The sequence below is a fragment of the Syngnathus typhle genome, linkage group LG14 (genome assembly GCF_033458585.1).
Source record: "Syngnathus typhle isolate RoL2023-S1 ecotype Sweden linkage group LG14, RoL_Styp_1.0, whole genome shotgun sequence".
NCBI lineage: Eukaryota > Metazoa > Chordata > Actinopteri > Syngnathiformes > Syngnathidae > Syngnathus > Syngnathus typhle.
In genome coordinates, this window is record NC_083751.1 from 10,075,454 (window position 1) to 10,341,239 (window position 265,786).

At 45.2% G+C, this 265,786-nt stretch overlaps 15 protein-coding genes and 3 long non-coding RNA genes across 51 annotated transcripts; 7 read left to right on the forward strand and 11 right to left on the reverse strand.

Annotated features, from left to right (window-relative positions):
• The first annotated feature begins 8,724 nt into the window (after positions 1-8,724).
• On the forward strand, positions 8,725-22,323 carry LOC133167492 (uncharacterized). 3 transcript variants are annotated; one of them, XR_009717995.1, is made up of 5 exons: positions 15,895-15,966; positions 16,268-16,426; positions 19,780-19,920; positions 20,133-22,092; positions 22,202-22,323. It is a non-coding gene; the product is annotated as an uncharacterized LOC133167492 (long non-coding RNA). The 3 variants fall into 3 exon arrangements; XR_009717994.1 differs by lacking the exons at positions 15,895-15,966; positions 22,202-22,323 and adding an exon at positions 8,725-8,803 and having other exon boundaries at positions 20,133-20,267; XR_009717993.1 differs by lacking the exon at positions 22,202-22,323 and having other exon boundaries at positions 15,896-16,011; positions 20,133-20,267.
• LOC133167491 (uncharacterized) lies at positions 19,863-20,497 on the reverse strand. The gene is made up of 3 exons (XR_009717992.1): positions 20,354-20,497; positions 20,098-20,269; positions 19,863-19,999 (listed from the first exon to the last, which is right to left on the reverse strand). It is a non-coding gene; the product is annotated as an uncharacterized LOC133167491 (long non-coding RNA).
• Positions 22,324-24,053: 1,730 nt separating the features above from the next.
• sox2 (SRY-box transcription factor 2) lies at positions 24,054-100,730 on the reverse strand. Of its 16 annotated transcripts, none has more exons than XR_009718015.1 (9): positions 100,561-100,730; positions 97,431-97,649; positions 96,344-97,340; positions 92,597-92,755; positions 47,952-48,249; positions 42,569-42,637; positions 30,939-30,983; positions 25,367-25,451; positions 24,054-24,431 (listed from the first exon to the last, which is right to left on the reverse strand). XR_009718015.1 is itself a non-coding variant. In XM_061298420.1 (9 exons), exons 8-9 carry the CDS (start codon positions 44,664-44,666, stop codon positions 43,523-43,525), a joined length of 963 nt encoding a protein of 320 aa, XP_061154404.1. In that variant the 5' UTR covers positions 44,667-45,032; positions 47,952-48,249; positions 92,597-92,755; positions 96,344-96,753; positions 96,839-96,956; positions 97,255-97,340; positions 97,431-97,649; positions 100,561-100,715; the 3' UTR covers positions 42,820-43,522. The 16 variants fall into 16 exon arrangements, 11 of the variants coding, with proteins under 11 accessions (XP_061154404.1, XP_061154406.1, XP_061154405.1 ...); XM_061298420.1 differs by lacking the exons at positions 24,054-24,431; positions 25,367-25,451; positions 30,939-30,983; positions 42,569-42,637 and adding exons at positions 42,820-43,532; positions 43,714-45,032 and having other exon boundaries at positions 96,344-96,753; positions 96,839-96,956; positions 97,255-97,340; positions 100,561-100,715; XM_061298422.1 differs by lacking the exons at positions 24,054-24,431; positions 25,367-25,451; positions 30,939-30,983; positions 42,569-42,637 and adding exons at positions 42,820-43,532; positions 43,714-45,032 and having other exon boundaries at positions 96,344-96,540; positions 96,678-96,753; positions 96,839-97,340; positions 100,561-100,715.
• A 1,260-nt stretch (positions 100,731-101,990) lies between these two features.
• Positions 101,991-105,208, forward strand: LOC133167540 (heat shock 70 kDa protein 1-like). Its single transcript, XM_061298414.1, has 2 exons — positions 101,991-102,239; positions 102,710-105,208. The coding sequence occupies exon 2, from the start codon at positions 102,739-102,741 to the stop codon at positions 104,656-104,658; it is 1,920 nt and encodes a 639-aa protein (XP_061154398.1). The 5' UTR covers positions 101,991-102,239; positions 102,710-102,738; the 3' UTR covers positions 104,659-105,208.
• A 70-nt stretch (positions 105,209-105,278) lies between these two features.
• Positions 105,279-106,607, forward strand: dnajc19 (DnaJ (Hsp40) homolog, subfamily C, member 19). Of its 2 annotated transcripts, XM_061298428.1 has the most exons (6): positions 105,279-105,419; positions 105,696-105,747; positions 105,838-105,911; positions 106,138-106,217; positions 106,288-106,358; positions 106,445-106,607. In XM_061298428.1, exons 1-6 carry the CDS (start codon positions 105,417-105,419, stop codon positions 106,513-106,515), a joined length of 351 nt encoding a protein of 116 aa, XP_061154412.1. In that variant the 5' UTR covers positions 105,279-105,416; the 3' UTR covers positions 106,516-106,607. The 2 variants fall into 2 exon arrangements, with proteins under 2 accessions (XP_061154412.1, XP_061154413.1); XM_061298429.1 differs by lacking the exon at positions 105,696-105,747 and having other exon boundaries at positions 105,335-105,419.
• Positions 106,608-106,698: 91 nt separating this feature from the next.
• fxr1 (FMR1 autosomal homolog 1) lies at positions 106,699-115,718 on the reverse strand. Of its 4 annotated transcripts, none has more exons than XM_061298412.1 (18): positions 115,605-115,718; positions 113,261-113,313; positions 113,086-113,179; positions 112,933-113,004; positions 112,658-112,806; positions 112,478-112,571; positions 112,239-112,355; positions 111,980-112,150; positions 111,722-111,800; positions 111,398-111,507; positions 111,184-111,270; positions 110,248-110,521; positions 110,007-110,100; positions 109,567-109,667; positions 109,320-109,514; positions 109,062-109,139; positions 108,253-108,338; positions 106,699-108,123 (listed from the first exon to the last, which is right to left on the reverse strand). In XM_061298412.1, the coding sequence occupies exons 1-18, from the start codon at positions 115,653-115,655 to the stop codon at positions 107,956-107,958; spliced, it is 2,073 nt and encodes a 690-aa protein (XP_061154396.1). In that variant the 5' UTR covers positions 115,656-115,718; the 3' UTR covers positions 106,699-107,955. The 4 variants fall into 4 exon arrangements, with proteins under 4 accessions (XP_061154396.1, XP_061154394.1, XP_061154393.1 ...); XM_061298410.1 differs by having other exon boundaries at positions 111,184-111,276; XM_061298409.1 differs by having other exon boundaries at positions 111,184-111,279.
• Positions 115,719-123,643: 7,925 nt separating this feature from the next.
• On the reverse strand, positions 123,644-129,240 carry ttc14 (tetratricopeptide repeat domain 14). Its single transcript, XM_061297508.1, has 12 exons — positions 128,715-129,240; positions 128,064-128,212; positions 127,662-127,861; positions 127,484-127,568; positions 127,198-127,327; positions 126,945-127,100; positions 126,807-126,878; positions 126,603-126,722; positions 126,409-126,531; positions 126,212-126,329; positions 125,484-125,593; positions 123,644-125,375 (listed from the first exon to the last, which is right to left on the reverse strand). Exons 1-12 carry the CDS (start codon positions 128,846-128,848, stop codon positions 124,514-124,516), a joined length of 2,259 nt encoding a protein of 752 aa, XP_061153492.1. The 5' UTR covers positions 128,849-129,240; the 3' UTR covers positions 123,644-124,513.
• A 6,514-nt stretch (positions 129,241-135,754) lies between these two features.
• LOC133167236 (mucin-2-like) lies at positions 135,755-138,103 on the forward strand. The gene is made up of 4 exons (XM_061297863.1): positions 135,755-136,730; positions 137,093-137,271; positions 137,464-137,664; positions 137,857-138,103. The coding sequence occupies exons 1-4, from the start codon at positions 135,768-135,770 to the stop codon at positions 138,101-138,103; spliced, it is 1,590 nt and encodes a 529-aa protein (XP_061153847.1). The 5' UTR covers positions 135,755-135,767.
• Positions 138,104-139,093: 990 nt separating this feature from the next.
• On the reverse strand, positions 139,094-141,633 carry LOC133167300 (uncharacterized). Its single transcript, XM_061298003.1, has 7 exons — positions 141,498-141,633; positions 141,160-141,345; positions 140,954-141,007; positions 140,594-140,715; positions 140,250-140,424; positions 139,640-139,759; positions 139,094-139,463 (listed from the first exon to the last, which is right to left on the reverse strand). Exons 1-7 carry the CDS (start codon positions 141,627-141,629, stop codon positions 139,410-139,412), a joined length of 843 nt encoding a protein of 280 aa, XP_061153987.1. The 5' UTR covers positions 141,630-141,633; the 3' UTR covers positions 139,094-139,409.
• Positions 141,404-148,503, reverse strand: hps3 (HPS3 biogenesis of lysosomal organelles complex 2 subunit 1). Of its 3 annotated transcripts, none has more exons than XM_061298001.1 (24): positions 148,390-148,503; positions 147,970-148,027; positions 147,822-147,893; positions 147,561-147,654; positions 147,420-147,493; positions 147,090-147,290; positions 146,918-146,969; positions 146,662-146,744; positions 146,452-146,575; positions 146,180-146,330; positions 146,013-146,095; positions 145,634-145,805; positions 145,390-145,471; positions 145,109-145,266; positions 144,705-144,813; positions 144,409-144,623; positions 144,084-144,261; positions 143,753-143,986; positions 143,493-143,690; positions 143,224-143,418; positions 142,961-143,065; positions 142,674-142,880; positions 142,514-142,601; positions 141,404-142,397 (listed from the first exon to the last, which is right to left on the reverse strand). In XM_061298001.1, the coding sequence occupies exons 2-24, from the start codon at positions 148,018-148,020 to the stop codon at positions 142,270-142,272; spliced, it is 3,054 nt and encodes a 1,017-aa protein (XP_061153985.1). In that variant the 5' UTR covers positions 148,021-148,027; positions 148,390-148,503; the 3' UTR covers positions 141,404-142,269. The 3 variants fall into 3 exon arrangements, with proteins under 3 accessions (XP_061153985.1, XP_061153983.1, XP_061153984.1); XM_061297999.1 differs by having other exon boundaries at positions 144,048-144,261; XM_061298000.1 differs by having other exon boundaries at positions 144,048-144,261; positions 147,970-148,139; positions 148,390-148,501.
• Positions 148,504-153,603: 5,100 nt separating this feature from the next.
• bcar3 (BCAR3 adaptor protein, NSP family member) lies at positions 153,604-174,017 on the forward strand. 3 transcript variants are annotated; one of them, XM_061297944.1, is made up of 17 exons: positions 153,604-153,840; positions 156,899-157,085; positions 157,182-157,415; positions 160,844-160,886; positions 169,847-169,975; positions 170,152-170,277; positions 170,366-170,482; positions 170,570-170,805; positions 170,890-170,990; positions 171,068-171,202; positions 171,279-171,470; positions 171,649-172,220; positions 172,413-172,528; positions 172,646-172,817; positions 172,898-173,009; positions 173,099-173,302; positions 173,384-174,017. In XM_061297944.1, the coding sequence occupies exons 2-17, from the start codon at positions 156,907-156,909 to the stop codon at positions 173,560-173,562; spliced, it is 2,847 nt and encodes a 948-aa protein (XP_061153928.1). In that variant the 5' UTR covers positions 153,604-153,840; positions 156,899-156,906; the 3' UTR covers positions 173,563-174,017. The 3 variants fall into 3 exon arrangements, with proteins under 3 accessions (XP_061153928.1, XP_061153930.1, XP_061153931.1); XM_061297946.1 differs by lacking the exons at positions 153,604-153,840; positions 156,899-157,085; positions 157,182-157,415; positions 160,844-160,886 and adding an exon at positions 164,112-164,486; XM_061297947.1 differs by lacking the exons at positions 153,604-153,840; positions 156,899-157,085; positions 157,182-157,415; positions 160,844-160,886 and adding an exon at positions 167,833-168,958.
• Positions 174,018-174,328: 311 nt separating this feature from the next.
• Positions 174,329-186,953, reverse strand: fnbp1l (formin binding protein 1-like). 5 transcript variants are annotated; one of them, XM_061297950.1, is made up of 17 exons: positions 186,793-186,953; positions 183,136-183,251; positions 183,009-183,059; positions 182,799-182,946; positions 182,085-182,147; positions 181,309-181,413; positions 181,077-181,205; positions 180,782-180,928; positions 180,478-180,702; positions 179,836-180,003; positions 178,770-178,879; positions 178,564-178,696; positions 178,372-178,463; positions 178,130-178,296; positions 177,855-177,892; positions 177,605-177,725; positions 174,329-175,886 (listed from the first exon to the last, which is right to left on the reverse strand). In XM_061297950.1, the coding sequence occupies exons 1-17, from the start codon at positions 186,814-186,816 to the stop codon at positions 175,789-175,791; spliced, it is 1,935 nt and encodes a 644-aa protein (XP_061153934.1). In that variant the 5' UTR covers positions 186,817-186,953; the 3' UTR covers positions 174,329-175,788. The 5 variants fall into 5 exon arrangements, with proteins under 5 accessions (XP_061153934.1, XP_061153936.1, XP_061153937.1 ...); XM_061297952.1 differs by having other exon boundaries at positions 174,329-176,859; XM_061297953.1 differs by lacking the exon at positions 179,836-180,003.
• Positions 186,954-187,552: 599 nt separating this feature from the next.
• On the forward strand, positions 187,553-191,117 carry si:ch211-198n5.11 (methylcrotonoyl-coenzyme A carboxylase 2). Of its 2 annotated transcripts, none has more exons than XM_061297955.1 (12): positions 187,553-187,803; positions 188,278-188,442; positions 188,509-188,705; positions 188,796-188,974; positions 189,041-189,121; positions 189,244-189,422; positions 189,500-189,716; positions 189,801-189,892; positions 189,999-190,155; positions 190,232-190,354; positions 190,420-190,671; positions 190,747-191,117. In XM_061297955.1, the coding sequence occupies exons 1-12, from the start codon at positions 187,649-187,651 to the stop codon at positions 190,831-190,833; spliced, it is 1,884 nt and encodes a 627-aa protein (XP_061153939.1). In that variant the 5' UTR covers positions 187,553-187,648; the 3' UTR covers positions 190,834-191,117. The 2 variants fall into 2 exon arrangements, with proteins under 2 accessions (XP_061153939.1, XP_061153940.1); XM_061297956.1 differs by having other exon boundaries at positions 187,645-187,803; positions 190,447-190,671.
• Positions 191,095-195,059, reverse strand: LOC133167278 (retinal Mueller cells isomerohydrolase-like). 3 transcript variants are annotated; one of them, XM_061297958.1, is made up of 15 exons: positions 194,850-195,059; positions 194,704-194,764; positions 193,933-194,015; positions 193,706-193,856; positions 193,516-193,623; positions 193,265-193,406; positions 192,950-193,097; positions 192,795-192,876; positions 192,563-192,695; positions 192,353-192,495; positions 192,159-192,288; positions 191,976-192,090; positions 191,804-191,898; positions 191,612-191,723; positions 191,095-191,547 (listed from the first exon to the last, which is right to left on the reverse strand). In XM_061297958.1, the coding sequence occupies exons 2-15, from the start codon at positions 194,712-194,714 to the stop codon at positions 191,402-191,404; spliced, it is 1,599 nt and encodes a 532-aa protein (XP_061153942.1). In that variant the 5' UTR covers positions 194,715-194,764; positions 194,850-195,059; the 3' UTR covers positions 191,095-191,401. The 3 variants fall into 3 exon arrangements, with proteins under 3 accessions (XP_061153942.1, XP_061153941.1, XP_061153944.1); XM_061297957.1 differs by having other exon boundaries at positions 194,845-195,059; XM_061297960.1 differs by lacking the exon at positions 194,704-194,764 and having other exon boundaries at positions 194,845-195,059.
• Positions 195,060-195,188: 129 nt separating this feature from the next.
• Positions 195,189-200,492, reverse strand: depdc1a (DEP domain containing 1a). Of its 2 annotated transcripts, XM_061297948.1 has the most exons (12): positions 200,296-200,492; positions 199,573-199,838; positions 199,345-199,489; positions 199,136-199,245; positions 198,928-199,058; positions 198,727-198,774; positions 198,490-198,627; positions 197,310-198,212; positions 196,691-196,863; positions 196,425-196,601; positions 196,117-196,323; positions 195,189-196,032 (listed from the first exon to the last, which is right to left on the reverse strand). In XM_061297948.1, the coding sequence occupies exons 1-12, from the start codon at positions 200,341-200,343 to the stop codon at positions 195,898-195,900; spliced, it is 2,481 nt and encodes an 826-aa protein (XP_061153932.1). In that variant the 5' UTR covers positions 200,344-200,492; the 3' UTR covers positions 195,189-195,897. The 2 variants fall into 2 exon arrangements, with proteins under 2 accessions (XP_061153932.1, XP_061153933.1); XM_061297949.1 differs by lacking the exon at positions 197,310-198,212.
• A 669-nt stretch (positions 200,493-201,161) lies between these two features.
• On the forward strand, positions 201,162-215,122 carry aspm (assembly factor for spindle microtubules). Its single transcript, XM_061297343.1, has 26 exons — positions 201,162-201,606; positions 201,827-201,970; positions 202,222-203,572; positions 203,772-203,864; positions 203,941-204,033; positions 204,109-204,255; positions 204,332-204,559; positions 204,631-204,698; positions 204,768-204,909; positions 205,195-205,325; positions 205,526-205,701; positions 205,782-205,927; positions 206,205-206,290; positions 206,356-206,568; positions 206,779-206,983; positions 207,091-207,245; positions 207,390-207,518; positions 207,610-207,804; positions 208,124-212,308; positions 212,384-212,533; positions 212,605-212,796; positions 212,893-213,085; positions 214,026-214,180; positions 214,423-214,599; positions 214,681-214,853; positions 214,943-215,122. The coding sequence occupies exons 1-26, from the start codon at positions 201,331-201,333 to the stop codon at positions 215,043-215,045; spliced, it is 9,306 nt and encodes a 3,101-aa protein (XP_061153327.1). The 5' UTR covers positions 201,162-201,330; the 3' UTR covers positions 215,046-215,122.
• Positions 215,123-216,448: 1,326 nt separating this feature from the next.
• Positions 216,449-225,116, reverse strand: cfh (complement factor H). Its single transcript, XM_061297344.1, has 21 exons — positions 224,730-225,116; positions 224,426-224,608; positions 224,014-224,119; positions 223,861-223,937; positions 223,604-223,786; positions 223,286-223,468; positions 223,006-223,200; positions 222,735-222,914; positions 222,400-222,564; positions 221,946-222,113; positions 221,721-221,879; positions 221,382-221,570; positions 221,119-221,304; positions 220,864-221,034; positions 218,291-218,396; positions 218,106-218,182; positions 217,718-217,909; positions 217,399-217,587; positions 217,091-217,276; positions 216,838-217,017; positions 216,449-216,758 (listed from the first exon to the last, which is right to left on the reverse strand). Exons 1-21 carry the CDS (start codon positions 224,797-224,799, stop codon positions 216,565-216,567), a joined length of 3,339 nt encoding a protein of 1,112 aa, XP_061153328.1. The 5' UTR covers positions 224,800-225,116; the 3' UTR covers positions 216,449-216,564.
• Positions 225,117-225,965: 849 nt separating this feature from the next.
• On the reverse strand, positions 225,966-227,724 carry LOC133166937 (uncharacterized). Its single transcript, XR_009717878.1, has 3 exons — positions 227,595-227,724; positions 227,384-227,481; positions 225,966-227,059 (listed from the first exon to the last, which is right to left on the reverse strand). It is a non-coding gene; the product is annotated as an uncharacterized LOC133166937 (long non-coding RNA).
• Between the last annotated feature and the right edge of the window lie 38,062 nt (positions 227,725-265,786).

Consider the following 265,786-nt stretch of genomic DNA (forward strand, 5'->3'; position numbering starts at 1 on the left):
GCGTGTGTGCAATGGGGGGGGTTCTCTAAGGTGTCATTGTAGGTTTATTATGTACATGCAAGCGTGTTCCACCTGTGCCTCGTTCATATGTAAATCATATCATCGTTGCTATTCCACTTGGACTCGTTTCTTGAGATTCTTCTTTCGCTTTTAATCCCGCTTGTCGCGTCCCTGCACTCGGAGGGAAACCGTTTTGCATTCCCATCGTGAGAAAATTGCACGCTATCAGAAAAACGAGCCGTTTTGTTCGCTCGGAGCTCGTCGTACACTTTCTAAATCCTCAAAGACTTGATTGTGTCTCCTTGTTGGAGTGGTCCAATGTCTCGGCGGGCACTACTGGTACGAGCCATTTGAGCGTGAAAGGAGGGCAGGATACAGAAAACGCCTTTCTTGTTTGGACTGTGCTCATTGATTCTTTGCAACACTGAAATCATCAAGCTTAGTTATTACTTTGTCGGTTTCTTTAGTGCGTGCGCTGAGTGATCTAGGAGCTCCCTACAGTCGTGCGTGTGTGTGCGTGTAAGAGTAAATAGACATATCAAGGTAAGTTTGATCACCTAATTGAGTGACCTTGGACTGAACTCTGACAGAGCCGAGTGATGGATGAGAGAACGATGAAAGCGTGTTTAAAACACATAAAGGAAGAGATTAAACACCTCAATGCTTATCTCTGCTGGCCTGATATTTACTCCATCATGAACGGGCCTCAAGTATTTGGTCAGACGCTTGTAGGTTCAAATCCCGCCGCAGATTAAGAACTAAATAATAATTGAAAAGTCATTAGTTCAAATGATGCAGGGCAGTTCCAAACCAAAATCAAAAGTTTGATACCGGTTGAAACGCCCTGACGTGATCTCGGGATTAAATCCCTTCCAAATCTGGAGCGAGTAAAGGCTTAAAATTTGTCAGTGGCCTTCAAGTCTTTCAACATGGATCTATTAAAGGTGGCAGACGAGATAGTTCACCTTGCTCAGCACACGGCCAATGGGGGAGGGGGGGTCACATTTCCCCCATCAAGACAAGAGCTCAAGTGCTAATATGCGGCTTCTGGCACTTTAGGGCCTCCTATCTCCAAGACAGAAGACAAGCTGGCTCAATACTTCCATCCAACGGATTCCATTTAAAGCCTGATCACGACGTCCACGACGATAGCCGGAGCCGAACGTGCAAGGTGAGCCGGAGACTGTCACCAGGTCGTGTTCATTCTCCCAAGCGGCCCTGAAAAGAGGCTGACCCTCGCCTTGGCGCCGAGCAGCGTGTGGCAAAGACAACAAAATGAAACGTGACAAACGGAAGAAAGACGCATTCTCCGCCGCAACGTGTCCCTCATCAACATCCACAATAAGGTCTCGGCTGTCTTTTGTCGATTCCCCCCGTCCCTCCTCTCGCTCTGTTTTCAGCGCTAATTTGATTTTGGCAAATCGGGGTTTTGTCTCGTCAAGTGACTGACAGTTGCTTTTCCTTAATGAATGCCGAGGGAAAGAAAGAGGGAAAAAAGATTGGTGCGGATAATGCCGCTCCTCCTCTTGCTTCTTCTGTTATATGGAGCCGCGGTAATTAATTCACACACATATCTGCAACATTAGTTCCAGAGGAGATAATTAAGAAAATGATTTTGGTATTGTTCCTCAGCATCTATCCAGACAACGCCGCTATCTGTTGTCGGAAAAGCAACGAGTCACCCATCACGTATCTTTAAAGGCCAGTGCGTTTGCATTTGCTAATTGCGTGACAGATTTGAAGCAATGCTATTAATTGAGGGGGAGTATCAAGTACGTGCGTGCGTGCCAGGGCCAGATAGCGCAGACGCCGAGCTGTCTTCAAACTATTTGCCTCTCGTCTTTATTTTCCCTCAATCGAGCAGCATTTTGGTGGGATTTCTTTGTTTGTCAGTTGGCAGCTGTCAAATTTGTGTTTTTTTTTGGTGGGTTCTTTTTTGCGAGCATCAACCGATAGTAACGAGATTCTGCTATGGTGCAGATCGGAAAGAAGGAAGTATATTTCTTCGTGTAGTAAAAAGGCTCGGTGCCATGGCTGTGGTTTCATTTTCCAGCTCTGCAGGAGACGCAATGCCGCAGGTGTTTTGAACCTGATTGGTGCTGATTTGCATTCAGATGGCAGGCTTATTTTTAGTTTTCGTATTTATTTACAACACTGCCTGTGAGAGTAAATAATCATTTTCATACGTAAAGATTTTATCAGAGCACTAAAACCAATAATAGTCTAATGCACTGCCTATCCCACAAATATGTTTTCTAGCTAGCGAGCTTTTGTGTTTTTAGTTAGCTAGCTACCTAGAAAACGAATGAATGGATTGATCAATGAATGTGGTAGAACTTCTGTCGCACGCACGCACGCACAAGCACACACTTTGTTTTTTTGTGGGGTCACAAACATCTTCAAAAGATGAATGACATCTTATTTAAGAATCAAACATGCCAAAACAACGTGAGTATTTTACCGATTGCGTAAATTTAGGTCACTATCCGATTGAATCAAAGATATTTTCTAATCCCTTTTATCAAAATCCTCTGGTCTGAATTTGTTTCCATAAACATGTGAACATTTAAAGCAGGGGTCACCAACACGGTGCCCGTGGGCACCAGGTCGCCCGTGAGGACAGCGATATCTGCGAACTTAGCCGACCAGTTGGACCGCGATCTGGACAGGTGTCGATGGTTCAGGTGTGTTTTTAAACTGTAACAGTCAATAGCACAACTGTTATGCGTGCATTTTTGCTTTCTTAGGCTTGTATAGGGTGTTCAAAATTCTGTCGAGGTGCATTGTGTTTTCCTTGGAGAGTTGTAGAAGTGATTGTTTGAAAATGTTCATTTTGAAAATACTTGCACTTGCATATAGAAATAAAGTGTTGTATATTGATATTAATATATTTCCTATCTTGTTATCATTATTGATATCTATTGTGAGAAATCAGTAACATGATCCGTTTCACATAGCTAAATACTATTACCGTAATTTTCAGACTATAAGTCGCTCCGGAGTCCAGCCATAAAATGCCCAAAAATGTGAAAAAAAACATATATAAGTCACTCCGGAGTATAAGTCGCATTTTGGGGGCCAATTTATTCGACAAAATCCAACACCAAGAACAGACATGAACGAGCAACAACAGGCTAAACGATACGGTATGCTAACGTGACAAACACAAACGAGGAGCTGAGAACGGGCCTGACGTAACATTCAGTTATTTAAAAAAAAACTATTACATAAATAACACGTTTATAAAACCATCTGTGTCACTCCAATTCATTAAATCCATCGATCGTCCTTTGTCAACAATGCCGCAGTTCAAATTATTCCACAGGCCCATACAACGATATATAAACTATATTTTAAATAACTATCACATAAACAACAATATTATCAAACCATTTGTGTCACTCCAAATCCATCGATCAAATTTGTCGTCCTTTATGTCATCCTGGTGACAGAGGACATGTCCAGAGGATATGACGCTTTAAAGTGTTAATTACTTTATTTGATTTTTTCTCTCTATTTCTCATGTTTTGAATATGTTCATGATAAAGATATCAAAGCATGTGAAGTGATCAAGTATACTAAAAATAACATGTGAAGTGGTCAACTATACTTGTAAGTAAGTGATGTGTTAATGATCAAGTAAAGATTTGTGAAAAAAACATATATAAGTCGCGCCTGAGTATAAGTCGCCCCCCCCCACCCAAACTATGAAAAAAACCGCGACTTATAGTCCGAAAATTACGGTAATTATTAATAATAACACATAGTTAAAGCTAAATTGAGCAAATTGGCTATTTCAGAAGTGTGTGTCAAACTGGCAGCCCTTTGCCTTAATCAGTACCTGGGAAGTAGCCCTCGGTGTAAGAAAGGTTGGTGACCCCTGATTAAAAGTGTGACTTTATTAGAACGCTGATGATAACGAAACAACAATCTACATAGCTTACGTCCTCTAAAGCCGTCTTTATGGGTTGCTGCGGCATTTCAATATCAAACATGTTTTCAGAGTGGCAGCATGGACGCACTCGCATAAAACCTAAAGTGCGTTGAGAATAAATTGTCACACCTCACATTTTCCTTGAAAGTTGCTTGGCATGCTGAAATGTTGTAAATGTTGTAAATCAAATTGCAGATGTAGCCTGGAAGAATTTAAACATGAATGCAAATCTCCCTCGTTCTCTCTCTCTCTCCCTCGTTCTCTCTCTCTCTCTCTCTCTCTCTCTCTCTCTCTCTCTCTCTCTCTCTCTCTCTCTCTCTCTCTCTCTCTCTCTCTCTCTCTCTCTCTCTCTGTGCCGGAGGAAGCACTATCTGTCCTTTGATTCCAGGGTGAGACGGTCGCATTTCAGTGAGGCAGCCAAAATTGCAGCGCTTGACTTAATATGGATGTGCAGCCATGACATTAAAGCGCAAGACATAATTGAAGAACATAACTACAGGACATCCCAGAATGAGGTGGGGTGATGGTTGTCACAGTGACGAATCGGCCGTAAGATGGTGCAGCCGAGGATGTCGGCTCCTTTTTCCTGCCAGCCAGTCATTTTGGTGTCCGTCTGTTGTTTCCTTTTGACTGGCTCGTGTTCGGGCGACGGTTTTGGATTTTTCATGGTGTCGTCATGGGACGCAAGACATCAGTTGAGTTTGAGAGTCACAACTCGGCATTATCGGCTCCAATTTTGGGCGAACTTGATCATCTCAGTCTGATGCCACCAAATATTCAATGCAGTTCACTTGAAGTGACATTTTATGCCCAATTGATAAATCTAACAAATTTTATTTGGTCTCATTGGAGACTGAAACACTCGTTAGTTAGCGTCAATTAGCCAAATTTAACAATCGTTGCTCATTTGACATGATTTCAGAAAATCAAATATAAAAGATTTAGTTGGTTGTTCATTTTCCCCATCTCCAAAGCCCAAATTATAACATTTGTTGCTGATTTGACATGATTTCAGAAAAGTAAATATCAAAGATTTACCTGGTTGTTTATTGTCCAAAGCCCTATTATGTTTTCACAAAGCATTAACTCAATTTTTCCATAATTATGGCTCTTTTAATTTTACTGGATAGACGTTGATGCCTTTTAAAATGGTTCAATTACTGTCAGCGAAAATACTGACATTGTATGATTTTTTTTGTCCTTTGGCCACTGTCAATCATACACGCTCAAGCACACATTAAGCACAACACGGTAGCAGCCTCAATGTCTAAATCTCTCAAGTGAATTGCAGTTAGCCGAGGGCATCATCATGTTCGCAAACAGCTAGCTAGCACGCGTGCACACACGAAGGCAGGCAGGCATGCTCCCTGAGGAGTTGCAATTGTTTAATGATTCAATTAGCTGTGTAGTGTGCTGAGAGATAGAGGCTAGATTGAGCAATAATTGATAAACATGTTTAATCCCCCGGTGAAAAAAGTGCGGCGACAAATAGAGATAGAGTTCATTTTTTATGAACTACAACCACAGTTTGAGTGAATCAGAGCCCCAAATCGGCCATCTTTGGGCAGCCGTAATAACCAAAGGTATAAATCAATTGCAATTTCCAATATCTGTGCTTCTGGTTTGAAATTCCCACATTGCAGTCTTTTAGGATACATATGAGGCTCCTTCGTGAAATGCATTTTTTTTTCTCCCCCTGCTGTGTTTGCAACGATGCTGCCTTTCAGCACTTGAGCGTGTCAGTGGAACAAAAGTTTGAACAGCTGCTTGGGATGTGTTTGCTGTGTCCCCGTGTGCCTGCGTTTGTGTGTTCCTGCGCCTGCGTGTGCGTGCGTGCACAGGAGCGGATGATAAACATGGGACATCAGCAGGACCTTTTGTATTGAGGAAAAACATTGACTTGAACTTCCTGGCTGGCCTTTGGCTGCAGAGTTCGTCAATTTGAGCCCGGCGACATAAAGTTCAATCAAGTAACATTCAATATTTAAGTCAAATGTGGTTTTGCATTAATAAGCAATACAGTCAATTTGGTTGTAATAGTTACGCCAATGCAACAAGTTCAGGTGCAGCCGTCTGTGATCAGACTATTTTTCTGCTCTTGTTGTTTTGGAGCCAAACGAGGGTCTCGACCCAGATTAGCAAAGAAACCGATGCCCCCTATTAAAGGCCACGTCCTAACATGCCACTATTGGGACCTTGAGCCCACCCTGAAGAGAACGCCTTGTTCAGATGCAGACACTCTCACTTCACTCGATTAGCCCCAGAGAGGATTGTGTGTGCATGTGTGTGTGTGGGGGTGGGTTCAGCGAGCGAGAGAGAGAGAGAGAGAGAGAGAGAGAGAGAGAGAGAGAGAGAGAGAGAGAGAGAGAGAGAGAGAGAGAGAGAGAGAGAGAGAGAGAGAGATGAACGCTGGGTGACCGAATTCAAGGAAAGAACTATTTGAGAAAGCCTTTGACATTAACACACTTTACTGTCGTGCACAAGAACACACGCTTGCACACACATGCTTGCACACACACGCGCATCCTCTTGTGCCAGCCTTTATTGGCCATCTGGCTGCTCTCCATCACACAGAATGAGGATAACTGATTTTTTTTCCCCACTGTCTAATATTTTGCTTTACTGGAAAGACGCAAGCACAGCCATTCTGGTTCAATTAAATTTATTTAAATTTAGTAGATAGTGTCCACGTGGCCTATACTGCTTATCCTCATGAAAATTACTAGATTGTTTCTTATTGTTTTGTAAAAACAAAGTTTCCTCAGTTGTCAGTGGTTTGATTCAAATCTTGCCAGATATATTAATCCATTTATTTTAAGAATAGAAAATTATATATCATATTTGGATGACTGTAAAGGTTTATGACAAGCTCACAATGATAGTACTCGCGAATTACATCATTGTCCAAAACGGCTTCTAATTCAGGAGGCGGCCATTTTGCCTTGAACTGACTCATGCTGAGTGGGAATGACATCAACGTATTGCGATGACCCTAAACAGAAAACGAGATGAAGAAATGTGAAAAAGTGTCCCCCCCTACTCTGGTCGTCTATATATATATATATATTTTTTTCACCCCTCACCTGCCCTCCACATCTGACCGGCTAATGTGGGCCACGCCTTAGGCCAACCTGCTAATGCTCACTCTCTCTGACTGCTCTGCAAACTGTTAGACTACTGCAAGACCAAGCCTGCCCCTCAAACTTTGTTTTTCCACGCTTGTGTGTGTGTGCATGTGTGTGTGTGAGCGATGTATGGCGAGGGTGTTGTACTCACCCCAAGCAAACAAATCTCTGATGTGTTTTTCCAGGCCTGATACCTGCAGTGGACGCCGTGTCAACAACTATCAAAAAAAAAAATCCTTTCGTATTTCTTTTGTCTTCCGTGAACGGCTTTCATTTTTGTCGTTCTTTTTGTCTGCATTCACATCCTTCAGTTCCTCTCGTAAGTCTCTGCGCCTTTCTCTTTTCTTTCTTTCTTTAAGCGCTGTAACCGCAGACGTTGAACTTAAAAGAAGCAATCGCGCCTCCTCCCTACTGTCTTGTGAGCCCTCTTATTAATTTGTATCCTGTTTGTGTTTGTTCGAGGCCAGCCAGGTGCTCTGGGTTCCAGCCAAGCCAGATTTCAAACCTAAATCCCATTTCCGATTCGATATTGTGGTTATAAAAGCACGCCTTGATGTGTTTTTCTCTTGAAAGTTGAGTTTGCAGAGTTGCAGAGATGCTTAGTAAGTTTCATGGCCTCTGGCTTTGTGAGATCATTTCCAAACAAAAGTGCAAGGATTGTGATGTGAACTCGTGTCAGTGTTACAGAATTATATCTGACTTTTTGGGTGTCCTTTTCTTTTTTTTTTTGTTCTGTGCTTGCTTTGTAAAATGTAAAAATGTAAAATGTAAAAAACAAGCCCCCAAGTAATTATTTGCCATTTGACAGGGGCATGGTAGCCATCTAGAAGTTCGGGTAAACGATTCTCCCAAACTGTATTTCCAGTTACCGGACATGTTCATGCAATCTACCGTTTTATTCCATGTATAATGCGCAAAATTTAACAAATTTATTGTCCTAAAATCTAGGGTGCGCATTATACATGGGTACAATATTATTATTTTTTTTAATCCGGATATCATACGGAGGCCGCCATTACAGATGCGCTTTCTTCTCTGCTGTTCACTTCAAACACGCTCCATACGAACACAATCCTCTCGTATCAGACGCTTGCTCGATCACCTGCTCGTTTGCTGTCACAATGTACCCTCCACAAATCCGAAACATTTCTTTGCTATCGAGTTTGCTACTGCATGCGCAGTGATACTGACCGGCAGAATAACATCCGGTTGTTCCCAAAGATGATCTTTTTTCTGAAATAATTTTACGTTTACGGACTTAAGTAGGAGTCAAAATTTGGGTGCGTATTATACATGGGTACAGGCTTTTTTCCAGCATCAACATGCCATTTTTAGGGTGCGTATTATACATGGGGGCGCATTATACATGGAAAAAAACGGTAATTCAGGTTGTAATTTAAATAATTTGTGGTTTCAAAGCTCGCCCTTGTGTTAAACATACTGACATGTATTTTTAACTCTGCTGAATAATACTTCCAGCTATGAATTATTATTATTTATTTTTACAAACGCTCCACTTCTAATTTTGGTAGGAGCCTTGAATGGAGGTGTGTTAAAACATTGTTCTACTATCACAGGGTGGTGAATCATAGCCTCACACACACGTGCGTGCGTGCGCACACACACACACGCACACACACGCACGCAGGCACGCACACAAACACACACACGCACGTAATGCGGTGTTTTGACTGCTACGTCAGGGTTAAGAGATCAGTGCAGACCACCCTCGAAGAACGGAAAGGTGCGGAAAAATTGCCAGTTTCGAAGTAATTCAAAGAATTTCTCTGATATTAAGCAATCATAGCTACGCACTTCCCTAAAGAAAAGCATTCGTAACCTGATATTGTGCAACCACTTGAATGGGTCAAGGTCTCATCTCAAGATCTGTTATAAAAACGTGTTATTAAATTTGTGGGTAGCAACAAGTCTAAATAGAATAAAAACTCCTTGACCCTTGAGTTTAAGAAATAAATGAATTGTACTGAATTTAGTTTTGAAGCTTGTTTTGCATCACCAAAAAAGCTCTTTGAGACGTGATTCTCAAAGAGTGCTACAGGTAGGAGTGGTCTCTCAAGTTCAACTTTGTTCATCAGCACCAAATCTTTAAGAACTGACCTTTTTAACTTTTTTTGCGGGTATATACACGCTCCCAAAACTATTTATATGTGATCATGTCGTGTTTTTTCAAATCTGATGAATAGATGGGCTGGAATGTTGCGAGAGTTTCTGCCGTGTGTGGGCCCAGTCCAGTCGATCCGGTTTGTGCGGCGTCTGAGCTCAGCTAAGCCGTCTTTCAATGTACCTGCGCTGCCTTATGTTTAGTCTCAGGGCAGAGCCGCCCTCACTCTGGCCAAATACCTTCTGGGAAATATCCACTCCTCCTCCAAACCACTTCTATCGCTCCTCGCCCGGACAATGCGTTCCCACAAAAGTGCTTGAAAGTGCCGCGGCGATTACACAAGTACTCGTGCAGGTTTACGTGTGTCTTTAATGGCCACTTCACATGGTTTTCACTTGGCATCGATGATGATGCTGAAAAATTGTTCCCGGAATATTTGTTCCGTGTGAGACACTTCTGAAATAGCCAATTTGGTCAATTTGGCTTTCACTATGTGTTATTATTGTCATTGCCAGTTCACATGTAAGTGTGATTTTAACAAGAATAGCAAAAATACAGTCAAACCTTGGAAAATAAATAGATGCAGCTCACTGACAAGTGCCGCTATTTGAGTTAATTTTAGAACAGTCCTGCGGGCGACTCATGCGGTCCTCACGGCCGACCTGGTGCCAGCAGGCACCGTGTTGGTGACCTGGTCTAGAAAATGGATGGATGACACCATGTCCACTTTTCTGCCATGTCAAATAATATCGGAAAATCTATCAGGGGGATGTTTAATTATGTGGGCAAAATTCCCAAACCTTCAATGGTAACAAGTGTATTTGTATTTGCGTGTTTTAAGGTGAAATGACTTGGTGGTAGCATGTTTCAACTCCAGAACCACCTGTAGAAAAATTGATAGTTATACCATATTCCGTTCTCAAGGAAACTTGCCGGCATTTTGTTTTTCAACGTGTGATGTTCCTGACATTGTTGTTGGATACTGACGATGACTCCCTCCACCTGTAGCTGTTTATCAGAAAGGCAACAACAACAGAGTTTCAGGGCATTGTTGAAGGCGAGGGACAGGCCGGCTCAGGGTTGTCGCCATTGAACAGAGATTAAAGTGGAAGGTTCTCAGGGAAGGGCAAGGCAAGGTGTCTTTAAGGCAACCTGCTGGAAAACAATTATGATTTCCTGTCTGGATTCACCGCAGTAAATTTTCACTTTGAATGGAATGCGCAGTAAGCATGAAGTTGTAAAGATAGATTTGAATGGAATGCGCTGTTAACTGAAAGGATTAATAGGAGCTTTGACATGAATGGCTGACTGACTTGGAAGCGAGCAAGAAGCAGCCTGGGAGAGTCCTTCCACTTTAGGCGTCACTCACTCAGCAAATGCGCACAAATGCACACAAATGTTCATATGGCCAATTTCCAACAGTGTAATCTCGGGTTTAATCCTCCCGCTGCAGCCAGACAGACAGGCCCACCCAAGCGAATGAGCAAAAACTCGAGTCCAAGGTGTGTGTATGTTGTGTGTTTCTAAGTGAGGATGTCCTTTGTCGTGTGATTCCAGCGACACGTTAGGCGTGTAATGGGGAAACCAAAACACATTAGCAGGTGCGAGGCCGACAGTTGACATGAGGATAGCGTACTCTTGGATGACGATACCTGGGGGGGTGGAATTTACACCTGTGCATCGACAGCAATACCCAATAAATGGAAATGCAAAAATGCATTTTAGCCAGTGTGACTCACAAATTTTGACTCCTAAACCCTTGACCGTGCAGGTAGTCTAATTTAGTGTGCATTAGTAAGGCCCGTCTAATGATATTGTGTCATACGGTTGGTTATCAGGCGCCTTGGCTCGGCCCCCGCGACTTCAAATCTCAACAACGTAACTTGACTTTGAGGATTAAAAAAAAGTAATCCCTGTTCAAGCCATGCCCAGCTGACATTAAAAGCTGAATTGCATTTTATATTCAAGTGAGACATGTTGCAATACTACATGTGACAAATAGCTAATCTTTATTTAAAGCGTGTCGTATATTAAGTTGCCACCGCATTGTGAGCCCTGGCAGGTAAAATGCACTAAGCCTGACTCCGTTTGCCAGCAGCCCGAAACATAGAAACTAAGATTGGTTTTGTCGTAAATCCAAGAGACACGCAATGAGTCGACATTAAGTAATGTGCTACATGCGCCTTCGACAGATGCAACGTGAGCTCGGACAATTGCGATCCTTCTTGGGATGCCAGCAAGTGTGTGTGTGTGCATACGTGTGTGTGCATGGCGGACAACATGGCTGAACTTGCTGCAAAAAACCCAAAGAAACGAGAGTGGAATACTCTGAAAGTCCTCCAGAGGATGACAGTGTGCAAACGTGTTCAAAAGTAAGTTACGTTTTTCATTTTATAATATATACTATTAATATATAAATATATGTATAACGATGCTAACCATTTACACCGAGAGTGACGGCTATGTTCACTTGTGTTTGCATTACACAATATAATGGAAGTACTTGAGCGAAACCAATTTATTATTGTTATGATTAAATATTCTAAGTAAAGAATGTTTAAATATGACTACAGACGTTAATAAGGGAAGATAGCAGGATAGACCGAAATTTGTTTTGTCAAGTCAAGATGACGATGACGATAAACAATCATTGATCCAAATTTGTGCAATCTTACCCAAAGTGCCTTTAAGTTCAATTAGTTTTTTTTTCCGGTCGCTTCTCCTAAGCAGTCGTGGATTTGCCACGTTCTGCTCCGTTTATTTCCACCTGTCAACGCTATGAGGCCTTGTGTGTGTGTGTGCGCGCGTGTGCGTGTGTGCATTCAGCCGTGAGAAACTACCTCTAAGACCCTGCATCATGACTTCTGAGTAGGTGACAGCTAAACAGACCCACCCAGAACACACACACGCACGCACACGCACATACACACACGCGCACACACACTGGCAAATAAATGCTGTTGGAGTCCCGCAGCATAAGTGGCAAACTCCAAATCTAAAAATGATCCCATTCTGTAGCATTTTTTTTTAAGTTCTTGAGCGAGAACGAATGTGCATGGATACACAAAGCCAAGCAAACGTAATGAGTGTGTTATCATGTTGTGTGGTCCCGTGTGAACACGAGGAAGCTGCACATCCACGGCTCACTTAAACCCCCCCCCACCACACCCACCCTGCTAGCACTCGGAGCCTGCTCCGGCCTGTTAGCAGGAAGTTTTCTCTTTGCTGACACTCACGCACATCTTCAGTTAGGATTCCCTTTTGAGCCCGCAGCAAATATTAACGATATCAATTCATTAACAAAGACAAAGAAGACATGCTGAGCTGTGCAACTGGTTTATGTATTGCCAGCCCAGAAGCAAAATACTTTGACATTTGTAAATATCGATGTACAAAATGGGAACGTCTGCATTTTCATCTGTAGTAGTGATCGTGTGCTAGTTATTAAATCTGGACAGGTCAAGTTTATTTATTTTTTTGCTTAGCACTTGCATGGGAGGTTAAACAGAGTAAATGTGAGTGTGACCGGTTGGTTGTCTCCGAGCGCTCCAGGATGTAGTCCGCCTCCTGGCCAACGTCACCCGAGACAGTCTCCGGCCCAGCCGTGACTCAGAAAACTCATTCTACTCATCTTTAATTGGAAAACCGTTTCAAAGAATCACTATCAGCCAAAGATGCCCATTTTGAGATGGAATCATTTTAGACATGACACTTTTGATCAAAATGTTAGCGCTAATGAAATAAAAGAAGTCAAATTTCGCTTTTTCACTCTTGCTCGTATTTTTCCCCAGGTGAGTTCAGCCAGGGGTGCCGCGTCTAAGTACCTGCGAGCGGAAGGCCGTGTGAGACAGCTAATTAGACGGCCCCGATTCATGTTCTAATGAATATGTTCTCCGAGGGGATTAGCGTGTAAGCTAAAAGTAGCGGTGCTAAAAGCGCACCCGGAATTCGGAAACACGCAAAACGAAAGGAGCAAAGTCGGATTTTCCGCGCTAATAGAGGAGACTGTGTGTGTTTGTTTTGTTTTTACGCATATGGTGTTTTCATTGCATGTCAATTTGGGAACGTGATGCTCAACTAAGCTAAGCTAGACACAAAGCACCCAACTAATCAACTAATCTCTTTTGGGCTTGGAGACTGTAAAATGTTGAGTAATATTTTCAGAAGATGCTATGGCCTTTGTCCGTCATAAGTCACGCGAGTTCGTCACATGAATGTCCTTGTGCTGTTTGAGATTTCCTCACAAATTCTTGACTCAGCATTTTGATGTGACTTGCTGCTGTCTATTGCACAGCATTGTTGATCGGCATCCTAAATCTAGTCGGACTTAAAGCGGAGGTGAAGGTGTAACACGTAACAACGGGGATGTGGAAACATGGCTCAGCACTTACACACCCTCACACACGCACCCCCACAAATATTGTCCCCAGATTCTGGCTTGTACACTGATTTCCATTCACACCGTTATGGGCCTCTGTTAAGATCACTTGTCAGTCTTTGTTGTTGAGAGAGTGATTGATGGTGTTGTGGTGGCGAGGCCCTGCGTGTGTGCGTGTGTGTGCGTGCACAGCATTGGCACAGCAGCTGGGAGAGGCCGCCGAAAACATTTTCGGCCTATTCTCTCTCCTCCTTCAGAGCATGATGCCGACTTTGTAAACAAACATGTCCCTTCGCGTTGCTTTGGATCGAGAGGATCCGGCCTGGAAACTAACTTTCCCTTATGACTTGTTTTTCTCCTATGATATTGTCACTTATTTCACTTGAAGAGGTGGGCTTCAAAGGACACCCCCCCTCCGCCCCAAAGCAAGCAGTGTGATGGATGGAAAGCAACCATGACTGATGCCAACCTCTGCGACAAGGAGAGGCAGCTGAAACAGACGCTCCCCTCCTCTTTATTTGATTCGGTGTGTGTGTGCGCGCGTGTCGTCACACCGCTTTGGCGGGGTGGCACCACCATCTGCCGAGGCAAGTGTGTGTGTGTTTCAGCATGAAGACAAGCTTGGATAAACGAGTGATTGAGTGTTTTAGGCGGCTTGCTGGAATTGAATAGACGACTGGCACTGGTAGCAACACGCACACATGTGCTCACAAGGATACTTTCAGCTATTGAGGTTATTGTTGACCCGCTTGGAAACATGCCGGGCACATTGTTTGTTTACTATTTGTGTGCGGAGGAATAAACTGAAGTCCAACGTTTGCTATACAGTAAAATGTTGTATGCGCCTCAGCCGGTCTCAAGGCGCCATTCTGATTCATTTGAATGAAGCAGAACAATCCAACTGTTTATATCTATTTTCAGGGGCGGCCATTTTGTGTACTCCTTAATACAGCAAACTTGTGAGCTCAAACCACAGCGAGGAAAATGATTTCTCTCAATGTGTAGGGAACTCATAGGATGAAGTTGAGAGACAGCAATCCGTCTTCGGCTTTATCTCAGCATGCCGACATCTGCCCAATTGCGTTTCTTGCTCCTCCTCCGTATCTGACTTGTCGGCTTTCTCGCTGGCTCCCTCCCGCCTTCCCCGCGGTCCTACCTGCCAGCTGCTGCTCAGGGCCGCCTGGATTTTACAGTTTTCCAGGAGACAAAAGAACTCTTTTAAAAAATAGAAAAGCACCGACAGCAATGAAGTTCTTTGTTCTGCGCAGCAATTTGCTCTCACTCGCTCGCTTCGGTTTTATCCCCGAGGGAGTTTTCCGGCTCTCTGGTGTCTGGGTGGTGTCTAACGGTCACTCGCACCATCTTGCCCTTCCAACTTGAGCTACAAAGGCTCTGCTTTCCAGCAAAGGCTCAAATGGGTGAGCTTCTTTTTCAGCTGCTCGGACTTTTGTCACAGTTCAGCCAGCGTGTTACGTCTCATTTAAGCACTCCGTCCGCTTTGAGATGTCAAAAGTGTTTGTCAGAAGTTTTGATATTGAGCTGTCCATGCCCACTCCTACCAGCCCGCCTGAGCTCCGCTGGTTGCCCTCAGGCCGTTTAATTATCGAGGAAGAACAAAGTCTGAATTTGACACCAACAATTGGCCGCCATCAACTTTCCTAAACGCCTGCTCCGTAAATTATTGAACGGGACAAATCCAGAGTGACCCAAAAGCGACGGACTGAAAGTAACAGATGGATAAAAGAAGAATGAAGAATTCAATCTGACTTTATTTGTATTTCTCAACATGAGAAAGTATGCGGAAGTAACTAAGCCCAAGGCTCATATAAGATCAGATTCTTGAGTACACGTATGTACATATGTTTCTCCCTAGAATCAGTTACACCGAAGGTCAAAGGTTATCCACACGGTGCCAGCGGGTACCCCCCCCCTCCTCCCCCAAGGACTCGATGAGGAGCAATTGGTTCTGTTCTAAAAAGTAGCTCACCAGGGACATTGGGACTTCCTCAGTTTGCTCAAAGTGATCCTTTAAAAATGTAACCACTTGTCGAGATGTAAAGAAAAAAACAAAAATCCTATTCACCTTGGGCTTATTTAGTTCCCCCTGCCTTCAAAATAAAAGCTTATATTTCTATCCCCGTCTGGCGCGTTCTACTTGTGCGTGAGTTTCATATTGTGCAAGGATTACCAAAGCTAATAGCAGCTGTTAGAGACCAATCAGCTTCTTGTACACACTCACCTCGTCGTTTCCATCAGCACAGAGATAAGGCAAACACGCCCACGCAGATCTGCGTGACTCATTTAACACACACACACACACAGTCGTGCAGGTCTGCAGCAATTTGCACACCTGGCAGCTCACAATGTGACAACGTTCTCCCATGACTCCGCCCATTTTCTTATTCTGGTAGGATATTTGGGACTCCTGATTTCAGACATCTTCTCAATTTAGGTCAGCGGTTTTGTGAAAGTGTCAATGCAATCTTCGTATCCTTTTAGTTCTGAAATTAAAAGTGGTTGTCTTTCCTCGTTGAGGACCAAAACATGAAATAAAAGAAATACTTGAACATCTGAAATCTTTAGTTATGTGATTTTAGAACGCCTGCCTGTATTTTCTTCAAATAAGAATGATCATTGCATAATACGAAGAATATATTGCTGTCATGTAAATGTGTTTATTTTTCAAATGTTTCTTTTTTGCTCTTTAGGTCAAGGATGCAAAACAGCAACCGAGTGTGTGTGCGTGTGTACATGAGGAAGCTGTGTACTGTAGATGCACCTCTGTCAGCAGGCCGGATTAAATCCACAACAAGAACAAACTTCCCATCAAAGAAGCTCCAGGAAGGTTCCCGCCGCGGCTTACTCAGGTAAACCAATGCTTCCTGTACACTTTGACGCTCGCTGCGACTACAGCTGTGTTCACACCGGCTACAGCACACCTGTGTGTGTGTGTGTGTGTGGTTTTGTGTGTATGCGTGCACGAGCATTCCCTCCTCCAAGCAGCAGGGCTTTAGCAAGTGCATTTAGAGATCAGAGGTTTCTCAGGGCGATAATGCTGCCAATTCCGCTACCTCCCTCTGAACAAAATACACCTGAAAACACTCGCACAGGTGTGTGCGTGCGTGTGCTCGTGTGTGTGTTTGTGGGGAAAAGGCGGATAGGAGGCGTGAAAGGGAGGGGAAAGAGAAAACACATAAGCACTCACATGTACCAAAATAAACACTCCCGCTCATCTAATTTCCCCTCCTTCGTCCCCGCGAACACGCGCGCGGGCGCACGCACGCACACGCTCATGCAAACAGGTCCATGTTTGCAGGCCTCGCAGGCATAGGATTATGTCTCCCTGGAAAGATTATCCACAGTATGAAACAGGAGGAGTGCTCAGAGTGAACTTTGAAACTAATTCAATAATTGCCTCTGCCGGGGTGGTCATTTTTCCTTTTCTTGGCAGTCCGACCGGGCGGGATGACGCGCTCGCGTCGCCCATTTGCAGCTACTGTCCATGTTTTTGTTTTTTCTGAGTTGCGCAATGTTAGAAGAAGCCTTTGAAATGCAATGAAAGTGTTTTTGCTGTCATACTTTGCAATACTTCTATGTTTTGAACGATCAATACAGGCAATTAGGATTCCTTTTAGGGAAGCAACACAAGTTGTCTGATCCACCCCCCCCAAACCCGATCCGCTCGGAATAGTGGGGGTCCACTCTACGGGCAAGCGATTCTGAAAAGAACCTCATTGTCCTTCTGACACCTTAGCTTTGTTTTCCTGGAAACTGAATGACATAAATGGCGCCTTACTTTGAAATATGGACTCAAACTTTTAATACAGCCAAAAGTGGAGAAACCTTGGAGGGATTTTCAAGTAAATGTTGATGGGGGGGGGGGTTACATTGATTGCGGTGTACCTGTCTGCCTCCTTCACTTCCTGTTTGACTCTTGTGTACACTGATCTCCATGGCAACAAGATATATAGGACACAGGTTTTGAGCTCCTCCTCCCGCTGACCTCATAACGTTTGCACGTAGCTTTCAAGTGACACTTGCCGATGACTTATGGCTGTTTCAAACATGGTTTTTCAAGTAGACGGGCACTGATAATCGACATATTGACGAATATCGGCAACGGCCTTATTTGAAAACCGATAATAGATCGATTTAAGACTGCCTTAACACCAGCGGGCTTTTGATTTTAATTTTCTGTTAACTTTGTGAGGCGAGCTGGACACGGTGAACCTTTTGTTTAGGTTTGAAGTGAAAGGTCAACATTTGGGTTATTTTGTATAGGAAATTGATCAACACATCAAAGCTGCTTCGCTCCTAAAGAAAAGTCGATCCCGAAACAGTGAGAGCCACAAAACACAGTCATATGGAGTACGCTCCAAAAAAGACGTGCACATAAACAACAATAAACATGAACTCAAGATGGTCTTGCTGTGTGTGTATTTGTGTGTTTGTGCGCGCGCGTGTGTTCATTCCCACCGAGTGTGCGCAGGCATCAAGTGTCCGACGGCTGGAAATGTGTGCCTGTGCCTGTTGTGTATGTGAGCCAGATGAGCTCATTGTGGCTCTGTGAATGGTAATCACAGTAGTCCCCTCGCGGCAGCCGTGTGTAACCCGCCGAAACCCAAACAGCAGATGAAGGCGATAATATGGACACACTTTGAGAGGAGACGCTGGGTTATTGTGCAACTTGAACCCTGATGTCTCACTACCAACTGAGCTCATGTTTTGCACCAATAAAAGTGAGACAGAGAAGCATTTTGCTCTGAAGCAACAGAAAAAAAAACAGCTTTAATCCAAAATACAATCCAAGAGTCTTTGTTGTAATCAATGTATTTGTAATCATTTCATTTTGTGGTTGACCCCCCGCTTACCTCATCTCACTTGTCCCTCCATCCTCGTCCAGCTGCAAATACGCTAGTTATGTTAGCTCCGCAGAGGTTTGCTCCTTGGGGGGGGGGGGGCGGGGGGTTCAGTAAAAGTTGTCTGTTAATAAGAAAAAACTTTTTCCCATCATTCTATTGACTCTAATTTGTAGATTTTGGGTGAGGACAGGTCACACCACACATCATGACATAGTTGCTAATGGGCAGTGTGCGTATGCGTGGCGCCCTACGTCCCCCAGGCAGCTGCTTCCAGATGACCCCCAGCAGAGAGCTGTCATTGGACATCTGCATCACACACACTTGCGTGTCTGACACTTGTGTGTGCAAGTCCGAGCGTCTGCACCAAGGTGCAAGTGCGGCAGCCTCTTTTCTGCTCGGTTGCGCTTCCGTCACAAGTATTCCGGGCGTCTCCCGGCCACACACACTGACAACCTCTCGACGCGTCGCAAGTTTTACATCGGATTGTCTGGCCGATATAATCAATCAGATCAATTTACCTGCCCTTCAACGACTGCCAAACTATAAAATGATATCACATGTCAAGATGACAAACGAATTAGCAGACGAAGGCAGACAGACAGGAAGTAGGAACTTTGGTAGCTAACTGGTTGCGCTGTGCACGTCTGATGGAGCAATCTCCTCCAATCTGCTGAAACAATGTGATGAGGTCTGTGTGAGAATCGCGGCCGGGTAGGCTCGGCTCCCGCGCCGCTGAGATTGGGGCCAAAGGTCACCGGGGAACCAGGGAGCTGTCATGCTCCATTACACGCCGCTTACATGATGGAGCGAACAGTGCGGCGGGCGCGTCAAGAAGCGCCCTCGTTTGGATGATCGCATACTGTACACTGGCCCGCTGCTTGTTTGCACCAATATCAAGAAATGGTGCAAGAAGCACCTGCATCCCGGTTGTCTGTTGCCATATCCTGTCGTTCGCTTTGGAATTGTTTAGTTGGCTGTTTTAGGGAATGACCGTCAAAAGTCAGATCGAGGTTTTGAACTTTGTCTTGTGATTTTTAAAGACACTGATTACTCACAGCAATCATCTCTTGCTTCTTTTTGGTTTTGTTGAAGGAAATTTGGTTTCATCCACTAATTAATTTTGGGCTGTATTTGGCACAGGCCTGGGCGCTTTATCAGATTTTAACGATCATCGTCAAATCGTTTTTGTTTTTTCAAGCCGATCTGGCGGGAATTCCTTCAGTCTGACGATTGATGAGAACATTGGAAAATGACGGGCTAACCACCACCGGAAGTGGATTTTTTCCATCTTTGTAATTGTTGCTAACTGTGTTGTGTCATTTCAGTGACCATCTCCTTACCTGTCGTCTCTGCCGTAGGTTACGCAGCCCCGAGGCTTGAAAATGTCGATTTGAGAGGCCCGCGTTTCCTCGTCTGAGACACCTTGCCGGCAGCGGGCCAGCCGCTTCCCTGACAGAAGCTGCTCTCAACTGTCCGGAGTCTATTCATCACGCCAACAGGTTGGCCGCCTTCATGACTGCTCACTCTGCCGAGAGATGTGATGTGTGTGCGACTATGGAGACGTCTGTCTTCATTTGTCTGCTTCAAACAAAACAAGATTAGCAAGACGCAAGATTGAGTTTGCGCTCCAATTACAAGTTTGATTCAAAACTCTGCCGCGTGACATTCACACCCACCAGACAAGAATTTCATTCTGCTTCTTTCCTCATAGAACTACCCATTGTTGAACGTCATGGACAGGAAAGTCACCTGCAAGAACTGGATGTTGGGATTCCCAGCAGGTCCGTGTGAAGTGGGCGGTTGTGGCGCAAGCCGCTCCAGAACAAACAGCTCATGTTTTGTTAAAGCCTAGTGGAAAAAAAACAAAACTGGCCTAACCTGTCCCAGAGTCCCTCTGCTAAGTCACCGTGCGTGTGTGTGTGGGCTACTTACCTCACCGCGTGCTGCGGAAAAACATCCGAACATTGATCAAAACAGTAGAAGGCAGATAAAGATAAGGCCCTCTGTTGAATGACATGTCTGTTTTTGGGCTGCGTGGTTCCCCTTGAAGAAAGCGGGGTGGGTCCAGTCGTGCTCGGGAGGGACGACGAGCAGGTCCCGACTTGTTACGTTGCCACCGGGTCAAATGTCTGCCTCTGACTGGAATGCTCGCGGAGGGCAGATAAGAAAAGCCGCGGCAGTCGTGTGTGGAGATGCTTTTGCCTTCTGATAAGGTTAAAAGGGAGTTCCGCCCCGGCTTGGTTTTTGAACAGCGTAGGTGGGCAAAAACATGCGACAAAAATGAAAGGTGGAGAGTTCTAGGCACTCCCCAACAGAATTCGGCAGCAGCACAAGCGGTACTTTCTGATTTGACATTCTGTGTTGTTTGTCATTGAGCTGCCATGCAGCTGGCCACACGACACAAACTCTGGGTGGAAAATTACCGGCCCTGTGGCTTTTCTACTTCTTTATGAAGTGAAAAAAAAACATTCTGTTAAATTTGGTGGGCACACCTGGCGAACATGCGAAGGATAGCAATGGGGTTTGAGGTTTCTGATTCCGGGTTAGGGTTTAGGATTTGGAATTCTGAATGAGCAGATGAATTTACTAAATGGCAAAATGTTGTGTTCCCATGTTTTAAAAATAATAAGGGACGTTCGAGAGCCTTCTGCCCTATATTCAGCATTCGACGCGAGATCGCGTTCCACATGAGCTCGGCAAGACCAATTCTGCCCTTTTCAACTTGAAGCCGATCGTGTCAAGCGTCTTCTTATAGAAACTGTTAGTGTGGATGCTAAAAGGCTTACTCCACTTCAGCTCACTTTGATATTTGCTCTCAATGTTCCAGCCGAGCAGGCGCGTTGAGTCAAGTGGAAGTTTCGCCATCCAGACGTCATTTTCTTTTTCGACAACTTCTGCATTGATATGTTTGATGAAGGACAAGCGTTTGACTTTCATCCCTCCGCCCGACGACACTTTAATATGTTACACATTAACTCTGCGGACGGTGTCGGCGGTGACACAGCGACCGACGCGTGTGTGGCCCGGGCGTGTAATTGTGTCGTCGCCTGGCTCCGAGGTTTGTTTTCCAAGCCCGGAGATGATTGCCATTGATAAGGCGGCGGCTCTAAATATAAAGTTGTGAAATCATTAAAAGGACGTAAATATACCCCTCCAATCCCTTTACACTAATCCTAAGCATGGCCAATGAAACTATTCATTAGAAAATCATCAGCTTTGCTTCATTCCAGGATTTTCAGCGTGTGTGTCTGTGTGTCTAAGCAGAGTGTGTCGTGTGGAGCTTAGCCGCAATTATGTGTGTTCATGTGGTGCCTGCGTGTTTATTGCTTATTTATGCAAATCGCTGTGCCATTTTTACACGGCTAAAAGTGACAACATTAGCTTTAATCCGGGATATGAGACGTTATTCTCGAAAACCTTGCTAGATTGGTCACCTCAAAATAAAAAAAAAGGACTACTTTCTCCTCAAAAACTCCTAGGCAACAATCCAACTGGGCCAGGTGGACAAGGCCCCTCACATCGGATCCTGCAAATTCAAGAATTGTCATCGCTGAGCATGAATTAACGAAACTCCACAATTCACCAAATTGAACTTAACAAAAAATCGCCATCATGGAAGAGAGGGCTTCCATTCCAGGCCGAGCAGTGGATGTTGGTGAACCTTCCCCTAGGTGTGTGAGTCGGTGTGTGTGTGCGTGTGTGTGCTGAGGCAGGCTACTTGGCAGCCGGTTGGAGGAAAGATTATCTTGACAAATTGGATAAACATCTTGTGTGTGACAGGATGCTGATGGAGGGTCTGCCCGTCCACACACAAAGACACACACACGGCCGCACAGAGCTGGGGTGGTTGGTTTGTTTAGCCGCAGAGCCGGTGTGTCCTCGTTGGGTGTGCGTGCGTGAGGCCCGGCCGGGCCCGGCCTCCAGGCAGGTAACAACAGGTCTCCCTCCTCAAACAGAACATGCAGGTTCTCAGGTGTGTCTGCTTTCTCGCTCCTCTCTGCGTGTTTGTTTGTGTGGAAAAGGGCACTCCACACATCAGATTGGAAATCTGTTTGTCTTGTTTGTCAGATGGCCAACGTGCGACCCTCCAGCATGAAAATTCACAAGGCAGTGTTTGATGCAAATATTTCCTTGTTGGAAACCGGAAAAAGGAAAAATGTTCCATTTGACAATTTGTGACAGGAATGCGACGCCTCCACGAAGTGTGAGGAGCTCCCCATGTATGCTGTCCAACCAGTTGACGTGCGCAGCTTGGGCTTATGTTTTGTTTGTAACGTTGGATGAAAAATCACCGTTTGTCAGTCTTGACGTCGGAGACGCGTACGAGCGAGCCCCGTGATGTCAAAACTCCACAAGCGCAACATTAACTCTAACGCCCATCTCAGTACGTGAAACTAGAAATTGTGGAATCTCTGCAGAAATTGTGTGTGATTGCTGAAATGTGAAAACGCAAGTGTAATCGTGATAAGAATTGAATTGAATGAATTATAAGGCTTAATATTTCATTTGTTTCAAAGTATGGTTAGGGTTTGAATATAGGGTTTCAAACTAAGGTTAGGTTTTCAAACTAGATTGTTTTTTGAACTCGGGTTTCAAATTACGATTAGAGTTTCAATTTAGGGCTTCAAAAAAATGAGCTCGACGTCATCTTCCACGTTATCGAGGCACAGCCAGCCTGAGAGACGTCGGGCGACACTGCCTTCTCGCTGACAGTCAACTGGAAGATGATTTCTTCTTGGTTGTTCCTGTGAGGTGAAATGGAGCCAGGCGCCGCGCACGCCTCCAGGCCACTCGGCATTGCAAAAGCTTTGCAATTACATACTTCGCCAGTGTATGTGTGTGTGTCTCCTCAACCATAAAATGCTTCCAAATATCCGAGTGTTGCTTTATTACCGCAAAAACTTGCAGCCATTGATGAGCAAAATTTGCCCAATCAATGGGATACGATTTGCTGCTCTACACTTGACTGCAGCGTTTAATGGACTCAGCTGCAATTCATCACTCTCAAGTCATCTCCACCCAGTAAACACAGATAGCAGCGTTTGATTAGCGTGATCTCGTCAATATAGGCGAGGCCCAATCAATAAGGTTAAACACACTCATGCACTTCACCTGAACAGCATGAACGTGAGTATTTAAGAGAGGAAGAGACCGTAGAGTTGGGGTGGGGGGGCTGAGTGTGTGCGCGTGTGTATAATCGAGTCATGTAACAGACAGTAAGAGAATCCGTTTCATCACCGGAGGCGTTAGCAATGAGCAGGAAGACACCAAGAAGAAGAACTGGGAAGGGGAGTGGCAAAAAGAGTATCAAATGATTCGACACGCGTAAGCACACATGCAAACGCGCAACCGTCAGCTCCCATCAGTTGCCTGCAGATTTTGGAGTGGTGACCGCAGTAGTCATGTGATGATTTACACTCGTTTCAACAGATAACCGGAGGCGATTGTTGTCCACATTCTGGACACGTTCTGGGGTCTCTGTCATTCCATCTAAGGCAGAACCTCTCTACATGGCGTGACGTGATTTCTTTAAAGAAGAAATGCATTTCAGGCCTATATTGTGACTTCGTTTGAACAATAACTTTTAATTTGCTGTCAACAACAAATGTTATGCATGAGACATGAGAGGTCATGACGTTCAATGCTGAGGCTTTTATTCACGAGGAGACCATTTATGTACATTCTCCAGACTTTCATTCCAAAGCAGATTTGATTGGCGAATGTGACAAACTTTCATTGTATAGCGCCAACTACTATCGAGGAGGACTTACTCCATGCCTCAATTGGCGGTGACTGATATCGGCAGCCTCAGCGATTGAAATGAGGCTGCTATTGAGACTCAACCATCCCTACATCATCGGTTACAAAAATCAAAATCGGAAATTGTCTTTATGCGAATTGTTTCGGTTCAAAACAGTTAGGCTCAACTCAATGTGCCGGGTATTGGCCTCCAGTGTGATGTCAGCAATGTCCTGGACTCTCGTGGGAGCCCGCTGATCTGATGCAACACCTACACAAAAGAGAAAAAGTCACGCCAGTGTCATGGAGAAAGAAAATCGAAAGGGACTCGTCGTACTCTACATGAAAGTCTTCTCTCACTCAGCGCAATCATCCAAGAAAGGCTCACGGCAGCTTCTCTGGAGGAATAACGTGCAAAAACACTTTTTGATACCAATGTCTCTCTCTCTCTCTCTCTCTCTCTCTCTCTCTCTCTCTCTCTCTCTCTCTCTCTCTCTCTCTCTCTCTCTCTCTCTCTCTCTCTCTCTCTCTCTCTCTCTATCTATCTATCTATCTATCTATCTATCTATCTATCTCTCTATCTATCTATCTATCTATCTATCTATCTATCTATCTATCTATCTATCTATCTATCTATCTATCTATCTATCTATCTATCTATCTATCTATCTATCTATCTATCTATCTATCTATCTATCTATCTATCTATCTATCTATCTATCTATCTATCTATCTATCTATCTATCTATCTATCTATCTATCTATCTATCTATCTATCTATCTATCTATCTATATTAGCATAGCTAACTTTGTCTCACAGATAGGATTTAAAAATCTTTAATTGTGATGCTTTTCCTTGAAGAAGGTCAAGTTTCTTATTTTGGTTGAGCTGGTGTCTGATGGATTCCCTTCACGTTGAATCAAACACAATTACCGTCTGATTTCTTTCAGAGGACCATTAGCTCGTGTGCGTATATGTCTCAGCTTGAGTGTATTTAAATAGCATAAAGTAATTGGAAAAACAGGACAGCCGTCTTTGTGGAATTACTCGAGCTGTCTCACTCATCCTCCCGCTGAAATGTGGATCATATTCAAACTATAATAGGCCGTGAGTTAAGACGATTTTATGTTCGTAATTACAGAGGGGTGTTGGAAGTTCTTTTGTTTTCCGTGCTAAAAAGAAGGGAAGGACATGAAAAGAATTACCGCCAGATGATTCCATAGCTTCTTTAGCCGTCGTGGACACGGCAACTCATTGAAAAGGGAGGATGACAGCACACCTTGCTCGCTCCTGAAATGACAGTTGTACTCATTAGCATTACATTCTTGGAGGAACAGTGGATTATCTTATCTTGGATTGCGTTATTCGGACCACTTTTCAACACACGGAGCGCTCTTGCACAGGTGGACGCGGCCGAGACCACCTGGCGACTCCTTGACAACACTCAGACATTCACTTGGTTGGGTCGCCCTGCAAACGGACCCCACAAAAACTCTTCTTCACGTCTGCCACTTTTCTCCCTCATCCCTGGTTCAACCCTCCCCCCCTTTGCTTCCCTGGGCAGCTCAGTGGGAACCCCACTCTCGCTCTCTCTCTTCCCCTCTGTCTCTTAACCTCTCTCGCCCCCTCCCTCAGGGCAGAAGTAAGCCACGCCTTGAGGCCCTGCTCCCATTGTGAGCCCTCTGCTACTTCTGTTTGGGGCCTTTGTGTGCCGCTAATCAGCCGTGGGGCCGTGCTCGGCCTCAAATGTGTGTGTGTGTGTGCCCGCGTGTGAGTGTGTCCCTTGCCCTCATTACGTAGCCACACTGGGAGGCCAGCATGGGAAGTTTCTGCTGCACTACCCACCTCCCCCTTCACCCCCCCTCCCTCCATCACCGTTTGATTCTTATATCACACAAAAAACTTTCGAGCTGCATTGCCCTTAATTTTTTATACAGCACATTAGCGCAATGTACAGACCTGATAAAAGTTTTGATTTGTTTGGTGGTTTGGATCGCTACGACGTCAAGTTAGGACAGTTGCAATGATAAATATAACTTATCCCAACTAGTAATTAAAATCCGTTTTCCACGTAGCAATATTGCCAGTTGAGTTTAAAAAAAACATTACTGGTAGTGAGTATGTAATAATTGTGACAAGCAGACACATGACATCTTTGATGGTTTGAGAGTCCATTTAGTGTCAGTCGTAAATATGAGCCGGACCGAGTCGATCTTTATTGCTCCGTCTCCGTCCCGCTGGCTCGCCCTTCACCCGTCCCGTCCATCCTCCGCTTTACCACCCTCTCATCTGTCCGGTCCTGCTTTTCATTTGCTGATTCCCGTGCCCCCCCACATCAATCAGGATGTGTGTGTTTTGCCCCAAGGTGTTTTAGCACCTTGACGTGACAACAAATTTGGTTTCTTCTGCTTTTCACAAACGGGAGACAATAGCCGCAAGTTTGTTTCCGCTACGTCATTTCCAGGAAATAATTTTTGGGACGCTTTTTGGTGCTGACAGATATCATCATTACACGTTTGAGTTATTGAGTAGTTTCCATTGACTATAATTTTGGAGAGTACGTGCGTGCGCATGAGAGATGAAGAAATGGGAAAAGAAACGCTAATTACTGGTGACTCAGGGTTGTGTGACGATAATCCCCTGAAAATCTACACTGGTACAGGTGCTCGCTAAATCCAATTATCAAGCAAGGAGGAGGGAACCTGCTAAACTGGAAGTGAAATCAAATAAATGAACATCGTGTTTGCACGGAAGCCATCAATCTCGCATTCTAGTCTACTTTTAATTCTTAAACACAAATCATGGTCATAATCAGGCAGAATTTCCAAAAGCCTCAAGAACACAAGAAATCGATCTGGCTATAGCAATGTCAGGACTTATTTTTGAATGTCGATCCAGATGTACAGCATGCACAAAGAGCAGAGCTCAACCTCTCTTCGGCTTTATGGCGAGCAAGACCACACAGATGCGGAGAGGCTTTTACGGCTCATTCAAAGCAGCACGGTCGTTTGTCTGAAGGAGATCACTCCGGGCCAATGTTGGCCAATGGTAACGCTCCACAAAAGTTCCTGAATGAAGCTTGCGGGAACATTCACAAGAAAATTCCGAATGCACTATATTCCATTTGAAAGTCACAATTAATTGATTCGATTTGAACATCTAAAAGGAGAGTGCATATCTGAGCCCTTGCTCTGCATTTGTTTTGGAAATTACAATTTGCAAGGTTTCACTGGCATACAAAAATGACGCATATCTGATCAAAAATCAAAGCATAGACCAGGTCTATCTATGTAATCATGGTTTTCTTCTCTCTTGTGTGACTCATCAGATGGCTTCTGAGATTATCGTGCTTTCCTGAATGTGCTAGTCGGTCATCTGCAGTGACACTGTACTACACAGGCATCGAACATTGCTACGTTGGGTTAAGCTAGCCTAAACCGAAACCTTAGCCAAAACCGAAGGCCAATACCTGGAGCACCTGTTTCAGGGCATCGCTTGCATGCTGCGAGGGGTGGCCCATTTCCTGGCATGAACGACTTAAGGGGCAGCAGAAAGAAGCACCAAAGGGAGAAGAAACAAGAAAGAATGAGAGCACTCCACCCTCCCGCCAGACTTGTAATGGCGGTTTGATTAGCAAGCATGTAATGTACTTTAGCCCAACAGCTGGAGATGCAGGAGGGAGAGGGGGTGAGGGGTAGAGGGAAAGGTAGCACAGGAGGGAGAGAATATATAGGCAGCCCTCCCAGCATGTCCTCTCCTATCACCCCCACAATACTTTGGCCCAGGACAGAAATTGTCCCCCTCCTCTAAAAACTAACCTAAGCTCCTGTGGCTGCCCCCGCCCCCCCAGACGAACGCCGTCGCAAGCTCCCCTCCTATAGATGCACCATGCTGTGTAAGCGGTGGCTGTGGGTGGGGCAGAATGAGGTTGGAGGTCAGAAGCAGGAAGAGTTTTTTTTTTTCCCTTCCCGCCCCCATTAACAAGCAGCGAGTCTGCACGCAGGAAGTTGTTTGTGCGCAGACAATGCAAGTTTATTTGATTCCTGCCGGGTAAAAATGGCAGTGTTGTTGCTCAGCTGGTGTTAGGGTTAAAGGCTAAAGAAAATGTTGAGGCAGCATCCATCAGCCGGCTGCTTTTAAGGATGAGACTAAACGGAAGCTGAAAGAAAAAAAAATGCTGGGAAGGTCAGCGTCAAAAGAATCATCAGAGAAAATATGTGTCCAATCCATTTCTGTTGGAAAATGTTTGTCTGAAGAGCATTTTGTCCTGGCCCAAGTTGCTGGCACGTGAAATGCTCTTGCAAGAAAATTCAGATGACTAGTACCAAAAAAGTCCAACATTAAATGTACATCCACTTTGATATGTCACATTCTTGTCCAGCAACAACAAAATTCTGAAAAGCAAAGCAAAATGGGAAGAACCAAAGAAGCAAAAGTTTGTCTTGCTGCCGTACCTCCCACCGTGTCAGATTAGCGTTTGCGTCCCCCCGCGCTCCGACCCGCCGCACTGTCAGCTCAGAGTGTGAGCGCAGCAACGTTAATGCGTGGAGACACCTGACAAGCCCGTCGGCCTTTCGGGCTCAGCCTAACCACTCTGGATCCCGACCCGTTGGGAATTCCAAGCGCAAAACCAAACAGTCGCCACGGGAGCCAGTTGGCATCCACTGGGCTGACCGGGCAAAGGTCCTCGGGAGGGGCAAAGCCTTGAAATGGTGCCACCGGCCAGCCCGAGGTCGTTGAAAGATGAAAATAAACTCATTTTAGCGCCGGCGTGGTGAGCTCGTTAGCACGGCTGCCTCAGAGCATCAAGTTGGTCACTTACGATCTACGATGAAGATACTCTGTCCTACTCTGACATTTGGAACCTTTCCAACAACTGACAACAAACTTGAGTCTTCAAGCCAGGTGGCCCATTCTGCAATTCTTGGATGTGAAAATGAGACTTGAATACATCTAAAGGTGTTTCTAGAATGCTCCTCAAATACAAAAGATGTTTGACCACAAGAGTCGTTCTGAACACGCGGCTGCTGTGCGTTTGAAGCCCCGCGAAGGCTCTTCCCGAAGAGTCGAGAGTACGCGGGTGCCATTAACTTGAAAATTAATGAGGATTTTGCAGTGTTGAAAGTACAGTAGCTTGTGAACGCTTGTATCTGTTAAGCCACGCACGCTCGCTCCCCCTCTCTCCAGATGCCCTCATTAATTTTAGATTGCCTCTAAATGAGTCCCCTTCATCGTGCCGGAGGTTCACTAAATTAGATTCATTTATATTTAAATTGTGAAACAGCCGTGCTTAATGAGAAAATTGTTATTTTAGGGGTTAGTCCAGATGAGTTGATTGGACAGCTCAGTGCCGGGTGGACCAAAGTCAGTTGCGGCAAACCCAAATGCTTTGAGTTCAACAAAATGCTATGCGCCATTCTGCTCCATCAACTGCATCTTCGCAAAATTATTTCAGCAAATTAAAGCGACCGGGACGGTGGAGATTTTCTTTCTTGCTGTGCATATTCCATCCAGAAGGGAAATTGGTACATTATTCTTTCAAGCTCTCCACGCAGAAGACTAAATGTTGAATTGACTCAATTTTATTTGGTCAAGTGGTTGCACAAAGCAAAATCAACTGGATTCAGATACATTTCCTAAGAAGTTGCACAGTCTACGGAAAAAACATATCGGCTTGACAAAATAAAATTGAGTCAATTCAACTTTTTTTTTTTTAACATTTTTACCACGACACGAGCCAATTGGCCAATGGGAGATGTTGACCATCTCGACTCAACAGGTGCGTGGAGCATCACAAGCAGTCAAGCATCTTGCTCAAAATGAACGTGTCCCCCACCTTGGGTATTTAGCGGAACATCATGGAGCCACACGCAACTCTCGACGTCCTAACCCCCCAGCAGGAATTTGACTGTTAGGAATCTAAGTGCCAAGCGTTTAAAACCTGAGGAATGCTATTGTTCTGGTCACAGCTGCAGTAGCGACTGCTGCCAGTGTGTGCTGTGAGTGTGTGTGTGTGTGTGTGTGTTTTGCAGAATGGGAGGAGGAGTGGAAGGTGTGAAAAAGGCAACTTTACGTGTTTCCAGTGCTCTTTGGTGTGATGACAAAGCCACACATAGTTGACAAGAAGTTGACACATTCCTCATGCCTGGAAGCTGGTGCCACTCGCTCTCGCTCGGCCTTCACAACGCCTTCTCACACAAGCGCAAAACAGCAAAGATTCAAACAAGTACACCACAACGTTGGTGAATTAGAAAGACCCAGAAATAAAACACCAAACTGTCATTTGTTCCCTTTGTTTTTATGTAGCATTGTAACCTATTAGGCTGTCATTAATTTCCCCAAATAAGCAAGAAAGTCAACTATTTTCACAGGTTAACACAAAAGTGTGTTTTTAAAACAACATGGACAACACTTAGATGATTAAAAAGGTCATCCACCTTACAAGTTATTCCAAACCAGATGCCAAACTTTGAAAGGTTAATTAACGAGAAAAATCACATTTAAGAACGAAAGACGCGGGGCAGCACAGCTCACTCTGTTGATTTATCTGCCTATTTTTCTCTGCTTCTGTCCGTCCTTCTTTCTAGTAATTATCATCCAGCTGCGGGACGGACAATGCTTGGCATTCTTCCAGATGGCTGACTTCATACACTTTGTGCCACGCTCAATTTGGAGCGTAACGGAAGCTGGGCATGACTGGCACCCTCCAGGGCATTACTGCCTCTCTCCATGGGACGCTGTGTGTGCGCATGTGCGTGTATGCGTGCGTGTACGTACCCTAAATCACGGAGTACTCATTTGTCGTTTACTTCATTCGCCTCACTAGGGGAAGAAAAAAAGAACAATTATGAGTTGAATTAATTTCATTAACGTATGTTTGAACTGCACCCATTTGCCTGAAATTAAAATGAACAAATAAAGAAACGTCAGCACTACTGTCATCTATTGTTGTGGATGTGCAATTACACTTAATTCTTTTACAGTAAAAACACAAACAGGACTGAGCAAAAAAAAAAAAGTTTCTGTGCAAATATATGTGTAAGAAGACAATTGTTTGGTCAGGGAATGAGATTAAATCATCTTGAAAAGTTGCAGCAATGTAAATTCTTTGTGATCTAGCAACTCCATAACTTGTAATATCCGAAACAAACGTAATTGGATGTGGTCCTACGCGCAGTATACAACTTGACATTTCAGTCAACTCTATCAGGCGTCGCTCCCCCTTGAACTGGGTCAGAGGAGGACAGTGTTCTACTCCGCAACAGGCAGCCAGTCACCCAAACAGACCGTGAGCTGAGAGATACAGCACCAACAATTCACTCACCACGGACACTTTATACGGTCATTGTACACACGCTGTACTGTACACACACTCAAAAGCATCAACACACACACAGACACACACTCACTCACACACACACACACACACACACAGCGGCTCTGTGACTCCAGACTTGAGTGAATGGGGAGCTGTGCAACGCAAGTCTTCCTTCCTCGAGTACAATGAGGACCTGTCTGCTTCCAGTAACCCGCGGCTCACTGACCGAAAAAAAAAAAAAAATGAAAGAAAGAAAAACAACAACAACACAACAGAGGCCAGCTCTTATGTTTAGGACAGAAGGGCATTCTATGAAAAGACACAAATGCCAATAGTTGATCTGTTGTGTTAAAAAAATGCCTCTGAAGAAGATGAAATAAGAACATAAAGGCTCACAGTCCAGCTGACATGGTGCCATTGGGCACGACTTGACACCATTGGCAGCGAAATCTTTGGACAATGCAAGATACAATACTTGACAATCTCTGTTTTGGACAGAGACAATAAAGTTTAGATCTACCTCGCCGTCAGTTGGTAATATTGAGCGAATTGCGAAATAACATGCTAGCTGCTAAGCGTTAGCTTGGTGCTGGGGTGACCATACCCCCCCCTCCCCCCCCCCCCCCCACACACACAGTGTGCGGAAGGATTGCGGTTGGAAAAGGGCTTGGACTGGGCCTTTGTTTGTCTCTCTGTGTGCTGACATCACTGTGCTGATGGCACCAAATCCTCATTGTAACGCACACAGCACTTTCTATACAAAACACCAGCACGTGCGCACACGACCTCGAATGCCAACTTGACCAAAAAAAAAAAAAAGCTCAGCTCAACACATACACCACCGTATACGCCCATCATCTACAAAGGCAAAGCACGGTGACAGTTTAGCCTCTCTCAATCCCAAATATGACTATTTGTTTTTGTCCGGACCAAATTGTGCTTGTTTAGCATGTCAGAGTACGTTGACATTTAGAAATGGGAAGAAATCTCAGTTGATTCAAGGCAGCGGTCAGCACACGGAGGTAATTTGGACAACTGTACCGTCTCAAGGGTGGATGCAGTTTGGGAGTTGAGGGCTCACATTATTTGCTTTCCAATGATTGATTCATTTGGATCTATTTGCTTTCAAGAGCGCACACGCACACGCGCACACATGATAAAGCGCTCAAACGATGGACCCGGGAAGTGGCTGGAATGGACCCGCCACTCACAGCCACTCAAAGCCAATCAAAGCTGATGCGAGTGCACACGTCTCACTCACTCACTCACACACACACACACACACACACACACACACACACACACACACACACACACATACACACACACTGACATAAATAAGAAAATGAGAAATGATGCCAGCACTCGACCAAGTCAGATGTGAACCAACTGTATTCAACATACTTTGTAAGAAGGTTGAAGAAAATATTAGAAGATAAAGAAACAAACAGTGAAATGATTTTTGAAGCCACGTCTGGAGATGTGAAGCATCTCACGTGAGCAGAGGCAAGTGTCAAGTGATTGCAGGCTCGACAACAGAATGCATGCGAGACGAGAAGAAGAAAAAACAAGCGAACTGGCACGGAAAACACTTTTACGAATATTTTAACCTGGATGAGGAAATATTTTTAAAAACTTTAAAATCTCTGTACAATTAAAAAAGTGTGAATACTCTTAAATACTTTAAGACTCGTGTCCATGGGTTTTTTATACACTTGTTTTCACAGCAACTACCTACACAAATGCATTTTAACAACTTTCCAATAAATTTTTAATGACCACTGAAAAGGCTCAGCTCATCAACAAGGACTTTTGAAACACACACACACGCACGCACGCACACACACAAACACACACACACTCAGGGTCCTGTCAGGGCCAACTAAGCGGAGTAGCCAGTAAGGCAGCGTTTGGATTGGCTGGACAGAGGTTGCCGGGGGTTACGCTGGATTTGCCGGACCACCTGCTGAGTTTCAGCCACCAACTGACTGAAAACATTTACATCAGAAACCTCTTGCAATGGAGACAGGGCAGAAATAAATTCAAGACATGAGCAACTTCCAAGTGGGAGACTTTTTCATCGCTTTTCAAGAATATGTGATGAAAGTGTCGCCAGCAAGATGATTTTTGACTATCTAGGAAGTTGCCTGACCTTCATAAATGATTTAATGTCAAAGTGGTGGCTTTGGTTGATTATTTCAAATTTTACTTTATTTTGTCTGCTTCAATAGCAAGCCGCATTGATGAGCGAGTTGAAGGTTTTGTGGGTTTATCTAATTTGGAGGTTGGGTTTGCTAATGTATTCAGGTTGACTAAATGTGGGACTGTAACAAACGACGTAGAAGTTCAATTAATTTAATACAGAATGTCTAGCGATGATCTAAACATTAAGTCATATAAATGAACATTAGTTCAAATGAAGCACATTACCAACACTACAGTCAGCTAAATTTCAGTCGCTCAAGTTGAAAAAGTTGGTGTCACAAAAGTTCTGGATGCTGGGCTTCACACTAAAGGGAAAAAAAACCCATCGTGTGTATATGGGGCCAATCCCCCCCACAGCACCCTTACATGTGTGTGTGTGTGTGTGTGTGTGTATGTGGGTTGCTGGGTTGGGTAGTTGTGGGGGGCACTGTGACCCGCAAACTGACCTCCTCAAACTTCAAACTGAATGCTTGTGGCAGTTACCACGACGACAGAGCTCTCCGAGCCTTATCCTACTTACTGAAACGAGACGAGATGAGGAGTGAGGAGAAGTAGGAAGATGAGGAGGAGGAGCGGGAAGAGCGAGAGGAGGAAGGCGGCGGTGCGGGGGCAGAGGCGGCCAAGGCGGCCGAGGGGGAAAGAAAACGAAAGGTGTGCAAGTAGAGCACGAGAGAGCGGCGGTCGGGTGGGAAAGCGAAACTTGCTGCTGTCGCACGTCCGGTTTTCACTTGAGTCCATCCGAAAGTTGACTCTTGGCTCCATGGAGATATTCCAGTGTGAACTTTGTGTTTGTTCTCCACAACAAAGTAAGACGCTCGCTCATGTTAATGTTTGACTTTGCCAGTGGAGACCGTGATGGCGACTCCAAATCAAAAGTGGCCACGTTTGTGTCCCCTGGCTAGCTGTCAATCACCAGCGAGAAGATCCCAGCAACTGATACATCAACGCTTTAATCTCTGCTCAACACTCACACGAACACACCGGGCGTGTTCTCAAGGATCCTGGAGACAGCTAATGTTTCTCCTGATTTTCCCAAACTGGTGGTTCTGGCTCTGCTCAGCCGATAGAAACAAATTGTATTTCCACGTTCATAGCGCAACATTCTCATTTGTGGCATTGATCATTTCTGCCTTGAAAATGAACAGCGGATGGTGTTGCCATTAAAGGGGTGCTCGTGAACAGCAAGTGCAGGCTGTCAAGGCTAACAAGCCCGAGTCCTCCCTCGGGGCCTCGGGGCCTGCGCGGCCGTAAAGCGCCGTCAGTTGGTAAATCGGTAAATGATTCCGGCTGTCATTTAATCAATATGAACAGGCAGCAGCTGTCACACATCATCGTCTCCCCCGGGGGTCATTGTCAACACAAGATGAAAAAATATGGCTCGGGGTGCGGCCAGACGCCTTTTCACAGGCTTCAATTGAAAGCGGCAGGCCGGCGAGCGCTTCTAGATTTGTATCAAAGTTAAATGCTAGATAGTTGCATTTCATTTGTTGATTATTTTATGCTACTATAGGAATTACACTTGTGCAGACGTCCAACAAGGCCAAAGAAAATGTTTTTTTATTATTGTCATCATAAAGATAACATCTATTTATAATAATCCTGCTTTATGTCTGTTTTTCGCAAAGAATTATTATATATGCAGTGGTAACGCAAGTAACGACATTAATTCATTTTGTGACCTAATTTTAACTATAAACGTTCAGATATCAAGGCAATTTTTCCTATTGAAATGAATGAAATAGCAATTAATCAGTTCCACTCCCCCAATTATTATTATTTACATTTTATTAGGTGTGGTCGTTTTTAAAAGTACTTTATAAACAAAGTTAAATTGCGATTGCATGCACCTTTAATACGAAAATAATAGTCGCCACACTTTTCTGACTCGAGAGACGCCAAAGTTCCGAGATGTGAAAAGACTGCGGGGGGTATTCCTCTCCTCTTTCCCTCCTCCCGCGTCCTGACGTGAGACAGTGAAATCTCATCCCGCCATTCTGCCAACGCTGATAGTCGGCAGGGCGGGACATGTCACTTCACTCATGTATATGTGTGCGTGCGCGTCCCGACTCACAATGACGCGAGCAGAGGGAGGAGGACAGGTGAGAGGTTTGCAGGGGAGGGCGCTGGGGGAGGTGGGGGGTGACAGGGCTCTGATCTCTCAGATAGGGAGATAGCCACCTGATTCAAATGGCTCGCTTGTTCCCGGCAGTCACTTGATCGGCGTGTGAACTGACTCCTCTCTTATTTACAATCGGATGCTACTCGATGACCTGCCCAACCCGGCCGGGATTGCCAGAACTGCTCTCTCGTTCTCTATCTCGCGCTGTCTGGCTCTCCTATATTTAACACCTCACTCTCTCACACTCACACACAAGTGAACTCAGAAGAGCCACAACAGACAACAATAGTACATTTTGGTATTGCAATTACATTATTGTTAGGATGTTTATTTACATGTGTTGCGCCACCGTTTGTGTTAAAATATCTGTTGCCTTGTCAGTCAATACTTCATCTATAGCATGTAGCATTGTATGCTAGCATTTACATTGGCCTTACAAAAGGTCTGGTTGCAGTAACCTCAAAGTGAGTTTGCTTGCATGTGGACAAAAAGCCAAATGCATCACCAAAAACAGGTTTTTGGTAATACTGTCATTACGGCATTTGTGATGATATTTTGATGAAACATTTTGCGTACATTAGTCGAAGACAGACTTACTCATGTTTGCAAGCGTGAGACGTGAAAAGGAAATGGGCTTGACTTTAAAGGCGAATGAAATCGTCGCCCCCCCCGATAGAGGTTCTTACTGTGTGCGATGGAGACAAGTTGAGTCTATACGGCATCTGCCCGGCTGCCAGTCTCTAACTGTCCTGTCTGATTATCTCACCCGGTCGGCCCCGAGGGGACGGCCATACTGAAAGAGGCCACTCTTCCGTCCAACAACAGCTTCTGTCAGAGAGGGAGACCTCAGAGTCACCGGCTCCAGAATAGCAACTGATGCAATCAAGAGAAAGCCACACTGCCCTCAGCACGACTGGCCTCACGTTTTTATGCATCCTGAAAAAAAACAATTGCCCTTCCTACTCCAAACTTGAACAGCGATGGACCCATTTTACGTTCGACGTCATCAAAAACTGCGCACACCACTGGCTCCAAAAAACATGAGACGTGTTTGTGTGTGTCATTGTAGTTTTTGAATAATTTTACAAACGGCGGCCCAACATGTGCTGAAACCTACTCGTCAACAGGGGGGCGTGGTTTAAAGTTTAAATGGGTAGTTCCTTTTTTGATGATGTACCATGTTTTGTTTATAGCGTGCTGCCGTCTCATCGCTCATCAATGGCTTTCTTTTCACAACTTTTTCAAACATGTCAAACCCCCTTTAACCCCTCTTTTCTCAACATACATCTGGATATGTCATATTCTAAATTAGGACAACCCCCGTTGCCCCCCCCCCCCCCCCCCCCCCTTTCCATTTAATATGCGAGTAGACTTGTTGGTCAACAGTTGGGTTGGGTTGGATTGGGTTGGGTCGGGGGCCTCGGAGAGGGAGGGAGCCCCGGAACAATGGCTGGCGCTGTTGTGAGCTGGAGGGAAAGAGAGAGATTCAGTCTGATGACAGCGTGAAAGAGGTTAGTGTCTATGCTGGGAATTGAGAGCGGAGAGTGGAAAGGGGGGGGTGTAGGCGGGCAAGCGGGCGGGTGTTCCCGTGTCTGTCGGCTTGTTAATGATGATGCGGGCTCATCGGCTCAACGGCCTTCCCCATCAAGGAATCACCAAATGCCTACAAACAACCTCCGAAAGACTGTAGAACAAAATCCACCATTTTCCTAGTGCTCCCTAACTTACCCCCCTCCACACACACACACGGCACGGTTTCCCATCCATATAAACATTTGCAACACTGAATAAATTTTACTTTTCAAATGCAAAATGAAGAATAAACACTGGCACTATAAATCCTCGTTGTGGAAAGGTAAACTAGTTGCCATGACGACCGTTTTTCTACTTTTGTATTTCTGGCAGGAGTCTTCTACGAATGGAAGATGAAAAAGATGAAGGACGGTAGTCATGGCAACGAGATTACTCTTCCACAACAAAGATTGTAGACGCCAAAAGGCCCGTCAACTGAGCAGGATTGCACCTTTGGCTACAAGGCCACGCGGGATTCCGGTTGACGAAAGCCAATTTGAATCAAAAAGAAAAACTTGAATGTATTTATTTTTTGGACGTTTTCTTGTTCCATACTGGACTGAAGTACTCCGTCTTTTGGGGAACTTTGACTAACTAAGTGTACAAACTCGCCCTAAAAATAACGAAAGAAATGTTTTTACATCGATGGCAAGAAAATCAGCAAAATAACGAGGTAAACCCGCAATAGAAGAAGCCGAAATAACCAAACTGATTTTTTTTTAAATTCAGGGGCCACTCAGAGTGCGCCCACCGGTTCAATCGCTTTGCCTCAGCAGTTGTAAACAACGAACATTAAAAAGTGTCCCTCCCTCTCTGCATCAATCAAATCTGGGCAATATTCTGATGAGGACGAACTGATAGTCTCAAGCAAGATGAATGATTTTGGTACTGCTCGCTCCCCATTGCAGCTGGACATCAAAAGCTTGCCAAGCTACAACTTGTTTTCTTTTAGTTCTTTTGAAAGCATCAAACGACGCGGCATTATCAGCTCGACCATGTCATTGAACTTTCTGCTATTAACATGCGTGTCGGATCGTGAAAGTCGTTTAAGTTGGTTTTCCTTGCAGCCTATATCCTCTAGCGTTCCTCTCCTCCCCACCCCCACCCCAAACCCTCCCCCGGCCCAAGGAGGGGCAATCCTCACCACGGCCACCAAATTTCCGGACAACAAAAGATCAGCAGAGCATGCGGAACTTTCACTTGCAGTTGCTCCCATGCGGTCGGTCGGTCGGCCGGTCACCTGTTGCCTCACGCTGCTTGCAGCCGCTCCATTTTCCTCACTTTTTCATTTCGCTCACTAATTTATTCGGACCGCGACGACACGCCACAATTTGCGCACCCGCTGTAGACGTTCTGACGCGTCTTGCAATTACACCAAAGGTCGGCCTCCGTTTGAGCTGCTTTGTCCTCTTTGCATGAGTGCAGCCAGCCAAGCGTTTGACCTTATTCAAATCATAAAGAGATGCTGCTTGCCGATGGCAGAAAAGACAAATTAGAATGCCCTTGGATGCTGCTAGCGTACTTTTAATATCTCATGTTAGTTTGAACATATTGACAGTGATTAGCAACTGGTGACGTTTATCTTTTAAAGACATCAAACAATATCCAGGAGTTAGTCTAATCTTGGTAGTATTGAAATGTTGGGGTGTAAATCGCGGGTTTTGTCACGATATGATATCATATCGATACAAAGAACTACGATACGATATTTGCCGATATCTTAAAGCCTGCTGCGATTCATTCACGATATATCACGATATAGTGCTTTACGATCGATTTTTTTTTTTAAATAAAAAATATAGAACAATATCCTGATTTATAACAATTCATACGCAAAATCAACAAGGTACTGCAAACTCTTTATTTAGGAAATTACAAGAGTATTGTAGTATACAAAGTGCTTATTTTAACACTGAACTTTGATGTCGTGTTTTTTCTTTAAATGTGCGGCGAGATTTGTGCTCCCCGAATATTTGATCACCGCATGGCAGGATTTACAAACTGCAAGTGTCTTGTCCGTTGAGTCATCTTTTCTTTAGAATCCAAAGTGCTTCCAAAGAATGACTTGAAGCCTAAAGGGGAGCCAATTTCCTCGTCTTTTTGGACACTAGCCATAGCACCAGCCCAGGAGCCGCGTACTAGTTGTCGACTCCCCTTTCACGTGCCTGCTCTGCTCACAACACAACAACGGCGCGCACTGCTCCCGGAAAGAGGAAGCAAGCAACAATGAACTGGATTTCAAAATAAAGTCGCGTCTAATGTCCGAGGTCAAACACGGCGATATAAATCGATGTTTACATTTAGCATCGATGCCAATAAATCGTAGAGCATGATATTGATTAATCGATGTGTATCGATGAATCGTTACACCCCTATTGAAATGACCTCATCTGCTACTTTATTTTTATTGCCGGTTTGAACGCAGAGTAACTGCAGACAGAGCAGGTGGGCTGGATCACAATGTGCTCGATTGTTGTCGCCGGGCCTTTTCACAAATCCTCAGCTTGTCTGCATACAAGCTGTTTACACTTTCTCCTGACCTAAAATAATCTCCTCAAGAGGCAAAACAGGACTATGGAGGAAAAAAAAGTATTAGCCAATCCTCATCTGTCAGAGGTGCATCAGATAACCCAAGACAATTTGTCAAGCCAAGTTCCCGCGCCGGCCTTTACAGGTTAGTATGACAAAAATGTCACCATGGAGTGTGAATCGCACACGGCGTTTCGTTTATAAAGCTGTCAGCATCAATGAGTACAGATGATCAATGCAACCGGAGCTGCTGGCTCATGGTGACGTGATGGTGTGAGCCAGTGTGGGTGGGGCGAGTAGAGGCCCGGAGCCACCTAGAACACAGGCCGAGAGCGCTGCAAGGCTGATGGCATGCTGTTGTGTCAGTGTGTGGTCTTATTCACTATGTGTGTGTGTGTGTGTGTGTACGTGTGTGTGTGTGTGTGTGCATGTGTGTGTTTGCCAAAGAAGTGCAGGTGCAGGAAAGAGAAGCGGGCGGGCGGTGTGCTCTCTTTCTCTTACACTTCCACTACTTGTAGGCTTTACATACAACTTCATCTTTACAGCAATGAAGCTGAGCAATAATACAAGCAAAAGCTGCCCTGTGATTATTAACTGGAAATGCATTATGATTTTCCGGATGTGTTCAAATTATATATATATATATATATATATATATATATATATATATTTATTTATATATATATATATATATATATATATATATATATATATATATATATACACACACACACACACACACATACACGTACACATACACACACACATAATTACTACACAAACTACACACACTTAAAAATGCTAGGTTAAAAAATATCAATTTGGGCAAAAAAATTGGACCGACCTAATTTTAAGGGTATACGTTTGCATACTAATAAACACAAAACTCAATTCTTGTCTAGATCAAGCACAACTGAAAACCCTGTACGCTTTAAACGTTTTAAGAAGTTTTATTTTGCGTGGGGATTACAGCCATGGGTGCCCGGCTAGAGCCAACCCTGGGTAACCACACGCCATGGCAGCTTATCACACGTAACATCTGGGAGTCTTTTTTTTTTTCAAAGAGAGGCGCGCGCTTCACACCTGTTGCAGTCTAAATATCCCCAAGCGCCAGGACGACACTCAGCACGTGAGCACAGGAAGTGGAAGAGTGCAGAATGGATGGAGAGGAACACTCGTCTTGCACAAAATGTGCCTATTTAAGAAGGCAAAAACGAGGCAAGACAACGAGTCCAAATACAATCATCATGGTTTATTCAGGGCCCCTCCGAGTTTCCGCATTTGTTCCAAAATGCTTGACGCGAGCGCCACTTTAAAATATTTTAGTGTATTATATTCTTGAGTCATATTCGTTTTATTTCATTTGACACAAAAAAGTGAATAATAAAACGTCTGTTAAAACACGCGATTTATTTCCCAAGGCCTTGTTTAGCGCTATTGAAATTGTACAAATGTTCATTTCCAGAGTATATTAGCGTCGACAATTAACCGTGCAGCGAACGAGCACCAATTTCAGAAAAACACGATCAATGTGTGACAGCCTTTGTCTTGGCCTCTTGTAATAAATAACATAAATTATCCAGCGTGTTTTGATCCTCCAGAGCAAATCGACAAGCAGGCTTAAAGAAATGAAACGTATAGAGTACGTTGCATAATTTCGCCAAAGCCTTTTTTCGCCACATCAAAGGTGACAACATAATTTATTCTGTCCTCAGGGCCACTAAACAGGGACCCGATGTTTCTACAAAGAGGGGGGGGTTACCAGAGACTCTTTAATAGGCTTTCCTGTTCGGCCTTTTAGACACAAATTGTTTATCACCGGTGTCCTTGCCTATTACAAACAATTGCGCGTCTTGGATCAATAAATAATGAAGCTACCAACGATCCCTTGACCTTTGATAGGCTCGGCTGGGAGGGAGAGATGAGTGCAGGAGCGAGGGGCCTCTTCAAATATTCATCTGCCGGTTAATGTGAGCCGCGCTCCCCCGGGACCCGAACCCGCAAAGCACAACGGCCCTAATCTTAATCTACCTCGGATGCAGCGCGCACACTCGCCCCCGCGCGCGCGCACACGCGCACACACCAGACCAGATTTAAAACCGTTAGTAATTCAAAGCGAGCTGTTAGCTCATTTTGAGGATTATTTTTTTCAAGAGAGAAGCCCCGGCCGGCTGGCTGGCTGGTTGGCGGGCTGCAATACGCACTTAGTAGCATCTTATTCAAAAACCAGAAGAGGTCTTGTAAAAATGAGCCACCGGAGAAGCCGAACATGAGCAGGCAGGCAGGCACGTTTGATTAAACATTGCATTAAAAATACCCACACACAAGTTGTTCGAAAACAGCAAAATACACTTTCCATCTCGAGGAACTCAATAACCGCGGGACAAAAATCCAAACAATAAGGAGCCAGCTTTTTTGTAGACTCGTTTAAAAAAAAAAACGCCCCTCAAAAAAAGGAAAAAAATGTCATTATAGCAAATAAATTGATTACTGGCAGAGAATTTGACATCCCAAAACAAATGAATCAAAATCATAAAAGGAGCAGGTTAGCAAGAGTGAGCAAGATATTAAATTCAGTGACATGCAAATTTAATGTTTTTTTTTTTAATTCTAACGTTGCCAGTTGCCATTTTGTGATTTTAGAAGAGCATAAACTAAATATACCTGACAGCCTGGAACGATTAGGTGGATTAATGTTGCCAACAAACTTTGACTTGAGGAGGGGGGGGCATCCTAGAAAACACAAACGCCGTTAACCAGCAAGCACAAAAGCCACTAGTTTGAATTTCAAACTACGACGACCACAGCAGCACCGCCATCTAAATGCATCATTTACATTTTCACCATGTGAAAGGCGACTCTACTGTGCGACACAAAATAAAGACACGGCAAAATCAAATCAAAACTCAAGAGCATTTCAAGTATCCAAATTTCCAAAATTTATTCTTTTCAAACTGCATATGGAAAAAAATATACTCAGTTGAAATTGTAGCTGTTATAAGGATGGTATTAGTTTCAGTATATATACATGGGAGTAGTTGGCTTCCGCGTGCGTACAGGCCGCGATTTTTCCAAAGTACAACTACAGGAATGAATTTGGAGATCAAAACATAAAATATCACAGTCAATATACATGAATTGTACAAATCAATTAGAAAAGAAAGAGCACAAGCATCATACCTCAAACGGATGGAAAGTGGGAGACGGGAATATAAATTAACTTGAAGATGAAATGAGCTGGGGGGACAAGTCTCAATTCTTTCTTAACGAGCGGTAGGGGCAAAAAAAAAAAATCAGAAAAAAAAAACAGCACTACCTGCTCGCGTTTCTCTCCCTTTCTTTCCAGTTTGTTTGATCGCTCCAATTAGTTCGACCATCTATTTTCGACGGAACTGCTTTTCTTTTTCAATATATAAATTTATATATAAAAGGAAAAAAAGTAGGCAACCTCTTAACAATTTCATCTGATTGTAATGTTTCTTTGATAAATACTGTACAAAAGATGATTGCAATTAGAAACGATTGGATTGCGACTCCCACTTTTTTTGTCGTCTTGCAAACTCGATCCAGCAGTGAAGTGAAGAGGACGTCGAGCTCCTGCATCCATGCATCCCTCCTCTAGAGCTTCCTTAAAACAAATCAAAGGGGGGGAAAAAAACAGGCGTTTTTGTCCGTTTCCTGCATGGTGACGTTTATACAACTTTTCCCAGCCCAATTTTAATTTTTAATTTTTTTTCTGTACAAAAATAGTCCGACGTTAAGTAGTCCGCAGTTTGTTTGATCAAAGTTCGTTCGGGCGCATGTCTTACATGTGCGTCAAGGGCAGCGTGCCGTTGATCGTCGTCCCGGGCACGGTGCTCTGGTAGTGGCCGGACATGTGTAGTCTGGTCTGGGCAGTCTGCTCGCTGACTTCCGCCCCGGGCAGGTACATGCTGATCATGTCCCTCAGATCGCCGCTTTGGCAGCCCGGCGCGGCCCGGTGCGAGGACGACGTGACGATGGGCGGACTGGAGCTGCTCGACTCGGACTTGACCACCGACGAGGGCCCCATGGAGCCCAGGGCCGTCATGCCCGGGGTGCTCTGCTGCGAGTAGGACATGGAGTATGTGGGCGAGCCGTTCATGTAGCTCTGTGAGCTGCTCATGCCGTTGTACTGCAGCGCGCTCATGTCGTAGCGGTGCATGGGCTGCATCTGGCCCGCATTGTGCGCGTTTAGGCCCGGGTGCTGGTAGCTCAGCTGCTCCTGCATCATGCCGTAGCCGCCGTTGGTCCAGCCGTTCATGTGCGCGGCGTACGTGTCCATGCGCTGGTTGACGCCGCCGCCCAGGCCGCCGCCCACGCCGACCCCCGCGCCCATGCCGTTGCCGCCCGGCGCCAGCAGCCCGCCGGGCAAGGTGTACTTGTCCTTTTTCATCAGGGTCTTGGTCTTCCGCCGGGGCCGGTACTTGTAATCGGGGTGTTCCTTCATGTGCAGGGCCCGCAACCGCTTGGCTTCGTCGATGAAGGGCCGCTTCTCGCTCTCCGACAGAAGTTTCCACTCGGCGCCCAGTCTTTTGCTGATTTCCGAGTTGTGCATTTTGGGGTTCTCCTGCGCCATCTTCCTCCTCTGGCCGCGCGACCACACCATGAAAGCGTTCATGGGTCTCTTGACCCGCTCGGGGCTGTTTTTCTGGTTGCCAGCGGCTGTGTTGCCGTTGCCCGTGCCCCCCGTATTGGTCTGGGGAGCTGGGGGCTTCAGTTCTGTCTCCATCATGTTATACATCAGGAACAGCGAGTCGGGCGGCGCTCCCGAGCAGGTGAAACGTGAACACGCGACTCCAAGCGGCAGCGGGAACGGTTCTCTCGTCCGACAACAACAAAACAAAACAAAACTAAACAAAAGTTACCTGTCGATTCTCTCAGCAACTTTCTCTCTGGACAAAAACAAGGCGAGTTTCCACAGCCTCGCTCCCCGCGGCTCGGTGAGAGCGCGCGCGCGTGTGTGTGTGCGTGTGTGAGCGGCGCACACACAGCGAGCCTTCTCTCCCAAAAGGTCCCTGCGATGTTGTGTCCACAAAACTTCTTCGGCCCGTCGCTTCTCCAAAAAGGCATCAACAAAGTGGACTTTTTCTCCCCTGTCCGCCCGAGCCTTGACAAGTCCAGATAGTTTGGGAACAAGTTAATAGACGACCATTCAAGTGACGCGGCTGTCAGCAAATAAATGGCCTGGAGCGGGCCAATCACAGCCGGCTTGCTGCCCCGACACACCAATGGGAGCCTTCGATTAACATAAAGAGGCGTGGTTTGCCCTGCTCCGACAAACACGCTCAGACAGCCTGCCTGCATGAGCCAATGCAGAGTACATATTTACTATTTCTTCGAGCAGTATGGAGATAGTCCGTGTGAAATAATAATATTCATAATGATAATTTAAAATAAACAATGTTGAAACACTGTCGCAACGTTAGAAAAATCCATAAGGCCGAGTTTTATTTATTTTGTGGCAAACGTTTTCAAACCGTAAACTTCACTTTTAAGACACAAAATAGAAAAACGGTTTCGAGTTAAAAACAAATAATACACATTTAACGTGGAGGTAATTTAAATTAAGTTGGATTTTGATTATCTTAAACGACGATGTTTTTCAAAAAGTAACGAAAAACAGAATAAAGATTATGGTCAGAAGGCCGACAGTGTTCTGTAAAGACAATATTGTCCGCGATGCTGTTATAGTTCTTTTTTTTTTTTTTAAAGTGACTAATACCACATTCACGGCTCCAATAGCATGGCAACACCTAAATCAACTTTTGTTAGTTAACTCAAAGCATTGAACTGCTGCGTGCATGTGTGTGCGCGTGTGTGTGTGTGTGTGTGTGAGGGGGGGGGGGTCTACTTTTTTGGCGTTGAAAAGCGAGTAAAAGGTAATCCAAGATGTTTCCCTTTTGTTTGTTCAAGTTGAATGCCAACACACAGAAGGCAGACGGGCTCATCTCAGCACAAATAAGCGCCTTTTTTGTTTGCCGTGTTGTCGCTACATCTGGCCGGACAAAGACGCAACTCCACTCCACTTCCACTGCCACGCTGCTGCATGCTGTCGTTGAGTTTTTTTTTTTAAAGGGGTGCACGGCGTAGCGGGGTTTACAAGTGGACGATGAATATTTGAAGGTAAAGTATGAAAGTAAAGGCAAATCTGTCTGATTTAAGGCTGAGCGCGCGTCAGCCAATTAGTAAAAGAAAAGCCACACACACCTGCTTCTCTTATGTTCCGCATCAAACCCAAACCCGAGTCCCAATTATCACGACATGAGGCCAGTTTCACACACACTTCCATTCAAATCATTCCCTCATATGTCCCCCTCTCCCTCTCGCTCGCTCGTTCTCCTCCCCACACCGAAGTTTGTGCATGTGCAGCTACAACCGACTGCCACTTGTTTTGCGTTTCAAACTGCGGCCCAGTCTTTGCGTCCGCGCGCTTGCGTGCGTACCAACGCGCGCTGCCCTGCTACGTGACACGAGCGCCGTCTACTGGCAAGACGAAGAACAACAAGAAAAGACACAAGCGGAGTTTGGTCAAACTTGGAGGACAGAGATTTGCTTAATTCAATCATGTGCCAAAATCAAACAATTTGGTGTTAAAAAAAAATGACATCATGTGGTGCTGATGTTTTGGATGAAAACAAGAGTGGCAAGATCATACACCTTGAACTACTAATTCAATTAAAAGCGAGTGTTGATAGATGAAATCATAATTGAAAGCGAATAGATGCATGGCGCCTGCGTATTTTGCTTGATGGAGGAGCTCTCATTACGACGGCCCTGCAACCCTACACAAGATTCATCTGTGGCGCTTAATAGGCTGCGAGAGGCGACCCATGCAGCTCGCTCCATTATAATGCACGCTTGAAATGGGCCGCCCGGCTGCTATCTGCATCTGAGTGTGTTCCCCGCTACCTCTAATCTGCTTTGGATAAGAAAGGAACAGCGGGGACCTGTGCGGCCCGGCCAGCCGGGAATGGCCCCGCATCAACAATCAGCGCCAATTTAAAAAAAAAAAAAAAAAAATGAAAAAACAACAACAAAAAAGAAATAGGCGAAACTCGCAGTGCACTTGTAAAAGCCCTCATGAACGGCTGCAATGGATGTAATTAATGCCGCAAGCCGTGCTATCAACATGTTTTTCGTTTGACTAAAAAGTGATCTGCATCCTCATCGCTGTTAAAAGATGGGAGCGGGGTGGGGGGTGGGGGGGTTAACGAGTGGAGTATAAAAATAATCAGGATAACATAAAAACAAATTTTTAAATGTAAGGGTCACGATAATACTTACTAAAATATACAATAGCACATGCAGCATTATGTTTCTAATATAATGTGATTTAATTTTCCTTTCGAATATGACCACCACAGTAAAGATTTATGGCGAGGGGAAAATATGCATAGAATAATAAATGGTATGTTTTTGCCACTAGGGGCCGTACCAGGGACTGAAGACGCACAGAAAATAGTCAAAACACCGCCACTACTTCAACATTATTTTTTTAGATTTTTTTTTTAAGACCTGCACTACATTGCTACATCAATAATACTTTTACTGCCTCGCTAATTACTGTTTGCTTTCCCCTATAAATTGATCTGGAATCAAGTTTAGTTCACCATACAAAAGGTAGAAAAATAATGCACCGTAGCGGCAAAGTATAAAAAATAAATCACAAGGTCACAAGAAATATAAGGTTGCGAAATATGTTTAAATTAAAGGTTGGTTGAGGGAAAGTCATCTCCAAGGCGCAGTATCGTATGTTATTAATTATTAAAGAGATTTTGAAAATGAATAATAAACATTAAAATGCTCGATCAAATTATTTTCAAGTAAACGGCAGAAGATTAGAAAATCATTTTTACATTTAAACGGAAATAATAAAACGAAAAATACTAATAAGGTAAATGTTTCAGCCGGTCCGTGGGGCTTTCTGATGTGTCATTCCACAAGACTGCAGCAGGCACGAAACACACCCACTCGTGTCACACACACGCACGGATACACACCAACGAGTGTCCACGCTGCAACTTACTTGCTCTCGTGCAGTCTTGTCTTCCTCCTCTCGCCGTAATTGGCAGCGTTAAGGGAATAAAATGTTTTTTTCCTCTTTTGCCCTTCCACCGCGGTCAAATCTCGCCCAGCTGCGCGCCGCAACAGTTCACCGGTGGCCGGCCGTCATAGGTCCGCATGTGACGCCAACCCGTCCGGGGGCTTCGGATCCGGGCGGCGGCGGCAGCGGCGACGGCAGCGGCGGCGGCGGGGCGCGCCATCCTCGGTTTGCTCGCATCCGTCCTTCCGAGCGGCGCTTCCGCGTGTGCCGCGCGCTCGCCCTGCAACAAGGGAAGCCGTTGATGTGCAAAGGGGCCGATTGCAAAAGGAGAAGAATGCAAGCAAGAACAACAAAAGTCAGTTATAGCAAAGTCTATGCCTCTCCTCTCCTATCTTCCACCCCCTAGCTTAGCTCACATAATGAGCAGGAAAAAAAGCTTTATAGTTTGTTCACTGGGTATTCACAGATAATTTGAAGCCATTGTTTCTGCCACAGATGGTTCTTTTTAATACAATAACGCGGCTCATTGTGAATGGCAAAGCCCACAATAAAAATCTAAAGCGTCCTCCTGAATAACCATTTTGTTCTCCTTGTATAGGCCGAACAAAAGCGCCGGTGAGGTAATGGCCTGCCTTATTGAAAGCTCCAGAATGGGGATTTGATAAAGATTCTTTCTCCGCTCCTTTTTCCTTTGGCGGGTGACGGCAAAAGAGAACACGCCGCAGCACCGCCAGAAGAGAACATTCGTTCGGGCTCGGCTCCGCTTTAATTATTGTCGCCGCCATTATTATTGTTTTGCCTATTAGTATTGTTTGTGTCGGCAGGGTTCAAAGGTGAGAGGTTGCACGCAGGCTGCAGCCATGCCCGTCAAGCGCAGGCGTCTCAAAGATTTCTACAATGGAGCTTACATTCTGCTGCCAAGGTCTGCTGCTGTGCATTTCACACAATTTTCAGAGGACAGACTGAAATGCATCCGCTGGAAACCTTTGCTTAGGAGTGCCACCGTGCCCTCATCACATCTTGCGGGCGGGCATAGCAGCCGACGCCGCTGAGGTCAAAGCTGCCGACCCCCAGGTGCACTGTTGCCGAGAAGCTTGCTCAGTCTTGTCCACGCTTCATGTCATTTGGAATTAACTGCCGGCTAATCAATAAGGTGTTTGGCGGCAAACACAATGGGCACGACGGATGATCGCAGGCCAAAGGGATTGGATGTCGTCGATCGTTACCATGTCAGCACCCACTGTCAATCAAAGGGGGCCATACCTGAGCGCAAAATTGTGCACGTGCGTGCCTGGTATCGGTACACGGTATCAGTGACTGCTCAAGAATTGATATGGGCCTGAAGAAAAACGCTATGGCCATTTCCCCGGTGCATGGCCTTCAAACTTGCAAACATACGCAGTCCAAGATTTTTTGCATCAGCAATAAAGGCAGGAAAATGCATCACTGAAGCTGGACTGAGTTCGTTAAGTGGGCCACAGCAATGAGTCGTGCGGGTCTTGAGACTCAAGGGCGGACTGTAGCGGAAAAGCAGCGGCCTATGAGTGCTGCTGGAGATTTTAAGCCTCTGAGACAAACACGGCGGATGACACCCAGACGGGATGAGAGGATCAGCACTCTCACTCTCAATAGGCTTAGCGGGAAAGAAGAAATACGACTTTGACTTGCTATCTGATCAATCTGGGCTGTATAGTCAAAATCATATTAGTGAACTGAAGCAACTTTAATTATAAATCCGTCCGCATAGGCTCCACAGTGTGATAGCTAGCCCGCTAGCGAAGCGACAGGAAGAGCGCAACGACACCACGGGAGCCTTGAGAAACATCCGAATTATCTTTTAATGTTGGAAGACTTTTGACCCAAATCGCTGTGAGCGCAAAATGAAAAGAAAGCCGTCAAATGCATCAGGTCCATTCCGCTCACATTGCGCACAGACTGAACGCAAGCCGAGTGTTTCTGCCGACGCGGTTCCATCATGCAGTGGGTGGTTCTCAGAAAGTATGGAACTCATTCAAAATGATGGATGCTTTAAACTTAAAGCAAACCTTTGTGCAGTGTGCTGTGGAGAAATATTGCTGTGGAGATTGTCCAATGTTGTCGTAGTCAGATAATTTTGTCGTTTCAGAATGGATTAAAAAATATTTTGAAATCTATTATTTTTAACGAGACGCAAATCACTCGGTCATTGGCACAAATGCCAATTTTCGAACATAAATAGTGTGGCTCTCTCTAGACTCGGCAGATGTCGTGCCTAATAAAACATCTTTTGAAGATGTAGCTTATTTAGAATTTGAAGTTACCCAGAGGTTTGAATATATGATCGCATAACGTGATGTTGATAGCATAAGCGCACCATCAAAACAATCCATCAGTAGAAACTGCCATCTTTGTCACATCGCGACAGATTACATCTATCATCAGGCTGTTTGTAAAGTATCAGATGAAAAGGAGGCTTGGCCATCACACGAAGTGCATTTCAAATACATTTTCAAAACAAATTGGCTCGGCAGTAAAAACAGCTCGTTTGATTGACAGTTAATAGTACTAATCCAAAGGACATCGCTCCTCACGCTCATTTCGAGCAGATTGAGGGAATTCAAGAAATCTTAATTATCGGCTAATAAGGCAAAACAAATTTGGTCAGTCGAAGGGAAAAAAAACATCAGATCTCACATGAACATGTTGAGCAAGCGACAGCCTCATTTTCGACCGACATTTCCTTGATGATGTTGGATGAATTGTCACATCATGTTCTCATCATAAAGCAGGTTTAGTAATATTTTTGAATGAAGCTTTTGGTTCAGCAACAGGTGTAAAGGTGACAGCTAACAAAGCCAACAAACAACAATTTGTGTCTTTTTCCCTCTCACGGTGCAAATTTCCAACCGCCACGCTTAGCAAAACACGCTAATGCGCGTGGCTCAGCACACGCATTCCTTCTTGTGACACACGTCCACATCCCAGATGCTTCTCACTCCCACTGTCACACTCTCTTGCTTTGCTGACCACTCTGGGTTTTGTTTACCGGCCAATTTGAATGCCAATGCGGATGTTTCTAGAAAGCGCCGTAATCCGCGCGGTCTACTGTGAGGCCCCGGCCCTTTGTTTGGGATTACTGCAGTTTAGCGCTGGCTAACAATGAGGAGATGAGCAGCTCACCTCATCGACGCTAATGAAGTGTGGAGAGTTATTTTGCCGTTAGCTAGCTCCCACCGAGCGGAAACGATACCTTCGCGATTAAAAAAAAACATAAACATATTCACACCCAACATATTCACACCCAACAATTAAAGAAAATACATACTAGCATAATTTGATTGAGTTTTGTGAACAAAATTGAGTGTTTGCACTTTTTTCTGAGCATCTAAGCCCGTGTCGCTGGGGTAACGAGCCAGAGGGGGCAACAGGATGACCAAAACCATTTTGGCTTGGCACACTCTCCGTCCGCACTGAGACTATGCTGGCTTCTCTTCTGACAAAGAGCTTGCCTGGCATTTGCTCGAAAGGATGGAGAGATTTGGAGTTATTTATTTATTCGGGGGGGGGGGCTGACCCCCACACACGCTTTGAAGAAATGTGTCGTTTTTGAGCAGTGATACCAACACATTACAACCGGTAACTCACAGTAAGTACGAGAAGAAGGTGCAGAAAGGTTGTTCAACGTAACTCCAGAACTTTTTTTTCCATCAAATTCTTAAATGACTGCAATTGTGGGGCTGCAAAATGGCTGCCTCATCTGAGAATTTGAGCTCACAGATCCCTCTGGTGAACTGCGACAACATCACGAGGTCACGGTCTGAATTCAGAATTCTTGCTTCGCGGCCTTCTCTAACATTCCGTGCCGTTTCGGGCAATGACTCTCATGAAAAGACACAAAGTAGCCGTCGTGACGCGCTGGTTGGCAGGACGACAGAGCGCTCAACAGCGGCAATAAAGTCGAGACGCCGTAAAAGTGCCATGTTTATCTTTGGGCTGAGAAAGCTCACACCTCTCCGATAACGCCGGCGCGCGCTTGTGCGTTTCAGCGCTCACTCAAACAACGCGATCGTGACTTGACGCTCGTCCGTCTGCGTACTATTTAAACAGCACTTGTTGAATTTCACAACAAGCTCATAAAGGATGCAGAAACGTGTCGCCGTCCACGGGAAAAGCAAGCAAGGCTGTTTGCCTAGGAAAGGTGAAGAAAGTTGCTGAGAGAAAGCAAATGGAAGTGGAGCATGAAGATTTTCTCCATATGTTATCTTCAAACGCTGCCCAACGTATTGTCCGTGAAAACGAGATGACTTCAATGATGTTCACATGAGCGGTCCCAACACCAAATATTTCTTGGATCCTGAGCCCAAACAATGGCGGCATCTGCTGCCAGACCAATTTCGTAATGGAAAGCCCCCTCTCTGTCTCTCTCTCTCTCATTTTGTGAGCCTTGCTCGCCCGGCCAGTCACGAATGTAAATGAAAAGCAGTGGGCCAGAGAGTTGCTGATGTGTGGGCAGGGACAAAGCCCGAGTCCCAAAGCATTGTATGAGCCCCGTGACACATATCCCAACATCTCTCTTACGTCCACGCATGCATGAACACACGCGCACACACACACTCCACAAAATCTTTATTGACAGCTCCTCAAGATCGATAAAAATGATCTTGAAGTTGAGCCTTATTTGGCCGCATCATCTTGAAAGTGGCTTCTCTGGAATATAGCGGCCACACTGTACAATGGTCCAGCCAGGCGTGTGTAATTTGACATTGATTTCCACCCCTCACTTTTGCCTTCTTAGCCCCTGAGTCACTGCACACAACCCAACACACACACGCGCGCACACACACAACACACAAATGTAACTTCATCACATTTGCCGTTAATGCACATTCACAATAAGGCCATTTTGTCGTGGCCTCTGGTCATGCAACCTGTTCTTAAGCTTTTGTGCTTTCTTTCTTTTTCATCTTCAATTTTCTCGTCCCATCATGCTCAGACCTTTTTTTTGTGGAAGACTTCACAGGTCACTGTTCTTTCTCTATAATGGACAACTTGTGTTAATGATGTGTGTATAGCTATTTTTTTCCCCTGAACTTTTCCCAACTTTGAGTGCAAACCGCTGCGGTCGCTAATTTAGTTTTTTCTTTCTCACAAAAACAAACCTGACAGGAATATAAGATTTGTATTTTGCTTTTGAATTTGCCAGGCTTATGACAAGAATAAAGTGCAATTGCACATCCACTACAGTAGGTGGCAATCTCTCTTTTTTTTCAACCAATTGATGCACTTTGAGTATTTTGCTGTTACAGACTAAATAAACAATACGACTAAGTCCTTTTTTTTTTAAGACGCTTTTCATTTACTTTTTTGTGTGTTTTGTTCAATGTTAAAAAGGCCTCAAAGTAATGCAACAGAGCGTTGGGGGCACGCAAAATGTTTTCGGGCTCACAGGAAATAATTGAGTAGCAATGTTCTGAACAGCTGACCCAAAAGATTGCCAAAATGAATCAGATTTTGTACAATTCGATTCAAAATGAAAATCTTGCTGGGCCCGCTAATAAATGATACTGCTGGAATTGCAGTTTCGAGGGTTATAGCTGACCACTTCCGGACGTACGCAGTGCTTTTGTGACAGCATCAAAATCAGATACAAATGAGCTCACATTTCGGGCTGGCAGGACCACCTGTGACCTTAAATTTGGGCTACTCCAAATCGTCCACGGTCTGATGACATTTGCGTCTCGAGAACACTTTTCATGTCACTGATCCGATTTCACTCAACTGTGATGGCAGCTTTATTGTAAAAGTAGCATGAGAAACATCTGACGACATATTGTCTGTTTGACCTGAAATCTCAGAATGGCACGCACACAGACACGCACGCACACACGGACAGCTGTCAGTCACTCTTTTGAGAGCGCCCTGTTGTTGGTTAAGTCTGACACTGCGCCTCAGCCACTTTAAGCCTATTACTGTATTCATTCACTGCTGTTCACAACACAAACACACAGACGCACACACACACGCAAAAACAGCAGCGCTATCAGAGAGACCTTTTCAGTAAGCCGAGCATATCCTGGAGCCGTATCGCGCATCATCCTTCCCCCGACAAACACCGGAGTGTATGTCGCACACAAAATGGAGATCTTCTTTTTCCTGGAGGTGGCGTGTTGCTGTTTGTTGAGGGTATCGCTTACAGCCAAGGCGCTTGAAGAAAGACAAGCTCTCCTGTGGCGTTTCTTGTGTGCCTGCGCCTGCGCGTGTGTGTGTGCGTGTGTTTTCAGAGTGGGGCTTTGCTGTTTCCGCCGGCGTTATCAGTTCTATTCCAATGTATTTCTTATCGAGGTGGCGGTGTGAAGGGAGGCGGGGTGGGGGGACTGGAGGGGTAGGGCGCGACCGACAATACAAGCTTATCAAACGTCCTCAGCCTTGATTCCACCTGTCACTCAAGACCCGCACGCACATGGACACGCGGCGGCGGCGGTACGAGTGGGCCTTTTTGATTGATAGCTGGCTTTGCCAACAAATAGAAAGCCGGGATCAACATTCGGGTGGCCTTTTTTTTTTCCTTATACACACGATGCACCGGCATAACCTGTGAAGGGACGCGCGCGTGTGCGTCTGAAGCGAGCCCCAACATTCCAGAGTAACAAAAGTGGCATTAGGGATGCATTAGTTGGCCTTGCAGCAAGAATCCCGTCAATAACGGCCGCCAGAATAAACCGTCGAGCCTCGATAAGAAGACAAAAGGCCAGTGAGATAGCACCGGGAGGAGAGTGGCGGAGGGAGGGGGAGGAAAGGATCAATAGAGAGAGAGGATGGACAGATGGATGGATAGATGGATGGATGGTACGGAGGAGAGAGAGAGCGCCAATCAATATGAAGTGAGGAGAGAAAGTTTTCACAAAGGGACAAGACGGTTGAGGGAGTAATAAATGGAGGCATGGAGGAGGGAAAGCTGAGTGTTGGATTTGGCCAAGACAAAGTTTGATCATGGCAGTGTAATGTTTTCGATTCTGCTTAAAAATCATTTGCCAGGCAAATGATATATATTACATAAACTATATACAGTGTATATATATACATATATTTTTTATTTTTATATTTATTTATTTATTTATTTATTTATTTATTTATTTATTTATTTATTTATTTATTTATTTATTTATTTATTTATTTATTTATTTATTTATTTATTTATTTATTTATTTATTTATTTATTTATTTATTTGACGAGGTGATTGTAAATGAAGTTTACTACGATGTAGCCTGTGACAAGAATGAGTTTGACCCCTTTTTGCTGGAGGCGCAACGTGATGAGCGTGGAGGGCAACTCAGAGCAGCAAGTGTTTCACCGACTCGTGTTAATTAATTTTCTTCATTCATACGAGGAGCTATAGGTAATGATCTCGACGGAGGGACAAGAATACAGACAGGGAGCTAGAGGAGAAAGGGAGGGAGGGCATCCTGTTCCTGTCAGCGAGGCGGCGAGCTGTCACACAAAGACACAATGAGGCCCTGCAACAAACAGCCACTTAAAAAAAACAGCCTGGCAACATAGAGCAAATTCAATTAGAGAAGTAATTAGCAGATAGAGGGCCAGGCAAGCCGGCTGTGGCCACGCCGCAAAACAGGATTTAATAGGTGCGAATAAGAGGAGGACGCTGTCATAATTAAGAGGCAATCGCCTCCGCCAATGAATGCCTAAAAATACAAACGCGCCCCCCCCCCCATGTAAAACTATTAATTTACTGATCACAAAATAGTTGCAAAGATGATGAATATGACGCTCGTTTTAAAAGACTCGTTTTTGAAAAGATAGCAAGACAATTGCACATAATGCATTCTGCCTGGCATTTATATTGCTAATTAATTTTCTGGGATAATTTATGGAAGGACTGCCCCCCCCCCCGTTCTCACCCATGCATGAGTGAGTGAGTATTTGTTGCTGGCGCAGAGCGCAGAGTCTGCCGAACAGAGCTTGAAACGTCTCCTCGCACAACGTCGCTACTCATGAGCGAAAAAAAATACAAAAACATTTCAAAATATTACAGCTTCTTAACTTTCCACCTCAGCACCCCTGAACGCTCTCTTCGTGTGTTTCGCTTTCCACTTCACAGTCCAACAGAAAGAAAAACAGCAAATACATTCGCCGATAAGCGTGTGAAATAAATCCCCCGGGTTATTGATTGATTTGTCGCGCTGAGGATGGAGCACGGCGGCGGTGGCGGCTATCGCATCACACCTGCAGCTTCTCTGCCACGCCCCAAATTTGAGCCAGGAGGCTTTGCTGCAAATGACTGCGGGACCCAAAATCAGTGAAAAGAATTCAAGCTAAAATGATTCAAAACATTTTAGCTGACTTTCAACATGATCAAAACTATTTCTTTCTATTTTTGCAAATTAGACGCAAGCGCCAATCCGAGCAGGGCCCGACAAGGGGAAAGTGTCCAGGCTGTGATGGAAAACAGAATTTCCACACCAATAAATACATTTAGTTTCTCGGGCCCAGTTAAAAAATAGAGTGGAAGAATTTGCATATGACAGTTGGGGTTATTTGGTGGCCCATTTTGGAGTGATGCGAGAGCAAAATATCCACTTAAGCATATCATCTTGACTGATCGGGACTCATAAGCCAAGCAAGAGGCTGAGAGGGGAGGATAACTCTAATATGGCCGCCGCTTTCTATACAGGACTAGTTAATGCCATTCAGCCAGGAAGCTAGCTGATGGACCGGCGAGCCGAGCCAAGCAAGGCAAAGAGATGGACATTAAGTGGCCTTCCGAGTCCGCGGCCTGCCGCTTTAAGAGCCAATTACCAATCTCGTGGAGTTAATGCCCGAGATGAGATGAGACGAGAGGAAAGGGGATCGCCAGGACGTGTGACAGCGAGACAAACTGTGGCTTTGCGATTAGCGTTTGCTAATCTGATGGGAGCATCAGCGAGCATCAACATATCAGGAGAGAAAGCAAAATGAGACTTTTGGGGGGGCAAGGAAAGACGGAGATCTCGCCGGTGGCGTTGGCATGCAGATTACAAGCGTGATCTCCGGGTTTAGAAAGCATTGAGCCAATTAGCAACGTTATCTGAGAAACGCTTTAATTTGCCATTCAGAGCTGCAACGGGGGCCCCGCCAGCTGTCAATGAGTGTGATTAGAGCCCCAATTGCGGCTTCGGAGGGCCCAAACATCTGCTGCCCGAGTGACTCGGAGATGTGGGCGCGGGAAAAAGAGAGCTCCTCTTCAGAGGCGCGCCGGCATCTGATTAGCAGAAGAGAGGACAGAGGAAGGAGGAGATGAAGAGCGCGAGAAGAAGTGCAAAGACCTGCATTGCCCGCCCGCCAGCCGAGGAAGGCCCATCTGCGTGCCCTCACACTTGAGGCTGGCACGGCAGATGTCGAAGCAGATTGATTTTCATTCAGCTGTCACCACGCGCGTGCACGCACAGCAAATCACGGCATCGAGTACCCGGGCCGCTGTTGGCTGTCATTTTGCCAAGCGTTTTCTCTCCTTCCTGTCATTTCCTCATTCTCCAGCCCTCCCTCGCACTCTTCCTCCGCCCGGCTCACTCAACGGGCACGATCGGCATCTCGACGCCACATCTGCTGCTCAAATTAAATCATTTACAGTCCATAGAGAAACGAGACGTTTAGGGACAATACAGCCGGTGGGGAATCAGCGTGCTTTCTCTTCTGCAGCTAACGCGGGTGTCTCGACTAGCATCTGATTATAAGTCAATAAACTGTTATTTTGCAGTGTGTTGCAAATGAGAGGATTGAAAATGCAATGGAGTGAACTTATGGTGTGGCCTTTGACTCTTGAGTACCGTAATTTTCGGACTATAAGTCGCGTTTTTTTTCATAGTTTGGTTGGGGGGGGCGACTTATATATGTTTTTTTTCACAAATTTTTACTTGATCATTAACACATCACTTACTTACAAGTATAGTTGACCACTTCACATGTTATTTTTAGTATAGTTGATCACTTCACATGTTATTTTTAGTATAGTTGATCACTTCACATGCTTTTATATCTTTATCTTGAACATATTCAAAACATGAAAAATAGAGAGAAAAAATCAAATAAAGTAATTAACACTTTAAAGCGCCATATCCTCTGGACATGTCCTCGAGAGAGAGACGAGGAATTTGATCGATGGAGTTAATGATTTGGAGTGAGACAAATGGTTTGATAATATTGTTGTTTATGTGATAGTTGTTTAAAATATAGTTTATATATCGTTGTATGGGGCTGTGGAATAATTTGAACTGCGGCGCGGCACACGGCATTGTTGACAAAGGACGATCGATAAAAGACGAGAAATTTGATCAATGGATTTAATGATTTGGAGTGACACAAATGGTTTGATAATATTGTTGTTTATGTGATAGTTATTTAAAGTATAGTTCATATATCGTTGTATGGGCCTGTGGAATAATTTGAACTGCGGCGCGGCACACGGCATTGTTGACAAAGGACGATCGATGGATTTAATGAATTGGAGTGACACAGACGGTTTTATAAACGTGTTATTAATGTAATAGTTTTTTTAAAATAACTGAATGTTATGTCAGGCCCGTTCTCAGCTCCTCGTTTGTGTTTGTCACGTTAGCATACCGTATCGTTTAGCCTGTTGTTGCTCGTTCGTGTCTGTTCTTGGTGTTGGATTTTGTCGAATGAATTGTCCCCCAAAATCCGACTTATACTCCGGAGCGACTTATATATGTTTTTTTTCACATTTTTGGGCATTTTATGGCTGGTGCGACTTATACTCCGGAGCGACTTCAGGGCTGTGGACTCGGACTCGGGGACTCGAACTCGTCGGACTCGGTCTTTTTTGCCGGACTCGGACTCTGTGCTGATTTTCACCGAGTCTACCGAGTCCGACAATAAAAAAAATACGTTCAATTTTATTTTCATCATGCTGCTGAGAATGCGCGTAGGAATACTGTTCACAGCCCTGCTTGCTTGTTATGAAGACAAATTTAGTTGTTGCGTGCGTGCCCGCGCCTGCCTGCGTGCGTGCACGTACAAGACCCACAATGCCCCGCGCGCAGCCAAGATGGAAGAACCCGGGAGCAGCGAGAGAACAATGTTTTGCCTCTAGATTTGGGGGGGAAACGGAGCGTAAGTTACGATCAATGCGGCCACGTTGAGTTGCACTTAGGCTAATGTTTACATTATGTACCAATGTCAAGGACGATTATGTCACCCAGCTTATATCATTGATGTGTTTCGATGGTTGTGGGGTCGTCACTAATTATTTATGTTTAGATAAATGGCTGAGCTATAATGGTGTAATTAATGATTAAAACTTGAAAGTATCTGTTTATTGTATTCGTTTATATGTTTAATAAAGACAAAGCCATCACAAAACTGTCGTAATTATTTAGATTTTGATCTAAATTAGCCTTGAATAAAGACTAAGCAGTCACATGAATTAACAGAAAAAATGGACAGCCGGACTCGGACTCGTAGTCAAGAGGCCGGACTCGGACTCGGTGCAAAAATCCAACTGAGTCCACAGCCCTGCGACTTATAGTCCGAAAATTACGGTAGTCACCAAGTAACAATACCATTAGTAATAGTAGTAATCATTTTAAAGAAATCGTATCCCCAAAATAGCGTTATTCTCCAAATTGCATGAAATTAATAGCAATTTTCTATTCTGCTCATCGTCTAATTTCGAGGTCCTGATCGTAAAACGTTCACGGTTGAGTTGTGAGGGCCAATACCTTGAAATAAGGCCGAGTATTGGAACGATACGATAGTTAGCACCGGAACTTGCCCATTTGTAGCCAATAGTCGACTTGAAACGTTGATGTGAAGTCATAAAGCTGACTCGTCAACTTGTCCACTATTTGGTTCAAGCCCCACTTGGCCTTTTTTGCTCCAAATATACTTTTTCCAAAGTCTTCCACTGCCACTGCGAACAGAGCGACCTCTGTTCATTGGCTATGAGTGACTGTTTCTCTTCTAATCAAATGATGCTTTCCCGTGCTTCCATTTCCAGAACATGCCATGTTTTGTTGTGTTTTGCTCGCCAAAGAATTCATTGAAGGGCTATTAAGGACGTGTGATATAAAGCTGTTGTCCAGTAAGCTGGCCTGGGAATGGACTGACTCTTGTCAGATCCGTCCAAAATACGAGCGTCGCGCTCATCCATCATTACAGCAAGACAGTGCAGGCCTTTGTTTGGGCCATTCCGGCCCGCGCCGGACGGGCCTGCGTGGCTACTGGCGGCACCGTAATGTGTGTTTGGGACAAGAAAGACAGACAGCTGGAACCGTGTCAAACAGTGCAAGTGTGTGCGAGCCAGCGAGCGAAGAAGCGAGGCAGTTGACCCGGTGTCAATTAGGGAGCCCGTATCATTCCGTTCCCCAGGGCGAGGCTGACTCAAACATTAAATCATTTCATTCATTTCCACTGATCATATTGTTTCTGCCTCTTCCACGTCTCGCAAAACTTGGGCTGCCAGACATTTTTATGAGGGGGAAAACAAAGATGAAAATTGCTGGAATTGAAGCAGCAAGTGACAAACCAAAACAACAGCAATTTTTGTAAAAAAAAAGTTTACTTCAACAATTTACGAACAATAATGTAATCTGATTCATATTGTGTTTGCTATGAGTTAGGCAGGCGGCCATTTTGCCACTTCCTGTCAAACGAAATGACATCAGTGCCGGGTGGGCTATGCTTGCAAATGTCCCATGACCAAACCCAGAAAATAGGCGAGTTGTTATCACCCGATTAGACCAACAATGCTGCTCACTCATGGTCGCAAAAACTGAAGCCATCGGCGGCCATCTTGTATTGCACCAAACTTGAATACATTGATTTTTCTCCAAAGTATTTTCATCTTATTTTCCATCTTTTAATTTCAATGCATCCGCATGACCTCGCCCACTTGAAAAGTCTCGCCCACATTGCAGCAATGATATTAGTTACAAATTCTCTGACTGATTTAGTCATAAATCCTGCGGTTGTGATTACTCGTGGCTGGTGGCATACTCCAAATCAGCTTTTCCATAAAATCCTCTGACAAACTATTGTTGCTCTTTGTCTCCATGTCACTCTAATCCTCTTTCTGCTTCTCGTCCGCCCTGCAACCCGCCATCATCCTCCCCAATTGTGAGAAAATGCCTCAGTACTGACCGCTGTGGCACACGCACGCACACACACACGCACGCACGCACACACACACACACGCACACACACACACACACACTCAGAGCTAGTACGTGCACTTTACTGGGGGTCTTGCACCCACACTTTGCATTTGAGTCCATGTGTAAAGTGAAGTGTGTATTGTGTACCTTGTATTGTCTACTGTGAATTTTGACTGCGTTAGCGTCCACGTCAAAAGGCCTTGGTCGAACTACGGAGAAGACCAGATGTGCACGTGCAGTGCGTGTTGGCTCCTTCTCAGGTTGACATGTGTCCCCGTCGTCGGTATGCTGCGGATCAGTTTAAGCCTTGCCAAGCTATTGTGGTGCAAAAGCCCCCCATCCCCTCTCTCATCTTTTGTAACCTCTTTGTTTGATAATGCATACAGCTACGCTTGCGCTATTATGCAAATACCAGCAGAACAACACTGGACCGCCGTCACTGGCTTCTTCGATTTCAGCCAAATGACAAACATGTGCTGTGGGCAAAATGGAAAGCGTTGTGCAACTAAAATGTGCTGATAGCACATCATCAATGGTGATATTAACACAACATTTTAAGTGTGGGAACCGCTATAAACAGTAGAATCAACTATTCAGCAACAAGGGGGCCATTTGTTGACCCGTATCGATTATGACTCTTTGTTCCCTCCTCCATGTTAAGGTGGTGGGTCGGGATTTTTCTTTCATTAAATTCAATACGTTTTTTATTCAGTTAGTGGGTACTAAGTCTGCCTCAATGTTCTGAGGTTATGTTTGGCCAAGGTCTACAGTGAGCACTGGCGGAGCTAGAAGGGGGGGGGGGGGGGGGGGTCTGCGAGGGCCACCCACCCCACTCCTGAAATATGCTTGGACAGCCCAGATAATTGACTTTTGGGTATTTTCCGATTTTTCTTGGATTTTTTTCCACATTTCCCCTTGTGGCCCATATGGTTTATATCTTGAATGTTTCTTGAAAATGTTTCAAGTTTGTAAATTTTTTTGTTTGTGAATGTCAATGTGATTGTCATAAACTGCTAATAAGATGTTACCTGTATTCGCCAGTAAAAAAAAAAAAAAGTAAGCACACATGCTTCCTTTATATAAACACATTCACACATTTCTATGCTCAATTTATTATTATTATTATAAGCTTAGTTGCTCTCCTCTGTGCCCCTGGCTATGGTACATCTACTTTCTTTGCCAATTCTGGAGCATTCGTGCTAAAAATAGAAACCCTGCCACTAATGTGAAACAGCGTGATATTTCATGAAAAGAGATGCAACACTATGTCATCGAGGCGCTAGCAAAGTTTTCTTCATCTTAAGTAGCAGTCCCTCAGCAATATGAGCCTCTCCGCCTCCCCAGCTTTTGATAGCACATCAGGCATGGAGGGAAGGGCACGAGATGGAAGATGTGCTTTCTTTTGGCCAAAGCAGGCATCACCTCAAGGATGGGGATAAAGGCCCGAGTCCGTTCTGTCTGTCTGCCCGAGTCCGTCTCTCCGCTCCCTGCATTAAGACGATGTCCGGCTTCTTTTCAGACCCAGCCACTCTGAACGGTCACAGAGCTTTTGTCCCCCACCCACTCAACATATTATTACCAACCACCACCACCTCCCCCCAAGCCTCACTGATGAGCATCTGCAACAGCCCAGAGGCGATACACTAAGAAAGTGTGCAAAATGGAGGAATAGAGTGGGGAAAAGAGGGTGAGCACAAGCAACTTGAGGGTGAAAGCTAGACGAGACAAAAGGCGAGAGGAAGATAGAAGGATGCCCAAGTGGTTGGAAGACGCGTGGGAGGAGAGGAGCAGGGCACGGAAAGGAGGCCGAGTCTTTAGGAGCAAGCCGGGCGGCACTAAGCGTCTCTGTTGCTGCCCAGTCAGGCCTGCCGTACCCGAGGCCACAAAAAGCAGCCCTCCGCCTCGCACCACGTCACCCCTTGACTGCTGACTGACTTTCTTTGCCCTCAAAATTGACTTGTGGCAACTTTGCAGACAACTAATTACAACAAATCTGAGATGAGACTGAAATGACAAGTACATTGGTTGAGTGACATCCATTGATCACGGAAGCGAGGAACAGCCAATTTGGAGTAAACATTTTTGACTGACATTTTTCATGTTCGTCTGAACGTAATTGTGAGTACGTTCAAATGTACTCGTAGGCTAAATGCTAAAAAGTTAGCTTACTTAACTTTCAAACATGTTGATATAATGTAGGCTAAAATGCAAAAAAAATTTGCTGTTTTTTTAAACTCGCATATGCGTCAATTAAACACACTATATGATGTTTGGCCAAATTATCTTGGCTACATATCGACCTTGTATTGACCTGGTTTTAAAATAGTACGCATAGTCCGTTCGAGTGAGTGCACATACAATTCAGCGTCTACGATTGGGATCTTAGTGAAACATTGTGAAAATTCCGTTTAATATGGCCACCAATTCCACATGCTATTTCACAGCCTCTACTTGGGCGCTGAGTAACCAATGCGTGCCGAACAATAAGAAACAACCGATATCAATTAGACATCTACAACTTGAAGGATCAAAAATCATAGATGCAAACGGGGGTGTCATTCCTGTCGCAGCTTACATCTTGACAAGATGGAGAACACTGAGAGCAGTCCACGCACGCACGCACATACAAACACGCACAGCCAGTGGCCTTCGGGCTAATTGCTAGATTGAGGCAGATTTTCCTGTTCAGTTCAGGGCTGTAATTGTGAGCAGAGAGGAATGACAGGGCTTCAAGCTGAGAGGACAAATCACCAGGGGCCAGCGATTATGATGCTTGTGAATGTGTTTGTGTGCATATGTGTGTGTATGGGGGTGTGTGCGTGTGCGTGCGTGCGTGAGTGTGGAGAGGGTGAAGGGTTAAGTCAAACATCACTCAATTCCAGGTTTCTGTGGCACTGACCTCAAACAGCCTCACATCAATTCCCACAAGCACTTGCACTATATTTTACTGTTGAACCACTTGAAGAAAATTAAATAGCCATTAATATGCCATATCAGGTTGTAACATATTCACGTATGCAGGCAGTTTGCAAATGGAGGTCAGCCGCTAATGTATTGTCAAATTCTCTGAGCGGGTGTGCCGTGTGCATGTGCAAATTAGCATTCTCGGTCAAGTCCAAATATTATTTGCACTTGCTAATTGAACATGATCTCCCCGCACATGACTCCAGGTCGACCGCAGCGTAATCTACAGACCTGACGCCTCTGACGCAAAGCCGGATTAACATCAACTGGCCTGGCTCTCATCATGGCATTTTGCCTCATTTTCCTGCTGCGGGAGACTTGTTGGACTCTGCAGGCCAGGCTGCCTTCACACAGATGCGTGCTCTGAGCATGCAGCACAGCAAAATGCGCCTTTTACACCCGCTAAGCAACACACCAGCGCAGCCCACGGAGGAAGAGTTACAACAGCCAAAGCTTTCTTCCTTTCAAGGAGGTGCGGAGTTAAACCTTTCCAAGGTGAGCTCGTTAAACCTCGGTGCAATTTTGAGCCTACCTTTCAGTGATGTCATGGTGCATCTTCTGACAAGGCCTGCAATCCTGCTCTCTGATTGGACATGGGCTGCTTCCCCTCCGGTGTTCCGCTGCAGGAAAATGAAGGCACAGTCCGCTGCTCTGACGCAAGAACACGGAACTCTCTTCCCGGACGTCTTTGACAAGGACCGTTGCAGTATTTCTTCCGAGGGAAGCTTTAATGCCCTCGATGACAATTCTCGGCCCACGTCGACCGCTTCGCCTTTTCCTTTTCCTTCCTCTCCTTCACCTTGCTGCCACGCCATCTGGGCCATCCCATCCCGGTCCTCCCCCTTAGCTCCCAGAGCTTCCGGAGGGCCTTTCTCCGTGCCTCCCTGCCTCTCCTGCAGCCTGCCTTGCCTCACCCGGCCGGCTCCCTCAGCCCCAGCGTTGTGCTCAGCGTTCAAGGGGAGAGCCAACTCGGAATGCTGCGGCTCTAGACGTTTTGTCCGAGCCCTAGGTCTCTTTCACTGAGGCAAGATTAGTTCATACAAAAACTCAACAATACACCACTGAAAGCCATTGTTGATATTCAACATTTTTCACATAGCGGAGCAGAATAGACAATGTGGCAGCCGGGAAAGCACGAAGTGGACTTGGTTGCCTGATGGCTGATGGTATCAAGAGCTCAGTGAGGGCCTTAATCCTCTTGTGCACACACATACACACAAATAGACACACTTTCAACATCTTGGAGACGCTGAAATCAATAATGCCGGTTCGCGTTTGCATCAGTGGGTGGGTGAGTGTGATAGCGAGAATAAAGGGAGTAGTCTTTGTGCCGTGTGTGTGTGTGTGTGTGCGTGCGCGCGCGCGCGTGTGTGTGTGTGTGCGTGTGTGTGTGAGTGCGTGCGTGTGTGTGTGTGTGCGCACTATGGCACCATACATGCACGGTTTGTGTGAAAAGATTAAGGTCACACACACACAATGACTAAAGTGATTCTACAAAAAGAGGACCACAGACATCCATCTATCCATCTAGCCATGATCACCTTATATTATCACGTTCGCGCAACAGCCTGATCGATAATTAGCTTTGAAATCGGAAGGCAGAAAATTCTTTGTTCAACTACAACTTATTTTAATGGGCGGACAATTTGCAAGAACATGAATTCGTCACATGATTTGCCTCGGTGGGCCCGATCTGGGCCCTGGGCCTTGACTTTGACACCTGTGCTGAACAAATATTTATCTTGACACATATGCGTGTCGCGTGGAATTTAACTTGCATTACACGATGGGTAATTTGCAGCAATATGTTAAGAACGGTTTACAAGGGAACAAAAAAACCTGACATATCACTCGCCTAATTTCGGTAATCCCTAGAACACAAGCCAGTATGGAGTCAGACTATCTGTATTGTCATACCCTCATGTCACGTAGACCTCATAAATCATGTCCTGCAGACAGAAACATTTCATAAAGGACTATTTAAAATGTTTGCTAACATTCTGTTCCATAGAGTCGGAGTGAGACATGTTAATTGTGTGCTAATGATATGTAATGAATGTCATCAGCCCAGAAGCTTGGGCTAACGAGCTAAATGAACTGGCACTAATGGGCCTGTTAGCTTATCTAAGCATGTACATTAGCCGCTGACATCAAGGGCTCTTTCTCTGCTGACAGAGGCAGCCATGTTGCGTGCGGCACGATTTCACTCAAAGCTGCCACTGATATCACACTTCTTTTTAAGTTCAAAAGATTCCTAAAAACAGCAACAGTAACAAAAAAAGGAAGTGGAAGAATTCAATTTTTACTTTGAAAAAAGAATCACAATTATTTATACATATAAGACAGCGCAATAACTTATTGCGCAATCTTTATCCTCATTTCTGGGGCTCCAGATCCTAAACGATCCAAGTGCCAGGCTTTCCCACTTTCGCGAGGTAGCACAGAAGAGGAAGAAGAGGAGAACCAAGGGAGGGGATTTTTTTCCCTTGCAAAAGCCCAATTGACAGCTGATTGATGGCTATCTTCACAGCCTGACAAAGAGCAGCATTAGCATATCTAAAGCCACGTACAGTACAATTGGGGCAAACAGTAAATTACATGTTACCTCTGCTCCTCTTTCTCCACTTGTTACCTCTTTCTCTCGCTGCCTCTTCACGCACTCACTCATTCAAAGCAAAACCACGAAGGCAGGAAAACAAAACAAAACAAAGTACACTTCTTGTCTCTTGTGTGAGCTTAGTACAGCTTGACAGTTCCCTTTGAAAGACACTCACAAAGGCGTGAATACAGAAGAAAATGCACGCACACCCAAATTGCTCGTGTGCTCCCCACTGCCAAAATGTCCTTGCGCAAGGCAGCTCACATCACTCTGATATCATTGAGTGTGTTTCTCTATTAATAAAAACTTTTTTTTTGCACAAGCCCAGCAGTTATTTGGTGTTTCATTAAGGAACAACGCTAATGTAATGTGTCAATAGGTTAGTGGTTGAGTAGTTTTTAGAAAAGCACTTGAAAATCAGTTGGGTGTTTTTCATTTTCCAAACGCTTCACCCTCCATTTGTTCTATCTCATCCTAAACATAATGATGCACTTGAACTATTGTGGCACATTTTGAGGCCATGTTGCTCGCTGCTAGCGAGCACACACTGGCCTCGTCTCTTCTCGCTCAATCTTTTCCCGCCTCTCCCGCACTTAGGCCAGCAATCTGTTCTCTAATTGTTCATTCATGGTGTGAATCTTTAAATAGGGGCCCGAGCCAGGCGCTAAGATAATGACTCACTCGGCGTCGTTAGCTAGCGTAGCAAAATTACTGCTTGGTGCAGATCCATGATGGGACTTGGCTACAATGAGAGTGATTAGTCTTGTGTCTTCTGTACACAGACCTGCTTTGCGGTTAAGCGGCAAACAGAGAAAAGCTCCTTTTTTAGGCGATAGAAATAGGCCATAAGGTACGTAGAATAACAATGAAGTTGCCTCTCGGAATTTGATACAAGATGTGAACGTAAAACTGGATGCGGGTGATCACAGTATGTGTATGTTCGTAAAATGTTACACATTGAAAAGTGTGTACATACACAAGTTAGCTACTCTGACTAACTTTGACTGAACTCGAGGTTATTCCGGATGTTGTCCATTACTTGGTTAATGCTCTTAAAATGCATGACTTGCAGTAATCCTCATCACGACAAAGGTGTTGTCGTCGTGACAGCAGGTGCTAAAGCCTCAACTACACCAGCTGAGCCCCAAAAGACAGGAAATGCCAGAAGGAATACTTACAGCGACGACTTAATGAATGATGTACTTTGAATCACGCAGCGACATGGCGCACATCGCCGACTGGCGCTCTCAGACAACGGGCGGGGACGCAAGACAAAAGCAGCATGTTAAACGCAGGAGATGATCGTTGGCAAACGTTTACATGATAGTACTGCACCGCAGAAGCTCGCCGGGCCTTCTTAAATCCCCCGGAAGGACCAGCGTCAGCCCTCGGGCGACGCGTCTCACAGTGTGTGTTTGCTAGCTAAAGAATAGCACATTTAAAATTCTAACTAACTCGAATGTTAAAATCACTGACCATTAGCACTTGCTAACAAGGGAGCTACTAAAGGATAGTTACAAAAATATAAATGCACACACATTTTGAGTTGTGTGTAGCATTAGGAGAGGATCATCTCTGCCGGAAGTTGGATTCTTATTACAGTATACGGACGTGCTATTAATCAACATATTGATTAACGCTAATTATCATTCCACTCTGTTTAACTCAGCAGGTGAACTCTTGTGTGTGTGCGCGAGTTTGGGCATTCATGCATGTATGTGTGGCTCCATATGTGCATGCAAACGTGCGTCTTTGTCTCGCCTGTCACCCTGAAGGTTATCTCCATGGCGGCAGCATTGTCAGGTGACAGCCGTATCCCATGATGCCATGCGAGACGTCAAAAAGTCCTTCCAAACGAGGAGCCCTTGATGAGTTGTAACGCACGCCCACACAAAACACACTTGCCAGTGTGTGTGTGTGTGTGTCTGCTTCAGGAGAGAGGCTGCTCAGACTTTGATAAGCTATCACATATCCCGGGCAGTGGTCTCTAACTACACATCAGGCCAAAAACACTGCGTGACAACCAAATCAAGCGCACCCAGACCGGACGCCATGGCAACCAGACGCAAACACATACAAACTGGCAGCGTATCGAAAACATATGTTTCACTGAAACACATTTGAAAGGGATAGAGCCTTTTAATTAGGGCCGGGCTCCCCAAATATAAGCGGTCTTTGCAAAGAACCTGTCATTGAGAGGCATGCCTGTTGCACAATCGGCCCTCGTGCACAGCGGGAAGCCCGTAAAAGCCGCTGTAGCATTCAGACATCACTGACATGATGACACGTCTCTGTGATTACTTTTTTGTGTTGAAGATTGCGCAACTGGCCCTGACGCATACATCCTCAATGAGCAGTGTAACAATTACAAACTTACAGCATCCTGGAAATGAGACGTGACAGAGGAAAGATGCTAATATTGCACGGATTGTGTTTTCTTTCACTGAAGCTCGCTCTCTCACTCGCACATACACAAAAGAAACAAAGAGTTGTGATGTCAGCGACACTGCTCCCGTCAGAGCATCTTGCTCTCGGCTTCTGTTTTGTTGCCATGTTGAGGGACACTGAAAACTGGAATTCACACGCTTCTGGGTTGGGCCTGATTGGTCTCACTGTTCAAACTATCTGGTCATTATTTTTAGCATTAGTCATCATGCCTAACGTCAAATCTAACCTAAACGTAGACTATTAGCATGTTTCAAAGAAAGGACTAAGAACTGATTCCTCTGTTTTTTTTTTAGTGTCAGATCGGCAGTTCCGCAGCCTTTATCTTCATCACATCTCTACCTCTGCACTTTGTCATCTTAATCGCTTCTCTGCTAATTAACTTTATTGCGCCGATAGCGCCCCACTGCCTCTGACGAAAACAATTACCATTTCTCCCCCTTAAGCTTTCTCATCAGGCCTTGTGCTTCCTTTGGCAGGGAGGCCAGCAATTAGCTTTGCTGCTGTAACACCACAGTATGTCTCTGTCAAATCGTTCAATACCAGAACAACAACTGGCTGCTTTAGCTGAAAGACTAGATGTTACAACAAACAAGCAGTGAATTTTATTTATGTGTAAATATATATATAATATATATATTAGGGGTGTAAATCGCGGGTTTTGTCACGATACGATATTATAGCGATACAAAGAACTACGATACGATATTTGCCGATATCTTAAAGCCTGCTGCGATTCATTCACGATATATCGTATCGTGATAAAACCCGTGATTTACACCCCTAATATATATATCCAGGCAATTGCTCCCTCTCTCGGTGTCTGGAGGTAAACAAGCTAGTCTATGCTGTCAGTGGTAATTTACCTCTCATCTGTCTTCACTAATTATTATCACATTCATCAGATTGATCAAGGCAAGAGGGCCTCTCGCGGAGATTTGCCGTTAAAGCGCCATCCACTGCTATTGGGCCCCAGAGGCTGAGGGGGCTGAGGGGGCTGCGTGTGCGTCACTTGCCTGGCCTGGCAAAAAGGGCCGACCAACATGCAGCTCTAATTGGACCAAGCTGGGTGCTTAATTATACAGTTGGCCTTTTTTTTTTTTTTTTTACACTGGGGATGATGGCGTTGACGGGAGGGGCAAGGTACATGTTGAAGATGGGGAAGATAATACGGAGGACACACCTTGACGGTACGTGGAAGCGGAACGAATAAAGCAGAAGAGAAAAACGGAGACCAACAATGAGCAGAGTTAGGGAGCACACAAAAAAGGGGAAAATTCACATGAGGAATTAAAAGCAAGGGACGTAGAGGAGAGAGGTGAAGTGTTTTGTCATGTGCTCTCAGTCTAATTCCCACCTGACAAAGAGGCTGTCAGTTCGGGGGAAATTGCAACTTGTCACTTGGCAAATAAACTGCCCTGATAACTGATTAATAAGGCCCACCTGCACACACACACACGCGCACACACACGCAGACACACACACACACACACACACACACACACACACAATACATTGAGTTAAGGTGACTTATAGTAGGTTTTGACCAAATGCTCGCTCGACGTTGCAGTGCGCCGTGCTAAGTGCGGTGTGAAAAGGCCTTTCTAGTATTTATTCTACGACTTCCCGACAGCACTCACATTTTAAAAATCGGTGAAAAAAATGAAAATCAATGTGTGTCGTGGACTCTGTTGTCTGTTATCCACAGCGCGTACAATTTTATTTTTTTCATTTCTTCAAAACACCTTTTTGGGGGTTCCACAATGTTAGCCGCTAACAAATCATGCAGAGCAGTCATTTCATACCCTTGAATTGCAATCTACTAGACGTGCGCTCAGATTTCACTTTTTGTTGGGATTTTCGACAATATAACCGTAAACTACGAGTTTGTGGGTTGTTGTAAAATACATACAGTCACCCGTTGGCCAAGACAACAACAATGTGAGAGGGAGAGAATTCAATTACTGATGAAAGGAGCTGGTGATAGACCAAGAGGATCAGCTCTGATCATTGCCGTTCTTTTTTCACTGCTGAGATGATAAGAAGGCTTAAGCGCACACGCGTGCGCACGCGCATGCACACGTCAGTCAATATTGGCACACAGTGACCCCGCCAGGAAAGGCCATTTAGAGTGACATCTACTCTTGGTGTTTATTAAACCTTACACCTCTCGCGCTGCCCTCAAGCACACCCTCCATTTCTAAACGTTTGCACACCGGTGGCCCCTGATCTGCGCCGTGATTGGACAACAACGCCGTGACCCGGACCGGGCCTGGGAGGGCCACACCAACCGGCCAAATGCTGCACAATCTCACACAAACACACACATACACACACACACACACACACACACACACAGACAAGTGCGTCCATCTCCTCCAAACAAAACCTCTTCATTCGCAACACAATGGAGCCTCTCGCTATCATTTTCACCGGCCGCGGGTCGAATGTGACGGAGAGGAGGAGGAAGGAGGAGAAGAAGGGAGGGCACGGGAGGACGAAAATTGGATCCCAGCCCAGCGTTGTTGCTTGCATTTTGATCAGCGCAGCCTGATGCCAAAAGGTCATCTGACATAATGGCTGATGAATTTAAAAATGCACCGAGTAGGATTTTCATTTGCGATTTTCAATTTAATCAGGCGGAGCCTCTCGGCGAGCGTCGCGCCGCCGATAACCGTCTTCAGCCTGTCGGCGCTATCGCCACTCCTGTCACCAGCACCAAGCAGCTGTTGCCAACAACAGCCAAAAAAAAGATAGCAAAAAAACACATATGGGCAGAAATGATGGCGGCCTCCTCAGGAAAAGACCCAACACTATAAAATGTTTTCAATGAGAGATGAGGGTATGGATCAGAATTCATAAACAGTAAACATGCTCCAAAAAGTCATGAGAAAAATCTTCCTTTTTTTTTTTTTTTTTACAAGGTTGTCATCCTTGTAAACCCTTGACAAATTTGGCTAATTAAGCACTAAATTAGCAATGCAGAAAACGTTTAATTACTTTTTTTAAATGTGGTTCCTTGCATGAATGAGGAAAAAAAAACAAGTACCGTATTTTCCGGACTATAAGGCGCACCTAAAAACCTAAAATCTTCTCAAAAGCCGACAGTGCGCCTTATATATGGACTAAATTCCTAAATTCAAACTGGCCCGAAGCATTGTGTCATAAAATCAAGCATAAGTAGTCTGCTGAAGACTATGAATCATGAATCAAAAAGACTATGGATCATTATTTTGTCATTATAAAGTCATTTGTTGCATCTGAAGTTGAAATAAAAAAGATAAAATGGAGAATGATTTGATTTGGATTAAAAATCTGACATGATGCATGAATGGTGCGCTTTATAGTCCGGTGCGCCTTGTATAAGGATTAAATTTTAAACTGGGTCATTCATTGAAGGTGCGCCTTATAGTCCGGTGCGCCTTATAGTCCGGAAAGTACGGTAAATGATCTGGTCCCAATTTTACAACTGAGCAGAGTCCATAAATAAGAAACTGTTTCCCTGAAAATGATCATTACATATAAGCCTTTGCGAGTGCTATTACTGATCTTAAATGTTTTTACACATTAAATTTCTAGTTTTTTGGACTTGTTTTATTTGCCTGTGTTTTGATTTTATTTGAAGTCGAGCTGACACTTGGCAGAACATCTCAGTGACGTTTGGGTTACATGTAGGCAGCAACCCTCCGATGCCTTCATTCTGTCGATGCACCTTGCGCAATTTCATCAAGGCTAAAGTCACCTCGTGGGTTCTTCCGACACTTAAATGGAACTTATTTTTAAAACGCTGATAAAGGTGGCAATTATAAATCAGCAACAGCTTTGGCAGAAACTACTTTGCAGACGCATCACACCACCCCTGAGGTTAATTGAAAGTGAAGGAAAGTGTTGGAAGACAAGTGGCGCACAGTTCCCTGTCAATGTTGCAGCAAGTGGAAAGATGGTGGATGGATGGATGGATGGATGGATGGATGGATGGATGGATGGATGGATGGATGGATGGATGGATGGATGGATGGATGGATGGATGGGTGGATGGGTGGAAGGACGGATGTACGGATTGACGGACGGACAGATGGACGGACAGATGGATGGACAGATGAATGGATGGATGGATGGATGGAGCCTTGAGGAAAAATTCCAGTCAGAAGGTCAAATTTCATGTCATCTAAATTGAAGTGAATCTTGTTATTGATTGATTGATTGATTGATATCTTTATTTCGAACATCCAAAACAAAAAGAAAAAAAACAAAACAAAACATATAACACTCTAAAGTGCCACATATAACTCCATACAACAAACAAACAAAAAATAAACCAACAATCAGAAATAAATAAATTGAATTAATTAATTAATTCATAATAATAATAATACATAAGTAAATAAATCAATAAAGAATGCTCGAAAATGAGTAGGAGGAAGCACAGCTTTTTAGATCCCTACCCCTTTCTCACTTTACCCATTAAACCAATGATTCAACATAGTATACTGTAATTCTACAATAGAACACAAGTAGACACACTTTCACACTTATTTTTCTGTTTCATTTTTACTTGTGTGTAGCCCTTTGGCACTTTAGCCTTTGTACCTGCTAAACAACATATTTTTGTACATTCTTTTAAACTGGTGGATATTTGGACTTTGCTTGAGTTCCTCACTTAGATTGTTCCATAGTTTGACTCCGGTTATTGTTATACAGAACCTTTTTAAGGTTGTTCTTATGTTTAAGATTTTGAAGTTGTAATTCCCCCTTAACTTATAACCTCCCTGCCGATTCCTAAATAAGTTTTGGATATTTTCTGGTAGTTGTTTTGCTTTTGCGCTATACACGATGATTGCTGTTTGATAGGTACTATGTCAGTGAATTTCAATAGTTTGGATTGTATGAAAAGTGGATTTGTGTGTTCCATGTAGTTGACTTTATGAATAGTCCTTATTGCTCTTTTCTGCAGAATGATAAGTGGCTGTATTGAAGTTGTATAAGTATTCCCCCAATTTTCATCTTCTTTGGGAATGTTCCATTTAAAATGACAAGTTACAGATGTACACAAGTGGCTTTGAAATCCCCTCAATGATTTGCTTAACTAACATCATATTAATTCCTATTGCAGTCGCTAGAAGTTTTATTTTTGCATTGTTTTACAATGTTAATGATTTCATTTTCATCAACTGCCTTCAAAAACATTGAGTGAGGATTCCTTTCTATTAATTTATCTTTGTTGCCTACATCTGGCGCTGGAATCGGTATGTTTTTTGCTATTTGAGGCCCAACATTTACGAAGAACTGATCAAAACTGTTTGCCACTTCTTCTATATTATAATTTTCAGTATCATTTATAACAAAATATTTAGGTAATTTGTGTTGTTCGGTACCTTCTCTAATAACATGGTTTAGGAGAGTCCATATCCCCTTAATATTATTTTTGTTATCCTCTAATTTATTCTTATAATATTCTTTCTTACTTAATCTTATAATATTAGTTAATTTATTCTTATATCTCTTACATTTATCTTCAGTGCCTTCCGTTCTTTGTTTTATGAAGTTCCTATAGAGTAAATCTTTCTTTTTACAGGCATTTCTTAAGCCTTTCGTCAACCATGGACTGTTCTTATATTTCGTTTTTTTTTATTATATTCCTTGATTGGACAATGCTTATTAGTATATAATGAAGTGAATATAGTCATCAATTTATGGTATGCATTATTTACATCTTTTTCTTTATATATTGCATCCCAGTTCTGTTACATTAATTCATATTTTAGAGGAGCAAATGTCTCATCTTATTGCTTATTTGGATTTAATAGATCAATGTTATAATCCCCGCAAATAGAAATATTTGTGTTGCCTTTTTGTATAATCACACTTTCCATCCATTCTGTGAATGTCTCAATGCTAAAACCAGGAGCTCTATAGACACAGCTTATAATAATGTCTTTTTTCTTTTCAACACAAATCTGTATTGTGAGACATTCAAGAAGATTGTCCACCACCTGTGTCATAACCTCTACAATCTTGAATTTCATATTCAAATCAACATAGATTGCAACACCACCCCCACCTTTACTCTCTGTTGTTATATATGAATTCATAGGCTTCCATCTCAAAGTGCATTCCCTTCTCAGTCATAATCCAGGTCTCAGAAATAGTTATTATATTAAATGGTTGTTTTAATGTGTTTAAGTAATCCCGAATGCTACTAAAATTTTTATATAGACTCCGGCTATGAATAGATAGCTTATATTTTGTTAAGATGTCCGTATTGTACTGATCATTGCTGTAATAATAACACGTGTTGTTTGTGGTAGAGAAGAAACTATTGTCTGGGTCGATGTCCTGATCTATGTCCAGAGTGCTGCTTTCACTGTAATCAAACGTTAGTTGGAGTTGTTCATGTTCTTGTATCTACTGTGTTAAATGTCCATTGTTGCTTGATGTAGGTTGAGTAGTGTCCCTGACCATTATGTTTGTGTTTTGTGTTGTTACCTCCATTCAGTTCCAAGTTCACTCCAGTTAATTTTCTATCGTTATGCTGCAGATGTCTGGAATAAATATGTTCCAGCAGTTTCCGCTCCTTCGTCAATGTTGTCATTTGAGCACTTTCGCTCATAATTTACTGAAGGTTAGCAAAGCGAATACATGCAAGTATTTATTTCAAGGCAAGAATTGAATGATGGAAAAGAGCAAGGGAAAAAACATGATGGCCTTGAGAAGGTGGATAATGCTTGTTTGTCACAGAGTGCCGTAGGAAAGAGCTGTAAGCGTGTGTGCTTGCGTGTGTGTGTTGTGGCGGAGGGAGGCGGGGGGGCTGTGTGACAGAGTCTCTCTGCATTAATTGCTTAAATTGAAGCGCTGCCACGTCTGTGAGAGACGCTTTGATATGATAATGGAAGCCTTCTCGGAGATGCTCGCGATGTGTGTGTGTGCGCGTGTGTGTGCGTGTTGTGTTGTGTGAATGCCATGCACCTGCCAGCATGCCACTGTCTCCTGTCTGCCTCACCATGAGGGCTAGGCTGAGTCAGATCCAAAGGCAGAAGAAAAAATAAAAATAAGAGTAGAGCTTGGCAATTGATTTTGAGTGACGATGGTCACCAAGATTGGGTTGAAGCACTTGCCGACACTGCCGACTGTCATTGTTAAATAAATGCTGGTTGAACAAAAGCAAAGCAACAAGACAATCAAAGATCTAAATTTGTTCATCTTTGCTATGATGAAAAACTCTCCCATGCGACTTTTTTATTTTTTAAAGGCATCTCAATTCGATCGATTCAAATGCAGCCTTCTCCGCAACATCTCAGCAAGTCAAGGTTGTACTTCCTAACACAACATCAAACCAATACAAAAGTGACTTCAAACAAAAAGAAAGTGACAACGGGATCGGCGCTTGACTTTATTCCATCTGACTTGGTGATTCAGACCAACTGCATCACCTCCCGACAGGTTAGCAACAGCGCCACGTCATCCTGCCAAGCCGCTGCGGATCAACTGCAAGCTCTCCTGATGATGTCATAGGTCAACGAGAATGCCATTAAAACACTGAGGGGGAAACCGCAGCAACGGCCGATGTGTTGCCGGTCATGCTTGTTGTGAGAGGATTACTGGAAGTGGAGTGTGTGTGCGTGTATGCATGTGTGAGTGAGTTTCCTCCAACAAGGTTTCGGGGCACTGACTTGAGTCATCGGCTCCCCTCGAGCCAGGAAGCAGTGTGTCCAAGGGCCTGACGCACACATATACAAACACACACACGTACACACACACAAAGACAGGCCCGATCGCAAACACACACGCAGACCTCCTGGTTGCTTGCTAAGCCGACTGACCTTTACGCAGCCCACCCACAGCTGACCTGTACATAACCATGTCACAAGGTGGGGGGCCCAAATTAACAAACCAGGCTTGGAAGAAATAATCAATGAATTATCAGTATTGAATATGACTATCATTTGGTCCAGTCGGTGGACATTGGCAGCAATCGGAGCACACTACTGCAAGATGATCCCAAATGTGCTCAATGTGACACGTGACCTATGCGTCCAGAAATTGTCGACAGATTCATAAGACTCATGAATCATACGAGTCGATTGTTGCATGGTCAGCATACATTGTCACCCAGCGACCATTCCCGCATCGCATTTTGGTCTCGGTACACCCCCCCAAAAAAATCCCTCAAATTAAAAGATACTTGAAAGGAGGGACACAAAAGAGGAATGAAACGAGCTAACTCATCGGACAGATTTATGCGAGTGACTCACCATCTCTGTTTTTTTTGTTTTTTTTCCAAAGACTGGTGCCAGCTGACCATCACACACATGCTGTCCAAGTGTGTCTTTAGTGTGTGCTGGTTCCCAGTGCCGCCAAAGGCCCCTTTCCCATCCCTTGATGTGGAACACAATGTGCTTCTGTCACACAGGCAGAGCAGACGGTGAAAGCGAGGGGCCTCCAACACACGCACGCACACACACACATACACACACACACACACACACACACACACAACAACAAGAGCCAGTTCGAACCCAAGCAGACAACAGCAAGGCAGCACCTCTGCATGCAAACATCAACTAAGTCAAATTCCACTTTTCCCACACATGCAACTGCGTTGGCACACAAACGAGTCCTTGTCCCATGAAAACAAAGTGTGAACGCGATGACAGAGGTCAATCCACGCTCCGCTCTGCTCCCCACCCCACCCCGCGGTGTTTCCAACCGACAGCCTCATTAGGGAAATATTTGTCCCAGTTGGGAAGGTGCAACGGATGAGAAACTGTACAGAAAAAAAACACGTTGGGGTTGGGGCACGCTGGGATGTCTGTCACATTTCCACAATTAACTACACGAGTAGTGTCTTAGCAAATGTTTGGCCGTTCTTCCTTTTCAACATCTCCGGGTCTTCCTTTAGGCTCCATTTCATTTGATGGAGGTTGGTCTCCATGAACATATTTGGATGGCTGGGCGGATGAACCTGACATTCCTGACATCATTCGGCCTTGCAGCTTGCAGAGTCGTATGAAGGTGTCACAAAAGTTTGGAGAAATCAAGTTCACTCACGTACGCGCACACACACAGCAACCCCCACCCTCTCCGCTTCCTCTGAATGAAAGAAGGCTTGTGCTCTCCCTGGCTGGCTCTCAGCCCTCCTCCTGCAAATCAAGGAACAAATTGCCGCATCCTCCGAATGATAATCAGCAAAGCCTTGAAGGCGGTTTTGTCCCAAGGGATCGAGTCAAACTTCCTGCTTTTTTCTGACCGCCTGACTGACTTGAGTGTTGTTCTGCAAAACTCGCAGTTCAACTTAGTTTCCTCACTTTGCTTGCAAGAGGTCCGGAATTGTTTGAAATCTGGGAAAATCTTTGCCTGAAGTTTCTGACTGGTGAAGAGAGGCTCTGCCCTCGCATCTCCATCAACAAGTCAATAGAGGCTGTGGCTTGCTGAGACATTAGCGTGGAAGCAATGAAGGTGAGCAGGACTTAATATAAGCCTCTTAGTGCTTCTGTCAAAGAGTCTCTTTTAGGGAAATCAATCCCTCGGTAATGACTAAGCACAGCGCAGGCATCGAACGTGGACGACAGCCGACCTGTGGCAGGGGAAGCTGCTGGGCTACGGTTGGATATGAGCGTCTTAAGAGTGCCCACCGTCTCACGCTTAAGAGGAGGGAGGGGCGTGATCACGGTGATGACAATGGTGATAAATACGCGGCTGGCCATCGAGTGGCGTTTGGGGGAAAATCCACCCTTGCTTTCGGAAGTCCCGAGCCGAGAGGCTGAACGAGCGCCGCCCGAGATGGTGATCTATCGAGCCATGAGACTTTCTCATCTCCAGCAGGCAAACACCAAACCAGATTGCGGATGATTTGCACCTCAGACGTCAAATGGATGTTGGGATTGTCACCCACTAGAACTTCTCTCTATAGAAATATTGCTGATTGTTGGATGGAACATTGCACCACAAACGCAAAACGTGCCAATCGACTTCCTCAATAGGTAGAGGTGAGCTTGCTATTAGTTAGAGTTTAGACTTTAGACAAACTTTATTGTCATTTTGTCTGCACAGCGTGCAACAATGCAGTGATATTGCGGTTGAATAAAAATAACATACTATATAAAAATATAAAAAATAAATAAAATAAGTATAAAGTGCAGCAGTGATAAGTATGTATGAGTGCAAGGAAACAAAACAGTATTTAAAAAGTGTGCAGCCATGCTCATTCTAAACTCATTTAAATACAATCGCGTTCAATTTTATTAAACGCAGAAGAGAGATGAAGAAAATGCTGCAGAAGTGCCTCGAATCTTTTGAATCAAGAAATTTTATAGCTCTATTGGAAGAAACGGGGAATCTGACTGGCTAGCAGATTCCCATCATGAATAAGTCCACATCGGCTGAAGACGGAACATAAGCAGACAGGAGGCATGTCGCTGAGGCCTTGCTACTGTGACACCCGGGAGGTAATTTGCAACAACACAAAGAGGTTGGAGGGAGGGGGGGTGAGGAGGGAGGGGGGGGGGGGGCTTGAAAAAGGTACAGGAGAGAAAATAGGTAAGAGAAAATCACTGTTTAATTTGAAATCCAAGAGTTTGGGGGGCAGAGTTCATCCATAAGTGGAGCTGCTACAACACAGCACAAAAAAAAATAATTTCACATTCTTTAATTTTCAGAATAAAATGGCTAGCTATTTCAGGGCAAATAATTGTTTGAACCAATGATTTTATCATTAATCCGACAGCAGCCCCCAAGAGCCGGGGGGTCACACCAGAGGTTGATTAGGTACGAGGCTGCACAAAGAGCTCTCCAGTCGATGCCATTGAAAAGGAGCAAGTCATTTAGATTGCGAATTGGTCTCGGGGTTGCGAGTCTCGCTCCATTACAGGCCACTTTCAATTTGAGCCTCACAATAAACATCAAGCCGAGAAAAGCAAATTACAGCAGCCACCTTGGCCCGAGCAGACGCTCGCTCGGGCGGGCGGGCAAGATCCTAAACCGAAGCAAAAAAAGTGGAAAACGGGGAGAATGACAAAACAAAATTCCAACTTCTCTGACTTTGATAAGATTCAAACACAAAGAACGTGTCCCAAAAACACCAAAGCAACGTACGGCTAATTTGCGCTTCCCTTTTTGACATTCCTCTACACAAAGTCACAACAACAAAATCCCATTCGAGAAAAAGGCGTCCATTTGGAATGCATGCAAATCGTCTCCCATTATTAATTTCATACTCTATTTTAATTACAGCCAGACAGGGCCGGAACAATGGCGGGTCTGTCCGTCCAAATTGCGTTGGGCGCTCACTATCTCATCTCAAAGTCGCTGCGTGGCTGGTTGTAAATATCTTTGGGGTATACGTGAACACAAGGCCAAGTGTTATTAACATGCTCGATAACTTTACCAATGCAAAGTTAATTATATGAGTTGAATTTGCGCCGCCGCCACAAATCAATGCAGATAATTGCAGCGCGACGCCTTTGGTGACAGCGGCCTTGTTTTGAGAAAACGCATCACTCTCCACGAGTGTCTCATCCGTCATCATACTTAGTAATCATTTCGATTCCAAATGGCGGTAAGACAACAAATGTGTGAGCACTTAAAAGCCCGGATTCAACATGATCAATGATGAGATCTGAAACAAAGCACAGGAGCTTAACACAATGCAATTTTAGAGATTACCTTATTAAAAGAAGTCGGAATAAAATCAATTTTGTTTCCCGAGGCAATTTTTCACTCTGCACATCCTGGACATTATATTCAATTAAACACACGTCAAGATAAACAATTCCCTGAGCAAGCTCCACGTTTTCTTTTATAGAAACTGAAACCTTCACTCTTGGCCTAAATATCATCACACAAAAAATATACAGACAGTATTAAAAGGGTAGTCAACTCGACTTTTTTCTTTATTTCTATTAGTAACTCAAAATGTTCCTTCTCCAGTCTAACTGTCTTCAGATTCATATTACGTTTATGTAATAAGAATTAAGCTGAGGAATTGACCCGTTCAAGGCGCTGACATTTTTTTTTATCTGTCAACTAAAATTGACACCAAAGTGACCCAACTCAAAACAGGTGAGCTGTGTGATGCTAGCAAGACAAGCTCATCTCTCAAGTCATTGTTTTGATAATTGTTCCTTTTTTACTACTATATATTCTACAAAGTCTCATATTCCTACTTGGCCAGATTTGAAGAGGAAATAAACAAAAAGCAAGGCATTAAAATAATCCGTCTCTGTGGCGGTATTAAGGCGTTTTTTTTTCCCATCTGCAGCAGAAAATCAATCGTCGCGGGCTGCGAGGACAGTCGGAGGCTAATTTTACCCCGCATTTTCTCTGCCGGCTAATCCCGCAGCCGGGAGCCTGAGCGCGGAGTGCAAGAGGAGTCGAGAAGAAAAGTGAGAGATCCCTCCATAAATGAATTTTATCAGCATGAAAACAAAGTGACTACCTGAACAAAGTCTATTTTACAGAACCACTTCAATAGCATCTCTCGCCTCTTCTCTGTGCCCATTGCGACGATATACATCCATAAGGGAATATAAGCACGGCTAAAAATAACAACAATGAGAAAAAAACAGTTTGAAGCTTGATTTTTACCTTACAAACCTTTCTATGAATGAATAGAATCATATCAATTAGGATTTGAAAGGATGCAGATGAAGGATTATGTCATGTGAGCACGGGAGGACCGAACGTGAAAATAAATACGAGTTGGCCTCCGGTTTGTACAGCGAGACAGCTTGCGGGGAGCGCTATTGTTTTCGTCATTAAGGAAAGGAAGCGAGGGGTGAAGTCTTGCGAGGGAGACGAAGATAGATAGACGGAGTCATGCTACATGCTCTCTCACAGCAGGCACAACAAACGTTGATTTCGATGACGCTCTGCTCCGGGGCCTGCAAACAATACACTCAACTGGGACTGTGAATCGTATGACTGCCTTGATAAACCGACAGAGCGGGTTTAAGAAGACGCTTGCAGATTAACTATTTGGAATGGCGCTAAGACTGTTGCTATCTTCAACAAGGAGCTTGCATTTGCTCTTCACGCGGCCATTTTGTCTTTACGAGTATTACACTGTGACTTCCATAGCCAAAAGGTTGTTGATCGACATTTTCAGGAAAAACCTCAAAACAAATTTGAGCATTTTTTTAGATTTTTCTTTTAAAGTACCGTATTTTCCGGACTATAAGGCGCACTTTCAATGAATGGCCCATTTTAAAACTTTGTCCATATATAAGGCGCACCGGACTATAAGGGGCACCATTAATGCATCATGTCAGGTTTTTAATCCAAATCAAATCATTCTCCATTTTATCTTTTTTATTTCAACTTCAGATGCAAAAACATTACTTTATAATCACAAAATAATGATCCATAGTCTTTTTGATTCATAGTCTTATGATTGATTTCATGACACAATGCTTCGGGCCAGTTTGACTTTAGGAATTTGGTCCATATATAAGGCGCACCGGACTATAAGGGGCACTGTCGGCTTTTGGGAAAATTTTAGGTTTTTAGGTGCGCCTTATAGTCCGGAAAATACGGTAGATGATTTAATTGTTGTCATTAGTAGCCTTTTTTTTTTTTTGCATCAGAGACGCCCACATAGTCTGCAAAGTATTTAAAAATGCAAGTGTAGAATTTTAATGAGCATTGCTGGTAGTATTTAGTGTTCTAATATACTCATTTTGGCATTGCTAAATACAAATAAGTGGAATGATGCGGAAATTCATAATGATGGAAGCGGTTTTGGTTGTTGCAAAATTAAATTTTAGAAGCGCAAGCTAAAAATGGCCACGAACTGCCTTGGGCACAGGAACACACTGCAATGCTAACTTGTAAAGATGCCAATGTTGGTTGAACATTCAAAACCTGAGCTGAAACTATTCTATATACACACACATGTGATATTACACACAGCCCCTCCCTCCCTTACACACACACACACACACCACACACACACACACTTTAATAGGATGATGATACAAAGGGGCAGAGGAGCGAGGCGCCGGCTGGGGGAAAAAAAACGGAACCAAGAAACGAGACAAAAACAGGATGAGGGGAAGCTCGAGAAAGAAGGACGGAGGAGAGAAAAGAAGATTTGGACACATCTTCCACATCACTGCCTCCAATTTACCACACAGGTGGCAAAGTTAGCAGATAACACAGATAGTTGCGCCAAGGCTTTCTGCCTCCGCTGCTATGGAATAGCTGGCAGGTAAAAAGATGCGGTCCAAGGACAAAAGCAAAAGATAGGAAGAAAAAACATTGCTATGCCATCAAGTGTGTGTGCGTGCAACAGCTGAGTTCATTTATTAACCGTTAAGGCGAGCAGGACCTTTCAAGGACGGCAGATTATAACATGCCGATTAGTATGCAAACATTGTTTAGTCGGAATTTGATGCTTTCTTTATGGCTGCTATGCAATGTATCTTCTATAATGCCACGGGTGCAGGAGCAACTCAATAGCCTGTCCCATGATGGCAAAAAAATGTTGAAATCATGCAGTGCAGACATTATAATACCGTTTTTTTTCATGTATAATACGCCCCCCATGTATAATACGCACCCTAAAAATGGCATGTCGATGCTGGAAAAAAGCCTGTACCCATGTATGATACGCACCCAAATTTTGACTCTTACTTAAGTCCGTAAACGTAAAATTATTTCAGAAAAAAGATCATCTTTGGGAACAACCGGAGTATCAGTATCACTGCGCATGCAGTAGCAAACTCGATAGCAAAGAAATATGTGAGACTCTCAACGGGATCACCAATATTTGAGTGATGTTCCAGTTATTTATCACAATTATTTATTATTATAATTATAATATATATAATAATTATTTATTTATTTTTCACAATTGTCATGGTGATCTTTCTGGTGATTTCTTAACTAGGCTGGATGTATTTTTTTTTGGTTGGCGCTGATTTCTCCGACTGCCCAGAAAGGCACCACCGCGATCAGTTGATCAAAATGAAAAGAGAGGAAAGTGACGTGCGGACATGTGAAAAAGGCGGCTCTGTATGGGAGAGAAGTTGAAGAGGAATAAAAACACCCTTGGAAACCAAAACTTGCCCCTCGTCGTGACTCGGAGCCGCAACAAATGTTTCGGATTTGTGTAGGGTACATTGTGACAGCAAACGAGCAGGTGATCGAGCAAGCCTTGTCTGATACGAGAGCATTGCGGTCGTATGGAACGTGTTTGAAGTGAACAGCAGAGACAAAAGGAACAAGGCAAAGTGTTGTGAAATAAAATATTACCTGTAATACGCATTTTGGTATTTGGTGATTGAAACTGCTAATTAAACTGTGAATTGAAACTAATAAGAAGAAAACAACTCTCGCTCTTTATATATAGCTGACGTGTTTTGCGCATCCGTTCTGCGCATACTGTAATGGCGGCCCCCGTATGATATCCGGTTTGCGATGGAGATTAAAAAACAAACAATATTTGACAATAACACACCATCAAGGATTGCACCATCGCATCAAACGATGTGTCGTCAATTATGAATTTTACTGACTAAGTGTGTTGGGCAGGATGGCTGAATGCGATGCGCGATTGACAACAAACAAGAAGAAAGGTGATTTCAAGTTTTATTTCGAGGGAGATTTTCTTCAAAAATTGTTGTACCCATGCATAATGCGCACCCCAGATTTTAGGACAATAAATTAGTTAAATTTTGCGTATTATACATGGGAAAAAACGGTAATAATAATAATGGTAGTAATAACGCCATGTCATAGTTTAACAGCTTAAGAGTTAAACTAGCAGTTGAAAGCCTAATTGGTCCTCCAATTTAACTGAATTTTGCTTGCTCGACACATATTGATAGGTTATCATGTTCATTTTTATTTGCCAGCTGTAATTGTTTGCCGTCGGGCGGGTTTGTCAGGATATGATAAAAGAAGCTTAATGATGAGCAGGGGCTGATGAATAAGAGCCGTAATGAGTGACAGGAAACAAAGAATGATGTTGGTTGCCATTGCACGCATGTGTGTGTGTTTGTGTGTGTGTGTGTGTGTGTGTGTGCGTGTGTGTGCGTGTGTGTGCGTGTGTGTGCGTGCGTGTGCAGCAGGCCTGCACGCATCCTCGATGATATGTGATTGTTTCACTTGCCATAATGCAGGCTGCGCTGTTGGAGCACATTTGCAGTGCTGTGATTGTAAATGTGTGGTCCACTAACAGGTGTGGATGAGACAAGAGGAGAGCTGTTGCTTGAGGATGTGGAGGGGGAAAAAAAGTGATGCCACTACCACACGGGAGCCAAATTGAAACGAAAAGCATGCCATTTTTAACCAGGCACTTGAAGATAACAGAGGCGTTAGCATGAAAGAGATCGCCGCAACTGGCTGCACTTGGGCTCAATATTTCAATTTAGGAACATTCGTGTGCAAGAGGAGAAGGCTGCGCACAGGGCTGTGAAAAAAAATGGCGGCATAGGAGCCACTGAGGTGAACTTGAGATTTCAAGGAGAGGGGTTGAAATTATCTGGGCATCTCTTGTTGCCGTTTTCGATTGCCAATAGAAAAAGAGAAGAAAAACAATTTTGCTTTTCAGGATATTTTTTTGTCATGTAATTCAAAACAAAACAAAAATCAATACACTTGAATTATAGGCTTGGATCAAACAACACAAAACTTATAAATGCGGCACCACATCGAGTTTGGTTTTAATTCTAAAATTTCCAAAACAAAATATTTTGAGAATAGACTTACAAACTGAGGCAAAGAGGGATCTTAAAAAAACAAAGTGTGTCTGTCAGCTTGAGCGACCACACAACAGCACATTTGTGTGTCGGAAATTGGCGAGTGATCGCCCAGCCGGCAAGCCATCCGTCCATATTGCCACAGCGTACCGCTTTCCCTCCTCTATCTTTCATTCTTCTTCTCATAGCTCAGAGCAGATTGTCCGGTCTGAGCAGCTCTGAGCTGTCGCGCAACACGCGACGCCGGCTTTCAAGAGCCGACGTTGAAAACCCAAGACGTTTTCATTTTGGACTTTTTATCGAAGCCACGCAGCCCACTTCTCGTTTTGCCCGCTTCTGCTTCCAAATCTCGACTTGTCCCCAAGCAAGGTCTTGACTGTCCGAGAGTCTCAGATGACCTTCCCTCCCTGAAATCTTGCTCCAGCCCCAATCTTGGCTTGATGGCTTGCACGGAATTAAAATCCAGGCAATTACAGTGGGGGGGGGGGGGGGGGGGGGAGAGAACCCGGAGATCTTGTGTTTTGTCTGGGAGCGGTGTGCCGGGGGGATTAGTCCAAAGCCGGAATGGCGTTTGAATCGTGAAGGGTCCCTGAAAGACACCACTTGTTATTAAGAGTGTGTAAACACTGCCAAGCTGCTGAAAAGCTGCTAAAAACACATCGGACATAAAGACGCCGCCTGTGGACACGTCGTATTATCCCTCCGTACATTAACTGGCTGCTAAATACTTAGCTGGAGGATTCCAGCTCTCCTTCCATTCCCATTTCTGTCCCCCAACATTTCTCCCCCACTGTAATCTTTTCGAGACAATAAGCAAAGAGCGATATCAAGAAGGGCGAGAGCGGCGGGCAGAGCAACACCACTTGACAGCGCCGAGTCTGTCCAGAGTATCGGCTTTAGCGCCGAGCTCAAGCGCAGGCTCCACGCCGCTGTTAAACCGAGCTTCTACTAAACAAAATCAAAACACATAAAGACCGTCATTCAAGTGATCGCCAATCATTGTGACAGAGTGAGCGTGTTCGTATATCAAATCTGCCTTTAGGTTGGACCCGGTCAGAACCAAGACAAGCTTTTATCATCCAATCAGACAAACAAAGCCGAAATCTGGAATTCTGCCTGGAAAAATTTACTTCCGCATTTCTTGGTGGACACTAATAAGGCGACCTACCCGGCCATATTCTGCTATGATTGGCGACACGGCGGTGTAGACGTTCACACTCGTGAAAAACACCAACGCGGCACGGGGGGCTTACCATGCCGGCCTCACAAAAATCCACTAATGCGACCGCGACACTCAAGACAGCTTGTTGGACCTTTCACAACATTGCATTTAGATATTTTGCCCAATCTTACAGTACAGCCGTGTGCTACCTTTCAATATTTGGGTACGCTGCTGCAACTTGAGGGATGCTATTCGTCATCCTTCCATGATATACTATAATTTCAAATTTTTCCCTCCATGTGGCACAAAGCGCTACTACAACAACACAAAGCAGAGTAAGGTAGTATTATCTTGACTATATTGCAACCTATACTCTTGATGTCATTACATACCTCCCCCACTCTCTCGTGCTGCTGAGTGAACCCCTCTGCATAGTAAGATTAAGCCTGTAATTATACAGCAGCAGCATGTGCATTGTCTCCATGCATCTCGCACACACGTGCACGCACAAGCACGCACACACCCGTGCACACAAAACAAGGTGAGCGGCTGGCCTTGCAAGGCCATTATAGTACAGCGCGCGCTCAGCCTCTATTCACAGCTCGCTATTGTTCACGCCAAGGTAAGTAGGGGAGCCTTCAGGCTGTAATCATCTGCACGCACGCACACATATTGATGTGGAAACGAAAGGAAAGTGAAAATGAGGAAATAAATATTGGGATGGGAGATAGGTGCTGCTCGGAAGAAGTCCATGACAAATCTGCCTGCACGTGTATTTGTTTTAGGCCACGTTCCGCTTGTAAACTGTGTTGCTTTTAAAAGTTTAGAGTGACTATTAAAAGGAAAAAGGTGGATTGCTCCATCACAACAAACGGGATTTGGTGGAGCTACAGCTGACAGTCGAGTCATTTAGTCATTTTCCCAAAATAAATCTACAATAAATGAAGACTCTAATTTGAGAGATAGAGAGAGAGAGAGAGAGAGAGAGACAGAGACAGAGAGACAGAAAGAGACAGAGAGACAGAGAGAGACAGAGAGAGAGAGAGAGCTCTCCCGTTCAGTGGCCGCTAACTGATTGGACATACATTTCATTAAACAAGCCGTGAACTACTCACAGCAGGGGAGGGGGGGAGGCAAGAGGATTGTTTTTAGCATCCATTGTTGAATGCGTGTGTTTGCATTCACTCGTTGACTCCAAGCAGGCCAGCCTGCCTGACACGCCTTTTATGAGTTTTGCGTGGTGTCGCTTGGAAAAGCACGCAGGTAATGCAAGCTCTCCGCCCTCCATAGCGGTGGGGAGGCAACGCAGCCAAGTCGGTGCATTTCTCCCCCTCCTCGTTTTTTTTTTTTAAACAAGCAGAAAATTGTTTGGTGGTGTTTCACGGCTGACGGGTTATGGTAATCCGGCAGGAGCACCGGTCTGGAAACTAATGAACTGGGGACGAGAACGAGCAAGCGAGATGAGCTCACGCTGTATCACAGATTGGATTTGCCGTTTCTCGTGTATCATTGATGCTTTATTTTCTCCGTGGGAAGAACTTGAGACGCCTTTCATGAAAGCGCATTCAGCTCTAGAATGAGCTTATACTAGAATGCAAATGGAGATACGTTGTAGCAGCACATACTTTTAAGTGCACTTTATAATCCGAAAAATACGGGAATGGAGTATATTTACATATTGAAAATAAACGTCTAAGATCAATCACTAAAAGCCAAAAACGGAGAAGATCACGTTTCACAGATGAACTGCACGACGGGTTTTCTTTTAGATTGAAAGCCTGCCAACTGTTGCCCATTTCCTTTTTTTTTTTTATAACCCTCCATGGACTGTTTGTCACATGAAGTGTTCTTCATCACTCATGTGTCCATTCCTGCCCTTCCTTCTCACACCTCTCCATTTGCCAGCATGTGTGTTGTGGGAAACGCCGCTCTATCGAGCCTGAAACAGGTGCTCGATCATAGTCAATTAATTAGATGGTGAAGATGCTCCTTGTTCACTGGCGAGCCCCTTGTGGCCTGCCGGGATCTGACACACACACACTCGCACACACACACACACACACACACACACGGGGAAAAAAGCCATCTGGGCAAAGAATCATCCCATGGGACTGTGGCAAAGTGTAAATATGTGTGTGTGTGTTGTGTGTGTGATTGGCCGTGAAGTTGCTGCTTTTACATAACAATTAACCCTATTAGCCTTGCAATGACTCACAGTTGCCAGGTTTGGTCTTTTACACAGCATCCAGACAGAAAAAAAAAATCCCTTTATGCTTTCTATTGAAATGTTTGAGACTGCTCCGAATGTAAAGTTTGAGTCTGCTATTTACTATGTTAGCTTCCAAATATTTTTCTTGAGTTAACATTACGAGTGTTTAGACGTTGCCTTTCTTGCCGAGCAATTTATTCAGTGCCCTTCAGCATTACATCCAGAGCCACATTAGAAGCAATTTACCTAAATAAACGAGACAACACTTTAAAAAAAAAGAAAAGAAAACGCAGACACTGTACATGGAAATTGTACACGTATGTAATAAAGCCGACTGCAGTCGAATGAATCCAGCGCGCTGACAGCCCGTTCCAAAGTCGTCAGAAAGCGAGACCGACAGAGACGTGAGAGACAAAGCAGTTGAAGTGACAGTTGAGTCTTTGATTGACAGGATGGGCTTTTGATTCGGATGTAATTACTGGGGGGGGGGGGCGGGGTTGGGGGGGGGGCGCTTCGGGAGGTGAAAGAGGAATACAATAGAAATGTGAGGGAGGGGGAGGAGGAGGAATGGAGGCTTGGAGCAATGGTGGCTTTTGAAAGGCTGATGCCAAGAGTTTTGTTGCAAGTCATTCAGAACTGAATGCCACTCTTGCCTTCAACTGGCTTGTCAAGACATCACAAAGCAGGAGAAATCATTTAGTTCATTGGCATTGCTGTGTAAAAGTCAGTTGTTTTGCCAATTATTGTTAAATTTGTTCCTGCTTGCATTTTAAATGTGTTTTGCATTTATCACGTTCGATACCACTTTGTTTTCAAACCGATACTAGAATGACGGATACTGATAGCAAATACCCATACTACTTTTAAAATGTCCATGAGCTGATGAATAATCTTAACCTTAAGCCAAAAGTGTTCTGCGATATGTTGCAAGAACAACCACGGGGCAGCAGCGAGGTAGCCCAGAATGGCCGCAAATAGTTCCAGACGCCGATTCTACTCCACAACAAACAGGTCTGCTTCCATGACCTAGATAATTCGAATCATGCCAAAACCTTGGCGTCTGACAAACTCAACAGAGGAGATGTTTTCTCGAGTTTACAATTTCCTCCATCTTTATTTGTGACTTGGAAGGTCAGAAGGCAAACGCAGAGCATCGCAGACATGATGTCATCACTGCCTGCCGGTCTACAAGTGACAATGCAACAGCTTGCTAGAGAGATTGGATTTTACATTTTCAAACACACACACACACACAAACACGCATGCATACTTGCAGATCTCTGACAGCGCTTCAGAGCCATGTCCCACAGGTTTGGTGTTTAATCAAAGAGAAAAGTGGCAGGGGAGAAAGGGAGGAGAAAGGAGGGAGGGAGCTGGCTCATGTGGAAAGCCCCCCCCTCAACCCGAGGCAAGGCTGTTTGTCGGGCCCCTGGTGGAAGCCCAACATTAGCCCTCTGGGGCCCTCAAGGAGCCCGCAGGATCATAGACTTGACAAATATTGGGATTGGAGCTGGAGTGAGGCATTGTGGGCGGGGGCGTAAGGCCCTGAAGCAGATGGTCGTAAATGTTCATTTAAGACAGACGATTGATTTGACGAAACAGATATCCAGCCTCGTTAAGCAGAAAGTACCTCTGGGACCTGGTGGGGGGGGGGGGGTTGTCTAATTCTAACCTCCGACCATGCTGGCAAACCAGGACAGAATAAGAGCACGTCAGAGAGAAAAATCGTTCCTGTCAAGATGAAACGAAATCTGTGCGCACACAAACACACAAAGCGCCAGGAACAAGCACGACTTTGCTCCTGTTTGTATATTCACATTGGCGATCCGGGCCCTGCTGTCATGCCTTTCTAGAAAGATCTGCTCGAACACGTTCTTCCTCGTTCGTCAGTGATGTGACACGACTGCGAGAGGAGATTGCGTCTTCTCCTCGCCGCATGCAAAGTGGCCCCGGTGTGCAGTCGAGCCATCGAGCCGTTCTCACTCACCACATCCCTTTAATTGGCTAAAATGATGGCCTTTCATCAATATTGCCTTTAAAAAATGTCTGCTTTCTCTCTCCCTCTCTGCATCTCCTCCCACTTTTCTTTCATTTTGCGTATTTTCAGACCTTTATTCAATCCAATCATGGCCAGTGTGGCGGCGCTCCGCCGAGGCCATGCACGCCGCAGCCAAGTCTTTGTGTCTCAGCATTAAGAAATGAGCACAGAGAGGACGAGAGGAGAGGTCTCATTAGCGCCACAATCACAAAGAAGACAATTATCAGTCTGCAAGCCACGGTCTGAGATTTAGAAGGACGCCAAGTGGAGCGGCCGGCAACTGGAGATGACACCTAAGGAGAAGCTGATCTCGCTCTTTCAATTTTACACACGCATAGATGCCCATATAAGAAATCCCAAATCACATCAGAAAATAAACCCGCAGGAGCACATTAATATCATCACAAAATATTTTCCAGCTACTATCAAATAATACTAATTCCATACAATGGCAACGCATTGAAGTGTAAATTCAGAGTCTGTTCTTTTTTTGGTATCTATTAAAATGATATGATGGAAAATGAATGACATATTGTGTAATTTGTAAGAAAAGTGTGAAGAAATAAATTGTTTATTTTGAAGACTAAGCGTATGTCCCCTTGCCGTCTTGTGTATTTGCAAAGCAAACACAAATTCATCACATGTGGGAGCAATTCCCGTGTCATTTAAAGCAACACATTTGCTCTGTCTTTTTAGGCCACAATCATGTCATTTCAGATGCCCTTTTTCTACATTTACTTTTCTCCAGTTGAGAAACACTTCACGCTGGCTATCTTTTCTCCTTTCTCAAGTGTCTACATGAAACAAACCAGCAGGGGATTGGCACACACAAAAACACATTACAGGCAAGGGAGACGCATTTTGGGGGGGGGGGGGGGGGGGGGGTTGAGATAAAACTAATAATAAAAGGATTTCAAGACAGCTGCTTAGAGTGACCGAAGTGCACGTTCGCATGCTTCAAATAGCAGCACTTGATTCATTGCGGGATGCTGAAATGTTGATTTATTAGTGGCAATAAAAGCACGTGTTTGTTAGTTCCTAATAAAAGAGCGCATTGTGGCACAAATGAGGTGAGGACAATGAAATGGTATTCATGTCGTTGCGGTGAAACAGACACGCGCGCAGGTTGGAATAATCCTCGGATCAGAACTGCCAAGCTTCTGACTGCGGGCGTCGACGGGCCGTTCCAGGTTTAAAAGGACACTACAATTACGGACAACTACTGTTTTGAGCTTCATCATCCACATTGTGTCAAATTAAGATTTAGTCAAAGAGGAATACAAAAAAAATTGAACGATATCGAAGGCAAATTTGGCCTATTAAATTGCTTTTGCCGCATCAATCTGAATCTTCCAGTCAGTACGCACAAAATGGTGAACGGCGCTTGTTTTGGAGCCGTGACCTGCCTGCGGCCTTGGCGGAGCTCGATGAGGCGCAGCAGCTCTTCACAGCAACCCGCCTGGGAGCGCGAGCCAAGTCTGGTGCTGTGATGCCATCTATTGGAAGCCACGCAGGCTTCGAGTTCACTGCGAGGAAAAGACATTCATTCAAAACCAATCCATCTCTCATGTTCAATAAACTAGGGTGGGTTTCAAATATTCAAATACAGGGGGAGAAAATTGTTGAAATACAAATAAAGATGAGTAAAAAAAAAAAGTCCACTATGTTTGATATGCATCGTTTAAAGTAAACCCCAATTACAGTCTGCTACCACACAAAGCTCCCATTCCCTTCCATTTGAAATTCACTGGCAATCTAATTCTTCTAAAAAATCTTTTGGGTTTTGGTGACACAAGCAAGGCCGAGTAGATGATGTGTGAGGTAGCAGCACTTAATAAGAGACATAAAGGTGGAATCCAAGACTGAAATTCAAACTTGTCGTGATTACTACGGCTTGCTCGTCATCTTTCATACGTGATAAATGATGCTGACAGAGACAGTCGAGCTGCTCAGTCGTACTTTTTCCATTTTCTCCCCTTTTTTAACTAACAGAAATGCTTCACATTTGAAGCTCAATTAAGAGATTTGGTACTGTCACGTTACATCTTTTGCAGTTATTATGCTAAAGCGGAGCAATCGAAACCTCTTCACACAATAAGAGTTCACTGACACACTCTGGCAAAAAAGTCCTCAAGGTCTAATTAAATGTTTGGGCGTCCACGTGCATGCCAGCATCGCGTGAAGCAGTGCTTGAAAGGCACTTGCGTGTGTGACGTGTGCGGCACGGCCATGGACTGCAAGGCCACTGGGTCTATCTGATAATTGACTGTCAAATAAAGGGCTGTTCCTCTCTGGATTCCTCTTTGACACCCCCATCAATTTGTCGTCACTTAGAGACGGCCTCGCCAAGCGCGCCGCCCCGTCCCTCCATTCATCCTTTAAACACCCGCCTCTCTTGCGCCCCCTCCTCCTCGCGCCTCGACACCCACTTATCCATCCATCAGTCTATCTATCTGTATTGGCAGTGACCATTTATCCCTTGGGCTCCAGCTTGCTTTTGCGCCAGAGCCACTTCTCTGGGCGAGCTCACAGCTGTTTGACAGTAATGGCTCTAAAAGCAGAGCGGGGTGACCGTTGATGTGCGCCGCTGAGGTTTTGTGTCTTTCTGGGGGACCTTGAGGCCTCAAGAGGCTTTGAAAATTGCTGTCATCAGCGACAGCACGAATCGGATGTGCACGCATCAATGCACGGACAGGCATATTCCAATCGATATTTATCGTAGTTCCCATTCCATACGGCAAGCAGTATAAGCAGCCTAGAATTTGTTTCAATATGAAGCTGTCACCCTATAGATCTTCAAATCCAGAACCACCTGTCAAAATTGTCATATCTTACCAAGAACAATACTGCTGGACAATTATGGCCACATGATGTAATGGTATAAAAAGTATCATGACTCGAAAAGGGAACGGAAAGGGCCACAATTTTTCATCAGCGCTACTGGGGCGAGGCAACTTTCTATTTCCCAAAGTGGCGTCCTGTGACTGAATAACTTGACAGTGTCTTGTTCTTGTCTGTCCACTAATGCATTTCTTAATACGCTCATCACCTCCCGCTACAAGCCTCATTAGCTTATCGGGACAAGACAATAGCGGATATGAACACTAGCGAGCCCGCTCGGGGCCAAGCCGGGGTGTCACATCTAGATAGCGGCGAGTACCTGGGGAGTATCCCATCCTTGTCTTCGGATACACCTCGGTAAGCCTCTCGCCGCCTTATCAACTTAAGACAATACTTGGGGATTCCCAGCTCTGCTAGCTCACATTTCCATGTATTCACGATGATATCCGCTGGTCATCCATCGCGGAGCACGTGCAACACAGGCAACCGAGTTCACCTTAACCCCTCCGGATCCTCATTACCTTATCTCAGAAGACAAGGCAGAGCAGAGGTAGCTTTAGTTAGCTTAAGGTCTGCATGATTGACTTTGCTAGCTTTTGGATTAGCAGCAAAGCTAATGCAGGCCAAGGTGATGGCTGTCTTAATGAAGTAGCTTTGAGGCAGAAAGCTGGCTAATTTCCGCCGCTATCACCTCAAGCAGGGCTCGGCGTGGCTCTCAGAGCGCCGCGCCCGGCAGCTGCTGAGACAAAGTAGCGGGAGCCGAGGTTAATCCCAGCAATGGAGGAGTCAGAAGGTATTAGTGCAAAAATCAAAGACCTGTACACACCTGTGTTAAAACCACGCGTGCCTGATCATAATAACAAAAAGGAGCAAATGTATCACAGAGCCACACACGGTCCGACCACATGGGAAGAGTGCCGGTGGATTTCTCTGTATTATGACGAGCTGCACGTGTAGTGAAGAACTTGAAAATTTGGGGCTGCTTTGAAAATATATTTAAGACGACGAGAATAATAATGATTATTTCCATGAATTGACTGATGCGGGTTGTTGACATATTTATGAATGAAAAACGATGACATTTACCACACACTGTTTATCTACTTCTGGATATACCCACCAAACTCTCGCTACGCCACTTGCGCCACAACTTAGACCTGCTTTTAGCTGCTCTCGGTCTGCTGTAGCGCCCAGTGAGGCGCATGCGCTCTATGCCTTTTTTGAGAATGAGAATTCTTTTAACAATATAACAAAAACTACACTTCAATTCCATCTTTTTGTAAAAGCAGCGTTATTTATTAAAAGTATGTTTAAAAATGCCCATTCTTGATACACTGTCTACTTAGCGTGCACACGAAAACGAAATCGATACCCCCCCCCCCCCCCCCCCCCCCACACACACACACACACACTCACATACACTCCCACACACACATACACAGACTCAGACTGCCTCCACAATAATAGAGTTTGCTGGCTGGCTAGCCAATCAGTGGTCAGAGGTTAAGCACAGAAGCTGTCCAAAGTGAGTGGGTCATCCACTAGATTGAGCAAATGACAGGCTTAATGGCCGGCTACTGCTCTTAATAACAGGCTGGAGCAGCAAGGCGGCTGCAAATGTCTGCTTGTGCTGTGTGTGTGACTGACACACACGCATGCAGGTGCAATCACGCACAGCCACAGATGAAATCAATGCTTTGCCCCTCCCGTTCAATGAGCTGTAATCGCTGGTCCAGTGGAGTGCAAGCCCCTCCCACTTATTTTGCAGCCCATTAACAGTTATTAAAGGATCCTCAGGAGCTTCACTCATCGCATCCCGCTCACAAGCCATAAAACCTTTGATGCAAATTTGAGAAACAATGCAACACTGAAATGTGACGAAAGAACGTCTAAAGAGAATTTGCTGTGAAAAATCAAAGAACAAAATTTAACTTATAGAATATGCTAGACTTTTATAATATCCTTGTTCTTTGCAATCGTTAACGCGTGATGATTTAAATTGATTTAATTTCTTTCCAATTGTCTCAAACACACACAGACACACACACTGGCTTGAGTTGTTTGCCAGAAAGAATCGAAGCAGTGAAGCGTTGAGCACAACAACGGCACCTGCCAAGCGCACGGCAACACCGGCGCTCATTACGCATTCTGCTTCGTTGGAATTTCAACCAGTGCAAATGTTGACATTTAAATGTGTCAAGAGCAAAATGGGAAAATTTGAATGCCACTCAATTTATTTTCCGCTCAATGACAACGGAGGGGAATAAACTTACCCTGCTGTTTTTACACAAGTGATCGAGAGTGTGATGATGGAAGATCTGAAGATCTCCTGCCAAGCCGCTCTTCCGACTGAGCCGCAGTCAAGCGACTGCCGGTAGACTGCAGGTGAGACCAGCAAAAGGCCAGCTGGTCACTAGCTCTCTCCATATCCGGTCAGTCCTGCTGGGCAACTGCGGCTCATTTCAAAGAGCTGTTAGGGCTCAGGGAGCAAAAATTTCCACTCTTTCAATATTTGCTTTTTTGTTTTTGCATTTGGGCGAATGTTGTCCCTACCACCCGGACAAAAATTAATTTTGGAGCTGAATGAGAGCCTGGATCTTCTCCCACCTGTACTGTTCCACTCCACACCCTGCACTGGTAGATTTGGACTGCCACTGCTCCACATGGCCCAAATGCAAGAAGACTAGAACATGCCAAAATATGTACATTGTTCTCTTTCTGCCTTTCGGTAACATATTGCAACAGTCAGAAGAACCTCTTGTACTTACTCACTCTTGGTGCAGGTAAGCATGTGACCATTCTGCCAAAACATGAAGCCTACCAAAGTGGCAAAGGTCTCCCACGCTTTCATCCTGCACTTGTCATGCCTTGAATGTCACTTGACCACTTCCGTGAATGAATTATTTAATAAAAAAACATTCCAAGATTACTTTTTGGGGGGGGGGGGCATGCCGAGAATAAGGTCGGGAGACGTAAGAACAGCCAAAACAGACAAAACGTGTAAACATTAGCAACCATTAGCGCACATTAGAAGAGGGCGCGCTTATCAACACGTGGGACCCGAAACGACCAACCAAAATTTGAAATTGAAATGATGAAAACAAACACAATCAGGCACTAGCTCAAAGTATACAGGCAAGAAAAAAAAAAAAGAGAAACCTGTAATTAACATGTCATAACTCACCTGCATGTGCGGCAAGACAAGACTTGGCTCTGTAGGCCAGATACACGCAGTCAAGATGTCACCAGCAATCTCCATAAGCACAGAACCTTGACACAAAAGATATTGCATTTTAGATATGGACAATATTTTAAACCAAGTATGTTAAAAAGGAGATTAAGCCAAAGGCTGTGACCTACAAAATGGCAATGCCAGGATCTCGTGGGGTGTCTCAGGTAGTGGTGATAATCCATGCAGTCCTCCTTGAGTATGCAAGCGTCCCACTCGAGGATATACTCAAGAGTCATCCACCCAAAAAAAAAAAAGTTCAAATCCTGGAGCCTCTTAATCCTTCAGCGCAGTGCCATGTGATGTCATCTCTTGAGCGTGGAGGCGTCGCAGACACGAGCGAGGCCAACCTGCAAGAGCACAACAGGTAAGAGGAGACGGGCAGCTTCCCTCGCCAACTCCGACCGTTCCTCGCGACGTCTCAGCCGAGAGTAGCCAGGCGACGCTTTGCTGTTTTGCCGCTCTTTGCCAAGCACACGCACACACACGTGCACGCCCGCACAGAGGAGTCCACAAAAGTCCACATGACTCCTCTGTATGTGCGAGACCGTTGTGTTTTATGCTTTTTTTTTTCTTTTTTTTCCATGAAGCTAACCCTGAGCCCAGGCCCAGTCAGCCTTTGAGACGCTTTCTATCCCCCAAACACAAGACGGCTTTCATTATCTTGCCCGTCGCAGCGCAAGGCCTAGCTTCTAAAAGCTACTGATTTCTTTCTTCCTTTAGCCCTCCGTACAAAGGGAGGGCATTTTGTAAATTACTTGCTCGTTTCAGAGCAACAAAAGGTACTTTCATTGAACCCGCCGCCCCCCTGCCGCTCGCCTTCTATCCCGCCGCCATTTGATTTTGCTCAAATTTGATTACAAGGCTTGAAAAAGGAAGAGAAGAAAAGAGAGGAGGAAATAAGAAAGGCCCACAGATGGCATGTTCATTCAACGCACTGAAAGGCTTTTCTGCGGGCTGTCTCGCCTGCCTTTATACGCGTGGCAATCCAAAGATGGTTGAAAAATCTTTGGCCACTTTCTCATACGACTGACAGGAGGAAAGCAGAGAAAGAAAAGCTTGGATATTTTGCTCGGTCATCGGCTTATCTATACACCGGAAGGTCTTGACCTGAGGCGTGTTCGATCGGAATAAGCGCCTGCCCTTGTCACACTTTGACGCAATTAAGTCACGCGTCAAAGTGTGACCATGCAGATCAATTTAAAGGACTGGCAAAGAAAATTAGACATCACATCCAGCATTGGTCTACAACCCAGTTTGCTGCAATGGGCCACTCAATCAGCAATAATTTTGCTCAGGAGGAAAATTCCGAGCAACGTTGTTGGCAAAGAGCTCCACCTCCAAACACACACGGCCAATATGAATGGCGTGAACATTGCCAAGTATGACTTGTTCTCCCACCAGCTGGCCATCACGCAGGGTCACCTGAATGAAAAGGTTATGTAGGGTCAAATTTGCAAGGCCACTAATGCACACGACTCCTTTGTCGTCAGTTCAGTCGCAAGCTAGCTGACTCAAGACGTCAGGTGAAAGTCCCACGAGAGACGTATTTAGCTTATGTTGTGGCGCACACACGCACACTCATGGGAGGAGAGATAAAAAGCTGCAAGTGCTGCAGATCCAGCAGACCACTTCTTGAGAGAGAAACAAATTAAACCAATTTGATTTTGGTCGTTACAGATGAGGGAGGAGATGGACTCAGTGGTCAGCAGGTAGGTATCAATACACACACATGAAGTCTTTTTTTCCCCTCCAGATTAAAAGAAAATGAAAGTCAGAGTGGGTTTTTTTTTTTTGCAAAGGAAGGTAAACTAGAGCAAGAAATGACCTTAATAACATTTCTCTCACTACGGGTATTTGCGGTATTCCATCGGCACGTTTGATAAAAGGATTATGCGACCAGCTTTATGCAGCCAAAGTCAAATCTGGATAAAGAAGGAGAGCTGTTTGATTCAATAATTCTTGTTTCCTTTCTGCCAAGCGAGCAGTCTTCTTTGGAGAAAGTCGCAAATCAGCATTATGCCACATTCACATATGCGCTCTGACTCTCTGAAGACATTTGGCTGCCCAAATGTTGAGGGGGGACCTCGCATGAGAGTCGCTAATGTTAAAGTTCCCTCGATTGTTTTTCCAAACATGATGAAAGCTATGTGGGATGAATTTAGTCTTTTGAAGCCATCACAATACAGCCTGCTTGTTTTTGGTCAATCGAGTTTCATCTTGGGCTGGCGCGGAAATGTTGTTCAAAATGCAAATGGATACATACGGACATGAAAAAAAGCCAAAGCCCCTTTTCATTTGTTGTTATCAAGCATAATCGGCAGATAGCGCAGACTGCCATTTAGGCTTTTGACCTTTGGGGCGAGTTATCATAACAGGGTCGCACGCCGTCGGCCGGCACTCATTACTGGAGACTCCTCCCATCAGCCCCCGATAAAGCCGTCGGTCGCAGAGCGCTCTGCTGGAGGTGACAATTTATCCATCCACGTGTGCCACTATTGTTGGCACTGCTGTCATGTTTCTTTACTGACAGCTCATAAAACAGCCACAATAAAAAAAAAGAAAGAAAGGTTTTCATGAACTTCACCTTCCTCAGTTCTTAAATTGGGCTGAGACATTTATCACTTGGGCTGAGATTCATATTAAGCTGGAGCACTGGCTAGGACCAATCAGATTTTTTGGTTTAAAGGCCGTGGCAGCTGACGGAGGAATTTCTGGCCAGTACATGTGACAACAATCTGCCCTCTTTTTCATATGTGGCAAAACAAAAACAAAGAAGAAAAAAAACCTTGTGAGTCTAAAACTCCTCCTCCGGAGAACAAGCCAGAGGAGCAAAACCCGTCTAACGAGTTGCTGCTCACTTTCATCCAAGTAAAACTGCAGCCGAGCAGACCAACTCAAAAAAGACTCGAAAAGCTCAGGAGAGAAAAAAAAACTTCATCAGCATATTCAATTATCACCTCCATGAAAGCAATGTTATAACAGTGAAGAAAAATACAAATGCAAAGTGGAAAACTTTTTCAAATGGCAGCAAGACTTAATATGCTAACAGTTGATCCCCTCAGGAGCAGAATGGGATGCTCGCTCAAGTTCCTTATTGTCATTCCTCATCACTCCTCTGAATCATAAACAGTCCCACAACTTTTCATGCATCCTCCTCTCGCTATGCAGTTCCCAGAAGGCTTTGCCTTTCACTCTCTCGCTCGCTCTCTCCTTCCAGCGTCAGGAAAACAAACATTAGAAAGCCAAGGCTAGAAATACCTTGCAGATGCCCAGAGGAAGCCGGCGGACGGACAGATGAGCAGATAGCTTTCCTCTGTCCTCTCTGCGGCGGACTCCTCTCTCGACGTGCTGCGGAGAGCGACTGCTCACAGGCAGGCTGGCTGGCTGGCTGGCATATCTAATTAGAGCTCGGCTCTTGCTGCTATCTGCCGGAGGATCTACCTCTCCAATCTCTCCTGACTCAATCTTCCCCATCTCTGATTTCCTTTTATATTTATGCTGGAATATTTAATTGTAGACAAAAGGTTACTCTGGGCTCTATTCATTGCACACGGGCAGAATAATCTCCTTTAAAAGGCTTGACATTTCAGGCTTTTCAAAAGGGGCTGAGGAAAAATATATCTCCGCTTTTGTTAATCAATGAAGTAGAACTGCAGTGAACAAAAGAATTAAATTGCTTGCTTGGGTTCATAAAACACACGGAAATCGCTGCTTCCTGTGGGCTTTTGTGCTGCTTGCCAACGACTTGGCCATACGCAAGCGGTGCCGTAATTCCATACGATTTCGGGGTAAAACGCTCATTTGAAATCGGTTTGAAAAAGCTGCCTGAGTGAGCTTGCTCGTCTGAGCTCGGCCGCCCAACTGGCACGACGGGCGAGTTCTGTTGCGCCCTACCACCAGAAGAACAGAGATATGCAACAAGTAGCTCAATGGAATGAGAAGATTTACACACGAATGGGAACTGTCACGTCATTTGTTCATGGTGACTGATATCAGGCCTAAATCAATTTACCTGCTCGAGTATTTGCCTATTTCAACAAATAGTTACAAACATGAAGCATGTCAGTCAAAGCTAGCTTTTGCAGTAAACGTTGAAGCCGCTCGGTTGGAAATTCAACCCTGGGGCTGGATTCATGTGGAATTTTGTTTTTCAAGTTGTTCCAAACACCAAACTATTTTTAGGGGCTTAAGGATATTTGGGCCCAAAATATGTGGAACAATGCATGCAAAGTCTATTATTTAAGTGTATTCCAATAAATGTATTAGGGAGTAGAGAGTTAATGATTTGAAAAAAAGAGGCTATTTTTCTACAATTTTAGCTCGCTATAATTAGTATTAATGTTATTTGTATTTGTGTTCATATTATTGACGCAGAGTACACACCATAGTCGTGTTATTACATCAGTGGATTTCAAATAACATTAAATGTACACAACTACATCAAACTAATTTTTTTCACAACACTCATGATTGAAATGAATAACGTCACAAAACAACAATTAGCACACTTTTTATAGAACGTATACACGGTTCTCGCTTTATCTCCGTAATTCCAGAGTGTTCTATGTGAAGTATACGTCAATGTTTAGCGGTATAATCCGTCAAAGCTTTCGCAATAAATGGAGTATCCGGTCATCCGGTGGCCCGTAAATCACTTCCGTATTCTTTTATTGTGAAGGTATTAACAGAACGTTACTTATGTCGCTAACGTGTTTTGACGGAGAAAAGTCTCGAATGGTATGACTGAGAAAAGTCTCGAATGGAATGACGGAGAAATGTCTGGAAGCGCCCAGCGTGTGAGCTCGGCGAGTATAAAAGTAGATGAGGGAGACCCCCATCCAGTTTTAACAAGACTCAAGATCCACAACGTTAGAAGACTTCACAGACAGAGGACAAGAAGACCCTCAAGCTGCAAAAACCGAACAGAGCTCATTGAAGTAAGTTGTCGCTTTTATTCGACTAGCTTTCATTTGATCAAATACACACTGCTCTACCCTGGATCGTTGACATCTTTGGGCTGTTGACATCTTTAGAATCGTGTTGAATATCTTCTCATTTTGTTGAATGTTCAACATCTTGCGATATTTAACATATTTTATTACACTTCCATAAAGGTTCTTTGGCGGTTCTAGACTGCACTTCTAGCTGGTTCTACACAGCATCCCTGGTTCCTTATATCACTATTGTACACCACTGGGGCGCTTTCGGTGATTATTATGATAGTTCAAAATAGCACTAATCGTCTTATATGGCATCACAGTTCTTTAAAAATCATACGTTTATTATGATTGATATCCTGAGATCACTTAGTACTCTTTTGGATGTGTGATGAAGAACTTTTGCAGTGTTGTTGTGTTATGAAACATGTTAACACAATGTTTAACGTTCTGCTGTTTTGACATTACAGGTCGGCATTTTGACAGTCAAGCAAGCAAAATGGTATCAGCAAAAGGCGCAGCCATCGGCATCGACCTGGGCACCACGTACTCCTGCGTGGGCGTTTACCAGCATGGCAAAGTGGAGATCATCGCCAACGACCAGGGCAACAGAACCACGCCCAGCTATGTGGCGTTCACCGACACAGAGAGGCTGATCGGTGAGGCCGCCAAGAACCAAGTTGCATTGAACCCCGGCAACACAGTGTTTGACGCAAAGAGACTGATCGGAAGGAGGTTTGACGATCCGGTGGTGCAAGCGGACAGGAAGCACTGGCCCTTCGAGGTGGTCGCCGATGAAGGGAAGGCCAAAATCAAGGTGCAACACAAAGGGGAGGACAAAGCCTTTTACCCAGAGGAGATCTCCTCCATGGTGCTGGTGAAAATGAAGGAGACTGCCGAAGCCTATCTGGGTCAACGGGTGACAGATGCCGTGGTAACGGTGCCCGCCTACTTCAATGACTCTCAACGGCAGGCCACCAAAGACGCGGGCGTCATCGCGGGATTGAACATCCTGAGGATCATCAATGAGCCCACAGCTGCGGCCATCGCCTACGGTCTGGACAAAGGCCGGTCAGGAGAACGCAACGTCCTCATCTTCGATCTGGGCGGCGGCACCTTCGACGTGTCCATCCTGACTATCGAGGATGGCATCTTTGAGGTCAAAGCCACCGCTGGGGATACGCATCTGGGCGGAGAAGACTTTGACAACCGCATGGTGGAACACTTTGCGGCCGAGTTCAAGAGGAAGCACAAGAAAGACATCAGCCAGAACAAGAGGGCCTTGCGGAGGCTGCGCACTGCCTGCGAGAGGGCCAAGAGGACGCTGTCCTCCAGCTCCCAGGCCAACGTAGAGATCGACTCCCTCTTTGAGGGCATCGACTTCTACACCTCCATTACCAGGGCTCGCTTTGATGAGCTGTGCGCTGACCTGTTCAGGGGAACCCTGGAGCCGGTCGAGAAAGCCCTGAGGGACGCCAAGATGGATAAGGGCCAGATCCACGACGTGGTTCTTGTCGGCGGCTCCACCCGGATCCCGAGAATCCAGAAGCTCCTACAGGACCTTTTCAACGGCAAGGAGCTGAACAAGAGCATCAACCCAGATGAGGCGGTGGCTTACGGCGCAGCCGTCCAGGCCGCCATCCTCACGGGAGACACCTCAGGCAATGTCCAGGACCTGCTGCTACTGGATGTGGCGCCGCTGTCGCTGGGCATCGAGACCGCCGGAGGTGTCATGACGCCGCTCATCAAACGCAACACTACCATTCCCACCAAGCAAACGCAAATCTTCAGCACCTACTCCGACAACCAGTCCGACGTCCTCGTCCAGGTCTTGGAGGGCGAGAGAGCCATGGCCAAAGACAACAACCTTCTGGGAAAGTTTGAGCTGAGTGGAATCCCGCCAGCGCCACGAGGCGTGCCGCAGATTGAGGTCACTTTCGACGTGGATGCCAACGGCATCTTGAACGTTTCTGCAGTAGACAAAAGCACCGGCAAAGAGAACAAAATCACCATCACCAATGACAAAGGCCGTCTGAGCAGAGAGGAGATCGAGAAGATGGTGGGTGACGCCCAAAAGTACAAAGCTGAGGATGACCTGCAGCGGGACAAGATTGCTGCCAAAAACACTCTGGAGGCATTCATCTTCAACGTGAAGAGCAGCGTTCAGGACGAGAAGCTGGCGGCCCGCTTGAGCGAGGAGGACAAGAAGACGCTGACGGACAAGTGCGAGCAGACCCTCTGCTGGCTGGAGAACAACCAGCTGGCCGACAGAGACGAGTTCCAGCACAAGCAAAGGGAGCTGGAACAAGTGTGCCAGCCGATCATCAGCAAGCTGTATCAGGGGGCGGGGCCTTCCGAAGGTTGCAGGGCACAGGCGCGAGCTGGCACCCAGGGGCCCATCGTTGAAGAGGTGGACTGAAGACCAACTTCACGTCGCACACTCGACAGACTTTAATATGCGTTGAATTCTCTTTATGTTGTCAACTTTGTCACGTATTTTCTTAGAGCATTATAGGCAGCAAGAAATAGGTATTATTGATCGATTGATTGATTGATTGAATATTTATTGATCCCCAGGGGTGGGGAAATTCAGGCCCCAGCAGTATTCATACCACAGAGTGGGTATACAAAAGACACAGGCTGCCACACAACGGCGCCACAAAGAAAGCCAGAAAGTGCTCAAGATAAAAGCCATCAAAGCAAAACAAAGCTAAAAGACAAGGGAAAAAAAAAAAAACTGTGGCCAATTATGTTGTCTGATTTGACATTGTAAGCCCTAAACTAATAACTTCATGCTGTATTTTGTAAATACTTTTCTATTGACCACTGTCAGTTGTGCTTTTAATCAACATCTGTGAAATTTGTTGTATGGCCGTTCATATTTGATACTGTAAATTGTTGTATTGCATGAAAAAAAATTTTTTTGTCAATGTGTGCAGAGTGAATAAATGTTTGAAAGTCAGAAACAATTTAACACTTTGCTTGTTTCGTAATAGTACAAGCTAGTTTTAAAATTATTTCAAACATTTTATTTTGTGAATTTATCGAACATCTCTGCGACAGACTTTGGTCGCCGGCTTTTTACGTCACTTAGTCACAATTTCCGACACAAACAGACGCGGGCAAACATGAGGTCAAAAGTGATTACCTTCATCGGTTTGTAACAAAACAAACTAAATGGCGAGTATAACTTCATATTTATTACTTACTAGAACGGGGGAGACCCCTTTATTGTAACGTTAAGAAATGCCTCGACGAGATGGCTGGGCTAACGTTCGAGTGTGCATTATTAAAGCTATCCAACGCGAACGACAAATTCGGTTTCGATTAAAATATCTATTTGTGCATGCATGCGTGCGCTGTACTTACATTTTGAGAATTTTTTTGTATGCATTGCCATTTCGTACTTTTTATTTGTCGTGATTTTTAATTTGCTGCCGGTGTACACTCGATTAGGCCAGTTCCGTGGTGGCAGCGGGGCTAGCTTTGGCTGCAGCTGGATTTGTAGGCAAGTACTGGAAGTGCATTTTTGTAAAGTCCCTTAAGTTTGTCATTTGCGCCCTTGACCCTAGTATGGCCTTCTCCACTTCCTCACCAGGTCGCTCTGTTATGCAGGCCATCAAGCAGATGCAGCCCGAAGTCAAACAGGCCATTCAGAGCTTCCCCAAGACTGTGAGGCTCATAATAATTAAAATGTATTTCTGTATGACGTATTTGTTTTGATTAGGTGATACTTCATTGGCAATTGTCTCACTGTATTATACAATTAAAAAAATAAAGTAAAAGACACTGACCTGGCTGATGGAGTACTGTTGTAGGCTCCTGCTGTAGTGCTCATGGACATTTATGATTTTGATTTGAGGATAAAAGTCTTTACAAATGTGCATATATATTGTAGGCCTTTGGACAGGGTTACTATCGAGGTGGTTTTGAACCAAAGATGACCAAGAGAGAAGCTGCATTGATATTAGGTGTCAGGTATGCAAAGTCTTTAACATTTAGTCTTGCTTTGCACGAGGCAATATGCCAAAACGACTATGTCTTTCAGTCCCACTACCAGTTGGAATAAGGTCCGTGGAGCCCACTTAAGACTGATGATACTAAACCACCCAGACAGAGGTTGGTGAAAAGCGCAACTTTTCTTTCTGGAGAGCGCTCTTGGGATTCCAAGTTTGCGCTTCACAAATATTCTTATGTTCTTGCAGGTGGCTCTCCCTACCTAGCAGCCAAGATTAACGAGGCTAAAGATCTAATTGAGGCTCAAGCAAAGAAGTGAGAAGACTGAACCAAGCAGCTACAACATTATTCATATTGTTGCACTTGAGCGATAGTTTATGGACTTTTCAAATAAATGATATTGTAAATAGAGCTTTCTTGTTTTGTGATTTTTAGGTTCAGTATGACTTAATATTCAAAATGTCCCAGTCATTGATGTTCTGTTTATGATAAGAGTACACAGTTTGGTTTGGTGATCTACATGAAAGATCGTTTATTTAAGAACTACCTGCATACAAAACATATTGCACATCAACCAACCAGAATGATCCTTTAGAAAAAAAAATCAAAATACTGTTGCCCATCCAACAGAAAAACATGCACTGCCATAACTCAGTAGTCCAAATTTATTATGTCCTCTCATGTAAGTACGTTTAGAGTCAAGAGGTGGTGTTTTTTTTTTTTATTTGTTTTTTTTTTAAATACTGTACATTTTTAAAATAAATAAGCCTTTTGGGGAAACAGTCAATCAGTTTCCAGCCAAACAAACAAAGAAATTCGGCTACATCTGTGTTGAGCACACAAGGCAGTTTCCAACTACAATTAACTCTTAACAGAAAACAATGTTTCAGTGCAAAGGAAATGACTCCAAGGTTTCTTTTCCAGGTACGCTGTAACATTTCCTCACAAACAAAGTGGTTGCATATTGAAAAAGAGAAAGCAGCTATGCCAAACTCAATAAACATTAAGAACAGTCACACCTGACTTGAAAAGATATCTGAGTGACTTTTCGGGGTCTTTAGTGGTTGTTGCTTTTTGTCGCTTCACAGTGGCAAGAGAGCATTTAAAAAAAAAAAAACATGAGCTCATCTGGTCCAACTGGTAGGCAAACCACCATCAAACACGTGAAAAGGTTTCAGATATTGTGCGTTTCAGGCATCATGTTCAAATTATTCTCAAGGCACGACAGCTGATCACGTCAATGTCAAGTATGCAGGGCTTCCAATTCATCCGCTCGACTGTGGTATAGCAACTTCAGATGCACCAAATTGTCCAGAAAATGTTTGGGAAGTCCACCCGATGAAGGCGGACATTAAAAAAAAAAAAAAACTGCTAAAATGTCACCCGAAAATAAGAGCCGCATTCATACCACAGGGTGGGTTGGAGTGGAATCCCTGACTACTTCCAAGTACTGCATTCACAGTCATCCTTGCGAGTGAAAATGAACATTTACATAATCGCAGTGCGCGTCTTTGGCCAATTTATGCAGGAAGAACTACTGTAAAAAGACGAACCGCGTGGATAGCAGGACAAGAGTGTAAAGATGTGGCAGGAATACAGACCGCTAAATGTACACCGCTTCAAATTCCAAAGTTTAAAAAAAAAAAATAGGGGACAGTTCTTTCTGCATTAAAAACAGAGATTCACACAAAAAGCAGGAGATTTCAAACAATACCAGCCAGATTATCTGAAAAATTGGAAACAGAATTTCGGGATTTGACTAGGAGAGGCCATTGACAACAGGTTTGGTGTCCTGGTCACCTTTGTCCGGGACTTTGGTTACCCCCTCAGTGGAGCCCGGGTCCTCTTGGGTGGCGCCGTTGTCGGAACCGTTAGTGGTCATGGAGGGAGCCTCGGGGCTGTGCTCTGCTCTGGTGTCCCCCTGACCCTGGAGGGGAAAGAAAATCAAATAAAAACTCATCACATAATGGCCAAAGCTCAAACCCCGCTTTGAATGCAGGACTGGATGCTCGGTAAGCTATTTGCCGCCAAAGGAAAAAAGATTGTAGTGTGAAACCTCCTCCTGGTTGACGTGGGCCTCCTTGGGCGACGGCATCCGTCTGCTCTGAGAGTCGGCCCGGGACATCAAGTCGGCCACCGTCACTGCGCACAGAGCAGATGAGACGAGTGATTGGCGATCGCCGTCCAGGAAAGAGTGTGCTTTCGGGCGCTTATTTGGACAGCCGCGAGCTGAGCATACGGAACATGCCGGAAAAGGGGAACCTGACTCCACTCACTCGCCTCGATTGTGTGACGACGACTCAATCGTTTGATGTTTTAAACTTCAGGATTACAGGATGAAGCTTTCGAAAGGAATTTGCTGTATCTCATAATATTGTGATGGCTCTATTTAGTACATTTGAACCATCAAGGTTCCTTATACTTTATTGACTATAGGAACATGTGGAGGTTAGTCCTTAATTCAACTTAAAATTGAATAATGAAAATAAAAACAAGTCTTGAATTTATCCCTGATAAAACCATCGTGCCTTCACATAGAAGTTCTGTCTGCAAGTTTTTTTTGTTCTACCCATGCAGTCTAAAGGCAATGAAAAGCGCATGCTCTTGAGACACACCACTTGACTGTGTCAGAGGAAACGGCAGCCAGACAACCGTTGCAAAAACATTATTAGTGAAGGTCTTGCAAGTGCTGATGAGGGGAATGCCGAGAGGTTAAGAATATTTTTTGAAAACAAAAGGCAGCCACATTCAGTGATTATGCGCAAGCTCCCAGGAAACGGCAAAGTAGTATCATCCCAAATGTGTTTGTGATTAGTTTGGAAAGGACGCGTCAAACAAAAGTTCTGCGCAGACGTCACGGGTTACCTGGCTGCCTGTCGTCAGGCAGGCGAGCGCGACGTCGCCGACTACGATTGCGACGCTGCGGTTGAGCTTCGGCCTCATCTGAGGGTGGCGAGAGGGAGTTCATGCTAAACACGGCGTTCGGGCAAGCCCTTTGTCTTGCTCCGAGCTGGCTCATTTTACATGAAGCCGCAAGTTAAGTGTTTATTTTTTCAAAGTCGTATAGAAAGCAAAGAAAAACTAACGGACGGGAAATCGTCACACATTTAAAGCCTTGCGTACCGATTCCATTTTCGCTCATGGAGGCGTTGTCCGACTCGCTCATGCCGTCCATCATGGTGGCGTCCTCGTCCGTCCTGCGTCGTCGAGAACGCCGCTGGCGGGTGGTGAGCAAGTTGGACTCGCTCGCATCTGTGTCGGCGGTCTGGTCCGTCTCCGTGACGTCGCCGCGGGGCCCCGCTGCAAAGGCATCAGCTTCTTTCACATTACAATGTTGCTGAGCAGGAGCAAAATTTTGACGCGCATTTACCTGCACTGTTATTGTATCCGCCTCCTCTTCCTCGTCCTCCTCGTCCTCTGCCAGGTCCCGGTCTCCTGCGGGCATCCCTCTGTGGACGCGGACCTCTTTCCCTGCAAGGAGGCCAACTAATGGATCAATTTACTCAATCAAGGATCTGAATCGAGAGTTGTTCAACTGAAAGACTGTGGTGAAATCTCGCAGTAATGGAAATCATTCTTAAAGGTCCTTGAAAAGTTATGGAAAAATAAAATGCAACCCAGTGTTTTGAAATGGGAACATGCTATGGTGAAACGTGAGACTTAAAAATGAAACCCGACAGAATCAGGTGAAGGTGGCCATCAGGAATTTCAGGAGATTCCCGAATGGTACGAAATAAAAACAAAAAAATATATATCTGAAATGATATATTTGCCAACTAAAACACCAGTAGAACGTGTTCATCTACTCGCCTCATTTGCTCGTCAACAGCCTGAGACCAGTCGCCGACTTCATCTCGACGCTCCGAATCAGTCTCGGATGCGTTGGAGTGCTCAGAGTTGGTGCCTGGCGGCCAATTGAGTAGAGTCGATTGCGTAAGGGGTCATGTGCAAAAACGTGACCGCCATTGAGACAAAAATGTGCTTGGATGCTGATAGAGCAGAAATCTCTACAGATATGGTCAGATGGCAGACAGGAGATTAGAGTGCCTACCGTAACCGGCGCCGTAGCCGTGGCCTCTGCGCCCGCGCCCTCGACTGTTGTAGGAGCGGCCGACGTGCGAGGATGATGACGAAGCGTTGGCGCTGCCATCAGTGTTGTATCCTCCACCTCGCTCGCCACCTCGCTCGCCGCCTCGTTCGCCGCCTCGTTCGCCGCCTCGCTCGGCCCTCTCCCCTCTCTCCCTCTCTCCGGGCCGGTGGCCCTGCGTGAGCTGACGCAACTGTTCGTCAATCTGCATCCGCTCCAGACGAAGTTGCTCAACCTCCTAGTTGGAGGACAAAGGGACAATGAGGCAAAGCGCTGAATTTAAGAAAAAAACCAAAGGCACTTTACAAACGTTACAAACTCATCATGCACACATCTACACATGCTGTGCCACTTAATCGTGCTAGGATGCGTTCCTGCGCGTTAGCCAATCTTTCTCAGCTCTTCCTCTAGCTGCCGGATCTGCGTGAGGAGCTCCATCATGTCCTACGTGGTGAAATGCCAACGTGGCACATCATATGCAAATAGCAAAAGACACAATGCCAAAGGGATGCGGAGGTAAATGAAAAAGCCAAGCAATAAATCCAAAGGAAGGAAGGGAGGATGCACCAAAAAGTGCTGATTTAACACTGATTGTTGCAGATATTAAAATCAATTAATCAATAAAAATAATGGATCAAACTGCTAACAACTAGCAGAACGCCCTCAACCAGATCCTTAGGGGTGACGTTGTCGATAATTCCACTGGCTACACTACAGTTTTATCTCCACAATTTAATGTTGAGCTACATGGAGAGACATTTGGCTGCTGGTGTCATTTCACAAAATTCAGCCAGAAAATCATCTGGTGGAAACAAGCCTTTTTAACACAGATTTGAAAAAAGATTCATTTACAAAATTGAAAATAAATATGGCAAATCCAGGACACACTCAAGTTCTTACATTGAGGTAAGAGATGTGGTACTCCAGCAAGACCTGGACATTGCCAATACTCTCTTTAGTACCGACAAAGGTGAAGGGGACCATTCCCTGTGTCAACAAAAGCAAAGAAAAACAACGTGCAGGTCAGTATTGGGCAGTCAATGTCACGGCAAACCCGTGTTGGTAAGAAACCTTTGGTTTGTGAGGAGGAGCAAATTTTAAAAAAGCAGCTCACTTCCTGTCGAGGTTGCTTGTTGTCATTGTCCCCTTCTATCCTCACCCGCACCACTCCAGACTTGTCCACAATCTCCTGAATTACTTTTCCGCTCTTACCGATGACTTTACCTGAGGACAGAGAGCAATTTAAAATCTCACTACAGTAGTTTTGCTTTAGAGGGGTATTCAGATAAATTGCGAGATTTCAAAGATGTCCTTCGGACACTACGGTACTGTCTGATAAGTGGGAGGAGCTTATTTTACAAATGCTACCTAAAGTATGCATGATTCTCAAAGGGGGGGGACATGAGTCAAATATGCATTTCTAAGAATGTTTACATACCGACAAGGTTTCTTGGTACTTGGACAGAATCCTCCAGAAACTCCAGGAAGTTCCTTGCCTTTTTCACTGCTTCTGCCGTCTGAAAAACCAAGCATGAGAGCTTCGCTATGCGCAAACCAACAAGGGAAAGAAATGTGCAAACATTGCAAGCATCGGCGTGCGGCTTTTGACAACATCCAGTTGTCGACGACTGCACGCCGGCTGCACGCCGGAATGAGAACTAAATGCAAACAAGCAATTTTGTGAGAAGAAGTGGACCTCTCCATAAATTCTGAAGGTCCCGGTCTCCTCATCCAAATCGATGGCGGTGACGCCCGCCACTTTACGCGCTTGCTGAATGTTGGAGCCGTGACTGCCGATGGCCAGCCCCATCAAATCTGTCCTCACCGCAAACTCTTCTTGGAAGGACGACACTAGGTGTCTGGAATTCTAAGCGCACAGTCGATATGCAACTTTAGTCAAGTCAACAGAAGCGTCCAAATTCTTCAGTCTTCTCCAACGCTCGCCGTAACGCTACCTCGAGATGTTTTGTCGCTTCTTGGTTGCGAGACATGAGCATCACTTTGGTTCGGAGGCTGCGAAGGTGCATGTCACTCAGCAAAGAGACGCGCTTTGCTGTTGACTCGTTGGTAGACTACAAGCAGAAAAAAGAAAAAAAACTACATTACCAGCCTAGGCACTGTTAGAGGAGAGGAGAAGAGGTCAACTGAAATTGATGTTTTCATGAGTACGACCGAAGGGAAGACGGCTGGTTACCACAATGAGCAGCTGGCTGGTCTCGGGACAGTAAGAGACTTGACACGCTCCGACGGCTTTCTTAAAGTCTTTATGGGCGTTGTCCGTCTGACACCTGACATGGATCAGCGCATCAACATCCAAAAATGTGTCCTCGGTACATTCCTTTTCAGTTTTACTCGGAAGTACTCTGGCACTCACGCTTCTTGGAGATCTTGCGGAACAGCGACGGTGCACTTGTGAAAGTAATTGTCGGTGATGGCCTTGTTGGGGTTGACCGGGCGCAAGCGTTCGAATGTCACAATCTCGTTGTAGGTGGCATCGCTGGCCGCATATTCGATAACAAAGAACTGGAAAACAAGAAAACGGGCAAAGCGATTCAAGAAAACAACTCACGGATATTTTAATTGGTCAATCGGCGTGCCCGTTTTTGGCTAGGCCGCAAATCGGGTCCAATTCAGTCAGGCAAGACTCACGTCGCCTTTGGTCATGCAGACTTTAGCCAGCCACCAGCCGCAGGGTTCTAGATCATTGGCGCGGGAAAGGATCTGCCAAAAAATAAGACCAACACACTCACAGGCCGCAAAAGCGGGAAAAAAGAAAACTAAATGCGAGTGGTTCGTGCATACCTCCACCTCCTCACCCTCTCGGATGTCTTTCTTGGCATCGGCGGGCGGTGGCATACGCACGTCACCGAAGGGCACCTGGCGCTCCGGTTGCCAACTGAAAATAAAACAATTAGGTGGCCGATGACGAGTGCAGTGAGCGTTTTCAAAACAGGACACCCGAAACTTGCAAACTCACTTGTTCTCAAAGGCAACGGTGAGAGAGTCATTGTGGATGTCTTTGACGAAGCCCTTGGAAAATAGAAACGCGCATCAATACGTCACTCAGTAAGAATAAAACTTGATATGAACAAATTGTCTTTAGAAATGGTTCTTTCTTCAATTGTTTTAAAGCAGTGGTTCTTAACCTGGGTTCCATCGAACCCTAGGGGTTTGCTGAGTCGGTCTCAGGGGTTCGACAGAGCATTCACTGCGAAGGTCAGAACACACCTGATTTATCGTGTAAATTCGTGATGACGCATATCTGAACTGGTCTCGTCAAAGCAACAGGAGAAGTCACACTGTTTTGCAGGTATGTCATTTGTTGTGAGTTCATGCAACGTGTTGGTTTTGTTCTTTGAACTAGGTGGTGTCCATGCACGGCTCAGTTTGTGCACCAGTAAAAAAACATTTATGTCTTGATTTTTTTTTTTCTTTTCTTTTCACTAAAGAGGGGTTTGGTGAATGCGCAAATGAAACTGGTGGGGTTTGGTACTTCCAACAAGGTTAAGAACCACTGTTGTAAAGTGTTTAGTATGTTCCTTTTTATTTGATCAAAAGTATTCTAATTTGTATCCTGAGAGTAGTTGATTGATTGATTGATTGAATATTTATTGATCCCCAGGGGTGGGGAAATTCAGGCCCCAGCAGTATTCATACCACAGAGTGGGTATACAAAAGACGCACAAATGGCATGAGCGCAACTCAACAGGGTCTCATAAGGCTGCCACACAACACACAACGGCGCCACAAAGAAAGCCAGAAAGTGCTCAAGATAAAAGCCATCAAAGCAAAACAAAGATAAAAGACAAAGGAAAAATAGTAACTGCGGCCAACCAGCACCCCTCAATACAAGAGAACACCCCAAAACACACTAAATAGCCTCCACGTGGTCCATAGACAGGTGTAGGGGCAGTCCAGTTCAACGGCGCCCAATGGACCGTGGTCGTGAATCGGTGAAAAACATCACAAAGCAGGCAAACGTGTGAGCAGCGTCCTGGGCACCCAGTCGGGTGCACGTGCAGATGGTCACCACGGGGCTAGCACGGCGAAAGTCGTTGGTTCCGACGAGCACGAGGGAGCGGACTCCCCACAGGGGTTGCGGCTGCAAGGCCAAGGCGAGGGACCCGGTCATCACTGCCCGGATAAGCAGGAAGCCGCCGTAGTTGTTTGAATTCATCCAAACTGTTTGCCTTTGAATCTTTTGTCAATCAAAATTGTTCCAAAAAAACCAACATAATTTGAAGTTGTTTACGTGTGACGTAAGTTACGTCACGTAACACACCCCGGGGATGCAGAACACACGCTCAATAAAAGATTAACAAAAGAAGATCAAAACATTTTACACTGCTCAACAAATTCATTAATTTGGAGGTGGGCATACACTCAGTTCACAATATTTACACGTCGGGGCAAATGATAAATCTTTCACATACATGTTTTTGGACATGATAACAAGCCAGTGAGCCAAGGAATTAAATACTTTAGCATTGAATTGTCGAGTCTGGTATTCTGGAAGTTTATTCTTTTTCTCAGTGAACATATGGATGGGAGGAGGAATGTTCTAGTTCGACTAAAATAACTTTTTATCCAGGTTGAGTGAAACTGATCAAAGTTTAGTGATCAGTTGGAGCACAACTGGGCAGGGGTAGCCATGCAAGTGGGGTGGCAATTTTACTCGTCTCGAAATAGCTTTGAAGGTTTCAGTATCAGTGACCATCCCCTCTTCCGTCAGCTGCTCATGACTGACAAGGAGCAACTGGCTCACACGTAGAAAAATAACAATAATTAAAAAAAAAAAAAAAGCTTCGATGGCTATCGCACAAGAGAGGGCTGCAGTCTTAGCGCTTAATATTACTCTATTCCGAGTCAACAATCCTGCTTTCACGACGCCATGGTGCACATTGAGAAGAACCGACGGCGCTTCCGTTAGCCCCAAATGTCAACGTAATGCACCGAGCACGTCCAAACTCCTCTGTGACTTCATTCTTTGACGTCAGCGGCTAAAAGTTGGCCAACTTAAAAACACAGTTAAATAGCACACTTGGAAAATGTCAAGCGGGAGGGAAATAAAGGCGAGCCTGCCGACTATAATTGTTTCTTGGCCGTTCTGGCCCAAAGAAGATGCCGAAGAAATGACGAAGATTCAGCGGCCGGGCTACTAGCTTAGCTTGCTAACTGCAGCTAGCAAAGCTAATGCCGGTTGCTAGCAAACATTAAGCGTTAGAACCTGTCGCAAAAATCCGTCCTCGGGGTTTCAGCTCACGCACAGCGACGTAGAACGTCGTGAGAAGGTAGTAGCATGTTAACAAGCCGATATTTACCTTGTAATAAGCCCCGTTGGAGCCACGAACCTCCACCTCCAGTTCTTCCATATTGGACACGCAAAGGATGCTGGGATGACAGGTGCTCGTTAAAGCACTAGCATGTCAATAAATAACTGCAACAATTACAGTTATTATATTATGACGCCGAATTTCGTCAATCTGGTTCAAGAGATTGCATATTTCTAAAATGATCATATAAACACGGTTGCAAGCTAAAGGACACAACAGCTGCACAACAACTTCCAACAAAATAAAGACAAGTTAATGAAGATACTTTTCTTTAATAATTGAATGGCAGTTCAGTAAATATTACATACATGTCATAATCAAGCCGCTGGGTTTAGGACAGTGGTCTTAAATAGGCGGCTCCAGGGCTGTCTGTGGCCCACAGGAAGATATTTTGGGGCCCCCTATTTGACATAATCAGTTTATGTTATTGCGGGAGACACCCTGAACTGGTTGCCAACCAATCACAGGGCACACACACACACACACACACACACAACCACACAAACTCCTCTTATTTATTGGGTTATTTGTTTATTATTTATTCATCACTCATTTTATTTATTTATTTATTATTTATTGTTTGTGCCTTCTTGTTTTTATTTTGTGTCGTCTACTTGTATGTTTATCGTGTACTGTGTCTGGTCACCGTGGGATGGAGGAAACGGAATTTCGGTTTCTTTGTGTGTCTTGACATATGACGGGATTGACAATAAAGCTGACTTTGACTTTTTAACAAACACAACCACACACACACACACACACACACACAGACGTACAATCATTTGCACTCACACCTAGAGGCAATTTGGACTGATCAATCGGCCTACCATGGTTATCTTTGCAACGTGGGAGTACCCGGCGGAATCCCACGAAAGCACAGGGAGTACATGCAAACTCCACACAGGAAGGATGGACCCAGAATACAACCCACAACCTCTGTACTGTGAGGCGGACGTGCTAACCGGTTCACCACCATGCCGCTCTAGGGTATTTTGAGCTACCCCAAATCAGGTTTCAGTCTAGCAAGTTAATCAGTCCCAAACAACCACTGTGACACCTAGTGGCCATGAGCTCACCTCCTGGGTAATCAATCCTCTTGCTGAATGTGGACAGTGAAGTCATGTTAATCCTGATTTGCCACCCACGAGACACTAAACCAGAGAACAATATTGGGAAAGCAGACAGAATCCAAAGACCCGGGCCGACACACCTCTCATATTTTAATTAAATTAGGTTTATTCAGTACTTAGCTCACAAGAGATTCACCGAGAATCAAAGACTAATGGTACAGACTATATAACTAAATGATTTGATTTACCTTAAGCACAGCATTGCCACAGAGGGTTCAACTTTCCTTTAAGATTCCTCAAAATTAGAATTTAAATAATTACACATCAATTATATCCGCAAATAACTAGCAGAGTTGTTATATGCACATATTGGCAAGTGAAAGCATGTTATACGGCTTCTAAAACATGATCAAGTCATTGTATTTGTCACTGATTTACCGCCACGTGTGTATACTGTACATGTTATGCCAATTTTTGTGCTATTTTCACTTTGAAGAGCCAGAGTGAACAACTGGCTTTGAATGAATCGTGTGTGTGTGTGTGCCTGTGAGTGTGCGTGTGTGCGTGTGTGTGTGTGTGTGTGTGTGCGCGTGTGTCATTCCAGGGCGAACACATTCCACTTGGTCTGCCTGATAGTGGGCCCTCCTCACGTTCCGATTTAAACCAGTTTACAAATTCCATTATGCTAAGCCTGAACACTGGTTGAGAAATGATGAACGATTATGTGAAACACATAATCTCCCTGCTGCACCATCATTGCAATATGACAGCCAAATTTCATTCATCCTATCCAATTTCTTCCTTATTGAGGAGAGAAAATTACTGGTGCCAGTAATCAGATATGTGGCAAGGCAATACGAAGTTAAGCTCACTCCCATTAGGCTTGCTGGCGTCAAATACGCACGCGCACGCACACACATGCCTGTGCACGCGCCCGCACTCACACCAACGCAGATACACATGTTCCACATGTCTGAAACTCGGTACTTCTCACATCCCCTTTCACCCGTTTCAAGGACTAACATTTGGCCTTGATGTTCCGTCGTCTCGACATCCTCATCCATTGGTGATGCCGATTTGAAACTGGGCTCCAGTGCACTCGGATCAGCTGCACACGTGGCCAAGTATACAAACCCGACAAAATGGAATAATGGCCAAACATCATCCAGCATCAAGATTAATTTTGTATCTCACAGTGGAGTAAAATGACTGTACAGTGCGATTAGCGACATCTAATTCAAGCCACAGAAGAGGTGACGCTTCTGTTTGTTCTCCTTCACACGTGTTCAATGTGACTCTCTGATCGTGGGTGCATTATAGGTGTAATTGAAAATTAGTGTTATGTTTTTTTCCTGGGCTCATTTATCGAGGCCTTATTGTTGTGCGAGCACGACACCTTGTTGCTAACAAGGTGGCGGCCGGCAGCAATGAGAGGCTTTCTGCTTGCCTGGGCCCCTAAAGCGTCACCCCCACCCCCCCGCCCCCTTGTTTTGTCGCTAATTGTGGCCGGCTTCCCGATGAATCGTGATTTGGCTAAAAGAGCTTTTTGGCTCAATGTGCTGAAGCTGCCGGTGACGCGCTCGCCATTATCAAAGATACTCTTGATCTTTTCAAAAGCAGGAAATGGATTTTTTTTTCTCAACCCCCCGGTTCAATCACATGCAGAGTTGAGGGAAGGGGGGTGGGGGGAGTAATTTGCAATGCGTCCATTAGTTCTTCATTAAAGCAAGATTAAATTGCTCCTCCAATCACATCTGCCTTTGCTCGAGTAAAGGGTGACAGTTATGGGGCCAAAACTAATTACTAGTGCTCATGAATGAAGGAAGGAAAACAGGGCTGTTTTTACACGAGATAGTGCGGCCTGTCATTATTTTCAGACTAATTCCACTCGGCCCGCTCTCTTAATGAGAGCGAAACGTCCTCGTGTCTCTCTCGCTCGCTTTCTCTCGATCTGCACCGGCACCAAACGTAGAATTTCCATAGCACTTGGACTACCTATTAATTAATTTTTCGACGAGACCTGCTACAAGTGCCAAAGCTGCAGCGCTCAAAAGGAACAGTTGGAGAGGAAACAGGGACGAACATAAAGACAAAAGTTACTTTTGGACATTAATTGTTGTTAAGCTGTTTCTTGAAATCGAGTGCCGAGAGCAGGAAAAAAGTTCCATGTCCGTAAAATGCAAACAATCCGGGCCATTTTTGTAATACGTTCAGGGGTATTTTGGCTAAATGACAAATGTGGCGCCGGCTAACCTGACCACCAAGCACTCCTTGGCCTCATCTCTCGGCTTTCCACCTTTGCGTCTTTTGGGGCTGCTTAGATTCGTCTTTGAGCCGAGAGCAGCCGAGTCACACAAACAGGATTTTGCATGTTGTCTCGCAGCGGCAGGCCGGCCCGGGATCACACGGCGCTTGCCGATCAGCCCCGAGGCGTAACGCGCTTACGGCAGATCCGCTGCGATTTACAGCGAGAAGAGACACCATCTTAACACGTGTGCGTTTGTTAACAAAGTTGGCATCTTTAAATGAGTCAACAATGTTGTAAGGCTTTAACGGAAATCTCCTAACACGCATTATGAGCTTTGCGGAGCTGATTAGCGCGCTCAAGACGATTTTTGCCTTTCCAATTTTTTTTTTTTTTTTTACATACCACGCATTTTTCCATGCAAGGTACAAACCTCCTGTCCTTGCAAAAAATATACATGCACTAGCACTAATTTTTTTAAGCAGAGGTATCGCCCGAGCCGTTTCTGCTGAAGTGAGATTTGGCTGCGGAGAGCGCACCGGTTCCAGAAACTCAAACCTCATAGCATTCCGGGCTGGGCTTATGCTAAGCTTGTTAGTATGTGTGATGCTGGGTCTGATAGGGAGCTCCCTTCGCATTACCATACCGCCACTGAATTAACTATCATCTTCTTCTGCAAAGGCAGGAAAAAAAATGGCCGGCAAATTCTGCGGCGTGCAGGATATGATGATGATGATGACATGCTTTAAGAAATGTTTATAATCTACTTAGCGGGGGACCGGGGTTCAAATATGTTTCTATATTGGGCTTAATAACGCTGCTAAAGATTTTCTGTTCCACCTTCAGGAGGGGCAAAAGAAACATGCACACAGCAGTTGGAAAAGAAAAGATCTTACAGCACTTGGCAGAACAACAGACATGCTGCGCAAATGCAAACTTAAACACAAAATTCTCTCTTTCAAATCAAATGTGTGCGTAGCACTGGGCTGTCTTGACACCGCCTCATTTTTCAGTCCAGTAAAGGGAATGTTTGAAGACTTTTAACGATAGAATTTTTTGGGTGTGTAAAAAAATGACACTTGGTTGAAACAACGACAATAAAGTAAGTGAACAAGATTGTATTTCTTAAATATATAAATAATGAGAGACTGACGGGATTATATGTCATCATGCGACTCCGCTTTGTGTATCGTTATATAGTTAGAAGATACCTTGAAATTGTCCAGATTATAGTGCTTGTTTGGATTTGATAAATGGTAATTTGGTGTCAGTGAGGACAGCAAGGGTTGAATGGGACTTGTCTATCAGTCTTTTTGCCATCCCCCAACCTTTATTGCTTGAGCTCAGACTCCCCGCTCTCTCTTTCTGTGTTGACACATATACATATCACACAGCAGGATTAGCATGACACTCACTGTAACAAAAAAAAAAAAATGAAGCAGCCTATTCCATAGTGGAGGTGCCCAGCCAGAAAATAGCATACTTAGACAACAATGGCGTGCTAAGTACCTTAGCAGGGATCAGAGCTGGCAGAGTGAAAAACATTGGAAAACAATGGCCGCCCGCCCGGCTGCCTGCCTGCTTGCTTGGCTGGCTGTCAGCGACGGCAGCTGCCATGAGCCGGCGTGCTGAGGGAGACGCGCACACCATCTCGCGTTTAACGTAAACACTGGCGAGAAACACTGGTCTCGTCCACCTAATCCCACCTAGGGACATACAGGAGCTCTCGTCATGCTCCTTTGAAAAGTCGGACGTGTGATGTACCATAACCGGACACGTGCAAAAACAAGTGGTGAGCGTCGCTCTGGTTGAGTTGAGCCGAGAATGCGTTTCTCAGCTCAACTTGACGAATGTGTTAATATCGCAGCTTTTGTCTGTTGCGTTCTCGGAGCATAACGGAATTTTTCAGAATGACACAAGGATGTGAGACGTGAACAAGTCGTTTGGGCACTTTCAATCGTGATCTGAGAAATGAACCTAAGCCACTTCGAAACTAAAAATCTCTTCACAGACTTTCAACATGGACAGTTTGGCAGCACTGCAAGCATTTTACATTCCAATATTTGGATACAATCTTGATAATTCAAACTGTATTCCGGTTGTATTATGTGCACTTTAATGATTGCAAATATTTAATAGCAGTGAAAGGAGGATGAGGCCCCGGTTAGTGGAAGGAGGGGCATCACCAATGATATCGGAGCAAATGTGCCAGCATCTTTTGGAAATCTGGCACAAATCCTCACGTCGCCCCTGTTCCTTTAATGCAAACCAAATGAGCCTGCACGGTAATAAGAAGCTTCTCAGAATTAGTTTTCATTTGCGGAAAATTGCAAAGCAAAAAAAAAAAAAAAACCCCTACTACTTTTATCTATGAATTTCACTCCTGCATAAGCAAACCGAAAAAAAGGGCAGACCCTCCTCCGACATTATTTGGATGACGTTCCATCAGTAGCAGCGGCAAGAAATAACATTGTGCAAATTCTATGCATGTTAATGATAAATAGAAATCCACCTGCTCACAGATAAAATGAGTTTAATTTTACCACCCACCCCCTCTCGCGCGCCGGTGTGCCTGCTTGGCCTTTTAGAAATTACTTATGCACAGCTATTATTAAAATAGGGCCCCAGCAAATGAGAAAGAAGCGCTATCTCTGTGGGGAGAGCGGCCGGCTTTAAGAGTGCTGCTGCCTCTGCAGCAAAGGCGACGACGGCTCGCCTTCACATAGTCAGCGTTTCTTTCTCATACGCGCCTGCGTGCGCGTGCACACACACATGCGGCCAAGTCTCGCTCCCTCTCAGCTTTTGTGGCGGCTATGACCCTGTGTTTACTAAATTAACCCAAATCCTTTTTGGAGAGTTTAACAGAGTAATGGAATTTGCAAGCGTTTTTGAGAGCATCACTAAGAGCGTCTATTTACTTGCTAATACGAGCGGAGCAGTCGGACAATGCACGTGTGCGCGCCACAGGACATTCTGTTCACTGTGATTTGTGAGAGGGAGAGCGAGGGAGAACGAGGGAGAGGGAGAGAGAGGGAGCGAGAGCGTGAGAGAGAACACTTGTTTTGTGTCGAATTTGCTTGTGGCAAAGAGAAACATCTTTTGAGGATGCAATGTGCATTCCTGCGTGTAAATAAATGACGGCCAGGCGGGAAGGGAGGGGGAGGTCAAAAGTCGTGACCATGGTGAATCTAAAAATGTCCCAAAGCAGGAATAAATGACGAATATACTAAGTTGATCTTGAACTTTCCAGATGGACAAAGCAGCTCATTTGACACAAAGTTAAAGAGCCAATTTGGTTGAGCTGTTCATCGTAAATTCTCAAGTCAACTTTTAGCTGAATTTGTCCGTGTGCTGAAGAAGCGAGCGGCTTTTCAGCAAATGTGGCAGCTTGAAGACAAGCGCAAGTGACAGCAATGAGTGGCAGCAGAGGACAGAAGACCTTCAAATTCCTCATTATGCTCCAAGACACAGCCAGCACATGTGTGCGACCCTCTTCCATTACGCACTTCACACTCACAGAATTCAATTCAATGTAGTACCATTGATTGTGGCAAATGAAAAATGTCATTTTGCCCACCTCTCACTATAGAACGCCGAGCAAACGCTAATTTAAAATGTCTCATCTCCCTGTGCATGTTCAACGGTCCGATTGCCTCGACTCGGAAGAAAGAAGCCTACGAGGAGGAATCCCTCTTTATGAAAAGGCGTCCGGGTGGGACCCCAGGAGGATGATTCATGAATTAGGCTCAAATCTGCTGCTTCGTCAGAGTCGCTCAAGCAGGACAGCTGCGGCCGTTGCCGCTGACCTCTCAAACTAGCGGCCAGAGAGACCCTCACCTTCAAGGACAATTATTCTTTTGGCTCCATCATCCAGCAGTCACAATAGCCCGCCTCCCTCTGGCCTTCCTTCCTTTCTTCCTCCTCCAATTTTGACACCTCCAAATTATTGCTGCAGTGCAAGGTCAGCATTTGCACCTGGGTGGAAATTCAAGTGTACAGTAAATGAGTTATATATACGTGTATATACATATACACACACATATATATATATATACGTGTATATACATATATATATATGTGTATATATATATATGTGTATATATATGTGTATACATATATATATACACATATATATATATATAACTGCAAGCAATTGGAGCTCTCGCAGTGTTGCACTGCCCTCCAGTGGACAACAGCAGAGATGCACACCAGTATGTCAGCATGAATGGCCATTTGGTGCACCTTGAACTTCTAAGAGTCTCACTTCCATGCTTGTTCAGGATCAACATTGCGATTGAAAAGGATTCTGTCACACATGTTGAGTCAGAAAGGAGAATGCGCCTTCAAAATTCAAGTGGAATTTTGGAGCTCACGCAAGTCACTCGAAACACACTCAAAGGAGTTTTGCCGTGACTCAGGTTTTCACCACTGTTGCACCATCGTTGGGTGATGGCAGTATAAAATTGTCATGTTCACACCTTTCGTTGGATCCTCACCAAAATTGAATGGGTTCACATGAACTAGCCTTTCACAATATTTCATGAATAAGACGCTTTTCTTTTTTTTTTATCTCGCTAACAAAAAACTCACATGCAGTTCTGGAAAACAGCCAGCATAGATTAAGCCAAGGGATTCAAACATATGCTGTTTTTGTCTTGTTATTGCAGGCACAAAAACAATGTCCGCCTTCTAATGAAAAACAAAGCTTCAAATTTACTTTATGAAACAGTTGTTTTATTTTGGGACTCCTCTAGATAGCAATGTTAATTGAAATCAAGGGCTTTCGGCGTCAGTGCAATGTTTCAATCAGAGAGCGCCATCTAGAGAAGTAAAAAAAAACTACAAGTGGTTAATGAAGCACATATGGCGCGCACCATTGACTGGTGCTCTCCATATGCTGACTGACCGACATTTCAATAGGAAAACTCGCCTGGCACACATTTGAACATGTTTTTGATTTTATCAGCAAACAAGGACATCATGTCTCGCTCCTCATGTTAGACTTTACTCACATGGTTACACTCCATTTGTTGGTGATGGGGGCAACCAAAATGGCCCAACATTGGTTACCTTGTCATCACAATGCACAATGTGAGCCCAGCAATTTTATTTTTTTTCTAAAGCATCCCAGCTGACTAGACGGGGAAGAAACACTATGAACTGGTTGCCACTCAGCACATGTGGACAAACAACTTTTCACTTTCTTTCCAGAATCACAAAACTTGCCCAACTCGAAGGCACCGTTGGTGCTAAAAGGTTCCGTGTACGTTTTGTTCATTCACGTTTGCCGTCTTTGGCAGGCGCCATCTTTCCTTGACCTGTCAATTGTTGCATTTTTTTTCCCACATCAAAGCTTGGTTTGATATTTTTCACAAATCTGATCTTTCCAAATTACATCTAAAGTGTTGCTCTCTATGACGATGCAACGTTCAATGGCTCAACTTCTTTTTTTCTGATGCTACTCTCTTCCACCAAGTGTTGAAAGAGACTGCAGGGAACCAATTATCGAATGTATGCGTAAAAAAAAAAAAAAAAGGTTTCGTTCCATGTGAGTTGTGCAGTGCACTGGTACTTTGCCATTTTCACATGGAGCTTGCGCCCTTTTTGGGTTCGATGCCTTTCTCTTTCTGAAACTTGGCGATCTGGTTAAAGATTTGCAAGAGGTTTGCCGGAAGGTCTTTTTTGGACTTCCCTTCGGGCAGAGAGATCTCTTCCTCCTGCTCGCTTTGGACTTCAGCTGCACTGGACCGGCTCCAACTGGCTTCAACTTTTGCCTTAGTGTCGCCATTCTCCGCCTGCATTTCGTCGTCATCGCCTCGGAAGGAATTGCGCCTGGAAAGATCTTTGCTTTGAAAGGATTTTCTGGAAAAGGCCGACTCGGACGACGAGCAGGAAACTCTGCGCTTCCTCTCGTCCAAGCTGTTTCTTTCGGGCCAACCGGTCGTTCTTTGTTGCTCGTTGCCTCGGCTCTTATTTTTCCCGTCTTCTCGGTCTGAACTGACGCTCCTGTTTTCCTTTCTTTGGCTCCCCCCGCGCGACGCCCACGAGCATTTGTCCTCCTCGGAGGACGATGACAAAGAATAGAGACAGATTCTCAGACCATCACCTTCTTTGGCCTTCCTGCTGGGCTCTCCCCCCGCGCCAACCTCCCCCTCTTCGAAAGCCTCCCAGGGCTTCTGGTGGAGAAAGGTGGCGGCGGTATCGGGAGGTGGCGAGTAGCACTCCGACTCCTCGTCCTCTTTCTCCTTGCGCTTTTTGGCACGCTTACCCTCTTCGCTCTTCCTCCTGCCGCCGCGATGGCGCTTGCTTTCTCGTGCCGACTTGCGCTTTTTCTTTTTCTTTCTTTTGGCTCTCCGGCGTGAGGACGATGACGACGAGGTGGAGGATTTGCCAGAGGTAGAGGATGACGAAGATGAGCTGGATCTCTTTCGTTTTCGTTTCATCCTAGCAAAAAGAAAGACGCTGAGGACTTTTGATGGGGTCCAATACTTACTGTCCAGACTTGTCCAGGTGCGGTGCAACATCCATTTCAAAGGCAAAGAAAGAACTCACCTCTTCTCGTCTTTCATGATCTTACGCAATTTCTCAGCGCTGCTTTGACTGCTTTTGGCTTTTTCCTCCACTTCCTTCGCCAACGCTTCTTCCCGCAGGCGAATTGAATTCTTCATGGCCGCGAGGCGAGACAATTTGAGGCGCAACAACGGCCATTCGTAGAGAAAGTAAAAGCGCCGTGACCCATCACATGAAACCCATCGATGGAATTGAGTTGTTTCATGTCAAACACAGCCCAACGCAGAGAACGTGCACATGGTTTGCAGAGGACGCGGTTACGATAATGTGTTTACCATAGAAAAGTGGCGTCGTCCAAGAAACGGACAGCGGCACACACGTTTGAGGAGTTACAGGCAGAGACAAAAGGTCACAATGTTACCGTTTGACGATCAGAATGGGAAGCGGAGGCGGCGTCATTGTGTTCCACGGTTCATTCCCCCCCGCCGCGCGGGACAAAGGCCGTGTCGGTCGGAAGGTCAAGTCCCAGGGTCACCAACAGATGCGCGCACACACACGCACAAACACACACACACAAATCTCATCAGCATTACAAACCGCATGGGCAAAATCACAGAAAAAAACATTTGCCAAGAATGGGCTCGAAAAATAGCTTGGCCAGATGAAATATGCCACTTTGCAAAAAATAAAACAATGTGGTAATATCAGCTATAAAGCTCCGTTGGAGTGAGCAAGCGAGTGAGCCGGCGCATTGAGGCCCGGCCACCCACCTGTATGGTCTGCATGATTTTTTTCAGGGCCTCCTGGGCTTCGGTGTTGGCGTCATCTAGGGAAAGCGCTCTTCGGTACACTCCTTCCGCTGTCACCAGCTTCTCTTGCTCCTCAAGTCTACGCGGGAGAAACACTTGACGTGATGTGACCGACAACCCTTGAGGCACTCCGGGTGATGATGTTAATTCCAACTTACTGTTTTCCTCTCTCAACCAGTGTTTGGCAGAGGTACTTCTTGGCATTGCGGTGATCCGCACAGGTGTCCAGGGCCAATTCAAAATCTGATATGGCCTTCATGATGACGCCTTTATTGGCATACCTGAGAACGGAACCCCATTCAAATACATCAGCAATCTTGTTTTTGCCTCAAATAAATTCAGAATAACTCACAGAGCTCCGCGTGCGACCAGGGCTTCCACATTATTGGTGTCAATGTCCAAAGCTTTGTTGTACTCGTTCATGGCTTCCACATGGCGACCCTGCTTGAAGTGGTCCACGCCCACCTTAACACTGTGAGGCGAAGAAGGTGGGGAGGGACACGGAGGTTATTATGCGTCGTTGGCGTCCCGCAGGAGACGCTGCTGTGTCTTGTACCATTTCAAGGCCCAGGATGCAGATTGCTGCTTCCGGATGACAGCGGCAAAATCGTCCTTTTCAAACAGTTTGCTGTCGAGGCGAGAAACGTGACAACATCGTTACAGTGCGTGAGGAATGCTCGTCAGACACATTTACCTCTGAAGGCCTCTCATCATCGACGGAGGATGGACGTCACTGACGCCAATTTTCTCCAGCAAGTACTCCACCACACAGGGGTTGTGGTAGCCATGGCAACACCTCAGTATGCGCTCGTACGTCTTGTTGGTGTCACTGGCCGCGCAAACGCTACGCCTGCGACGAGGGTGCCGTGATTGTAATTTGACGTCATGTTTTTTGTTGACGTTGATTTGCATTTCGTTTGGATGTTATTGCTACTCGGTGCTCTTACTCGTACTGGACGGGAAGCTCCTCCCTGGTCATGACTCCGAGTTGGATGCAGTCTGATCTGGTAGAAATGGACGCTTGCATAAGGGAAACCGTTATTTTTTCCTGGTAGCGGTCAATGTCTTTCACACCAGCTAAAAAAAGAAGGAAAAAAAACAAAGATTTTGATGATTTTGTCTACATAGCTGGCAAACAGTAGGAAAAGCCAACTTGAAAAGCTGGGGTACAAACATGTGAGCATTTGCTTGGTTGCTAAATGCAACACGTACCAACAAAATGAAAAGAATCACCTCGGATTAAGTCGCCAATCTGGTAGTAGGACAAAGGATCGTCATGGCTACCGGTTGAAGGGATTTCTTTAATGTGACAAAGAGCCTAGGGTTCAAAACAAGAAATGCAGCGGTGAGGAGCGCTTTGTTACACGCCACCTTGCCACCGATTGCTTATAATGCCTGACTGCTATCTTACGGACAACTCCAGGTCTTCGATGTCTCTGTTCAGTCCTCCTGCCGTGCAAATGAGCGTGAGAAAGAAGCCGTATTCGCGAACATTGTTGATTCTCCCCATCACAATGTCTCCGGGTTCTAAATCCCGGTAAAGCATAGCCCTTCTCTCCTCAAAAGGCACCTCCATGAATAACTCCAGCGGTGGCATGAGAGCATAAGCCTCTGAAAAAGACAAGACAATTCTGAGGTACTCGCCACAAGAAGTCACACTCCACACTTAACTACGCACATTAATTCCGATGAGTTTTTATATCCGAGCTAATAATGACATCAGACTGCCACTCAGGATAAGAGCTGCAGATATTGAATTGTTTTTGTTTAAACAGTGAAATTGTTTTAAAATGAAGTGCAAAGTGTGGACAACCTGCCGCCTCTTCCTGTCCTCCTCCTCCTCCTCCTTCTTCTTCTTCTTCTTCTTTCGGAGTTGCAGTCTTCCATGACGGACTGAAAAGAATGTCAGCCTTGCGAGCAATGAACTGCTCCACAAGGGGGCTGCTCTGCTCTTCGCCATTTCTGTCAAGGGCCACAAAGACATCTTGACAGGATATCATTTGAACCGGGGAGCTACATTTCGTCACGCGATATTTTGTCACGCCTTGCCGAACAGAAAGGTGCTTTGCTAGAGGAAATTATAAATCTTCTGTGGAGGGGTATCAATCATTAAGATTGTCATCATTATTCCATGGAGAATACATGTGTGTGAATGAAAGGGTGGACAGTCACACGGTGCGTTTACAAGGAGAAGATGCAGGCCTACAAGTACTTGGGGTCCACTATCCAGGGGAAAAGGGGTGGGGGTGAAGAAGTGTCAGGCTGATTCCATGATTGAAGTAAAGTATTAAGGGAAGCCACACAAGAGATGAGATGTTAAGGGCTAGAGATGATAGCAATGATAAGAGGAGAAAGTGGCACAGGTGCTTAGATTCCCTTGGGGCAGCAAAGACTGGAAGCTTTGGAGATGAAGGCGGTTCAGACGTGCAAAAATCGGTAGGAGGAGGCTGGAAATGCTGTTTACCTCTCATACGGAGCCTTGCACAGGTCAGCCACCACCGCTTGAAAGTCGGGGTTCTCGGTTTGTTCGCATTTCAAGGTGTTGAACAATGATTCGCCGTGATACGTCAGACACTGCCTCAACAAGTCTCTGTCCATTATGCCCAAAGGCAGCGATGCCTTACATTATTTTACTCGGGAAAATAAATCGACAGAGACACAATAAATGCCCAATAGATAGGAAGGGAATTTCATAAAGCGAGCGATCCGTCTGATTTGGAATGAGCAATGCTGTATATTTAACGAACACGATTACTAGCGGTGCAAACGCAAACTTCCAAGCAATGGAAACAGAACGATGGGTTGCGCCTGTTTGCTACATTTGTAAAAACAAAACGAAAAACTAGAAGTCAGATAAGAAACATTTTCGTCAAGACTATAGTTTCAGCGAATAGAAAAAAAAGGCATTTTTTTCCCACCACAAAGCTACCATGAGTGCTCTCTACTCAAATGTCTACGGAACTACAAGCTGCCATACCACTGAGCATGCGCACACTGTGTTACACTACAAATCGTCGTGTCAAACAGATCACCACTAGGAACCATAATAATAATATTTAATAATAACCAAAGTTACAAATAATAATACAAGTAAATAATAATAATAATAACAATAATAATAATAATAATAATAATAATAATAATAATAATAATAAACACAATAAATAACATAAAAGACAAAAGTATATCGGTAAACCCACAAACTTGTATAATCAGCTTATTTAAAAAAACACATTTGAGTAGTAGAATTAGGGAAGTCTCAGACCCTTAAATATTAATTAACTTTTAAAGTAAAAAATAAAATCGATGAGGAGGTTTGTTGAAACAATACCTATGTGCTCAAAACCAGTTTGACAACCTTAATGGGAATTTGTTCTTTGTTGATTAAGTTCAGTGTATTGTCTGCTTATTACTAGCCACCTGACACCAACTGGGCAATAAGGGTCAATTGCCAGGTCACACAATTCCATACAATGGTTTTTTTTTCAAATTAGGGATTTGAGTTTCAAAGATCTACAACTTCCCTCTGAACACCCCTTGCTCCCAAGCTGAGGGTGGAGCATGAACAAGGAAAGAGCAAAAAGCAAAATCGTTGCAAAAAAATGAGCACTTATGCTGGCTGGAGAGACCTAACCTGGTTGTCACCATGAAGATGAAAAGAAAAATCCTCTTTTGGATCTGTTTGCATGGATATTTGGATGCATATTTTCAAGGTAAGTTTTGCCTCAAGTATTTTGTAGTTTGCTTTGCAAAAAAGTGAAAGATGCCTGATTTTTATGACAAAATCACTTCAGACGGACGGACGGACAGATAGATAGAACATCAGACACGAACAAATCGATAACAAAAGAGAGGTAGACAAAAGATCTGATTAACTTAAATAGATAGGTTAATAATAAATATTATTAATTAAATAAATCCAATAAATAAACAAACAAACAGATCAATGTGATGGGCACAAACATGTTTCCACAAAGAACTTGTCCTTGAACATGGAGTCTACTTTCAACACTGAATCATAGCCTAGTCTTTATTACGTGTCAACTTCTCAATCTAATTTTTGTTTTTGTGATTTAAGAGGCCTGTCTGGTCAGGGTTTATGATGGTTATATTTTGACAAACTTTTTTTCTCTTAGACTTAACAGCCAATCGACTAAACATGTTTTGCTGTATAGATATAACTCATGTAGACATTGGTCTGACTCAGTTTCAAACTACCGCAGTTATAGATTCAGCTCAGCCAACCATGACTGCAGGAACCAGCACTGCGGCAGCATTGGAAGACGATAACTCAACCACGCCTGGGATTCTAACCAACACTAGCAGTGAGCTCAATATTACAGTTGTTTCCCACCAATGTGGAACAACAACCATGGTAAATGATTTGAAAACCGAATCTATTATTTCCACAGACACGACAAAAACTACTTTGAATAGAACAACGCCTGCAACAACTCAAGACCCATTAAAAACAACCACAGTTACAATCAGTAGAACGACACTTGCAACAACACAGATGTCCCAAAACACAACCATATCTACAAGTCCTGCAACAACCCTAACATCCACGACTTCTGCACCCCAAAAGACACCCACATCCACAGCTATCTCAGAATGTTCAACGACAGCAAACAGACTCACGACTACAGCAGCTCCAGACATAGCGATGATCGCATCAGCAACCAAAAACATTTCGATGACAACCACTATCACAACTACCACTGTTGGTATAGCTACAACTACCACATCAATCACAACCATAACTAGCTCAACACAAAATACCAATACAAGCATTTTGTTAACACCTAAGTCGATGACCAGCATCCCCGTGACTACCGCAACCCAAACCTCATTAAACACAACCACACCCACAAATAGTACAACACCAGGTACCAGAAGCAAAACCATGACAACAACCCCAAACACAATCAAATCTACAAATCCTGCATCTACAATGTCCAGAACTGGAAACACAAGTACAAACATAGCAAGAGTTACTCGCGTGCCAAAAAGCACAGGTTCTTCAACCACAACAAACAAATCCGTGACTGAAGTCACTCAGGACACTAGCATGTCCTCATCTGCAAGAGCTAATACATCTTTGATTGACATCACCACAGCCCCACAAAACTCAACTATATCCTCAACTAGCCCAATGCCGAGTGCAATACCAACAACTCACACAATGACTAGCGCAAAGCCAATCCTCAATACAATCTTAGCCCAAACAGCTGAAAGCGCATCTGTGACTACAGCAACCCAAAACCCAACAGCGGCTTCCAAAAGCCAGAGCTCAGCTGCAAGCGTATCCCAAACATCCGAAACAATGACAAGTGCGCCTGTGACTACTGCTGCCCCAAGCCCATTGAACACAACCATTTCGACAACTAGTACAATGCCAAGCACCTCAACGGAGACTATGACAATCACAACAATGACGACCCGAACCCATAACATAAATTCCGTACCTATGACCATTGCAAGCCAACAGCCATCAAACACAACAATGTCTGCAATGAGCGCAACAAAAACACTTGCAACAAGAAGCACAACAACTTCAAACACAAGTGTGTCCACAAGCGCTGCAACGCCACTTAGCATGTCAACAGAGACTTCTGACACAACCATGTCCACATCTGGAACAAGTAACACATCGGAAATCAACATCACGCCACAAGACAACATTAAATCTACACCTAACCCGATTACAATCTCAACAGCGTCAACTGTCACAACACCCCAAAACGTAAATACAACCATGTCCCTGGCGCCTGAAACAGTGACAAGCATACCTGCGATTTCCAAAACTCATACAATGCCCAGCAGCACACCTGCAACAGCACAGACCAACGTGATAATCACAACCTTCAACCATACCAGATCCACAAGTCCTGATGGAGCATCCCAAAGTCCAGCAACATCTACAGCAACGACAGTGCCGAGCGCCACACAATCCTCAACCGTGGAAAACCGACGCCTGACTACAACCACTCCAGACACGAGCCTGTCCACACTTGGAAGAAGCACAAGCGTGGCCACGGTAACTCAAAATGCAACCAAATCCTCAACCAGAGCAATCCCGAGCACTGCAATGGTAACGGCAAGCACAGGTATGGCCGCCACAGCCCAAAACGTAAATACAACCATGTCCCAGACGCCTGAAACAGTGACGAGAATACCTGCGATTTCCAGAACTCATACAATGCCAAGGAGTACACCTGCAACAACACAGACCAACGTGATCATCACAACCTTCAACCAAACCAGATCTACAAGTCCTGATAGCGCATCCCAAAGTCCAGCAACATCTACAGCAACGACAGTGCCGAACACCATACAATCCTCAACCGTGGAAAACAGACCCCTGATTACGGCCACTCCAGACGCTAGCCTGTCCACGCTTGGAAAAAGCACAAGCGTGACCGTGGCAACTCAAACCGCAACCAAATCCGCAACCAGCCCAATCCCGAACACTGCAATGGCCGCCACAGCCCGAAACGTAAATACAATCATGTCCCTGACGCCTAAAACAGTGACAAGCATACCTGCGATTGCCAAAACTCATACAATGCCCAGCAGCACACCTGCAACAACACAGACCAATGTGATGATCACAACCTTCAACCATACCAGATCCACAAGTCCTGATGGAGCATCCCAAAGTCCAGCAACATCTACAGCAACAACAGTGCAGAGCGCCGCACAATCCTCAACCGTGGAAAACCGACGCCTGACTACAACCACTCCAGACACGAGCCTGTCCACACTTGGAAGAAGCACAAGCGTGGCCACGGTAACTCAAAATGCAACCAAATCCTCAACCAGAGCAATCCCGAGCACTGCAATGGTAACGGCAAGCACAGGTATGGCCGCCACAGCCCAAAACGTAAATACAACCATGTCCCAGACGCCTGAAACAGTGACGAGAATACCTGCGATTTCCAGAACTCATACAATGCCAAGGAGTACACCTGCAACAACACAGACCAACGTGATCATCACAACCTTCAACCAAACCAGATCTACAAGTCCTGATAGCGCATCCCAAAGTCCAGCAACATCTACAGCAACGACAGTGCCGAACACCATACAATCCTCAACCGTGGAAAACAGACCCCTGATTACGGCCACTCCAGACGCTAGCCTGTCCACGCTTGGAAAAAGCACAAGCGTGACCGTGGCAACTCAAACCGCAACCAAATCCGCAACCAGCCCAATCCCGAACACTGCAATGGCCGCCACAGCCCAAAACGTAAATACAATCATGTCCCTGACGCCTAAAACAGTGACAAGCATACCTGCAATTGCCAAAACTCATACAATGCCCAGCAGCACACCTGCAACAACACAGACCAATGTGATGATCACAACCTTCAACCATACCAGATCCACAAGTCCTGATGGAGCATCCCAAAGTCCAGCAACATCTACAGCAACAACAGTGCAGAGCGCCGCACAATCCTCAACCGTGGAAAACCGACGCCTGACTACAACCACTCCAGACACGAGCCTGTCCACACTTGGAAGAAGCACAAGCGTGGCCACGGTAACTCAAAATGCAACCAAATCCTCAACCAGAGCAATCCCGAGCACTGCAATGGTAACGGCAAGCACAGGTATGGCCGCCACAGCCCAAAACGTAAATACAACCATGTCCCAGACGCCTGAAACAGTGACGAGAATACCTGCGATTTCCAGAACTCATACAATGCCAAGGAGTACACCTGCAACAACACAGACCAACGTGATCATCACAACCTTCAACCAAACCAGATCTACAAGTCCTGATAGCGCATCCCAAAGTCCAGCAACATCTACAGCAACGACAGTGCCGAACACCATACAATCCTCAACCGTGGAAAACAGACCCCTGATTACGGCCACTCCAGACGCTAGCCTGTCCACGCTTGGAAAAAGCACAAGCGTGACCGTGGCAACTCAAACCGCAACCAAATCCGCAACCAGCCCAATCCCGAACACTGCAATGGCCGCCACAGCCCAAAACGTAAATACAATCATGTCCCTGACGCCTAAAACAGTGACAAGCATACCTGCAATTGCCAAAACTCATACAATGCCCAGCAGCACACCTGCAACAACACAGACCAATGTGATGATCACAACCTTCAACCATACCAGATCCACAAGTCCTGATGGAGCATCCCAAAGTCCAGCAACATCTACAGCAACAACAGTGCAGAGCGCCGCACAATCCTCAACCGTGGAAAACAGACCCCTGACTACACCTACTCCAGACACGAGCCTGTCCAGACTTGGAAGAAGCACAAGCGTGACCACGGCAAATCAATACGCAACCAAATCCTCAACCAGTGCAATCCTGAGCATTGCAATGGCAACGGGAAGCACAGCAATGGCGGCTGCAGCCCAAAATGTAAATACAACCATGTCCCCGACGCCTGAAACAGTGACAAGCATACCTGCGATTTCCAGAACTCATACAATGCCCAGCAGCACACCTGCAACAACACAGACCAACGTGATCATCACAACCTTCAAACAGACCAGATCCACAAGTTCTGATAGAGCATCCCAAAGTCCAGCAACATCTACAGCAACGACAGTGCCGAACACCGTACAATCCTCAACTGCGGAAAACAGACCCCTGATTATGGCCACTCCAGACACGACCCTGTCCACACTTGGAAAAAGCACAAGCGTGACCACGCCAACTCAAAACGCAACCAAATCCTCGACCAGCCCAATCCCAAACACTGCAATGGCCGCCACAGCCCAAAACGTAAATACAATCATGTCCCTGACGCCTGAAACAGTGACAAGCATACCTGCGATTGCCAAAACTCATACAATGCTCAGCAGCACACCTGCAACAACACAGACCAATGTGATCATTACAACCTTCAACCATACCAGATCCACAAGTCCTGATGGAGCATCCCAAAGTCCAGCAACATCTACAGCAACGACAGTAACGAGTAGCGCACAATCCTCAACCGTGGAAAACAGACCCCTGACTACACCTACTCCAGACACGAGCCTGTCCACACTTGGAAGAAGCACAAGCGTGGCCACGGTAACTCAAAATGCAACCAAATCCTCAACCAGAGCAATCCCGAGCACTGCAATGGTCACGGCAAGCACAGCACTGGCCGCCACAGCCAAAAACGTAAATAAAACCATGTCCCTGACGCCTGAAACAGTGACGAGAATACCTGCGATTTCCAGAACTCATACAATGCCAAGGAGCACACCTGCAACAACACAGACCAACGTGATCATCACAACCTTCAACCAAACCAGATCCACAAGTCCTGATGGAGCATCCCAAGGTCCAGCAACATCTACAGCAACAATAGTGCCGACCACCACACAATCCTCAACCGCAGAAAACAGACCCCTGACTACAGCCACTCCAGACACGAGCCTGTCCACACTTGGAAAAAGCCCAAGCGTGGCCACGGTAACTGAAAATGCAACCAAATCCTCAACCAGCGCAGTCCCGAGCAACGCAATGGCAAGGGCAAGCACAAGCACAGCAATGGCTGCCACAGCCCAAAACGTAAATATAACCATGTCCCAGACGCCTGAAACAGTAAAAAGCGTACCTGCGATTGCCAGAACTCATACAGTGCCCAGCAGCACACCTGCAACAGCACAGACCAACGTGATCATCACAACCTTCAACCAAACCAGATCTACAAGTCCTGATAGAGCATCCCAAAGTCCAGCAACATCTACAGCAACGAGGGTGCCAAGCACCGTACAATCCTCAACTGTGGAAAACAGACCCTTGACTACAGCCACTCCAGACGCTAGCCTGTCCACACTTGGAAAAAGCACAAGCGTGACCACGGCAACTGAAAACAACACCAAATCCGCAACCAGCCCAATCCTGAACACTGCAATGGCCGCCACAGCCCAAAACGTAAATACAATCATGTCTCTGATGCCTAAAACAGTGACAAGCATACCTGCAATTGCCAGAACTCATACAATGCCCAGCAGCACACCTGCAACAACACAGACCAATGTGATGATCACAACCTTCAACCATACCAGATCCACAAGTCCTGATACCGCATCCCAAAGTCCAGCAACATCTACAGCAACGACAGTGCCGAGCGCCACAAAATTCTCAACCGTGGAAAACCGACCCCTGACTACAACCACTCAAAACACGAGCCTGTCCACACTTGGAAAAAGCACAAATGTGACCACAGCAACTCAAAGCGCAACCAAATCCACAACCAGTGCAGTCCCGAGCAATGCAATGGCAAGGGCAAGCACAGCAATGGCCGCCACAGCCCAAAACGTAAACACAACCATGTCCCAGATGCCTGAAACAGTGAAAAGCGTACCTGCGATTGCCAGAACTCATACAATGCCCAGCAGCACACCTGCAACAGCACAGACCAACGTGATCATCACAACCTTCAACCAAACCAGATCTACAAGTCCTGATAGCGCATCCCAAAGTCCAACAACATCTACAGCAACTACGGTGCCAAGCACCGTGCAATCCTCAACCGTGGAAAACAGACCCTTGACTACACCTACTCCAGACACGAGCCTGTCCACTTTTGGAAGAAGCACAAGCGTGACCACGGCAAATCAAAACGCAACCAAATCCTCAACCAGTGCAATCCCGAGCACTGCAATGACAACGACAAGCACAGCAATGGCCGCTACAGCCCAAAATGTAAATACAACCATGTCCCTGACACCTGAAACAGTGACAAGCATACCTGCGATTTCCAGAACTCATACAATGCCCAGCAGCACACCAGCAACAACACAGACAAACGTGATCATCACAACCTTCAACCAAACCAGATCCACAAGTCCTGATACCGCATCCCAAAGTCCAGCAACATTTACAGCAACCGCACAATCCTCAACTGCAGAAAAGAGACCCCTGACTACAGCCACTCCAGACACGAGTCTGTCCACACTTGGAAGAAGCACAAGCGTGGCCACGGTAACTCAAAATGCAACCAAATCCTCAACCAGAGCAATCCCGAGCACTGTAATGGTAACGGCAAGCACAGCACTCGCCGCCACAGCCAAAAACGTAAATACAACCATGTCCCTGACGCCTGAAACAGTGACGAGAATACCTCCGATTTCCAGAACTCATACAATGTCAAGGAGCACACCTGCAACAACACAGACCAACGTGATCATCACAACCTTCAACCAAACCAGATCTACAAGTCCTGATGGAGCATCTCAAGGTCCAGCAACATCTACCACAACAATGACGCCGACCACCACACAATCCTCAACCGCAGAAAACAGACCCCTGACTACAGCCACTCCAGACACAAGCCTGTCCACACTTGGAAAAAGCACAAGCGTGGCCACGGTAACTCAAAATGCAACCAAATCCTCAACAAGCACAATCCCGAGCACTGCAATGGCAATGGCAAGCACAGGTATGGCCGCCACAGCCCAAAACGTAAATACAACCATGTCCCTGACGCCTGAAACTGTGACAAGAATACCTGCGATTTCCAGAACTCATACAATGCCTAGCAGCACACCTGCAACAACACAGACCAACATAATCATCACAACCTTCAACCAAACCAGATCCACAAGTCCTGATGGAGCATCCCAAAGTTCAGCAACATCTACAGCAACGACGGTGCCGAGCGCAGCACAATCCTCAACCCTGAAAAATGGACCCCTAACTACGGCCACTCCAGACATGAGCCTGTCCACTCTTGGAAGAAGCACAAGCGTGACCACGGCTACTCAAAACACAACCAAATCCACAACCAGCGCAATGCCGAGCGCTGCAATGACAACGGCAAGCACGGCAATGGTTGCCACACCCCAAAACACGTATACAACCATTTCCCAAACTTCTGAAACACTGCCAAGCACACCTGTGGTTACTGCGAGTCCAGACCCTCAAAACACAACCATGTCCAGAACCAACACAACAACCGCATTTACTAAAACCGTGACTCTGCAAGGTGAGCATTTCCTTTGACTCCCTCTAATGACATCATTTTGATATTTTTGTGTCTGTTTGCCTTTCTCAATTCCAGCCGGGCCTCGGTTTCTGGCCCATATGAAGATGAAGTTAAAAGTGGTTGATGGGATTAGCAATGATGACATCATTGAATTTATTGAAGCGGTAAGTGGAATTTCTGTGCCTCAGCAATACAGATAATACAGATATATAGCGTACTGGAATTTTCACTTTGTTCTTTTGATGCAGCTTTTCAGAGAGCAGCTTCTGAGGGGAGCATCTTACACCATCAACGTCACTCAATTTCAAAAAAGGGCCCATTAAAGTTTTGCTACTACTGCTGGATTGATCGTCAAGAATCCGTACAAGTTATGGCAAAACAAAGCATGATTATTTGCGCGGGTCTGTGTGAATTAAATTGTTAGGGTTGAGAATTTTTTTAGATTGTATGATTATGTTGGAATGTTGACTAGAATAATTAGCTTTGTTAAAACCTTCCACCTTACCTTGACTCGTCATTCCCTGCAGTTGTTAAAACTTTCCAAATGATGTGGAAACATTCTTGCTTAACCAGTTTGCAGAGGTAACCCCCAAAAGATGTTCACTCTCACTCCCACCCTGGTTTCTCTCAATAAATAGTCTCTTGCAAGAGGCAAAAGTTAGACTGCTTTCAAGCTCCTCTGTACCACACAGGGTGATGATGGCTTTCTCCACTTGCAAGCGTAAAATGGGCAAATTGTCTCATGTGTGGTTCTTGCATAAAAGTGAGGAAAACTATTAAAAATCTTCCTCCAAGACTGTGTGGCAAATTCACCAAATACTCTGATATGCCCGTGTGGTGCAATTACTGTATCAAAATACCAATCACAGATTGTATTGGTCAACTCAAAAGTTTAATTTTTAAGAACAATTAAAAACACTAAAAAACAAACATTGGTAATTCATACTAAAACTTAAAATTCTGGTGAATTTCATTTTTTATGTGATCAATCATGCTGATATACACACTTGTCTGCAAACACCTTTCACTTGCCTTCAGGTGGGCATCATTGCATGAAAAATTGATACAAAAAAATGCTTCTTTTTTTTTTCTGTTATCCATCTCCCAGCACTTGCAAAAGGTGGCACAGTTGTCTGAAGTGCAGCAAATAAGCATCATTCGTATGCTTGGCGAGATGCGGCCAGTAATTGGGCCACCAATTATGGCGTTTCAGGTCTGCAAGCCACATCCACGCAGCCGGGAGCAGTGGCAGCCTACAAGCAAGACAAAGTCAGTCAAACAAGGTCCATCTACAATTTGAAATATCTTTTCTTTCAATGTAAGGGTGTTTTATGAGTTTTTTTATATTCATATTTTTTTCTTCTTCTGAAAACTCATACATTTCAACCCCCACATTTGAATGGAAAAGAATCCAAAAGAAAAAGTTGACCTGCAGGTGGTCATGATGGCTAAGGATATAAAGCGCCCCCGGTCCTGAGATCCTGAGGACCTGCGCTCCAGTCCAGCCTTCCACAGGTGTGACCGGGGTAAAGAGAACCTGCTGCATGCACTGCAAAAACAAACACGTGGTTGCTCATTCGAAACCTAAAAGCGAATCCCCGTATGTTAGGGTTTACAGATTATCTTGATCGTATGATTATGTTGGAATGTAACCTGTAATAATTTACCTAGTTTGTCCTGTCTTAACAAATGTAGTAGAACAAAGTGCTAAGGTCTTTTAAACTGATTGACTAGCTGCAGAGGAAGCAATCAAAGTTGCCTTGTTTACACAACGTCGTAAAAGAACCCCTGCTATGCTTTGATCAGCAGGCCAGGGCCTTCAACCCCATCCTGTCCACTCTCACCCCCACTCTGTTTCTCTCAATAAAAATGCTCCTGCAAGAGGCCTAAGTCAGACCTCATTCGATCATCGCTGTACGCACAGCGACGAATGGATTATCCACCTGCAGGTGTCTAAAAGGACTTACTTGTCTCCCGTGTGGTTCTTGCAAAATAAGTTAGAGAGAGCGCCACCCTAACACCGTAGATGACACGCGTACCTTTAAATACGAGAAGGAAAAGCATTGTCCGGCCTCTTTCACAACTCTGCCTCGGAAAAGCGCTGCCAACCGACTCGCCATCTGTTTGGCTGACCACGCGCGATCAATGGTGATCCGGGCAGTCAGTCCCATGGCTGAAAGTGCAGCTTGCGCTTTGGCTTGTGGTGCTGTGTTCCTGTGGAGACACCAAATTAGTACACCTTATCCCTCTTTATTGTCTCGGCTGGCACAACATGAGATCTGCTACATTCAGTCGAAATTCTGAAAAAAAAATAACAGGGCTCGCACATGGCTTGAGGATTATTCATGGACATCGCCGTGAAATATTGGATAGATCTCATCACCTGCCGATTTCTCCTTCAATGTAGAAGCCTCTGGGCAAGCAGAAAACATCTTTGACCACCAGGCCGCTCTGATGAGGAGTCAGCGGCTTCCATTTCATTCGGCTCGCTTTGCAGCCAAATGTCTGCAAGAGGTGTTTGTTCAAGATCAATTTGGTTCCTCAACGCAAATAAAAATGAAATAAAATATCAGAGTTGCTACGTTCAAGTCACAAAAACAATGGACAACAATTTGCATTGATTGACTGATGACATCACGAGTGCTCTTTTGGATTTAGATTAGATTACCAGAAGTCCACATGTGCAATACTGTGTGCAAGTAATCACACAAACAAAACAAAAAAAAGGAAAGACAGTTGTTACCGGGGTGATGAGCCCCACAAGTTGAGCCTTGGACTTTGTGAGGTGAGGAAGCACCTAGGACAGCAAAGAAAAATTTAGCAAACCAGCACTGCCCTTCTACAGAGAGAAAATAACATGACCGAAGACTGCGAGCAATTAGGCCTTTCAAAGAGAAAGAGAAATTTGGATTAATGTGCTAAGGTTACACAATGAGCACATGGCGCTACCTCCATTTCTATCTCGATGTCCTCCATGAAGACAAGGGGAGGGGGGCAGCTTCCACAAATTGCACTTTCCTTGGCTGGGGTCACAGTGTTGGGTAGAGGTTTGGACTTCTGCACTCCATCTTGCTGGGCTTCAACCTCCAGTGTTGTCTCTTCCTCACAAATGAAGACCAGAGGATGCTCCAAGTTCTTCAGCATTAAAAAACAAAATTATATAAAAAAAAGAAATGACAGTAGCGACAACTAGTTGTGTTGATTTTTTAATGGGCTGCTTTTTGGTAGTAACGATATTTCCCACAATTGGACATTTCTTATTGAAAGCAGCAACAGTGAGCTCGTACCTGGTAAGCACAATGGTCTTCCTCCAGCTCTTGTGTTGGAAGCACTTCACAGGTTTTGTGGAAAGAGAGTGATTCCATCTCAATGTTTTCCTTGACGGCCAGCAAAGTCTCTTTCCTTTCATTTGGCTTCATCCTAATTTGCAACAACTGCAGCTGATTAGCCCGAGAAGTGCTGAGCTTTGTTTTTGTCAAGACTGATTCCTTAGCTTGTTAAAACCGTAAAAACTAAAAACCTTGCAAGTTGGATCCTTCATGCGTTTTTCTTGACTCCTAACTCATTTCATGTCTTTCTGTGATTTCCTCCGCTTGAACATACCTTTCCATTCTGAAAGAGGCATGAGCTCATTACCCCAGCTGAGCTCTTGCAGCAACTCTCCAGCCCTGATTGATTTGCATTTATACTTATGCCTTTCCATTGATTGGCCAGGAGAAGTAGTCAGGGGAGGGGCGGTTTATCGCACAGCTCCGATTGGACAATGTTGACCTTTTACAAGTCTAAAAAAACAATGGGTGACCTTTGTGACTGTCGGAACTCCTACATGCGCTGCTTTCATAATGTTAAGTGTTCAGACCCAATCGCCACTCTGCAACTGAATGTTTGCATGATATATTTCAGTGATGAGCAACGAGGCGCAGCCCCCAAGAGCCACAGGTCGCCCGCAGGCCCGTTCCAAGACAAAACCGATGGCGTGACCACTTGGCAGTGTTTGTGACACCCGTACTGTAAACAGCAGCTGTAGCCAACATGATCAAGAGTTTGCATGCATACGTGTTAGGCCAATAAGTGTCTCTGGCTGCAGGTCAATAAGTGAGGTAAGAAGTACGAAGCTGTTCCGTCATCAGGTATGAGCTCCAAAAACTCTGCAGGACTTGTCTCCATGGCAACCACCACCAGTGTCTCTGTTGGGATCAATGAATAAATCTCAATCCTGGAACATTATGCAATCTTAAATTTGCATACAGTCCTGTATCGAGTGCGCTAAGGACACATGTTGCGGCTAATAAACCGCCTGTACCTTTGAGAGCCGCCAACAGAATGCTGTTGTCCGACGCGGTTCTTGTCCGATTGCAGATTTCCGGGAGCAGCTTCTTCCACCACAAATCCTAAAGTTTGGGCACACTTCATGAGCGAGCAAAGTAAACCCACAGCATCCACTGGCACTCCTATAGACTGACCATGTGTTGATCTTGCAAGTGGTGATTGGCGTAGGCAATAATAGCCTGGGGGCATCGCTCCAGAAGCTCTTCAATGCTGCGGTCATACTGCCCTCTTCTGGTAGCACACAGGATGTGCAGGCTGAAGCCCCACAAGGTTTTGTCTGGCAGACTTTCCAACAAGGGTGTGACTGAGCCCACAGACAGCGACGGTCCGCAAAGGAGTGACTGCAGAGAATGCAAGGTGGCCCACCCGATCCTACAGTCCCGATAATGCAGACGCACTTTGCAAGACTGATTATTCTTACCTGCATCTTGTGTAACGCCTCCTGATGTTGAAAGTTGGTACTGTGAAGTGGACTGAGAACAAAAAGCCAGGGATACAAAGCTCCGTAATGGGAACACGAATTGATCTGAAACAGACCAAACACACAGATTTTGGAAGATGATCATTATTTTCAATAGTCTGACCAAAAAGTTGTATTTGAATATTTTTGCAAAACATGTTTTCAAAGTGTCATTGTTTTTTCCATCTATAGAGTTCGAGGAGAAGAAATGTTAGCAACTTTACCAGATCGTCAGCGCTCTTCAACGACTTCCGTGTTGGAGGTTCGTGGAGACACTTGTCTGTGCTCGTGTGTATCAGTCGCTCGATGTAGACTGATGACAATCGGAAGAGAAGCTCTTGAATGACACCTTGTTGGGATGACGCCATCAGCGTCGCCTCCCAGAAATCCACCTGCAAGCTGTTTCCACAGCCCAGCGTCTACATACGCATGAGAACGGTGCTTATCCATGGGCCGGCTTCTGACAACAAACGTTGCGACGACTCGATGCTACCTGAAACATTCGGTCCACCTGCTCGAGGTGAACTTTGTTGTTCTCGTGCAGCGCGACCATGGACGCCACCAGCAGGCCAGGCTGGGACTTGACCATTTGTTGGCTCAACGCCGTGGGGTAGATGTGAGCGTGCTGGCCTCCACCTCCGCCGTGCAGCAGCAGCCTTGGCTCCTCGATGAAGCCATACACCAGCACCATCTCAAAACGCAGAGACAGTTGTAAACTCGGACCGGATTCGGCACCCCTCCCCACCCTCTCACCTCGGCATGTCTCTCCATCAGCTGTGTGTACTGTGGCAGATCATCCAATCGCAGCGTCATGGTTGCCATGGTGATTGTCAGCGCAACAGACACGCCTGCACTGTCCTCCAGATGTTGCAAGATTTGAAGTGTCCGGTGAGGGTCTACATTTACCATAGTTGGGCTGGCACACACGCTGACAAGCTGGGAGGGTTCTGATTGGCTAAAAATGTCGATGACCTCATCGGCCGCTTCCTAGGAAAACAAAAGTGATGCATTTGTTGCAACGACACAATAAGCTAACTGTGTTGCTCACATCTGCAGTTTTTGTTTTGCGGCGTGTCTGCATTACTGGAGTGAGATGCAGGTCGGTCTCTTCTAAAAGGAAATGCTTCAGGTAAAACAAAAAGCCCGGGCCGTAGGTGTGTGGGCTGCTCGGGAGGGGGCGGTTCCTGGCCATGACGTCGATGACTGATAGGCCCGACATTCTGTAGTAAGGCAGCGCCTGGTGACAGTGTCTCTGGCTTCCCCTTTGGTGATGACAACATAAGAATGAAATTTGAAGAAGAGCTCATGAAGTCCTTCTGATCAAAGTCTTGACGTTAGCATTTGGTTCTTTTCAGCAAGTGGCGCCGATACATTAATGAGCGTGATAAGATGACGTGAGAAAGTGTCACCTGCTGAAACAGTCTGCCAGCTGAGCGCAGTTCTCCCTGAACGCCTCCTCCAACTCTGCTTCGTCAGGACGGCCGAGTGCGGGGCCGCCGCCACGCCACCACGGCTGACGAGGCTGGAGCGAGGCCGCACGGAGCAGCAGGTGAGCTTCGCTCAGGAGGTGCCCAAGGCTCTGCGCTTGCTGGTTGTTCTGCACGTAATGCTGGCTGTATTCAACCTGAGGGACGGACGCATGGAAAACAAAGAGGTTTGCACGTTTTGATGAAAGATGCATTTCAAGTCAGGGCCTCTATGTTACCATTTCTCGGTAGAGAGTGAGCGGAGGAACGGTTTCAACCACATAGAGATTCCATCCATGTCCGACAGCACCGGTGTCCTTGGGAGCAGACGCAGTCCACCTCTTGCTTCTGAGGTCAAAGGGCACACAGACAGGAAATTGGAAATATACTCAAAAATAACAAGTTGACTCCAGATTTGGGTCGAAGTAGATAAAGGAATGAAACTAAGGCTCTGATACAGACTTTAAGATGATAACTAAAAAAAAAAAAAACCTGCCGTGTCATTAGAGACATCAATCAACGAAAATATCATGAAATAAAACTACAGTGAAAAATTAGATACAAAAAAATGGAATAGTCGGTATGAGTTGTGGCTATTGCCCATCATAGTGTAAAATGGATGTTTTGATTTGAAGCGACGTACAGGCCTCGACGTTGCGCGTTGCGTTCGGTCTCCTCCGGCGCGTCGACGTCAGCGGCAGAGAACAGGATGACGTGACGGCCGTACGTGCAGACCGAGCGAAGGCCGATGAACAGCTGAATCCTCAGAGCGCACACGTCCAGGTTGCAGGGCGGACAAGCCTGCCGACACGCAAACGCCACTTTTGGTAGGATCCGCCCACTACAACCATTTTTGAGGTCCACAGATTTGTCTTTGGACTGTGGCTCATCTCCCTGTGTGTTTTCTTTCGGCCAGACTCGTACCCTCATTGTGGTATCAACGTAGGGGTCCTCCAAGCGGGCCGCGACTGCTGCGCAACGCACCGTGAAGCACTGCAGTGCGCTCCTAACACACAAGCAGACCCACATTCGCACGTGAGTCACATCACAGTGACAGAATTCTATGAGATTAACTTCAGGATTAAACGAGACAGAAAAGTAAACGTGAGTACATCATGCAAACATGTCTGACTGTCAATTGAGGAGCGCATTCATTTCTCAGACTCACTTGGTAATGACGTGTAAGAGATGATCTGTGAGGACGGCTTCCAAGACCTTCTCTGGATACTGATAAATCGAGACAAGCTCAACTCCACCTTTCAGATTGTACAGGTAGCCAGTGGTAGGAAGGGAGAACAAGCAGAACACGCAAGGCGGTTCTTCAACCGCAGACTGGCCGCCTACAGAGACAGGACGCGAATATAATATAATATAATATAATATAATATAATATAATATAATATAATATAATATAATATAATATAATATAATATAATATAATATAATATAATATAATATAATATAAAAAAAAAGATAAATATTGTAAAAAGATTTCTGTTTTTTTTTTAAACACATCTCAGTGATGCATTGGATTGCGTTGAACTAACTTGTGAATAAAGGTTGCAGTTTTAGGGAGTGAAGCTGCGTCTCCTCCACACCGCAGCCCTGAAAGTAGTCTGGAGTAAAACGCCTACAGGCGAGACATTAAAGATATTCAAACAAAGAAATCATCACTCTTGCTTTCAAAATCTTACTCGATCCAATACACACGCACCTGAAGAGAACATAGGAGAACGTGTTTTGTCCTTTGTCCTCCAGCCCCGTTTTCTCGATGCTGACGGGGATGTTGCAGTCTCGCGCGCGCTCGCCCAGCAACTCCTGGCGCCGGGGAAGGAGCAGGAAGTCGACCTGGTCCTCAGCTTGATCTGCGCACGCGCGACACGGATTCCAACAAGCTCATTAGCAACATCAGCAAGCGTTATCAAAACAATTAGCATGCACTCGTGTTGTCAAGACACACACATTTTTGGAAGGAATCCACCTCACCATCTTTAGGCTCTTCGGATGACTCCTCTGGCACCGGGTTGTTTGGTTCATCATTAGCGTCCAGTTTCAGGACCAGCACCTCTAGCTCCGCTTGCACAGCTACGTATCCTGCACACAGCGCCACCTTGAGGGAAACAGGAGATATTCACGTCAATGGAAAAAGACGCAGCTCAGATCATGAAGTAAGGGTACAACAAACACTCAACATACCTGTTTAGGTTTCATTCTCGGAAGATGCAAGATGACAGAGCGTTCAAAGTCCAGAATGGACGCATTTTGCTTCGAACTCTGATCTACAAGCAAAACACGAAACATGTCTGAATGAAAAATTGGGGGCAAATATCCTTTTACAAGTAGACGATGGAGAAAGTCCCGTGTGAAGAGGGAAAGAAAAGCTTTCAAAAGCTTCCATGAACACGTCCTTAAATTATGCTAACGGCACAAAAGAAACACACTTGAGTGTTACCTGAGCTCGGACTGGTGCTCTGCTGACCGTTTGAAGGCTGTTGTACGTTTGGCTAGGTTTGAAACCACAAAGGAAACATTTCAAACAAAAACAGCATGTGAAATCACAAATATTTATTTACAGGAAATCAGATTGACAAAAAAAAACAGCCGTAGCCTGGTTTTGCACTGACCGTGTGTCTTCTCAAAGTAAAGAGAACCAGAGTCTTTTCGCAGCCAACCAGGAGGTCACCCGTCAGCGGGCAACAGGCCACAGCCACGGGACGCTCTGATAAGGGAATTTCAATGATCTCCATCTGCGCTCCGCCTCGCTGAGACGCCCCTCGAAGGAAGTGGCCCAACAAGCGCACTCCGACGCGAGCCTTTTCCTCAGCCTAAGAGAGGAACATGCGACATGAGGGCAAAGTTAGCTTCCCGGGTGGCACATTATAATAGGGAAATACTTGGACTATTAAAAAACGGCAGAATTATCCTTCAACAGAATTATTTAACAAATGCCACACCTGGTAACGCCAGTTGGTATAGGCTCTCAGGTAGGTGGCGCTGTTCTTTTCCTCTATCGTGACCAGGTAGTCTCCTAGATGTGTGGTACAATGTCAACGAGAACTCGTTGCTAGAGTGGAGAAAGAAAGATTGGGCTCTACCGATGTCGCTGTACAGGATGCTCCTGACCGTGCCCATGGTAGCAAAGCGACAGATGAGAGGGCAGCCCTCCTGATCCAGATTGTAGGCTTCCACCTCAAGACATCACAAGTTGTAAATCAGTCAGCCAAGGAAAAAAGGGGAGGTTTTCTTTCATTATTTTAAAGGAATATCATGAGTTTAAGAAGGCGTTGCTGCATAATGCGGCTCAAATTACAGAGTGTATCTGATATGTTAATTCTTTAATAATAATGAGAGTTAACCTTGCATCCCCCGGTCGCAACCACAAACAAGGCGGCGCCTCCACAGCAGATCAAGCCAGGCTCCTGCTCCACCTGGTCACAAGGAGAGCAATGAGCTCGATGATGGTGATGATGATGAATGACGTTTAGGGTGGCCGGTTCCACTCACCTGCACAATCTGTTGTGAGGCGTAAGGGTGGCAGTTGTAGACGTGCACCATCTTTCACCTGATTCAGTCAAAAAAGCTGATTCAGTCAAAAAAAAAAAAAAAAAAAAGGCGAAGTGGAAGGCGAGCTTTCAATTCGGTGTTCTGCTTTCACTTTCATCTGCAGGATACTCCTGGGAATGCAACATCCGTTAAAGTGTAAATGAAGAAGCACGTGTAAGTCTCGTCTTGTCGCAAATGTGCAGCGAACAGACAAGTGCTTGTGTGTTGCATTCCTAATCGATATCACATGCTGCGGTCTTGTGAGCTGAATGTGGGGGCTGAAACCATCGACTTGAGCTCCTTTCACCTTCTCTAAGATCACAGTCGACGGAGATAGGAGCGCATTTATAATAAACAAACACAAGACGCGTCTACGTCTACCTGTTTCGTTGTGCGGTTGAGTGTTTATCCGCTTTTCATGATCGAAAGCTGTCGTTGAAGGCTTTCATACCGCAAAGTAGGAAGTTGATGTCAACAACGGTGACCACGCCCCCGTAACCTCATTGGCTCATTCCTGTGAGTTTAAGTCGGAGTTTTTTTGTTTTGTTTTTTTTTTAGTCCGATGATTTATTTTTTTAATATATTTTCTGTTTATATTCCTATAGCCTGATTTTTCCCTTCAAACCCATTGAGTCAGTCAGTTCATTTGAATCAATCATATCAAGCTTGGAGCACTTTCCTGATCTTACTTCAATTTTAATTTTAAAAGGCGCGTTAATTGAGTGTAGATTATTCATTCTACTACGTCCCATGGCTTTATAAGCACCCTTTCAGTGTTTGTACAATTTTAGGATTCCTTTATTGTGCAGCTAAAGAGTTTGGAGGACAGCATTGTGTTTTGTTCATAACGCCAGGAGGCGCTTTGGCCAAGGACAAGCCAGGGCCGCTTCTAGGAATGCACATAAGAGGGGGCAGTCAGAAATGTGAAGGGGGCATGTTTTTTTATTTTTTATTTTTTATTTATTTATTATTTTTACACATTTTTAACACTGTTAGTGTTTTCTTAACGGCAGTTGTTAGCTGTGTGTCCAGATCTCAACCTGGAGAAGCGGATTGCACTCTGTCAGGCCTCTACACTAAGACCTGTCCAGCATGGGCACCTGAAGATTAAAGCTTCTGCTGGTATTGCTCTTAGGGTCACTGAGGCACGCAAATCCCCTGACCACAATAAGGTGGCAATCTCTCAGGGGGGGGGAACATATAATGTGACTGTTATATTAACTATTATTTGAGTTGTCGTTAATCATTAGTCATAGTCATTAGTCATTACGACGAGTTTGGTGGAGTTTTTACTGTCTTGCCTCATTTGCATACTCACAGTGATTGGATGTTTACGGAGGGGCGTGGAGTCCTGACAGCAGGCTGTGTGAGGACACACACTGCACTGACGTGAGATAAGAGAGGGGGCTGATTAACGTGTGTTTCTATCAGCGGATTTTTCACTTCTAAAAGTTTGATTCGAGGGGGCAGGACATCTGCGTAGAGCCGGCCCCGGGACAAGCCGTGGTGAATCGTCACGAAAGAAAAACTTTAATGACTGCACGTAGCTTTGGCATTAGAACACTCATGATGTGATGTACAAAATACACTTGATAGAATTTTTCAAGTGTCTGTCCTGTTCTTGCGTATTAAAGTGTGCCTGCTCCTCCCCTCGTCCTGCTGCTTTCATTAGCGCATTGTTTGGCGCAAAAACAAACACACCGGCCGTCACTCTTCTTCAGCCTGATCTCGAAAACGACCCCAGAACAACCTTGGGCAGAACTGGACGCACGCAAGATAAATGACACAGACTGTGTCATGGCGGGACCTTCACGACTCAAACTCGTACAGCTCAAGGACTTGTTGTTCTGTCGCCTCAACTATAACAAACTCTACTCTCGTCTCATCTCCATTTGTGTGCAAATCCAAAGTGACATGTTATCTTTATCTGCTCATCCAATGCTGAACCACAATACGAACTCTCAATCCTGTCCGGGGGTGTTGATTCAATGGCTGTGGACAGTGATTCGTTTGTAATTTGCAAAAACCTACCAAAATTTCCCACTTTGCTCCATTTGCTTTGTACTCTTACGTGGAGTTGCAAAGGAGGCATCCCGAACCGTATGCTATTCCAGCATATCAGAACTATCAGGAGCTTTGTTTTAATGTTGACTTAATGTCTGGCCAATGATGGTGCCATGGTGTCTACAAGCTAGGTCATGCGCTGCTAATCCTTGATGGCTGAGAAGCAACGAGCTGGACATTGTTGATATAATATCCCGAAAAGGGGCTGTGGTGGTGCTGATGTTGAAAGGCCTCCCTAATGACAACTATTGAAAATGGCCGCATCATAGCAGGTGACGACGCCAATGAATGTCAAGTCATTCAAATCCTAAAATATGTCATAGGGGAGCATTAAAACGCAAGGTAACTTGAAATGTATTCAGAGGGACTGTGGCGACACATCATCGCTAAGGACAGGACACCGAGAACATTAACTGCCATGACTGAGGATGTGCAGGGACGTAGCGCTCAGGCAATTACATTAAGTGAGACGAAGGGGACGCATGGTGCTGAGTGGACCCAGAATGTGTTCGATGCTTCGTGCAGGACTCCTCACTCACATTGCATGTGTCTTTGTGCAGCTTTGAGCAGTCCTTCCTCCATGAACTTAATCCATTTGCAGTTTAACCTCATGGAGGGCAATGGATGACCTGTGTTTGTTTCTACTAGTTACGAGTTTACAGAATGGACACGAGACACACAACACATGGCGTCCAAAGGATGCCTAAATGCAAACTTGATGTCATGGCAGCAAACATTAGACAATAATCAATGATGGAGAATTTTATTTCAGTGTGTTTTTTCCAGGAATCCATCTAGAGAGTTTTCTTGCCATCTTTCATCCAGATGATACTTTTAAAATCGGAGCAGGCAGGACTGTCTGCCACACAGATGCCTTTTATTCGGGTTTAGTTTTTTCACGAACATTACGAGCAGTTTAGCTGCTTGCGATTCCACCGGGAGACAATAAGAGTAGTGGATTGTTCTTCAAAGATAATGGAAATGAAAGCGGGGAAAAAAATGAAGCGCGCAGCTGCGTTTGATAGCGTCAGACAAAACGACACAGAGCAAGTTTGTCTCACGCTCGAGGTTATTTTTTTGTTTGTTTACGAGTCCAAGCGCGAGCTTGTACGCGTTCTTCTAACAGGAACCGAGAGCGCGAGGTCATCTCCCGAGAGTCTTCTTCTTCTTCTTTCTGTGGAACTTTTCCCTGTGGCTCGGACCTTCACCGGTTCCCATGACCGCATCGTCTCTCCAGAGTGCTGCCGCAGCATCCGATTTCTCATTGAGTACGCTGCTATAAATAGACTCATCGAGATGCAGCCCGCCGAGTGAGACAAACCGGCTTGTCTGTTAACAAAAGCAAATCACGGAGGGACTTTGAAGGGAAAAACAAAGTTCAGCTCGGTCGGCCAAGACTGCATTAGAGGACAATCTCCTCTTCACTCTGTCACTCTAATGCCTTTACTGGCTGCGCTTTCCAGATCCAAGGGCATTCGTTTTACCAATCACATTAGACTGCCACCAGTCGACCAATTGAATTAAATTGCAAAATAACATCTGCGCCAAGCACCTTTCAGCAAACTAGTTTTAGGTTTTAGGAGACACAATTTTTCAGGGCCGCTTCTTGCTTAATCACCACTTGCACATTTGTGTCATAAACGGAACATAAATAAAATAAACTAATAAATAAAACAGAGTCAGTCCCCAAGTAGCCACTTCCAGCAGTGATTTGTAATCAGGTCGGCCAATTTGACATCACCCGCAAGTGGAGCTCTTACAGTTCCTTATAAATGTACTTCATGCATGTTGACCTTGTAGATTGTGCGCTTGTTTATTTTATATCACGTGCTTGTTTAACCACTGGACATCCGACTTGGTGTTGTGAAGGAAAGCTCCATTTCCTCTCCACCAGGGATAGACTTGTCGACAAGATTTGTGGTTAGCTCCACAGTGCGTGTTCTTACTTTATGTACTGTAAATACCTTCCTCAGTCCAGTTGGTGTGTACTGTTACCACAGAGCACAGACAATGTCATCTGTGTAATCTAGCATCTGTCAAAGCAGAGAAGATCCAGTCCCGGAATCAGACAATTCTGAGAAGCGTTCACACGGACAGTCAATGAACCTGAGGTGCGCATTTTGGTGGGTGGAGGCATCTTACTCTTTTAAAAATCCCCACCCTTTAAGACCATTGCAGGAGTCACAGCTACGATGGCAGAAGGATATAAAAAGGCTCAAGGTACGGCGAGGAGCCATATTTGTGCAGAATTGGAGGAGTTCATTGGAATCCACATCCAGCATATAGCAGGAAATCGACAGGAGTCACCATAAGTGAGGCAACTCAGCGCTAGATTTTGAGCAACTCAATCTGAGGCTGTGAAGCAAGAAGGATGGGGAGTGGCCAAACATTTAGCCGTTTACTCTCAACACGTTTTTGACAGAAGACACCCGCTGGATAGTTTGTCAGAGATGGGGAGTGCGTGCAATGAGGGAGGCGGAAGGGGGTGAAGCTGAGAAGGAGGTGGCGTAGGCAGTGCCACGGCCCCGTAAAGTATTTCGAATACCACAGAAACCATTTGAATGCCGACAAAATGACTCTTTAAGGCCTAAGGACATTAGGATATTATCAGGAAGTGCAGGAAACGTCTGTCACGGTGTGAGCTTCCGACTGTGTGTACGTAGAAAGGCGTGCAAATAATATTTTTGTCTTCAGACATTTCTTGAGGATAAAGCCTTGAACTTGTGTTGTGTGCCGTTAAGCCAAGATCAAGCAGAAAAAGTCTAAAAATACAAAGTAGGAAATAAAAGGAAGATGGGAAGGAAATGTTGCGATGGAATTTACTCTCAATGAGAGAACATGCTCATAATCAGAAGAAGGTGTCATGAACGTTTCGTGATTTTACGGACGGTGATTTCAACCTGACTCACCGCAGGGTTCCTGGAACTCGCACCCTCCCACTCACCAAAAATGCCAGGTATTTTTTAGCGTGTGTGGAGAAGAAATATGGACTCTGCTACTCGCATGCGCCCAAACATACGTGTTATTAATGTTAGACAAAATGGATTCACAGGTGGACAGAGGCCGGACAGTGTTATCCTTATACTTCTGCTGATCTCGCACTTGGCGATTCTCTTGAAATAGTTTCATCCATCATGGTCCATTTTTAACGCCCTTGTGATAAGAATAGATGGCGTGCTGACTAAGAGTCAACACTCCCTGATTCGAGTGCTTCAACTTCCTCCAGTTTGACCTAATTAAGTTGCTCAGAAGAATCCAAGCGGTGAGTTTCCCTTTCATGCTTTGGCCACACACAGCAACGTGAGGTCACACATCCGAAGCCGGTCGCGTTGCGTGCGAGAGGTCCCGCGCAAAAAGGCAGAGAGCAATGAAATATGAGGCCGTGTGGGCAACACGCTTAAGAAGAGATGAGAGGAGGAGAGTGGCACTTGCACAGGGGAGTTTTGTTCAGTGCTGGGGGGCAGGAGAGGAGTTGTGGGCAGGGCGGGGCAACAGGGTGGGGGTGGTTTGCAAGACGCAACTTGGCTAAAAGAGAGAGAAGGAAACTCCCCCTGCACAGTAGATGAGGAGGAGGGGGCTCGCAAATCACTCCTAAGAGGGGGGAAGAGAGGAAGAGGAGGGAGGGCAGAGCTTGCTGGAGTGCACCACGGCTTGTTGTTGCCTGTCCGAGAGTTGTTGTCCTCCGGCCGGCTGCTCATCAGACCATGAGCCGGCAAAAGCGTGATCGAAGAATATAAAGACGGATCAGAGCAAAGCGACAGGAAGCAGGTGAGTCACTGCGTGTTTCATGTCATTTGCTCTTCAGGCTATTTTCATCTTTTATTGTCACTGCTCCCTTTTTTAGAGTCTATGATTCAGGCTATTTGTGAGTGTTATAATTGGGGGGACATCCTAAGGCGCCGTGTGGAGCTGCGCTTGGGCGAGTTCCTGCTTGAAGCCTCAGCCAGGAATAATTGCAAGATCTTGATAAGACTCTCTTTGGGTTGGTGAATTGTAGCTTAACTGTTTGATGGAGTAAGGCTCACTCATTCACTGAAATGTCAATATGACGGACGTTTTGTAAAGCCATTACAGCTTTGATGTGAAGTGGTGACAGTTTTGTTCAGGAACACTTTGACTTTGACCTCTCGGTCGATTATGAGAACGTGTCTTGAAGAGAGATGCTGATGGAGATGGATGGCCGGCTGCACACACGCGCACACACACGCACATTGCTGGGCCCACATAGTGAAGAGCGCAGTAGGACACCTCTTTCTGTGTCCAAACAAAGGCCGGTTCTGAGCCGCAGTCATGTGACAGTTGTTGCCATTGTTCACTTCAGGCCAGGGGTGGTTTAACTAATGCGCAAATGTTGGATGCCAAAGCAGGAAGACACTTTTGGCTCGCCAGAGGAAGCCGCAAATTCCCAAGCATGTTCTTGTTTGCGTTCTGCTGCCTTCCGATACTGACAGTGTTTACGTGTCAAAGATATGACTCCATTTAACACAAAGGCGTGGTTCGATTCTAAACTTGGTTCCTGCGAATTGATTCTGTTGAGGCTTCTGCGATGGTCCGTAGAGTCCCAAATGATGAAAGCCAAATTGAGAGGGTGAAACTCTACTTCCGAAACAGCTTAGAGGTGCCATTATATCGTTATTGCTGTTGTGCTATTGTAATATTATTGATATTGGTATATTGGTCTTTTATTGGGAGTAAGCTGCCCGCTGTTGAAATGTTTACAGTGCCGTTTCCTCTTCCTGTTCATGTGAACGTGTTTCCCAGCCAACGCTGTGTGCGCTGTTGATGTGTTTGCTTCTTCCGACCTACGACCCCTTATGTGAGTTCACTACGTGTCAAAAGTTTTATTTGTCATTAAGTGGATGTTTAAAAAAAAAAAAAAAAGAGTCGCTAGAAGGACGTGTTGTCCTGTCAAGCTCCGTGACCGTCATTCCAACGGTGGCGCTCATGGCCAAACAAAACACCAGATTTTAAAATGGTTGCTTCATCTGCTCAAATTGCAAACAGCAATCCAACTGTTTCACATCCTCAACTTGTCTGCGCAGGAAATGAAATCTGACTTTGCCTACTTGAAGCACAAATGCCTCAAAAGACGACTGCTGACATAAAAATAAATAAATAAATAAATAAAAAAACACTAGTTCCTGCTAACCGTTTGACAACAATTCTAAAGTGTTACGGAAGGAAGGCCCATAAACGGCGACCGTGCACTCGGATTAAAAACTGGCGCATCGGGGTGAGTCTACTAGGGGAAAGATGGATGCTCCCCGTATGGATAAAAAAAGCCAAGTCAGTGACATGACGTCTAATAAAATGTGTAACTCAAGACTAGGGCAAATACAATTCCACTCAACTTGCAAATTAAAAACGAGATTGAGTGAAGTAAGAGAGTAGAACGTCTGTGAATTCACTCAGTGATAGTGATCCTTTCTTCCCCAAAGAAGGGATGCGTGTCAAGCAGATGGTCGGGGCCACACAAACACACAGCTGACCACCCCCGGGGGTCTTATAATAGGTCCTCTTGTCGTCGTCGTGGCCCTCGCAGGAATCCCCGGTCCGAGCCGAGCCGACGCGCCTCAGCTGGACCTGAATTGCTTTTACGGCGGTTTATTTGGGTGAATAAACTTTCCTTGTCATGCTGAAAAGGCCCGCGGTGGTCAGCTGTGCCCAATGCTAATCCTGCGTTTGCATTCTCATTGGCATTCTCGTCTCAATAGAAGGGCCCCCCGCTGCTCTCTTTCCTGTTTCAAGTGGTTGAAGGGCCAGAATACACAAGGTCACTTGAACACATATTCAAAACCCAAGTGGGCTTTAGAATTGGTCCACGATATAGCTAATTTTCAATTCCGAAGTTTCAATTCAACAGGGATTCAGTCGAGTCATTTCGTAAATCGAGAAAGGCTGACCTGGCACCTGTGGAATCTTTTACCAGTGCATCTATTCTGGAATGGATTGATGATTCTTTTGGCGCGTCCAGGATGACGCGTGATGAGTGATTCCATGCAGATCGTTGAGTCATCGTCACGCAGCGGGGGAATTTAACAGGAACAGATTTCCATCAGAGCCAAACAATTTGGTCGCCGCCATTATTCTCAGCGGACACACCCCTGTGAATAAATAAAGTCAAGCGATATATTTTATAAACAAGCTTGTCACACTTGTATTAAAGTACAACCCCCAACAATGCTCAATAGGCATTTTGAAACTGAGGACACCAACTGTTGAAGTGTTGTAAGCAGGTCTGGACTGCCGGCAAGCCAGCCCAGTCCGCACATTAACTTGCTGTGGTGGGATAACACGGGATGGAATTCATCTGCCTCATGTCGAACATTCCACTGTTTGTTCAAACCATTCTTTCACTTCACCACCCCATGTGGACTATTTATAGACATCCAATTTGGAATTTAGAATTCTTAAAGCCGTGCACTCTATCTTATACTGATCAGTCTGATAACAGTAATTATGTAACATAACAATGACATCACATGTCTTATAAACTTATGTTTGTTTTTGTATTTGGAAGAAATAACAGATTAACATCCAATAAACACTGGGATCCGTTTAGTTCCCTTTGGAATTGACTTGTGGACACAACAAATGGTCGTCACAAAGTCACGCAATGATTGGAATGACCGTTGTGAGAGGAATGTGTTCTTTAAGTCCACGACAATGAGAAAGGGTGTGTGAGTACAGAGAGCTGTTCTGCTCACTCTCTGCATTTACATTACTTTGTGTCGAGTTGCTGAGCGTTGATTTACGCTCATATTTGTCACACAGGTTGAGCTGAAGATGATGATTAAGTCCATTTCAAGGTGTTGTTGTTTTGCAGAGCGGAGGATGATGGCCGAGGGGCGTTTTGCCAGCCTGCCCAGGTCGCTGCATGCACATCACACGTTAGGAGGCGCTGGCCACATGCACGCCCCCGCCCTAGGCGCTCCTCGCGGGAGTAACTGCCCCTCAAGAAAATTGCAAGCCTCCGTTGCCTCCTCCATGGATCTTCTCAGCTCGAGACCGAGGTGGGCCAGATGATTCAAACTTCCTCATCAAAAAACTAGTCCTTCATATTGCAGAGAACGATGAAGCAAAATAAAAGTTTTTCATCTCTTTTTTAGTCCCGTCACAGGATGTAACGGATCAGAGTTCCCCGTTGCTCCGTACCAGCCTATCTCCATTCATGGAACGCTGCCTCGACGCAAGAAGGGAGGAGACGCCAACATCTGGGACACCAGAGCCAATCACACTCTGCCAGTGCTTAGGCGGACATCTCCCCTGCTAGCTGGACAAGTTCATCAGTCCATGACCTCGCAACCGCTCCAAAATATTGTCGACGACTTCCACAGTTACGGGTAGGCAAAAGTAATCCATATGAACTTGTTCCATTTCACGAGCCACAACAAGTCAAGTCAAGTCAAGTTTATTTGTATAGCCCTAAATCACAATCAGTCTCAAAGGGCTTCACATAGACAGACATTCACAATTATTCTCAAAGCATCCCCTGATCTTAAGCTCCCAACTTACAACATCAAGCGCAGCTGCAAAAACAAATGTCACTTTGCTTGAAGAAGGTAATGCTTGTGGTAGACTCAAGTACGTATTACATGTTGATTATTAAGAAGAGTGATGGGACATTGAGATTTCCTGGGAAATACCGTCAAAGGGATCTTTTGAAAGTGGGACCATTGCTGTTGTTGAACATTTGCAGATGTTTGGGAATTTTTGCACAGGGCAACCTTGAAGCTCGAACCTCCACCGGCCAGAGAGCGTGGTTTCCCCTCCGACCGGACAGTACGGAGAGATTCCGTTGGGGTATCAACTTCAGAAGGAAGAGAGAGAAAAAGGCTTGTCATCCTTCATCACGTCTCACCATCTTTCTACGGCTCCAATTACAGCCGACTGTATCTGATGTAGCCAGCTCGGAGCGCAATCATAGCCCCTAGCATCTGGGTTACCTTTGTAGGTCAGGGTGTGGCAGGCCTAGATCATACATGACTGTCAACTCTTTGTCTGCATACTCAGTCTTTCTAGATCCATTTCATATGCCGCTTGCTGACATATAGCCGGACCATTAGTCCAAGTCACCTTGGACCAGTGCAGGTGGCTGGGTGAGGAACAATATTATTCTCTCAGCTCTTTGGTTTAGTCTACCCAAGAAGTTGTGTTTTCATTCGTCTGCTTCTTCAGGCACGAGCGAGACTGATAAGTGAAGGGTTAAGACATCACACCAACATGTTGACATGTTTTCTCAATCAACACTTTGTCAGTGCTCCTTGGAGTCTTTTGAAATATGCTGCCACAAGCTTGGCACACCTCCGTCCAATTGGGCAGTTGGATTTGTTCGTTTTGATGGTGCTTCTCGGGAGCATTGTTGGCGCATGCCAATTTCAGATCTTTACAGAGACATTCAATTGGAAGTCTAGGCTTGGACCGGGCGCCTCGATGACATTCGCAAAGCTGTACAAAAGTTGTCTGCCTGTTGCTATCTGGCTTGCTGATTTGAAACCGGCATTTCTCACTAATTGCCTTTCTATAAAAAGATAAGGGAGTATGATGTCATTGGTATGCAAGCAGTGGCCAATTCATCATGACTCTCTAATGCTCACCCCGTCAGCTGACCTTTTACCCCTGACCTGAGTTTGCTCCTGATTGGATAGTTTGCCTTTCTGTTGACTCCCAGTGGGAAATTTTGCAGACCACCAAGTGAGGTAAGATAAGGAGGAGGCTGAAGACGGCAAAGGAGGGAGTGGCTGATATATGCATCTTTCCCTTGAATCAACAAAATGATGCTTTTCGTGTCATCATTCAAATTTGCCTCCGCGTGAAACTTATTTTCAACTCCAACAAGCTGTGCAAAATGTATGTTTGCACCGGGGACACCTTTAACTAGCAAATCTTTTTTGACACTGACATCTAGTGGCTGCACGCTGCCACTGCATGGCTTCGTCTTTCCATACACACACACGAGCCCATATGGCGTCAAGTGGCCCACATGCGGTGATGCTAAATGTCATGTGGGGAAGCAAAAGTACAACAGAAGCCAGGAAAAGACTGGGCTGAGAGCAGCCGCACCCCTTCCTACTTTGGACTCTTTCTCGCTTTGTGCAGCAGCAGGTCGGTCTGGTGGTCAAGCAAGCAGAAAGCCTCCCATGCTGGCTCAGCAAAACAAGCAGAATAAAAACGGCAAAGTTAGCTGTGGTTAGTTTGCGCAGACGGGAAGGCCAGCATCGCCCTCCGCATTCCAACCGCACTTTGCGTCTAGTCCTTTTTCTGCTCTTGCTCAGCTGCGGCTGCATTCGGTGTGACATTATCCTCCACCTGACCGACGTCAATCTGTGTTGTAGTTTTGCAGATCAGAGCTAATTGACAAACGGGAATGCAAGTGAATGCCATGGGAAACTTTACGACGGGCAGGTGGACTATGGTGAACGTTCGGGGATGTCCACTGAGTTCCGAATTGAGAGTGCGCAGTCGGGGTCGTGCGGCATTACGCAACATGATGCTTAGCCGGCTTGTCATTTACAAGAAAGCAGGGCTCATCATTTTCCGACACGGGCTCTTTATTGTCAAAACATTCGAGCGTGCGTACAGTCTTTGAAATGGCGTCGTACACAGTACGTCGTTTAAAATTATACTCCGAAAATGAGAAGCAATGCTCTTTTTCATACTTCTGGGCAGGCCCGGCATGCGGGGTGTCAACAACTGGATGCGATAATGACTGCGTACAGTGGCGGCCATCAAAAAAGCAAACACGCTGGCACGCAAACGTCACATCTATGCGAAAATAACTCTTTTTAGACTCAGCCCACTTGTGGCTCAGTTATGGAACAGCGATTGTGAGAAAGCCCCACAGTGCTATATAATTACCCATTTCCCGCACATGCACATGAAGTCTATCTTCTTTTCGGGAACCTTCTCGAAAAGGTCTCAAGATTGTAAGTGCTTTTTGTTTTGTGCAGAGCACAAGCGAGCATGGCGGGCGTCCCAATAATGACCATAACGCGCTGTGAATGCAGCCTTCTGTTCTATTACGTAATGAAATCCCACTGGATATTAAAGTCGAAGGGTTTACAGCTCAACATGTTTGGCTTGTTAAGTAGCGGCCTTCGCTAATATTCCCATGGGAACGCTAGCTTGAAGGACTTTAACCGGCAACCTGATTGATGCAGGCCAGGATTTGCGCTAATGACCTCTTTGGGGCCTCCTAGAGCAGGTCTGCACTTCAGACTTGAGTTGCTTAGGGCAGAATGTGGCCAAACAATCATTTCAAAGTGTTTCTTGGGCCGAGGCTACTTAAAAACAAAAAAAAGCGGGCATCGCATCTGTGTTTTCTGAGCGCTTGTGTGTGAAATTGTCAGTGGACTCACAAGGGTGGGCGTGTGGCCGGGATGTGTGTTATGATGGCGAGGGAGGGAGGGAGAGAGAGAGAGAGAGAGAGAGGGAGAGGGTGAGGGAGAGAGAGAAAGTGAGTGCGACAGGGAATGGGACAGAGAGACTTGAATTAGAAGCCGCTAAGTATGAACATCTACTTTTGTCTCTCCCACGAGTCAACTTTGGCGAGCCGCATGCCTTCTTGACGCGCATTTTGCCACAAGCTACTCGACAGCAAAGATGATGCGAATGCTTGTTTGAGAAGGAACATCATCGCTCGCTGGCTCGCACGGGACAGGCGCTTTGCCGTGGGAAGCGGAAAGGAACCTGGAGAACAAGGACAGCTTGTTGGCGGCTAGGACGAGATGTGCTCACTCAACCGGGCCTTTTCTCTATCTGTGTTCCCCAGGGAGCCCGCAGCCGCTCGTGATGCCGCCGCGGACTACGTCAAGGTAAGGTCACTCGCCACAAAGCATGAGGACAACGCTCACTGTTCTGCTCGTTCTACTCTGTACGGTTGTTCCTTATCACAATTTGTGATGCACAAAGTTGCCGCCAACACGTATTCCATTCCTGTTGTCATGCCACATACTATTTGTTATCTTCTCTAGACTGTCGGTACAAAGATAAAAATGCAGAGACATAAACATACAGTCCCGAAATAAGATTACAGTTTATTTCTGCACGCTGTCAGAAGGTCCCTCATTGCGTGCGGCATGAGTCACTGAGGTTGCAGTTGTTTAAAACCACAGAAATTCCTTCCTCCTGGAAAACTTTGCAATCAAAACGTTAAATAAAGCTGAAAAAAAAACAAAAATCTGTTAAAATCTTTAAAAAAGTCAAACAGATGTCAGGCGGTCACAAACTAATATTTTTAGAATAAATTATTCAATCGATTAATCGAATAAAATTTTATTGTGCCCTAAAGTGTATTACAAAACCATTTCTCCTGATGACTCATTAACCAATTATCTTGTTCAATATTCTGCACTACAAGCAGCTAAGAAATGTCGACGCTGCTGATGCTAATAAAAATGTTATTCATGAGTAAAGTTAAATTGAATGATACATAATAATAATAATAAGGATAACAATAATGAGCTTTTTTTTCTTTTTTCTGTCTCTCATTTTACTGATTATTCCTCTCCAGTTTTCTGTTAATTTTGCTGGACAAAGAACAACAGAATTTTGTCAAGATAATAACTGGAGACAAAAAGATTCACTTATTCCTCACTTTCTTCTTTACGTGGACAGTCTCCCTCTCACTCTTTCACTCTCATTTCTTCCACTCCAACCTCCCTCCTGCTCTCCACCTAACTCTCTTTCCTCCCATCTCTTAGCACATATGTTTGGATGCTGACACCTCAGTGTGAAAAGCAAACTTTGTCTTTTGTATGCACGCACACACACACACAACCACACACACGCGCAGTTCTGGTGTTTTGTCGGTCAAATGAGGACCGTGAGCAAGAGTCAACAGTGTGCAGCTCTTACATAATAGGTGGCAAAGTGTAGCTGTCAGCCAGTCTTCCAGGTGTGTTTGCGGTGTGGAAAATGAAAAGTCCAACAGGTACACGGGTGGGTGGCCTCGCATATTATTTCCGGCGAGAAGGTCAAAAGTGCACGCTGTGGGTGAGGTGCATCACGAATGTAGCGGGGGTGCCGAAGGATGAAGGACGCTCGTCCGAGCGACTGTGAGGTCATTCTTGATTGAGGGCAATTTGCAAAATGGCCGCCCCCTAACAGTAGGTGGCTTCTGTGGCCTCATTCATGTTCCACAAATGTAATGCTGGGGGATTGCGGCAGAATTGATTTCCTCTTTAAAAACACGATGGGAGTGACAAGATGACCCTGGAACAAACTGTGCTCGACCTTGTTTTAATGGGAGGGAGAAATGTGCAAGTAGGATTTAATTGGCGCTTTCAATGGAGGATATGGGAGAGCGATGCCGACAACGAATCTGTGACTTGAGAGAGAAAAAAATCGTGGCTCAAGTCTTGCCTAAATTACGCCCGTCTTTGGTTCCCTTTGAAGAAAAAGCAGTGAGTTGCTTCGGCAGTTCTCAAAACAAGCACCTTCTGTCTGTGTGTGGTCTTGGCTTGCGTTCCTCCGGGAGCCTTTTTGTTCATAGCATTTTGGAATAATAACATTACTGACTTATTTTTGTATAATTAAAGTATTAACTCGTGACCGCGTCAACAAAGGAGTGCAGACGGTGAACTCTCCTGCCACCCGGTGGTCAAGCTTTGTTATGACAAGATGAGCTGTTGCCGTCAGTTTGAGTTTTGGGATCATCGGAGTGACCTGTCAGGGGGTCAACACCGGATCGGCTAACGAGCACCCGGCAGCTTTACGCTCGGCCGACCCGACCCAACTGGGGCTGCGCTCGTCAATGACAACCGATCGATTGGTGACTTTGTCTGTCGGTAAGCAGGTCGCACGCTACTGGCTGGCCAACAGTTGTTTCGGAAGTGCCTGGTGGGCTCTCATTTGCTTATTTACAAAATCCACTTAGATCTGAGTGGTATTTGCAGGTCTACTGTCGATCCAGAAACACATTTTTTAGCTAACATCCTTCTTAGGTAATGTGAGTTCTCATGTCAACGGAGCGGAGCCTAAGGTTAATTGGGTGAGCAAAGTGGGTCACATGCCAACTACAGCGCGCAGCCCACCGTCTAAAATGAAGACTCGATTGTTGCCATGTTAGCACTTGAATGAAGCGCTGGCATCATCAGAAGATGCTACGACAGAAGCTCACAAATGTCAAGTTGAGCCACTTTGCTGTATACGTGCAGATGTTTTTTTGTTCTCATCTGCAAATAAAAAACGCACGCTTATTTGAGGTTCTTTAGACCACAGATGTGTTCTTTTCAGACTGCATTACTCGTCACATTTTACAGTATAATGACAGTGTTCTATTTTGAAAAAGTACAATCTTCTGCGATTTTTATGGTTTCCAAAGTTGATGTTGTGTGCTTTCTTTTGCCTTGTTGGAGCCCTTACTTGAAAAACAACAGACGAGTTGAAGAGGTTAAAAGTTTGCTGTGCCTTGTTGTTTCTTAGCGCATTCCTGAGATGACGGACGTGCGTATTTTAAGGTGGCCGTATATGCTAGCTGGTGATTTGGGGCCGCTGCGGTCGGTGATGCCGTACGTGTTGCTCCGGGGAACATTGGACGCGTGTTTCCTCCGCGGATCCTCCGGGAGCCCGCACTGTAATTACCGTCTTTGCTCCTTGTGGCAGAAATGTCTTTTAAGTGCCGGGGTCTCACTCCGAGCGTGTTTTCTTCAGTTTACACGGCCGCGCTATTAAGATAAGCGAGGGCCTGCCTGGCTCGCATTGTTCAAGTTATCTCGATGGCCTTTGATGAGCTTGAGGCGGCCTCTGTGTGGCCCAAGCAAGTTCTTCCTTATCAAAAGAATCCCAGACCAGAAACCTGGTCTGATCGCTCACAGAGTTAAAGAGAGCGGACATCAAATACGTCATCAGCAGCGCTATGCACAAGAGGCCAGAGAATAATTTCTCCATTGATTTCTCCATCCGGCATCATCCGTGCGAGGGAGGGGGCGTTTGCCTTTGGGCCACTCCCAACAGTTGGAGAAGTGATTGGTTCATAACAAACCATGTGTCTTTCTCAAAGCCATATTTGGAAAAAAGGGGGGGGTAGTAACAGAAAATGATCAGCGAGGAGGCAAGAGGGGAGAGTGGTGGACAACTCACTCCGCAGGGGACTGTGGAGGAGCGAGACAGCGGACCCGGTGACAAACGGACTTGTCCTCAGGGTGCTTGATGACAGTCAAGCCAATTGTGACTGCCGAATCTAGCGGACAAAATTAAACAGCTAAGAGCTTTACTGGACCTTCACTTCATCCCATGGAAGTTGGAATAGTTTGTGTCGTCAAGGCGACCGTTTCCGGCTGAGGAGCATCGCTGGCTTATTTCCCGACACAGGAGAAAAAAAGCCCCTCAAAATGTCAGAGCGATGTAATCTGAAGAGCCTGACGGCAGCTCTTTGCTGCTTCTACCACAATAACTCTGTCATCAGCGCAAAGGTGAGAAGAAAACGTGCACGTCCTTGCCCAGGTTTGAGCGTGTCGGGAACATCTTCATCTCATTTCACATGAACGAGGAAGCAGCTCTGAGCCAATTGCTTGTTGAATCAAAGTGGCCAGCGCACTTGTGACTGCTGACAAAATCAAATTGCGCTGAATTCCCCTCGTCTTTGCCTTCAAACACTGGCCTTTTATCATCGGGACCAGACAGCGGCATCAATGAGCGACTGTGCGTGAGCTTCGTCCATAAGTTGCGCACAAGGCGGCAAGTGTGCGGCGCAGAATGAAGGCGATGGCCTCCGCCAGTGTGATTCATGTCCCGCTTGTCATAGTTTTATGACGTCAGCCAAATGACGCCATGCCATTAAGCTGATTTGATGGAGCCAACAAAGCGGCATGCTGGCCTTCGACACGGCTTTCCGTCTATACTCGTAGTGGCAGCAAAGTCGAGTCTACTTCAGGTTTGGTTCTTTTCTAAATGGATTCAAAGTGGGGTGGTGGGGGGCCCGCGAACATTCCAAGCAACAAAATGCAGTAACATAAAGCAACTGATGGGGTCATGAATCCGAAGGACTGTTTGGCCAAAACTTTATGGCCTCTAGCTCTTGATTTTGGAGTCGGCTAGTCAAAGCCCAAACTCGAACCCTATTGAATTGCGGCGGCGTGACCTGAAAAAGGTTGTTGGATGCTTGAAGACGTCCAGCGTCGGGACGGACCGCTAAATCACGGACTGTCGCTCATTGCCACTCGCTAAATGCTAAGCGAGGCTACGCCAACGACCGTGTAATTGGTCCAGCAGGGAGTTGGTATTTAAAGTGAAGGTCTTCAGAGTTAATGTTTAAACCAAAGGGGCTGGAAATGTCACATTCCTTCACCCGGTGGATGCGACGACCTTTTTGGACGAGCGAAGAAGCGGCAAATGTTGCTGTCATTGACTTGGCAGTGGCAGCGTTACGTGTCCATGTCTTGGATGGTCTCTGTCTGTTGCGACTACTTTCTTTATTTTCTAAGACAACATTTGTGCCAGCGCTCTTCCTCCATCTTCACGGAGGCGCCATCTGTTTTGGCTGGGCGCTGGCCATTTATCCTCAAAGGCTTTGTATTGTTCATCTGTGTGGATCTCAACTCACAGTGTGACCCATTTAGCATTTCGGGAATAAATACTGAGCTTTTGCGTATCGTCCTACATTGTGGACCCACTTGACGCTTTCACTAAGAGGTATTTGCTCTCTCTGGAAAGAAAAAAAAATCCTCTTTATGGCCTTAAATATAAAAGTCTCAAACTCCCAGGGCAGAGAATTACTACGGCTCTGTGGACTCAACAAATCTCAATTGCCTTTTCTTGAAACGGAAAGCTATCAACTGTGGCTGTCTTGGGAGCCAATCAGATGGCAAAAAAAAGAAGCATCCACTAATTTGTGAGTAAACAGGAAAGGTGGGGCATTTTCAAGATAGCAAGATTTCTCATCAAATGTTTCCCAAGCTCGCAAATCGAATAAGTTTCATGCCATTGCCATTTGGATGCACTTATTGCAACTCACCTCAGCTTCTTGTGACAGTTGGGGAGAAAACTGGGGGGGGGGGGGGAGTTTCTGCAGGACAGGCCGGAAGCTTTTGGAGCCCTGCAAAAAAAACGGGAACAAATGGATACACGGGGGCAAGGAGGAAATGGCACAGACACAGTCAAGCGAGGACTTGTTGTTTTAAGAATGACGGTGTGAGGATGATAATGTGCAAAGAAGGAAAATGCTTATCGGCTGCTATTGAGCTTAAAGAGCAAAAATATGTTTTTCATCATTTCATGTGGTTTGGGCTGTATCTGTGGTAAACAAAGGTCACTCAGTGCCAAAGACTAGAATCCTTTCTGCCTTTTCTCTGCTTGACTGAACTACAGATCTTGTGTTTTACAAAAAGTAATGTGTCCATTGTCCTAAGTCGAAGGTCTTGTTGGATTTTGTAAAAGTCTCTTTAGTTTTCATTGAGTTTTGTAATCTCTGAAACAAATGGGATCCAAAGTGTGCTGTCATATGCATTCAAGGCAAGAGGCTCTGTTCTAATGACTTTAGAGCAGCGATGTCAAACTCATTTTTGTCATGGGCCGCATTGTACTCATAGTTTCCTTCTGAGGGCCATTATGACTGTCAATACTTTATATTATATACATTATAAGATACGCAACAAACTGATTAATAACTCACTGAAATCAGAAACTAGTAAAAGTGTTCAAATATTTTAAAAAGATGTATGGTAATAGAAATTACTAGCAATATCTGTGGTTTTTAAAAGTGAAGACAATTTGCAATCTTAGTATTGACACATGTAGTTGATCCACAATTTGTCTTTGCGGGCCACACAAAATGACGTGACGGGCCGTATCTGGCCCCCGGGCCTTGAGTTTGACACTTATGCTTTAGAGCGATGGCGAGACGCATTAAGTAAAAAAAAAAAAAAAAAAAAAAAACGTTTATTTTAAAAATGCTTTGTCAAAGTCAAAGTCAAAGTCAAAGTCAGCTTTATTGTCAATCTCTCCACGACAACACACAAAGAGACCGAAATGACGTTTTTCTCTATCCCACGGTGACGAGACACATAACACGATAGACATACAAGTACGCGACACAATATAAAAACAAGAAGGCAAAAAATTCAAACAATCAATAGTAAGAGTGATGAATAAATAATAAATAAACAGATAACACAATAAATAAGAGGAGCAAAACGGAGCCAGCAAGCATAGCGCAAAAGTAAAAAACATCATAAACAAAAAGGCACAAACAATAAATAATAAGAGTAATAATAAATAATAAATAAACAGATAACACAACAAATAAGAGCCAGTGTGCATACAGACAGTTCAGACAGTAAAAGTACAAGACGCTACGCAGAACGGGGGAGCGAGTTCAGGATCCTAACAGCCTGGTGTACGAAGCTGTTTGAGAGTCTGGTCGTGCGGGAGCGCAGGCTTCTGTACCTCTTCCCAGAGGGCAGAAGCTCGAACAAAGAGTGAGCGGGGTGACTCACATCACTCACAATCGTGGTCGCCTTGCGGGTGAGATGGGAGGTGTAAATGTCCTTCAAGGAGGGGAGCGAAGCACCAGCAATCTTACCAGCTGTGTTCACTATGCGCTGCAGGGCCTTCAAGCTGTAGTCAGTGCAGCCGCCACCCCACACAGCAATACAGCTGGAGAGGACGCTCTCAATGGTGCCGCGGTAAAATGCAGTCATGACGGCCGGAGGAGCGCTCGCTCGCCTGAGTTTCCGCAGGAAGTACAGGCGGCGCTGGGCTTTCTTTGCCAGTGATGCGGTGTTGGTGGACCAGGAGAGATCCTCACTGGTAAAAGGAATGGAGAGCAGGAAAAGACACAAAGACAAAAGGTTTGGCTTTGTCAGAAAGGTTCCAGGACCAGCGTCGCTTCAAACAGTTTTTCCCTTCGGCAAGGCTCGGACGACAAAAAGACGCCAGGGTCGCGGCGGGACAATTTGCGACTTTTATTTTATGGAGTGATGCGGCAGTGTTTGACTTTGTTTTGACCCGCTTTAATGTGTGTCTCTCCGTGTTAGTGGCGGGGGAAAAAAGACACGGGAAGTGTGTGTAAGCGCACGGGCACTTATGAAGGGCTTTTAACATCTGCTCTACCTGCTTGCAATGATAGTGGTGGGCATGATTCCATTTGGAGCGGAAGATAATCATATTAGCGTGGAAAGCGAGAGGGCCAAATGGAGGTGCGGAGTTGCGGCCAACGTATCGCCGGCTTGAAATAGCAGCAACAGCTAAATGAATATTTGCAATATTACAGCGGACATTTTGATTTGTTAGCACTTGGGAGTGGCCTACCATAAAAAATATTTTATGGCACCTATGCAAGATTATTTTGCTTTTTACTTTTATGTTCTGCCTGCCCTTTTTGTATTTAGGTTGCACTCATTTTCTATGTGTGGGAATCTCCCATGGCAGAATTCAATTCAATTATGAAACTCTATCGTGGATTTGTGTGTTGTTTCGAAACTATAGATGCTCACCGTCGACCATATCACACTGATTCAAAGCTCGGTTTTACCAATAAAATACAAACAACCTCATCACAGAGGGCAGAACTGCAAGCGAAGCTGTGAAGAATCAAAGAGTTTATGTTTCGGTTTTGCATGTGCAGGTGTGCAGGTGCATATGGTGTGTGCGTGCGTCAGGTGAGGGTGTGTAGGAGGACAGGTCCGGCCGGGTCGTCTTTGACAGTGAGAGCGGTGTCACCCTGACATTGGGAAGCAGTCAGTGGAAAACCAGGGAGTAGAGAAAAGCACAGCAAAAGGATGTGTGGGTTTGTGTCCGTTTGCGTGCGCGCCAATGTTCTGGATGACAGAAAAAGAGCAAAGGACCACACACGCGGCTGAAGAATCAGAGTTTGCATATTGGCTATGAAGAGTTCGTTTCCGAAAGTGAAAAGGTCGGAACCATGCAGAGACCAAATAGCTACCATGTAAGTGTATGCACTGAGCGTGATATGTTTTAGAATCTTGGAAAAAATGCATTTTAATTGGCACTTGGTTAATAAGTTACCAGTTGTCAACCTAGAAATGAGAATAAATAACCATAAAATAACATAACTTGTTCAGTTTACTCACCTGGCATATTAGCGCAACTGTAAGGCTCTTCTCATTTGATTTGTGGCGATTTTCAAAAGTGGTGCGTTGAGATACGAGTGACTCGACTTGCAAGCTTTTCCAAGGACAAGCAGTCGATGGGCTTGCTAAATGTTAAAAAGACAATTGCAAACAAGCGGACTGGCGTTGTTCTCGCAAGTGGCGGCGTTTTTACCCTTAAAGCAACACAAACACGTCCATGACAACACTCACAGAGATATTTGTTAATCCTTTTCGAAATCTGGCAGATCCTGCCGCACTGTGCCGTAGAAGAGTCCATATAAAGCCGTCCGTTTGTTTTCTACTGCCTCCAAGTGGCCACAAGGCGCACAACACAACGACCAGCGCACAATTAATTATTTTTCTTCTGATTTATTACCCAATTCCTGTATAGATTTTTTTTTATCAAGTATAATCTAATTGATTATTATATAATTTGTTTGGTTTAATACGCAATTCCTGTATGTTTTTTCATCATGATCTAACTTGTAAAATATAACAGTTTTCTAGTTTAAAAAAATGGCATTTCCCACCACGGAAGAGGGTTGTTACGTGTCCTGAACATGGTCTAGGAAGAAATTAAAGATAGCATCGCAAGGCACCGCCGTATCTGCATATTTAATCCTTGCATATTATAATGATTGCACCACAATTTCTATGAGATATTTATATTGTTGGAAGCCTGCCCGTGAACCACAATTTATTGGTGTGTATTGGTATTGCAGTTTTCCCACGACCAGTTTATCCTGGACGGTCCATCAGAGAAGCTTCACAGAGAATTGGAGGAAGAACTGAAGATGAACTGCGATGAGCCCAGAAGCCACGCCTGGTACCATGGAGCCATACCCCGGCAGGTATCCCATCAGAATTTCTTTTTCGTCCCGCTCTAAAGGAGTCCAGCCACTGACTTGCTGAACTACATCACAATTGCATCTACTGACTCTTATTGCTGCCATTTATTTTGCGTAGCTCAGTCATTAGTGTGCACTGACCATCTGCTGGGATGCAGTAACGCTTTGTTCTGCCCTAGGTTGCCGAGAACTTTGTGCAACGAGATGGCGACTTCCTGATTCGCGATTCGCTGTCAAGTCCCGGAAGTTATGTTCTAACGTGTCAATGGCGAAATACAGCCCAGCATTTTAAAATCAACAAAAAGGTAAACCAGATTGTCTCCAATGTTTGTTTTTTTTAAACTGCCACAAACTGTGTTGCTGCTCTTCATTTTTCACCTTTTGTCACCCCAGGTTGTGATGCTGAACGAAGCCTATTCCAGAGTTGAGTACCGTGTGGACCGAGAAGGTTTTGACAGTGTTCCCGCTCTCGTCAGATATTACGTCGGCAACCGCAAACCCGTCTCTCAGGTGAGTTTCCAAGCAGCCTCGCATCTGCCGAGAAATTAAGAACAAAAAGTGGAAAATACCATTTCATTGTCATGTCATTTGTTGCAGGTCGTCGGCGCAATTATCTTCCAGCCCATCAACCGCACGCTGCCGTTGCGCTGCTTGGAACAAAAGTACGGATTATCCGGTTCCCATCGAGAGGCGGGGCTGATGGAACAGGAGCGGCGGCGTCAGAAGCGCCTCAGCCTCAACATCGCCAATGGACACGTCCAAGACAACACGCACGGCGGACACGATGGCAGCCACTACCACCACAACAATGTGGCGAGAGGAAGCCCTCTCAGGTTGGTTGGGAATGCATTCGCTGTGTGCCCATCGTCGCTTCAGCCTCCATTTGCCACTTGAGTTGACATTCTAATCTGCTCAAGGCTGAAGGATCGTTGCGGCAGCCAACCGGCGAGTCTCAATCAACTCCCGGAGAAGCGGCGGCCGCTTAAAGCGCACCAATCAGAGAGCTTTCTACCACTTGGTTCGTAAAGATAACATTTGATCATCGAGCACCCTGAAAGAATGGCTGGCAAATAGCTTCTTATCTGTGGCATCCAGGATCCAGAGCCCAGAATCAGCAGCATTCGGACAGCCATCTCCTCAGCCCAAACTCCAAGTCCCCCGTGTTCCGGACGGGCAGTGAACCGCTGCTGAGTCCGTCAGTCGCACGGAGGTTGGCAGAGCCAATGGCGGGTCAGTTCACGTTGGTCAGGTCACCCGAGCGATGTCACCATGTATCAGCTTTGATCAGCTTTGGGCATTCTTGCAGGTCAGCCGATCCGGGGCTCTGACAGCCAGCTGTGTCCCAAACCTCCACCCAAACCCAGCAAGGTTCCGATGGCACGCCCGCCTCACTTTGCCGGCCTTCAGCTTCCACGTCTGGCCTCTGACGCCTGCCCCAGCCGGTCTTTACCCACTTTGGACTCCACATGTGGGGAAGCCCCTGTTTGGAGGACGGCAGGTCATTGTTGTGGCGTGCAGTCATGTTTTGATCATTGTCACTCAACACAGTCGGTCGTTGCAGCTACTAATGAAAGTTAAAAACATGCAAAGCAAACACCATTTGTCAGCAATAGCCGTAGGCTTCTCTGGCCTCATCAGTCCGAGTGTTGTCTAAGGTTCTCGATGTGCTTGTTCAGGTCCTCCTGCACCGCCGGCAAAGTCCGTCCACGCAGACTTGCAAAGCTCCTCCAGCTGTGCACTACCGCAGATTCACTACACCAGCTCTGAGGCAATAACGGGCCGAAGTGAATGCCTGGCGCTGACTCCCGCAGACCTCAGGTCCCGCAGCCCGCTGGAATGGGATGAACCAAACTCTCCTAACTCCATTCCAGACGCCCACGAACTTGAGCGGCTGCCGTGCAGCTATGTTGACAGATTGAGGCAAGAGGGTGAGGCGCCCGATGCGACTGGAGCGCAGAGAGGGCTGGACCGAAGCTCCTATCATCATGCCATTGAGGCTTTGGAAAACACCAGCGAGGAAGAAGAGGAGGACGCGGGGAGGGAGGAGCAGGAGGACGAAAAGAGGAACATCTTCCTACGGCCGGTGGTGGAGACTGAGTCGGCGTTCCGGCCGACCGAGTTTGCCTCTCGACTTCTGCCGGCCGAAAATAAACCGCTGGAGATGTCTGTCTTGAAGAGAGCCAAAGAGCTGCTGTTGAGCCACGACCACCACAGCATAGCCAAACACCTGCTCATGGCCGACTGCCAGGTACGTTCCCATCTCCTAACATCAAGCCTGATCTTCAAACCGTCCGTCTTCCAAGAACTGTTGAGTTATCCTTAAAGTTACTGCCAACCATTTTGACACTTTCAAGACACACGATATCGTGTGCGATGATATTGACACCAAACCACCAAATAAAAAAACGGACTTTCCTTTCATCTAAATTTTGTGCTTCAGGTGGCAAGGATACTTTATGTGTCGTCTGAGCAGAGAAGTCAGATGGGGGTCGCATCTGGCCTGGAACTGATCACCTTGCCACATGGTCAACAGCTGAGACTAGACCTGATGGAACGGTATACATCTCAACAATTGGTCGACACAACCGACGATTATTTTCAATCCTTTTCAAAATAAAATGCTTACGGTGGCATGACAACGCAGCCTTCTCATCAACATCCCATCCCTTCTAGACACCACACCATGGCAATAGGCGTGGCCGTGGATATTCTCGGGTGTACGGGCAGCCTGGAGGAGCGAGCGTGCGCTTTGAACCGCATCGTCCTGGTCGCGTTGGAGCTGAAGGACACTGTGGGCGACTTATTTGCGTTCACCGCCCTCATGAAGGCTCTGGAGCTGCCGCAGGTAGCACACAGCAGCATGCGGTGCATTGACATTGATCACAACTTAAGTTGCTGATATACAAGCCGGATTGTGTTTTGCAGATCAGTCGTTTGGAAGAAACATGGACGGCTCTGAGAAGGAATTACACGCAGACTGCCATCAGCTATGAGAAAACTCTCAGACCTTTCTACAAAAATCTCTATGAGGGAACCGGTAAGTTGAAGAAAACTTTGTTTCATTCAATGGCAGGTTGATAGGTCAATGTTGTCAAATGTTGGAATCTTATTTTCACCTTGCGTCAGCTTCCTGTCCTGCTGTGGCGTGCGTCCCCCTCCTGTTGCCTCTTCTCTCTTTGATGGAGCGGCCATCGGTCTCGCCGGAAGGGGCGGAGCTCTGGGAGACCAGTGACCAGGGCTGTGACATCATGCTACGTCACCTCGAGGTTGCGCGCAACGTCGCACACAATGCGCACATCTACACTGAGAACGCACAGAGAATCATGCACGGTAAAACCAAAAGAAAAAAAAACAACTGGATTGATGATCAGGAAGGCATTTTGCAGCAGACATGTGGTTGTACGTTTTCAGGGTTCCATTGTGACGAAGACTTGCTGGAGGTGTTCAAGACGGACTTTCAGCTGCGGCTGCTGTGGGGGAGTCGCGGCGCTTCGGTCAACCAATCAGATCGCTACGGCAAGTTCAACCTCATCCTCACTGCATTGTCAAGGAAGCTGGAGCCCCCGCCCAAAACACACACTTTAATTTGACCTCCCATTGGCAGCAACATTCAGACGGACCGTTTCGGTTCAGCCGTGTAACCTAACATTGACGCAACATCATCAAATTCGAGAGTTTGAGCGTCACGGCGGGCGCTCAAGGAAGACCAACAAGATGCAAACGGGGACAAAACTTGCACTTTCTTAGAGAGCAGACATCGTATAGAATGTCCATAGAAGTAACTGTAACTAAACAAATATAATGCATAGTTTGTTTCTTTACTCAAGACTCCCAAAACTAAATGTCCTCCTGCTAAGGTTTAAAAGAGAGTAGACCTGTTTGTGTGTACATGTGAAGATACACACAAGTACTGTAAGTGAACGAACGTTGTACATATGTGAAGTGTTGTGTACATACAGGAATTAAGGAGAAGAGAATGTCAATAAATTTGAATGTTTATATTCTGAACTACTGGAGTAAGTTCGAATAAATATGGTACATATTCTGTGGAGTTTTTTTTTTTACATCTGCAGTGATACTGACCGGCAGAATAACATCCAGTTGTTCCCAAAGATGATCTTTTTTCTGAAACAATTTTACGTTTACGGACTTAAGTAGGAGTCAAAATTTGGGTGCGTATTATACATGGGTACAGGCTTTTTTCCTGCATTGACATGCCATTTTTAGGGTGCGTATTATACATGGGGGCGCATTATACATGGAAAAAAACGGTATGTTGTCTACACATACAGCACACATACATGAGGTATATTTAGTAGCTTTTCTGAGTATAAAACCCATGTAAAAGAGGAAAACTCGAAATAAATGCATTTTTTATTTAATTGAGGTTAAAAAGGAAGAGAATTTGAAGCGTATACAGTACTCAATTTACAACAGGGACGGTTGATATATAATAAAAAAAAACAACCACACAGTTTGTGAGTGCAAATTTCTCATGACAATTATTTTTAATCAAAAATATTGAAAGGATAATTACTGAGCTTCCCTAACTTATCACTAGTTAACAGCTACATTAAAAGTGATATGAAGTGAGTCTCTTTGGATTATTATTTTTTTTTTAACAGAGCTTGTACATCAAAATGAGTGGAAGACTGAAAGGCAATTAACGTTCAGTGTTATACAGAATAAACAAATACACGAACAAGGAATAAATGAAGCAATGACGATTGTTATTAGAAACCAACAGAGCAATTTGCACTATCAATCGACAATCGTTGAGTCGTAGGCAAAATGAACAGGGACAGTTGTCTTAAGTGTAAATAGCACACTGGGAGTCTGAATTTTGGCAGATGTGTGTGCTACAAGACTGGGAGGGGCTTTGTTATGGCTTCATCTGCATTGCGGCTTCAATTCAATTAGGGGGCACGGCAATAAACTATAAAACTCAACAGTCTTGGAAAGGTGTGGCAACATAATCAACAGGGGAGCAGAGGAATGTTTGAAGTAGCATCAACAGCATCATTTTGCACATTTCACAGCTTCATAAATAAAAAGAGAAAACAAAAAATGAAGGCGTGCGTGGTCACATCTGATGATTATCAACACTGTTAGTTTGTCCTAAAACGGTAAAAGTTGTTAATGAGTTGACTAAACCCGCACACTTGGCGGGTACGAAAACAACAGTGTCGATTTGAAACAACAGCGAGGAATTGATCCAAAAGATGAAGTAAAATCATGCAAAAGCTTCTTACAACACTTGTTACAAAAAGAGCAGGAATACCAAAGGAGCTAAAAAAAAGCTTTTTGTTCTGCATTTCGACACAATGTGCTCATCTAGCACGTTTAACCAGTCATTCATTCTTTCATTCATTCGATCAAATTCAAATGCTGTGGTACTTCGGGGCAAAGTGCATCGGTTCAATTTCAAACCTTAATGTCTTCCGAAGAGTGTCAATCAATCAATCACTGAGTCAGTCAAACAAACGAAAACACAATCACCACAGAAAGACATTCAAACAGGACATCAAAAGATGTTCATATGTACAAGTCATTCAAATAAAACTGCCGCCGCACGTCATGTGCCACGTGAACACGCACACCACACTTAGCTGGTCGTTTTAAAAAAACAAAACATTGCATCCATAAAAAAATGTGTGTACTACACATCAGTGGTCCCTGTGTCACCACATTGGAAAATAGAAATGATGATGCGGCAATATTGGGCCGATGGGAGACGCCTGAGAAGGAGGAAAGCTCTTTTTCTGGCTCTTCTTCAACAAGGAGCAGTCCTGCTTGAGTTGCCCCGGCAAAGTCTGTCACCGGACAGTTAGAATGTCAAGTCGCCATGCCGGAGAAGAGAAAAAAACGAGGGCGGTGGAGAGGATGCAAGATAGCCCTGCTCTCTGCCTGATTGCTGTTTGGGTGATGCGCATGAAGAAAGACAAGTAATGATGAGAAATACTCGCTCAGACCACACGAGCAGATATGAGCACATGTATGGGAGACATTGAAGACGCGTTAGGGACATGCAACATGATGTGGATGACGTGTCAGAACAGGCATGAGGAGCAGAGTGGCACAGGCTGGCCGGCGGGCGGGGGGTGGGGGCAGGCATCACCAACCGAGCACAGATGTCATGAGCAAAGGGATGAGGTGAAAACGTTGCGGCGCTCGACGTTAGTGGCAGACATCATATTCGCAAAGCTATGCAACCCTTAAAGAGACATGAAAAGAAAAGTCAACATGTGCTTTATGGGACGCTACACTTATTATTTGACTTTCTTCATGTCTCTTTAGGGGCTTTGTAGTCATTTTTAAGAAGCCTACCATATGTTAATCTTATTTTCCTCATTTCCAGAATGGGGGAAATCGGCACTAGCGAACACAATTTAAATAAAAATAAAAGTCTACAAGCAAGTCATTTGAATGAGTTTAAAACAGCGACGGGTGATTGTGGCGTGAGGTCGACACCTGCTGTGTTATGAGCCTGAAAATTAGTAAAGGGCACAGAGATGCTCGTGTCCTTTTGATTGACTGGAATTTTGGAGACTGGAAAATGGGAGCATCTTTGGAGCTTTACTGCTGAGAGGGGAACATGACGGTCGCCCTCTACTGGCCAATTAAAGTAGAGCTCCCCCAAATGCAGAGGCCTGCATCATTTTTAAGGAATTTAATTCCCGCTTACTGCAATTTGGGTTCTCCCCTGTTGTCTAGTTAAGAGGCGAAAATGCCACGGCCGTTGAGGATGTGAGAGCATGCCGACATGCAAACTTGCCCTTCTCTTTCCCATTCTCGCTTTCACCCCCACCACCAAAAATCAGGCACCGGCGAGAGCCCTCCACCAGCCAGCCAATCAACCACCTGGCCACCCCGCGGCCCTCAGGAACCTGCACAGTCATACACAGGAGAGAATTTGTTAATAAGGCGCAACGTCACAGGAAAAAGGGAACCTTTGGCGTGGATGTCGAATGACCACAGTTTGACTTTGCTTTCCTTAACGTGCAGCCATGTGGCTATATAAATCAAATTTATTCGACATATTTGAGATCTTCTGGCGTCATGTTCAGTGGAACAAGGAAATGACAAGTTGGGCAGGACAGAAAGCAAAGGGAATGACTAATGTTTTGGTTTTGCTCAAAAGGGTTTTTCTGAAATGTAGAATATCCAAACATCAGTGTCACTTATGCAGAAACACTCGAAGCTAAATTAATTTGTCCAATAGCAAAGACGTGACCGTGAGTGAAAGGAAAATCTGCTCTGATGGCACAGATCAAGCAAAAACTTTTAAATCAATAAAAAGCATAAAAATCAATAAAATAGCTATTTACAAAACATTAACAAGATGGAGCACTTTGATCAATAAGAAGCAATAAAGAGTTTCTCACGTGCACATGCTGTAAAAATATTTTTCACACGCAAACACACACACACCACTGCAGCATCGGCTACAAGGGGGGTGGATGATTAAACAGTTAGTGGAAGAGACGGACAGTGGATGAGAGGGAAGCCAAAACGTGCAGATGGAGAAACGCTTTGTGTCTTGGTTCTTGTCGGTGATGAAAGAATGGAAAAGGGGTTTTGAGGGTTCACAGGACAGAGGAGAGGCGAAGCTTCAGATGTAGGTGACGGCACCTTTGCAGTTCTTCTCCATGGTGATTTCCACATAGGTGGTGGGCACGTAGCCCTCTTGCCCGCTCTGCTTCCTCGCCCGTGTCCATCCGTCGCCTTTGTCTTCCTCGATGATGTATAAAACCTGCAGGAAAACATACAGGACAGGTCGGTGGGTTTTCTTTTTTTCTTTGTTTTTTTTTAAACACAATTACAATAGTTAAGAAGTGTTAGAATGCTGACATTAAAATGGGAGAAAATAAGGGCACCTCACCTCATCTTCAGCCATTACCAGGGTTCCCTCATTCTGACCTAAAATAAAAAAATAAACGCAGCCATAAAGCAAGGTATTTTTAGTCGTTCTTGCATACCGCACATTTTACAGCGTGCAGCATAAACTGCTATGACATTAACCGTATATAAATAAAAGCAACACATGCAGGTGCTACCTCAATTGTTGTAGGCGCATAAATATGGCCGCACGTCAACCTCCCGATTTCCAAAGGCAATGTAGCGAAAGCTTGAGTGTCACGAGGAATCCGAGCTCACCGTCAAAAGAGTACAAAGCTTTGCAGTGTCCGATGACGGGCAGCGGGTCGTCGTCATCAAATTCGTCGTCAAACTCGTGTGGGTCGCCGCTGGGGTGCACGGGACCGGTGCGTTGATGGGGCGTGTGCTGCTCCTGGGCGGCATCTTCCGTGTAACTGCCTTCAGGGCTGCGACAAACAGAGCAAATGTTGCGATTGGACTCTGCGGCTCTGGCAAATGCAATGAGTTCATTTCCACGTTACCTCTCTCTGCCTTGGGGGGTGGGATGGTGGTTGTCGGCGCTATGTCTCCTGTCCTTGGAGGCCTGCTTGGCCTCCACCTCGGCCAACCAAGCCTGCCGTTGGAGCGAGACAGGAGAGTCAAGTCAGCGTTTTCAGAGAACCAGCAACATCCTGTCGTTTGTGGCCAGGAGATGGCGCTTGTTCTTTTCTCACCTCATGTTTGTGAATTTCCGAGCGGAGCTTTTCCATGTTGAATATGGTCTCGGATATTTTGGGCTGCAAGCTGTTGGGGTCGCCCATCGGTGGAGTTTTCTCATACACGTCTTTCATTTTGTTCAGGGCGTCCCTGGCAGAGGCAAAAAGCAAAGTGGCCATGTAATAGACTAAGATACAACACAACTTGAGCACGTCCTCAGTACCTCTGATCCATCTCAATTTGGAGCTTGTTGTTGAGCTCATCAATTTTCTGCTGCAAGCGCTTCCTCCTCTGCTCGGGGGGCAAGTGGCTGAAGTCCTCCACCGATGGAGCCTGGAGCAAAATGTAACAATGTTCACGTTCCACTTTGTTCTGTGGGAATGGGAACTAGTTCAAATGGGAATTTTCTTTTTTTTTTTTCCCCCTACATTGTCATCTGTTGGCTACAATCGGGACACCTACAATACATAGCGCGGACACGGCAAGATGTCTCTCTTTCCTACTGTAAACAACATACGTCCACTTACCAGCTTGACGGACCACTGGGATGTAACACACGAGCGATTCCAGAAAGGCAAGCAGACGACATAATAAATACGATGCTGGTTAGTCGAACGCCTATGGCTAACAGTCGATTGGTTCCAACCTCGCCAATCCACACTTTAGTTTGTAAAATTATTTTTGATTTATGTTTCTTGTCATAAACTCATTTACTGGGGTTCGTCACTTAATATGAATGTGTAGGCTATGTAAGACTAGTAATAATAGAAATATGTCAAAGTATTTCCAAGTGTTCAAGTGAGAGCTGCAAATGTGAGGTGCAAAAGGCAAACGTGGCTCGATTGCTTGCCGCACATTTGCGAGAGTGCTCTCGCCTTTGTGTCACCCCACAGCAAACTCGGCAAGACCACCAAGATCATCAAACATTCAATGTCGGCGACATTAGCACCGCAAGCCAAACGCCAAAATCACCAGAACTCCTTTCCGGCGTGATTGTGGGAGAAATCTGCCATTTTGTAATTGCGACACAGATGTGTCAGGAACTAGAACAGCCCAAAGTGGAGACGAGCGGAGAGGCAGGCAAGGTGTTTGCAAGTCTCCGAAAACGACAATTTTGAGAGAGCAGACCAATGAGGCGAGCTGCCCATTTGACTCAGCAGCCATCTTTTTTTAATTGAAAGCATTTTCATGACCTGCAGACACCCTGGAAAAAAGCACGCTTCAATCATCAAGGCGACATGATCCGCCTGGCACAAGCGTCAACGGCACACGGCTACTTCCTGGCTCACCCCTCTTCTGAGACCCTTCAAGTTCTGGGGGATTCTGGGGACTGTGGTCTTTATGTCAGACAGATACTGGTTCACTCGTTCAGCACTGAACCGATTGGGAGTCAATTGCGAGCTCGGCCGTGGCCAGGAGGAGGACAAAGGAGGTGGAGGGGGCGAGGAAGAAGGGGACTGGGGGGGAGCGGGAAGAAAGCATAAAAGCGTCAGTCAGGACGGAACTTTTGTCAATCGGACGGGCTCGAAAAACAACCTCAACTAAGGTCAACAATTAGCCATAAAAACGTCAGAGCCCAAAAAGACGAAGTCATCAGCTAGCTACGTGCAAGAAAATAAAGTAAGGCCTAATCGTGGACGGATTACTGCCACCAAGGTTCCTGCAAGGCATCGACAATGCAGAGATAATAATTAACCAACGTTGCCCTCGTGAAGAAGAAGGGCAAGGTCCATGAGCGTAGCAAAATCTGAGACAAAAACAAATGTCAAGCTAAGCAAATGTGCAACGACGTCACGTGGGCTGGCAAATCAGAATACAAATTTGAAACAAACTTGCAGATAAACAACCTGTACGTTTTGTGCTGCTGCTTAATGACATGGAGGAGACAACAAATGCTCCACCAGAAGGGGGCGCCGCGCCACGCCACGTACCTTTGGTTTCTTCCCAAAGAGCCAGAGTTTGTTCTTGGCTTTGCTGATTGAGTGTTTTGGGTCCGGTCGCGGCCCGGGGGCGCCGTCTCGCTCTCCTTTGGGCGTGTTGCTGCTGATGGCCCCCTCGGAGCCGGTTCGACTGAGATTCTGACTGTAGTCTTCAAAGGGGAAGTCGCCCGGAGGCTCAAAACCAGACTTGAAGGACTCCACGACGATGCCGGAATCCTGGAGCGAGGGCAGAAAAACAAAGGTCAATCAGACAGCAAGCAGAGATTCTCCATCTTGCTTTTTTCCTTCTACACACCCTTCGCTCATCAACAGCTTTGGCTGCCGTAACCATTCCTTCTAAGCACTTGGAGATGATGGGAATGACTCTTCGTTCCGCTTCTGCAAAGGTTCGGTACGTCTCGCCGAGCTTCACCGTTCGCCGCTCATCCATCGCTTGCAGATTCTGCGAGACAAGCGCAGGCGTGTGGATTTCGACCAATCAATTGTCAAAGCGATGACGGTTAGTGAAGAGGCAAGTGCTGAATGTACGAGCCTGGCTCAAAATACATTTCCATCGCTCGCCGGTGTCAGCCGAATAACGTTTGGGTTACCTTGAAGATGTGTGGGATGGCATTGTTAAAATGTTTCCACTGCTCGGCGTTGAAGTTCTGCAGTTGGGCAGCGTACTCGTTTTTGCTCTCGTCGACCGTGTGAGTGCGCAGGTTATATTGCGCTTTGGCCTGAAAGCAAACAGCAGAGGAATCAGCAAATGGGAAAAGTCAATATTTTTATTGTTAATGCAGATGGAAGGCACATTGGCACAGTTTGGAGGCTGTCAGTTACCTTCTCAACTTCGGATTTTGTGGCATTGATGTCGTTGTCTAACCTCTCAAAATTGATTTGGGATTTCTCTGCTTCCTTGCATTCTCTTTCAAACTTCTTCTTACTCTGTTGAGCAAAAACAAAATAGCAACGCATTATCCATGGCAAGAGGATCTGAAATAAATGTCTGGTTGTAAAATATAAATTTAGTGACAATTAAAAAAAAGCCACCAAAACGTGCGGGCTAATCTTAAACGAGCCACAGAAAAAAATAAAAATGTGAATGGGACGGATATGGTCGACTTCCTGACAGGCCATCTGGGTCACATTAGTAGAGAAGCAAATAGTTGAATAGCGGAGACATGACGAGCAGATGATGAGTCAAGCCTCACAGCTACCCACCCAAATAGACACTTGACTAGTCACTGTACTATCAAAGAACTCACAATGAGCATTTGATGCCGGTAGTTGCGCCACATTGTGTCATGATTTTGCAAATTGCTAGCTTGGTTGCACTAATGGGGTACGTCCAACCAAATGACCTCAGAAATGAGCAAATGGAATCGCTGCGGGCGATTTTCAAAGCCAAGAGGACGTTTGCCAAGTGCGGCACATGGGCCTGCGACTGTGTCATTGCCGTCGCTCCCAACGGCCAGCCAAAGCTGCGTTTCTTCTCTCAACAAAAATAAGTCAAATAAAGAATATAAGAACCATATGACCTAGAGTAACCTTTGAAATATGAAAGAAGAGAAAATGAAAGGAGGAAAAAAAAACATTCCCCTCCTCCTTTTACTTACGTTGTCCATCTGTTTCCAGCAGTGATCCAAATACTGCTGGGCCTTCCTGCCCTCCTGCAGATGCTGCGCTCACACACGCACACAAACAGACACACACAAACAACCACAAACAGACACAAACACACAGACACAGCCACGATAGCAACACAACACAATGTTTAAACCAAAAAACAATTAACACATAACACAAACAAGAAAACATTGCTATCCACAACAGCGAGGAAAAGTGCCGCACCACAACTTAGCAGGGGCCAACTTGTGTGTCTTGACATGTGAAGAGATTGACAATAAAGCTGACTTTGACAAATGACATAGCGGAGTACGTGAAAATGAAAGTAAGCTAGCATGTGAGCCCGTTTAGCGATGTAGTGTATTTCTCCAAGAATAGTTGTGCATAATACTACTCCGGCCGACAACTTGATGGGGGGAAAAAGAACAACAACACGTCTGCCTCTTATTTGGGGTCTCGTCCCATCTCCACGTTTGGAAAGTGGCTTAAGTATTCCGCTGAGAGAAGGGAATGTTCTTCCAAAGAATGTGAAGCGTTTACAGCAGCGGCGGCAGCTCAGGGGAGGAAACAAAGGCAGATGTTTGACATGACGCTCAACATACACATCCTCTCGTCAAACTCCAAACAAACGTGCACGCAGAAACATTGTCGGGGCAAGCGTGGGCACTTTTCTTGCTGTCACGGCGTGACCAAAACATGCTCACCAGTTTTCTCTCGGTTTTCAGGTCCTGGCTGTATCTAATGAGCGTTCCGTAGACCTTGTGGCCCATCTCCTCGGCCACCACCTCCCTCTGGCCTGCATAGTCATTCAGCTCGTTCAGGATGTCATAAAAGGACAGACATGACGTGAACCTGCAAGATGGGGCACCATTTGTTCCTGCCATAAGCAAAGTGACAGATTTTGGCAGACTCACCTGGGTTCCTCCTCTTTGGAGCGCTTTGGCCAATATTTCTTGACCAAGTTCCTGATACAGAAGAGAGACAAGTCATGGCTTAGATACGCTCAAAGATGGACACTGCCTTCTTTGTGTGTGTTTGCACCTCAGCTGCTTAGCATAATTTTGCTCAATTTCCAACCGTTCCTTGACAAACTTGGCGTAACGCTCCAGGAAGTCGATCCCCCATTGAGTGTGCTTGTCCAGATTATCGAACTGGTCCTGTTGACAAAAAAAAAAAAATGAACACACAAATTCAGTATCACTGCTTGTAGCCCAGTTCACAAGTACGTCGCCGTGACGGGAAGCGGATGAGCCATGCAGACATCCCGCGTGCATTCCAGGGGACGCGGCAACCTTAATGGGCACAAAATACGCTGGCAGGACAAAAGGACTCATTAGCCGCTCCTGCATTCCAGGGCAGACACACAAACGCAGCTTGTCTTCCCTCTTCCATGACATTCCTGGGAAAGGCCTGATTTCTGAAGAACCAAGAATCGTTGCGCATCCCCCAATACCTCAGCTCATGCGTGAAAAATGGCAAATATCGAAATGTGTTTCGCTTTCTCACAAACGTGTAAATTTTCTTCACCTTTGCTAGCTGGAAGAGGAAACGTGAGCGTCATGCTGGCTTGTCAGCTTTCATAGCAACCCGAGCCGTCTGCTGTCACGCCGCACGTCCACAACCTGACGGACCGGTTTGTCTGACAACATGGTAAATTCTGGATCGAGCTACCCCAGCTGTGATACGTCAATCTAAAATTAAGCATTGCTCCACATTCATTTGTGCGCAATCATCATAGAACGATAGTTTTTAAAACATCCACTTCCTGTATCCACATTAACAAATGTGCCTTCTTGGCCCACATTTGAGGGAGAAATCTGGAGTTCAGGAAGTAGGCCAAAAAACATCAGTCTGTTTACCTTCCAAACTGCAAACAACTATAGAAAATAAAATTCTGTCATATTTTAAGAAGAGGGGAACATCCAAAAGTTTTTTTGTTTGTTTTATTGTGCCAACATTGACACATGCAGATAACACTCGGATGCCGATGGTCATCACTACATTACTACAATCGTCATTACTGCAAAGTAGAAACAACTCGGAGAGCGACAAGAGTGATGACACACGAACCCAAATGCACACGTCGTAAAAACAGTACGAGCTGCTTAGCATAATGGTGGCAAAAGAATAGTCAAAGTTGGAACATCAAATAAGATCAATAAGGGAAAGTGTCAAAGAACAACCTCGGGCCTCTTGGACTTGGATCCTCATTACAAGTTCACGTGACAGTTTTATTGTTTGGTTGAATGCATTTGCCAATGTTTTAAAACGTATATTTAATCTATTTCAGGGCTTAGAGGAGCAGTCACGATGCCAGGCACCTTCTCGTTTATGGATGTTTATAGCCAGTGACTCAGAGGTAGAATGTGCAATTGATGGACAGGTTACCGGGGTAACCAAAACACGGCTACGCCAGCAGCTAGTACGTTGGTGTGTAAATGAGCAGGGCAGACTTGAGGGCAACACGGAACACTTTTACGAGGCCGATTAGCCAAATAGCCAGCCTGGGAAAAGGCTTGGGAAGCAAGAATCACCGTTGTCTTCTCATATGCAAAAAGACAGAAAGGAAATGGCAGAAGGAAGAGAAGCGGGAACCTGACCTAGTTAAGACTCCTCACATGTGTACACAGTCACTCCCCGTGGTGTGATTGGAGGTACAGTGTGAGCAAGAAGTGTGTATGAGCTTCAAATTGCAACCAAAAGCCAGCGCGACCGTCATACCCGCATGCAGAAAAACGCCCCTCTCACAGATCATCCGCCCGACAAGGTCACGACGTGTTGTGCCCGCACTCAAGACCGACTGGACATCAACACAATGTTTATCTCACTTTGGCAGCATCCACGTTTGTTGCTTAGTGGCCTGCGAGCGCCAAAGTGGGACAGGATGGCCCGCGGCTGCTGCAAAGTGGACCCAAGCACAGCTGCCGGTCTGACCAAAGCCTGCCAAGTCATGACTATGAGAGGTCTGGAAGTATTCCTGTCTCCGGTGAGTCAGATTTCACTTCCTGGAAAGAACGTACTAAACACTACAGATAAAAGAAGACGGAATTTGGATCTCTATGACTGCTGTGAGGAAACTCCAGCTGAGAACCGACCAAAAACTGAGCCACAAGGTGAAAATCTAAAAAGAAGCTTTTGTAAAACTTGTGTCTTACATTGCGGAAGAGGTCCTTTGACTTGCCATACAAAAGATCGCCTTAGCTTACTCGCCTCAGTAGGAGACCCGAGGCAACGTCCTAAAATATTGAAGCTTTGCGGGTATCAAATGTTTTCCACACCGCATGCGCCGGCTCCTGGATGAAATATGAGGATGGAAACTTGTTCCGCTGCTTCACGGCCAGTCTGACTTTCCGACAGGGCCTTTTCAACACTTCGGCTGACGGACGTTCTGGTAAAGGCCGGTCTCGCACTTCTCGTGAAGCGTGGCCGGTCGGCAGAACACCACCTGCCGGTCTCTCCTCCATAAGCGAGACTCGGTCCCCGAAAGACTCGAGTCGGGAGAACAGAACGAAGCGCGGTCTGGCAGCATCTGAGTGATCCGTCTGAATTGAGCTAATGAAGTGCTAAGCAGCCAAACAGGTTGAATGTTGACAGCCAACACATTAATCTCATCAGAGGATTATGACTAGGGCTACTCGGTCCACGTGAGCGTCTTTGTTTGCTTTGAAATGAGCTTTGCCACTACCACAGATATTGGAGGGATGCTAGCCCGCTTCCTGACAACTACGAAGGTGCCCTTGTGCAAGAATGCAACCCCTCCAGCTCAGGAGGTGCTAACTAGACATGTCTTTCAGTCTGACGTCTCACCTCGCACACTCGCATGTGCACTGTGCAACACAAATATACAACATTCTGCAAGTTAAATTTTCCCACAAGGGAGTAATAACAGGGTTCTAACAAGCCTTTTTAGTTGGCTGGCCCCGAGTCGTTACGCTACCGTTCATGGTGACCCCTGAATAATTAATGAGCAGTCTATAACAACAGGCAATTAATCAAAATACCCAAAATTATAGAAAACAAAAAGCTTGAGAATAAATAAGAAATAGTATTTCACACAAACCCTCACAAATAAGTCATACTCCTTCATCGAAAATAACCCAACATACATTTCATATTAGTCAACGTGAAGATGTTTACGTCTAGGCACGCGAGTGGCAATTTAAAACAAATCGTTATTATTACTATTATTATGATGATTATTATTAACTTTAATTTATCGGATGATGATCATTTGAGGGACAATGAGCGCGGTCGGTGTGTCTTCACGGTTTTCCTCCGCCCTTCTGCAAGCAATCCCTGCCAACGTCCATCCAAACTGGGCGTGACAGCCCAAATTGTTCAAGAAACAACTTGCCGGTCTAAATATTGCATAGAGTGGGGCAAACAGCACAGGTGTTGCAACACGAAATCCGGCGAAGCAAGGGAGGTAGAAAGGAGAGCTGGCCGGAGGGAGACCTGCCTATTGTTCCGCCGCCGCTGTCACAAGCGTTCCTTGAGGTGTGCCAGGGATTAGCTTTAGCATTAGCCACTGCCCAAAGCCTTAGCCGCGCGTGCTTTACACAACGCTTAAAAAAGAAGAAAAGACGATAAGAAAGAAAAAGAACGGTAACACAACACCTTTTCCCGTTCCAAATCCACTCGCCGAGTTGAACAATAAACTCACAACTGCAACAAAAGCGGAGTGTCCCAAAGACTTACCCAAAGCTCCGTTCCCCAACTCATGGCGGATTGCCCCCTAGTGAGTTGGTCGGGATCGGACTGCTATTTTCCCCAATCCGGTCCGGTTGGGTTCTCCTCAAACTGCTGGCAAAGGCGAGCCCGAGCACAAACTGTCTACGCGCACGCGCATTAGCTCCTCCCCCTTCGCCTTCTTTCTTTCTGCTCTTCGCCCTGCTCAAACCTTAAACCTGGGGTCCTCCTTGAAAATAAACGCTCGTTTTCATCCCTAACAAGAATTCCCATCCCAAAACCAAGCCGTTTCAGCATGGCTTCCTGCAATAGTTACAATAGTTCAATTTAAAAAAAGTAACTGATCATAGTCATGTTTTCTGTTCCTCATTTATTAAACATTTATTTGTCTTGTTTGAAGTGCACAAAAATAGCAAATCGACCCAATTCGATATAACGCTATCCCGGGAAACAGAGTGAACTTTGCTCATTTGTGAATAAGTGGCGTCCTCTTGTGACTGATACAAGAAATATTAGTTTTCTCTCCAAAAGAAGCCCATTTTGCTGATATTTTTAAACTTAACGCTTGTTCCAGGACAGACATAGTGTGTAATATTGTTTTTTTCCCCCCATTGCTTGTTTTACCTGCATATTTTTAAACTAGAAATTGCAATTTCTGAATAAATTGCGTGTGAAGGCGAAGAAGCTGAATAAATAAATACTTGGGGAATGTTACAGAGTGATGTTTAAAGTTGGAACGGGTTAAATCAGTGAAATAGTGCGTGAATTCGAAGTGAAAAACGACATTTTGTAAAATTTGGTTTGAATTTTAAAGTTGTTGACACTGGTTTACCTACTAATTTCCTTTAGAGGGCGGTAGTTACACATGATTGCAAATGGTCAGCAAATAGAACAAAGAACAAGAAACGAATACGGCAAGTTATTCACTGTTTATGTTTTTGCATTGGTTGTTTTGTTGACGGTCGAGTTTTTAGCTGCAGAGCAGACGACACCGGTAGACATGTACCGCTCCATTGCAAGGTAATAATTGTCATCTCTTCAACAATCTTGACAGGTTTCTTTTCGTTCGGTCACACGAAGATGCATTATGACCTTTGGCATGCATTGCTCTACCTTTAGTAGTAAGCATCGGCGGTTGTAATAAGACAGATTTTATGAACTTTATGTACGTTTGGTTTACGCCAACAAAATACTGCCAAATAATGCCAATACTACTAGCATGCATGTAACTGCTCCTTGTGCGAATGTAATGCAAGAATTAAAAAACACACCTTTTCACATTTATAAATACTTCATAGAAAATAAAAAAATTATGTAAATATTGATTTGAATGCAATAAAAAGTGGTGTCGAAATAAACAAAAGATTATTATTATTATTATTATAGCCAATGCATGCCTTTTTTCCTATTTGCAGTTTCTTGTTGTCTCATCTGCAATGTTTTCCATTCCTTGACTAATTTCTGTGTTTTGCGTGTCTAAATTGTGTGGCTCAGCATGGCAGTGCAGCATCAGCGGTGTTCACTCCAGCACATGAGCACAGCAGCCAAAAGGAAGAGAGCTCTGCGTAGCGCCTTCCCAGTGTTGGAGCTTCCTCTCCAAGACATCCACAAGCACGTTTACGAAGCCAACCTTCGAAACAGCAACAAGTGCCACAACAAGTAAGCGACTTACATTGGACTGGTGTCAAATTTACACCATCTCCACTTGATTTAATATCTTTTCAGGTACATGGAGTTGAATGAGAAGGTGACAAAAGGAGGAGGTGACAACGCTGTTGCGAGACACACTCAGAGGAACAAGAAGTTGTTGGTTAAGGATCGACTGCGCCTACTATTGGATGACGAGGACTACCTCGAGCTGTCTCGCTTTGCGGGTCTGGGTCTGCCGTATGGAGATATCCCATCTGCTGGCTGCCTGACTGGTCAGAAACCACTTACTTGAGGAGTATTTTTGGTACTAAGTTCTTCAGTTCTCGCTGCTACTTTGTGTATGCTTGAACGCACGTGTGCAGGTGTTGGAAGGATCAACGGCCTGTGGTGTGTGTTCATCGCCAATGACGCCACGGTGAAGGGCGGAACGGCTTATCCCATCACCGTCAAAAAGCAACTGCGTGCACAAGAAGTGGCAATTCAGAACCGCCTGCCGTGCGTCTACCTGGTTGACTCTGGAGGAGCTTTCCTGCCATTACAGGTCGGTTGTTCACGCGCCATTCTTTTGTCAAATTTTGGACTTACACGATCGGTCAATCATCCACAGTCCGAGATCTTTCCCGATAAGAACCAGGGAGGGAGGATATTTTATAATGAAGCCATCATGTCTGCAATGAAGATTCCACAGGTAAGGTCATCTCAACTCTGAGAAAAAAGAAGACTATATTATTGTACTCTTCTTTAAAATGCTCAGTCAAGGATTTTCAAACGCAAAGTCCTCTAACTAATAGGCCAGTCCTCACGCTAAAGGTGTCGGTGGTGTGCGGTTCGTGCACAGCGGGCGGAGCTTACATCCCCACCATGGCCGAAGAGACGGTGATGGTGCACCGGATCGGGACCATGTTCCTGGGAGGACCGCCACTGGTCAAGGCTGCCACGGGTGAGGAAGTCACACCAGAGGACCTCGGAGGAGCCAGGCTTCATGCCGAGTACGTTGGCGACCGTGGAAGGATGATTTCCTTTGATAGAATTGATTTTCATGCGAGTCTGAATGTTCCGCTGACAGGGTGAGTGGCTGCGTGGATCATTTTGCCCGGGAAGAGAAGGAGGCCTTTGAGTACACCCGAAACATCATATCCACCCTCAACTTCACGCTGCCTGAAGAGGAGGAGGACGAAGAGACGTTGAAAAAGAGGAAAGAAGACGACAGCCCGCTTTACAGCACAGAGGAACTACTTGGCCTTGCCCCCAAAAGTTACAACTACACTCTAGATGTCAAAATGGTCCATCAAGCACCACAAAAATAACATTTGATGAACAAGCCAGCAATAAACGTGTGACGCTGACGTTCGGCGTTGTTTCTCTAGGTTATAAGTCGACTGAGCGACGGGAGCCGCTTCCAGGAATTTAAAGCTCTCTTTGGAAGCACGCTCGTAACCGGCTTTGCAAAGATCCACGGGTAATCACCTAAAATACACGTGCGACCCAATAATAGCGACAAGAGCAATGAATTTTGATCGTTGCCTTTTCTTAAGCGTGTGCTTCTTTTCTGTTCCTGACCTCAGAAACCTTGTCGGAATCGTGGCCAACAATGGGGAGCTGTCCTACCAGGCTGCTTTGAAGGGCAGCCATTTTGTCCAACTGTGCGACCAGCGAGACGTCCCGCTCGTCTTTCTCCAGAACACTGCGCCGTCAGACCCACGCACCCTTTCAGCGGCGCAGGTCAACACACGACCCGTCTGAAGGCCAAACTAAATATTCTTCCAGCCAGGTGATGTTTCTCTTGGCGTTGTTTTAGGCAGAGCTGAACAGCAACCGTCTCAAGGCTCAAGGTTCAATGATGTCAGCCGTGGCCTGCGCCTCTGTACCCAAAATCACTGTGGTGATTGGCGGTTGCCATGGCGCCGACAGCTATGCAATGGTAAGACGAGTTCCATCATTTAGTATTTGTATTCCAAAGACTGGTCAAGTTAACAATGGGGAAAGCTCATTTTCTTTGCCGCTCGTCTCCAGTGCGGACGCTCTTTTGAGCCCAACTTCCTGTTCCTGTGGCCCAATGCCAGAGTCTCCGTGACGGCCCCAGGTCAAGTCGGCCCACTGCTCCAACTGGAAGATGGGGAGGACAGAAACGAGACGGAGCACAGTCTGAACAGGATGTTAGAAGAGGAGAGCTCAGCCTTTTTCTCATCCGGGCGGCTTTGGGACGACGGAGTGGTTCTTCCCCAAGACACTCGAAAGGTCAAGTCTCGTGCACGTTTGTCATCCAACACACACCACTTAATTCAAGTCATGCAAACGTGTGTGCATGTGCAGGTTCTTGGGGACTGTCTGGACATCATCAAACAGCAGCAGTTTCAACTTTCGACAGAGAAACACCGATTGGTACTTTTACGGATTTAGAAACATCCGTCTCGCACATGCTGGCTTGGACATCAATCACTTACCGACATGTTCTGATGTGTGCCTTTGTCCGCTAAAATGGACTGGAAGTTGGAAGTTTGGTGCCTTCAGTGGTGACACAAAACAGTTTGTGTAACTTGCCAAGGTTCACCTGTGGGAGCTGAACCTACACGCAAGTCAATTGAGTGATTTAAAAAAAAAAAAAAAAAAGTTGAGAAAATGCACTGTAACTTAAATTGAATGCCCTTTTGGAGTCATAAATTGACAGTTTGTACTACTTTTAATTGCATTGAAATTGCATTTGTGAAAGCTATTTTTGTAGCAAAACAGAGAAAGGCATTCTATAAAATCCTTGTTTTTATTTCAGCAATTGAAATGTTATGATATAGAAAAAAATAATTGAACATTTTCTTGCCAATTATAAATGCAGCAACCGTATAAAGTGTTTGCCTATAGCAATAACAAGCATGCTGCTTCGTCTTCGGTTGTTGCGCAATACGTCACCGGTGCTGTGCTTACCAAAGAAAGGCTATCGGACTGTTGCGGCTACCCGACGATGCATGTTTGATCACGGCTTGTAGAAGCCATGAAAAGTCACTGGAAAGATGGTGTCCACCTCTGCCCTGGCCAGCTCGCTGAGTTTGGCTGCATCCAGCACCAGCAGGAAGCCCGGCATCTCCGCTCCTGGCTTCACGACGATACTGAGCAGCACACCTGCCATGCGGGTTGGCTCAACGTTACCTTTGGAGGAGACACGTGCCTGTTTGAAGCTTCATACCGTCATCCTCCTGCGTGGCTCCCGGGGTTGCTACGAAGAGTGGTTCTGAAGGATAGCACTCCTCCTCCTGCCACACCCACGTCTCTTTGGTCTGCACATTCAACTTGACGATCTGCATCCATTTGACAAAGGAATCATTGTTGCAAACGTTTCTTGAGTTTAATGGATGTTCCCATAGATTGCTTCACCGACCTTGTCAGGGATGAAATGGTTGAGTCCGAGACCATAAACAAAGGAATACTTCTTGCCGCGACACCGGGAGTAGTTAATCTGCGGAAACTCGAAGGCTGGGAGATGGTGCAGACAAAGACAACCAAGAATGTGTAAAACTGCCAGAGGCCATGTCATAACAAAAAGGTGGCACCTTGTCTTGCTTTAGAAAAGAGGACTTCGGGTTCCAACCAGACGGTTCCGTCACTACGAAGAGCAGCGGTTGCAGTCGTATATGGCAGAGAAACCAGATTCTCCCCTTGCTCCTCCTAAAGGTCCAGACAAAGACCAATTTTCGATTTTACACATCTACGTTTCGTTACGCGTGTGTACTCACGCTGTGTAAATCCAGCGGCAGGACGTATCGTCTGACTTCGGGCTGAGGTGCTCTCATGGCAGCTTTCTTAACTTCCTCCCACTCCCCCTTCAGGTTGGCCAGATACAGGTACTTGTACACAAAGTCGTGGCTGCGCACAGAGACAAGCGTGTAAAGTACAGCAATTCGCATCAACCGCATGTTGTCACGCTTACCTTTTCCACACGCAGAGGTCAACGACAATGAATCCCTGGTCTTCGTACGCGTTAATATGATGGAAGAGGTTGAATGCCGATGTTCTGAACTTGTGGCTGCTCAGATATGCTGCTGGCTCCTTCGAGGCCAGGTGAAACCATGTCTAGGGAAAAACACGCATGACATCAATCGGGTCCAGACTCAATAAGATAAATGACAAGCCCACCTACCCCCATGCTCTCATTGGATTCAAAGCAGTCCATGTAGGTGGCTCCTCGGACACTCCAAGCCGACAGAAACTTGAGCAGGTTGATTTTCACGGGCTGCTCCACAAACACGAAATAGTTGTCGGTCAAACCAAAACTAAACAGGGAGGCGGAGACAGACATTTTAGGGGACTCAAATCCTGAGGTCTCACGCTAGATGTCACAATGACTTGAGGAACATCTGCTTCCTCACTACCTGTGTATGTAGGAGGGCTTTAACCTCTCACTGCTCGGGAGTTGTACGACGACCTGGGATTTCTCTAAGGGGTCCGACTTGTCTGGAAGCACCAAAGTAAAGGCTCAAAAAAATTCCTCAGGTGTAGTGTGCCGCACAACGTGAAGCCAACTCACCTTTCTGAGCAGGTGGGATCTTGACAATGTTATACGCGAGGCTCATGTTCTTGCCAAAGCAGTTACCAATGTTGTAGACTGTACCATCCGCCTCAAAGTGGGGGTGAGCTGTTACCCCATTGACCGACAGGTACTTACACAGGTCCACCTAGTTCAAGCACATTCCAAAAGACAAAACAACGTGGAGCAACAGTAGCTAGATGGCATCTGAGAGCATATCGGGGTAAAAGTACCAGTTCAAATTTTACTTTGCGCCTCACTGTCGCTCAAGTCAAACATCAAACTTGCACAAGTGGCGTACAAGTTGACTCGCACCTTCTTTAAAGTCTCCAGTGACTCAGGATCGACCTTGGTGATGTAATTGGTCTCGGTAACGGCGTAAAAGTCTTCCCCAACTGGATAGATGTTCACCACACAGTTATCGGTCACCTCGATTCCCTGGAAGTAGGAGAAAAATCTAAAAAAAATAAAATAAATACAAGTCAGTTGTTGATTATTTATGAAAACATTTCATGTATTTGTTACAAAGAAGCCCAGGTGAAAATATTGAATTCAGCCAGGTTGACCTGGAGAAGATATTTTTGCAGGGGTCAGGGTAGACTGCTGTGCCAAACTCAGTGATGACCACTCTGTTCTCCGTCATCGCACGCACGTATGCGTCTGTCTTTAGAAACCTAAAGAAGAAGAATTAGAAGTAACACAGTGATGTGGCAAGGCGGCACCACATCAGACTTTCTGGAAGCATTCACTTCTTACTTTCTCGAGTAGGTCACCTGACCGTTCTTCAAGTCAAACTTGTGCAGCAGAGCCTGTCCGTCAAACAGATGATGGAATGCTTGGTCCCCGACCTCGAAAAGACCCGGTCCCATCCTGAGAAGACTCCCGCCCAGCCATGTTGGCAAAAGGCCTTCCCAGAAGGCACAAAATCAATTTTGTTTAGATAGAAATTGTTTCTACAAATTTTTAGGAATGTTCTCTCCTACCAGAGACCTTGGCTGGAATTGGTTCATTCAGCTCCTCGACAGTCTCAAAGATTTTCCTGTAGCCAGCAGCGGGATGGTCCACACTGGACAAGAATTCCACTTTGTAAATTGCAATCCAAAATTCCATCACAAAAACATAATTTCTTTGTCCGCCGTGTCAGAGAGGTTCCAGGACTGGTGTCAGAACCATCGAAAAGAAATTTTCCTTTCAGTGTGGCCTACATACAATCGATCAGCATGCTCCATTCGGTGCGCCAGAAGAGGCAAGACGCGGCTCACAATGCCCTGAGCATCTGACAGTTCCTTGCCAAGAAGTGTATCGCCATGCTGGAGCAATCTCCCAACTCACTCACCCAACGTGGATCGGACCCCTTTTGATTTGATCAAAGCGGCCCAATTTGAAGATGTAAATGAAATCAAGATGGCTGGAGGAACTGTAAGAAATCTCCCACTAGGGTGTTAGTGTGTTAGCACTCCATTTTGAAGGGGAATATTTGTGGTTAGTAGTTCAAAAATATTTTGGGGTGACACCAGTCCTGGAATGTTTCGGACATACGTCACATACTCAGGACCTTGTATAGAAGTTAGACATACAAACACGACGAGGAAAACTTTGCATTGCTGAACTAACTAACTTGCCACATCTAAGCCATTCTACTGAGGTAAACTACAAGTTGGTTATTTCATTTAACTGTTTCAATGTTTTTTTTTTCAGTATTAGGTCTTATTCATGCACTCCAAGAAAAAACTAAAAGGAAAAGAGATACTCACTGGCTCACCATACTGCAGTACGCTCTTTTGTCTTTCCCAAGCTGAATTTAAACCACACACACTGAATTCCTGTTATGAGAGTGAGAATTCTCCTCCCCTCCCCTCATCTCTTCTTCTCATTTGTTTTTGCTCCGCTCTTACCTTACCTCCTCCAAGCTGTGCAAAGTTGAGCCGAACAAGCCAGCCTTGTCTTGGGGTACTGTCTGGCTCACAGCCTCGAGCCGAACGTTCTCCAAGCCTACAAAAAAAAGCCTTTGTTTACCTGGGGGGGATGCTTAGTTAGCAAGGCCGAGGGCCCACATTTCAGCTCTTTGGTTGTGCGTACGAAAGAATGCGCTCTAATTAGTTCCAGACAACTTGAAGAAACTCAGCGTAGGAAAACTTTCCAAATAGTTTTTCAAAATGTCAGCTTTAAAGGGACCACACTACAGAAGATTGACTTTTTAACTCAAGCATAAAAATGAATAAACAAAAGACCACATAGGTAACAGCTGAACGTGTTTATTTCCCAGGGATTTGCATAGTTGGAGAGGAACACATACAAGTGTAGATGGCTTTATAAACAGTGCCTATGGGACTTCCAAACAGCCACCACAGTCTAATAAAACTTCAAGTAGGTTGGAAATAGCACAGATCAGGGAATTGGAACTTTAATTTTGAATTTAAAGTCAGGCTTAAAAAGAGCCAAAAGAAAACAGGTGCTTAATAAAACCCTCAAGGGGCCCTAAATGTATCAACAGTTCAAACTACAGCTTTTAGACCTAGCATAAAAAACATTTGCATGACCCAACAATCTAGAACGATACAAAAAGCTTCAATCCTTTCCCAGGTTTGCAATGGAAAAACAAAAACACACAATTGTGAATTTTAAAGGACACAGGAACTAAACATTTGTAATTAATCAGTCTTATAAAACATTTAGTAAATAATAATAATAATACTTGCCTCAAAGAGTTTTCCCAAGCAAAGGCGTCTCGTATTAGTAATATTAATTTCAATGAATAAATCTAGAATCCGACTCCCAAACGTACTTGTCTACATATCCTGCAGTTTGTGAACAGTTAAACATTAGAAAGCTGTGCAAAATCAACAACTCCTCAACCTGCCTTCATATCTTCCCATCTGTGTCACAAAAAACAAAAACAGTGCTAGCAAGTTTGCCATGTCACATCCTGACTGATGTGCGAGTACAGCTTAGCTCCTGATGCTGAACGTTTTGGTCTTCCTAATGAGCAGTGGCGCTTTTATCTTTGGCTTGCTTTCGCTCTTACTGGCTTTTTCTGTGGAGGGGAACCGCTGGACGTAGATGTCGGGATACTGCTTCTGAAACTGAAACAACACTACTCTCAAAAAAAACAAACAAAAAAACGCTGACTGAAAATAGAGACAGTGATGCCCAGGATGCATCTTTACCTGCTTCAATCTTTTGCGTCTGTCCTTCTCTCTTATGTTTTGGTCGCTCACCAACATCTCTAGTAAGTCCTGCATGGCCTTCTGGGAACACGACAGCTTCTGCTGCTCAAATTCGGCGCCGCTAATCTGACGGCAGAAGGTGTACATCGGCAGCGGCGCGCAGGCCGGCACGCCGCCGGCGTCGTTGGTCGTGTCTTCTACTGGGACCTGCGGGCAAGAAAAGCATGTGGCTTCATCCTTTCGCCACACGTTGAGTGACATGGAAAGCAGGAAGGAAAAAAAACAAAACAAAACACTTTAAGGACTACCTGTGACGTGCGCAAATACTGCACGTGATCATTGATGGCTCCGAGCAGATACTCGGGGACGGACAGAACGCTTTGCTGATGATCCATTAAAAAGGAAACCAATCTGGTCGCTAAGAGCTCATCCAAATCACACTCATCAGCGCTGCCCAGGACGCAGCCTGAAAACGTGTGGACCACCTGAAAAAGCAACGAGAAAGCGTCAACTCGCTCGGATTACGGGGAATCTGAATTAGCGTCAAGATGAGGGCTGGTCAGTTCTCTCTCACCAGCGTACGGGTGCCAATGGCAGGGTGGAGCGGCGGCATGTCCACATTCTGGCTGATGCGAGCCATCATCCTCATGAGTAGTTGCAACTTGCGGCGCGAGCCGGGCGGGAGGAGCAGGGTGCAGAGCTGCAGCGCCTCGACGGCCACACGCTCGCTCTGAGGCTGTAGAAGTCCTGAGCGCACACGCAGAGAGAGAGACAAAGCGCTCATCGGAGAGCCTTGACACGTGAATGTAACAAAAAACACGCTCAGCTTCAGTCTTTGAGTTTGATCTTGTAATGCCGGCAAGATCAGTTGACACACAAAGCCGCATTTGTAATGACAAAACTTAAATGGGGGCGGGTTGATGGACGACAGGCTAACGAACTGCAATTAGGGTGGATGATGAATTACGTACGAATTGGACATCGTTGTCACTCGGCATCACAGGAGTTTGCAAGTTGCTCATTTATTAGCTGCATGTTTGAATTGTGTGCATGTTCACTGGCAATGACCAACAACCTTCTTAAAGCTCTCTGCAACTTTAAACGCTTCTTGACCATGAAATTTAAGTGATGTTAGATGGTGTTAGTTGGATTACACATGCGCAGACACACGGACGGAGAGGGTGAGGTCTTACTGTGCTCAGATTTTGGTTGGGGCGGCTGCGTTGTGGTAGTTGGCGCACACAATGCAGACTCTTTGCACAGCGAAGTGCGTCGAGGCAACCTGGACACATCCAGAGCGCTCAGGCAGCGACGGACCACCACAGGCGCCGGCAGGGTCCAAAGACTGGACGTAACGGAAGCCAGTCGGGGCTCATGAGGTTCTTCTGAGGTAGCGTGAGGCAAATGGGCTTTGGTTGTGGGAGATGCAGACCAGCTGCGGTGAGGAAACGGGAGGGAGGGCGTGGCGAGACGGGAGTCACGTCGCTCCTCAGGGGCGTTCACGTTCAGGCAGCTGGCGGCTCGGCCGCGCCACTTGCTCTCCTTAAAAGATTCTTCATTACTCTCCACAACGATGTCCAGACAGCTGCCGGCGCTCCTTGGTCGCAAAGTGTGTACCCTCGGTGGGCGTGGCGCGATCACGGATGAAACCGTGGTTCTCGTTGAGTCGGAATGACAGCCCCTCGCCTGGTTCCTGCTGCTGGAAATGCACGACGCCAGGCTGTCATTGGATAAAAAGATGGGTTTTCTGCTCAGAGGGGTGGAGTCATCTAGGATGGTCTCCAGCGAGGAACTTCTGGTTTGGCACCCGAAGGAGGAGCCGGCGGCAGCGCTCAGGCTCGTGTAGCTGCCTCCGAACCGGCCGGCGTCGGCGGGGCCTCGTCTTGGCGGCGCGAGCTGGAACTGAACCTTCCCGCCAAGAACTTCACTCATGGGAGACTCGGTCTCATCGCACGTTCCATGTCGCAGCAGTGACAGAAGGAGACATTCCGTGGAGCGGAATGACGTCTTGGCTGCGGGAGGTGCTGTGGGAAGATCACGCTTCTTGCGTTTGCCGTGTTGGTGCGCGGCGGGTGGTGAAACGTAGCCACAGTACACTAGACGGGAGAGGCGGGCAGACAAGGGCCGAGCGGTGCGGGCAGAGAGTCGAAGCAAGCGGGCGGCAGAAGGGAGGGAGACGCTTCGGTTAGTTCAAACTTGCACACAACCAAAGACAACGCAGCAGGCACATAGGAAAAGCACACACGCCAATAACAATGTTAGCTTTCGTCAAAGAAGAGAGAACCAAAACCCAATAGGTAAAACGTAGGAAAATTGTCAAAAAGTTCACATTTTTTTTTCTCTTTTAAATAGTCAACGAGCGCCAGTACCTACCCAGCACGTTGATAAACAGTTCATACAATTCGTAGGTGAGTAATGGCCGCGGAAGGCTGTAGAAATAGTCCGACACCGTTTTGAAAACATCCCGTTCAAAACCAGGATAGGACAACTGCGCGCTGTCATACTTTGGCCCTGAAAAAGAGAAAAGCATTCATTCATAAGTCGTACTGTCACAGCAAACAAGTAATGAAACAAGATCAATAAATATTTTGTTATTGACAGTTAACTCACAGTTGGCCAGGCTCTTCATAGCCGACAAAACCCAATGAGGAAGGTCATCTAAAGAAACATTCAAAATGACACTACTCACCACGGTTCACATTATCTAAAATACAAATTCCCGTTCATTTTGCTGATATAAAACCAAAAACCGTGATGTCAACATAAAAGCATAAGGTGTGAAATATCTTAATAATCAAAGCCAGAATGTACCGGTCTTGTCGTCCAGGGTGACCACGCCATGCTTGTTGACTTTGGTCATGTTATGGATGATGTGCTGAGGGTTTATGCAACGCTGGTCCAACACTTCATCAAGAGATGCCACACCTAGAATCTTCTGCAGGCTGGAACACAACAGAAAGGTGAATAATACATCGCCCTGTCTTCATAAGATCTGTTAGGTGACGTGCGTTGTTCTTACTGGGTCAGTGTGGTGTCTCTCCAGATATTTCGCTCGTCATCTCCAGTCAGATCTCGCCTTTGTACTTGCTGTTCTCCTGGATCTTGCTCTTCTTCTACTTGGCCACTCTCCTGAAATTGACACTTTACGTGACTTTTTCATATTCGGATTTTCTTTTTTCCTACTGTCAGAGGAGGTCATTTGTCATCTTTGTATGCAATTTAGCTTACCTCGGTCTCCTGTTGATTTTTCTTCAGGCTTTTAAACTTGAAGAAACCTTCCTTGTCTCGAAATGAAGACCTTTTCTTTATGCCTTTGGAAGCTGAGGGCACAGTCGGACACGGGATGGACTTTAACGGAGAGGTCGACGGGAACCTTTGAAAAAAGAAAAGACAATGTCATCATGATGAGGCAGCAAATGGCATGCAATACCTATTTTACAATCAGCTAAAAATGACCTATAAAGTGTGTTGTTGTCCTCCAGGTCCTCTGTGCCCCAGCGGCCCTTCACATCCTCGATCACGTGGTTCTTCAGAAATTTCTTGAGCAGTTGGACTGTTTGCTGTCGGGTGACATCGGGACCAAAGTTGCTGTTGCAGCAGAGCATTTGGTGCAGCCAGTCCACAGCAGCCAGCGCCGTGAAGCAGGAACTGTAATTCCTCAAGTTCTGCCGGTGCTTCTTCAGGGGCATACCGGCCCGGAACAGACGAGTTATCTCATTCCACTGAGACCAGACAAGACAATTTAGTACAGCTAGTCAAGAACCAATGTTGTACAATAAATTCATCTGTTTGTGAGAAATCGCTACAGGAATTTCATTTTTCTATGAACTGCACTACAGAGGAGGCTGCTTGAAATAAACAGGGCTTTTAAATTGTATCGTTTGAAAGCAGACTACTAAATTTGAATTTATTTGTAACTCCAAATCGAAAACATTTGTCAAATTAATAATGAATAAATAAACAATGATTAACCTACCAATAACAAACTGCCACGTAATCAATTTAATTTAAGAATCATCTTTTCCGCTGGGTTATAATTATCATCATTCGAAATTTTTAATGACAACAGTTTGATGTTCACGAAGTCATATTTTGTCTAAATACACGACTAAAAATGCATTTGCTGAAAACCTGGGCCGTTTCCCTGCAAACAAGTTTAGCTTGTTAACGTGAACTTACCAGCTTCGTAGCTCGGTACGGCCCAGGAGTGATGATATGCGAACTCATGTTTATTCCAAAATAATAGAACAGATCATTTCAAATGGACAACAGGCAATTCGTATCCATTACTGAGCGAGTTTGTAAGAACATAGGCGAATCTCAACAATGATAATTACTCCTTCCAGCCGTGCGTTCAAAATTACGAGCCGTGAGTTTCTGACACGGGATTGGAGAGTTACATAATCACGTGTTCACATCGAGCGATGACGTAGGCAATCATAATAACTGTACTTGACTGTTTTAAAAGCCTAATTTCGAGACACCGCTTGTTCTTTATTTTTTAATTTCTCCTCTTTTTTTCCCGTACATGTCTAATACATACACTGCAGACCAATGCTCACAGTCTGAAAGCGGAAGACAGATTTAACTCTGTTTGAATAGTAACGGAATTTCAACTCCCGATTTAGAACTAAAATAAGACCAATATTATCAGGAAAAATATATATATTCGAACGAGTGTTTGCTTCATTGGTTCAATCAATTTGTTCAGAAATTGGAAATTGTCACGAAGCAGAAATTTACCGCAAACAATGGTGTTTCACATTAATTTTCTTTTAAAAGTAAAATAACATTTGATACCTGTTTCTGCAGGGAAATTTGTTTAATTTGGGGCCCTACAAAAAAATCGTTGATCATTATGGAAGTTATTATTTTTAAATAGTAGTTTTGAGGGGTTTGAGTGGTGGGTGGGGATGGGTGGACCTTAGCTGGCATCTGATTGGCTGAATGATGTTTACTTTTTTCAGTTTGACAGAAAGTCGGTTACTATTGGAGAGAAGGCAGCCGGTCCCCGATTATCATTGGCTGTTTGATCCATTGCTGAATTCAAAACTTTCCATGGACGTGAGAAAATAAACGAGTGTCTTGTACGTTAGGGACAGCGTGATCGTTGATGGAACTACTTCTACAGTCAACAGCAGTGTATATCGAGCTATAAATAATTTTACGAACCAGCAAATCGCATGGAAAGTAGCTCATTATTACGGTAGCGACATGCCTGAAACTACAGCCTTGTCCTCCGCTCACGGCGGGTTTATGGAATTTAGTCCAACAAGGAATGGCGACAAGGAAAACGACATTGCTGTTTTGAGCCTGGCCTTGTTTTCAAAAGCTCCTTTTGTATCTTTTGGAACTGTGAGGCTAGGCACATCCAAATCGACTGCTTTGCGCATCGAAAATCCAACAGAGGATGCAGAGATTGCAGTGGTTGTCCATAAAATCCCATCGAGCAAAGGCTTTTCTGTGGACAGCGATACATTCACGATTCGGGTATGTTCCTCTGTTTTCTTGTTTGTAACTCTTTGCAGAGCGTTTGTGCAATAGCTGGACATTTCATCGGTTACTTTGGCACAATCGTAAACAACATATAATCTCTTTTCTTGTGTTGTCAACTAAATTTAACTCTTAATGCCAAATGATCAATCATCATTGAAGTTGCCAAAATGAATTATCACATGTGATTGACCGATGTAATTGTTTTTGTTTTCAGCCCCAGAGCTCATATACCCTGACTCTCACCTGGACTCCAACAGAAGAGGGAGGAATCAGAGAGTTGATTATTTTCAATGCCAATGGGGTCCTCAAGCACCAGGCCGTTTTGCTGGGGAAGGCAGAAGCCCCTCAAAAGAAAAAAGTAATTACACTGGTTCAAATAAAACACACCATTCTCATGCATTCAGCACAGAAGTGACATTTTTAGTGTCATTGCAAGTGATGCACTCGGGTATCAACTGTGATGAGTGCATCGATTGCAATGACACTAAAACGTCACAGACGTGCTCACCTGTTTTCAGGATTTGATCATGTGACCTTAGCAAGCTGATTCCTGAGAAACTGTGATGTCATATTGTTTAACCACTCATGCTCTTTATTCTTGTTTTTTAGAGGCGCTTATGGGATGTCATTAAAAACAAGAAGAGGGGATATGAAAAAGGATCTCCATACAGAACGCCTCTGACGAAGATGGCTGCCAATAAAACAATACGTGTGTCCCGGAAGCAACAGTATAGAGTCCGCAGTCCTCTTGCTCCCCTCAATGATGGAAAAACAAGCAGAGTGAAGTCTAGTGGGGAACAGCGTCTCCTTGTAGCGGATCAGGTGAACGTGGTCCATCAGAAGCCCCCTCGTCTTGCGTTAGTCACAAACGAGAACGAGATGAATGGTAGTTCGGGCTCCTTGGCTGGGAAGCTTGAAAACAAAGAGGTCGCTAGAATTTTGGACACGACACTTTCACCTATCGGGACGCCAGAGCAGCTCAAAAAGCTCATGCCGCACGTTGAGCTGGTGGAACACGCAGGTCCTGTGACGGTGCCCAAAGGCCCGGCGTTATGTCTGACCGATGCGTTGGCACTCATCAACTCTGATCTCGCGCCCATCAACCGCAGTCCTAAAGACTCCAGTTCGAGTTGCGAATTTTCGGATTCCCTGGAGTTTAGAAACGAGGGTCCTGACTGCTTCAAAGCCCATCCCAGTAGCCCAGACCAGTCGGAGTCTACGGAGCCGAGGCTGACTTTCTTTGTCAGGAAAGAGGTTGGTGCTGCCAAAGCCGAAAAGCACAAAAAACTGACCGTCCGATCTTTCAACTGTGACACGGTGATAAAAAGCAAAGGAATGAATTACGAAAGTGGACGAAAAATAAAGAAGTCAAGGCGGCGTCTGATGGAGCAAACACTTGAGTTGTTGGAAGGCAGCAGCCAGAGTGAGTCTGGACCGGGGAGCCCCCAACTTCCCGTGATAGAACCAGACGCACAAACGGAGAGGCCAGAGGAAATCGGCAGCAAAACACTCCAGGAATTGACCAGCAAACAGACACCGAAACTGGATGATGCACAATTTCCTGTTAACGTGCATGTAAGCTCTCCTCGAGCTCACTCGGGTTTCACCCCCCCCTCTCACAATGTCCCCCCCGCCACATTCACCATGTCCCCCCCGTTACCCCTGGGCCAGTCTTCTCCACTTCACTGCAGCAACGCATCAAATCATCACCAACCTGAAACGGATTTGCTTCCCTGGCTGGTCTCAGCCAATCAGTCCACCCAAAACGACTTCTTCCCCGTTCATACTGTGACAATGGGCAGAAAGAGGAAGAGTGAGCATTCGAAAGGCTCCGCTAAGACCGACAACGGCGGGAAAATTGAGCTGGTTAAAAAGAGTAAAATGGTGACTTGGAGACAAGAGCCCGGGAAATCGATGCAGGACAGCGCCGCGTCTCGGAGGCCATCGGTCAAGTCAAAAGGTACTTCACAAAACGAGTCTGTCAATGTAGTAAAAATCCAAGAGCGGAAAATGCAATTCAGTGAGAGTCAATGAAGCTCAGATTTTGGGCTAGCCCGCTCGCCCGATAATAGCTAGTTCTCTCTGGAGGTCTGTGCAGTACCAGGAATTATTATTTTTATTTCTTACTTCAAACACTGTACTGTATCTTATCCACACAGGTTCTCTGCATTCAACGAAAACTCCTGTGAGGACCATAAAGTCGTCCGTCTCGGCTCAGACAAAGCCAGCAAGCGGCAAGCTCCCGCTGCGAGGTATCACACGAGTTGTGTTTACTCCTTAGCTGTGCTAAGGATGGACTTCAAAACGCCGCTTGTGATTTGTCCCAAGGTGCCGTCTCGCTGAGGTCATCCAGAACAGAGCGTAGCAAGATTGCTCCGGTGGCAATGTCAAAGTTGGTCTTTGTCAAACCCACTCAGACAGGTAATTTTATTTTTTCTGCTTCAAGTGTTTAATCCATGATGTGATTGGGTCATTAAGAAAGTTCTCCCGTGTTAGCTATTCCCAGGCATCCACTTCCTTTTGCTGCCAAGAACATGTTCTACGACGAGCGTTGGATCGAGAAGCAGGAGAGCGCTTTCGCCTGGTGGCTCAACTACGTCCTGACCCCGGATGATTTCAAAGTCAACACGGAAACGACCAAAGGTGGCAATTTGACATCTCTGACAATATTTCTTATTGACTCGACATCTTAATTCTTTTCAAATGATCTTTTGCACAGTGAGCGCAATGGGCTGCAGCGACAAGTTCAGTGTTCTGAAAGCTCCCACCAAAGAAGAGGTGTCTTTCCGCACGTACACAGCCCGGCGAAAATTGAACCGCCTCCGCCGGGCGGCCTGTCAGCTCTTCACCTCGGAGACGATGGTCAAGGCCATTAAGAGGTTGGAGCTCGAAGTGGAGGCCAAGAGGCTCCTCATCCGCAAAGACCGCCATCTTTGGAAAGATATCGGTACGACCGACCACTGGATTGAAAAACAAAAAATGTAATACATTGTTTTTAAAAGTTGAATTTTTTTTTAGGTGAACGTCAAAAAGTCCTCAACTGGCTTCTTTCCTACAATCCTCTGTGGTTAAGGATTGGGCTTGAGGTATGTCTCGGTTCTGCTTTTATTCTTTTTGTTGATAGTGTGGCGGATAAAAGTGGTCTTTCCGTTTAGACAATCTTTGGGGAGATGATCTCGCTGGAGAGCAACAGCGACGCGGTGGGTCTGGCTATGTTCATCCTCCAGCGTCTTCTGTGGAATCCTGACATCGCGGCTGAGTTCAGACATGCCAAAGTTCCTCATCTTTACAAAGACGGTAATATACTTGGGCTGTCTGCACATTTCCTTTATTTATTTTTAAATATTAAAAGCATTTTCATTTGATTGCAGCTTCATGAGCCAAATCTTGTCTGAAATATCGTTGATTATTTTATAATGGTTTTGCTTTCTTGACTCTGAAGCAATTCATCAGGACTCCTGTTGCACTAGTACTTTGAGTCCCACATGAGAGTAGAATATTATTTTTTGGATTTCGCCAAAGCGCTGCACACATTTACAAAATAAACTTTAGATTGTGCTGCTGTCTGTCTCTTCGGTTCAGGCCACGAGGAGGCGCTGTCGAGCTTCACTCTGAAGAAGCTGCTCTTGCTGGTGTGCTTCTTGGACAAGATCAAAGGATCTCGCCTGATTGAGCATGACCCTTGCCTCTTCTGTGTTGACGCAGAGTTCAAGGTTGGTCTTGGGAAATATGAAAACGCAAATCAGATTTTGTCATATTTATTTATAAAATTTGCACTGGCTCAGTCAGCTGTCATTGTAATTCTTTGCATCTTCATGTCATTCCCTTTACAGATGTTGCGTCCTCAAAGATAATGGTGTTCCTTTGTTTTTGGATTTGGTTTGATTTAGATCATGTATTTATTTTTTTGCAGACAAGTAAAGACTTGTTGCTGGCCTTCTCACGAGACTTCTTAAGCGGAGAGGGGATTCTCCCTCGGCATCTGGGCTACCTCGGGTTCCCGGTGTCTCATGTTCAAACCCCGCTCGACGAGTTCGATTACGCCGTGGTGAATTTGTCTGTTGACTTGAAATGTGGAATTCGACTGGCGTAAGTGACCCAATGTCAATGTCGTACTTTGCCCAATTTTGCGGGTTATCATTGGCTTGTTTGTGTTTGTTTTTCTTTAGGAGAGTCATGGAACTCCTCACAAAGGACTGGAGCTTGTCAGCAAAGCTGCGACTGCCTGCCATCAGCCGCCTGCAAAAAATCCACAACGTGGATATTGCCTTGCAAGTACTTAAAATCAGAGGGGTCGACCTGAACGACGAACATGGTAATTGATTAGCATTGCTCAGCTGAACCAGAAGCTTGTCAAAAGTGAAAGGAATCAATTCAGTTCCACAGATTTCGCATTTGGGTGGCAAAATGGTCAACATGACTTAAAATAAGCTTCCTGGTTCAGTAAATTGCGCAAAGTTACCAATAATGGTGTTTCCTTTCGTCAAAGATTTCCTAAAACTGTCAAGACTTTTTTTTTTTTAATTTAAGATCAATCAAAACAAAATTGTACACGTTCATCCTCAAATTGGGACTCTTGTCTTCCTTTCCAGGCTCCATCATAAGTTCCAAAGACATAGTGGATGGGCACAGGGAGAAGACGTTGAGCCTTTTGTGGAAAATAATTTTTTCATTTCAGGTGTGTATCTGATTCGCGGTACGACATGGATGGCTCTGGACTAATGTCAACAATCTGTCGTTTAGGTGGAGCTTATTTTGGATGAGCATCAGTTGCGGGAGGAGATAGCTTTCTTGAGGCGATCTCTGCTGTCAAAGCAGAGGTTGGCATCTGCCAGGGCCGGCCGGGACCCTGCGACCGGCGCCCTCAAAACCAAGGCGCCGTACGACCATCGTAGCAACAAAATAGTTTTGCTGATGGAATGGGCCCGAGCCGTGTGTGACTTCTATCATCTCACGGTGAGATCTTGTTGTCAAATGGCCGTCGTGCTTGTTTGTTGCCAAGTTGCTTTGTCTGGAACCGTTGCAACGTGTCAGTTTAAAAGTGGGAGAAGAGGGTACTCGTATGGGCAAAACCAGAATAATTCTTCTGCTTCAAACATCAACATTTGAATGTATTAGTCATCTTCTTCGCTGTTCTAATTAACAATCACTTTTGCCTTTGTTTAGCTGGAGAACTTCACTGTGACGTTCTCAGACGGCCGTGTCCTCTGCTACCTCATCCATCACTACCATCCCAGTCTCATAGCGGAGGAGTCTGTCCACCACAGCACCACCCAAACCGTAGATTGCTCATCCAGGGGTCGCCTGGAGCTCAACCGCTCGGCCCTCGACTCCGACAGCTCTTTTGACGACGCTCTCGAAAGCCCACACGGTCGGTCTCGCCAATCTCGAAATAAATTAGATATACTGGACTAAGCGATACAGAAAATGGATGGATGTGCTCCAAATTCGAGTTCTTTTGTTGTTTGTGATTTACAGGAACAGGCGCCTCATGTTCCTTTGCGGAGTTTAAAGAATTACTGGAAAATGAGAAAAGCAACTTCCGGCTGGTTAACAATGCAGCGGCTTTCCTGGGCGGCGTGCCCGCCATGATCAACCCAGCTGACATGTCCAACACCATCCCCAATGAGAAGGTGGGTCGCCAAACTATTATCTCACCACATCTCTAAAAAAAGACTCCTTCAGTATGTTGCGACTCCACGTTGTAACAAACTTGGCCAATGTCTGAGGGTAGAAGAAAAGCTGGCCTTTTTTCTCAAAATGTCTCTCTTCAACAGGTTGTAATATCTTACGTTTCTTTCCTGTGTGCTCGTCTCTTGGACCTGCGCAATGAAACCAGAGCAGCTCGCATCATACAAAGTGTCTGGAGGAATTACAGGATTAAGAAAGACTGGCAACTCTACCAGGTGACTCGCACACGGAAGGCAAACGGCTTTCGCAGGTCTAATATCTGTCACGCAAGTAAATAATGGCAACCATTGCTACATTTTGAAACAGGAGCGAAACATGGCCGCTGGGAGAATTCAGGCACTTGTCAAGCGTTTCCTCCTGCGATGCCGGGCCAAGAAGCAAAATGCAGCGTCCATAATCATACAGTCAGCCTGGAGAGGCTTTGTTACCCGCAAGAAGCTGCGGATGGAAAAAGAGGCAGAGCTCCTCATCAGGCGGAATCAAGCCGCAACAATCATCCAGGTAGCTCGACCGCTTCTATTGCTGTGGTTCTGTCAACAAAAGATAGCGGTAACACACAAATGCAGTCAACCACCGCCAGTTTCCATTTTCGCAGCCGGAGCCTCGTCTCAGCTATTTGCTATCTTCTGTTGCTAGACGCTCTAATCAGCCTCACTGAGGCAATCGGCAGCATTGCGCAAGTCTGCAAAACCGCCACCGAGTCACGAGCACTTTTTGTTAATGGCGGCCGTTTTATCAGTATACATCACAAATTCATGTACTGCAAATGTAAAGAGGCTCGTGGAATTGGTCGACAAACACTTGTTTGTTATCTGCGCAGGCACAGTGGAGAAAGTTTTCAGTGGCGAGATATTACCAGCGACTCCGGTACAACGCCATTGTTGTCCAAGCGCAGTGGCGAATGAAGAGAGCCGCCTCTGCCTTTGTGGAAGTCCGCCGGGCGACAACTGTCTTGCAGAGATATTTAAGAGCTCAGATTCATGCCAGAAACGTACGCAAGCGTTATCTGACTCTCAAAGCTGCAGTGGTGAAAATGCAGAGAGGCTACAGACTGCGGAAAATCCAGAAAACTCAACAAGAAAACCATGCTGCCAAAATAATACAAAGCGCATATAGGAAGTGGCAAATGGAGAAAATGGCCCAAAGAACAGCTGCCGCCGTCAAGATTCAGTCTTTTTACAGAATGCAAAGGTGCTCACGCCAATACCGAAAGATCCAAAGAAGCGTCTTGCTCATTCAAGCCCACTACAGAGGTCAGGCGCAAAGGCGTGACTTTCAGAGGCAAAAGTTGCAACACAGCTCTGCCATCGTCATTCAGAGTGCCCTCAGGGGGCACCGCGTTAGGAAGCTGGCCGTGAAAATGAAACGCGCCGCCGTCCAAATCCAGCTCTGGTACAGAGCCTCTGCAAGACGAGACGCCGAAAGGCAAAGATTTGTCAAGATGCGCCGTGCCGCCAGGACCATTCAGGTGGCTTACCGTCGGAAACGAAAGCGGGACGCGCTGAAGCGACGGCACGCAGCAGCAACTGCCATACAAGCTGCCTTCAAGAAATTTGTTTCCCAAAAGCGCTACGTCATCCTGAGAAAAGCCACAGTTGCAATTCAGCAAAAGCGCCGAGCCACACTTTTAGCCCGTAAGACAAAGCGAGAATATGACACGCTAAGAAAGGCCGCACTCAATGTACAAGCCCACTGGAGAGGCCGAGCTGACAGGATGAGGATGAAAAAATACCACCAGTGTGCAACAATTATCCGGGCACACTACCGCCGGTACAAGGCTCAAGTGGACTTCCGCTCCAAAAAGGCATCCGCCGTTGTCATCCAACGGCGCTACCGGGCTTATATGCTCAGAAAGAAAACCAGGCTAGCGTTCCTCCAGAAGAGGGCAGCCTCTCTTACGATCCAGGCTGCATTTCGGGGCATGAAAGTCAGAAGAGACCTGAGGAGAAAGCACAACGCCGCAACCGTCATCCAGTCCACGCTCAGAATGTATTTGAGTCGAAAACGATACGTTCTCCTTCAGAGGGCGATCGTCATCATCCAGTGCCGTTATCGAGCTCGACTCCACGGCAGAGCGCAGCGGCACGTGTACAAAGAGCTAAAGAACTCCGCCGTAAAAATCCAAGCGGTCTACAGAGGCTGGAGAGCAAGAGGAGAATTCAAGAAGAGAAACAAAGCCGTCAGAGCAATCCAGGCTCTGTTCAGAATGCGCAGAGTCCGGACGGCTTATCTTGCTACCAAGTGTGCCGCAATCACCATTCAAGAGCGATACCGGGCCAAAATCCTCATGGATCGGCAGCGGGAGACGTACAGAAGCACAAAATCTGCTGCGGTCATCATCCAGGCCGCATATCGCGGCTACTCCGCCCGCATGAAGATTGCACAGATGCACCATTGGGCCAGCGTCATCCAGAGAAGATTTCGCACCTTCCAAGAGCGGAATCGATTTCTGGCTTTGAAGACAGCAGTTTTGGTTCTCCAGCAGCGGTACCGAGCTGTGAGGGCGATGAGAGAAGCACGGCTGCAATTTGCGTCAAACCGCGGAGCAGCCATTTGCATTCAAGCAGTCTTCAGGGGACACAGGAGCCGAAGGCAGTTGAGCATCAAGCGTCGTGCTGCCGTGAAGATTCAGTCGCATTTCCGGCGGTATCGGCAGATGACTTACTACAAGAGGCTTCGATGGGCTTGCAGTGTTGTGCAAGCTCGTTACCAAGCCAACAAAGAAATGAGACGAGAGAGGCTGGCTCTGAGTGCCAAGAAACGTGCCGTCGTCGTCTTACAAGCTGCCTTCCGGGCGGTGATATCCAGACGACTTGTCAAACAAAAGCATCAGGCTGCTGCGACCATTCAAAGAACTTTCCGAGCGCACCGTCAACGCGAGAAGTACCTCGCCCTCAAGTCAGCAGCGCTCGCCGTGCAACGGAGATACCGCGCCACCGTCGCGGCCAAAGCTCAAATGCAACATTATCAAAACGTGCGCAAGTCTTCAGTCATCATTCAGGCCGTGTACAGAGGACGGCGGCTCAGGAAGGATGTTGCTCGTTGGCATCGGGCGGCCACTTTGATTCAGTCTACGTTCAGAAAGCACAGAGAACAAGTCCAATTCCAGACCGTGCGTCTGTCAGCCGTTGTCATCCAGAGATTCTACCGGGCACACATCCTCCAGAAACACCAGAGGAGAGAGTACCTCAAAATCAGATCCTCTGCCATCATTCTTCAGGCGGCTTTCAGGGGTCGCTCCGTGAGAGGAAGGATCGCCAAGATGCACAAGGCAGCGACGGTCATACAAGCCAACTTAAAGAGGCACAATCAACAATTGCTCTTCAGGAAACAACGCCGGGCTGCTTGTGTCTTACAGCAGAGATTTAGAGCTGTCAGTCAAAGAAACGTTGAGGTTCAACATTATCGAGAAGTCAGGAAAGCTGTCATTTGTCTCCAAGCCGCCTTTCGGGGAATGGAATCAAGAAAAGCCATCAGACAAAGTCATCGGGCTGCAACTCTCATCCAGTCAGCTTTCAGAAGGCACAGAGAAGAAGTCCAATTCCAGACCATCCGTCTGTCAGCCGTTGTCATTCAGAGATTCTACAGGGCCCACATCCTCCAGAAACACCAGAGGAGAGTCTACCTCAAAGTCAGATCCTCTGCCATCATTCTTCAGGCGGCATTCAGGGGTCGCTCCGTGAGAGGAAGGATCGCCAAGATGCACAAAGCAGCGACGGTCATACAAGCCAACTTCAAGAGGCACAAGCAACAATTGCTCTTCAGGAAACAACGCCGGGCTGCTTGTGTCTTGCAGCAGAGCTTTAGAGCTGTCAGTCAAAGAAACGTTGAGGTTCAACATTATCGAGAAGTCAGGAAAGCTGTCATTTGTCTCCAAGCCGCCTTTCGGGGAATGGAATCAAGAAAGGCCATCAGACAAAGACATCGGGCTGCAACTCTCATCCAGTCTGCTTTCAGAAGGCACAGAGAACAAGTCCAATTCCAGGCCGTGCGTCTGTCAGCCGTCATCATCCAAAGAGGCTACCGAGCCCATGTTCTTCAAAAGAAAGAAAGGCGGCATTTCCTCAAAGTCAAATCCTCAGTCATCTGTCTGCAGGCAGTTTCCCGCGGTCATTTGGAGAGAAGAAGAATTGCTGTGATGCACAGAGCTGCGACCATCATTCAAGCAAACTTTAAGAGACATCTTCAGCAACGGACTTTGAAGAAACAACTCTGGGCCATCGGCGTCTTGCAGCAGAGATTTAGAGCTCAACGACAGCGAAGCCTCGATGTCAAACATTACGAGGAAATCAGGAACGCCGTGATTTGCCTCCAAGCTGCCTTCCGTGGAAGCCAATCAAGAAAATCCATCAGACGCATGTCTCAGGCCGCTACGACTATTCAAACAACTTTCAGAGCTCATTGTCAGTCCAAGCGCTTCAGGGAACTGAAATCTTCTGCACTGACCATTCAGCAAAGGTTTCGTGCTACTGCGGCAGCCAAATCTCACAGGAGAAAGTTCCTGCAAGTGCGCGGCGCCGCCATCGTCCTTCAGGCGGCATACCGAGGCCAGCAAAGCCGCAAGCGCATTGCTCAATTGCACCAGGCGGCCACTGTGATCCAATTGGCATACCGAAGGCACGTCGAGCTTGTGAAATTTCAGCTGGTGTGTGTGTCTGTTATCATCATTCAGAAGTACTTCCGGGCCTCAATGCAGCAAAGGCAAGACAGACATAAGTTCCTGCAAATCAAACAGTCCGCTGTGGTTCTTCAAGCTGCGTATCGAGGTCACCGCATCAGGCGGGACATTCGGCGGCAAAGTCGGGCCGCCACTTTGATCCAGTCGTACTGGAGATGCTCAGTCCACAGACGCATCTTCCAGAAGAGGAGAGAGGCAGCCATGAAGCTGCAGCAGAAGGTCCGAGCAACGCTGCTCGCCAATGTACAACGGAAGGACTATTTGCGACTGCGACGGGCTACGATTACGCTTCAGACGCACTACAGAGCCTGGATTGGACGGAAACGGGTACGGATCAATTCTTTGGGGCTTTGCACGTGTTGCACATTTAAAAGTGATCCTGTCATTGTTTTTATCATGAAGGAACTTGAGGCTACCCGTGCACGGAGGAGACTTGGTTTTGCCGCCGCGGTCTACCACCACCTCAGTGCCATCAAGATCCAACGAGCTTTGCGAGCACACTGGGTCTTGGAGTCTGCCAAGAGACAGATGCACTCTGTCATCGTCGTACAAGTGCGATTGCAACCTTCGCATCTTTTTAAGTCCAAAGACAAACGTTCACGCATTCCTTTGCTTGCTTTCAGAATCTGGTGCGAGCAAGGCTCCAACGGAGACTCTATCTGGCACAGCGGCGGAAGGTGGTCACAGCCCAGAGAGCAGTCCGCCGTTGGTTAGCCCGTCGACACAATTCCGCGGCGGTCATCCAACGTGCCGCTCGCAAGTTCCTCCTCCTCCGGCGCCAAAAGAGAATTGAACGGGGCGTGGTCAAAATTCAGGTAGCGTTCGTTCTCCGTTGCTTCACGCTACGTATCAGAATATTTGATTGAATATTCCTCAAAGTATGCCTGCAATCTGAAACGTTTTCTACTTAGGCTCTTTGGAGAGGACACGTCTCCCGCCGACTGAATGACAATGCCAAAGTGGTCAACTTGAGACAGTGTTTGCGTAAAGTCTCCGCCGGCGCCCGGGAGGAGGACAAATTGCGCAACAAAACCGCATCTGCGCTGGACTGCATCCTTCGATACAAGCACTTCTCCTCCCTCCTGGAAGCTCTGAAAAACCTCGGTGAGGTCATCCTATTCTGCAAATCGTTTCAATTCAAGTTATTATTTTATTATGTACTTATGTACCGTATTTTCCGCACTATAAGGCGCACCGGATGATAAGGCGCACCTTCAATGAATGGCGCACCGGATGATAAGGCGCATAGAATAAATAACTCAACGTTGCTCAAAGGTTAATGCTAACTCAACGTTGCTCAAACGTTAATGCAATCACAATATAGTAACACTCGAAATGGTGAAAACAATTACAATATATCAATAACTCAATGTTGCTCAAACGTTAATATCACACAACACACAAAATAAACACGTGAAGCTTACTTTAATAAATAAGTCCTCATCCATGAATATATTGTTCCATATATAACGCGCACCAAATTATAAGGCGCACTGTCGGCTTTTAAGAAAATTTGAGGTTTTTAGGTGCGCCTTATAGTGCAGAAAATACGGTGTATGGTTTCACATGGCGGCGGCTCGGTGCCGCACTGGGTAGCACATCCGCCTCACAGTTAGGAGGGTGGGGGTTCGATTCCACCTCCGGCCCTCCCTGTGTGGAGTTTGCATGTTCTCCCCGGGCCCGCGTGGGTTTTCTCCGGGCACTCCGGTTTCCTCCCACATCCCCAAAACATGCTTGGTAGGCCGATTGAAGACTCCAAATTGTCCCTAGGTGTGAGTGCGAGTGCAGGTGGTTGGTTGTCTCTGTGTGCCCTGCGATTGGCTGGCAACCGGTTCAGGGTGTCCCCCGCCTACTGCCCGATGACGGCTGGGATAGGCTCCAGCACTCCCGCAACCCCCGTGGGGACTAAGCGGTTCAGAAAATGCATGGATAAATGGTTTCACATGGATAATGTGGACTTGAGCAGCAAAACTGCATGTTGATCCAAATAATTCTAGGAAAAGCATCTTTGCTCAAATTTGACCACTGAAATTGCCATTTGCAGAAGTGGCCACCAGGTTGTCCCCTGTGTGCTGCGAGCACCTGGTGGAGAGCGGTGCCACCGGCGTCTTCTTCACCCTCATCCGCTCGTGCAACAGAAGCGTGCCCTGCATGGATGTCATCAACTTCTCCGTCCAGATCCTACTCAACCTCTCCAAGGTTACACCACACACCAGCTTGCTTTGCCATCCACTTTTTCTCCTTCATATGTTGTGTATTCATCCATCCATCCATTTTCTGTATCGCTTTGTCCCCATAGGGGTCGCATATTTTTATTTTTAATTATTTTTAATTTTTTTTCGGGAACGCCTTTTTTTTTTTTGGTTTTTTTTTTTACTTTGTGATTATTGATGTCAAATCCGAAGCTATTCGTCCAAATGTCTTTTGTCCTATTTCAACAGTACCACAAAACCATCAAGAATGTGTATTTGGTGGAAAACTCAGTGGAGACATTGGTAGACCTAATCCAGCGATACAGAGGGAAAGCAGGAGATAAAGTAGCCGATAAAGGTGGCAGCATCTTCACCAAAGCCTGCTTTCTGCTGATTCTGCTCCTGCAAGACAAAAGCCATGCCGAGGTCTACTCCACTTAAAAAAAAAAAGAAAAATGCCGTTACATATTTTGAAGGTGTTACAATCTTTGGGGGTTGTTTTTCTAGGAGGTGATGCGGTCTCCGAAAGTCTTGGATAGGCTAGGAAGTATTTACCGCCTCACCGTCCGCAAACACAAGTTGGATACGGAAAGAAACGTAACCAAACAGAAGATGAACGCGTCACTCAATGGAAGCTTCTACGTCCCGGCAACGCCACGCAAATCCCAACCCGTGCCCAGGTATTTATTTATTTTTTTGTTAAAACGATGCATGCTTCAATATACGATTTGCGTCTGACCGACAATGGCTCTGCTCTTTATTTTTATAGGTTTGCACCCGACTGGGTTCTCAGGAAGGACAAACTTGCAAATGTCGTGGATCCTCTCAAGGCCATTCAGATGTTGGCCAACACTCTCTCCATTGTCTTGTAAATAGGTTGTAAAGTTAGCTCATTTTTTCCTTTGTTTTTAAGATACATGGCCACAATAAATGCATTTTTGTTGCTTGATTTATTTGATTTCTATCTCTGTAAATTGAATGTGTCTGGGGCCTTCTGCGTGTTCATATGTCAGCTTGCAGCACCAGACGGAGAATTATTTCATTGCTAGCAAACAACACCGCGACACACTGCGGACCGGTGATGATGCATTCTTTGCTAAGTGACATTCATCTGTCGTAGTTTCTCAAAAAATGCTAATGGCAGCTGGGCAGTTCCATGACTCCATCAACGCACCGCTGTCGCATATTCAGTACGCCGTCGTGTCTCGCTCCCAGGACACACCTGAACATGATGGAATCATTGTGGCTCGAGTACAACTGACCAGCACTTGCATATCGAAATGCAATTTTGTGAGAGCGCATGAGTTCTCTGTCCACAATGCAAGGCTCTGCAAGAAAAATATTTAAAACGTCAGCCACATTTGAAGTAGATCCTCTATGTATGGATCTAATGAGTTGAATGCATGGTCAAATTTTGGAGAGCAGCATTTGTTGAAACTTACTGAGGCACTTCATGTCGCCAAGCCATTGTCCATTGCTGCAGGTCTTGTAGGGACTCCCTTCCATCACGTAGAAATTCTGGCAAATGTACTCAACCCTCTCATTGTGTCTGTAAATTAATTTAGTCATGGATGCCGTGTCCCCATCGGCAAGGTAAGGTGGATGCCTACAGTCCAAAGGAGCTAGAAATATAGTTGATCGTTTAGTCATTTTTTTCTTTAAGTACAGTAGATGTTTGCCATCAAGTCATGTCATCGTCATGATTTGCTAGTATGTCAACAAGAGAAACACGAAACTAGCCTACCTTCGGTAGACGAATCTACCATACTCCCCCACAGAAACAGAAACAGGAGCAGCAACATGGTAGACTTTTCTGCATTTGCTCTTTTTCCAAGGAAAGTTTATACAAGCGTGTTACAACACTGTAAACAAAGGGGAGGGTGCGCAACACGAAGGTACACATTTCCCCCCTGTCAAGATCAATAATATGACTTACGGGAACAAATGATTTGGAAATGAAGCCTTTACTTGTTTACTTCTGGAGCATATTTTTCTTTCTTGTTTTTCATGTTATCCAAAAAAAATACATCAATCTTGTTCTTTTTTATTACATATCTCCTCTCTTATATGAATCCATTTGAGGGCTTACCATTCTAACTAACGACCACACCAATCTGTATTATTTTCAGTGAAATTATTTTTTATTGTGACACATGTGGGATCTGTATACATTGGAATTCACGGATAGGTTCTTACAAATGCCGAAGTACACACAAAAAGTAAGAAATATATAATCAGAAATATTCCTCAGGATAGGAAAATTCCCACATAAGAAGCAACAGACAGAAGTGGTTTTTTTTCCCAATTTATTTATTGAAAACAAACAGGCAAGGGAGCGACACACTGCGCACAGTAGATGTTTCTTGACATTGATCCGTCCCAACTTCTCAGCTACTCGCAGGTCGGCAGTTCCATGACTCCATCGATGCACTTCTGTCGCATATTCAGCGCGCCGTTATGTCTTTTTCCAGAAGTACACCTGAACTCGATTTCATTATCATGGGCAGAATACAATTTATTGTCACGGGTGTATCGGAATGCAATGTTGTGCGTGCTCATTAGTTCTCTGTTGACTGTGCAGGGCTCTGGAAGAAAAATATTGTATTCATCAAGTAGTGCACTTGCTATTTTCAAAACAACTAGTTGAAAATCGTAGAGGCTTACTGAGGCATGTGATGTCGCCAAGCCATTGTCCATTGCTGCAGGTCTTCTCGGGCCCCCCTTCCATCACGTAGTAATTCTGGCAAATGTACTCTACCTTCTCATTATGGTTGTAACTCAATTTAGTGGATACTGCCGTATCCCCACCGGGAAGGTGAGGTGGACGCTCACATTGCGAAGGGGCTAGAAGCAGTGGGACAAAAAGAGCTGCTGAGTATTTTGCTGCATCTTTATCTGTGTCAATAATAAACATTACCTCCACATGTTGGAAAGGGATTGCTCCACTGGCCATTGGACAGACATTCCACCTCTGCTTTTCCTTGAAGCAACTGACCACGAAGGGGGCAGTAAAACTTCAATTTTTGTCCCTTTCGTACTTGCGTGTCTGTGAGTTGAGTGGTCAAGCGAACACTGTTGGGGATGTCCGTGAGCTGGCATGGTTCTATTTTCAGGAGAAAAGAAAAATCATTCAATCAGAGCGAAGACTGCCTTGTTGGGCTTCCAAACTATGGCATTGAGTCAAGGTTTACTAACGCCACCGTGAACCTGAGAATCAAAGCATACCAGCACATGTTGGGAAAGGGTTGTTCCATTGCCCGCTCGGTAAGCATTCAATATCTTCAGATCCATCCAAGGTATAATCATCACCGCAGCGAAACATTAACTTATGTCCAATTTCAATTGTTTGAATCCACGGTTGCAACCCGTGAGCCGTAAGCTGAGGGTGTAGCTCTCCGACTTTACAAGCAATGTCTGGGCATAGAAAAAGAGGATCAAAATGAAAAATGTTTCCTCTTGATAGGCCCTTATATAGCAGTTGTAAAAAATAAATGATATGATAGGATCATAAAGTACGAAGTTGCTGTCGGTGTGTCGGTGTTACCTTCACAAGATGGGAACGGCTTATCCCAAACTCCATCTCGACCACATACTACCAGCTGGCTGCCGCTCAGTTGCTTCCCGGGAAGGTCACAGTTAAACGTGAGGAAGCGATCAGGAAGGACGCCCTCTCCATTGTCTGGTAAACCGATGATTGTGATCCCTCTCTGCGCGGGCGGTACCTCACACCTCAAAGCTGGACACACGTAACAAGTTAGTGAGCATACCATGATATTTTTTGTCATTAATCAACAATGTGACCATTGGAGTCCCACAAGAAACAGTAATCGGACCTCTATTGTTTGGGTTCGAGCAAAACAAAATATTTTTTCCAAAATAGAGACTCAATCCACTAAGTCATCAATCATCAACTGCTTATTTTGAAGACTTACGTTCACATATCGGCGCGTGGTTGGTCCATTTGTCCAGCAAACAGGTCCTGGTATCGATCTTACTCACCATTTGATAACTACAAAGAGTTGAGAGAAGAAGTCAATGAAGATTGTGACAAAATATATATAATCACCATTGTTACAACCTCATGAATGCCTTTCTGACTTTATCTTTGTGCACCTACCCCACATTGCAAAAGTATTTGATAGTTGCCCCAAAAACAAAGTCGTCCCCCTGGACAATTTGATAATAGCCATTGGGAATGCTTTCAGGAAGTGGACATGGCTTCACTGCAATGAAGGAAAACACTTTGTAAAACATCAGATGTAAGATTTGCTCTCTTAGAATTATTGATTTAATTGAATGATGTCCCCTCAGTTTGCACCCCATATTTTACAGCAACCATTTTTTAGACTCACAGGAGCAAAGTCCTTGATGGACTGCCGCCCAGCCGTCACGTGTACATTTATACCTGATGGGGAGCCCTGACAGGTAACCAGTCTCGCAAATGAAAAGTATCACATCTTCTTCTTGAAACTCAGTCTTTGTGACCTCTGACATGTAGCCGTGCCGAACCTCTGGCAGCGTCGCACATGCTAACAAACAGCAACACAAGTTAAACTGACAACTTGCTTAACTTGGAAACACAAGCAACTGTCTAACTTGTTTATGTCCTTTTAGTAAGTTCATCAAATACACTTCGCTCATCAGCCACAATATTAGGTAGAGTTGCGCTATCTAATCCAAGAGCTCGATGAAAATATTTTGCTTTTGCAAAGACATTTTTTTTTAAGTCTTCCTTCCTTTTGATCTCATTCATTCATGGAGCAAAATGTAGCCGCCCAAAAATTAGGAACAACACAGTGAATGCGGCTGTAGAGCATTACAACAAGGGACATTGTTGACTTCATCTTGGACAGAGTAAAAGCGTTCGGATCGCATTGTGCAACTGTACCTAATAAAGTGTCTGGTCAAGCAAAGCCAAATAGCTGCAGCGTCACATACAGCAAGATCTTTCCACTAGCTCCACTTTCCTCTAGATCCAAAACATAAAAACAATTAACCTCCCTCAATCTGAACATGCTGCCCAAGAAAAAAAAGCCTATCTTACCATTCTCAGACAAGGACACTCTTACATTGCCCCAAAGTTGTAGAAGCAAAAGTAATAGCTCCAGTCGCATAGTGGCTTGCAGGTAGCAATCAGAGCTGGGGCCAAAACCTTTTGACTAATGTGGAAAGTCCTCAATTGCGAGAGCAGAGAGTCAAAACATGGACTACCCGCCGGGATTGCGGAAAATGGAAGAACCGAACGTGATTCGTTCAAGCACTCTGCACACACTGTCCCCTACCCTGTGTGATTGCTTGCTTGCTTGAGCAACTCTGACATTTCCACTCAAGTTTACCACACAGCAACGCTGGCGCAATCCTAATCAATATCCTGACTGTCTTTGCCTCCACACCAAATGTGTCCTGAGAGACTCACCAACATTGTCAAGAAAGAACAAAATCAGATTTTCACCGGCATAAGGACAGAAACATATCCTCGAGTATGTACAGCATTCCTTTTCACCGACAAATTCTAGAACGTACATTCGTTTGGCATTGAAAAAGCTGCACATATGAAGTGTTTGTATTCATCTGATGACTCCATCTGAGTCCAGTTTTGACTAAGCCTAACCCTGGCATGAGGACAAGAGAGTGCAAAGTCCCTTGCAAAAAGTGCTTGCGTACTAAGCAATACAACAAACTGAACAAACTGTTTATTTACACACCACCCGCTCATATTTCAATACTAACTTTGTCGTTCAGTTATATTGAGGGAAATCTGTACTTTAAGCTTATACTCGGTGCACTGTACAACGTGTACCATAATGGAGATCACGTGGTATTACAATGCAAAGTATTTTGGTTCAGACGTTGGTGTTTTGAAGCCAGGTTTGACTTAAGGTTACTCGATATTTATTGTATTAATTATGGAGGAACACCGTAACACTTGGTAGCGAGAGATGGGAAAATGAAGCTTCATGAACCAATTGAGGTATTTTAAGTGAAACTCTTTTTCTGCACAAGAAACTAGCAAAAATGACAGTTATTCATTCTCAGTTTCTGCCCAGTGGAGGGAAGAGGCCGGAGTAGATTTGTCCCCTGATAGCACAAATCCGTATTTTCCCTCATTTTGTACACATAAATCAACAACCGACAACAGCAAGCGAGCTTGGCTGTCTCTAACGACAGGACAAAATTAAGAGGGCCGTACAGATGTAGACATTAAACTCGTAAAAATGACAGCAATACTTCCATTTCTGACATTTTATTATTAATTGCATCCGAATAGTAAATTACTCAATTTCTTCACCATTCAACATAAGGATCATGGAAATGGTGCGGCGGAACAATCTCCACCCACGTTTTCCTCCCATTGCTGGCCGCCAGCCACCCCAAAACAACACCAAATTGATATTATTGTTATTTCAGCTGTCCTTTGGCCTTTCAGCATCTCTTTTCCTAATTGGAAGCTGTGGAGGAAAGATTGGGTGTTGAGATTCCTTAAATGCAAAATAAAATCTGGCCTGAAGAATCACGAGAGAGCTGTTGATTCTGTATAAATACTACTACATATACACATTTTTGCGCCCACAGGTATCCCAGACACTGCCTCAAGACCTTCACCCATGTGAGAACCCCATATCCGCCATGCTCCATTCGGTTCTTCAAGTGGTGCCTCCCAAACGAAATACTACTTGCCCTTGTCCTTACCTCCACACCGAATGGCTTCGCTCCACTGGCCATCTACGCAGGTCGCCGAGCCGCCACTTTTTTCACTCGGTTGTGTGCAGCGGTACTCTATGACCTCACCGTTGCCGTATTTCTCTTTATTGTCACCGAAGGTCATGATTTGGTCCACAGTTTTGGGCTTGGAGCAGTATGCTAAAAATCCAAGCAAAATAATGTCAAGTTGGAGCTCCAACGATGAAAAGTAGCTGCCTGTTCTTTCTTCACACTTTGACTTACGTGAACACTTGATGTCCCCCATGTCCCACTGGCTGTTTTGACACGTGATTGTGTCCGTTCCTTCCATCATGAAGTTCTCCCGACACTTGAAGGTTACTTTCGAGTCAGACAAGTATTCCCGCTGAAATGCCGTCAAAATGACGGCGTTCTCAACTTTAAGAGGCGGGCTGCAGGTCCCGGCAACAACTGCAGAGCATAAAATAGTCTAAAACAACTCCTTTGTGTAAATGTATCATTAAAAAAGAATTGTGAAGGTGACTCACGAGTGCAGATTGAGTTAAAGGGTAAACCATTGGAATCCCATTTTCCATCCACACACGATAAACGTTCAATCTGACTTTGGTATCCATCCCTGCAAATAATCTGGAGGCTGTCAACTTCTCCATGTCTCTGCATTTCGTGTTTGATTTTGGCATTGGCAATCGCAGGTATCTCCCCGCACTTATTGCTTTCTGCGGAAGAAAGATGTTTCAATGGTGGCTTGAAGAAAAATATACAACATTACTGGCAAGTCTATAAATCAAGCTTGAGATTGCAAACGCTGGGCATCAGATCGGATGCGACAAAACTCCATTCTTGACCTGAGAGGAGTTGACCCTTACCCATGCATTGTTCCAGCCCATACCACAGACCGTCGATGCATTTGGCTTGACCCCACCACCCTTTGGTGGGAAGCTTATAGCCTTCGTTGCACCTGTAGTAGAGCATGTCTTGCGCCGGACGGACGGCAAAGCCGTGGAGCACATCAGGTTGGAGACATGCTGAGAAGAAGACAGTCATCAAATGCAGTCAAAGCACGTTTTTGAGCCACGCCAAGACTTTTCTACCTGAACAGTTCTGAATGCCAGTCCAACCGTCAAAATCACACTCGATGGTGAACCGTCGATCGGCATCATTTGCGCAGGCGTATTGCACACGGTCGCCTCGGTCGTAAAAGACCTTCTGATTGCGGATAATGTTTGCATTGCTGAGCTCCAGTTGTTTGCATTGGTGTCCTGAAAGAAGGCAAAGCGGGAAAACAGTTAAAGGAACTTGGATTGGAAATTCTGCTATGCTAGTACCGAATATAAGATGCACCAGGTAAAGATCGAGAAAATCACGTTTTGTTCTTTTATAAGATGCACTGGACTATGAACCACAAGTGTTTAATGCTTAATTTCCATAGGCAAGAGAATATGCAGAAATTATACAATATTATCAAACTCATGAAAAATCCATAGATAAGCCGCATTGGACTGTAAACCGTTGGGTGCAAAGTAAAAATGCCCCGCCTCCACCTACCTCGACAATACACATTTCCGCGCCAACCATCTGCTGAACAAGTTAGACTAAACGGATCTTGAGAACCTTTGCAGGTAAAATAGGCCGTTTCGTAGTTTCTGTAAATTTGTTTGTGGCCATCAGCAATGTTTGCGCTCCGGATATCGTTGCTGTCACATGTTATTTCTGAGGGCAAAAAAACAAAACAAATGCAATTAGTTTTTGCCCCATTACACGGACTCTTTTATTCCTTTTCTGGGCTAGCTCCCAAAACATCTTTATACGCCATATCGAGTTTGCCTTTCCAAAGACCGAGCTCACATTGAGCGTTCAGTTTTAGCATCTGGATGTGTTACCTTGGCAGGGTGGATTTGGGATCCAGCCATCTCTGGTGCATTTGACTTGTGAGGCACCATCTGTCCTCCTGAATCCAGACCGACAGGTAAAGTCCACAAGAGCGCCCATCCTCAGTCTCTGCCCCCAGTAGACGTTCCATCGCGATACGCTCCTATGCCTTTCATTAGGGCAGGTGACCTCTGAAAGAAAGGGACACCAAATATTGAACAAAAAAGTCACTCGAGAGCCCTGCACCACCGCCATCCTCATTCTTTGGATTTGACGCGGTACCCTGACAAACGGGTCTGATGGTCCACTTCCCATCACTTTTGCATGTGGACACGGCCGAGGTCTGCTTGGGTGTTGAGATCCAGTATTTGTCCTCGCAGGTGACAGTTAGCGTAGCACCAACGGAAAAGATGGTGATTTGCGAGGGTTGGTAGCTGGTTCCTGGGATGGGCGGCAGCGTCACTCTGCATCTGATCACTGCAACGGTGGCCACATGCAAGATTTGTAGACAGCTCACTGCACGGATCCCCATGCAGCTTGAACTTAGCTTGGCCGGTCTCACATTCGCACGCGGGTCTTGGGCTCCACTCGGCTCGGATTCCAGATTTGCTGCAGGTGGAAGGTCTGCCTTCAGCGCGCTTGTAGTTATGATTACATTCATAAGACAAGATCTCGTCTTCTTTGTATTCTTGGACTCTCCCGGTCACAAAACCATTGTCGATCACCGGCACCGTGCATTTGACCACTGAAAGCAAATGAAATGATCTGATGAAATGACGACAGCTGATTCAACACAAGCGACGCTGTGATGCAATAGCGGATCATCACACTGCGGAAACCTTTTTCCAGATCTCCCTCCTGAAAAGGAAGCTTTCCGCACCGTCACATTTTGGAGGAGGGCTGCTCCAATCGCCATTTTCATCACAGGACATCTCGGTGGAACCAATCAAGATTTCATGGCGGTTCTTGCACCCAAATTGAAGCACATTGCCAAAGTTTGCTTCTTCGGGGTCCCCGATCACCTGCACATTGTCTTCCACATTGATGACAGGGCACCGGATTGCTGGAAGAAAGGAAGGAAGGCCTCAGGCGCGTAGCGCTTGGCAACCGCAAAGCTCCTCGGTTGCGAGCCCGTACCTTCGCAGATCGGTATCGTACCGCTCCACCCATCTGTCATACAACGCCGGTTGTCGATCCGGCTCACCATTTGATAACTAAAGCAAGAATAATAGATGACAAATGTTTTCACTGGAGTTAAGGGATTTTTTTTTTTGAGCAAGCGCTTCATACCCTTCGTTGCAAGTGTACTGGACTTGTGAGCCAAAGACAAAATCGTCGCCTTGAACCAAATTAAAGTTTGCATTCATGGATTCTCCGGGGTGACCGCATGATTTTGCTTCATGTGCAAGGAATGGAGAGAGAGAGGGAGAGAGAGAGAGGGAGAGAAAGCAGAAGAGAGAGAGAGAGCTTACTCCATTTTATTTTGTCATGTGGTCACACGAAATAAAATCTGGACCTTGATACATTTCCTTAAGTTGTAGTGTGCCATCGACTTGTCGGTTATAGTCAACTAGACTATACAGCAACATGAAATCATACTCGATCATCTTTGCCCAGCAACAAAATTTGCACGATACAATATAATACAAATATAAAATATAGCAAATATTGGAAATCTTGGAAATGAAAAAATGTGTCTTACGTTGACATTTTATACCCCGAGAGTCCCACGTTCCATCATTGCAGATGAGTCTGAAAAATCCAGTATGGCCAACAGCGCAGCTTACCCTCACTTGCTGCTTATTTTGGTACTTGTCTTCCATACCCGTCGTGTCAAAATTGGCATCAAAAAGGGGACCGTTCCGAAACGCTTCAAGTGTACAATCTGCAAGTCAAAAGTACAAGAAGCCATTTCTAGCTTTTCAGGTCTTGAACAAGCAAAGACGAAAAGAACAAAACACGGTGAAGGACTACAAAAATAAATCTGTATGCTGCTTGAGCCTTACCTTGACATTTCACAAAGGTCAACGTATGCATCCACAATAATAGCGCACAGCTTTGGCTTATCGCCTTCATTTTGTCTTGTCCGCTCTCAACCCCCCGACGCAACTAAAAGCGGAGACTGCAGAACATCAAGTTTAGATGGTGGCAAAGAGGGATTGCGCAATATCTGGACACACGTCTCCCGTTGTCCAGTCTCGTAGTGGGGAAGGAATGTGACCTGTGCACTCATCCACACACGTGCACACACAGGAGAGTACTGTATTTCCCGCACTATTAGGCGCACTTAAAAACTGAAAATTTACTCAAAAAACCACCTTATAATGCAGAGCGCCTAATATATGGATCAATTGATGAATTTGTTGATCCATACTGATCGTACACAGCGCTCTGCCAAAATGTTTACAAGGTCGCATCACTTCCCAGCATTATTGCAACCGTGGTCAGGGGGCGTCACTGAATAGCTGTTGTACCCGCGAGGCTATTTCATTTCAAAATAGGCTGCTCTGTCAATGTTTTCGAGTACGTTTACGGATCAATATCCAACGGCATCATAAATAACCAGCACCAATGTTTAATCAGTCTTTAGTCGGTTCTGATCACTTTTAAGGGAGAGTTTGAGAACCTCAGTTTGTTGCAGTATAGCTTATATTTTATGCGCCTTTTAATCCGGTGCACCCTATATATGAAATAATTTCTAAAATAAAAAAATTCAATGAGGGTGCGCCTTATAATCCAGTGCGCCTTATGGTGCGAAAAATACGGTACCTCAAGTGTTGCCAAATAGAATACGATGCACACTGCTTGTATATGTCACCAGCATTTATGCTACAAACAAAAGTACAAAATGACACGACATGAACCCCACTTGACAGACAAGTAGCTCTTTAACATTTACAATTGAAGTAGTTGGACATGTAGTGAGCAATTTGCCCCATTTTGGAAGTGCTGTTGATTTGTTTTACCTTCTCGGTAATCATTCGCAGAGATCAATAGTGCAAACAAAACAGAGAAAATATTCTCATCAAAGTTCAGAATTCAATGTGTTGCTCATTTACAGAATCTTAACTCATTCACTGCCAGCCCAGTTAAAATAGGTCTTTGACGTCTATAGCCGTCAATGACATAAGTTTGCTTTCATGGCTATTACACACAAAAAATATGAATGTTGGACCAGTTCATTTCGGTGGTTGAGCAATGCGACGTTGAACGTTCTTTCTCAAGGTGACATTTTTGGTACAGCATGTTTGGACTGCATGTGTCACTGAATAAACTAATATTGCCCAAACTATTACTCAGTCCGCCGCTGCTGCCGGAACACGCGAGTCAGTATGTGGGGAAGAAAATGACAAACATGTTTTTTTTTATTGTGCTGGACTTCTTTTCATTCCAAATTAAGATGACCTTCAATGATGACGATCTTTGCAAGGCAGCCATTGAGGTGCTCATACGTTGTACTTTCATTTCTCACTGGATGCTGATATGGACAAATGAGTGCAGCTGAGAGGTCACTGAAAAATAACTGTCAGATTGAAATCGCACGCTTCCTTATCCCTTAGGAGCTTCCGTCCAAGACGCATGCAAAAAATGGAGGCCTACAGACAGTTTACACCAGTGATGGCAATGATAACATTCATCGATGGAGAATGTGTGATGCAGCTACACAACACAAGAGTTTGTGAAAAGAAACCATTTAACCATTTAGCTAACCAAGTGATGAAAGAAGGCAGCATCCAAAATGGATGGATACAACTTTTTTTTTTATATTCACAGGAGTGCATCCTAATGAGAATTAATGTTGGAGGAATGCATCTGCGTTCTGCTTTGGACCCGTCAGCACAGTCTCAATTAAAAGGCCCTTTCATTTTCTCTCAGCTTGGCACAAACATTAACTTTGAGCGGGATGGCGATCAATTGAAGACACTTACAGATTTTTTTAGTCAGTATCACGTGTATGCACGGTTTGCTTTCATGACTAAGAACTTTTTTTGCATGAGCATACACTGCTCATGGAGATTTCTTTCTTGTCTCGGTTCAGCGCGCTTGTAGTTTTGATGACATTCATAAGACAAGTTCTTTGTATTCATGGACTCTCATCACACTGCGGAAACATTTTTCCGGATCTCCCTCCCGAAAATGAACCGACCCGCACCTTCACATTTTGGAGGCGGGCTGCTCCACTCTCCATTTCCATCACAGGACATCTCAGAGGAACCAATCATGAATTCATGGCTGTTCTTGCATCTAAATAGGAGCACATTGCCAAAGTTTGCTTCTTCTGGGACCCCGATCACCTCCACATTGTCTTCCACGTTGATGACGGGGCACCGGATTGCTGGAAAAAAACGACATTTTATTTTGTCAAGTGGTTGCATGAAATAAAATCTGGACCTTGACATTTTTTTTTAAGTTGTAATGTGCCATCGACTAGTCGGTTATAGTCAACTACTATCGACTATACAGCTACATGAAATCATACCGGTAAGGAAATTCACAGGATAGAATATAACCTCATACGCTTGAAGTGGCAAATATTTGAAATCTTTCAAATGGAAATGAAAAAATGGGTCTTACGGTGACATTTTGTACCACGAAACTGCCACACCCCATCATTACAGAGTAGTCCAAAAAATCCAGTGTGGCCAACAGCGCAGCTCACCTTCACTTGCTGCTTATTTTGGTACTTGTCTTCCATACCCGTCGTGTCAAAACTGGCATCGAACAGTGGACTGTTCCGAAATGCTTCAAATGTACAATCTGCAAAATTTAAGTACATGAATCCATTTCTAGCGTTTCAAGGCCTGAACAAGCAAATACCAAAACAAGGTGAATGACTACGAGAATGAATCTGTATGCCGCTTGAGTCTTACCTTGACATTTCACAAAGGTCAAAGTATGCATCCACAATAATAGCGCACAGCTTTGGCCTATCACCTTCATTTTGTCTTCTCAACCGCCCGACGGAACTAAAAGCGGACACTGCACAACATCAAGTTTAGATGGTGGCAAAGAGGGATTGCGCAATATCTGGACACTCGTCTTCCGTTGTCCAGTCTCGCAGTGGGAAAGGAATGTGACCCCTGCACTCATCCACACCTATGTGTACACACAGGTGAGTACCTCAGCGTGTTGCCAAATAGAATATGATGCACACTGCTTGTATATGTCACCAGCATTTATGCTACAAACAAAAGTACAAAATGACATGCCATGAAGCTCAAGAAGCGCCTTGACATCTACAATTGGAGTAGTTGGACATGCAGTGAGCCATTTGCTCCGTTTTGGAAGTGCTGTTGATTTTTCTTTGTTTTACCTTCTCGGTAATCATTCGCCGAGACCAATAGTGTGATACAGAATAGAGAAAATATTCTCATCAAAGTTCACTGATGGAGAATGTGTGATGCAGAATTTGTCAAAAGAAACCATTTTCCTTTCAAGAAAACAATGAGTCACCAACAACAACAGCAAACAATTTCCACAACATACATTCATTCTTGGGCAAGGTTGCTATGATTCCACATTCATCCACTAGAGGGCAGAAGTAATCCTTAAGAAAATAATAGCAAGTCTCAATCAGATTTGAAATAATTGAATCAGCCCCTAATTGGGCATGCTGGACAGGAAAGCATTACTGTTTTTTTTTTAATGGCTTGAAGCTACTTTGGCCAGCTGCAGGGGCGTTTGATTGAATTCTGAGACAAATAAACGGCCCGAGGCAACGTGATGTTGAGTGGTTAGCAGATCTGCCTCAGTCCTGAGGTCGACGCTTTGAACTCGGCGTTTCCTCGTTCTCCTCATGCTCGCCTCGTACTCTGGTGTCCTTCCTCATTTCAAAGACACGCGTGTGAGGTTTTTTGAGGTCTCTGGATGGATGCAAAGTAATTTCATGTTCGCACCGATCATGCATTTTCTGCTTCCTGTGTAGCAGGGATGGGTGTGTAAGTGGCGGCTTGCAGGCTGCATGCGGCCAGCGACCAAACTGTGAATGGTCCTTTTTTTAAATTCTAAAGTGTTGCTCTTATATTTTCTCCATGTACTCTGAAGTACAGACTCCTTATGATTTATTGATATGAGATTTGTGATATCAAGAATGTTCCTTTTTGCCACTCAGCAAATTTAACTAAGCCGTTTTAACAGCAGAGAGGCTCAGCCAAGTGTGGCCTTCTCTATCGATTTGGCAGAATGAAGCCAATGAAGGAAGCGCCGTTGCCCGAGATGGCAGATAGAAGAGCCTGAAATTAGTTTCTTCTGGAGACTGTCTGGTTTGGGTTGAAGTTCTTTTTGGTCTCTTGAGGAAATAAATACTATTGCTTGACAGGATGAAACCAGAGTGGCTCACTAAATTACACACTTGAGGACAAACTCCACATCTGATACAACGACTCAATCGCTAGCACAAGTACAAACCAAACAAATGAATCGAGTTCACTATTTGATCTTTTGTTAACATGATGCTAATATGTGCTCGTATGTGACAAGCTCACAAAGGGGCTGAACTACAGCCACTTAACCTGAATGACAATTTAACTTCAAACATGCATCAAGCAAAAAAAAATCTTTGGCTTTGAGTGACCTCACTTAACTGCACTGTTGGACTTTGTCTGTTGAATCTGAATCTGAAGTTTCTGTTTTGAGATAACAGCAACCAAAACTATGCTATATTGTGACATGAAAATGCAAAATGACACTCGTACTGTAGAAAGGACGCATACGTAGTAAACAACTTGTCAGGATGACATTGCTGCAGGCGTTACCCTCCATTGCCAAAATACGTCCTTGTTATTTCCGGCGTAGCATCAAAATCACATGACAAGTGCCTGGCAGCAGGAGGCGAATTGGCATGCGATCGGCCGACAAAAGCATCATGACAGCTAAAGTGAGAAAAGGGACAAAGGGAAGACAAAAAGGTTGATATCAATCACAGTTTTTCTTATGAGCATTATTACTGGTACGTATGCTTGCACACACACACGCACGCGCACACGCACGCGCGCGCGCACGCACACACACACACACACATAGATACATACATACATACAGACATACACACATAACACACATAGTACATACATACATACATACATACATACATACATACATACATACATACATACATACATACATACATACACACATATACAGTAAACCCTGATTTATCGCGGATAATTGGTTCCAAGACCAGCCGCGATAGGTGAAAATACGTAAAGTAGTGTCACCCTCTCATTTTTAACATACAGACATTTTTTGTGTATCAATAAATTTATATATTTGGGAGCTTAAGATCAGGGGATGCTTTGAGAATAATAGTCAATTTCTGTCTATGTGAAGCCCTTTGAGACTGCTTGTGATTTAGGGCTATACAAATAAACTTGACTTGACTTGATATTAAACCATATATAAGTGCATATATTAACATTAGAACATTAAATAATAGTTTCAAACATGTAAGAAAACTATATCAATAGTATAAATGACTTACAGAAAATAATATCTAAATAATATAAAAATCCTACGTGTGTGTGTGTGTAACACACGTAGATGTAACTAAAGTATTATATACTGTAAATATGTTTTGAGAACTCTTTTATTATAACAACTTTTCTTTTATAACAAGGTACAAGTGTACACACTGTAAATACGTTTTTAGAACTCTTATTATTATAACAACTTTTTAATAACAGGGTATTAGTGTACATACTGTAAATATGTTTTTAGAACTCGTATTATTATAACAACTGTTTTTATAACAAGGTACAAGTGTACGTACTGCAATTGTGTGGGCACTCCCTGCCTTCTGCTGGCATGCGGGCAACTTACATGCCATAAATCCTCAAATTAGAATTTACATTTTGCACCGTAACACTGTTTACAGTGGAGATGGCGTGCTGCTGACCTCGACTCGGGACGTCGTGAATCGGTGGGGCGAATACTTCGAAGACCTCCTCAATTCCACCGACACGCCTTCCATTGTGGAAGCAGGGCCTGGAGACTCTGAGCTGGACTCTCCAATCTCTGGGGTCGAAGTAACTGAGGCAGTTAAAAAACTCCTCGGGGGCAAGGCCGCAGGGTTGGACGAGATCCGCCTGTAGTTCTTAAAGGCTCTGGATGTTGTGGGGCTGTCCTGGCTGACCCGCCTCTGCAACATTGCGTGGACATCGGGGACGGTGCCTCTGGATTGGCAGACTGAAGTGGTGGTTCCCCTCTTTAAGAAGGGGGACTGGAGGGTGTGTTCCAATTACAGAGGAATCACACTCCTCAGCCTCCCTGGTAAGGTCTATTCAGGGGTGCTGGAGAGGAGGGGCCGTCGAGAGGTCGAACCTCGGATTCAGGAGGAGCAGTGTGGCTTTCGTCCTGGCCGTGGAACAGTGGACCACCTCTACACCCTCGGCAGGATCCTCGAGGGGGCATGGGAGTTTGCTCAACCAGTCCACATGTTTTTTGTGGACTTGGAGAAGGGGTTCGACCGTGTCTGTGGCGGGTACTTCGGGAGTACGGGGTGCCGAGCCAAATTATAAGGGCGGTTCGGTCCCTGTATCACCGATGCCAGAGTATGGTCCGCATTTCCGGCAGTAAGTCGGATTCATTCCCAGTGAGGGTTGGACTCCGCCAAGGCTGCCCTTTGTCACCGATTCTGTTAATAACTTTTATGGACAGAATTTCTAGGCGGGGCCGAGGCGTTGAGGGTGTCCGGTTTGGGGACCTCAGCATTGCGTCTTTGCTTTTTGCAGCCGACGTGGTGCTGTTGGCTTCTTCAAGCCGTGATCTCCAGCTTTCACTGGATGAACCGCGATGTAGCGAGGATTACTGTATATACATATATACATAGTATACACGTAATCATATATATATATATATATATATATATATATATATATATATATATATATATATATATATATATATACATATATATACATATATATATATATATATATATATATATATATATATATATATATATATATATATATATATATATATATATATATATATATATATATATATACATATATATACATATATATATACATATATACATATACGAGCACAATTAATTGTGGTCTCCAAAGAGAGGCTCAATTATTTACCAGTTTCTCCACTGCAGTGTTGCAGAGCCAGACAAAGAGAGGGCAATGGCCCACACCTTTGTCACTGTGGTGATGAACTTTCAATCAGCTGAGTGCCAGCGGCAGATCAATAAAGACCACAAAATAGCTCACCTCAGCTGCCTCACACCCAGGAGGCCTCAGGTCCAGGCAAAGCGATCCACTCACCCAGAATCCACACTCAACCGCATTGCAAACAATTTCACCGTGTCCCCAAACGAATCATGTTTCCTGTGTGCACGTGGTCCGTTTGGACCGCACCAACTTCAGTCACCATGCAAGTCAAAGTGGTAACGTGCCGTGCAGTGACAAGCTCACAGGCACTTTTGACAGTGTGTCTTTAATCAGTGGCTTCAACAAATAATTCATTGGAGTAGTCATAAATAAAGTTTTTTTTTTTGTAGAACTGCTTCGTGATGCCCCCGCGTTCTTGGTTACATAAAATCCCATGTATAATTTAGCACTATTCAAAGTGAATGGTAATGAGGCCAGACCTGGTGTGATGTTGCAAGTGGGGCCTGTTAAAATGAGGCTGAGACCAAAAGCAAGTCAGTTCAAACCTTTTCATTTATTCATGGGAGGCTCATGAGCAGTGCGTTGGCTCAAAACTTTGCTTCTTTTATCCCCACGGTGCTCAACTACCATATTTATGCGTTCTTGCATGCACTTTGCAATTTGGAAAGAGTGTGCACTTTTCAATGAGGAAATCAGATAGGGTGCGGTCGCATACTGGTTAGAAAGAAAGAAAGAAAATAATTGTACTTTAGCAATTAAACTCTGCGACAAAACATTGATTGCAAAGTAATCATGTTTGGATGCCACGAATCTAATGACGTGTGAGCAGACGCGCATTTGCAATGTTGCTCATATTAGCCGTCGGCTAATCTGCAAATGGCAGATTGGCGAGCGAGACTTTCAGGCATTTGCTTGGGAGCGGATAATCACAAGAACATCCGCTTCGTTTTTTACTCGCCCGGTAAAACAGCAAACAAAAGGTCGGACGTCAAACATGGGTCATCAACTTCCCTTGAATGCACAAATTAATTATTAACTTCTTCCAGAGTGCAAATTCTAAAAGTCCCCTTGTAACGGTCTCCTCTTTACTTCGACTTACTAAAATACAGAGTGAATATTTTACGAGCCGCCTCCCAAGTTGCATGTTAGGATTAAATGATGATACCTGCTGTAATTGTCGACATGGACCAGTGAAACATTGGCCTCAGCGAAATCCCGGCGATGCCATGATATCTTTGGCAACCTGTTACCTTGGTAACTGGAATAATGAGCAGAGAGAAGAGGGATGTGGCAGGCAGTCATATGTGGAGGGAATTTATTCTTTGGTTATCATTTCACCCGAGCAAACCAGGCGTGGGTTCTCTTCAACGCTTTTGAGGGCTCGCATCAAGCGTGAGTGTGCTGGACGATGGGCAAGCCTCAGAGAGGTGCTCTTTGCTTCTTCGTGCTGCTTCGCTCTCTTGTCTTTTTTTACAATCCGTCCATCTTGGGCCAACATTTCTCTTGTCAGCGTTGCTGAGGGAGAAAGTGTGTAATTAAAGCACAGTAGTCATCATCTTTTGCAGACTTATTGGACATACCCGGCACAATCAGTGCATTCATTTAATTTAGAAACTTCCCCCCGAAAAAAAAAAAATTAAACGGGGCTAATGCAAGTGATTTATTTTGGTTGCTGAGTGAAAAAGGTCCATTTATTTATCGTAATGAAATCATGAAACAATTACCTTAATCGTGAAAGGTTTAATTGGATGCTGGAATGTCCTTTGGGGATTAACTTATTTTTTCATCCTTTTGTTTGTATTCCTTCTTCTCGTTTGTTAAAAATGTCTTGTTTGCCCATCATTTGTATTTAGCTGCTGTGCTCCTTTTCTTTCTGCTGCATCCTTGCTCTCACCGTCTGCGAAGCGCACAGTGATCCATAATTCTTTGCAAAAAGCACTTCAGATGTCCTGCTGCTTTGAGAAGAACTTCAATATATTTTCCACAAGTGCCTCTGCGGCAAAACGGTTGAGTTATCTTTGGAATTCCAGCAAAGGCGTTGACAATGTGAATCCGGCTCTTCAATATTGCATTTTTTTTTTCTTTTTTAATCGTGTAGGAATGAAACTGCTCCAAAATGAATCATCAGAAATTGTAAGAATGACAAATTAGCAGAAAGACAACGTATGGCCGCACCCGGCATGTAAACAAATACTGCACCTTCAGCACCTTGGACAGCAACTGTGGCAAGTCGCCGAAGAACAACTTGCCGCATTTGCAGTCTTCACTTCCCAACATGCATATTGGATGGAATTTTCAAACTCTTCTGCATTTCCTTTAATGTCTCCCATGAGAGCTGCACAACATTGATGTTTCCTTTTTTTTTGTAGCGATGCCGCGTATCAAAAGAAGGCTTTCTCCACCAACTTCCCATTCATAATTAAAGAATCAAATAGCTGCACTTGAATGCGAATCAAAAGACTTCTTTGTTGATAATGAGCAAGAACAAGCCTTGGGGCTGTTCTCTTGAAAGTAACACTTCAAAGTTTGGCACTTGTCCGTTCATTTTACATGAGGGGGAAAAAAAAAAAAACTTCACAGAAAATCCAAGTCCGTTTAAAATCTTGCTCGGGCTTGGGCTCCAGGTCGACGGCTAACCAAGCGAGACAAGAAGGCAGCGTCCAAAATGGATGGATAAAACTTTTTTTTTTTTATTCACAGGAGTGCATCCTAATGAGAATTAATGTTGGAAGAATGCATCGGCGTTCTGCTTTGGACCCGTCAGCACAGTCTCAATTAAAAGGCCCTTACATTTTCTCTCAGCTTGGCACAAACATTAACTTTGAGCGGGATAGCGATCAATTGAAGACACTTTTGCAGAGGTGGCTGCTCGACGCTGAGGGGCCGCTTCAAATTTAAGACGTGTGATCCTTTGCTCTGAAAAAAAATTCGGAATCTATACATTGGGGACATCAAGACTCTTCCGTATTTCGGTATAGTGTTTCGCGACCTCCCAAATCATACACGCAATAATCAGTATAGTTATACAGATTTTTTGTATTCAGTTTCACATGTATGCACGGTCAGCTTTCATGACTGTAAGAACTTTTTTTTTTGCATGAGCATACACTGCACGTGGGGATTTCTTGACAAAGTCACATCAGTCGGAGAATGGCGAAACAAATCTGCCACTGATTCGGTCAAATTTAAAAGCCGTGGTGAGGAAGCTTTGCAAAGATCATTTGACCTGGCTTCAGCTCTGTTTATATATATTTTCACAAAGCCTTTGTTTACTTTGAGAAGGCCTTTTCAGCACTTTGATGAGCTGCGAGGCACGTCGGGGAGTTCCGCTCTTTGCCAGTAATGGCTGATTAGCGGCAGAGCTCATCCCGAACGGTGAAAGCTTCCCGCCCGATCCAGAGAAGGCGTCTCATCCGAGCTGTCAACGACTGGCAGGCGGACACTTCGGGGAGGGGGGCGAGATGCAAGACAACATGCCTGCCGCGCCTGTTTGGATGCTGCTTTTCTCTCACAATGGTAGACACGTTACAATGCTTATCCTTTTGGGCTAAAAGACACTAACACAATGGCAGGATGGATGCAAAAGCAATGTGCTATTTATTTATTTTGCTTTTCCACATCACGTAATCCTTGTGGCAGGTTTTTACCTGTTATACACTTCGATAATGGCGGTCTGAGGATTTGTGGGGACCTCGATGTGACACTCCATTCATCTCAACTGTGCCACTGGTGTACTTATAGGAGCGACGGTCTGGCTACTATATGCTGAGCCAGCGCTTTCAGGTAGAGCCTCAAATGAAATATTACATCATGTAGGTCATAATGCCTCAGAGCGAGGAGGTTACTTGGGTCAAAATACGGTCAAATCACTATGGAGATAATAATAAAGCTTAGCAATTACAACTAGAGACCAAAATTGATGCAATCATGCTCAGTTGTTGATAACCAGTGATTCCAATTCACTTTTCAATTCTTTTAAAGATTCTTTCATTTGCTTTCATATCTTTGAATGGTCTCACTTCCCTGTTCTTTGTATGCAGCGATGTATGATTTTAAAGTGCTCCATATAAATATCAGCTAAGTTAAATTGAAAAAGGACAAAAAAAACAAAAACATTGATGGTTATGGGTGCCGGTTTTTGTCCTTTGTTATCAACATGTTTGTGTCTTTCACCGTCACATTCTGTCTCAGCGCCGCGGCTCTGAAATGGCGCAGGCTGCCATCTCATTACGTCTCCTTTCATGAATATTTCATGCAATGTTCTCATTCACTTTTGAAAGGAAGCTAATTTGCTGCATAAATATTTGATGTGGACCTTTCATATTCCTTCCACCCACATTTCAATTAACCGCACAATGTATATTTAGCTTCTCAAGTTACACCACCACCTCATTATCCTTCCCTCTGTGCCTTTTTTCTAAATACTACTCAATACACGAAGCAAGCAAGTAAGCATTGTTTCGATTTTCAGCGACTACATCTTTGAACCTTAATCAGCATACTGTACACAAAACGTTGAATTTCAAAGAATGCGAGGCGTTTTCACAGCCCGCGACTGCATCCGTCCTTTTTTGACTGTAGCGGCGGCAAATATAGAGCGCCTCATCAATCACGCTGCGAGTAATCACACACATATTGCAGCAAATTGCCAAGGAGGAGCGCGATCAATGGAAAGCAAATTTAACCCAAGGACTCAAATGACAAAGATGAAACAAGCGGTGCCCAATTGGATATTAATTTCAATTACGATAAAAAACTTTTCCAATAAAAGGCTTTGCTGGCATATTCTACCTCACAAAATGTAATGCATGCAATATTTTGCGTTTGGTCACCACAGTGCATGAAACATGAAACATGAAAAAGAAAAGATATATATATTATATATGATATATTTTTCTGGCTATTATCATTGCACACTTGAGTGGGAGTTTGGGAGTTTTCCCAGGAAATTACACAACCCCAAATTCTACATTTCATAACAAATGAGGCTCGGCTTTAAAAAGCGGCGGCAGGCAATACGTCTGCAATTTCACGGTGAGCCGCCCGCTTTGGAGGGTCCCCGAGTGTGAATGGAAGTGAGGCGCGTCCTCCTCTCTATCTGTGACAAGCCAGTGAAGCCCGACCGGGCTCAAGTGATTTTTTCGAGCGCTGAGGTCTGCCACGCTCCCGTCTGAAAAAGTGTCTTGATGGGACCGTGTCACCATAATGAAGTTGGGGCCAGAGACGCCTGTCGCAGTGAGTGAGCGATGGCCTCGGGCCTTCTGCCAACACTCTCATTCATCATTGCGATGATGGCATAGCCCCCCCCCCCCCCCCCCATCGGTCCCTCTCGCTTCCTCCGCTCCCAATTGCTGGATTTGCATTCATACGCTTTGGGGTGTTCATTAACACTTGATGAATGCTGCCGTGCAAAAAGATTTCCTTCAAGTCATTTAGCTCGCAAGTCATTTGAATTCCCTGCAGCGCACGAGCACACACACACACACACACACACACACACACACACACATGCACGCACACACACACGCACACACACACGCACACACACACACACACACACACACATACACACAGGCGTGTTGGACTCCAAACAGGTACCCGAGGTGTCGGAGCAGCTCGTATGTCAGGCATCAGCGATTTTGCGCCTTGGCAAACGTGACAATGTGCAGTGGCTCATCACCTTTCAGCTTCATGTAACATGGTCGGGCATTAAATATTGAAATGGGCCTGAAATGTTCCCCGGATAACATCGGCTCGTCTTACGGCAGCCTCCCTTGCTATCGCTCTCTTTTGCCGTGACTGCCACATTTTGCACTTTGGACCTCGATGATCCATAAATGATGCGACGACCACTGGCTCCGATTACGTCTGCCGTTGTAAATGCTTGCTAATCGCATTTTGGGCCCATTGGCGTCGCGGGATGGTCCTTGTTCGATTACAAGTTCGACTTTAACGTCAACAAGCTCAAACAGTCACAAGTGGTGAGCGGATTGCAGCACTTGAAAGCAGATGGATGATCGACTGAGGGAACCAGACCATTTAATGATAAATAGAAATATTCAATTAGAATTGCATCCAAGATTACCTTTGACCCCGCCCCCACCCTAAGCATGGGAGGGGGGCTCACATTAAATAAAATACTCATAAAAATCAATTTGCATGTCCAAAAGTGTTACTTGTGTTAACCATTTAAATCAGCTTACCGGAAACACGGTGCAGCCTCTTCAGCATCTTTTACGGATGGAAGATGTCTATTTTGAGCGCTTGATGCATTTTGTGCCTTCCGAGAGAATGTTTGTTTTTGCACTGTCGCTAAAAGAGTGTCTTTGAAGGCCCAGAGGATGCGTACGCCTTCCGCTCTTCTTGCCTTGATATTGATGTAACTTGATGTTGGCATCTGTGCATCTGGAAGGCATTTTTCTTTTTCTGGCTGGTTTCTTCTAGTATCGTGCACTTTACTTCGATTCCCTCGCTAGTCCGAACACAGTTGTGGTTTTGTCATGTTGCCGCAGAAGTGCGACTGAAGCGTGTCAAGGTGAAAATAGTCAAATAAAATGAAAAGGAAGAGAGACAGATTCAAGACATTTCTGTGTCAACTAATCCCTTTGGCTGCCATGTCAAGATGCAAGCCCCCTTTTGCAGACCCCTTCGCTTTCCTTCTCTTCTTGATCGCGATTTCCTGAGACCTGACTGAGCGTATCAGCCTCTGTGGCTTCAAGGTCTCAATAAGTTGTCTCGGTTCTTTCCTCCGGGACCGCATGGGGGAATTTCTACCTCTGACTTTTCGAGGCGAATCCGGGTTCTTCCCTGTGAAGGAGCTCAGCCCAAAGCTCCCGTTCAGCGCTCCACCCGGGAGAGCCGGCCGCTCCGAGCTGACGGATTCAGAAGAAGAAGGGCCGAGCTCGGGGGAACAGAAAACTCTGCGCATGTTCTGACTGGTGAGCAGGAAGCGGCCTCACCTCCGACTTGAGTTTTCTTCTTGCGTTGTCTTCTGGGGCATGCTTACAGTAAACATGTCCAGCATACAAAGGTCAACTGAGAACTACCTATTCATGCCACGAGCTACTGCTTTGATATATGCTTCTGAAATAACACATTTTCAAAGTCAAAGTCAAAGTCTGCTTTATTGTCAACATCTTTACATGCCGAGACACACAAAGACATCGAAATTACGTTTTCCCTATCCCACGGTGACAAGACATATTACACGATAGACACACAAGTAAACAACGCAATATAAAAAACAAGAAGGCACAAACAATAAATAAGAGTAACAATAAATAATAAATAAATAGATAACACAACGAATAAAAGCCAGTGTGCATACAGACAGTAAAAGTACAGGACGCTACGCAGAACGGGGAAGCAAGTTCAGGATCCTGACTGCCTGGAGTATGAAGCTGTTTGAGAGTCTGGTGGTGCGCGAGCGCAGGCTTCTGTACCTCTTCCCAGAGGGCAGAAGCTCGAACAAAGAGTGAGCGGGGTGACTCACATCACTCACAATCGTGGTCGCCTTGCGGGTGAGATGGGAGGTGTAAATGTCCTTCAAGGAGGGGAGCGAAGCACCAATAATCTTACCAGCCGTGTTCACTATGCGCTGCAGGGCCTTCAAGTTGTAGTCAGTGCAGCCGCCACCCCACTGACTCACAATCAGTTCATATCCTTTTACAACAATTGATCACTTTGACAACATTCCCTATCCATCACAACGTCCAGTCACTGGTGAGCTATTTTTAGAATAGAAGACACTGATCAAACGTATGTCATTGTGTTAATTGTATTCAGGCTGTTTGTGCTAATAATTTTTAAAAAAAATTAAGAAACAATGTTGAAAACGTCCGAGGTCTCTACTTGGTATCCTCGAGGACGATGTGCCATTTTTATGAGCACGGGCTGGAGATTCCATGTTCGTATTCAGTAATGCTTTGCCTCCAGCTCAAGTGGGCTGCCAGAAAGTTAGCAGAAAGAACAGAACTTTCCAAGACCAACTTTTTTTTTTTTAAGTGGGAATTCATCAAGCAGCACTGGGTGAGCAGCTGAGAAGAAATGTCACAATATTCACATCAATTTGAGGGGAATCCGGACTCAGCTGGATAAGAGAAAGGTGAGTGCATTTGTACGGTTGGATGATGCGAACAAGCATGTGCTAGCCCATCTGTCTCACGGTACAGAGACTCCTGTCTTTTGTGAAGAACGGATGAGACGGACAAACATTTGAGAATGAGACAGTGGGTTGGTGTGTTTCACAAAATAAGTGCGACTACATATTTGGAGGAGTAATGATACAAATATATATAAATATAGAACTCTTGCACAGCCTGAGCGTTGCCCATGACGACCTACTGCACGTGGAGAACAGGACACTTGAACGTTATCTTTTTAATGAGGGTCAACGTTTCAATATGAATTATGAATTGGTGGTTGAATTCGCTGTTGGATGAGGTGTGTTTACATTTTCCTAATAATAATCTTGTGCATGACCCATGATTAAAAAAAGATTAAGACTAAAGTCCCAATGATCGTCACACACACATCTGGGTGTGGTGAAATTTGTCCTCTGCATTTGACCCATCCCCGTGTGATTTTAATCCATCCCCTGGGGGAGAGGGGAGCAGTGAGCAGCAACGGTGCCGCGCTGGGGAATCATTTGGTGATCTAACCCCCCAATTCCAACCCTTACTGCTGAGTGCCAAGCAGGGAGGCAATGGGTCCCATTTTTATAGTCTTTGGTATGACCCGGCCGGGGTTTGAACCCACACCCTTCCATTCACAGGGCAGACACTCTACCACTAGGCCACTGAGCTGGTTTGATGTTAATTACAGGCCTGACTGACATACAAAGAAAGTTTTGGCAGAACCAGGCGGAGTACACAGATATGCTGGTGCACCGGCAACTGCAAGCAAATGAGCTGAAAGGAAGCAGGGAGCTAAATAGCATCCAACACGTTGACAAAATGAAAACACGACAAAACTAAATTCAAAACAAAAATGCACATGACACAATTTTCATTTCATTTATTATGAAAGATAGCTGCGACCAGGTTTAATGAAGACAATGATGTGGAACAATGCTGCATGTCAGAATTGTGCTTGGAGGGTCGAGACTATTTGCCAGTGGACTGTTATTTGTTGCAACATGGCGGATTTCAGTGTCATCTGCAGCTTTACTTGTGTCAGCGTCTGCAGACGGGACCTGCTCGAGTGGCTCAATGGCGACATGACGACAGCGTTTGTGCAGGTCTGCCATCACACCATCTTCAGAGTCTCAGCTTCCAACTTGTTCAAAGCTGCTACGGAATCATCATCGGTCCCAAACTCTTTTTTCTGTCTATTTACAGCTGATTGTTCATGAATTAAAGCTCCCTAGCGCTTTATCCACATTTGGACTGTGAGAGGGGAAAAAAAACGGGGCTGAACTCTGCAGCAACCTCCCGTTTCATCACTCTGAATGATTCATTAGACGAAAGAAGCAGCGGGAGGCTCAGCTGCACGGCAACGGAGGACGACGAGAACCGAGCTGCCTTGTGCATCAACTGGGCCTCGTTACTTGACAGGCAGCTGGAAGGAACATGATGAGCGACGTGCATGAACAGAAGGGGAGGTGTGAATGTGATGAGGGGACCAAAAAAGGGTTGGGCTTGTAATATTTTGTTCGTCATTTGAAATGTTTTCAGTTTCAGTAAAAACGCGGTGTATTATTTTGCTTTATCTCCATCTTGTTTTTAGACATGTCATTTTCTCATGCCCATCTCTATTCATTGACCCATGGGGTGTAACCCCCCCCATGCATTTCTTACTGATGGCAATGCAGCAATTTTCGGGGCGCACGACAAGAAAATAATCCTCATAAGCCACAGAAAATAACAGGATCGGAGAGAACCGGATGAAAATGGAAGTTTCTTGGAACAACTTGACGTTGCGCTTTTTAATTGACTGATAAATTGCAAGCTCGGCTTACAAACGTCGGCCTTTTCCAAGCCATGACTTCAAACCAAAGGGTCACAAAGCCGGACCAAAGCAATAAAACGAGACTCCTTGCGGCGCACTCGGCAAGCGCGTGTGACCTTTTGGTGGCAGCCTTCTTCAGAACAGAGGGACAATTTATCGGCCCAGCAAATGCAATTATCTGCCAGAAGACCTCCGATATCTGCTGGAGTAAACATTTAAAATTTCAGCAAGGTATTCCACTTGAAATATTTTGTATTCAATCAAGCATTTTAATTCGGAAGTTTGTTTTCGACTCGTTTCTGAGAAAATGATGTGCCTCATCTTGGTGCCAGAAACATTAGAAAAAAAAAAGGCATGACACATATGTTGCAGTGCAGATCCAGTCCATTTATCGTGTTTTTGGCTCCCGTGTTCTCTGCTCCTTTGTTTCTTCCTCTCAGCGGCCCGGCGTCAGTACAGCTCTGATAAAATGTGTGACGGCTATGCCAAGCGGCAGATTAATCGTGGCCGCCTCTCCCGGCCCCGCCTGCCCGCCGCCCACAAGCATCCCGGCGTCCTATGAGGCCGACCCGCTGACAGCAACATAAGTCATGTGGCTGCATTAAAAACGCATTAGGCCAGCAGAAGGGTTTCAACTTTTGCTTATCTGACAAAGACTAGCTGCCCCGCAATGAACTGAGCACCGTCGTCCTCATGCATCACCGTCGCCTCGGCGACAACGTTGTGACTTATGCGCCGGGCAAATGCACTCCCGAGCACTTTTGCCTCGGCCGGCCGATATTAATATCTTGAATTGATGACATCTCCAAATGTTTGCCGCCGCGCTCTCTTTTTGCCTCCCCACCTATAATTTCCTGCCTGCTTGTTCAGACTCAAGGGGGAGAAAAGATTGAAGGAGGAAGGGTGGCGGGGAGAAAGCAAAGAGCAAAATGAGAAAAGGGAAAGAGGAGCCAAGCACCTGTGCAGCGGTAATTTGATTTCGTGTGGCTCACGCTCTTCCGCTGTTCGGCGGAAAGGTCGTAATGGCGGCCATCTAGCAAGCATTATTACACTCCGGGAAAGACGTGCCATGTGTTCAGGGTGGATGATCGCATCTCCGCAGCACTTGGCTACGGAAAATGTCCACCTCGCTTATTCATTCGTTAAAAAACAAAACAAAGTTTGCTTGAGCAAGCTTGCAAGCTGACACAGGCACATAGAGGCCATCCATCACACGCTGATGCTGCTCTCGTGTTCCTCCTCACTGACACTTAGTCAAAGTGTATTTGGCATCCAGACGAGTAAAATTGGCTTCATATAAGCGCCAGAAGACCTTCTGTACACATCCTAATTACTCCTGAGCGTAGCCTCGCTCGCATTTCTGATGTTTGCGCCCCTCGGAAAACGTGCTCACCTTCGGCAGCGGTCTAATTTAGCTGCTTGAAGGCACACGTCAATTCCCGGTGCAGGGTTGTTGATCTACTCGGAGGGTGAACGAGGAAGTGTGCGCAAATCCGGAAGCCGCCTCTTTAAAACTCGAGCCCGCATGCTGCTGTTCCTGTTACAGGACAAAATTACAGAATCAAAGAGTTCATGTTGATATTATCAACAGGACAGAGAAGGTAATACATTTCCATGATTGAAACATGAGCGTCTTTGATGCAGAAAGAAACACAGTGAGGAAGATTTGAATATTCTCGCTTTGATCTTGTTCGTATCACCAGCCATTTTCTGCACAACAACTATTCTTTAAGTGCTTTACCATTCGAACCTTAAATGTGAATTTGTGTCCCCCTTTGAAAAGAAAGAACGGTCGCAGACTTTGTGTCGCCGCCGGCCGGAGGTATTGACTTTCTCTGGCTGAGTGCCGTTGGCGCTGATTGCAACTGGCGTGTTGCGACATCAGCTTTGTTCAAACATGCCAATTTTTCCGCTTGCTATTTACTCCCCCGACGAGGCTAAGATAAACAAACGCAACAAGCGCGGCGTGTAATTAAGACTGCTTGATCCAGGCGGAACTCGAAGGATACAAAATGCCACCGACCTACGGTCTAAGATCACCTTTATTGGTCACTAAGGTATTGCTTAAGCCTTGACGGAATTGCGTGTCCTTTGTTATCTGACCGGTGTGGCGTAGCGCTGAGCTCAGACACAGCAAATAAAAACAGACATATACTCTATAATGTGTACACATGGCAGCAAGCACAAGTGTACATCGTATCGGCATTCCAAGAGATTGGGCAAGACAGATGTTCACGAAGATTTTTAATCAACACACCAATCGAAAGCAAGAAATGTGCATGATTAGGTCAGTGCTGGCTTGAACTGTAACAAATTGACAGCCATATTTTGATGTCTTTTATGATCAATCCTATGTAATTCCCTGTGCTATTCATTTCCCCATATTGACACTCTGACGTGTTTGCGTGTTAACGGATTAGAATGAATTAACTTCCCTCCAGCAGCCCCGCGAGACGCCGGCATCTGCCCCACGTAGCAGCTCGGGGTGCCTTGGGGTCAATTGTGACTTTCTGCTGAGACGCCGCAACGTCCATCGCTCCCGAAAGACTCATTTCCAGACAGACATAAAGAAACTAGACAGACATAAAGAAACCGGTGCCACGATTTGTGTTTGTCGAGATTCTGTTTTGGTTTCCATTCTGGTTTTCTCCAGTCCTGTCTTGTCTTGTCATTTTGGTCTTTTTCATTTTTGGTTTAGAACAGACGTCTCTCTGAAATGAACCGGAATTCACGTCACAACGACCGGATCGCTAAATCGTTCTAAGCCCCAAAACATGACCAATAGCTGACGTTCAGTTATCGAGTGTCGTTGCTTTTGCAACACATTATATCAACCAATCAGATGTTTGGACTCGAACGGTGACATGTTGCGTTATGTAGGCGATGGCACGATGACATAACTGGCAAATTTCAAGTTGGGATTAGCCTACTTCATCTCAATTATATCTCCTTAGCCATCAGAGAGGATTTTACTCCAATCTCCCTCTCGGATTACCACCGATTGGTCAAGTACGACTTCCGAAAGGTCAGAGCTGTTTTTTTAGTTTTTTTGTAGAGTCGTTGACATTTGACAAGAATCTATTTGAGCTTCTCACATAAAAGGCTTTAAGAGTGGAAAAACTGGACCTGAAGCCTTGAAGGGCAAAACAGTTGGCTCGCATGTCCCTCCCGCCGGCTTGTTGTTAATGCACGGGTGCGATTCTTCAGCGTAATAGTTGCAGAAATGAATGTCGTAAAAAACAGTTATTGCTTCATATTGCGGTTTTCAGTATCTGAACGTTTGCCGTTGTACTGATCATTCATCTTTTTAATGATTTCCTGTTTTAGTTGGGCGAGCCATGACACATCTTTTCTAATTGTGAATCATTTGTATCGCTCCAATTGCTCATTTTAATCTCCTCAGTTGAAGTGTTTATTTTATGGTTTGAGTTTGTTGCATTCTTTTATCTCGAGATGTCTTCATTCATTCGAGTTTTTGCTCCCTTTGCAGTTCGCCTTTTCTGCTTTGTGTTGATAAGGCTCATCATGGAGTAATTGCTTTGTTGCTTTTCTCCTGGACAGCGGGTGGCGTAACTCAAGATTAGTTGGGTCCAAATGAATCCCCCGAGACTCGCAACCGCTGTCAGCCCATCATATTCGCCCCGCGCTCTCGTTTATTGAACCGAGACAAACAGGAGAAAGTGGCCGTGCTGTTTGCTAAATATTATCCAAGCATGGAAACAAACATTGTGTAGGAGACACGTGCTTTTCTCAGGAACCTTCTCGACTAAATGGCTCGCCTTCCTCCGCGCAACAGCCCAATTAAATTCTTATTGCTTCTTAAAGACTTTGCGGGGTTGTTGTGGGCCAGAAAATGTCTCTGTCAGTCTGGACTGGACTGATGCTCCAGAAGTAAGAATTTTTTCTTCTCGTTACTCAGCCCGATATTTTGGACCAGATGGATTGATGAAGCCTTGCAGCATCAAAGCAGTTTGCAATAGGTGCGCATTTTGCAACCCACGCACAGCCATGGCACATTTTCTTAGTCTTGTGATCAAAGATAAGAAGAGCAGCCTCAATTTGGCAACCTGATTGCACTCCCGATGCACCAAAGTTGACTCGGTTTCAAAGAGCGCAACATTCCCTTCACGTGGGTACGTCACTGCAGCCTTAAACAAGGTATGGCTTTTAACATCATGTCTCTGCAGGTGAGCTTTCCTTTTTTTCCCTATTTTCTGCCGTGGGGGGGGTGTAACTGCATTGATCTGATGTAAGAGCAACCGACCTCGTGGGAGTAAATCTTGCCCAACTTTATGAATGCGCGCGTGTGCTGTCAGTATGTCAAAATGAATCGAGGGCTTAGTGAAAGTGGGTCGGAGTCAGAGATGTAAGGAAAAGTACTGACGTGCTTCCATGGAGCACGTATTGCTTATGTCACCTTTTCGCGCTGCACTTATTAGCTCCTTTGCAGAGAACTCAAAAGTGTGCGGGGGTTGATGAACACATAGACGCTGCAAAGAGATATGATTATTTTTTGTCTATCTCTGTATGCCAGTCCGTGGATGGGTGCTTAGGGACCACTGCTATAAAATGATCATCATAACAATGATGAATGACGCCATTTGAAATGGACAAATGCGTACGTGTGCGGCAATATGTCAAAGTGTTCAATACAAGAGAGCCGTGCTCTTGTTTATAACCAGGCCGCTATCAGACCGCGACAGACCTCGTCCTCATACGAACGGCTCCCACAACAAAAGCCAGATGACTAATTACATTTCAATATCTACAAATAATTTCTATTATGTGTTAAACCTCTGAGACCTTGATGATGCTTCGCTTCTTTGGATTATGTTTTCCAGCAAACAAAATATAATTCCCTTGTTGTGACACCAGAGTGTAGGTACATCATGCATTCCAAATCAGCTCTTATTTACTCAGCAGAGTCAAGCACCAGAGGATCAAAGTTGCATCTTGAAGCGGGAGGACCAACCGTGCGCCTCTAATGCAGCCGCAGGCGTTTCACGGCCGTCACTGCCGACATACCAGCTAACTGTTGCATCATTTTCGCATCCTTGGGAGCTTTCTCGGCGGACCTGCGTGTGGAGCTTCAACAACCAAGTGCCCGCTCGCAACTCACCAACGTGAACCCTCGGCTCGCTATTTATTAATCAAAAGAGAACAAGTGATCTCTGCCCCTGCTTTGAAAGCAGGGGCAGGGGTCGTGAGGTATCATCTGGAATTGGAAAAGCTAATTAATCAAGTTGGCTAACGGAGCTCTTTGCAAGAAGTCGTTTCGGCAATCTGTGATGCACGTGATGTGATCGACCGTGACCCAACGGTTGCGCAGTGTGCAGAGATCGAATATTCCATTTAAGTAGCTCTCTAAATAACCAAGCGTCAGTCCAAAAAATGGATGACATGTAACAGTCAAATGTATCATCAAATATGACCAAAGACAGATTCAAGGCGAACTCGTTGAGCAAATATCGCCAAAGCTCAATCAATCAGTCAGCCGAGAATCTTGACATCACATCATGGGCTATTTTTATATTCTTTTAACTCATTTGGGCCACAACTCTCAAATCAACACATTATCATGCTGTAAAATATTGAAGCCGACAGCTTGCCGAAGGATGCTTTCTCATGCTCCATATGTCATATCAATACCTCGTCCACCCATAACTGGCAATCTGTGAGCTCTCCTCACAGTCTGCTGCAGTCTCCTCTGTCAATACAGATAATTAGCGCTGTGGTTTTACGACTAATCCTTTCTTGACAAAAGGTTGACCAAATGCCTGCAAAAAGACAAATAAAGGCAATTCCCGAGACTGAGAACAGAAGATGAGAATGATAACATGAGAACAACTCATAGAATATGAACAAAAATATTATTATATGGAACGCAATGTCATAGAAAATGTCCCGGACAAGACAGCTTAAATAGTAGATGGTTGATAATACTGAAAAGTATAATTGAGATTAAGTGGTTCACAGTTTGAATGGATTCTATGTAAGATGAGAAAACTGGTGATCCAGTAATATCGTAACTGGATAACAGCTTACATTTTGTGTACTAATAAGAAATGTACGGTGTCACACCAATCATATTTTCCTGCAAAAACATCCATCCAATAAGAGTGATGTCTTGGGCGAGCGGCTTTAATGGAGCGGCCTTCTGTGACAAGTGAGCTGTCAAATCAAGCCTCGCTGCATGAAAAGGTTGCTACAAGAATCAATATTGCCTCAGCTGTCACTCATCCAGCGGGGGCTCTGCCGCCCTCCTGACAGGAAGGCTCCTGTAGAATCACACGGCTTACTTTACAACTGTCATTAGGAACGTTATTCCTCTATCATTTCAAAACGCAGCAATGAGCACACAATACTTTGAAGATACAGAAGAAGCACAAAAGAAATTGGACCTTTCACCTACTACGGCCCAGGGGTATCAAACTCATTTTTGGCCTGCATCGTAGTCATAGTTTCCTTCAGTGGGCCATTATGACTGTGATCCCAAATAAATGTATAAACACCTCATATTATATACAGTACAAGCTACGAAACAAATTGACAAATAACTTATTTTCAAATTAGACAAGTAAATCCATCCATCCATCCATCCATCCATCCATCCATCCATCCATCCATCCATCCATCCATCCATCCATCCATCCATCCATCCATCCATCCATCCATCCATCCATCCATCCATCCATCCATCCATCCATCCATCCATCCATCCATCCATCCATCCATCCATCCATCCATCCATCCATCCATCCATCCATCCATCCATCCATTTTCTGTACCACTTTGTCCCCACGGGGGTCGGGGGCGTGCTGGAGTCCATCTCAGCTGTCATCGGGCAGTAGGCGGGGGACACCCTGATCTGGTTGCCAGCCAATCGCAGGGCACACAGAGACGAACAACCATCCTCACTCGCTCTCACGCCTAGGGAAAATTTGGAGTGCTCAAGCGGCCTACCAAGCATGTTTTATGGGATGCGGGAGGAAACCGGAGTGCCCGGAGAAAACCCACGCGGACACGAGGAAAACATGCAAACTCCACACAGGGAGGTGGAATCGAACCCGTGTGGTGAATGGTCTTTGTTGTTTCGCTGGTCTCCAAAAACACTCGGTGGCCGATGGCTGGCCCGGCCGGGGAAGGATGCACTCCAGTGACACGGCTGACTGGGAAAAGATTTTATTCAACCGATGTCAGAGTGATGTCTCTCCAAAAGTTTGAGTGGTCCCAAAAGTAAAGATGTTTCAGCCCTCAACAGCAAAGATGTTCGCCCCAAAAAGCCTTCGCGCCTCTCTCTATCTGTTCTCCTCCATCATTTGTACCTCGTAAGACAACAGCTGCGGTTCGAGTCGCACTCTACTAGTTACTTCCGATGCCCTTAAAAGGGCATGGACAAGGGTCTTCCTGGTCACGGACGAATGGCCCTTCCATATTCTAAGTACCTACACATTACTGAAACTAGAGCTTCTCTGTACCGCAAAAACAGCCTAGGGTCTTCTCACTGCTGCTAGGTCGCAATTTAAGGTGACAAACAGAGACGCATAGAATCCAAAATTTACCTCACCCGCACCCTCCTAACTGTGAGGCGGACGTGCTAATCAATGCGCCTTAGACGAGTAAAAATTGTTCAAATTTTTTAAAATGACGATATTTAGAAATGAAGACAATTTGCAATTTTAGTAATGACACATGAATTTGATGCACAATTTGTCCGCGGGCCACATAACATGACGTGGCAAGCCGTATCTGGCCCCCGGTCCTTGAGTTTGACACCTGCGTTAAATACCCAATCATCTGCAGTGCAACAATCATGCCATCTACTCATCGCTTTGCTTGATATTAGGGACTCGACAATTATTTCAACTTTGCGATTCAGTCGGTCCACGCACTTCCGGTTCGGGGGACCGACCCACCGGTTGAGAATGGCTTATTTCCACAGAATAGCTGCTAGTCTCGTCAAGCAAGGTGAAGGTTTTGAACTTTGTGGATGGACAGTTTCCCCAGCTGCTGACTGATAGAATGGAGGATTTATTGCTTATTACTGAAGGCAAGGCTGAGCAGTGGCTCATGGGAAATAAAACGCAGCTGCGTCCGATTGTACTCGGAACACTTGGGACAAAAAATTTTCACAATCAAGGCACGATATCGAATGGAAAACATATTTCAGTTCCTTGGGGGAAGGGAGCTTTGTCTTGAACTGAAATATCTCCACTATAGCTGTCAAACGCACATATATGCCAATATGTCTCCCAAACAAAATGTGAAAATGGAACTGTGATTTTGTTTTTTTGTTTTTTTGTACACCAGTTGAAGAAATTGTCATCAAAACAAACACTTGTGTCAGCGCTGAAACAAATGCGAAGCCTGACATTTCGACAGCGTTAACGTTTCTGCTCGCACCCCGCTGTCTCTTTACCCACAGCCATTTTTGTCATGGCTAAATCCATAATGTGACATCTACCTGACGCAGCCGAGCCCAAATGAAACTTTCAATAACGATGGCTGCTGCTTATGTGACAACCTCCTGACTGTGCCGCAGTAAATCCTCCTATATGCATGCATGTGTCAGAAAGTCTCAGGGGGTTTTCCTGCCATGCATCGAAATCTTCCCGCCCCCTCTTTACCTCTCCATCTGTTCATTTTCATATCATGTTAAGGCTTGCTACTAAATCTGCACTTTTCCCCCAGCAGCTGCTTCTGTTGCCGTTTTCATTGCGCTTATGAACAGCATTAGTGGCGTGAGGTTCGCACTTAATTGCATCGTTCGTTACAATTTGAGAGAAACTTGAAATAGGATATCGCAACATTTTATAATTCTACTTTTTATGGTGCTGTATCATGAACCTGTGGGTGGTTCTCAGAAAGTGGGGTTCAACCAGATGTTCAAATGTAGACTCACCTATTTTCTTCCCGTTATAATCACTCACCAGACTTCATTGCTTGTCAAATAAAAAACACGACAGAGATTCGCGCTGTCTTTTGGGTGTCAATGCGTTGAGTCAGCTGAAAACAAAACAAGGTCCATTGCAGGCCCAGCGCAGTGCAGAGTGGAAGCACTCGAAAGTGTCGGCGAGCGGCCATCTGTGCCCGTGGCGGCGGCCGACACAGCTGCAGACGGCCTCCATTCATCACCGCTGACAAGCTGCGGATCCGCTGATTCGTCGGCTGGCGGAAGGGTGCCGTGCCAGCGCGTGGGGGCGAGTCTCTGACCAATCTTGTGAAGGCAAGGGCGACCGCTGCGTATTTCCCGCCGTAGCAATTGACAGTTTCACCTTTTTCACCTCCGCAGCTTGCCAAATTACCTGCTGGCTCAGTGCGGCGAGGATTTAACCTTTTGAACAAGCCCACCAACGGCTTAAATCTGCAATTTCTGCAGTGAGGTCTGCATGCTTTACCACGGGGGGACGTAAGTGGTGCGCCCAACACCGTTTAGAACGTCCCCAGCAAAATGCCGCCCATTCTAAACTACAAATCGAATAAAGCAGGTTGTGAGGACAGAAAAATGCGAACTTGGCGAGATCCGAACGATGCTCTGTGTTATAATCAGCCCTCATCAGTGGCTAAGGGCCTCTGGCACGTAGCGGAGCGCACAGCTGTTTGGCAGGCATGACATAAAAAGTCCAGAGCGCGCAAATCTACTTTGGAAAAGAGCCCAAATGCAGCTACGCATCTCACGTGTCAGTCTGCAGATGACGTCAGCGAAGGGATTAAACAGTGATTTCATAAAATACATTAATCACAGCTGAACAGTTCAAAGTACCAAACATTCATTTCTGAGGTTTTTTTCCAAACTGTATGTGTCCCTGATAACTTACAGTGCCAGTTTATCATTTGAGTCAGAATATGACAGCTGACATCTTTTGTCTGCCCAAAATAATATTTGCTAACGTCGCAGAAAGGCCAACAAATTACTGGCCGACCGAGAATGATTCCCGCAAGAAAGCTTCTAACCCAGCAGAGATACCAAATTGATTCTGCAAAAAGGGTAGAAGAGAGCAGCTGTGACAGAGTCTTGTTAATTGATAGAAAGGTACGGTTACCAATGTCAACATGAGAGAGTTGGCAATTAATTAGTATTTAGTTCAAACCACACAACAGATGTGCTGTGTTGGGTCCCACCACCCATCTGCTACATGCTGTCACAATTCCTTACAGGTCCAACAGCTATTAACAACTACCTTGTAAAGTCTTTCGAAGTCGAAATATTTGGAAACGGGCGCTCTCTGTGCAACATTTATTCGCTCAATTCAAACTTGGTAGCAGCCAAGAGCTACAGCTAGGTGCGACCCATTAGCAAGCTCCTCCTCTTAGTACCAAACTTTTGTCTTTTTGAAGTTTTGCAGGATGCGGAAAAGTGCTGAGAACGTGCTGAGAAGCAAAAACATCATTTATGGAGGCAAAAGGAGATTCATGGAATGTCTCCTGCGTCTTGCTTGCGCTGGCCTAGATACGATTAGAATCGGAGCAGGGAGGCCAGCCCCTCTGAAATCTCTTGGTCTGAAACCAAATGAGGAATCCTCCTCTGTGGCTTCTGTCGAGACGCTACTGGGCCATTTAGGAGATCCCAAGTCCGGCACACACTCTTTGGAATGCCGAGACGTCATGAAAGCAGAGCGCGGAAATGATGACAAAGACAAATGCGAAAAGAAGGAAATAAATTGTGCATTGCAAGAGTGTGTTGGAGCGTCTTCCCTGATGGTTTAAAAATAAACTCGGCTGAAGGACTCATGAGAGAGAGAGCTAAGGAAGCGGGAACTCTTCTTTGAAGCAACCGTCCTTGCTCGAGCTCATTTGTCTCAGCTCAGGGTTGGACTTTGATGAGGCAAATGGTACAAGAGCCAAGATAGCAGACTCAAATGTGTTGACATGTCAATTAAAAACGCCACGTTGGTTTTTGCAATCAATCTCGTCCTCATCCGGTGTATTGATTTCATTCATGAGTGACTCTCTCTTAACCCTGACTGAGCGGCATCAAGTGTGGCAACAGATGAAAGAGCAACGCACACACCCTTCCTTTTGGTGAAAGTTGCTGAGACAAGTTTGCTCATTAAGCAGTCTCTGCGGGCTGAGGTCGACGGAAGCGGGCGGAGCGATGGGAGGAGAGCGCCGAGGTTGTTAGGCACGCACTTGAAAGGCGGCCGGATGGCTGGCCGGCTCAAACTGTCACTGCTGTGCCATCCAGATTCGAGATGGTCTTGACAGCAAAGACTGAAGGAGCGTGGCCGTGCTCGAGCTTCATTAAAAGAGCGCCATTCCAGCTCTTTACGCCTCGTTAATCTTGCATGTCTTCACAGCTCCTTCACGTCCTGACTGTTCTCCCTTGCGGTTATTATGTTCAGTTTCTGTGACCTCCAGAAATAGCCCACACCCCTAAAACTCACGCAAATATAAAGTTGCTAAAATCACACCCTGAACATCTTGCTCTCTTGATGTCCTTCACGTAATCCAGTTCTTGAAAGTGTTGACAACATCAGGAAAAGTGAGGTGTGGAAACAGCACCTCTGCAGGTGTGTTGATGCTGACGCTGCAAGAGGAGCTCATTATCAACAAACGACATGCGAGAAACCAAACTTTTTTTCCCCCTGTTTCTCATTCTTGCATTCATGAGCTGCTAAGCGCTAACAATAAGAAATAGGTGTGTTGTTTTCAATATATCTTCCCATGAACCCAACGTAGAGTGTAAAGTGAGATAAAAAATAAATAAAACCAAGTTGTTTGTCAACTGGGTCAATTGTATAACAAGATTCCACTGTCTATTGTTTGAGCTTTATTCATTCGAATAAAACAGAGGAATAAATAAGCGCTTCTGAAACACATCTGGGAAGTACAACTAGCGAATGATGTCATTGTGTGGAGCCGTTGTTTGGCTAATGTCTCGAGGTGCTCATCCACTGCAAGTTCAAATCAGAGAGCATTCTTCCTGCACCCCTCTTGCAAAAAAATAAATAAAAAATGTGATCCTCAGCAACGGAGGGACTCATTATTGCTCCCTGCCTGGCTCGCGGTTGAATAATGAGCTTATTAGGAAGACATCTTCCACCAAAAGCTGGCAAGCTCGCACTCCACTCGTGGACATGTCTGGCGTGCGATTTGCTACCAGACAAAAACAAAACGGCCTTACTGTAGCTCCATTTAATGCATTTGCAACACTTTAAACATTAAATAAATGAATGAATGAATGAATGAATGAATGAATGAATGAATGAATGAATGAATGAATGAATGAATAAATAAATAAATAAATAAATAAATAAATAAATACACATGCACAACTCCATTTGGTTCCACTTCACAATGATGTGGACGTTGATCCATCAAGTCTGTAGATGTTGCGGAATTTATCAAAGTCTTATATCTCACTCCTTATTGCTTGGATTCTGACCACTTGCAGTTGCAAGCTGAAAAATGTGCAGGCACAGCTTGAGTCCCCTGAGAATCGCTCCTCATTATCTAAGAAGCTCTTTACATTCGACTGCTGAGCTCATTACTGACGAAAGAGCAGAAGTGAGTGGCGGAGATAAACAGGGTCAGAGAGAGAGAGAGTGTGTGTGTGCGTGTGTGTGTGTGTGTGTGTGCATGTGTGTGTGTGCATGTGTGTGTGTGTGAGAGAATTCTATCGATTTTTCATAGGCGCTGCAATTCTTGGACAAAAATGAAATGTCATCCCATATGATTAAACATCTGCTACGCTACGCATTTGTTGAATGGAAATGCGTTTTAGTTCATTTGTCGCAGTGACAGCGAGTAGCTCGGCTTTCGGCAGTCTCCAGACCTGCTCGAACTCATTCAATGACTCTGCTAGATGAGAGTCGCCTCCTTCCTGCTGCCATCGGCTAGAAACACGAAAATGCGAAAAGACAATGACAGCCGGAAGTTGATTTGTAACACCACAGCCAAGAATCAGTACCTGCACCTGCACTAGTTGTTGTTGTTCCTGCTTGGTGCCTGCACCTCCACCAACAAAATGAAATGGCAAATGGATTTGATCAAGTCACGTCTGCAGGCATCATAAAAAAATCATCTGAACTCAATTATTAACGACTACAAAAGTCAATTGAAAAAAAAAAAAAAAATGCTCGGAGAAGCAAATTTCATGCACACGCCTATTTCACACTTTGATAAGTTCCCAAGAAATGTCCTCAATTCATTTTACACTGTATTACATTTTTGGGGTAGAGTCCCATTATTCGGTTCTTCTGCCCACAAAATCTACGGTTGCTGGAAAATTATTCCCCCTTCACAACAGGAGATCAGTGGGCATAAAAGATAAATGACAGTGGCGGCTTCAGCAATTTCCAAACTCTAGGAGGGAAGAAAAAAAAAAGTCATTTGTGCCGGGGTTTTTCCTATTACCAAAGAATGATACCAAACATTTCCAGGAAAGTCTTGCAATGTTTCACTTTGGCATTTGGATAATTGGCCTGTGAAATCGCTAGCTGTGTTTTAGAAATTAAAGGATTTGAAATGCAATGCTCTGTGCTCCTTTCAGAGGAAAAAAAATTTCTGCATCAGCAGAAAATCCTTATCCAGGTGACAGTGGTAATACATTTAAAAATACAGTAGAATTTCTCATGCACCCCAAAGAAAGTCACTACGTCGCCATTGGGAGGACAAAGAAGCCAAAAGAAGACTCTTCTCTTCTCCACCCTTCCTGTTCTTCATGAAAACCTCCAAACACTTGCTGGGTCAATCACTCCCAATCAACTAATTGCTGAGTGCTCGCAGCACAACAGGAGGAGCTTTGTGAAAATTGCACCTTTGCGCCATAATCAAAGTGAGCGGAATAAGCGCCGCAGCCCAAATAGCAAAACATTTTTCAAATGTAAATGATCATTTCATTAGTGCCTTGTCTCTTTTCACTCTAACATACGTGGGTGGGTCTCTGTGGAAAAAGGCACTGCAAATTCATTCCTTATTACTGACATGCATCATAAAAAAAAAAGATTATGAATCAAATTCAGCTTCTGTTGTGTAAATGGGGCAGACAACGGGAGAGGCAGTTAGCAAGTTGAGCAACGTTTTGCCAGGTGGTGTCCACACCCCATTAGCCTCTCCTCATCCTTTCTGGCCATAGCCAGCTGCAGTGGACATAAAAACAAAGCAGTCAGGTGCACCTACTGCCTCATACTTTTTTTTTTTATATCAATAAAAATATGTTCATGTCGTGCATCAATGTGCGTCTCTTTCTTGAGTTCCCCACTCCCCTCCCCGAATCTTCACTGTGCTCTGTTAAAGTTTGCCAACAAATATAGCTTTGGGAATGATAACCAAAACTTTGCTTTCATTGGACGATAACATATTTTCCAAAATGCATTTGGGAGATTTGAAATCTGTTCGGATCTTGTTGTTTTTTCGAAGATAAGGCATCCATCGCCGTCTGCGATTATCAAACTTAATCCCGCGAGCGGCGTGCCAGCAGATGGTTCGTTGAAGCTCTCCTTTCTCTACTTTTTCATTTTCTGCACGAGCAACTCAAACAGGCTACGACTGGATTTTTTTTGCAACCGCCTTTGTCCTGCATCCTTACTCTTGTGATATCGTATCAAACTAAAAAAAAACAATTTTGCTCTGTAAAACTGTATGCAGGATTTGAGTTGAGTTGACGATGGTTCTGTGGGGAATCGATGCGGCCGGATGAAATCTTTGCGGTGAATTAGAATTTTCAGGATAGAACAGCGTCTTTGCCAGATGCTAACGTGCCAACGTAGCTTTCCGTGCCGACGGTTGACGAATTGGAGATGAAACGTTCTCGCTGCCGAAGCGAATCTAATTTGCTAAAGTGCAAATGGAGATGTTTGGGAATTGCTGGAACAGTGCCTGTGCTTTTCAGAATATGACAGTTTGTGCTTTTCTGAAAGTAATTGGACGAGAAGAAAGTCACAAGGGAATTGCAAATGATTGGCAGCAAGAGAAATGTGACATTGCGGAGAAAATGATGAGGGAAATCCCGATGGGAACAAAGAAAACGTTCAATTTTTGCAACATCATGTTCAAGCGATTTGAACGTTGGAGGCGTTGGACATTGAGCGGTTCTGGAGGTTGACCTTGTTCCTGTTGTGTCATTTGTGCGGTGTGCGAGCAGACCATATCTAATCCCAGATTATGTTGCCGTATCAGTATCAGTCATGGAGAAAGTAGAGTCAGACAAAGTCAAGCATTTATTCCCACGAGTACAACAATAGCAAGGTTTTCCCTGAGGAGCAACTGTTTTTGCAAATATAAAATTGATCAATTTAAACCAGGGGTGTCAAACTCATTTTTCCCGCGGGCCACATTGTAGTCATAGTTTCTTTTGGAGGGCCATTATGACTGTCAACCTAAATAAATTTATGAACTCCTCATATGATATAATAGTGTAAGCTACAAAACAAACTGACAAATAACTCATTTTCAAATCAGACTCATAAACTGGCCAATTCTGGCCATTATGAGCCCTGATGCATTTGAAGACTGATTATTGTGACAAAAGCAGATGTTTTTTTTTGTGATTCAGACAGAAACACTTAAATCACCTGCTGAGCACAGCGACGCACGATGGAGCACATCTGCGAGAAGGTGCTTGTCACTGGAGTCAACCACGCTTTCTCCAATTAAATATTCATTTGCGAGAGCATACAGCTAGATCGGTTATTATTGGAATTTTACAACCAGCAAGGATTTCAGCATCGACAAGCGTCGGGGCCAACTTGGTCTCCCCGCATGATGTTGAATATGGCTTTGTTTTTCACAGTCGGCTTTGATTTGCACGGCCTCGTAAACATGGCAAGGACCGCCATCGGCTGACAGCTCCTTCATATCACTCGGCCACCGGAAGCAATAACATCAGCAGGCGACGGGCCCGCTTTATAGCGACGACGCTGTAGCCGTCAACATTTATGCCCGTGAGCGAATCGCAGGCACAGGGACTGGTCCCAAATTGAAAGCGAGACAAGGGAGAGAAGAGAATGCGAGAGAACCATTATTTTAGGATGTGCTGTGTCACTCGCGCGTTCAGTAGCTGCCATCATTTGGCTCAGTCATTTGAAGCTAATTTATGAAACGGTGCTTACGAAGAAACGATACACTCGCAGGGTGCTTCAGATCCAGCCATGGCGACAAACCATAAGAACTGAATGGACGCAAATGAGAGAACAACTAGCAAATAATACTAAAGTGGACATTGTTACTTTTTCGGTTTGTGCTACTGGAACTGGAATTTCCTGAGGGAGCAATCCCAAGGGATGAATAAAATTGAGTCTAAATCTGTCAAACAAAAAAGTCACCAACTTCAAATCCTGAGCCACGGCGAGCCGTGTTTTCGGCTCACCACAGTTTCCATCTTATTGACAGATGAATTTCCAGGGCTCCCGCAGAAAGTGAGGGCAGGGTCAATCTTATCTTCCCGCACCCTCAACAGCTTGTAAAACAGAGCTGGAACAAGCGCAATCTCCGCGCTGATAGATTACGGCTGCCGCGTTAGCTCAGCATTCGCGCTAGGCAAGCAAGACAATAAGATTGTTCCCAGCCGTGGCGAGCAAAGAAAATTCACAGCTGTCACCAAAATTTCAAAGGGCCTGACTTACCCAAATTCAAACAGCAAGACCAAACAAGATACAGTTGCACTTATTTTCCATGATTTCAAATTATAGCAAACACAAAAGGTGGTTTCATTTCCCTTGGTGCCGCGCCGTAACAAAATCCAACACAAACAATTTCACCGGCATAAACCTGTTTGTTTTGCACTTTTATTGGGGTCGATAAATTGGGCCGTGCCATATCCTGTTGCATGAATTCATTTGGAGGAAAGTCAGGCGGCATTAAACCATTTGAGCTGGCTGAGAGGATCAGATAAATCCTCGTGTTCAATAAAGCAAAGCGCCTTTCCTCCACGCAATCGTTCTTAACGGCCGTACGAGTGTGGATCCTAATCCGGAATATTTGCCCTGCCTAAAGCTTCAAACTCAAAAGCAAGCCGGCCGGGATGCTTTTAAATTGAATTCCATAAATTAAAAGAAAAAAAAAACCTTTGAATTTGAACTACGGATTCAGCATGCAATTGTTCTTTATTTTATATATTTTCTCTGTTTATATTTCTATATGTGTGTGGTGTGTTTTAGGCAACTTTGATTCCATGTGCCTTGTTTACTTTCTTGTTTTTTTCTCTTGAGCTTAATTTCCCATAGTTGAGTGTGGTCTTGCGCTGCTTCTCTGCTTTTGGGTCACGTATAATCATGACACGAAAAAAAACATTTTCTCAGCACAAACTGTTTTGAAAAAGATATTGAACAGCAAAATAGCAAACTCTTGTTTTACTGTGCCTTCATTGTGATTATTTGAAAGACAGCAGAAATAAGAATCTGGACATGGAGAAAAATAAAATTCAGCGAAATGTAAATAGTCCATCAATGCCATCACATAAAAAACAAATGCAATTTAACTGTGTTAAAGTTAATGGCCTCACTGCATTATGAATGTGTACGCAATGTTTATTCATCTTAAATCACCACCAGACATTCTTCACCAAAATGTATTTTCTCACATCTATAGTCGTATTGGAATCAAAGTTTGTCTCCCCTTCCCGCTTTGACAAAGTGATGGCGGCCACTGACAGCATTAAGTGCTTTTTGCACACTCAGCCAAACTAATTTGGCCTTTTGCTTCTGTGCGAAACATTTTCAAATTAAATTTGAAATCCCATTAAGCATATTTATTCTTCACTTTAAGCGCGTTTGAGTGTGAGGGGGAAAAACATGCCATTCATACGAGAAACGTGAGCTAATGAACCCTTCAATCATGAAGCAATTCACATCTGCCCTCGTAATTATCTGCAAGGAGTATCGCCATTATGTTGCAGTGGAAAGGGAGTTTACCGTATAATTAGTTATCTGCTTGAATGTAATTACGACCTCTCATCTCCCCCACAATAAGCCTAATTTCCCTTCCTGGTATAGCACAGATTTAATTTTGAATGAACGCTATTAGAAAAGTCCTCCATCTTGTGCTTGCTGCCATTTTTGGCCTTTCAACTCCATTGGAGGCATCCCGTTATCTCTTCCCGAGGATGGCGGCATGCTTTTCCACCAGCCAGCCCTCGTCTAAAAAAATGACCCCGGACAACTTTGAGACTCGAGTACACAATTGAGCCAATTATAGCTTTGCATTAGGATAAGATTTGTGTCATCCGAGGTTGTTTTGAGGCCCGGCTGATTCGGCCTGACTATTTATGTAGAAGTGATTGTGGCACATTTGTAATGGCGTGCACGTCAGAGTTCTCAGAACATCATGGCAAAGATTGAAAAAAAAAAGGAAGTAGTCAAATGCATTAGCGAGGTGTCTCCCGTCGTACATTTTTTTTTCCAATCTCAAAGTGACAGAAACGGTTGAGTGGCACCAGCAAAGTCCAAGTCTTAATAGATTTCAAGGCAGTGCATTAAATCAACACAAAACCCTTTTATGTCATTAAATCATGTTGGGTAGTGATTAAATGATGCTCTTTTGGACTTTTTCCAGGCACACTATTGTTCCTTGATGAAATGGTGTGAGAACTGCAGGGGATTTGGATTAGTATGAGCGCGACAGGGCGTAGTGAGGGAGGTGGGTGATGTGTGTTCTTGTCTCTACAACAGGGGTTTTCAAATTGTTTTGTGCAAGGGACCACCAGTATAACCAAGAAGCAACTCGAGGACCTCTGCTTTGGCGGAATATTATTTCATTTTGCACTGAAAGAGGATAGACCTATACAGGCTATTTATTTGCATCTGTATGCCTATTTTGGGTATCTCAGCTACATTTGGCATAATTTTGATGGGTAAATGATTCACTAAATTAGCTGGAAAACAAAATCAAGTCTAAATAATAAATACATTTTAGTTTCGAAAATGTTACAATTATTTTCCATTTCCAATTCCACCGTCTACCTGCAACACCGCCACTGACCACTAGAAGGCCGCGGACCACTGGTTGATAATCCCTGCTCTACAACACGACATAAACTGTCTGGTAGGCAAATAATTCCTCCACTTGACTTTAGGAGTTTGTCGGACACAAATTGATAGATCCAAAAATAACCACAAGTGATACAACGTTCATATTCGAGCTTTCACTTTTCAGTTCAGTTTGCTGATACATCACAGATGAAATCAGTGTGTACTCCTTTTTATGTGTCAGGAGCAAATAAATCCTGGAAATCCTGAGAATTCCCACAGTGCATTTGCTAAGTGAGATGCTTTAATTACACTCGGCAATAAGCGAAAACAAAGTTGTTGTGTCACGTTGCATGAAGTTGATGTTATTGTGCAAAGGTGCAATCATTGAGAGTGTTCCCCTCGCTCTGCTGTTTCATTCGTCTTGGCACGCAATTACAATGAATGGACTCAAAACAGCAATTCCACTGAAAAAAGCCAGCGCTGCTGATTAACAAATAGAAAACCTTTTTTTCCCTTCCCGCCAGTCTATTTGGAAAATCAACATCATCAAATAAGTACCTAACCGGGAACTGACCAGCCTCAATTGGAAAAGCATGAAACATGTTTGATTTGAGGTCGTCACCAATTAGTGCCAATTGCTGTTGCTTGTGCAATTTCACAAAGGTGGCGTCGGGTCTGCTTACTTTGGGGAGGCCACCCCCCATAGATGGAAAATGTACAAGCGGCTTTTAGACGAGCCTCAGGTTGCCTTGGTTACAGAACACCCAGCGAACCAAAGATACGGCCGTATCGTTCTCAAAGATCAATATGTTAGCAGAATGGGGCATGGAAAAAACGTTCGCCGCTCTTGAATAGTAATTTCAAATAACTTCTGATTCCATTATGAGGACACCCGATTTCAAACACATCCTGAGAGACACTTCTGTATTTGCATTTTTCATGCATTTAGTTTGTTCAGTTAGTGGCAAAAGCCTTCAAGAGCAAGCCACATCCATTTTGAAACAGATGCCGAGAGATCCATTTGCAGCCAGAGAGCCCTAAAATGTCTTGCGCATTAGCACCGGCAAGGAGGCAAAGGCAGTGAGAAAGCATCTGCTCCATCTATCAGCTGAGCGCCGACGGCCCGGCCGGCTTCCGCGCCATCATCTTAAGTGCTCGGGTGCGGCTCGCGTCCTCAACGGGCCACTAAAAGAAATGACAGCTCATTTAAACAACTGATCCAAGTGCAACAACAAATGGCTTCTCTGTAGTCCAATCTCATTGCGCTGATTTCAGCGTGGCCTGACCCTGAATCATTTTTACGACTCGGCGTGAGTCGGACGGTTCTTCACCAAGCTTCCCGTTTGACTTCATTCAGACAAGTTAAAGATTTCCCAAAAAAACGCTCAATGGTGATGAGGGAATATTGCCAAAGCTTGAAAACTTCAATCGAAACGATAAGCTGCAAAAAAAAAAAGCATTTTGGTGGATGTAATTTTTTTTTTTTGCGTACGTCCGTATGTGTTGGTGCCCAAAAACTGACAAACAAAAAAACTAGATGTTGCTCTAAGGTAAATATTATGCAGCTGATTGAATGTAGTCTGTATTTTGCCAAGCAATGTGTTTTATTAACAATCGGTTCCAGTTTTTCATGCCAGGCTTGGGCGATTCTTGGATTTCAATTCAAGCCTCGTTCTGTCTGCTTCGGTGACCTGATAAAGCTGGATACATTTGACTCCAGAGATTTGAAAGCTTTGAAAGCCCGGGCTTTAAATTCCGGCTTTTGTCAGCTGTATCAATTTTCACAAGCCAGCAGTCCAAGGAAAGATGGACTATGCCTTTACATTTAATATTTCTTGCATTGTCAGTAATACGCATTTGAATTGGAGCCCAAGAGCCTGACTGCTTATAAAAGGGGAACCGTTTAGGATTCACTCGTTGATTTGACGCATTGTCGCCCGGCGATAAGAAAGAAGTAACTTTTTCTCAGTCACTTTCCATCGCGATGTATTTCCCATCAGAATTAAGGGCCATGAAAACATGAAGCATCCTCTAGGAAATGTGCGCCAAAAGGCGGCCATTGCCCAATTCTTTTATGCACGCGCGGCTCCATTTACTCTTTTACTGCGTATTGAAAAAACGGCGTCGTTGCTTTTACGAGTGAAATTTCATACCTACTTTGGGCAAAACATCAGAGGCTGTTTAATAGGTGAGCAGGCGTGTGTTTGTGAGCTGTGGGGGGCTTGTCGAGGCAAATTATGACGCTATTATATACTTTGCAGTTTTGCGATCCCTCGCATCATCTTGAGGCCAGCGACGAATGGAAAGTCATTCAAAATGGTGGATGACAAGGCCAAGATGACTGTTAAGCATGTTTAACCGCTTATGTATCCCTCACAAAGCTTCCCATTCCTCAGGAGAACACTTGGCAAGATGAGAGAGGCCTCGACAACAGACGTCATGCGGAAGAAACACGGCGCCGAGCAGGAAGCGGGCACGCCAAGGGTCAAACGGCTCGTTGCCGCAGATGATGACCTTCTCGTACCGCCGGCCGACACCGCCGCTGCTGAGCGTGCGCCTAGCATCGCAGTTGTTGAAGCTCTGGTTATTTCCTCAATTGAAGCTGGGCAACACAAAGAAGGTGTTTTGAGTCATGAGAGGAAAAAAAATCAAGTCTGCAAGCAGAACTGTTCCCTCCCTCCCCCTTCTGAGGAAATAACAGAACATTAGAAAGGAGCAGGACAAAGAGCAAATAACAAGCAGGTCCAACGTCTTGTGCCGTCATCCTCTGGGAGGCCTCAGGCTGGATGTTCCCAAAAAGGTTGTATTCAAAGTAAACAGGGATGACTAATTGTACATTTCAAACACAAAGCCTGCCTACAGGCTAGTTTGGAAGGATTGCATAGCGAAAAGAAAAAAAAAGATTTATTCCTGTCCGCTCTGCACAGACAAACACTTGTTGATGCCGCTCCGCGCTGCTTCTTTTCAGTTAGACCAAACTGGAAAATAATAATAATAATCGAGTCTCCACTGAGAGTGCTGAGGGTTTTTAGCAAAGCACAGATGGGCAGCTTACATTTATATTTTTCTGATGAGAAATCGTGACTTGTAGCAAACAAATACCGCTGCAAAGATGGTGAGAACCGTTTATGCACCTAGTCGTGCATGCAAAAATTGCCAGTGACGGTTGCTCAACAGAGGGCGCCAGTGTGCTGTCTCACCGCTACTTGAAGAAGAAGAAAGTGAAAAAATGAAATATTTCAAAATACATGCATATTCTCCCACAAGAAGGATAAACAGCACCTAAAATCCTTTCATTTTCTGAGTCATAGATGTCAAATTGAAGATGAACAAAGTTTGACTTATTTGCTGTCCTGGCTTGTGTTGTGAGGCCCATCTAAACGGGAAGGCCCTCCGGATTGCTGCCACAATCTCAGTGCGAGGCAAGCTCATGCATATGCTTAAGAGCCAACAAACCAGCTCGTAAATTTTCTCTGACTGAAGTAAAAGCCCGTTTAGTCATTAAATGAAATAACATTTGTAAAGTTAGCAGCACAAAGTGAAGCACGCACAACTTTTGTGTTTTGGAAAGTGGAAACAAGGAAGTGTTGTAAATGCTGACCTTGTTTTTTTGTTTTTTTTTCCTTAGTCGGGCAGGACGCACTGAAAGACTTCAAATCTCAAAAGATGTTTAGTATCATTATTATGCATAGGCTTTTGAATACACACCGATAAAATCAAACTCAAGCTGTTGTTCTTGACACAAAGTAGCAGATAATATCAAGATGGCACTTGAGATGTCTTAACTTTGGCCCCAAGCCCCACTGAGCAAAAACCTGTGTGATATTTTTGCCGGGGTTTCAGGAAATCCCCAAAGTTGTGTCTTCGACTTATCGTGCACACGTGGCGGGGTGCAGACTTTACCAGAAGCCAGCAGTTTCTTGCTTCTTCCCCTACACGGAAAAGGCGGACTCGTCACACACACACGCGCACACGCAAAGGCACACACGTACGCACACGCGCGCACACACACGCATGCACACACACATGCACACACACACACGCACACACACACACACCATTTCTTTTTTAAATATCATTTCCCGTAATTCACCTACCGCTTCCTGCTTTGTTGTCAGTTACGTCCTCCCTGTTTTCTATCTGTTCAAAAAGAGTTTCAACAAACTAATTTCTGACGGAGGGATGCTAGAAGCAAAGTCGAAAGTAAACTTTGTTCTTAAATTGAATAATTGTTAGATTAAGTTGGGTTTAATGTTGGAATGAGTGAGTCGTCACCTTATCGCGGTGGAAGGGTTTGCGTGCCCCTATGATCCTAGGAGCCATGTTGTCTGGAGCTTCATGCCCCTGGTAGGGTCACCCATGGCAAAAGGGTCCTAGGCAAGGGGCCAGACAAAGCACGGCTCAGAAGACCCCTTATGATGAATAAAATATATGGACCTAGTTTTCGGACGCGGGTCACTGGGTTCACCCTCTGGGGCCAGGCCTGGAGGCGGGGCTCGAAGGCGAGCGTCTGGTGGCCGAAAAGGCACAGCCCGAAAAGGAAACGTGTCCCCCTTCCCATGGGCTCACCACCTGTGGGAGGGGCCAAAGGGGTCGGGTGCAGTGTAAGATGGGCGGCGGCCAAAGGCAGGGACCTTGGTGGTCTGATCCCCGGCTGCAGAGGCTGGCTCTTGGGACATGGAATGTCACCTCTCTGGCTGGAAAGGAGCCCGAGCTGGTGTGCGAGGCAGAAAAGGGCTCTGGATGTTGTGGGGCTGTCATGGCTGACACGCCTCCACAACATCGGGGACAGTGCCTCTGGATTGGCAGACTGGGGTGGTGGTTCCCCTCCTTAAGAAGGGGGACCGGAGGGTGTGTTCCAATTACAGGGGAATCACACTCCTCAGCCTCCCTGATAAGGTCTATTCAGGGGTGCTAGAGAGAAGGGTCCGTCGGAAGGTCAAACTTCGGATTCAGGAGGAGCAGTGTGGCTTTCGTCCTGGCCGTGGAACAGTGGACCAGCTCTACACCTTCAGCAGGATCCTCGAGGGTGCATGGAAGTTGGAGAAGGCGTTCGACCGTGTCCCTCGGGAGGTTCTGTGGAGG

Bases quoted from the DNA above. Each gene is read 5' to 3' on its own strand.
- bcar3 (XM_061297944.1), top strand. From the start codon at position 156,907: ATGATGGCCGAGGGGCGTTTTGCCAGCCTGCCCAGGTCGCTGCATGCA. The intron at 173,010-173,098 runs GTAAGTTGAAGA...ACCTTGCGTCAG, and splicing joins AAATCTCTATGAGGGAACCG to CTTCCTGTCCTGCTGTGGCG. The intron at 173,303-173,383 runs GTAAAACCAAAA...GTACGTTTTCAG, and splicing joins CGCACAGAGAATCATGCACG to GGTTCCATTGTGACGAAGAC.
- aspm (XM_061297343.1), top strand. From the start codon at position 201,331: ATGCCTGAAACTACAGCCTTGTCCTCCGCTCACGGCGGGTTTATGGAA. The intron at 204,034-204,108 runs GTAATTTTATTT...CTCCCGTGTTAG, and splicing joins TGTCAAACCCACTCAGACAG to CTATTCCCAGGCATCCACTT. The intron at 207,246-207,389 runs GTGGGTCGCCAA...TCTCTTCAACAG, and splicing joins ACACCATCCCCAATGAGAAG to GTTGTAATATCTTACGTTTC.
- cfh (XM_061297344.1), bottom strand. From the start codon at position 224,799: ATGAAGGCGATAAGCCAAAGCTGTGCGCTATTATTGTGGATGCATACG. The intron at 223,787-223,860 runs GTACGGGCTCGC...CCTTTCTTCCAG, and splicing joins TACGATACCGATCTGCGAAG to CAATCCGGTGCCCTGTCATC. The intron at 217,018-217,090 runs GTAATGTTTATT...CACTGCTTCTAG, and splicing joins TCCCTTTCCAACATGTGGAG to CCCCTTCGCAATGTGAGCGT.
- dnajc19 (XM_061298428.1), top strand. The intron at 105,912-106,137 runs GTGAGGCTCATA...TATATATTGTAG, and splicing joins TTCAGAGCTTCCCCAAGACT to GCCTTTGGACAGGGTTACTA. The intron at 106,359-106,444 runs GTTGGTGAAAAG...ATGTTCTTGCAG, and splicing joins ACTAAACCACCCAGACAGAG to GTGGCTCTCCCTACCTAGCA.
- LOC133167540 (XM_061298414.1), top strand. From the start codon at position 102,739: ATGGTATCAGCAAAAGGCGCAGCCATCGGCATCGACCTGGGCACCACG.
- fxr1 (XM_061298409.1), bottom strand. From the start codon at position 115,655: ATGGAAGAACTGGAGGTGGAGGTTCGTGGCTCCAACGGGGCTTATTAC. The intron at 112,356-112,477 runs GTAACCAGCCGT...TTCTGCTTGTAG, and splicing joins CCAGCCAGCTGCTCATTGTG to TCTACCAACGAGTCAACAGC. The intron at 111,801-111,979 runs GTCCACTTCTTC...TTGGTTTTTCAG, and splicing joins CCTTCAGAATTTATGGAGAG to ACGGCAGAAGCAGTGAAAAA.
- ttc14 (XM_061297508.1), bottom strand. From the start codon at position 128,848: ATGGACAGAGACTTGTTGAGGCAGTGTCTGACGTATCACGGCGAATCA. The intron at 127,862-128,063 runs GTTGTCCACACT...TGTCTTTTTCAG, and splicing joins AGGACAGGAAGAGGCGGCAG to AGGCTTATGCTCTCATGCCA. The intron at 127,101-127,197 runs GTAAGAGCACCG...CCCTCGTCGCAG, and splicing joins GAGCTTCCCGTCCAGTACGA to GCGTAGCGTTTGCGCGGCCA.
- LOC133167278 (XM_061297958.1), bottom strand. The intron at 192,877-192,949 runs GTGAGTTGGCTT...TGGTGCTTCCAG, and splicing joins GATCCCACCTGCTCAGAAAG to ACAAGTCGGACCCCTTAGAG. The intron at 191,899-191,975 runs GTGCCACCTTTT...ACCATCTCCCAG, and splicing joins CTTTTCTAAAGCAAGACAAG to CCTTCGAGTTTCCGCAGATT.
- depdc1a (XM_061297948.1), bottom strand. From the start codon at position 200,343: ATGAGTTCGCATATCATCACTCCTGGGCCGTACCGAGCTACGAAGCTG. The intron at 199,490-199,572 runs GTCATTTTTAGC...CTTTTTTCAAAG, and splicing joins GACAACAACACACTTTATAG to GTTCCCGTCGACCTCTCCGT. The intron at 196,864-197,309 runs GTAAGACCTCAC...GTGTGCGCTCAG, and splicing joins CCAACCAAAATCTGAGCACA to GACTTCTACAGCCTCAGAGC.
- fnbp1l (XM_061297950.1), bottom strand. From the start codon at position 186,816: ATGAGTTGGGGAACGGAGCTTTGG. The intron at 182,947-183,008 runs GTGAGTCTGCCA...CCCATCTTGCAG, and splicing joins TCCAAAGAGGAGGAACCCAG to GTTCACGTCATGTCTGTCCT. The intron at 181,414-182,084 runs GTAAGTAAAAGG...TTTGCTCAACAG, and splicing joins GCTGGAAACAGATGGACAAC to AGTAAGAAGAAGTTTGAAAG.
- si:ch211-198n5.11 (XM_061297955.1), top strand. From the start codon at position 187,649: ATGATTGCAAATGGTCAGCAAATAGAACAAAGAACAAGAAACGAATAC. The intron at 187,804-188,277 runs GTAATAATTGTC...TGTGTGGCTCAG, and splicing joins ATGTACCGCTCCATTGCAAG to CATGGCAGTGCAGCATCAGC. The intron at 188,706-188,795 runs GTCAGAAACCAC...GCACGTGTGCAG, and splicing joins ATCTGCTGGCTGCCTGACTG to GTGTTGGAAGGATCAACGGC.
- LOC133167236 (XM_061297863.1), top strand. From the start codon at position 135,768: ATGGCTGCCACAGCCCAAAACGTAAATATAACCATGTCCCAGACGCCT. The intron at 137,272-137,463 runs GCACAGCACTCG...GAGCATCTCAAG, and splicing joins CACTGTAATGGTAACGGCAA to GTCCAGCAACATCTACCACA. The intron at 137,665-137,856 runs GTATGGCCGCCA...CCCAAAGTTCAG, and splicing joins AATGGCAATGGCAAGCACAG to CAACATCTACAGCAACGACG.
- sox2 (XM_061298423.1), bottom strand. From the start codon at position 44,666: ATGTATAACATGATGGAGACAGAACTGAAGCCCCCAGCTCCCCAGACC.
- hps3 (XM_061297999.1), bottom strand. From the start codon at position 148,020: ATGGTGCACGTCTACAACTGCCACCCTTACGCCTCACAACAGATTGTG. The intron at 144,814-145,108 runs GTACGTCGCTTC...CTTTGACCTCAG, and splicing joins AACGCGCAACGTCGAGGCCT to AAGCAAGAGGTGGACTGCGT. The intron at 142,881-142,960 runs GTAAGAATAATC...CATTCTCTGCAG, and splicing joins AGGCGTTACACAAGATGCAG to TCACTCCTTTGCGGACCGTC.
- LOC133167300 (XM_061298003.1), bottom strand. From the start codon at position 141,629: ATGAAGCCAAATGAAAGGAAAGAGACTTTGCTGGCCGTCAAGGAAAAC. The intron at 140,716-140,953 runs GTAACAACTGTC...CACCTCTTGCAG, and splicing joins TTGTGGGGCTCATCACCCCG to ACATTTGGCTGCAAAGCGAG. The intron at 139,464-139,639 runs GTCAACTTTTTC...TCTTGCTTGTAG, and splicing joins GCCATCATGACCACCTGCAG to GCTGCCACTGCTCCCGGCTG.